The 277228-nt window shown below is 52.8% G+C and overlaps 13 protein-coding genes, 1 long non-coding RNA gene and 1 other non-coding gene across 37 annotated transcripts in view; 8 read left to right on the forward strand and 7 right to left on the reverse strand.

Moving 5' to 3' along the window:
- The window catches only part of LINGO3 (leucine rich repeat and Ig domain containing 3), a 13818-nt gene extending 8525 nt beyond the window's left edge, over nt 1–5293 (forward strand). The window contains exon 2 of the mRNA XM_061422782.1: nt 3469–5293. Coding sequence (XP_061278766.1) covers nt 3515–5293 — 1779 coding nt within the window. The 5' untranslated portion in view covers nt 3469–3514. The remainder of the gene's footprint in view (nt 1–3468) is intronic.
- Nucleotides 5294–11754: 6461 nt separating this feature from the next.
- Nucleotides 11755–20829, forward strand: PEAK3 (PEAK family member 3). 2 transcript variants are annotated; one of them, XM_061422785.1, is made up of 4 exons: nt 11755–12719; nt 13107–13189; nt 14067–14605; nt 17552–20829. In XM_061422785.1, exons 2-4 carry the CDS (start codon nt 13108–13110, stop codon nt 18329–18331), a joined length of 1401 nt encoding a protein of 466 aa, XP_061278769.1. In that variant the 5' UTR covers nt 11755–12719; nt 13107; the 3' UTR covers nt 18332–20829. The 2 variants fall into 2 exon arrangements, with proteins under 2 accessions (XP_061278769.1, XP_061278768.1); XM_061422784.1 differs by having other exon boundaries at nt 11756–12719; nt 13104–13189.
- Nucleotides 20619–24162, reverse strand: OAZ1 (ornithine decarboxylase antizyme 1). The gene is given in 6 exon segments (XM_061422786.1): nt 20619–21173; nt 21345–21430; nt 21837–22009; nt 22414–22500; nt 22502–22559; nt 23931–24162. Coding segments are annotated over 6 exon segments (684 nt in total). The 5' UTR covers nt 24077–24162; the 3' UTR covers nt 20619–21039.
- Nucleotides 22569–23924, reverse strand: LOC133250933 (uncharacterized). Its single transcript, XR_009737455.1, has 2 exons — nt 23711–23924; nt 22569–23053 (listed from the first exon to the last, which is right to left on the reverse strand). It is a non-coding gene; the product is annotated as an uncharacterized LOC133250933 (long non-coding RNA).
- Nucleotides 24163–37888: 13726 nt separating the features above from the next.
- On the reverse strand, nt 37889–37960 carry TRNAG-CCC (transfer RNA glycine (anticodon CCC)). The gene has a single exon. It is a non-coding gene; the product is annotated as a tRNA-Gly (tRNA).
- Nucleotides 37961–72155: 34195 nt separating this feature from the next.
- Nucleotides 72156–126612, forward strand: DOT1L (DOT1 like histone lysine methyltransferase). Of its 10 annotated transcripts, XM_061422793.1 has the most exons (29): nt 72157–72481; nt 82547–82590; nt 92539–92613; nt 94914–94977; nt 95520–95748; nt 96893–96987; nt 97435–97497; nt 103069–103124; nt 104816–104895; nt 108989–109057; nt 109490–109596; nt 109796–109837; nt 110592–110702; nt 110789–111023; nt 111471–111584; nt 112261–112352; nt 112752–112853; nt 113305–113442; nt 113990–114115; nt 114725–115191; nt 115364–115496; nt 115796–115942; nt 116998–117127; nt 117576–118153; nt 118242–118447; nt 120456–120520; nt 120889–121803; nt 121922–122052; nt 122457–122644. In XM_061422793.1, exons 1-29 carry the CDS (start codon nt 72401–72403, stop codon nt 122544–122546), a joined length of 4785 nt encoding a protein of 1594 aa, XP_061278777.1. In that variant the 5' UTR covers nt 72157–72400; the 3' UTR covers nt 122547–122644. The 10 variants fall into 10 exon arrangements, with proteins under 10 accessions (XP_061278774.1, XP_061278777.1, XP_061278771.1 ...); XM_061422787.1 differs by lacking the exon at nt 121922–122052 and having other exon boundaries at nt 122457–123072; XM_061422788.1 differs by lacking the exon at nt 121922–122052 and having other exon boundaries at nt 120892–121803; nt 122457–123072.
- Nucleotides 126613–127162: 550 nt separating this feature from the next.
- Nucleotides 127163–129809, reverse strand: PLEKHJ1 (pleckstrin homology domain containing J1). Its single transcript, XM_061422814.1, has 7 exons — nt 129705–129809; nt 129285–129607; nt 129121–129188; nt 128887–128953; nt 127963–128053; nt 127817–127880; nt 127163–127726 (listed from the first exon to the last, which is right to left on the reverse strand). Exons 2-7 carry the CDS (start codon nt 129376–129378, stop codon nt 127661–127663), a joined length of 450 nt encoding a protein of 149 aa, XP_061278798.1. The 5' UTR covers nt 129379–129607; nt 129705–129809; the 3' UTR covers nt 127163–127660.
- A 106-nt stretch (nt 129810–129915) lies between these two features.
- Nucleotides 129916–138595, forward strand: SF3A2 (splicing factor 3a subunit 2). Of its 2 annotated transcripts, none has more exons than XM_061422803.1 (9): nt 129916–130068; nt 134258–134422; nt 134821–134892; nt 135697–135743; nt 135894–136003; nt 136833–136882; nt 136963–137103; nt 137508–137576; nt 137664–138595. In XM_061422803.1, the coding sequence occupies exons 2-9, from the start codon at nt 134297–134299 to the stop codon at nt 138480–138482; spliced, it is 1434 nt and encodes a 477-aa protein (XP_061278787.1). In that variant the 5' UTR covers nt 129916–130068; nt 134258–134296; the 3' UTR covers nt 138483–138595. The 2 variants fall into 2 exon arrangements, with proteins under 2 accessions (XP_061278787.1, XP_061278785.1); XM_061422801.1 differs by having other exon boundaries at nt 129916–130052.
- A 95-nt stretch (nt 138596–138690) lies between these two features.
- On the forward strand, nt 138691–142152 carry AMH (anti-Mullerian hormone). Its single transcript, XM_061422800.1, has 5 exons — nt 138691–139746; nt 140387–140529; nt 140750–140858; nt 140966–141128; nt 141213–142152. The coding sequence occupies exons 1-5, from the start codon at nt 139293–139295 to the stop codon at nt 142069–142071; spliced, it is 1728 nt and encodes a 575-aa protein (XP_061278784.1). The 5' UTR covers nt 138691–139292; the 3' UTR covers nt 142072–142152.
- Nucleotides 142153–142335: 183 nt separating this feature from the next.
- JSRP1 (junctional sarcoplasmic reticulum protein 1) lies at nt 142336–146203 on the reverse strand. The gene is made up of 7 exons (XM_061422804.1): nt 146101–146203; nt 144966–145118; nt 144524–144561; nt 144233–144362; nt 143710–143877; nt 142984–143075; nt 142336–142888 (listed from the first exon to the last, which is right to left on the reverse strand). Exons 2-7 carry the CDS (start codon nt 145081–145083, stop codon nt 142421–142423), a joined length of 1014 nt encoding a protein of 337 aa, XP_061278788.1. The 5' UTR covers nt 145084–145118; nt 146101–146203; the 3' UTR covers nt 142336–142420.
- Nucleotides 146204–151670: 5467 nt separating this feature from the next.
- On the forward strand, nt 151671–185169 carry AP3D1 (adaptor related protein complex 3 subunit delta 1). 2 transcript variants are annotated; one of them, XM_061422799.1, is made up of 32 exons: nt 151671–151868; nt 163620–163715; nt 163854–163934; nt 164843–164923; nt 166101–166208; nt 167763–167892; nt 168324–168463; nt 168584–168657; nt 169670–169719; nt 170603–170652; nt 170743–170791; nt 171470–171615; nt 171689–171837; nt 171925–172155; nt 172296–172527; nt 173320–173465; nt 173843–173984; nt 174412–174483; nt 175017–175092; nt 175343–175542; nt 175787–175860; nt 176051–176225; nt 176570–176626; nt 177130–177237; nt 177407–177556; nt 177726–177773; nt 177923–178112; nt 178245–178333; nt 178442–178527; nt 179072–179193; nt 179296–179375; nt 184055–185169. In XM_061422799.1, the coding sequence occupies exons 1-32, from the start codon at nt 151773–151775 to the stop codon at nt 184148–184150; spliced, it is 3624 nt and encodes a 1207-aa protein (XP_061278783.1). In that variant the 5' UTR covers nt 151671–151772; the 3' UTR covers nt 184151–185169. The 2 variants fall into 2 exon arrangements, with proteins under 2 accessions (XP_061278783.1, XP_061278782.1); XM_061422798.1 differs by lacking the exon at nt 151671–151868 and adding an exon at nt 152071–152362.
- A 1476-nt stretch (nt 185170–186645) lies between these two features.
- IZUMO4 (IZUMO family member 4) lies at nt 186646–189758 on the reverse strand. Of its 8 annotated transcripts, none has more exons than XM_061422807.1 (9): nt 189501–189758; nt 189330–189410; nt 189129–189200; nt 188284–188310; nt 188111–188186; nt 187914–187961; nt 187815–187829; nt 187460–187477; nt 186813–186989 (listed from the first exon to the last, which is right to left on the reverse strand). In XM_061422807.1, the coding sequence occupies exons 1-9, from the start codon at nt 189712–189714 to the stop codon at nt 186899–186901; spliced, it is 642 nt and encodes a 213-aa protein (XP_061278791.1). In that variant the 5' UTR covers nt 189715–189758; the 3' UTR covers nt 186813–186898. The 8 variants fall into 8 exon arrangements, 7 of the variants coding, with proteins under 7 accessions (XP_061278789.1, XP_061278794.1, XP_061278790.1 ...); XR_009737456.1 differs by having other exon boundaries at nt 186944–186989; nt 187771–187829; XM_061422805.1 differs by lacking the exon at nt 187815–187829 and having other exon boundaries at nt 186646–186989; nt 188111–188205; nt 189501–189752.
- A 147-nt stretch (nt 189759–189905) lies between these two features.
- On the forward strand, nt 189906–208753 carry MOB3A (MOB kinase activator 3A). 2 transcript variants are annotated; one of them, XM_061422813.1, is made up of 5 exons: nt 189906–190294; nt 195520–195632; nt 200875–201398; nt 205328–205530; nt 207459–208753. In XM_061422813.1, exons 3-5 carry the CDS (start codon nt 200978–200980, stop codon nt 207486–207488), a joined length of 654 nt encoding a protein of 217 aa, XP_061278797.1. In that variant the 5' UTR covers nt 189906–190294; nt 195520–195632; nt 200875–200977; the 3' UTR covers nt 207489–208753. The 2 variants fall into 2 exon arrangements, with proteins under 2 accessions (XP_061278797.1, XP_061278796.1); XM_061422812.1 differs by lacking the exon at nt 195520–195632.
- An 18886-nt stretch (nt 208754–227639) lies between these two features.
- On the forward strand, nt 227640–239044 carry MKNK2 (MAPK interacting serine/threonine kinase 2). 3 transcript variants are annotated; one of them, XM_061422816.1, is made up of 13 exons: nt 227640–227723; nt 231065–231152; nt 231254–231355; nt 231438–231535; nt 233349–233428; nt 233759–233832; nt 234022–234126; nt 234250–234305; nt 234390–234485; nt 234891–235085; nt 235729–235893; nt 236521–236564; nt 236880–239044. In XM_061422816.1, exons 1-13 carry the CDS (start codon nt 227673–227675, stop codon nt 237118–237120), a joined length of 1395 nt encoding a protein of 464 aa, XP_061278800.1. In that variant the 5' UTR covers nt 227640–227672; the 3' UTR covers nt 237121–239044. The 3 variants fall into 3 exon arrangements, with proteins under 3 accessions (XP_061278800.1, XP_061278801.1, XP_061278802.1); XM_061422817.1 differs by lacking the exon at nt 236880–239044 and adding an exon at nt 236338–236412 and having other exon boundaries at nt 236521–236570; XM_061422818.1 differs by lacking the exons at nt 227640–227723; nt 231438–231535.
- A 32156-nt stretch (nt 239045–271200) lies between these two features.
- On the reverse strand, nt 271201–272533 carry LOC133250944 (ras-related protein Rap-1b-like). The gene has a single exon (XM_061422819.1). The coding sequence runs from the start codon at nt 272420–272422 to the stop codon at nt 271868–271870; it is 555 nt and encodes a 184-aa protein (XP_061278803.1). The 5' UTR covers nt 272423–272533; the 3' UTR covers nt 271201–271867.
- Between the last annotated feature and the right edge of the window lie 4695 nt (nt 272534–277228).

Consider the following 277228-nt stretch of genomic DNA (forward strand, 5'->3'; position numbering starts at 1 on the left):
CAGGATCTCACCAGGTGTGTTGGAGAAGCAGCGAGCAGGCCTGTGCATCTGGAGCAGAGTGAGGAGAGGGAGAGGAGGAGGGGAGGGGACAGGGGTGTGAGTTCTCTCCTGCAGAAAGAAAACAGCAGGCCGCTCTGCCCCCCACCCCCACGAGGAGTCTCTTTGGGGCACTGAATGACACCAGTCATTTCCTTCTGGGGTCAGAGCTGGCGGGGCCTGGCTGCTCCGAAGCAGACCACTGAGGAGTTGTCCCCTATCCCTGGGTGACAGACAGTAACCCTTTGACCATGGGGAGTGGCCCAACCTAGGAGTGACTGCAGAGCCAGTTTAAGGTAGAAAGAGATGGATGAATAGGGGACCATTGTTTCTGTCTTGTCCCCTCGTGGGACATGGCCCCTCTGCTTGCTGTCCAGGGTAACAACATGGAAGAGAATGACCTAGAAAGACAGCCTGGGAAGGCAGCTTGCCTCGGGGAAGGATTGTGTTCCCTGCAATTCGAGGGTTGGGATTAAGGACAGTTGCAGTGGGAAAGCGGAACCAGATGCTTCTCACTCCCTCTGTCCGCCTCCCCACTGGGTTCCCCAACCAGGGTTAGAGAGCTAAGACCCATGACCTCCTGGAGACCAGGGGTGCCTTGGTTTCCTCATGGTGTGACCATCCTCTCCATGACTGCAACTCCATCCCTGCCACTCACAGTGGTGTTCATACAGTGTGTGAATCCCCGGGCATTTCGGGAGCACCTGCACAAGTGTTTATGTGCCCACCCAAATCAAGAATTGAGTTTGGTGTTTGATTTTACTTCCTGATGAATAGGCTTGTGCTGTCTGTGATTGTTTGGCAACCTCGATTCCTCCAGCCTCTTTTGGAACTACAACTCAGCCATCTTTCCTTGTGGGTGCATTCAAATCTCCCAGCATTCCACAATAACCATGCTTTATGGCTTCTTTGATCCCCTATTGATGGGCGCCTAGGTTAGTTCCATTTTTCCTCCATATAAGTAAATCTCGGCTTTCTTTCTCTACTAAGTACACATGAATCTCCTTGATTCCACAGCAGGCACAGACCCTAGCTTATTTAACCAATGCCCTCTTGATGAACCGGCTTCCCAGGTGGTAGTAGTGGGAAAGAATCTGCCTACCAATACAGGAGGTGAGAGACGAGGATTCAATCCCTGGATCAGGAAGATCCCCTGGAGTACAAAATGGCAACCCACTCCAATATTCTTGCCTAAAAAATTCCATGGGCAGAGGAGCCTGGATGGCTATAGTCCATGGGGTCACAAAGAGCTGGATGTGACTGAGCACCCACTGATGGACACTGAGATTAGTTCTAGGAGTTTTATTCCCCCCGTATACATGCACCTCCACTGTCTTTCTTCATTGGTACATAAAAGTATCCCTGTGTTTCACAGCAGGCATGGACCACAATTTATTTCCTGAATCCCCTGTAGATGGATATCTAGGTTAGTTCCAGTTTTTTGGTTTTCCAAACGACGCTGCAGCAAACCTCCTTGTTGATGCCACTCTGCTCTCGTGTGGTTTTTTTTTATGGATATATGGCTACTTGTTAAGGTCTTGTATTAGTATCCAGTAGCTGCCATAATGAAAGACCACAAATAGGGTGGCTTAAACAACAGAAAGTTACTCTCTCTGTTCTAGAGGCCAGACATTCAAAGTCAAGGTGTCAGCAGGGCTGTGCAGACTCTAGGGGTGGATCCTCCCTTGTTTCTTGCAGCTTCTGGTGCTTTCTGGCAACCCTGGTGTCTCTTGGCTTATAAATGCATCACTCCAATCTCTGCCTCCGTCGTCACATGGCCATCATTCCTGCATGTCTGCATCCAAATTTCCCCCTTTCATAAGGACACCCGTGGTTGGATCAGGGCCCACCCTACTCTGGCATGACCTCATCTTAATTTGATGACACCTGCAAAATACAAACTCTCTTCCTGGTGACGTATGATTCGCCTCTAGCATTAAGCCAACAGTTACTCCGGGCTCTGTGTCTGTTTGTTTTCACCTAAAATTCTCCAAAGGGTCCAGGCAGGCAGGAGCTGACCTCACAGGTGAGGATCTAGAGCCCAGGTCCTTGCTGGGTCAGGCCTGTGGGAACAGTGAGGAAAGAGGCAGTAGGGATGTGCTGGTGGGGGGCAGTCAGGGGAAGCCCGGGGGCTTCAGCTGCTCAGATGCTGAAAATAGCTGCCCGGCCAACAGAGCAGCTCCCTCCAGCTGCCATCTGGCTGCTCCTTCCCCACCCCTACCCACCTTGGCCCTGGGATCTGGGCTACAGCCCAGCAGAGCATGGGGGAGATGGGGGATGGAGGGCCAGCTGGCTGCCTGGAGAGATGGAGCAACTCGGAAGGCACAGATGCAGAGGCCCAGGCAATTGGCATCTGTTCCTCTGGTCCTTCCCGGTCACATCATCGGCCTCTGTAGCCCCTCCAGTGCATCTCCTGGTTCCCCACCCCCCACTCACTCCACTTGCTCCTGCTGCCTCAGGGCCTTTGCACTGGCCATTCCTCCAGCCTGGAACCATCTTTCCCTAACACCCATGGCCCTTTCCTTGTCCTCCTATGGGTCTGCATGAGCTTCCTGTGGCCAAAACAAAGTACTACAGACTGAGTGACTTAAAACAACAGAAGTCTATGCGCTCCAGCTTCTGGAGGCCACGAGTCTGAAATTCAGGTGTTGTAGGGCCATCTCCCTCTAACGGCTCCAAGGGAGGGTCCTTCATGCCTCTCCCAGCTTCTGGGAACCCCAGCCATCCTCGACTTATATAGACACATCCCTCCAGCCTCTGCCTCTGTCTTCACACAGCCTTATTCCTTCTGTGTGCATCTCTGTGCACATCCAGACTGCCATTTTGTTACAAGGACATCAGTCATTTGATTCAGGGCCAACTGAATCCAATATAAATTCATCTCAATTCATCACATCTGCAAAGAACCTATTTTCAAAGGAGGCCCCTTACAATGAATCAGGGGACTTCTACATGTATTGTGTATGTGTGTGTCTGTGTGTGCTCAGTCATGACCAACTCTTTGCAACTTCATAGACTGTAGCCTGCCAGGCTCCTCTCTCCATGCGATTCTCCAGGCAGGAATACTGGAGTGGGTAGCCATTTCCTGCTCCAGGGGATCTTGACCCAGGGACTGAATCCACATCTCTTATGTCTCCTGCATTGGCAGGCAGACTGTCTACCACTAGTGCCATCTGGGAAGCCGTGGTTCTTTTAGGGAGAACACAGATGAACCCTGTACAGGGTCTCAGCACAAATGTCACCTGTCCTTATCTGAAGTTACCCCTCTGTCCACCCTGAGCATCCACCCAGGCTGATCCCCTCACAGCCCTTGGGTAGATGCCCAGCAGTGGGATTCCGGGTCCCACGGTGGACAATTGCTTCCTGAGCACACTGGTAGGATGGGATAGGACAAGCCTGGAGTACGAGTACTAATGCTGACCCCGCCCACAGGTGCCCACGAGGATGGTGGCGTGGCCCTAGGCCCAGGCTCCGCACCATGACCTGCTGGCTGTGGGTGCTAAGCCTGCAGTTCCTGCTCCTGCCCGCGGCCCTGCCCCCCGCAGGGGGCTGCCCGGCCCGCTGCGAGTGTACGGCGCAGACGCGCGCGGTAGCCTGTCCCCGGCGCCGGTTGACTGCGGTGCCCGACGGCATCCCAGCCGAGACGCGCTTGCTGGAGCTCAGCCGCAACCGCATCCGCTGCCTGAACCCAGGAGACCTGGCCGCCCTGCCGCTACTGGAGGAGCTGGACCTGAGCGAGAACGTGATCGCGCACGTGGAGCCGGGTGCCTTCGCCAACCTGCCGCGACTGCGCGTGCTGCGCCTCCGCGGTAACCTGCTCAAGCTCATCCCGCCCGGCGTCTTCACACGCCTGGACAACCTCACGCTGCTGGACCTGAGCGAGAACAAGCTGGTCATCCTCCTGGACTACACCTTCCAGGATCTGCGCAGCCTCCGCCGGCTGGAGGTCGGCGACAACGACCTGGTGTTCATCTCGCGCCGAGCCTTCGCCGGGCTGCTGGCGCTGGAGGAGCTCACCCTGGAGCGCTGCAACCTGACAGCACTGTCAGGCGAGTCGCTGGGCCACTTGCGGGGCCTGGGCGCCCTGCGGCTGCGCCACCTGGCCATCGCCGCCCTGGAGGACCAGAACTTCCAGCGGCTCCCCGGCCTGCTGCACTTGGAGATCGACAACTGGCCGCTGCTGGAGGAGGTGGCCGCCGGCAGCCTGAGGGGGCTCAACTTGACCTCGCTGTCCGTCACACACACCAACATCACCGCCGTGCCCTCCGCCGCCCTGCGCCACCAGGCTCACCTCACCTGCCTCAACCTGTCGCACAACCCCATCAGCACGGTGCCACGCGGGTCCTTCCGCGACCTGGTGCGCCTGCGTGAGCTGCACCTGGCTGGGGCCCTGTTGGCCGTGGTGGAGCCGCAGGCCTTCCTGGGGCTGCGGCAGATTCGCCTGCTCAACCTCTCCAACAACCTGCTGTCCACGCTAGAGGAGAGCACCTTCCACTCAGTCAACACGCTGGAGACGCTGCGCATGGACGGGAACCCGCTGGCCTGCGACTGCCGCCTGCTGTGGGTCGTGCAACGCCGCAAGACCCTCAACTTCGACGGCCGCCCGCCGGCCTGCGCCACCCCAGCCGAGGTCCGCGGCGACGCGCTGCGCAGCCTGCCAGACTCGGCGCTCTTCGAGTACTTCGTGTGCCGCAAGCCCAAGATCCGCGAGCGGCGGCTGCAGCGCATCACAGCGGCCGCGGGCGCCGACGTGCGCTTCCAGTGCCGCGCCGAGGGCGAGCCGGCGCCCACCGTAGCATGGGTGACCCCGCGCCACCGCACGGTAACCGCCGCCAGCGCCGGCCGGGCGCGCGTGCTGCCGGGCGGCACGCTGCACATCCGGGACGCACGGCCGGGGGACAGCGGCACCTACACGTGCGTGGCCAGCAACGCGGGCGGCAACGACACCTACTTCGCCACCCTGAGCGTGCAGCCCGAGCCGGCCGTCAACCGGACCCCGGGCGAGGGCCGCAACGACACGCAGGTGGCCGCGCGCTTCCCGCTCGACCTCACCACTATCCTGGTGTCCACCGCCATGGGCTGCATCACCTTCCTGGGTGTCGTCCTCTTCTGCTTCCTGCTGCTCTTTGTGTGGAGCCGCGGCCGCGGGCAGCACAAGAACAACTTCTCGGTGGAGTACTCTTTCCGCAAGGTGGACGGGCCCGCCGCCGCGGCGGGCCAGGGGGGCGCCCGCAAGTTCAACATGAAGATGATATGAGAGGCCTCAGGGCCCACCGCCCGCGGCCCCAGCCGCTGCGCCTGCGCCGGAAGCAGCGTCTCCGTCTCCGTCCGAGCCCTCACCGGATGGCGGCTGGCCCATCTGAAGACCACCTATGCATCTCCCATAGGGGGCGGCCGCGAGCCGACTCCTGGCAGAACTTCCCCGTTTTTTTGTAGGGACCCAACCACAGAACTGTTTTTTCATCAGGATGCGTCTTTTGCAGAGTTTCTCAAGCGTTTTTTTCTAAGGGTGTCACCCTGTCTTCCTGCCCCTGGTGTGGTTGCTCAGCTGGGAGAGGGTGGGATGGGAGCTCAGAGATCCAGGGTCCTCAACACAAAACAACTCACACCTGGTGGAGATGGTCTACACCTGGGATCCCAGGGAAGGCAGTCCCGCCTCCGGGTCAGAGCATGAGAGAGCCCACTCCGTTCACACCTGGATACCCGCCTCCAACTACACCAGAGCACATACTTACACCCAGGACATACAACCACGATGCACAGATCCAGAGGGGAACACACACACACCCCTCATACCCAGCTGACACTAAGCAGGTGCCCCGAGATCACCACGGGCGCTTTGGGCTCTTGGTAGAGACCAGTTCCCACCTCGGCCAGGCAGCTCACACCTGAGACCTGTTTCTGCTCACACCCAGACGTTCCCTGGCTCCCTCTCAGCTGGCCACTTGATGCAGACCTCAGGTGCTGAGCTAAGGTCTTGCTGGTCAGGCTCACCCTGAAGGGGTCCAGCACACAGGATGGCCCCTGACCTGCTGGCCCAAGTCCCTGTACCCAGACTCCCTCCCACCAGGACCTGCCAGCCCCGCAAGACGGGCTGCCAGCTAGGAGAAGCCATTCCTCCAGTTCCTCCCACCATCCCTCAGCTGCTGCTTGCTTCCTGTGCCCTCGCCACCCCGGAGGGACAGCTGTCCTGGCCCCTGGTCCAGGAGCATTGCTTCCAGGATGTCCCTTTCCAGCAGGCCAGATGGCGTGACCTTCAGTCCTGAGTCTGCACCACCCCTGCCCTGTTGACCACTGCTCACCTTGGGAAGGAGACAAGTGTCTGGATGGTTCTGAGGGTCCTTGTCATGTGCACTGTGGGGGCAGTGACAGCGAGCAAGGATGGAACAGAGGTTCAAGCCACAAGGAAGTCCAAACCTGGGACATTAGGAGATGACAGAGGCACCTTTGTCTCTGCAACACTGGGGCAGATCTAGGGCCAGTGAGTGGAGAGTCACAGGAAGACTGTCGCTCAGATGAAAGAAGGTCATTGCCCCAAGGTCATTGCCCTGTTGCTCTACAGGTAGTGAGTTCCCTGTCACTGGAGATGTGCAGTAGGAGCTGAGGTTTTGCATAAGCGTTCAGATGCCAAACAGGAGCCATACATGACCCTGCCTCCCCTAGCCTGGTCCTTGCCCCCACTCTTTCTACCTCGGCCAGACAAACAGTTGGGGGGAAGGGGCACAGGAAGTGTTGTGGGGCCAGACCTCAGCCAGAGAGGAGCTTGGCTACTGACCAGGTTAGACAGTATTCTCACGGACCTTGTAAGAAGGCTCTGTTTTCACCCAGCTGTGTAATCTTGCTTGGCAACTGAAGGCCATTGATGTCCACGTCTATAAAATCAGTCTGATGGCCAAACCTATTCCTCCATACATAGAGGCCAGGCCCATGGACAAGCTTGATGATTGACCTGTTTTCTGGATTCCTCAAGGTCTTTCTGAGACAAGCCAGAGGAAAAAAGTGTCTACCCTGGCAATTTTGAGCAAAGGATTCAGACAGAACTTGGGAATGGACACTGGCCACTCTTCCTGGGCTAGAAACATTAGGAGGCCCTGGTCCTGCCCCACATTGTGTTCGTGGGCCAACAGGACAGAGTGGCAGGCTATTGACCACAGCCAGTCCAGGTGGGGACCCCCACTCCAACCCCGTTCATGGCAGGATGTGGGGAGAGCCGAATGGGGTGTCCAGCAGCCCCATACAGAGTCGAACAGAATGGACTAGTTTTTTTTTTCCCTTAGCATCCACCTGACCTTGGTTGCCATGACAACCCTGAGGGTCCCTCAAAAAACGACATCCAAGTGCCTTTAGCATCATCATGACGAGAGGGAGTATGTTCTCGACAGTGTTAGGACAGTGTTAGGACTCATAGAACGTCAGTGTTATCGGGATCTCCCAGCCCCCCTCTGCCTGCCCCCACCCCAACATGAACCAACACGCCTTGTCCCCTCCCACCCTTACCCTGCTGTATTTGGTTGGAATCCAATAAAGATGAAACCAATTTAATAGCAAACTTCGGAGCTTTCTTTTTATGGGAAGAGCAGGGAAAGGAAGTAGGGGTTTCTGGGGTCCCTGGGGGAGCTGCCTAGCTTCAGCACCAAAGCTGACCCTGAGTAACAGGGCGTTTGTGGAGAATGAACCGTGTGATGAGGTTGGAGGTCACACTTCAGGAGTGTTCATGCAGTTTCCAGCGCTGCCTGTGTTCACTCCCCTCTGAGCTGGGTACTGCTCTGACCCCATTTTGGTGGTGGTGATTTAGTAGCTAAGTCGTGGCTGACTCTTGCAACCCCATGGACTCTAGCCTGCCAAGCTCCTCTGTCCATGGGATTCTCCAGGCAAGAATACTGGAGTGGGTTGCCATTTCCTTCTCCAGGGAATCTTCCCAACCCAAGAATCAAACCTGGGTCTCCTGCCTTGCAGGCAGATTCTTTACTGACTGAGTTATGAGGGAAGATTATAACCCCATTTTACAGATGGGCAAAGGGAGGGTCAAGCCTACCCAGAGTCTCCAGCCAGGGATAATAAGTAGGGTGCTGAGAGGGGCCAGTGAGACCAAGCTGTCCAAGGAAACTCCTGCCCTGAGCTGGATCCAGGGGAAGAGCCAAGCGGCTGGGAGGAAAGGAAGAAAGGAGGTGCAGACTTAGGCCCTCCCCATTGTGACTCTGGAGCTGGTGGCTTCCTGCCCTGGGGCTGAAGAGACCCTCCCCCCCCCCCCCCCCCCCCGCTCCTGATGGATGGGGACAGCAGAGAGCAGAGGCTGATGTCAGGGCTCAAACCCTGCTGGGCCCTGGAGGCCTCTGCCATTAATATTTCTGGACGGAGGTGGCCTGAGGGCACCCAGCAGAAACTATGGCCAAGGGCAGCCTCTCACACCCCAGGATCACTCTCTGGGCCTTGGTTTCTTTCTTTTTTAAAATATTTATTTATTGGGCTGCACCAGGTCTTGGTGGCAGCACGCGGAATCTTCCATCTTCATTGCAGCAAGCGAGACCTTTAGTTGCAGCAAATGGGATCTAGTTCCCTGACCAGGGATTGAACCTGGGTCCCCTGCATTGGAAGCGCAGAATCTTAGCCACTGGACCAACAGAACAGTCCCAGGACCTCAGGTGCTTCATTTGAACATGGGAAGAAACTGCCTTCCTACCCCGCAGGAGACAGAACCAGAAAAGGGAATGTGGGGGGCACTCTGGGGCAATCCCTCCAAGCCTGATTTCCAAGAAGTCAGGAAGGAGTGGGCAGGCTGGGCCGTAGGACCCTCCCTTGGGGCCTCATCTCCCCTATCGTGCTGCAGTAAAGGCAGGTGAAAGACTGCCTCCTCCTGTGCCTCGGTTTCCTCATCCACAGGGGCCACCTGAGTCCCTGGTTCAAACCAGGTACAAGATCCAGGGTTTCCTGAATCCTGTCTTATCTTTGGGATGCAGCTGAGGGGTACTCCTTCCTCAGGTGTCCAAGGACAACAGAAGGGGCCTCATCCAGTTGGTGGCCAGAAACCCAAGGCGGGGCCCCTCAGAGGGGTGTCTGCGGCCTGAGTGCTGTGTGCCCTGGGGGAAGTCACGCCCCCTCTCTGTGCAGTGTGCACATCCATAAACTGGAGGATTGTGGTCCTCTTTCATGCAGGGAACTGTATGAGCTTCCTACAGCCGCTGTGACAAAACTTAATGGCTTACAACAACCGAGATTCGTCATTCAACAGCTCTGGGGTTCAGAAGTCTAAAATGGATTGGAGTTGGTTCCTGCCAGAGGCTCCTGCCTTTTCCAGCTTCTAGAGGCACCGCATCCCTGGCTCACAGCCTTGTCTTCCATCCTCACAGCCAGCAACACAGCATCTCCCGTCTTCTCTGCCTCTGACCCTCCCCATCCCTCTTATAAGGACCCCCCAAGGAATCCAGGGTCACTCCCATCCTCATCTAATCTGCAACCTTCATTTCCCCCTGTCATGCCACATAACATGTTCACAGGTCCTGGAGATGGACGCCTTTGGGGACTGTAACCCTGCCTGCCACCAAAACTGAGGCATTTTTCTCAGAAATGCCAAGTCATGGAAAATTCGGGAGCATCTGGCATCCAGAACCCTGCTCTGGGCAATGCCAGGGATGCAGGGAATTTGGCCTCAGCTCCTGCAGTGCTCCAAAAATACTCTTCAAATAGAAGAACAGCTTTAGGATCTGCAGAGGGCCTGACCCCGAGCTGGGGTAGCCAGACAGGGCCACTTTGGGGGTCACACACACGGAGGTCACATTTGAGGGTGAGCTGAGGCAGGCATTCCCCATTTCTAGGCTGAAGGGGAGGACTGTCCATTGGGGCTCGACGGGGTGTTGGGCATGTTGGGGTGCTGAACAGATGTTAGCAGGCAACTGCTCTCCTTCACCACAAAGCCCCCCACCCACTCCAAGGGGGGGCCTTTTTGAGGGGGTCCCAGACACTAGTTCCCCCCAACCCTGCCTGTCCTGAGTGGAGAAGTCCCCGGGGGTGTCACTGTTTGTTCCACCCTGGCCCCTCTGCCAGCTTTCCCCTACCCCACCCCAGGGTGAGGTGAGTAACCCTGAGCATAAAATTTAAGGGGGTGCCCAGATCTCAGTCATCAAGATCAATAGTCTAGGGATCTCCCTGGTGGTTCAGTGGTTAAGAATCTACCTTGCAATGCAGGAGATGCACGTTCCATCCCTGGTCAGGGAACTAAGATCCCACATGCCACAGGGCAGCTAAGCCTGAACGCCGAAACTACTGAACACGAACATCACAACCAGAGAGTCCACGAGCCACAAGAAAAGACCCGACATTAAGCAATGAAGACCCGTGTGCTGCAACCAAGACCTGACGCAGCCAAGTAAAATTTCAAAATAAAAATAATTTTTTTTAAAGATCAATAATCAACAAATGGAATCAATTCATGCCCCAAGTCCACAACGGACAGAACACCATCCTTTTGAATAAAGATCCATTCTGCCTTGGCATGACCCTGCCTCACTCCTCACACCCTTGTGCTGGCCCTCATTCCAACAAAACTTTATTTACAAAAATAGCCACCAGCCCAAGGGCCACAGTCTGCAAATAAGTTTTTTTTTAATATTATATTACAATGTTATTTAAGACATCACTCTGCCAACAAAAGTGCCTATAGTCAAAGCTATGGTTTTTCCAGTAGTCATGTATGGATGTGAGAGTTGGACCATAAAGAAGGCTGAGCACCAAAGAACTGATGCCTTTGAATTGTGGTGCTGGAAAAGACTGTTGAGAGTCCCTTGGACAACAAAGAGATCAAACCAGATAATCCTAAAGGAAATCAACCCTGAATATTCATTGGAAGGACTGCTGCTGAAGCCGAAGCTTCAATACTTTGGCCACCTGATGGGAAGAGCAGACTCATTGGAAAAGATCCTGATCCTGGGAAAGATTGAAGGCAGGAGGAGAAGGGAGCGACAGGACGAGATGTTTAGATAGCATCACCAACTCAATGGACATGAATCTGAGCAACATCAGGGAGATAGTGAAGGACAGGGAAGCCTGGCGTGCTGCAGTCCATAGGGTTGCAAAGAGTCAGACCCGACTTAGTGACGAACAGCAACAACAAAAACGTTATTTATCTTGATTACTGGGCTGTTTTGTTTTTTTGGCATCACCTTAAATTCTGTGCCTAAAATGAGTGTCTTGCTTGCCTCACCCTAATTAATCCTGGATTGGAGCCAAGGCCTGGCTGGGTGACTACCCCTCCCGCTGCCCCAGGGTCTTATGAAGGGAAGAATAAGAACTGGTAATCAGCAGGGGTTTGGGCAGTGAGGAGGCCATTTCCTCAGTACCTTTGGTCCCTTCTGGTCCGCCTGAAACAGGCTGGGATTTGTGGAATCCTTGTCCGGCATAATTCACAGACCCTTCTGCAAGCTCACGGTCCTCCCACTGCATGATTCTGAAATCCACCCAAATCACAGGCTGCCCCATGGATTAAAGGTAGAGAACATCCATTCTGTGAATTACAGAAGCTGAGTGCCAGAAGTCACAGACCCTCACACTGGAAATGCTGAAGGTCAGCAGGTCAGTGTGGCCCCAAATGTGGGGGATTCCATGAGATGGATTTGTCTCCTTCCCCACACCCAGGGGGCACCCAGTAACGGCCTGTAGACCTCTCAGCCCATCCTGGACCTGCTGTGTGACCCTGCGTGGACTCTAGCCCTCTAAGGGAAATGAGATGGGGCAGGACAAACTCAGCATGGAAGATGCTCTGACTACAAAACAAAAATGTCTTTGCATCTTCTCAACCGCAGTGACTTCTTGGTTCTTCCTCTACAGAGGGGAAGAGGCTGGGTTTCAGAGAGATGCCACTCACGCCTCCGAGCAGGTAAGGTAAGCCTCAGGCCCCCAGACAGTTTAGACAGCATGTACTTAAGCTAGAATTTCACACTGTCTGGCTTTCCCTGGATTTTCACCATTTCTTGATTTTCCATGTATGGTAATTCTATTATCAAATGTCTTTTTCTAAATCAATGCATTAAGGTGTTGGGGGAAAGGGAAGTGACTTGACTAAATTTAAAAAACAAATCCAACTAGTGTGGCTGGAGACAGCAAACAGGAGCCATTTTTCTCTATTTGCTGGAACACAGGAGTGGTGACTGGCCCAAAGTCACAGAGCAAATTACAGAACTGGGGCTCAAATGGAGCAGTACGTGCCAAGGTCCTGGGATGGGTGGGGAGTGGGGGCATGCATTCTGGGGGCTTCTCAGATGATCCTGCAGAAGGGGAAGTGGCTTTGGAGGAAGTGAAAACCACAGAGGAAAAGTCATCTGGCTGAATTTCTCCTTGAACCTTCACTTCTGAGGTTCCCTGCCTCCCCAAAGGTGGGGGGTCTTAAAAGCCTTGATTCCCTTCAACCTCTCAGGGCTCGGTCCTCTCGGCCGCCCAACTCGTGTAACCTTTGGGATCTCGGCCCGTCTTCCCTTCTCCTCCCATCAGCTTTCAGTCCTGGAGCCCAGCAGCCTTCATGGGGAAGTACTGCAGAAAGGCCCCCTCCCGTCTGGGCCTGTGGTCTAACAGTTGCCCTGGCGTTTCCGGTTCACTGCAGGGACCGGTCAGACAGTCCGGGAGGCCAGGAGCTGCAGCTATTGGGAGTTGGTCCTCAAGGGCCCTCCTGCCCCGAGGTCAAGCCAGTCCTGAAGGTAGGGCGCTCCTGGAGGGGGGCTGAGGCGGGGGCTGGGTGGAAGCAGGTGCTTTTCAAGGCTGGGGTGACCTAGAATCTAGGTGGGGCAGGGCTAGGGGTCAGGCTGCTGTTGGCGACCACTTGAGGGGGCTGAGCTCTGCGGACAAGGCCTAAGTATGGGTCCCTGGGTATTGTCACCGTATCCCAGATGCTACCCCTGCCCCCTAGATGTCTTGCCCTCCCAGCTGGACATTTTGTCTCTATCATAAGAGTTCAAGGTCCTTTCTGCGGCCCTGAAAGGTTGATGGGCGACATTCACCCAGAGAGGTCAAGCAACCCTCCCAAGGGCCACACAGCAGGGGGGGCCCTCACACACATGCCATCCACTCTGACCTTCCCCCAGCAGCATGAGCAACCTGGAGCCACCCACCAAGATGCCTGGGGCCAACACCCCCACCTGTTCAGCACAGCACACCTACAGCAACCTTGGTGAGAGCCTGGGAGGGGCCTTGGGTGGGCGGTGGGACAGGTGGCCGGTAGGGCAGCCAGAACAGGAAGGTTGGGTCTTTCATTACCATCTAAGGAATCATTTAACTCAATTATAGCAGCTTTTAAAAAATATTTATTTATTTGGTTGTGCTGGGTTGTAGTTGCGACATGCGGGAGCTAGTTCTCTGGCTAGTTCTGGGCCCCCTGCATTGGGAGCACAGAGTCTTAGCCACTGGACCACCAGGGAAGTCCCCTATAGCAGCTTTTTAACTATTTTAATTAAACTCATTGTTTAAAAAAAAAAAAATGGATCGCCAGCTTCTAAAAATGAGGAAACTGGAGCTCAGAGAGGCTCAGTCACCTGCCCAGAACCACACAGGAAAGTGGGGGCCGGATGTTTCTCTGCCACTGACTGGTCACTCCTCTGAAGCTTTGTTTCCTTATTTGCAAATTGGAGATGGCATCCTTAACTCGTAGGGCATAAGGTAGTTGAACGTTGGTATTTTCTTTTTTTGGCGGTGCAGTGCGGTTTTGTGAGATCTCAGTTTCCTGACCAGGGATTGAACCCCGGCCCCAGCAGTGAGAGCGCTGAGTCCTAACCGCTGGACCACCTAGGAACCCCCTATTTTTTTCCAGTCAAAACAACATTTTTTTGGCTACCCCATCCCACTTCCGTTGCATGTGGGAATCTTATTTCCCGCTCAGGGATGGAACCAGCGCCCCCTGCAGGAGCAACACGGAGTTTTAACCACTGCACCACCAGAGAAGTCCCCATTTTTTCCATTTTAGAGATGAAGGAATTACGGCCTAGGGTAGAGTCCTGGGCACCCACTTCCCGTGTCCTCACGCCCTTCCCCCACTGCTTCCCCCCGTCCAGGTGAGGTCCGCACCCACCTGATGCCCTCCAAGGCCTGCCGCCCACGGACATCTGAGCCCCCCGCAACTGACCCGCAGCCCCTGCCCCCACCCCTGCCCAAGAAGACCCTCACCAGGACCCAATCGCTGCCCACCCACAAAGCCTCCAGCCCCAGCCTCACTCGAGCAGGGCCGCCTCGGAAGCCCCTTGTGGGGTCCCGCAGTGTGGATGAGAGCCAGGCAGGCGACGACAGGGCGAGGCCAGCCCAGCCGCCTGCAGAGCCATCCTTCAGTTCGCTGGACACCGAACTGGGCCTCTCCCTCCACGATCTGCACCACCCGGAGGCCGTGCACGCAGCTCTAGAGGCCCGGCAGCTGGAGGGTCTCCGCTCCGTGCACGCCCGGCTTCACACCCGGCTCCTGGGGGGCCGCCCAGGCCCCTGCCGGCCAGAGCACGGCTTTCGCCTCCTGGACAGCTCGCCCTGTGTGGAGAGCGGGGACGCCCTCTACTACCGCGTGGTGCGCGTGCATGAGGAGGCGTGGCACCTCCTGGCTGCCAAGGTGAGCCCCGCCCCCGCCCCGCCCCTCGGAGGTTTCCCCAATTTCCCCTCCAAGGCATAACCTAGGGCCCTTTTCTTCTCGGGCCTAATTGCTTATTTTGCAACTAACACCGTTAGTCCTAGGAATCACGTTTCTAAGGTGTGGGGCCACCTACATTCGAGTCACCCGGGAGTCTTGTTAAAATCTCCCCACGCCTCTCAGGGGCTCAGGAGTCTGCTTTCTTTTTTTTTTTTTCTCCTGCCACGGGACATGTGGGATATTAGTTCCCCAACCAGGGATTGAACCCGCACCGCCTGTAGTAGAAGCTAGGAGTCTTAAACACTGGAAGTCCCCAGGAGTCTGCCTTTGAACTCACTACCCAGTAAATTCTGACGCTAGAAACCCACTGCCAGCTGATAGATACCACTTTCCATCATCAACATCTTCAACAAAATGTACTGAGCACTGTTCCTTCATGTCCTGTGCTGTTCTAAGGAGATTTAAACACTTTCATTCAGCTAATCCTCATGCAAGCATTACCATATTTTATTATAAGGTGCTTCTGTTTTATGCACCACCAAGAAAAAAAAAGATTCCTGTCAAATAAATGTGACCACCAAGAGTCAGATATGTCACCATTTTGGAGGAACCTCACCTATTTGACAGATTGTGCTATTATGAACCCATTTTACAGATGGGAGTGTGGAGGGAGTAAGTTGTTGCTAGCTGTGAGTTCTTTCATTGACAGCTTGATCCTGGTTCCATCTTAGAGGCCCCTGGAGAGTTGTCGTGTTGGTTGTTTTGGGGGTTTTTTGGCCGTGCCACATGGCATGGGGGATCTTAGTTCCCCAACCAGGAATTGAACCCGAACCTCCTGCACTGGAAGCTTGGAGTCCTAACCACTGGACCACCAGAGAAGTCCCAAGGGACTTTATTTTTAAAATACACACTCCCAGTGCCCTACTTCAGCACCTGTGCTTTTTAACTCCTGCCCCAAAGTGATTCAAATGTAATCTCCGGAGTTGATGTTCTCCTACTTTCTAGAAGGAGCTTTGCTGACCAGTACTGCAGCTGCTGGCCATGGGTGACTTCTGAGCACTTGAAATGGGGTTGGTCCTGACTGAGATGTGCTCTGAGTGCCAAATATACACCAGGTCTCAAAGATTTAGTATCAATAACAATTGTGTAAAAACATCTCATTAATATCTTTTTCATTGATGACCTGTTGAATGATAATATTCTGGGAATGTTGGATTAAATAAAATAGATTATTAAAGTTATTTTCAAGCTCATACAACTCCATTAAAAAAAAAAAAAAGCTAATGAAAAATTAGGCAGAAGACCTGAAGAGACATTTTTCCAGAGAAGACATACAGACTGTCAACAAGCAAATGAAAAGATGCTCAACATCACTAAACAGAGAAATGTAAAGCAAAACCATAAGGAGGTATCACCTCACATTTGTCAGAATGGCCATCATCAAAAAGACCACAGATAACAAATGTTGGCAAGGATGTGGAGAAAAGAGAATCCTGTACACTGTTGCGGGGAATGTAAAATGATGTGGCCACTGTGGAAAACAGTTTAGAAGTTCCTCAGAAAACTAAAAATAGAACTGCATATAATCCACAACTCTAATCCTGAGTATATATCTAGAAAAAAACAAAAACACTCATTAGAAAATATATATGTGCCCCCAATGTTCACAGCAACATTATTTACAATAGCCAAGACATGGAAGCAACCTAAGTGTCCATCAACAGAAGATGTGGAATATATATACAATGGACTACTACTAATCTGCCATAAAAAAGAATGTAATTTTGCCATTTGCAACATAGATGAACCTGGAGGGTATTATCAGTTCAGTTCAGTCGCTCAGTTGTATCTGACTCTTTGTGACCCCATCCATGAACTGCATCATGCCAGACTTCCCTGTTCATCACCAACTCCTGGAGCTTGCTCACACTCATGTCCACCGAGTCAGTGATGCCATCCAACCGTCTCATCCTCTGTTGTCTCCTTCTCCTCCTGCCTTTAATCTTTCCTAGCATCAGGGTCTTTTTCATTAGTCAGTTCTTCGAATCAGGTGGCCAAGGTATTGGAGCTTCAGCATCAGCATCAGTCCTTTCAGTGAATAGTCAGGACTGATTTCCTTTAGGATTGACTGGTTTGATCTCCTTGCTGTCCAAGGGACTCTCAAGAGTCTTCTCCAACACCACAGGAGGGTATTATACTTAGTGAAATAAAAGACAAATCCTGTATGTTTTCAATTATATGTAGAATCTAAAAAATTAAACTAGTGAATATTAAAAAGAAGAGGAAGAAGAAAGAGTTACTTTCACCTGTTTCTTTTCACTTTTTAAAATGTGGCTCCTGGAAATTTTGAATTACACTGTGACCTGAGCTGTATTTCTACTGACAGCCCAGCTCCAGCTCCTTTGCTGTCATCTTCCTCCTTACCAAGTGGCAAGTACAAGTGATGGACACCCTTTGGCAGGCTGGAAACTTTAACCGTTAAACACCTCCTCCCTGGCGTACTGTTAGTGTTAGTCACTCAGTCGTGTCTGACTCTGAAAACCCATGGACTGTGGCCCACCAGGCTCCTCTGTCCATGGGATTCTCCAGACAAGAATACTGGAGTGGTAGCCATTCCATTCTGCAGGGAATCTTCCTCGACCCAGGTGTCAAACCTGGGTCTCCCACATTGCAGGCAGATTCTTTACCAACTGAGCTACCAGGGAAGACCCATAGCACCATCCTCCCAGGTGTAGTTTTCCTTAAATCATGTTGGCGAATAATATCTGAATTAACAAGAACCTTGCTTCTGGAGTGATCAGCCATAGTGGGGCAAGTTGCGGTGGGTGGGAAGGTTTCAGAACAGGTAGAGCCTCTGGGCAAGCTATGCTGGTTTTCAGGGTGGAGGGGCTCTGTGGTCAGGCTCTGAAGGCCCCCTCTGTCCCACAGGTGCCCAAGCCAGGAGCTGAGGAGACCCACACCTGGGGCCTGGAGCTACAGGTCTCTCTACGCCCACATTTCAACCTCCAGGGGCTGTGTGGCCTGTTGCCCGAGGGTTCACTGCCTGAGGCGCCCTGGAGCGGCTGCGTGGTGCTGGTGGCCGAGGTGCCAGAGCTCACTGTGGCCCAGTGGCTTGTGGAGGCAGGTGCTCGGCCACCGGAGGAGTTCACGAAAACTGTGGCCCTGCTGCTGCTGCAGCTGAGCGCTGCCCTAGAGCGCCTGGAGGCACGGGGCGTGGCCCTGGCCGAGCTGCGGCCTGAGAACATGCTGCTGGTGGCGCCTCGGGGCTGCATGGCCACCGGGCCCCCGCGCCTGCTGCTGGCAGACTTTGGACGCGTTCGCCCGCGGCCTCCCGGCACCCCCGGCATCCACGCGCGGCAGCTGAGCCGCCTGTTCCGAGAGCTGCTTGGCCCTGGAGCGCCCTTGGCCACACCCGTGGCCGCAGGCCTGGAGCGCCTGGCGGCCCAGCTGACCCGTGTGCGGCCCTCAGCGGCCCGGACACGCGGCGCGCTGCAGGCGCTGCTCTGGGGGCCCGGACCAGAGCTGCGCAGCCACGGAACCCCACTGGGGTCCTGGCTGCAGGTGCGCCGAACCATGCTGGTCCTGCACCTGGCTGAGCGGGCTGTGGGTGGGGAGGTGCCCGGTCTGGAGGACTGGCTCTGCTGTGAATATCTGATGGAGGCCACAGCGGCCTCAGTGGACCTCGCCCTCAGTCTGCTGTGGGACTGACCCTGCCCGTGAGTGATGCACCTGTTCCAGGACCCCTCCAAGTGGCAGGCCCCGCCCCCCCCTCAACCTCCCAGGGCTGGAACTGGTGGCTGGTGAATCCATCACAGGGTGGATGCCCCCTTTCAGAAGGGACCAACAGGCCAGCAGAGAATGCAGTTGGGAAATTAGGCCCAATCACTCTTACTACCCCCAAGTATGCAGTTGCCCCCCTTCCAGGGCTGGGACCTAATGACCAGTGCTCGTAGAGGCTTTCAGAGCAGCCCATCCTGGTGTGCGATCACTGCCAGTTCATGCCTCTCCCAGTGATTGGAATTCTTCCCACCACCTTCCAGTAGAAACCAGGTGCCCTTGTGGTACTACGGTCTGATGGTCACTGTGTCCGTGGCAATGTGGACACTCCTCCCAAAGGCCCTGGAGCCTGCCCTTGTGCTGAGGATGGTGGTGTGAACTGTCAACAGCTTGTCAAGAACTGCTGGGGGCTTCCGTGGGGAGAGAGGTCCCTGGAACCTGAGACAGCCAGCCCACCCCAGCAGGGCCTGAGCTCACCTGCCCATATGCTCCCCTGGTTCCCATGCCCACCCCCCTACTCCCTCCACCCACTATGGCCTCCTTGCTCCCCCTCTGTGACACTAAATTCTGTCCAGCCACCAAATCTTTGCACTGGCTGTTTCCTCTGCCGGACTTGCTGAATCTCACCTCTTTTAAGCAAATAAAGTTGACCCTCCTGGGCGCTCTCCAGCTCCTGGCCCTGCTTCCCACCAAAGCACTTGTAACCACCTGCATTTATTCATTCATCTCTTTGTCACCTGTTCATCTCACCCATCAGGTTGAGTTCTGAGGCCCTGCCCATACTTAACACACACTATGTGTTTAATAGCATAGAATGATAGAATAAACAAAGTTGTTTACAGCCTCATCAGGGACCTAAGGGAGAGAATGAGGAGGAAGTTTCAATTTGTACCTCTGAAAAGTAGATACAGGAGCTCTGAGGGGTCTCAATGCCCTTGTCCAGGATCTCGTCATACCCCTTTACCAGCCATGGCAATGCTGGGGGGAACTTTCTAACCCCAGGTATGACCTGGTTCCTCTCCTGCTCAGACCTCTCCCATGGCTCCCTAGTGCCTTCAAAACACAAGGGGTTCGTCTGAAGGCTCCGCATGCTGTCCGGCCCTCTCCTGCCACATCACCCCTCTATGTAGGTGCTTTCTGGCCTCCAGACCTTACCCATTGTTCCTTCTGCTGATGTATCTCCCCTCTATGCTCTGCTTCAGACTCCTGTACGTCCTCCAGCACCCCAACCCCAAAGCCCTTTCTCTGCCTGTGCCCTGCCCACAGACTGGAGTGTGTCCAGCCCTCTCTTCAGACCTTTGAAAGCCGACTCCATCATCAACCAGGTAACCGAATATCCCACCCAGCCCCCAGATATACTTGAATCCCTCTGAACTCTTCTAAGATACCTGCTTTGCAACCTATTTGTCAACCTGCAGGGCACAACCCCAGATTCAGCCAGCAGGTGGCGCTGCAGGGCTGCTGTCTTCAGCCTTCAGCCACCCACTTACCTCCACCCTTCCCTGGTGGCTCAAATGGTAAAGAATCTGCCCACGATGTGGGAGACCTTGGTTCAACCCCTAGGTAGGGAAGATCCCTTGAAGAAGGGCATGGCAACCCACTCCAGTATTCTTGCCTGGAGAATCCCTATGAACAGAGGAGTCTAGCAGAGGGTCTCCCATGGGGTCACACAGTTGTACCCCATGACAGCTGGGCAACTAAGCACAGCACCCACACCACTGCAGGGTCTTTGCCTTCTGACTTCCTCAGACCCCACCTCTGCTCTGGCCAGAAGGCCCACCAGCAGAGCTCCCTCCCCAGCAAGACACCATGAGGGCTGAGGATGCCCACAGCCAAACACCCACCCCTTCCTTCCCCTTCCCCCCTGGGAAAGCCCCACTTAGGCCCTGCCCTGGTCCACTTCTCAAGGCCCAGTAAACAGCTTCAGCCTGGAACCAGGCCACTCCAGCCTGCCTCAGTCACCCCAGGGAAGGGCTCTGGGGAAAGGGGAGTGGCAGGCAGGGTGGGGCGGGCTACCATCTGCCCAGGGGTGGCAGGAAGATGAGGTATGGAGGTACCCAGCTGGAGCTCTGGGTTGAGCTGGCTGTGGCCAGAGTGACACCAGGCCCTTACTTGGCTCAAGACTGTTGCTTGCGCACCTCCCTCAGCCCCTGGCAAGCCCAAGGCCCCTACTCCCTTGGCCCCAGAGCCCATCAACACCATCGAGCCAACACAGGTCTTAAGAGGGATAATCACTTTTATTTGGATTTCTGAGAGCAATAGAACGGTAGATTAATACCTATCTTTCCAAGTTAAGAGAACTAAGACTGTTCCAAAAAGACTTTCAAATAAGAAACTCCTCAAAGTACAAGGATAATCTGAATCATCTTAAACCAGCAATAAAAAAGTAAAATATAAACTTTTATTTAGAATTAAAGCAAATACTTCAGTATCACAAACACAATATTAAACTTCAAGAAATACACGGCTAATTTGGAGTGAGCGTTTATTTGCACAATTACAACATGCGGACAAACCAGCAGGTGAGCAGGCTGACGCAGGTCAGCGCAGTTGATCACACCACCCGCACCAGGCACGGCGCAAAGCACACACGCAAGGGACTGCAACTGAGGCCCCTGAGTGGCCCCAGGGTCGTCACACTACTCCTCCTCACCCGAGGACTCTCTCTCAAACGTGTAGGCCATGAAGCAAGCGTCGGGTCTCTTGGGGACAAGGGGATGCCCCGGTCTCACAATCTCAAAGCCCAAAAAGCTGAAGGTACGGAGCAAGGCGGCTGCAGAAGAGACACAGAAGAGATACAATTAAGTCAGAACTCCTGTCCACACTCAGGGCCCAGGGTCTGGAGACCAAGGCCTGAGTCCTGGACTCCATGGGCTCCACCTCCTTGCCTGGCCTCCCCGCTCCTCTCACCCCCTGGAGAATCTGAGGAAGGCAGTCAACCTACCTCGATCATCGCGGTTCTTGTGGAAGCAAATGAAGACGTGGTCAACATGGAGCTGCTCTTCAGCAAACTCAAGAAGAACTGCGAAGCTAAAGTTCCAGCATCAGGAGCTGCCCGCCCGCACCCCTACCGGGGCCCCAGCCTGATTCTTCCACTCCTGTCTGAACACCAATCTCTCCCAGGTCTAATCCAGGGTCACCTCCAGCACTGCTTACACTGGAGCCACATCACTCAAGGGGACATTCCTAGACACCATGGGGTGGCCCTGGCCCCATCTACCTGAGGCCAGCAGTAACACCCCCTCCCCTCACCCCTCGGGTGCTAACAGCTGGTCCACTGGTTCCCAGAACATGAACCTCGTGTGCAGGCTGAACATGAACCACCCGTCCGTCCCCTGGCTCAGGCCTCCCTCCTCCTCATGCAGGCTGAACATGAACCACCCACCTGTCCCCTGGCTCAGGCCTCCCTCTTCCTCGCACAGAGGCTGGCCCTCACCTGTCTTTGCTCCCCTCGGGCAGAGCGCCGCCCGGGATCTCGACGTAGAGGCAGCTGTTGCTCAGCACCGCTCTCCAGTTAATATGTTTGGCCTCTGTGAGCCTGGACTGGACATTAAAAATCCTCGTCTTGTTATTAGACGTTAGTTCCTCTGTTACATTCAGCCGATTATCCTGCAGGGGAAAAAAATCACATTCAACCATAAACACCAACCTTCACAGGTTGGGGATCTTTCCCTTGGCTACCCTGACAACCCAGAAAAGCACCGAAATGACCTTTCACACACCCCCACAACCCAGTGCTGATGTTGGCTACGGAGGCCTCTGAGCAGCAGCAGCTCTGCCCAAGACCACAGAGAGCTCCAGGCTAAGGTGCTATCAGGAGCTGCCTGGGCAGTGCCTCGCACCTTTGTTCCTTCTATCTTGAGCTCAGAGCACTGGGTAAAACCAGAAAGAGAGCTCCCAGCACATGACAAGTGCACAAATGATTGCCGTCTGCTCAGAGGCAGGCGCTCTGGGTCTGACCACATTCCCCCCAGCTCAGGTCCCCAGGAGTCCAGAGGAAGGAGCATACTTACAGAGTAAAATAAATTAGCTGAAAGATTGTGATCCCTCTGACTATTCCCTCGCCCACCTGGGATCTTCAGGGGTGGGTGAGGGACATCAGGAGCACCACCGAGGCCCTGGACCCAGGTTACTACAGCAGTTGATGGAGACCCTGGAACTGGAGGAGACAGCAGGTGAGCAGCACTGGAAGGAGACCCCGCGGGCTTTGCCAACAGGGCCTGGGGTCCCAATACGGCCAAACTGAAGGTCAAGGCCTTCCAGAGCCCAAGTCCACCAGGGACCTTGTCTCCCTTTTCCAAGGGCAATGTTCACACTGAGCGCAAAAATCAACATCCGGCGGCGGGGCAGCTAAAACAATCACAGAAACAAGTGGCCACTCAAACCAGACGCCTCAGGTGATACGCTGCTTAAAGACCCACCTGTTCCCGGGGTCGGGGGGCGCTTTTGCCCTTTAACCATCTCACGACTGGCACGAAGTGCCGCCCCACCCAATCCTGCGTCAAGTTCTACTTCCCATTTCTAAGCCCAGCGCTCCAGCTTCCCCTTTCCCACTGTGCAGTCTGTAGCCGACCTGAAGCTCCAGTAAGCTTTTCTTAGGGATCTGACCTGTCCGTCCGCAGAAGCTGTCCCTGAGGCGATCCCTTCACTTGCCTGGAGACGTGGAGCCCGATCAGTGCCCCCGCCGGTGCTGCGAGGCCCGGCCCGCGGAGACGCCCTCCCGCGCGCTCCCCGCGGCCTCCGGTTGCGTCATCTCGGCAAAGGGCCCTCGGCCCCGGGGGAGATTTTCACAATCGCGCAGCCGGCAATGCCAGCAGCCATTTGCTGAGCAGCGTAAACAAGCCCCAAAGTCGCCTCCATTTTCCTCGGTTCCCATCCGGGGTCCCCGTCATCAAAGAGCTCGCGCTCCGCGCCGAGCGCGGCCCCCCTGAACCCCCGTCCCTAGCCACAACCACTCCTGGCACAGCAGTCCTCCGGGGGAAGGGCGATCCGGCATTCACCCTGATAAGGGCCCCGGGCGCCGTCTACGTGGCGCTATCCGACTCCGCGCGTCCTCGGGGCTATAAAGAGATCGCCAGGGCGGCCGCCGTCCCGTGGGAAAGGCTACTCCGCTGGGCTTGTCCGCCCGCAAACTCCACATTCCCCGGATCCGTGGGCCTGACCTCGCCCCTCAAGTCTAGCCACCCCGCAAACCCGACCCTCGCGCCTCTAAAACGGGCCGTTAACTCTGGTGTCCCCCAAACCCAACCAGGGACCCTGGAAGCTTCCCCAATCCAAACGGAAACCGCCGTGTTTGCCCCCGCCCCACACCTCAATTCGACCAGGTACCCTGGAAGCCCCTCAATCCAATCAGAGGCCCCTCCGCCCGCTTCGGGCCCGCCCCGCCCCCACCCCGCCCCCAGTACGATTGTGGCCTCGACAAAGGGGCGGACCTCGCGCTCCCCGGACTTCCGCGGCGCCCCGAGGCCTGCCCCCTGCGGGCCTGCGCGGCGCCGCTTCTGGAAGCTTCGGGCGGGGGCGGGGCGCTTACCTCTCACTGCTGCGGCCTCCGCGGCTGTGCAGGCTAAGGAGCGGCATGGTGCGGGTGGCGTGGACGGTGGAGCTGGGTTTATCCCCTTCCTTCTCTCTGGCGAAGCAGTGGCTGTTGAGGATCCGCTGCAGGGAGGATTTCACCATCCGGCCGCTGGGGTCCGAAACCAGCAAAACCTCCGCTGCGCTTCTCCGCGCCGCCGCCGCTGCTCGCCGTTCGCAAAATGGCGCCGCCGTCGCCGCCCACCTTTATAGACAACGCACTCAGGCCACGCCCCCACGCCGCGAGAACGCGGCCGCACGAGGGTGCGGAGCCACCGGGAAACCCAGGTGTGCCCGCCCCTCTCGGCGTCTGATTGGCAAGCGGCGAGGTACACGAGTTGGGGCGGTGCCTTGGATTGGAAGAATGCTTCGGGTCCCGCCCCGTTCCGTTGCCAAGCTCTGCGGACGCGCGGAGGAGGCGGGGCCGCCGTGGCGTCTGGAACGCGCGGGGCGCGCACCTCGCCCCGCCCCCCCCCCCACAGCCGGGCCTAGAGACCACGGCCCACCTCTGCGCTGGCTTTTGGGGTGGAGGTGGAGGTGGAGGTGGGGGTGGGGTCGGAATCTTACGGGGGCCACGTCTCCACAGTGGTCCACGTCGCCCTAGTCAGGGTCCCTTCTCCTGGAGCCGGCTCTGGGCGACAAAGGCCACTTATATTTGGAGGAGACGTCCTAGCGCCCCGTCCCCTTATAGGAAAGAATAATTTTTAGTAACCTGATATTTATCGATCTTAATAATGATTTTCTGGATCCGATCTTTCACATGTTGAAACAATTTACAGTTAAAAAAGAACTTTAAATGGTAAAGATAATATTCAAATTTAGTAAAATATTTCATATACCATCTGGACTTCAGCAAAAATACTTTTCCTTGAGGATAAAATCACAGAGATATTTCACGTATGATTTAAATTTTGCCCCAAGCATAAATATTATTCTTTCAAGCCCCACTTTGTTTCATGTTTTTATGTTTTAGGCACAAATAAAGTCTCCAAAGAGTTACACGGAATGAAGTAGCTACTTGCTTCTTTGTCTTTACAATCCCTGCCTCTCAGTTTTATCTCATTTTTACTTCCAATCTACAGTACTGTGTCCACTGGGGTTAGAGACACAAACTTTCCACAAAGGGACCTTGAAATATTACAAAACTGATAGAAATTTACTCTCCAAAGCCTGTGGCTGAGTCCCTGTGTGTTTTCAAATTCCCTTTTCTGTTGAATGAAGAATTTATTATTTACTTATACAGCATCTGTAATACAAACATCTAATTTTCAGCATCCCTATGTACAATTATCAAGACTCAACAGAGGAGTTGCCCTGGCAGTTCAGTGCTTAAGGCTTCACGTTCCAATGCACAGGGTACAGGTTCCATTCCCTGGTCTTATAGCTAAGAGCCCACGTGCCTCAGAGCCAAAAAATCAACACAAAGAACAGAAGCAATGTTAAGATAAACTCAATAAAGACTTTAAAAAGTGGTCCACATCGAAAATTACTTAGGACTTCCCTGGTGGTCCAGTGGTTAAGAATTCACCTGCCAACGCAGAGGACATGGGTTTGACCCCTGGTCAGGAAAGATTCCACGTGCCACAGGGCAGCTAAGCCCATGTGTTACAACTACTGAGCCCACACTCCAAAACTACTGAAGCCTGTGCACCCTAGAGCCTGTGCTCGGAAACAAAAGAAGCCACCACAATGAGAAGTCTGTGCACCTCAACTAGAGAGTAGTCTCTGGCTTGCCGAATCTTTTAAAAGCCTGCTTGCAGCAATGAAGACCTAGTGCAGCCAAAAATAAATAAATAAATTCTTTTAAAATCTTTTTTTTTTTTTTAAAGAAAAACTCAACAAAGACTGTAATAATAACAAGTGTTAGGTCAACTGAAGAAATTTCTCAGGGGAAGAATATTTAATCGATGATACTGTTTAGAATTGTCACATGGTGAAGACAAAAAGCAGATGAATTTGTACTTAACTTTCTAATTGCTTTCAATGTTTCTTTTATTTCCAGGGTTTGCTCTCACCCATCTTAGTTCAGTTCAGTCACTCAGTCATGCCCTACTCTTTGCAACCCCACGGACTGCAGCACACCAGACTTCCCTGTCCATAACCAACTCCTGGAGCTTGCTCAACTCATGTCCATCGAGTCAGTGATCGAGTCATCGATGTAACTATCTCCTTGTCTGTTGTTGTCTTCTCCTTCTGCCTTCACTCTTTCCCAGCACCAGGGTTTTTTCCGGTGAGTCAGTTCTTAGTATCAGGTGGCCAAAGTATTGGAGCTTCAGCTTCAGCATCAGTCCTTCCAATGAATATTCAAGGTTGATTTCCTTTAGGATTGATTAGTTTGATCTCCGTGCAGTCCACTTCAGTTCAGTCGCTCAGCTGTGTCCAACTCTTTGCAACTCCATGAATTGCAGCAGGAGAAGGAAATGGCAACCCACTCCAGTGTTCTTGCCTGGAGAATCCCAGGGATGGCAGAGCCTGGTGGGCTGCCATCTATGGGGTCGCACAGAGTCAGACACGACTGAAGCGATTTAGCAGCAGCAGTAGCAGCAGCAGCAGGCCTCCCTGTCCATCACCAACTCCCGAAGTTCACTCAAACTCACGTCCATCGAGTTGGTGATGCCATCCAGCCATCTCATCCTCTGTCGTCCCCTTCTCCTCCTGCCCCCAATCCCTCCCAGCATCACAGTCTTTTCCAATGAGTCAACTCTTCGCTTGAGGTGGCCAAAGTACTGGAGTTTTAGCTTTAGCATCATTCCTTCCAAACAACACCCAGGACTGATCTCCTTCAGAATGGACTGGTTGGATCTCCTTGCAGTCCAAGGGACTCTCAAGAGTCTTCTCCAACACCACAGTTCAAAAGCATCAATTCTTCGGCACTCAGCCTTCTTCACAGTCCAACTCTCACATCCATCCATAACTACTAGAAAAGCCATAGCCTTGACTAGATGGACCTTTGTTAGCAATGTCTCTTCTTTTTAACACGCTATCTAGGTTGGTCATAGCTTTTCTTCCAAGGAGCGAGCATCTTTTGATCTCATGGCTACAGTCACCATCTGCAGTGATTTGGGAGCCCCCCCAAAAATAAAGTCTCTCACTTTTCCATTGTTTCCCCATCTATATGCCATAAAGTGATGGGACCGGATGTCATGATCTTTATTTCTTGAATGTTGAGTTTTAAGCCAACATGGAAAAAGCAAGAGAGTTCCAGAAAAACACTTAAGGGTCCTCACTATTTGTGGGGCCAGTATGTCATTATTTAAACTGTTTTCTTTTTTTAAAAAAATGTTATTTATTTATTTATGGCTGCACTGGGTCTTCGTTGCTACCAAGGGCTTTCTCTAGTTGCCATGCTCAGGCTTCTCATTTATGGTGGCTTCTCTTGTTGCCAAGACAAGCTCTAGGGTATGCAGGTTCAGTTGTTGCAGCTCATGGGCTTAGTTGCCCCACACCATGTGGGATCTTCCCAGACCAGGGATCGAACTGGTGTCCCCTGCATTGGCAGGCAGATTCTTAACCACTAGACCACCAGGGAAGCCCTAGGCTCTGATTTCTTGAGGCTAGAAGAGCCTCAGGGTTTCCAAATCTGGGTCTTTGCCACATGGCAACTCTCTCGTGTGTGACACAGACGAGCAATTCTGGGCTGAGAATGCCAGGATCCAGAACTGCCCATGGCCAGCTACTGGTCAGTGGGTTGAGCTGTGTTTACCCCCCATGACTGAGAGCAGACAGCGACCAGGCTCCGAGCTGAGCCCCCAGCATACAGAACCTGGTCAGGGAGGTGTCTCCAAGAAGTTCTCACCTGCCGGGCCAGGGTCTAGGGGGTGTCGTCCAGGTCTCTGCAGTCCACAAGGAGCCAGCAGGAGCCTCCGGACTCAAAAGTTGGGGCGGGAGGTTCCTTCCTCAGTGGCTGGCCCCAAGCCCTTGCAGGCCAAAGCACGCTTTAATTTGGAATCACCGTGGATGGAAAGGGGCAAAAATACAGCCTGTTTGGGTTTCCCAGGTGGTGCTAGTGGTAAAAGAATCCGCCTGCAATGCAGGAGATTCGAGACGAAGTTTCAATCCCTGGGTCAGGAAGATTCCCTGGAGGAGAAAATGGCAGCCCACTCTAGTACTCTGGCCTGGAGAATCCCATGGATAGAGGAACCTCATGAACTACAGTCCATGGAGTCACAGAGTCAGACATGACAGAGCAACTGAGCACACACTGGTAAAAAAAACAAGCGAAAAACTGTAGCAGCTTGGAGAAAAGCAGGGGTGGAGGAAAACATGGGTGCTTCTAGGGTTAGGGTGGGATGTGTCTGGGAAAGTGGCTGTGGGGGATGCGGCTGTCAGAGGGCTCCCAACTCTGGGCAGAGATGTGAGCAGTGTCCTGTCATCCTGCTGGGGAGAGCGCACCCCGGTTCTGGAGGCAGCTCCCTCAGCCTGCTGTGGGGGAGGTGGCAGTGATGTACAAGATGATACCTCTGTTCTATCACCGTGGGTGCCCGTCAGGGGCACCAAGGCGCCTGCCACTAAGACGGTAAACACGGAACAGGACCAAACTCTCCTCCAGAGTCTTCCAGCACCAGAACCTCTGCTTGCTGTCACATCTCCCTCGTGAAACTCAGTCAGGGTTTGGTTTTCTATGATTATTACCACTTTAGTTTCGTCTGAGCCGGGTCTTTCCTGCTGCGTGCAGGCTTTTCTCTAGTTGCAGTGAGCGGGGGCTACTCCCTAGTTGTGGTGCCCAGGCTTCTCACTGTGGTGAGTTCTCTTGTTGCAGAGCACGGGTCCTAGAGCGCAGGCTTTAGGAGTTGTGGCGCATGGCTTTAGTTGCTCCTCAGCATGTGGAACCTTCCTGGACCAGGGACCGAATCTGTGTCCCCTGCATCAGCAGGCGGATTCTTAGCCACTGCACCACCAAGGAAGTCCCAGGGTGGAGTTCTTGAGGGAGAAATGAATTCCCACTCTCCACTTTCCGGGCATCCTGGGGGCTGGGGGATGGAGCAGCCTCCCAGGCCCCACCCACTGGATGCCAGGAGTGACAGTCACCAGCATGACAATCACAGGAGTCCCCCGACTCATCCAGTCTTCCCCCACTGTCACTTTCTCCTTTCTTCATGTAATCTGGGGACACCCAGAAGGGGAAGGGAAGGAGTGACAAGGTAGGATTAGCAGACGCAAGCTACATATTAGCTTAATGTATTATTTATTTATTTATTTGGCTTTATCCAAACTTAGTTGTGGCATGCAGGATCTTTCTTCAAGGCTCACAGACTCTCTGCTTGTGGTGAGCAGGCTTAGTTGCCCCAAGGCATGTGGGATTTTAGTTCCCTGAGCAGCAATCAAACCCACATCTCCTACATTGCCCAGTGAATTCTTAACCACTGAACTACCAGGGAAGTCCCTATATATTATATATAGATTGGATATAAACAACAGGGTCCTACTATATAGCACAGGAAACTATATTCAATGTCCTATGATAAGCCATAATGGAAAAGAATATGAAAAAAGAGGGCTTCCCTGGTGGCTCAGTGGTAAAGAATCCGCCTTCCAATGCAGGGCACATGGGTTCAATCCCTGGTCCAGGAAGATCCCACATGTGGAGGAAAGCTAAGCCCGGGCCCCACGACTACTGAGTCTGTGCTCTAGAGCCCGTGCTCAGCCACAAGAGAAGCCACCACAATGAGAAGGTCACACACCGAGTAACTAGAGAGCAGCCTCCGCTCCCCACAACTAGAGAAAGGCCCTGCACAGCAACAAAGACCCAGCACAACCAAAAAGAAATACATATATACAGTGGGAAAAGAAGAATATGAAAAAGAATGTACATATAAGTATAACTGAGTCAATTTGCTGTAGAGAGGAAATTAACACAACATTGTAAACCAACTATGTGTGTGTGCCTGCTAAGTCGCTTCAGTCATGTCTGACTTTGTGATGCTATGGACTGTAGACCTCCAGGGTCCTCTAATTCAATACAATAAAATTAAAACAATTTTTAAAAAGGACAAAAAAAGAAAAAGCAAGAAATCAGAGGGGTGGTGCCTCACTGGGGGTAGGGAATGTGTGAGAGGTGAAGGCCTTGGACTGCAGGAGGGAAAAGAGGGGCATCAGGGAGGGCTTCCTGAAGGTGGTGAGAGCAGAGCTGCTAGGAACGGAAAGGAGAAGGCATGGATGACGGAGGGCCCATGCCCAGGCTCCCACTAGAATCAGTATGGTGAGTCCAGTGGTTAGGATTCCACACTCACTGGCACTGGTCAACCACCACTCGGGGAACTAAGATCCCAAAAGCTGCATGGTGTGGCCAAAAAATTTAAAAAGTAAGATGGGTAAGGGGCTTCCCTGGTGGCTCTATGGTAAAGAATCCGCCTGCAATGCAGGAGACCGGCATTGGATCCCTGGGTCAGGAAGATCGCCTCTCCCACACCCCCCTACCCCCACTCCAGAGAAGGAAAAGACAGCCCACTCTGGTATTCTTGTCTGGGAAATCCCATAGATAGAGGAACCTGGCAGGCCCCAGACTATACGATCGAAGAGAGTCAGACACAACCGAGCAACTAAACAAGAAGATGGGTAAGTGGACAAAGCAAACACGGCAAATACGACTTGCATAGATAGCCTCTGGACAGTGGCAGTAAGGGCCTTCCCTCTAAAGTTCCCTCCGTTTGAAAACTTTCTTCATCACATGCTGAAAAGTCAACAGAAAAGAAGCTAAACTCCTTTCTCCTCGTTCAGTGGCCTTTTCAAGCCCTGCCCTCTCTCCTGAGCTTACGCTCCACACAGAACCATTCAGAGTCCTCTGGACTCTTGAACAAACAGCCAAAAAAGGGAAGTAAACAAAAAACAACCACTTTTCCCTACACCTCGCACAGGCCTGGGCAAAAACCAGGCCTTGGCCTGAAGAGGCCGGATTTGGCCACAAATCCGCACGCACGCATGTCTGTCACTGGTGATAAAACACAACGCACCCTGATGTGCCCCTGGCATTATGCCAGCTCCATAAAAACACCCTCACCAGGGACTGGAGGGGGGATGGCAGAGATGAGCAGGCTTATCTCAGACTCTGGGCTACTTTTTATCTCATTTATATAATACAGTTACATATAGTTGAAGTATAGTTAATTTACCATGTTGTGTTAATTTCAAGTGTATAGCAAAGTGAATCAGTTTTACACACACACGCGCACATACTTATATATATTCTTTTTCAGATTCTTTTCCCATACAGGTTATTACAGGGTATTGAATATAGCTCCCTATGCTATACAGTGAAGGGTGAAGTGGAAGTCACTCAGTCATGACTGACTCTTTGTGACTCCATGCACTATAGCCCGCTAGGCTCCTCTGTCCATGGGATTCTCCAGGCAAGAATACTGAAGTGGGTAGCCATACCCTTCTCCAGGGGATCTTCCAGACCCAGGGATTGAACCTGGGTCTCCTGTATTGCAGGCAGATTCTTTACCATGTGAGCCATCAGAGAAGTCCTGTGCTATACAATAGTTCCTTGTTATTTATCTGTTTTGGAATTTCCAGTTAGTTATTTATTTACTTTTGGCTGCACTGAGTCTTCGTTGCTGTGCTGGGCCTCCTCTGGTTGTGGTGAGCGGGGGCTACAGTGCTCAGTCTTCTCATTTCAGCGCTTCTCATGCTGCAGAGCATGGGCTCTAGAGCACACGGGTTTCAGTAGTTGTGGCTCCCAGGCTCTGGAGGGCAGGCTCAGTGGTTGTGGCGCAGGGGCTTAGTTGCTCTAAGGCATATGGAATCATCCCAGACCAGGGATCGAACCCATGTCCCCTGCATTGTCAGGCAGATTCCTGTCCCCTGTCCCGCCAGGGAAGCTCAGAGTTTCCAGGTTTGTGGCGATTACACAAAGGATGCCTTGGTCCTCAGTGTACACGTATTTGTGGCATTCTAGATAATTTTCTTAGGATCATTTCCTAGAAGTGGCATTTCTTGGGCAACAAACAGCTCTTACCTAAGACCTTCTAGAAATGCTGTAAGAATTTATTCTCCCACTAACAGCAGAGGCCAAGGCCTGCTTTGCCACAGCCTCACTGATAGGAAGTATTATCATAAAAAAAGGTCTTGCAACATTTGTTGCCTTGATCTGCATGAGAATGCTGGCATGTGGGGTTGGAAAGTCTCCTCCTGGGGGAGATTTTCTTTCTGCTGTGTTTATGTTAGTCAGGAAGACTGGGGTCTGGTGCAGAAACAAAATGGCGTAAGGCAGGAGGGGCTCAGGACTTCCTGGTGGTCCAGCAGTTAAGACTGTTGGCTTCCACTGTAGGTGGCATGGGTTCCATCCCTAGCCCGGGGAGCTAAGATCCCTCATGCTGAGAGGTGCAGCCAAGAAAAACAAAAAAATTCAATATAAATAAGTAAATAATTTAAAAAAATTTTTTTCTTTAAAAAAGCAGGAAGGGCTCACCATAGCAAGACGCCACATCACACCCACTAAGCTGACTGTTATCAAAAAGATGGAAAATGGCAAGTGGCAGCGAGGATGCAGAGAAACTGGAACCTTGCGCATGGCTGCTGCGAAGGATGTAAAATGGTGTGGCTGCTGTGGGAAAGTCTGGATGGCTGAACACAGAATCACCATATGACCTGGGTGCATCTGGGAAAGAGCTGAGCACGGGGACTGGAAGAGATGTTTGCACCCCCGTGTTCACAGCAGCTTGATGCATGCCAACCAAAAGATGGAGACACCCCAAGTGTCCATGGATGGATGATGGATGAACACAATGAGGTCCATCCACTCAGTGGAATATTACTCAGCCTTGAAAAGGAAGGAGATTCTGACTACATGGATGAACTTTGAGGACATGATGCTCAGTATAGCTGTGAAAAGAAGAGAAGCAAAAAGCAAAGCAGAAAAGGAAAGATACAAGCATCTGAATGCAGAGTTCCAAAGAATAGCAAGAAGAGATAAGAAAGCCTTCCTCAGCGATCAATGCAAAGAAATAGAGGAAAACAACAGAATGGGAAAGACTAGAGATCTCTTCAAGAAAATTAGAGATACCAAGGGGACACATTTCATTCAAAGATCAGCTCAATAAAGGATAGAAATGGTATGGACCTAACAGAAGCAGAAGATATTAAGAAGAGGTGGCAAGAATACACAGAAGAACTGTACAAAAAGATCTTCACGACCCAGATAATCACGATGGTGTGATCACTGACCTAGAGCCAGACATCCTGGAATGTGAAGTCAAGTGGGCCTTAGAAAGCATCACTAGGAACAAAGCTAGTGGAGGTGATAGAATTCCAGTTGAGCTATTTCAACCCCTGAAAGATGATGCTGTGAAAGTGCTGCACTCAATATGCCAGCAAATTCAGAAAACTCAGCAATGGCCACAGGACTGGAAAAGGTCAGTTTTCATTTCAATCCCAAAGAAAGGCAATGCCAAAAAATGCTCAAACTACCGCACAGTTGCACTCATCTCACATGCTAGTAAAGTAATGCTCGAAATTCTCCAAGCCAGGCTTCAGCAATATGTGAACCGTGAACTTACTGATGTTCAAGCTGGTTTTAGAAAAGGCAGAGGAACCAGAGATGAAATTGCTAACATCCGCTGGATCATGGAAAAAGCAAGAGAGTTCCAGAAAAGCATCTATTTCTGCTTTATTGACTATGCCAAAGCCTTTGACTGTGTGGATCACAATAAACTGTGGAAAATTCTGAAAGAGATGGGAATACCAGACCACCTGACCTGCCTCTTGAGAAATCTGTATGCAGGTCAGGAAGCAACAGTTAGAACTGGACATGGAACAACAGACTGGTTCCAAATAGGAAAAGGAGTACGTCAAGGCTGTTTATTGTCACCCTGCTTATTTAACTTATATGCAGAGTACATCATGAGAAATGCTGGGCTGGAAGAAGCACAAGCTGGAATCAAGATTGCCGGGAGAAATATCAATAACCTCAGATATGCAGATGACACCACCCTTATGGCAGAAAGTGAAGAGGAACGAAAAAACCTCTTGATAAAAGTGAAAGTGGAGAGTGAAAAAGTTGTCTTAAAGCTCAACATTCAGAAAACGAAGATCATGGCATCCGGTCCCATTACTTCATGGGAAATAGATGGGGAAACAGTGGAAACAGTGTCAGACTTTATTTTTTGGGGCTCCAAAATCACTGCAGATGGTGACTGCAGCCATGAAATTAAAAGACGCTTACTCCTTGGAAGAAAAGTTATGACCAACCTAGATAGCATATTCAAAAGCAGAGACATTACTTTGCCAACAAAGGTCCGTCTAGTCAAGGCTATGGTTTTTCCAGTGGTCATGTATGGATGTGAGAGTTGGACTGTGAAGAAGGCTGAGTACTGAAGAATTGATGCTTTTGAACTGTGATGTTGGAGAAGACTCTTGAGAGTCCCTTGGACTGCAAGGAGATCCAACCAGTCCATTCTGAAGGAGATCAGCCTTGGGATTTCTTTGGAAGGAATGATGCTAAAGCTGAAACTCCAGTACTTTGGGCACCTCATGCGAAGAGTTGACTCATTGGAAAAGACTCTGATGCTGGAAGGGATTGGGGGCAGGAGGAGAAGGGGACGACAGAGGATGAGATGGCTGGGTGGCATCACTGACTCGATGGACGTGAGTCTGAGTGAACTCCAGGAGTTGGTGATGGACAGGGAGGCCTGGCGTGCTGCGATTCATGGGGTTGTGAAGAGTCGGACACGACTGAGCGACTGAACTGAACTGAAGAGAAGCCAGATACAGAAGAACACACACTGTCTGATCCCACTCACAAGAGGTCCTAGAGGAGTCAGATCCACAGAGACAGGAAGTATACGATGGGGCCAGGGGCTGGGGGGAGGAGATGGGGAAAGTAGTAGTAGTGAAAGTCTTAGTTGCTCAGTTGTGTCCGACTCTTTGCAACCCTATGGACTGTAGCCTGCCAGGTTCCTCTGTGCATGGGATTCTCCAGGCCAGGATACTAGGGTGGGTAGCCATTCCCTTCTCCAGGGGATCTTCTTGACCTAGGGATTGAACCCAGGTATCCTGCATTGAAGGTGGATTCTTTCCCTGTCTGAGCCATCAGAGAAGCCCCAGGGATGAGGAGTCAGAGTTTCATGGGGACAGAGTTTCAGTTTGGGATGGTGAGAAAGTTCTGGAGATGATGGTGGGGATGGTTGCAGGACAATGTGAATGTACTTAATGCCACTGAGCTGTGGACTTAGAAATGGTCAAGACAGCAGATTTATTGTATGTGTATTTTACAATAGAAATATTTAATGACATCCCACACCCACAATCCAGGTGTATTTCTTCCTCTGGCCTGATGGCCTTCTGGGGCCCACAGGGGGTGCTGCTCCCTGGAGTGATCCAAGCACCCCACCCTCTTGGATTTCACTGTGACCCTGGAAGAAATCAGGCAGCAGCTAACAGCCCCAGCCTGGACATGATCCCAGAATGGACAGGATGGTAAATTTCACAGGATATGTATTTTCCCACAATGAAAAGTTTCAAAGGAATATTTAGGAACTGGTGGTGAAAGGTGCACAGCCACTTTGGGGACTGTCTTTGCGTCCTTCTACAAGCCTAAAATTATTTCAAAGTAAGATGTTAAAAATGAACCCACTCTCTGTGTCTGTGGATCGGCCTGTTCTGCACATTTCCCATGGGTGGAATCACACCCTGTGTGTCCTTCTGTGTCTGCTTCTCTCACTGAGCATTGTGTTCTCAGGGTTGGTCCATGTGGTAGCGAGTGTCAGGGTTTCTCCCATTTTCGTGGCTGAGTGATGCTCCAGTGTGTGGAGGGACACCTGGGTCTATCTCCTCATTAATCTATCGAAGGATGCTTGTGTCATTTGTATCTTTTGGCTTTTGTGAGTCGAGCTGCTCTGGACGTACGTTTACAAATATCTATTCTAGTCCTTGCTTTCTATTCCTTCGGGTGTACACGTAGGAGTGGAATCACTGTCATATGGTCACGCTATGTTTAGCTTTTTGAGGAACTGCCAAGCCATAATATACTCTTAAAAAAAAAATGTAGGTTCCGAAATAAGATGTTCAGACCTTCACTAATGATGCCAGTCTTGTGAAAATAAATCTGTAAATAATATTGAAATGTGAGGTTGCAAAAACATCCGAGGAAAGAACCCTGGAATATTAAACAATGTCTGTTTTTGAATAAGAGCAGGTGGTGTTTTAAACATTGTGCTCTTTGAACTTGTCTATGTTTCTAAACATCCGGTTTCGCCTGCTTCGGCGAGGCATAGAAATAGGAGGTGCTTTTGAAGGAGGTGGGAGAGGCAGGAGGGTGCCAGCCTCCACCCTGAAGGTCTCCTAGTACCTCCTGGGGGTGGGAGGAGGGCTTACGTGTTCAGGACTTTCACTGGTGGTGATTCACTGACAAAATCCACTTCCCATTTCTTCTCAGGGATCCTGAAGTGGCTCACAATTTCCAGCTGCAAACAGCTGGCTGCAGGTTTTAGAATGTACCTTTGAAGGCTGAGCCCCCCTGCCCCCCCAGCACAGGGCAGCTGGTTTCTCTACATCATCAAATGGGGCGGGGGGGGTGTGGATATTCAGGAACTGAATTTTTCACAGCTGCTCCAACATATGTCTGCATACTGGTGGGCTTCAATCAGCAATAATTTGTTCTCTTTAAAAAAAAAAAAGTGCTCAGTCACTCAGTAGTGTTGTGTCCAACTTTTTGCAACCCCAGAGACTGTAGCCCACCAGTCTCCTCTGTTCATGGAATTCTCCAGGCAAGAATACTGGAGTCGGTTGCCATTCCCTTCAGACCATAAAGAAGGCTGAGTGCAGAAGGCTGGTGCTTTCAAACTGTGATGCCGGAGAAGACTCTTCAGAGTCCCTTGGACTGCAGGGAGATCAATCCAGTCAATCCTGAAGGAAATCAACCCTGAATATTCATCAAAAGAACTGATGTTGAAGCTGAAGTTTCAGTACTTTGCCCGCCTGATGTGAAGAGATGACTCCCTGGAAAAGACTCTGATACTGGGAAAGATTGAGAGGAGAAGGGGGCAACAGAGGATGAGATGGTTGGATGACATCACTGACTCAGTGGACATGAGTTTGACCAAACTCCAGGAGATGGTGCAGGAAAGGGAAGCCTGGCATGCTGCAGTCCATGGGGTCGCAAAGAGTCAGATGCAACTGAGCGACTGAACAACAGCTCCTGCACTGTAAGCGGCTTCTTTACTGCTGAGCCGCCAGGGAAGCCCCCATACTACAACTGGTCTTAGCCGTTTTTGTTTATTTATTTGATTGGTCTTAGTTGCGGCACTCTGGATCTTTAGTTGCAGCATGTGAACTCTTAGTTGTGGCATGTGGGATCTAGTTCCCCGACCAGGGATTGAACCCAGGTCCCCTGCATTGGGAACATGGAGTCTTAGCCACTGGGCCAGGGAAGTCCCAAGAGCTGTTTCCATGGGTAACTCCTATGATGGCCCATGTGTGCTAAAAGTACATTATATGGACAAACCAACAAGGCTGTTTATATTGTCTCATGCGTTTTGACAGTTTAAATTAAACAAGGTCTCTCCCCTAGCACTGCTGACATGGGGACTGAGTCATTCTCTATAGGGGTTCGTCCTGAGCACTGTGAGAGGCTCAGCAGCATTCCTGGCCCCATCCTGTCAATGCCAGGAGCCCCCACCCCAGTGGTGACACTCACAGTTGTGGCCTGGTGGCCCCTTGGGGCAGAATCCCCACCCACAGCTGAGAACCACAGACCTACCATTATAGACATCATGTCCTTTCACAAATTTCAAAATATGTAGCTCAGGGAGAGTATTCCAAGTTTCCTTAGTGCTTCTGCAATAAGCCTGTGACTTTTTTTTTTTTTTCACTATCTTAAAAATTCATTGATTTGGCTGCACCAGGTCTTAGTTGCAGCAGGCAGGATCTTTGATCATCGTTGTGACATATGAACTCTCGGTTGCGGCACACAGGATCTAGTTCCCTGACCAGGAATCGAACCTGGGCCCCTGCGTTGGGAGCACGGAGTCTTAGCCACTGGACCACCAGGGAAGTCCCCAAAATCCAGTTTCTTAAGTTGGTTTTCACCTTTTCAGCCCCAATGTCAAAAACACCAAGGTGGAAAAACTCTGCCATAGAAAATGCAGGCTGACCTGTAATAACAGAAGGTAGGTCAGGGGTTGTCTGGGGCCCAGAGGCAGGGAGAGAGGGAAGGAGAGGTCACAGAAGGGCTCGAGGGAACTTTTGAGAGTAATAGGAATAGTCACTGATTGTGCTTGTACTTTCACAGAGCATGTTTTTGTTGTTTAGATGCTAAATTACGTCTGACTGTCTGTGACTGCCCCCCGCATGGACTCTAGCTGGCCTGTCTCCTCTGTCCATGGAACTTCCCAGGCAAGAAAACTGGAGTGGGCTGCCATTTCCTTTTCCAGGGGATCTTCCCAACCCAGGGATTGAACCCACGTCTCCTGCATTGGCAGTTGGATTCTTTATTGCTGAGCCACCAAGGAAGCCCTTCACAGGGTATATTTACATCAAAACTTATCAGATTCTGGAATTTAAAGCTGTGCATTTCAATGTGTATATGTCAGTTATACCTCAATAAAGCTGTTGTTGTTGTTTTTTTAATGAAGTCCCCATGATATCTGCTCCTTTTCCTGCTGAATTTTTCTCCACAAAGTTTATCATCTTCTAACACTGAAGTTTTCTTACCTCATCACTGTGTTTATAATCAGTATCGACCATCTCTCCCATCCTGATCTCAAGTTCTATGATCTAGAGATCTTTGTCTTTTTGTTTGCTGTGTGAAGAGGTGCTTCATAAATGTTTGTTAAGATGGTAAAGATTAAAGAATAATTTTGACTACAGCCTATTTTTTATGCTCAAGCTGGATTTAGAAAAGGCAGAGGAACCAGAGATTACATTGCCAACATCCATTGAATCATAGAAAAAGCAAGAGAATTACAGAAAAACATCTACTTCTGCTTCATTGACTATGCTAAAGCCTTTGACTGTTGAATCACAACCAACTGGGGAAAATTCTTAAACACATGGGAATACCAGTCCACCTTACCTGCCTCCTGAGAAATCTGTATGCAGGTCAAGAAGCAATAGTAAGAACTGGACATGGAACAATGGACTGCTTCCAACTTGGGAAAGGAGTAGGTCAAGGCTGTATATTGTCACCCTGCTTATTTAACTTATATGCAGAGTACATTATGCAAAATTCTGAGCTGGATGAAGCACAAACTGAAATCAAGATTGCCGAAAGAGATATCAATAACCTCAGATATGCAGATGACACCACCCTTATGGTAGAAAGTGAAGAGGAACTAAAGAGCCTCTTGATGAAGGTGAAAGAGAGTGAAAAAGCTAGCTTAAAACTCAACATTAAAAAAATGAAGATCCTGGCATCCAGACCCATCACTTCATGGTAAAAGATGGGGAAACAATGGAAACAGTGACAGACTATTTTCTTGGGCTCCAAAATCACTTCAGGCGGTGACTGTAGCCATGAAATGAAAAGCCGATTGCTCCTTGAAAGAAAAGCTATGACAAACCTAGACAGTGTCATCACTTTGCCAACAAAGGTCCGTGTGGTCAAAGCTATGGTTTTTCCAGTAGTCGTGTACGGATGTGAGAGTTGGACCATAAAGAAGGCTGAGCATCAAAGAACTGATGCTTTTGAATTGTGGTGTTGGAGAAGACTCTTGAGAGTCCCTTGAATTGCAAGGAGATCAAACCAGTCAATCCTAAAGGAAATCAACCTTGAATATTCATTGGAAGGACTGATGCTGAAGCTGAAGCTCCAACACTTTGGCCACCTGATGTGAAGAACAGACTTGTTAGAAAAGACCCTGATGCTGGGAAAGATTGAGGGCAGGAAAAGAAGGGGATGACAGAGGACAAGATGGTTGGAGGTATTATCAACTCAATGGTGGTAAGTTTGAGCAAGCTTCGGGAGATGGTGATGGACCGGGAAGTCTGGCGTGCTGCAGCCCATGGGGACAGAGAGTCCTGACTTAGCCACTGAGCAACAACAAACAGCCTATGTTTTTACATTACAGGGAGGTGGCGGGTTGCTTGCAAACTCAAAGTCAGCCAGCAGAGGGCAGTGCTAGTCAGACTCAAAGATGAGATGGCTCTTCCCTGACATGATCTTGATCTGAAGCCCTGAGTATGGGGATCTGGCCAGAGATTTGGGTGTCTATGATGTCTCAGTTCCAGCACTGAATCAGTTCCCTTATCCACAAATGACCCATCCATTCATCCACCCATCCACCCATCCATCCATCCACCCCCATCCATCCATCAACCCACCCACCCACCCACCCATCCATCCATCTATTCATCCACCCCATCCATCCATCCATCTATCTGTCCATTCACCCATCTATCTCCTACCATCTGCTCATCCATTCATCATCCATACACCCACCCATCCATCCTCCCATCACCCACCCATTTATTCATGCATTCAATAATATTACTGAGCGCCTATTGTGGCAATGAGCAGAGGTGGAAAGCAAAGTCATAACCAAGAGAAGTTTGGGGAGGACTGGTCCAGGCAGAGGTCAGAACCAAACGAAGGGTTAGAATGAACTTACGATGTTTGTATCATGGAGGAACAGAGAAGAGGTGGGTGTGGTTGGAGCAAAGTGAACAAGGGAGGCACTGACGGAAGATGAGCTTGGCCAGGTCATCGGGGAACATATCAGGCGTCACCTTGTGGGAGAATTTATTGAGTGCCTATGGCTTATGTGTTCTTCTGTTTCCATCCTCTCGACAATGGGTGGGGTCATCTCCATTTGCTCTTGTCTAAATTTATTTTGTATTGAAGCATAGTTGATTTACAGTGTTGTGCCAATCTCTGCTACCTGGCAAAGTGACAGTTATATACATATATACATTCCTTTTAAAAATATTCTTTTCCATTATGGTTTATCTCAGGAGATTGGACATAGTTCCCTGTGGTATACAGATGGGCTTTGTTGTTTATCTGTTCTAAATGTAAGAGTTTGAATTTACTAACCCTGGACTTCCAGTCTATCCCTCTCCCTCCCTCCCCTTGGCAAGCACAAGTGTGTTCTCTGTCTGTGAGTCTGATTCTGTTTTGTAGACAAGTTCATTTCTGCTGTATTTTAGACTCCACATAAAAGTGGTATCATACGGTATTTGTCTTTCTCTTTCTGACTTACTTCACTTACTAGTATCGTTATCTGTAGTTGCATCCATGTTGCTGCAAATGGCATCATTTCATTCTTTTTTACGGCTGAGTGATATTCCATCATATGTACATACTAATATTCTTTATCCATTCATCTGTTGATGGACACTTAGGTGATTTCCATGTCTTGGCTGTTGTGAATAGTGCTGCTATGAACATCGTGGTGTGTTATGTCTTTCTGAATTAAAGTTTCTCTGAGTGTATGCTCAGGAGTGAGATTGCGGGATTCTCCGGTAGCTCTATTTTTAGTTTTCTGAGGAATCTATCTGCTGTTGATAGCCAGAGGCTCAGAGAATTGAGGTCAGCTAACCAAACCCTCCCAGGTATTAACTTGCCAGATTCTAACCCAGGTCTCATGTTTGCCCATGCTTCTAGCTACCTTTGGACCCAACCAATCCTTCAACAGCCTCTCTCATCTGCATGTGGCTTCACTGCTCCAACACTCTCTCCATCCAATATAGTGGATGCTCAGTGTATCTACAGTCAGCAAGTGTTCTGGTAACGTCATGTAACAAGCTACACCAAAGCTCAATGGCTTAGATCTTAACTGTCCATGGTCAGCTGGGCTTCAGTAGGTCTAACTTGGGTTCATCTCATCTTGATTTCAAAGTTTGAATTAGTACAACTATGTTCCATGCAAGGCATGCTGGCAAATGTTTAACCACTGGCTCCTGGGTGGGGGTGGGGTGGTGGCATCCATTTGTCTCCTTTGCCAATTTCTTTTTTATTTTTTTTAAGATTTTTTTGATATAGATTTTTCAGAGTCTTTATTGAATGTGTTACAATATTGTTCCTGCTTTATGCTTTCGTTTTTTTGGCTTCAAGGCATGTGGGATCTTAGCTCCCCCAACCAGGGATCAAAACTGCACCCCCTGCATTGCAGGTCTTAAGCACTTAACCACCAGGGAAATCCTCTCTTTTGGCGATTTCTGTGGTGTTAATACTCTCACTGATTTAAAGCTAACATCATGACATCACTGAGTGCAGAGTTCAGAAGAGATACAGAGGGGCAGGCCATTGTACACTCAGTGCATTCGAGCTGCTGTCACAGAATATCTCAGCAACATTTATTTCTCATAGTCCTGGAGGCCGGAAGTCCAAGATCAGGGTGTTGACAGATTCAGTGTCTGGTGAGGACCCGATTGGCTACCCTGGTGTCTCAATGGTAAAGAGTCCGCCTGCCAATGCAGGAGACACAGAAGAGGCAGGTTTGATCCCTGGATCAGGAAGATCCTCTGGAAAAGGAAATGGCAACCCACTCCAGTATTCTTGCCTGCGAAATCCCATGGACAGAGGAGCCTGGTCATCTATAGTCCATGGGGTCGCAAAGAGTTGGACACAACTGAAGTGACTTAGCATGCACCGAGATATGTTTAAGAAAAAGTCACTTCTCGTGCTGTTTCTCCTTTACTCTCACACTACTGACACCAGATGTGTGGGGTTTTTTCCCACAACAAGCAGTTCTCCATGAGAGATCAGCTCAGAGGTCTACCATTGCACTCAGTTCTGACACTCTCTATCTGGAGATGGCATCAAACCCCACAGGTTAAGGGCTCAGTCCCACAAAACAGTCCCTACCCCCATACCCACCAGGGTTCTTGGCCTCCTGAATCAATCAATGTGTTCAGTAGCTCAGTCATGTCTGACTCTTTGCGACGCCATAGACTGCAGCATGCCTGGCTTCCCTGTCCTTCACCATCTCCCGGAGCTTGCTCAAACTCATGTCCACTGAGTCAGTGATGCCATCCAACCATCTCTTCTCTATCATCCCATTCTCTTCCTGCCTTAAATCTTCCCCAGCATCAGAGTCTTTTCTAAAGAGTCGACTCTTGGCATCAGGTGGCCAAAGTATTGGAGCTTCAGCTTCAGCATCAGTCCTTTCAATAGAAATCAATAGAAATGGATAGAGGCCAGACAAGAAATTCAGGCAAGACTTTACTAGGGGACTTCTCTAGTGGTCCAGTGGTTAAGAATCTGCCTGCCATCGCAGAGGACATCAGTTTGATCCCTGGTCTGGAAAGATTCTGCATGCCGCAGAGCAACTAAGCCTGTGCACAACAACTGAAGCCCCCTAGCCCTAGAGTCTGTGCTCTGCAGCAAGAGAAATCACTGCAAGGAGAAGACCACAAACTGAAACTAGAGAGTAGCCCCTACTTCTTGCAACTGGAGAAAATGCCAAGAAGTAACAAAGACCCAGTGCAACCAAGAATAAATAGATAAATGAAAAAAATTTGAAAGGCTTTATTGGGGCAGTTCCCTTGCTGGCTGCAGGAATGAGTGAAAACAAGTAACAGGCTCCCCAGTGGAGGTGGCAAGCTTGTTCCTTACCCGGGGTGAGGTGTATGCAAGGGTCGGGCTGGAGGTGGGGCTTAGGTGGTTTGCCCACCCCTCTATGGTGTTGAGTGCAGTACCCTGCTTTTGCACCCAGCTCTTCAGAAACGGCAGTTGGGTTTTTTGTCTTTGTATCTTTGGGTCCAGAATTTGCCCCAACTGTGCCTTCACACAGTTATTTTTAGTCCCATATAGTTTCTTTGTATTTTGTAGCTGGAGGAGAGGTGGGTCCAGGTGCAAGCTTTGCAACAAAGGGTCCCAGGTCCCAGGCTTGTCTCCAACTCAGATGCCAGACAGGAGACCAGGTTGTCTCCTGCGCTTCCAACCAACTGGCTGGAGAAGGAGGTTGCCAGGACCCTCTCCTCAGGTGCGATTCATTTGTTAGAGCAGCTCACAGAACTCAGGGAGACAGCTTCCTTAAATGTTACTGATTTATTATAAAAAAGAGGTCCCTAACCTTTGGGTTCTAATACTTGATGATCTGAGGTGGAGCTGATGTAATAAGGATAAAGATAAAATGCACAATAAATGGCATGCATTTGAATCATCTTGGAACATCCCTTCTTCCTGGGGTCCATGGAAAAACTGTCTTCCAGGAAATTGGTCCTTTGAGCCAAAAAGGGTGGGGACTGCTTTTATCAAGGGATGTGATAAAGGATGCAGATGAACCTCCAGATGAAGAGATACCTAGGGCGAGGTATGTGGGAAGGGACACAGAACTCTCATGCTCTCTCTCCAAGCCCCTCCACGTGTTCACCAGCCAAGAATCTTCTGCACTTCCTTGGCGGTCCAGTGGTTAAGACTCTGCGCTTCCACTGCAGAGGGCACAGATTCAATACATGGTTGGGGAACTAAGATCCTCCGAAAACAAATTTAAAAAATTCTCCCTGAGCCCTGTAGTTTAGAGATTTTTATGGAGGCTTCATCATCACATAGGCACAATTCATTATTAATTCTATCTCCACCCTTCTCCCCTACCTGGAGGACGGTGGTGAAGCTGAAAGTTTCAAGTTTCTAATCATGATGTGGTTTTTCTGGTGACCACTTCTAGCCAGAAGCCCACCCAAAGTCATCTCACTAGAAAAAAAGACTCTCCAGCCAACCAGGAAATTAAAAGGGGCTTAGGAACTCTCACCAGAAACTGGGGGGCAAAGACTGTGTGTGTGTGTGTGTGTGTGTGTGTTCAGTCGTGTCCGACTCTTTGTGACCCCAGGGTCTGTAGCCCATCAAGCGTCTCTGTCCGTGGAATTTCCCAGGCCAGAATACTGGAATGGGTTGCCATTTCCTTCTCCAGGGAAACTTCACCACCCAGGGAGCAAACCCACGTCTCCTGAGGCTCCTGCATTGCAGGTGGATTCTTTACCACTGAGTCACTAATATGTATTTTTTCCTATTATTTCACAAATATCATTTATATACCATGAAACTTACCCTTTTAAATGTTTAACTTTGGACTTCCTTGGTGGTCTATTGGTTAAGACTCTCTGTTTCCCTTGCAGGGTACACAGGCTCAATCCCCGGTTGGGGAACTTAGGAACTGTGTGCCACCCAGAGCAGCCAAAAATAAATAACTCATTGAATTTTAGCACATTCACAAGTTATACAACTGTCACTCCATCCAATGGTAGAATAGTTTAATCACCAGAAAACAAAGCCTGTGACCTTTATAGTCACCCCCCACCTGCCCAGCCCCCGACAATCTGGACCCACCCTCTGTCTGTGGATCTGCCTGCTCTGGACGTTTTGCATCAGTGGGATCACTCCTTGTGTGTCCTCCTGTGTCTGCTTCTCTCACTGACTTTCTCTAGTCGGAGCGAGCGGGGGCTACTCTCTCGTTGTGGTGCTTGGGTTTCTCGTTGCAGTGGCTTCTCTTGTTGCCGAGCATGCGCTCTAGGGAGCACGGGCTTCAGTAGTTGCAGCTCCCAGGCTCTAGAGCACAGGCTCAGTAGTTGTGGCGCATGGGCTTAGTTGCTCCTGGGCATGTGGGATCTTCCCCGACCAGGAATCAAACCCGTGTCCCTTGCATTGGCAGGAGAATTCTTTACTACTGAGCCACCAGGGAAGCCCCTATTGAGTTTTTTTTTTCTTTTTAAAAGTTTGAATTGTAAGAGTTCTTTAGTCTTCTAGATAAAGCCCCTTTTCAGCTGTCTCCATGTAAACAGTTTCTCCTGCTTTGTGGGTTGTCTTTTCATGTTCTCAATGGCGTTCTTGGAAGCACCAAAGACTTTCATTCTGATGATGTGACATTTATCTAAATGATGTACATTCTTGGGAATTCCCTGGTGACCTAGTGGTTAGGACTCTGCGCTTTCACTGCCAAGGGCCAGGGTTCAATCTCTGGTTGGGAAACTGAGATCCCACAAACCACAAGGTGCAGCCAAAAAAAATTCTTGTGCCTGTGTTTTGAGGGACAAGTATTCTCATTTCTCTTGGCTATGCACGTGGGAACAGAATCAGTGGGTCACGGGATAAGTGATTGATAGATTTAGTCATTGATGCTAAACAATTTTCCAAAGCATTGTAAGGATTTACAATCACATGAGCGGTGGAAGAGAGCCCTGGTATTATCTATCCTTGCCAACACTTGGTTTTGTCAGCAATGTTTGTTCAGTTAATACACACACATAAGGCTATAGTCATGGTGTCTACGTGGCATGGAGGTGGTTTGCCCTGATCACTCAGAAGGTCAATGGCAGAGCACCAGCCATCTGGCTCACAGCCAGAAACACCTCTGCTTCTGCTGTTAATGTTCACACTGCTATATTTAAAATGCATAACCAGGACTTAGATGGTGGCTCAGGGGTAAAGAATCCACCTGCCAGTGTAGGAGGTGCAGCTTCGATTCTTGGTCTGGGAAGATCCCACGTGCCACAGAGCAGCTAAGCCCGTGCGCCATAACTATTGAGCCACCCAGCCATGAGCCCACATTCCACAATGAGAGAAGTCACCACAATGAGAAGCCCACATACTACAACAAAGAGTAGCTCTCATTCTCTGAAACTAGAGAAAATCCCACGCAGCAGTGAAGATCCAGCACAGCCAAAAATAAATAAAACAATTTTTTTAAATAAAAAAGTAAAATGGATAACCATCAAGGACCTAGTGTATACCACATGGAACTCTGCTCAATGCTATGTGGTAGCCTGGATGGGAGGGGAGTTTGGGGGAAAATGGATACATGTATATGTATGGCTCAGTCCCTTCTCTGTTCAGTTGAAACTATCATAACATTGTTAACCAGTGACACCCCAATACAAAATAAGTTTTATATATATATTTGGCTGCACCAAGTCTTAATTGCATCATGTGGAATCTAGTTCCCTGACTAGAGTTTGGGAGCATCTAGTTCCCTGCATTGGGAGCTTGAAGTCTAAGTCACTGGACCACCAGGAAAATCTCTGCTCCTGCCTTTGAAGGTTGGAGTCCCTAAGGTTGTGTCTGGTTCGTGTCTGGTGAGTGATTAGACACCTCCAAGCCCCAGAGACACCAGTTAGGCTGCCGGGAGCCCCTGGTGGCTGTGGAGGGGATCCCAGCAAAGAGCTCATCATCTTGCATCATCCATGGTACCCGTAACCATGGGCACCAGGCAGGTCTGCTGGGAGGACACGGACAGCGGGCAACTCCTGTCATGGCTGCGGTGTGAGTTGGGCTGCCAGGGAGGTGATTAAGGGGCCTCGAGGGGCCTGTGCACAGCCGAGGCTCCACCGGGAGCTCAGCGATGAGATCCTGAGCTTTGGTTTCACTAGTCCTAACCTGGAGTTGTTGTATTCCCTGTTGGCCTCATCTCACGGGGAGAAGAAAAGACAGCGTTGACAGAAAAAAAAAAAAAAAAAGGAAGGGCAAAGGTGTTAATTATATTGACTTTAATAATGACAATAGAACTTCCCTGGTGGAAACGTTGAGTCCACGCTTCCACTTCAGGGGGCCCAGGTTCGATCCCTGGTTGGGGAACTAAGATCCTACATGTTGAGCTGTCAAAAATAAAAACAAAGAGGTTAAGCTCAAGTTGGGATGAGGATACAAGGTCCTGTTTCCTTGTAAACTACCGAATGGAATGTTGTGTCTAGACATCTTTTACTTGAAGCTCTACATCTGGGCTGGAAATCCAGGCTGCTTCTCTGGTCAAAGTGACCTACAAGGGGTTCATACCCTCCAAGAAGGAGTAAGATGTTGCATTGTCACCAGTGGGACTCAAAATAGTGACAAGAGTCTATAATTTTAGAGAACAATGTGGTCCCGCCCTGTATTCTCATGTGATTTGTTGTTGTTCAGTGGCTAAGTCATGGCTGAGTCTTTGTGACCGCATGGACTGTAGGACATCAGGCTCTTCTGTCCATGCCATTCTCCAGGCAAGAATACTGGAGTGGGTTACCATTCCCTTCTCCAGGGAATCTCCCTGACCCAGGGACAGAACCAAGGTCTCCTGCATTGCAGGCGGATTCTCTACTGTCTGAGCCACCAGGGAAAACCAGGAAAAAGTGTGGGGAAGAGTAGATTTATGTTGGAGAAACCTGATAAACACACCTCAGCCAGGTGATCAACACCAGCATCCACTGTGACAAGTCGTAAAATGGCATGGATAACTGATACCATATGCTGAGAAGGGCCCTTTGTCTCTACGGTGTCCTCCTTCCTAAAAACTCATCACCCTGGTCTATTCATAAGAAAAACACCAGATAAGCCACCATTGAGGGATATTCCAGAAAATTTCCAACAAGCATTCTGTAAAACTGTCAGAGTCATCAAAAACAAGAATTTCTGAGAAACTGTGTTAGCCAAGAGGTTCTTAAGAGGATGAATGGGACAACTAACTGTCATGTGGTAACCTGGGTGGGAACCTGAGACAGAAAAAAGACACAGAATTGGAAAATCCACAGAGACAGAGAGTAAAACCTAGAATAATGTGTACCAGGGGCTGCGAGAGTGAATGGTTCATGAGGACAGAGTTGCAGTTTGGGAAATTGGGAAAGTTCTGGAAGGAGATGGTGAAGATGTTTTCACAACACTGTGAATGTATTGAGTACGACTGAATCACTTTAAATGGTTAAAATGATAAATTTTATATTATGTGTATTTTTTAAATTTTATTTAACTTTACAATATTGTATTGGTTTTGCCATATATCAAAATGAATCTGCCACAGGTATACATGTGTTCCCCATTCTGAACCCTCCTCCCTCCTCCCTCCCCATACCATCCCTCTGGGTCATCCCAGTGCACCAGCCCCAAGAATCCAGTATCGTGCATATTTTACCACATTTTTTAAAAAAGCACATCTAGAAATGCCAGGAGTCCTATATGGTTGACCAGATGGTTTCTGGAAGGTGCCATAAGGTCAAAATAGCAGAAGAGAATTTGCTTTTTTGTATTTTTCCCTTGTTTTTAATCGGCATGCTCAAACCAACTGGTATAATTTGAGGCCCAAATCTGGACACATTTTTTTAAAAATTATTTTTTGGCTGTACCATACAGCATGCAGGATCTTAGTTCCTCAACCATGGATTGAACCCATGCCCCCCACTGGGGAAGCACAGTCTTGACCACAAGGGAAGTCCCATACCTGGACACTTGAAAACTTTGTGTTAGTCTTTCAGTCATGTCCAACTCTTTGTGACCCCACAGACTGTAACCCACCAGGCTCCACTGTCCGTGGAATTCTCCAGGCAAGAATACTGGAGTAGGTAGCCATTCCTTTCTCCAGGGGATCTTACCCACCCAGGGATCAAACCCAGGTCTCCTGCATTGCAGGCAAAGTCTTTACCATCTGAGCCACTAGGGAAGATAATTCCTAAGAGATGTGTTAGTAAAAGGGAGTGTTTCCTTTAATCACAGACCTCCCCTATTGCACATCCGTCGGGAGTCTCTGGGTGTGAAAATATTGAGAAGTTCCAGGAACAACCTAAGCTCTTGGGCTGCCCTAGAACTCAAGGATGACCCCCAGCTTGAGACCAAGTAAGAAGTTGGAAATAGGGAGACCTGGGTATAGTTAGCAAGACATACTAGGAGCTAGAACCTCAGAAACCCAAACCCCTGGCCAAGAGAGATAAGCTGGGGGGGATACAGGAAACGGGGGTGTTTCAGTACCATGGAGAGCTCTGAGTTACCCAGAGGGAGCCTAGAATCCATATTCTGCTGAAATGGGGAGAACGTAGCAGTGTAGACCAGGGGGCAGAGGAGGTGCAATCTCAGACCCCAGGGACTTTGTGGTGGGTGTAGAGTGCCCTGAAAGGGCTGCACCTTTTACTTAGTGAGAGATGGGGTTTCTGCTTTTCTAAACTCTGCATTTAGCCCTCCATTGCCTTCCTCCTGCCCACAGGCACTTGGGACCCTGCTCATCACAGCCCTGGTGACTGGCATGGAGTTAGACAGACCAGGCCAACCACGGACCAGCTCCTTGTGACTCAAGCAAGTCAATGGATCTATTACATAAAGGGGAACCCCTTCCAGGGCCCGAGAGTGGGCTCTTGTCTAACACGTGGAAATGAATCATCCAAGGAGACAACACGTGCTGACAAACAAGAGATTTTATTGGGAAGTAGTGCCTGGGTGGAAAGCAGCAGGGTGAGGGAACCCAGGAGAATTGCTCTGCCATGTGGCTTGCAGTCTCGGGTTTTATGGTGATAGGATTGGTTTCTGGGTTGTCTTTGGCCAATCATTCTGACTCAGGGTCCTTCCAGGTGGCACATGCATTGCTCAGCCATGATGGATGCCAGCGAGAAGGATTCTGGGAGATGGTCAGACCTGTGGCATCTCCTTTTGACCTTTCCCAAACTCTTCTGGGTTTTGGTGGCTTATTAGTTCTGTATTCCTTACCAGGACCTCCTGTCATAAAATAACTCATGCAAATGTTTACTATGGTGCGTGGCCAGGGTGGGCACTTTCAGTCAGTGTGTTTCCCCTAACAGAACCATCAAGCTTCTGTTTTTGTTTTCTCATCTGCAAGATGAGATGTTTATAAAGTATGGTGGAGTAGGAAATGGCAACCCACTCCAGTATTCTTGCCTGGAAAATCCCATGGATAAAGGAGCCTGGCGGGCTATAGTCCATGGGGTCGCAAAGATTCGAACACGACTGAGCATGCACACATGCATAAAGTATGTGTGCAGGTTAAAGGTCCTCCTCCTCAAAGATGCCCTCATCTTAGTCCCCAGAACATGTGCATATGTTAGGATAAAAAGGAACCAAGTGAACAACAAGGTCCTACTGTATATCACAGGGAACCATATTCAATATCCTGTGATAAACCATAATGGAAAAGAACATGAAAAAGCATATATAGCATATATATATATATATATATATATATATATATGAGAAACAGACTCATGGACTTAGAGAATGAACTTATGATGAACTTACGGTAGCAGGGGGAAAAATGGGGGGAAGAAATAATTAGAGAGTTTGGGATAGACAGGTACACACTGCTATATTTAGAATGGATAACCAACAAGGTCCTACTGTACAGCACCAGGAACTCTGCTCAATGTTATGAGGCAGCCTTGATGGGAGAGGAGTTTGCAGGGAGAATGGAAACATGTATACACGTGGCTGAGTCCTTTTGCTGTTCACCCAAAACTACCACAACATTGTTAATTGGCTATACTCCAATATAAAATAAAAAGAATACATATATAACTGTGTCACTTTGCTGTACAGCAGAAATTAACACTTTGTAAATCAACTATACTTCAATAAAATTTTTTAAAAAAGAATTTATAAGTATTAAGACCTCCTATTTTAAGATAACTCATGCAAGTGGTTATTATGATGCCTGGCCAGGACAGGTGGTTTCCATCAAAGTCTCCCCTAACACACCCGGAGACTGTAAAGTAGGCCTTGAAGAGCTGGCAGTGCCGTCATTTCCCTTTGCGGGGAAATTTGGTGAATTCACTGAGATTTCCCAGAGCACCTGGTGACAAGAAGTCATCCTCAGTGTGCCAGTCTTTGCCAAGAAAAAAATATTGCATTTCTGGGTCTTGTCAGACCCCGATGGTAAAGACTGTCAGAGGAACTGTCTAGCTGAGTCCAGTCCAAATTGCTGGTTGACAGAAAAAGTAACGTATTAAGGGGTGGTTGTTCTAAGCCACCAAGTTTTTGCTTTTTAATATATTTATTTAGTTGGCTGCACTGAGTCTTAGTTGTGGCATTCAGGATCTAGTTCCCCGACCAGGGATCGAACCCCGGGCTCCCTGCGCTGGAATCACAGTCTCAGCCACTGGATCAACAGAGAAGTCCCTAAGCCACTAAGTTTTGAGGTGGTTTGTATGTAGCAATGGATAACTGGTGTGCATGGTCAAGACCAAGGTCAGTCAAGAAGGGGTGTATGTGTTGAGAACTCTAGTGGGAGACCCAGAAAACACTCATGGCACAGCATGAGGTATGCATGATCCTCTTGTTGGGATAGACTCAAATATTTGGGGACAGCAATCTGTTCTTACTTTCCAGGGACAGTGTGTGGTGTGCTTCCTGTAAGTCAGAAAGAGACCATTATACACAAGTACATTGTATGTACGTGTGTGTGTGTGTGTACAAATATGATCTTCTACATACTCCTCAGCATCTGGACTTTTTCTTCTACTCTGTTGTGTCCATTCATCTCCACGAGGACATCTGTCTAAAGTTACATCTGCTGGATGACCTTCGACTTGGCACACAGACTTGTCCTCATCCTCCCCTGCCGAGACAGATGTGTCCGTGCTCCCAGTCTTGCCAAGAATGAGTTCGCTGACTCCAGGACCAAGCAAGTGTCAGGAATGCAGCAAGAGCACGCTTGGAGGCTTCTATTAATAGATTGACTGCAAAGCTGGTATTATGATTGTGTTTGCTATTGCTGCTTTTCTTCTAATTGTGTTGAAATATACATAAATGTGGTGGTGGCTGGTGACTCAGTGGTAAAGAATCTGCCTGGCATGCAGGAGACAAGGGTTCAATCCTTGGGTTGGGAAGATCCCCTGGAGAAGGGAATGGCAAACCACTCCAGTATTCCTGCCTGGTAAATCCCCTGGACAGAGGAGCCTGGAGGGCTACAGTCCATGGGGTTACAAAAACACTGGACATGACTTAGTGACTAAAACAACAACAAATACACACAAAAAGGACACAGATTACCAAGTGACCAGTTTAATAAATTTATTTCTAAACAAACCAACCGAGGAACAGAATACCTGATCAGTCTTCCTTAAAGCTTTCAAGGTATCAAAATTCAGGAAAGTCTGAGAGACTGTCACATCCCAGAGGAGACTGGGAGAGGAAAAGGACTTACAGGGAAAACTAGGGAAATTCTAGCAAAGTCTGCTGCTGCTGCTGCTGCTAAGTCACTTTAGTTAATAAGAGACATTACTTTGCCAACAAAGGTCCGTCTAGTTAAGGCTATGGTTTTTCCAGTGGTCATGTACGGATGTGAGAGTTGGACTGTGAAGAAAGCTGAGCGCCGAAGAATTGATGCTTTTGAACCGTGGTGTTGGAGAAGACTCTTGAGAGTCCCTTGGACTGCAAGGAGATCCAACCAGTCCATTCTGAAGGAGATCAGCCCTGGGATTTCTTTGGAAGGAATGATGCTAAAGCTGAAAGTCAGTACTTTGGGCACCTCATGCGAAGAGTTGACTCATTGGAAAAGACTCTGATGGTGGGAGAGATTGGGGGCAGGAGGAGAAGGGGACGTCACAGGATGAGATGGCTGGATGGCATCACTGACTTGATGGACGTGAGTTTGAGTGAACTCCGGGAGTTGGTGATGGACAGGGAGGCCTGGCGTGCTGTGATTCATGGGGTTGTGAAGAGTCGGACACAACAGAGCGACTGAACTGAACTGAATTGAATGTATCTATCTTGATTCTTCAGTTGGGACAAGCATATCATACTAATGTAATGTGCTGGAAATAGGGGTCCAGGGCCACGCTGTACCTTCTGTACAGATCTTTTCAACACTTTTGTCAATCTAAGCTATTCTAAAATCAAGTGAGTACTAAACAGAGATAAGAATGTTACTTCCTCAATTTGAACATGCCTGAGTATATTTTCATGGTCACGTTTTTGCTTTCTGGGTGTGTCTTGCCATCAGTAGCTTATGAGAGCTGCCAGCCCTGGGAAGGTATGGGTGGTCTGCAGGTGGCTTGCCCTGGACCTGAAGACCATGGTTGTGGTGAGAAAGTCAGCAGCCTTGGGCAGCAGTGAGAACCATGGGGGAGGAAGGGCTCAGTCACTTAGGAACTGAATTTATCAATAAAGTGATCTTTTTCTTTTCCATCATGGTTTGTCACAGGATATTGAATATAGTTCCCTGTGCTATACAGTAAGACTCTGTTGTTTATCCACCTTATATATTCTAGGAAGATTCATCTGTGTGTGCTCAGTCATATCCGATTCTTTTGTAACCCCATGGCCTGTAGGGCCTCCCAGGTGGCGCTAGTGGTAAGAACCTGCCTGTCAATGCAGGAGACATAAGAGACATGGGTTTGATCACTGGATTGGGAAGATCCCCTGGTGAAGGGCATGGCAACCCACTCCAGTCAGTATTCTGATCCCAGGGACAGAGGAGCCTGGCTGTCTTTGTTTCATAGTGTCGCGAAGAGTTGGACACGATTAAAGTGACTTAGCACATACACACGTGGACTGTAGCCTGCTAGGCTCCTCTGCCCATGGAATTTTCCAGGCAAGAATATTAGAGTGGATTGCCATTTCCTTCTCCAGAGTATCTTCCTGACCCAGGGATCAAACCTATGTCTCCTGAGTTGGCAGGTGGATTCTTTACCACTAGCGCCAACACAATAGTTTGCATCTGCTAATCCCAAACTCCCAGCCCTTCCCTTCCCCAACCCTCTCCCCCTGGGCAACAAGTCCATTCCCTACATCTGTGAGTCTGGTTCTGTTTTGTAGGTAAGTTCATTTGCGTCATATTTTAGATTCCCTATGTAAGTGGTATCATATTGTATCTTTCTCTTTCTAACTTACTTTTAGTATGACCATATCTGGTTCCATCCATGTTGCAGCAAATGGCATTATTTCATTCTTTTTGATGGCTGAGTAATATTCCATTGTATAGCCATACCACATGTTCTTTATCCATACCTGTCAATGGACATTTAGGTTGCTTCCAAGTCTTGCCTATTGTGAATAGTGTTACTATGACTATTAGTATTCTTTTTGAATTAAAGTTTTGTCTTCGTATATGCCCAGGAATGGGGTTGCTGGATCATATGATAGCCCTCTCTGTTCTCTGTACCTCTTACATCAGCAAGCTTCACTCCAGTCCTTGCTCTCAATATCACTTCCGGGATATCCAACCTGCAAAAGAGACCTTGACAAGAGAGAGTGACTCAGGGAAAAGCTAACTGCACAAGGAAGTGACTGATGCCATCACCCCTGGGGTGTAGTGTGGGGAGTGGGCACACAGACTTGTGGTTTCATCCCCAGTGCTCATCTTGGATCTCCTGCCCACCCTAAGCGAGGTCACCTCAGTACACAGAGGTGACCTGGATAGAGTCCCTGTCTGAGCAGGAATCTGGGGGCATCAGCAGGTCAGAATAATATTAGTGCAGGGTCTCCCCCATGATACTTCAATATTCAGGGCAGATAATCCTCTGTGGGGGGAGCCCTGGGCACTGTGGGGGGTTGAACATCATCCCTGGCCCCCACCTATTTGATTCCAGGAGCCCCTACCCACTCTAGTTGTGACAACCACAGATTTTTCCCAGACATCATCAAAGAACTGGGTGGGGTGGGGACAAGATGGCCCTGGGTGAGAACATGTGTGTTGAAGCTGCCAGCCTGGCTGGGGCAAAGCCTGCCCCTGTCCCATCAGTGCCTGCATTTAGAACTGCCCTTTCTCTTCCCTTCCCACCTTCCCCTACCCTTCAGTGGTCTCTGAGACATTAGTCCCATATGAAAAACCACACCTTCAAAGCTGACTTTTGCTTCCCTCTCTACAACTAAAAGGAGATCCAACCAGTCCATCATAAAGGAGATCAGTCCTGGGTGTTCATTGGAAGGACTGATGTTGAAGCTGAAACTTCAGTACTTTGGCCACCTGATGCAAAGAGCTGACTCATTTGAAAAGACCCTGATGCTGGGTAAGATTGAGGGCAGGAGGAGAAGGGGACGACAGAGGATGAGATGGTTGGATGGCATCACCGACTCAATGGACGTGGGTTTGGATGGACTCCAGGAGTTGGTGATGGACAGGGAGGCCTGGCATGCTGCGGTTCGTGGGGTCGCAAAGAGTCAGACACGACTGAGCGACTGAACTGAGCTGAACTAGAACTGAAACTGTCTACCTGAGATTGGGACTTGAATCCATGTAACAGGATTTGAACCCATGTGCCAGGGCTTGAGCCCAGCCAAAGCCCAATATGGAGCTCAAACTCACCTGGCTGGGACTCAAACCCAGCCAAAACCCACAGTCTTCCAACCGAGATCACACACAAAGTTTGAGGACCTAATGAAGCTCAGGTTCTTTATGTCTCATCGCAGAAAGAATTCAGTGAGAGAAAAAGTGATAGGTAAGAAGTGGATTTATTCAGAGAGAAACACACTCCACAGAGTGTGGGCTGTTCCAGAGGGCAAGTGCGGCCTCGCAAGGCACTGTGGTTAGCTTTTATGGGATGGGTGCTTTCACAGATTAATGAGTGGAGGGTTATTTGAACAATTTGAGGGAAGAGGGGAAGATTTCTAGGAATTGGGCCACAGCCCACATTTTGGTCTTTGACGGTTGACCATCAAACTCATGGCACCTCTGGGAGTGTCATTTGGCTTGCTGAGGTGTTACAATGTGTAATGAAGATCAAGGTCTAATCCAAGTTGACTTATCTGCCATCTTGGACCCATTTGATTCTAATCAGTTTATATTGCGTCCTTGGGAAAGGTTGTGCCCTACCGCCCTCCCCTCATGTTTCAAAATGTGAATTTTTTTTTTGTAACTAATTAAAAATTTTTTTTCACTTATTTATTTATTGGCTACACTGGATCTGTGCTGCTGCACACAGGCAGTCTTAGGTTGTGGCGAGCTGGGGCTACTCTTCATTGTGGTGTGAGGGCTTCTCATTGCAGCGGCTTCTCTTGTTGCCAAGCACGGGCTCTGGGAAGTGCGGGCTTCAGTATTTGTGGCGTATGGGCTTAGTTTTTCCATGGTGTGTGGGATCTTCCTGTCCAAGGATTGAACCCACGTTACCTGCATTGGCGGGCAGATTCCTATCCACTGCGCCAGCAGAGAAGCCCCTAGAACGTGAGCTGTTTGAGAACGGGGGTCCTGTTACATTCCCAGCAACAGTCTGCTGTGTATTAGTGAGGTAGAAATTGCTAGGCAGTAAGTGTAGGACTCTGAGACCTAGGTCTTGTTTTCAGTAAACATCGCACTCCATTCAGTTCAGTTCAGTTCAGTCACTCAGTCTTGTCTGACTGTTTGTGACCCCATGAATTGCAGGACGCCAGGCATCCCTGTCCATCACAAAATCCTGGAGTTCACTCAAACTAATGTCCATTGAGTCGGTGATGCCATCCAGCCATCTCATCCTCTGTCGTCCCCTTCTCCTCCTGCCCCCAATCCCTCCCAGCATCAGAATCTTTTCCAATGAGTCAACTCTTCGCATGAGGTGGCCAAAGTACTGGAGTTTCAGCTTCAACATCAGTCCTTCCAAACAACACCCAGGACTTATCTCCTTTAGAATGGACTGGTTGGATTTCCTTGCAATCCAAGGGACTCTCTCAAGAGTCTTCTCCAATACCACAGTTCAAAAGCATCAATTCTTTGGTGCTCAGCTTTCTTCACAATCCAACTCTCACATCCATACATGACCACTGGGAAAACCATAGCCTTGACCAGATGGACCTTTGTTGGCAAAGTAATGTCTCTGCTTTTCAATATGTTATCTAGGTTGGTCATAACTTTCCTTCCAAGGAGTAGCATCTTTTAATTTCATGGCTGCGGTCACCATCTACAGTGACTTTGGAGCCCCCCAAAATAAAGTCTGACACTGTTTCCACTGTTTCCCCATCTATTTGCCATGAAGTGATGGGACCGGATGCCATGATCTTCGTTTTCTGAATGTTGAGCTTTAAGACAACTTTTTCACTCTCCTCTCACTTTCATCAAGAGGCTTTTTGGTTCCTCTTCACTTTCTGTCATAAGGGTGGTGTCATCTGCATATCTGAGGTTATTGATATTTCTCCCAGCAATCTTGATTCCAGCTTGTGCTTCTTCCAGCCCAGTGTTTCTCATGATATACTCTGCATATAATAAGCAGGGTGACAATATACAGCCTTGATGTACTCCTTTTCCTATTTGGAACCAGTCTGTTGTTCCATGTCCAGTTCTAACTGTTGCTTCCTGACCTGCATACAGATTTCTCAAGAGGCAGGTCAGGTGGTCTGGTATTCCCATCTCTTTCAGAATTTTCCACAGTTTATTGTGATCCACACAGTCAAAGGTTTTGGCATAGTCAATAAAGCAGAAATAGATGTTTTTCTGGAACTCTCTTGCTTTTTCCATGATCCAGCAGATGTTGGCAATTTGATCTCTGGTTCCTCTGCCTTTTCTAAAACCAGCTTGAACATCAGTAAGTTCACAGTTCACATATTGCTGAGGCATGGCTTGGAGAATTTTGAGCATTACTTTACTAGCGTGTGAGATGAGTGCAATTGTGTGGTAGTTTGAGCATTCTTTGGCATTGCCTTTCTTTGGGATTAGAATGAAAACTGACCTTTTCCAGTCCTGTGGCACTGCTGAGTTTTCCAAATTTGCTGGCATATTGAGTGCAGCACTTTCACAGCATCATCTTTCAGGATTTGAAATAGCTCAACTGGAATTCTATCACATCCACTAGCTTTGTTCCTAGTGATGCTTTCTAAGGCCCACTTGACTTCACATTCCAGGATGTCTGGCTCTAGGTCAGTGATCACACCATTGTGATTATCTGGGTCGTGAAGATCTTTTTTGTACAGTTCTTCTGTGTATTCTTGCCACCTCTTCTTAATATCGTCTGCTTCTGTTAGGTCCATACCATTTCTGTCCTTTATTGAGCCCATCTTTGCATGAAATGTTCCCTTGGTATCTCTAATTTTCTTGAAGAGATCTCTAGTCTTTCCCATTCTGTTGTTTTCCTCTATTTCTTTGCATTGATCGCTGAGGAAGGCTTTATTATCTCTCCTTGCTATTCTTTGGAAATCTGCATTCAGATGTTTATATCTTTCCTTTTCTCCTTTGCTTTTCACTTCTCTTCTTTTCACAGCTATTTGTAAGGCCTCCCCAGATAGCCATTTTGCTTTTTTGCATTTCTTTTCCATTGGGATGGTCTTGATCCCTGTCTCCTGTACAATGTCACAAACCTCCGTCCATAGTTCATCAGGCACTCTATCTATCAGATCTAGTCCCTTAAATCTATTTCTCACTTCCACTGTATAATCATAAAGGATTTGATTTAGGTCATACCTGAATGGTCTAGTGGTTTTCCCTACTTTCTTTAAGTCTGAATTTGGTAATAAGGAGTTCATGATCTGAGCCACAGTCAGCTCCCAGTCTTGTTTTTGCTGACTGTATAGAGCTTCTCCATCTTTGGCTGCAAAGAATATAATCAATCTGATTTCGGTGTTGACCATCTGGTGATGTCCATGTGTAGAGTCTTCTCTTGTGTTGTTGGAAGAGGGTGTTTGCTATGACCAGTGCATTCTCTTGGCAAAACTCTATTAGCCTTTGCCCTGCTTCATTCCGTATTCCAAGGCCAAATTTGCCTATTACTCCAGGTGTTTCTTGACTTCCTACTTTTGCATTCCAGTCCCCAAGAATGAAAAGGACATCTTTTTTGGGTGTTAGTTCTAAAAGGTCTTGTAGGTCTTCATAGAACCATTCAACTTCAGCTTCTTCAGCGTTACTGGTTGGGACATAGACTTGGATTACTGTGATATTGAATGGTTTGCCTTGAAAATGAACAGAGATCATTCTGTCGTTTTTTGAGATTGCATCCAAGTACTGCATTTCAGACTCTTGTTGACCATGATGGCTACTCCATTTCTTCTAAGGGATTCCTGCCCACAGAAGTAGATATAATGGTCATCTGAGTTAAATTCACCCATTCCAGTCCATTTTAGTTTGCTGATTCCTAGAATGTCGATGTTCACTCTTGCCATCTCCACTTCCAATTTGCCTTGATTAATGGTTCATGCATTGGAGAAGGAAATGGCAACCCACTCCACTATTCTTGCCTGGAGAATCCCAGGGATGGGGGAGCGTGGTGCGCTGCCGTCTATGGGGTTACACAGAGTCGGACACGACTGAAGCGACTTAGCAGCAGCAGCAGCAGCAGCAGCAGCATGGACCTAACATTCCAGGTTCCTATGCAATATTGCTCTTTACAGCATTGGACCTTGCTTCTATCACCAGTCACATCCACAACTGGGTATTGTTTTTGGTTTGGCTCCATCCCTTCATTCTTTGTGGAGTTACTTCTCCAGTGATCTCCAGTAGCATATTGGGCACCTACTGACCTGGGGAGTTCCTCTTTCAGTATCCTATCATTTTGCCTTTTCATACTGTTCATGGGGTTCTCAAGGCAAGAATACTGAAGTGGTTTGCCATTCCTTTCTCCAGTGGACCACATTCTGTTAGATCTCTCCACCATGACCCGCCCATCTTGGGTGGCCCCACACGGCATGGCTTAGTTTCATTGAGTTAGACAAGGCTGTGATCCATGTGATTAGATTGACTAGTTTTCTGTGAGTATGGTTTCAGTGTGTCTGCCCTCTGATGCCTCTCACAATACCTACCATCTTATTTGGGTTTCTCTTACCTTGGATGTGGGGTATCTCCTCACAGCTGCCCCTCCTGACCTTGAACGTGGAGTAGCTCCTCTTGGCGCTCCTGTGCCCGTGCAGCCACCGCTCCTTGGACGTGGGGTTGCTCCTCTAGCCCGCTGCCCCTGACCTCAGGCTTGGGGTAGCTCCTCCCAGCTGCTGGGAACTCCTCACTCCATTTGCCTAAAGCTATACCCTTTGTCCCAAATTCCTGAGATGTGTCCTTGGTCTGATAAACTATCATCACTCAGATCCAGAAAAGGGCAGTAATTAATGTCTGTCCCATGTGCCTGAGGGAAAAACAACTGGTGATCATTAATCTTAATCCCATACACTGGTCCATTGTAAAATGGCCAGGGGGCATGAAAAAGGGTGGTGACTTAATCCAAGGATCAAGAGGAACCATAAAGATGTTAAATTAAACAATGTGACCTTTCAACTGATTGGTTAGAAGTGATGTATTTTAAGGACAGGAGTCAATTAAAAATGTACAGATTAATACTGGTAAACATATAAAACTGCTATAATCTTCCTCTTCTGGGGGACTCTTTACCACCTCTCAGTGTTTATGCTGAGGTCTTTGAACTTTCTTTCTCTTTAATGAATCCTATATACAACTGAGCGACTGAACTGAACTGAACTGATTCACTTGCTACCTTGAGTGTTTCCATGTCTGTGAAACTCATTCTTCACCTCCATGAACAAGAACTTGGATTCCTGTTTCATTAGGTACTTGGTAAATAATTGCCAAATAAAGGAGTTGAAAACAAGGATGAATGGATGAATAAATGAAGATTACCATATAGGAAGAGGAGGGTTCCCTTTCTGGCTCTCGGGGGTTGGGGGATCAAGTAAGAGGTCTGTCCTCAATAGGCTGATTAGCCCCCTCCAGAGTCCCTGGGACTGAGGGTTTTCCCAGAATTCCAGCACTAAAACTTGGGTGGTCCGGGGCAAACTGCGGGTGGGGGATTGCCTACCCAGCCAAACCATGATAACAATTCCAGCTGCAATATTTGGAAGGACTGATGCTGAAGCTGAAGCTCTAATACTCTGGGCACCTGATGCAGAGCTGATTCTTTGGAAAAGTCCCTGATGCTGGGAAAAGTTTAGGGCAAGAGGAGAAGGGGATGACACAGCATGAGATTGTTAGGGGAAGCACACTGAAACCACCCACCCTGGCCAGGCACCATAGTAACCATTTGCATGAGTTGTTTTATGACAGGAGATCCCGATAAGCCACCACCAACCAAAGAGTCCGGGAAAGGTCAAAAAGAGACACCGCGTGTCCATCCACTTCCCAGAATCCCTCTCACTAGCATCCATCTTGGCTGAGCGATGCATGTGCCACCAGGAAAGACTCTGAATTAGAATGATTGGCCAAAGACCATCCGGAAACTAATCCCATCACCATAAAACATGACATTGGACATTGTGAGCCTGCAAAGCAGTTCTCCTGGGTTCCCTTACCCTACTGCTCTCCACCTGGGTGCCTTTTCCCAATAAAATCTCTTGCTTTGTCAGCATATGTGTCTCCTCAGACAATTCATTTCCAAGTGTTAGACAAGAGCCCAGTTTCGGGCCCTGGAAGGGGTCCCCCTTCCTCCAACAAATGGCGACTCTGGTGGGACTCTTCTTCACTGAGACTGACATCCTGACCACTTGGGGTACTCAGGGGCCAGCTTGCCTGGCAATGGACCAGACCCAGTGGCTGCAACTGGGACCCTTTTGTCCCTGGTCTCCTCCTGACGCGGACAACTGGCCAGAGTGCCCCAACTGGGTAAGGAACAAGAGACTTTATTGACCTCTCTCCCCTTCCCTCTCTCTTTCCACTTCTTAACCCTTCTTATCCTTCCCCATTTTTCTAGTCCCCGGTCCTGGATGCAGGAATCTGGTCGAAGGGCCCTCAGCCTGAGCTGAGGATTGGAGACTGATCACCTTCTCTTGGCAGAGAACTCGAATTCTGGTTCTGGTCTGGTCTGATTTCTGGTAGGGCCAAGTTCCAGTCCTCCCTTCTCTGGAGGCCCAGAGCAAAGTCCCATAATGCCTGGGTATCTGCAGGTGGCAGGAGACGTTTGTAAGGCCACTCCTTTGGCCCCCTTCTCCCGCCTCCTCCCCCTTCTTCTTTCAACCTGGCTTCCTTTCCTCCCTTTAAAACTTTGAAGCTGTTAGTACTTGGATCTGAAGTTCTGTGTCTCTAAAGGAGGTTTTCTGAGAGACTGTATTCTTGTATTTAAGGGAGTGTCTGATGAGGACTGCCAGGTTTATATGTGTGTTTTAACTGTGCTCTGTGTTGTGATTTTTGATGGCCATTTTGCTTTGTCTGGCCACCATGTGGTTTAGACCTGCCGCCATTTTGTTAGAACTTGATTTTCTTTCCCTGTGCCTTGAGACCAGGGCTCTCAGGAACACTTATCTAGACCATCTCTACCTCCTGAGACTGAGGGAAAAGGGGAAAAAGACTTTAAAATTTTATTTATTTCAACTGTTTTTTTATAAACTAGTAAATTTTATATTGTAATATCTAATTCATGACTAAACTTAGAAAATGAAGCTAGATCTCACACTGTGTCTGTCTAAATATTTCTTGGTATGTCTTTGTCTCTGGGTAACATTTTTGAGGTTAATTTGTAAATGAGCTCTATTTATTTGGCTTGAAAAAAGGTAAGCGCTTACAAATCAAATAATTTTAAATTAAACAATAATTTCCAGGTTCATGTGAACTGGGAAATATTCAGTATTAAATACCTGATATTAATGTTTGTTGACCTATCTAATATAGACATGTCTTAGAGTAATTAACATTAAGTAGAATATTTTCACTGTACCTAGTAAGCTAAATATTGTATCTGTTACAAGTTTGTCAATAGGGAAATTACCTCTAGTGAAGAAACTTCTAAAAAAAATGTAAATGAGATATGAGCTTTTGGATAAACTCTATTAGGAATAATTATTCTTTAGAAATATCTGTCTAAAATAGTCTCTCCAGATTCGCGTAACTTAAATTTCTAAGGTTGTGCTAAGTGTGCTAAGTGTTGGAAGTCTATTGAATAGTTAGGTCATTTCCAAATAAAATAAGATTTTGAAACATTTACTACTAAACACTAATTTCCTTTTACAGAGAAACTAAAGAGATTTGGGACTATAAATGAATAATGTTTGGTGCCATCCTAAAATGTTCTAAGAAAGCAAGAGTTTAAGAAATTATCACTGGTATTTATGCTCACCAATCTATAAAATGTTAATATAAAAGTTAGTTCTTGGTTGCGAAAGGAAAGTAAGAAGTGTGTTTTCAGTTAAAAAAAAAAAAACGGTATGAAAAATACTAAAAAGAATTATGCATGATCAGGATTTTCTAAAATTGGATTACGATTAGTTAGATAAATTGATTTTGTTAGGAATGACACAGCCATAAGAAAACTGGTTAGAGCCAATTAGGTCCAAGATGGCGGAGCTGACTTTCACTAGACCTTGAGCCTTGGTATTTACGCCCATTGTGACATATCAACAAGCTAAATGATACACCCATCAACATTGACTAAATCTGACCAAATGTTCTAAATGTTTTTAATTGATCTTTTTGATAAAACTTAATCAAATTCTTCCAAAGCTCCTTTGACCTCTAGCTAACTTTGGGGTGCTTCAGAGGGCCCCTGAAACATCCCAAAGAAAGATATTAAACTGTGTTTATTTGGTTGGTTAAATTACATGAAAAAGATTATCAAATGAGTAATAAGTCCACTCATGTTATAATGTATGGTAAAAGTACTAATACAGATATCCTAGAAATTATATGGAGTTCTTAACATTCTGATATGTCCTGGTATTCTAATTGAAAACCTGATGACTTCACAAAAGTTAACAGAAGGACTGAATGAACCAGCGAATATGCTTATAACTTTTATGGTTTGTATCTGAAAAATTATGGGTTTGAATCTTACGTTTTCTGGGAGTAGGGAAAATCTTCCTCTCAAACTAATTATGACAATACTTTGGTAAAATTAAACGTTATAAACAAAACAATTATATTTTCTCTCTATCTGACTCCTCCAAAAGTTGGAAATTCTTAGGTTTCCAGTAAGTTTATCAAATGAGTTAGGAAGGTTATCTCATGGGTTCAAAAATCTCAAGAAATTTTTGAGACCTTAAAAATGGAAGAATTCACCTAGATTTATTAGGCAAAATCTGTGATAAGCCTTTGGTGTGTTTCCCAGCCCTGTTTTTTTTTAAAAGTTCAGTCTGAGACTCTATAAATGTTTCAGCAAAATAAAAAGTCTATAATCAATCATGGTTATATAAATCATCAGACCAAAGTTAGTGAGAACAGACCTATTTTGCAAACAAACTAGCTTTAATTTGATTATATGATAAAAATGAGGGTAACTTCAGGGAGAAAAAGATATTTCAAAAAATGTTAAATCCCAGTTTGTTAATGGAGGTCTGCATCTAGTAAGACTCATCTCTTAGATAGGTCTTTGGCTGTTATGTGATATTAATGTAAAATTTAATTGAATTCTTAAAGAACACCCTAAGTTTGTTTCTGAAGCTCATCTCAGTAATCTATCTTTGAATGAAGATCAGATGCCTCATGACCTGCAACCAGGACTAGAAAAGGACATAATTTAAGGGACTGTCTCCAACCTGGATGGAAGGACTTTTTTATCAGGAGAAACTACACTACACCTGGATGAGAAGATGACGACATCAGAGGTAGACAGCTTCCCCAAGATGCTGGACCTGATTCATATGAACATTTATGTTTTCTTGACATCTTGACCTTTGCATATAAATCAAATGCTTTTCTATCATATGCCTGATTCTATGCTAGTTTTAGAAATCAATTCAATTGTTGGGTTTGTGGCCAACTACCTGTGTCTAGTTCTGGGTTACCTTGGTAAATTTCTCTACTACAAGACTCTAACTGGTTGGCCCTGAGAAAATTTACTTAAAAAAAAAATTATAGGCATATTCAGGTCACTGTGATGTTACTAGATGGGATCCCCTCACCGGGCCAATTAATAATGCCTGCTCTGACTCTGGCCATAAATTTGCACTTTTTTCTATTACTCAAGCTCAGTCAGAGCAACAAGAAAAGTTTCAGCAAAGGAGGAAAAATCCCAGAATTATGGGATGGATTTATATAGATAACACCAGGCTATGGTAATTTAGGTTTAACGTCTCCTCTGTGTTGGAAACAATTAAACCATACTAAGGATAATCAGTCTAGTAACACTAGAAAACTGGGCTATGTGCCTTATAGATGGTGGTGCCAATATATAATTTCCCTGGAAGATAAAGATTCTACAGAGCTGACTAAGTCAGATGACCTGAGATACATCTGAGATGACTGGGCTATATCTAATGGAAGCTCTTAACTTAAGTCTTACTTGTGACTTTACTAATACTGCTGGCTATGTTATTTGTATTTCACTGTTTTACAAAATTGCTGTTTCTTACACTGTCAAATGTGTGTCTGAGGCCTCTAATAGAATAATATATAGTCCTATATGAGATCAATGATGGTAACAATGTAACTCTAGATATGGGAAGAAGCAACAAGAGGGAATATTTTCCTGGACCAAGAGGCTAGTAAGACAGGTGGTCCAGAGAATTTTGGATACTGTTTTATGGCCTAGTCCAGTAACAGCACACTGAGTGGCTTGTCAACAAAATCTTTGCCAAACCTGAGAATGGACATTCTCAGCACCATGGGATAAAATGGTCATGAAATGCCCCCCTCAGAATTATGGTCAAGTTTATGAGCAAAAAGGGGCTCTGCCAACTGAAGACTGACACTTGCCATCTACATCTACAAAGATTAAATCATGGCTGCTGAACTGCTGACTTTCAACACCCCTGAAAGGAGTTCAGGGTGAAAGTCAGGAGTGAGGCACTCTGTGCTCTGGGAAAAACTGGCAGAACAGGCCTTCAGATAGATCTTTTCAGGAGAAGATTTTATGAGTCCCAATTCTTGCATCTTCTCATATCTAGAGAAACACTGATGTCATTAACGGTGAAATCTGCTTTGGCGAATAAGGAAAAGTTTACAATTAAAAGTCAAAATAGAGTAGCTATGGTTCAGATATCCTGGGAAATAACTAGGCGATGCTATGGGTGTACTTTCAGATTAGACCTTGTGTTGCTAAATACTTGAGTTTTCTGAGTCGTGTCAGGCTTGGCTGCCACCATTCTCAAAACAATGTCTGCTGGAAGCTAGTAACCTTACTTTTTATAAAACTAGGCAACTGGCTACCTGGCTACAAGTCTCCCTGAAGTGCCAGGTCCAGACTGGGTTTCAAGCCTATTCTTCTAAAAAGAAATGAGATTTATTTTGTCTACTAAATTCCAGTTATCACTCTTCCAACTACTTCTAATTGGGTCTGTTACACCAAAATGGCAGACCAAGGGATTGAGATTTTAATCATACAAGATTCAGACCTAGAACTTGGAACTCAGGAATACTTCCAACTCAGTGTCTCTTCTCCAAGCTGAGGCAGTCTATGCTCCATTTTGACAGGAAGTTATCACAGTCATAGTTGCTTAGTTCCCTAAATTAAAACTGAGTAGAACTCTGTGGGGCTCTGGAGTAGAGATCAGTTCTGCATTCTCCATTTCTTGCCTGTAGGATATAGGCTTCATTCAGCCTCCTTGACCTTCACTGAGTTCCAAAGGGTGGATTCAAACAATTGCTAAGCAGGGAAGGGAGGGGATACAGAAACAGGAGAAATAATCAAAGGTTGGTACAGCCTCCAGACGGAGTCCTGGTTCCTACTCAAAGAAATATGCATAACAATGTCTTTCAGCCCCCACCTACGTGGAGGATGGTATCTTCAGACAGAACTCAAGATTCCTGGAGCACAGCTCTGTTGCCCCACCACCAACAAATCAAAAAGGGTCACAAACCCTGCAACCCTCACCCCAAATGTTGCCTTCTGTTTCCAGAACCAGGGATGACCATCCTGTTAGGTCTCCTGTTTGGCCCTTGTCTATTTCATCTCTGAGAGGGGCCAACAGTTTCAAATAAATTGCTGTTCCTACAAGGGTAGAAGCTGGTTTCAGATGTGGAACACTCCAACTTAGATCAGGTAGAGAGAGACTTCTGCTCTGCTAGGCAGGCCTACGCCCATGCACAGCAGGAAGATTTTACAGAAGAAAGAGACCTCCGCCCCAATTCCCAAGAAGTATCTTGAGTATGAAATCTCTCAGTGGGGAGTTGTTAGGCGAAGCACACTGATTGAAACCGCCCACCCTGGCCAGGCACCATAGTACCCATTTGCATGAGTTGTTTTATGACAGGAGATCCTGATAAGGAATACAGAACTAATAAGCCACCACCAACCGGAAGAGTTCAGGAAAGTTCGAAAGGAGACACCGCATGTCCGTCCACTTCCCAGAATCCCTCTCGCTAGCATCCATCTTGGCTGAGCTATGCGTGCGCCACCAGGAAAGACTCTAAATTAGAATGATTGGCCAAAGATCACCCGGAAACTAATCCCATCACCATAAAACCCGAGACTGCGAGCAGTTCTCCTGGGTTCCCTTACCCTACTGCTCTCCACCCGGGTGCCCTTTCCCAATAAAATCTCTTGCTTTGTCAGCACATGTGTCTCCTCGGACAATTCATTTCTGAGTGTTAGACAAGAACCCAGTTTCAGGCCCTGGAAGGGGTCCCCCTTCCTGCAACAAGATGATTGGATGGCATCACTGACTCAATGGACATGAGTTTGAGCAAACTCAGGGAGATAGTGAAGGAAAGGGAAGCCTGGCAAGCTGCAGTCCATGGGGTCACAAAGAGTCAGATATGACTTAGAGACTGAACAGCAACAAAGGGTAGGTGAGGGTACACCCTGAGCCCAGCCTTGTGTAGGAGAGTCTGAGAAGGTTCTGGAGGAAGTGACAGTAACACAGGAGGGAGGGAGGAGTCTAAGGAAGAAAGTGGCATGCTGACAGCATGTGCCAATATCCCTGGGTCCAGAGTCATACCTGACTAGGGCTTGCTTTAACATCTGTCAGATGGTGGGGGTGGGCACAGGGAGGGGCTAGGGTTTTCAGCTGTCTGTGGGCTATCCTGTGGCTGATGCCTGTATCAGGGTCTCAGAGGATCCTAGGGGTCTCTGCAGAAATGTGGTTGGTGACAGCTAAGGGGGAAGGGGAAGAAGCTGAGAGGCAAGGGAGCGGGGAGACACAGATTTTCTGCAGACAGCAGCTTTCTCTAGCTATGTCCTGTGGGATGCAAGCTTAAAATAGCTCCTAGTGCAGGGAGCCTGGGAGCCACAGTGACTGGCTCTCCTCTGTGGTGTGGGTAAGGTGGTGGCTCTGGACATCTTGGGCTGGGAAGAGGGTGCCCAGAGCAGGGACCCTTCTCTCCAAGACCTTGCTGGCCATCCTTAGCTCAAGTTCTCCAGCCCTGTGAGTGGGGGGCTCATCTGTTTCTGAGTCCTCCTGCTGGGTCCCCTTACAACACAAAAACACAACTTTGGCGGGTGTGTTCCCAGCAACCAGGGCATCCATTTTTACAAGATTTTGGAGGATAGACATACAGACAAGGGCAGAATGGGTACTTTTTCAAATGAGTGACTCTGTGGAACCCCACCCACCCAGAGTCCTGACCAAGAACACCCTTGGGGATCCAGCTTCCATCTGGAGCTCCAGAGGGACCTTCCTTAGACCTTCCTGCAGATCCTGTCTCTCCCTCCACGTCTTTGTGAGCAGCACCCAGGGGTGCGGGACTGTGGGGCTCTACTGCTGTTAGGACAGTCAGAACTCCATGTGGGCTCCAGCCAGCCCCTCTGCCAGAACCCTGTGAACTTCTTTGACCCCAAGACACCTCACCTGGGACTTGTAACACTAAAGGCACACACTGAAAGCACAAGCATTCGGCTTCCTGGCTGGCACAGAGGAGGTGCTCAACTGTCATAAGGGTCTGTGTCAGTGAGGGTTCTCCAGACAAACAGAATCCATCGGGTGTGTATATACACGCACATAACATACGTATATTGTGTTAAGTCGCTCAGTTGTGTCCAGCTCTTTGTGACTCCATGGAGTGCAGCCTGCCAGGCTCCTCTGGCTATGGGATTCTCCGGGCAAGAATACTTGAATGGGTAGCCATTCCCTTCTCCAGAGGATCTTTCCAAGCCAGGGATTGAACTCAGGTCTCCTGCATTGGAGGCAGATTTTTTACCATCTGAGCTACCAGGGAAGCCCCCACATACATATATACATGCATACAAAGATATACAGGTGTGTACACATATGCAGTATGTATACACACTTATATATCTACAATATATACAATGTAATGCACATAAATACATACATATAAAATATAGTTTGTATATATGCAGTATATAAACACACATATATACATATAATATATACAATTTGTTGTTGTTCAGTCACTAAGTCATGTCTGACTCTTTGCAACTCTATGAACTGCAGCATGCCAGGATTCACTGTCCTTCACTATCTCCCTGAGTTTGCTCAAACTCATGTCCGTTGAGTCAGTGATGCCATCCAACATCTCATCTTCTGTCATCCCCTTCTCCTCTCCATGTGTACGCATCCACACATACAAAGATATATAGGTGCGTATATATGTACTATGGCACCCCACTCCAGTACTCTCGCCTGGAAAATCCCATGGATGGAGGAGCCTGGTAGCCTTCAGTCCATGGGCTTGCGAAGAGTCAGACACGACTGAGTGACTTCCCTTTCACCTTTCACTTTCATGCACTGGAGAAGGAAATGGCAACCCACTCCAGTGTTCTTGCCTGGAGAATCCCAGGGACGGGGAGCCTGGTAGGCTGCCATCTATGGGGTCGCACAGAGTCGGACACGACTGAAGTGACTTAGCAGCAGCATATATATACTACATATATATATATATATATATGTATATGCACGCATGTTGTTTAGTTGCTAAGTCATGTCCAACTCTTTTGCAACCCCAAGGACTGTAGCCTGCCAGGCTCTTCCATCCATGGGATTTCCCAGGAAAGAACTGAGAAATTTCTTTCTCTAGGGAATTTTTCCCACCCAGGGATTGAACCCTTGTCTCCTGATGGCAGGCAGATTTTTTTTTACTACCGAGCCACCAGTATGTATGCACGGTTGCTCAATCGTGCCTGACTCTGTGACCCAATGGACTACAGCCTGCCAGGTGGAAGCCATATACATAGTATACACACATATATACATACAATACCTATACAACATATACATATACAAGTATATAACATATATACACACCTGTACATATATACTGTATATATACAGTATGACAAGGCTGTATATTGTCACCTTGCTTATTTAACTTCTATGCAGTGTGCATACATGCAAAGTACCTTCAGCTGTGTTCAACTCTTTGTCGCCCCATGGACTATAGCCCACCAGGCTCCTCTGTCCATGGGGATTCTCCAGGCAAGAACACTGGAGTGGGTTGCCAGGCCCTCCTCTGGTCTATACAGGGTACATCATGTGAAATGCCGGGCTGGATGAATCACAAGATGGAATCAAGATTGCTGGGAGAAATATCAACAACCTCAGATATGCAGATGATACCACTCAAATGGCAGAAAATGAGGAACTAAAGAGCCTCTTAGTGAGGGTGAAAGAGGAGAATTAAAAAGTTGACTTGAAACTCAACATTCAGAAAACTAAGATGACAGTATCCAGCCCCATCACTTAATGGCAAATAAATGGGGAAAAAATGGAAGCAGTGACAAATTTCATTTTCTCGGGCTGCAAAATCACGGAAGGCTTCCCAGGTGGCTCAGTGGTAAGGAATCCACCTGCCAGGGCAGGAGACACAGGAGATGCTGTTTGATCACAGAACTGAGAAGATCCCCTGGAGGAGGAAATGAAACCCACTCCAGTATTCTTGCTGGGAAATCCCATGGACAGAGGAGTCTGGTGGGCTCTGTTCATGGAGTCGCAAAGAGTTGGACATGACTGAGCACACACACACACAAAATCACTGCGGATGGTGACTGCAGCCACGAAATTAAAAGATCCTTGCTCCTTGGAAGGAAACTATGACAAACCTAGACAGCATATTAAGAAACAAAGACATCACTTTGCCAACAAAGGTCCATATAGTCAAAGCTATGTTTTTTCCAGTAGTCATGTATGGATGTGAGATTTGGACCATAAAGAAGGCCAAGCACCAAAGAATTGATGCTTTTGAACTATGGTGCTGAAGACTCTTGAGAGTCCCTCCAGACTGCAAAGACATCAAACCAGTCAATCCTAAAGGAAATCAACCCTGAATATTCATTGGAAGGACTGATGCTGAAGGTGAAGCTCTAATACTTTGGCTACCTGACAGGAAAAGCACACTCACTGGAAAAGACCCTGACGCTGGGAAAGACTGCGGGCAAAAGGAGAAGGGGGTGGCAGAGGATGAGACAGTTAGATATCAGCACTGACTCAATTCACTGACATAAAGTTGAGCAAATTTGGGGGGATATTGGAGTATACAGGAACCTGGCATGCTGCAGTCCAGGGGGTCACAAAAATTGGATACAACTTATCGACTGAACAACAACAATAGGCTAAATATATGGCATTCTTGTGACCGAAGCCGGGAATCTACCGGTCACCTTTACTGAGAAATTATACTTTTATTATGGGGGAAGGGAGGGTGTTCCTGTCCGCCAAGAGCGGGTTTCGAACCCTCCATCCCAGGCCTTGCGGGGTCTCCCCGGGTTCCCGCTTGGGGCTGGTGGGGGCAGCCGAGGGCAGCCGAGGACGTGCGTGCGTGCGTGCGTGCGTGCGTGGGAGCGGGAGAGCCCACGGGGCGGGCCGGCGAGGGGGGGCGCGCGAGGCGCGGCGGGCGGGGCAGCGGCAGCGCACCGCCTCCTCGCGCCAGGCCCCCCCGCGCGCGAGCCGCGAGTGGTTCAGCCCGGCCCCCGGCTCATTGTGCTCGTCTCACGCCGGCCCAAGATGGCGGCGGCGCTGGAGGCCCCGGGCCTGTGACCACAAAGAGGGAGCCGGGGGCTGGACGGGAGCGCGGTGGCGGCGGCTGAGGCCCAGGCCAGGCCCCCTCCCCTCAGCCTCCCGCCCGCCCTCCTCCGGCCGTCCGCCCCGCCCCCGCCGGCGGGGCCCCGCCCCTCCCCCAACCGCCCGACTAGCATGGTGCGGCGGCCGCGCGCGCCGACATGGGGGAGAAGCTGGAGCTGAGGCTCAAGTCGCCCGTGGGGGCCGAGCCCGCCGTCTACCCGTGGCCGCTGCCGGTCTACGTGAGTGCCGCCCCGCTCTTCCCCCAACCCCCTCTCCCCAGACCCCCGCCCCCTACTCCCCGCTGCGTTTGGTGGGGGGCCCACCGAGAAACGGAGCGACTCGAGCCCCCAGCCTTCACTGGGACCCCCCATTCCCGCCCCGCCGGATTCCCGGCGGCCGTTTCCAAGCCCCGCGCGCAGGGTGGGCAGCGGGGAACCGGGGCCGGCTGAGGGCGCAGGCTGGGCCACGGAGACCCTACGCCTCCGAGGGGCGCCCGAGCCGGGCTGCCGTTGGTCCTGCGGGGCTGGGGACCCCCGTTCCCGGGGCCTGGACGGCCGGCGGGCTTGCCTTTCCGTACTTTATGATTTGACGTGTAGGGTTTGTCTTTGCTGGTAGTTTATTATTGGCGCTGTCATCGTGCTCAGCTTTTTTATTTTTGAGGACACTCTTTTCTCCTTCTTCTTTCCAGTTGTTAATTTTGTAAATTAGGCATTTGTCTAATTTTGAGTGGCAGGACTGGCTAGAGGTTTGGAAAGGAAGCGTCCTGTTCCCGGATCTTGAGTGGGTGGGCTGGCCGGACCCTTGGCAAGGACGCGTCATGTTCCCTAATTTGAGTGGGTGGGCTGGCCGGACCCTTGGTAAGGAGGTGTCCTGTTCCTAATTTGAGTGGGTGGGCTGGCCGGACCTTTGGTAAGGAGGCGTCCTGTTCCCTGATCTTGTGTGGCCTTTGGAAATGACAAGCTGAACAGAAATTTACACAGGCGTCCGGGTGATTCCAGATATGCAGGGCGCGGGGTGGGCGCCCCGGCTCCTGTCCCCGGTGGCGGCGTGGGTGCGCGTGTCCGTGTCCCAGCGACCGCGCTCGGGCTGGGCAGCGCGCCTTCGGGAGGGAAAGCACAGCGGGCGCGGTGGGCGGGCGCTTTTGGGGCGCCCTTTCGCGCGCTTGGCTTGCGGGGGGACCGGCCTCCACGGGACCCGGTGGGGAAGCCCGCGCGCCCCGCCCCTCGCGCGGGCTCAGTGTGTGTCAGTTTTTGGAAACTGTCGCGGCCAGGGGCGGGGTCGGGACGCTGGGACCGCCCGGGAGCCGACGTTGGCTCCTGGCTCTGGTGCTCCGCGGTTCTCCGAGGTCGGAGGCTTTCCAGCCCGCCGAGCGCACCGGCGCTTTCTATTTTTGCGCTTCCTGCGCCCGGAGGCGCGGCTGAGCCCGGGCTCTGGCTTTTCCGGTTGGGTAGCTCTGTGTCGCCCTGGCGTGCGGCCTTAGCAGTGGTCAGGGCGGGGAGACGACCCAGGGGACGGAAACTGAAAGTGGGGAGAACCTTCAAAACTCCAGTTGATCCACCTGCCTCCCTCTCTGCCCCGGTTACTGCACTCGTCTTGTACGAGTACGTTGGCCGGTACATTTTTCAAAATGTAATTTGTTTATCCTCAGTAGACATGAAGTGGTTCACTTGTAGCTCACAGTTGTAGAGTATTTGACAGATCATTGCAGTCAGGCAGCAGAACAATCCCATCAAACCATCTGCTGCCCTTTGGCATCAACTCGCCTCTCGCTTCCTGGCCACCAGTCTCATCTCAGTCCCTAAGGTTTTAGATTTTCTGGAAGTAAAGTAAATGGAGTCAACAATGTGTAGCTTTTTGATTTGGGTTACTTTGGCTCAGCAAAATGTGTGTGAGATTCATGCCCGTTTTTGAGAGTGTGAGAAGTCACTCCTTTTCCTTGCTATGCAGTGATCAGGAATAGAGCTGCTAAACAGCCCAGGGCAGGTGAACTTGGATTTTCACCTCACTTGGGAGAGCACTCTGGGAGTCAGACTGAGGTCTGTGCTGAATGTCTGTTTTAAGAGCATTCTTGCATCTTGGAAATTGGTATTTTTCCAAAATTAGTATTTTGAGTATCAGGAGAATCTAGAAATCCACTGTGACCCAGCACCGAAGCATCTGAAACTAAGATGAAGGTTCATCTGGAGATGGTCCCATTGTTGCCATCACCATCTTATTTTCAGAAGTCTGTTCAGTTCAGTTCAGTCTCTTAGTCATGTCTGACTCTTTGCGACCCAATGGAATGCAGCACGCCAGGCTTCCCTGTCCGTCACCAACTCCCGGAATTTACTCAAACTCATGTCCATTGAGTTGGTGATGCCATCCAACCATCTCATCCTCTGTCGTCCCCATTTCCTCCTGCCCTTAATCTTTCCCAGCATCAGGGTCATTTCAGATGAGTCAGCTCTTCGCATCAGGTGGCCAAAGTATTGGAGTTTCAGCTTCAACATCAGTCCTTCCAACAAATATTCAGGACTGATTTCCTTTAGGATGGACTGGTTGGATCTCCTTGTCATTCAAGGGACTCTCTAGAGTCTTTTCCAACACCACAATTCAAAAGCATCAATTTTTCAGCACTCAGCTCTCTTTATAATAAAGTTCAACTCTCACATCCATACATGACTACTGGAAAAACCATAGCCTTGACTAGATGGACTTTTGTTGGCAAAGTAATGTCTCTGCTTTTTAATATGCTGTCTAGGTTGGTCATAACTTTGCTTCCAAAGAGTAAGCATCTTTTAATTTCATGGCTGCGGTCACCATCTGCAGTGATTTTGGAGCCCCCAAAATAAAATCTGCCACTGTTTCTCCATCTACTTGCCATGAAGTGATGGGACCAGATGCCATGATCTTAGTTTTCTGAATGTTAAGCTTTAAGCCAACTTTTTCACTCTCCTCTTTTACTTTCATCAAGAGGCTCTTCACTTTCTTTCATCAAAGTCTTCTTCACTTTCTGCCATAAGAGTGGTGTCATCTGCATATCTGAGGTTATTGATATTTCTTCCAGCAATCTTGATTCCAGCTTGTGCTTCATCCAGCCCAGCGTTTCTCATGATGTACTCTGCATATAAGTTAAATAAGCAGGGTGACAATATACAGAGGTCTGTAACCTTTGTCAGTAAGACATCGTGTGTGTCCAGGTCTCAGTGAGAGCTGGCTTTCCTGTGGTGGACGGGTCTGAACTAGAGAGCGTCTTTCGCTTGCTGGCAGGACCTCACTTGGCAGGGTTCAGGGTGTGCTGCCTGCCTGGCTGGGCGCTCCATCTGAGGTCAGCAGCCATTCCTGGGGTGGCAGTCCCAAGACCAGGCAGTGGGGGGAGGGGGGTGTGCCATGGTCAGCAAGCTGCAACCTTCCTAAAGCAGTGCAGTGACGTCTGCTCCCCTCCCGTGTCCCCACTGGGAGATTTTGCTTTCTCACAGGAAGTGAGGGGGCAGAACTTTATTATAAGAGTACATATTTTGTGATGACTCGATGATGAGTACATTAAGAAAATGGGTCACTTCCAGGAGCATAGCCTTTCCAAAGGTCAGATTACTCATGTGACCACACATTCGAAATAACTGAGCTTGCTTGTTCATTGATTCATTCATTCATCCCAGCACCTTCTGGGTATCTCCAGTGTTCCAGGGGGAGTGGAGCACAGTACACAGTGTTCTTGCTTTCAGGAAACTTATGAACGAGGGTTGGTGGGCAGTCTATAAACACAGAGGTGCAATCGAGGTGTGCCCTGGGGATGAGGTCCTGGAGGGTGGGGCTGAGAGAGGAGGGTGAGTGGCTTCTCCGAAGAGGGGCACCCCCAGGAGGAAGTGCAAACAGCCACAATCTTCCACACGCGGAAATGTCCAGCCTCCGAAATGGGTTCTTGTGCAGTTGACAAATAAGAGGGCGTGGTGCAGGGCGAGTTTTGTTCCTTCTGTCACAGAGTTCCCAGATGTCCACTTGCAGCTTATGGCAGCGTTGCTAAAGCAGGATGGCCCTTCTCTTGGTAGAAAACTGGGTCTCAGCTCAGGAGGGAGCAGGTGCCTGGTGGCCGGGCCGGAGGTTGCGAGGGCGGGCAGTAGTCCTTCCCCTCGGTGACTCACAGAGGCCGTGGGTGTGGAGCAGCCTCGGTGTGACTGTCCCTGCCTGCCTCCTCCAGCACACGAGTCTCTGATGAATGCTGAGCCGTCATGCCCCAGACTCGGCTGTGAGTAGTAGCTGAGGTGGGTGGCTGGCTGAGCCATCCCTCCCTATGACTCAGAAAATATTTTCTGCTCTGACCTCTGTGTGCGTGAGTGAGTGCTGACTAATCCGAGCTCAGGTGGAAGTCAGGTTAACCCTCTGACGGCTCTCTGTGGGCGAGGTGACCACTTTAGAGAGGAGGGCATCATCGGAAAAGCCTGGTACCCCGCATGTGGCTCTCAGCTTCTGTACCCTGGTCCCTGACATCCAGGTGTCCTGGAGCAGGCAGGCTGAGTATTCTGTTCCTGGTGGAAGGAGCCAGTGGCGCTGGAACCTGGGGTGTTCACTAGGGAGGAGGTGGCGGAGCTGTGGGCCACCTGCCCCAGTCTTCCTCTGGGAGCCCTGTCCTTTTTTCTTAAACTTTTTGTTTTGAGATAATCATAGATTCTTGTACAGTTGTAAGAAACGAGACAGAGGCACCCCGTGTTCTCTCCTCTCAGTTTCTCCTGATGATGACATCTTTCGAAGCTGCACAACGATGTAATTGTTTCATTGGCCTTGGTTCATCAGGATGCAGTGTTCTGGGGTCCCTGCAGGGTGTGACCGGCCGTGTCTGTGGGTGCCTGGGTCCTGGGTTCCGTTCTCGTCTCCCGAGAGACCCCTCTTGGCCCTCTTTCTCTCTTCCTCGTCTCAGTCCTGGTGCTCTCCCCAGTTTGCACACCTGTCTCTTCACCGGGGGATAACAGTCTATCCCGTTCTCGTGCTCAGGGCTGTGCCTGGGAGCCTCTTTGGCTCCTTCTCTGTCTCTTCAAGCTGTCCTGCCCTTCCCACCGCCAGGTCTCCTGCTGAAAATGTTCAGAGAAGCCTAAGTCTGTCCGTGTCCTCTGCAGCCTCCCTCGCTGCCCACCTGCCTGACCTCCCCTCCCCACCAGCATTTCTCTTTTCTTCCCTGACTCTTTCTCCACCCATCGTCACTGTCTCAGTGCCTAGCCCAGGGGTGATTAGCCCAGGGGCGGTGTTCTTTGGCACCCCTGTGTTGGACAGGGCCCTCTTCCAGCCAAGGCATGGCCCTGTGAGCTGGGTGGGGAGGTCCGAGGCTCCAGCATCATCGTGTGTGACCTTGGATGGAAAAACCGTCTCTGATGGGCTTCAGTTTGAATCCCCTGAGTTAGTTGTTGGGTCCGTGGCTGAGGCATGGAAGGTGCATTAGTGTTATGCAGGGGGATGGGTGGCCCCTGGTAGAGGAATACTACCTTTGGAACTGCTGCTGCTTTGCTCCTCAGGGACAGCAAGGGTCGGGGGGCTTGGGATGGGACTCCTCAGAAGGATTTCCCCGTTGCATGGCGGTGCTGGACCTGTTCACAGTGGATTATGTTTTCCCTGGTCTGTGAGTGGCTCCCCGTGGTCTGCTCTGGGCTCGCCCTGGGACTGAGCCAGGCTCCCACCTGGCCGGGGCTGGGCCCACACCTGGTCTGGGTGCAGCCAGGTGAAGAGGCAGGACATGGGAGGAGGGGCCTTGCCGGGTCTTGTGGTTTTTGAGTTTTTTAATAACAACTTTGTCCTAAGCTCTATGCTTTTTGAAATTTTAAGGAGAGTGAGCCTATAATTTCAAGATACCTTCTTAAAGAGCAAAATTTGAAGTGCCCTTCTTAGTAAATTTATTTAGAATCAAGCTTAAAACTCACCACCAGCAAATGATTTTCATAGCTTATATGGCAACTGAACTTTTTATTTAATTTTTCAGCACTGCTTTATTATAAGACATAGGTTGCAAAAGATAATAAGCTATCTGTATTGTAAGCTGAACAGAATGAGAATCATAGAGTAGATTTGCAGCAGTTTCTTCTGAGGATGGCAAGAAAAATAGACATTTCAACTGCGCCTTTAGATTCACAGTCAGGTTGATGGAAACAAATAGCCCCAGGTCATTCACCTTAAAACCTAGATAAAGAAACAAACAATTGGCCAACCGGAGGTGTAGAACTGGTATAGAATTTGAAGGCTCAGGAGACAGTTACAGGTTAACCTGGGGTATCCTCTAATGCACATTAATGAAATCTCCTTTATGTATGGTTGGGAAGATCCCCTGGAGGAGGAAATGGTAACCCACTCCAGTATTTTTGCCTGGAGAATCCCATGGACAGAGGAGCCTGACGGGCTACAGTCCATGGGGTTGCAAAAGTCAGACACAACTGAGCAACTAATACTTTTTTACTTTTATTTTTATTTATACCCACCTCATCTCAGATGAGACCATGCTCCAGGTAACATTTGTACCACACGGCTCACCTACTGCAGGTGTACAATTTAACGGGTTTTACTGTATTGTGTTACTGTATTCACAGAGCTGTGCAACCATCATATCTAATTCCAGAACATTTCATCCCCTCAAAGGACCTGCATCCCCCCTCCCCAGCCCTGGACAACCAGGAACCCACTCTCTGTGTCTGCGGATCAGCCTGCTCTGCACATTTCCCATCAGTGGAGTCACACCCTGTGTGTCCTCCTGTGTCTGCCTCTCACTGAGCGTCGTGTTCTCAGGGTCCGTCCACGTGGTAGCGAGTGTCAGCGCTTTTCCCTTTTGCAGGGCCAAGTGATGCTCCTGTGTGTTGTGGGTCTTGAGGCCCCTGGAGAGGCACTCCTTTGGCCTTGGTCCTGGGGTGGCTGGCACCAGGTACCCTGGTGGGGCATTGACAGTGACCCCTGCTGGGGGTGGGACAGTGCTGGAGCACTCAGAGCTGCAGTGCTCAAGGTGAGGCTTGCCTGGACTTTCCAGACCTCAGGCTGGCAACCATGTAGCCACTGGTTGCTCAGGGATCCTGGGTGAGTCCTTCTGCTGACTGGGCCCCTGGAAGGGCCTCCTGTCCTTCCTGACCCTTGCCCTCCTTTCCCATCACAGCCTTGGCCTTGGCCTCAGGCGAGGAGAGTTCTGGTGCTGAGGTTTTGGTCATCTTCATCCCCCATCACCCCAGAGTCCCTCCCTGACAGCCCCTCCATGTGGACCCCCACTGGCGCTACTCTGATCTGAAGACCTGTGGAGCGTGAGAAGCGGCCAGAGCGGAGAGGTTGTGAGAGCTTCCGAGTCATTCAGGTGGTCAGGGCAGCTGCGGGAAGCTGGACAGGCCCTGCAGCGGCATCGCAAAGTCTGAGGAGGCATGTTGTCAACCATTCCCTCCTCTCTTTCTGGTGTTAGAGCTTGGGACAGCTTGAGTACACCTCATCTCAGATGAGACCATGCTCCAGGCCCCGTGTCTTCCCAGGGGCCCCTGCAGGCCCTGCAGGAGGAGGGGTCCTGGACTTGTCCTGGCTGCCTGGGGGCCCAGAGATGGAGCGTGGTCCACAGCTGGGCACAGTCCGGCCACATGGCGTGGGCTCTTGAACACGGGCATTCATGGGGCCTTTCACGGTACTCCTTGTTTTGTAGTCTCACGGTGATGACTGGAATCAAATGTTTCTGGTTACTACTGCATCTTCCTCTGGCTCTCAGACTTGTTCTTGCAGGCTGTGCTTCCTGCATATCAGCCTAAACTCAGGCCGTGTATCGGTTATCTGTGGTGTGTAACAAAACAGCCTGAAATTTAGCGACTTGAACAACATACACTGGTGACCGCTCATGGTGTCTGAGGGCAGGAACTGAGGGCTGGCAAGCCAGGGAATCTGATCAGGTGCCCCCAGGAGGCTGCTGTAGACGCTTCATCCAGATGCTGATGGGGCCAGAATTGTGGCTCCCCCGCATGCTGCCTGAGACTCCCCAGTCCACGGGGCGAGTTCCCCTCAGAGTAAGTGTCTCAGCATTGGTGCAGAGGCCCAGACCATCCCCTCCATTCCATGGCTGCCCCACGGCCCCGTGCACTGTCCGTATGAGCTTGTCTCTGAGTGGACCCTTCAGGACAGCGTGGCGGCGTCTCTGCCGTCTGTGCTATAGGGGCCCGGGGATGCGTGCCAGGGCTGTGGGGACTTGACTTCCTGGATGTTGTTGACCTGTGAGCATCCCAGAGACTCAAGATTTTCCTGCTGAGCTTGGGGGTGCTTTTAACAGTATATCACATCTACTCCCAGGCATTTTGTTGTTACTAGTTTGTTTTTGCCACCTCATGTGACTTGGGGGATCTTAGCTCCCCAATCAGGGATTGAACCCGGGCCCTCAGCAGTGAGAGTGTAGACACCGCCAAGGAATTCCCTGTTAATGGCATTATTGAGGTGTAGTTCCCGCACCATGCAACTCATCTGCCCTGAGCATGCTGTTCCCTGGTTTGTGCACTGGGTGCAGTCATCACTGCTACTAATTTTAGAACCTTCCATCACCCCAGGGAGAGTCCCCATCTCCATCAATATTCCCCCATCCTCCTGCCCCAGCCTCTGACAGCCAGGAACCCACTCCCTGTGTCTCTGGATTGGCCTGTTCTGCACGTTTCCCATCAGTGGAATCACACCCTGTGTGTCCCTCTGTGTCTGCTTCTCTCACTGAGCGTTGTGTTCTCAGGGTCCGTCCACGTGGCAGTGTGTCAGGGCTTCTTTTTGAGGCTGAGTGATGCTCCCGTGAATGGAGGGACACGTTTGTTTATTCATTCACCTGTTGGTGGTTGTGTGGGTGATTTCCAGTTTGGGGCTGTGGTTGTACGTGCTCACTTCTTTTGGGCAGACACCCAGAGAGGAATTGCTGTGTCAGGTGGGGCCTTTTTCACCTTTTGGGGAGCTACCAGCTGCCCCCACCGTTCTGACGTTTGCCATGAGGTGCTGGGGCCTGCCGCTCCCACCTGTGGTTCCTCCCCAAGGTGTTGGGTCAGCGGCGGTGATGCCGGGGCTCGGGCACCCCATGCCAGGAGCCGCTGGTCTGTGGGGCTGTCCAGTGTTGGAGTGCACACACTCCACTTCCCACCCGCCTTGTCTAAGTGAAGAGTTCAGTGAATGTTTACTGCTTCATTCTTGCTAAGTTGGAGGATATTCATGATAGAAGGTTTATTTTGTCCTTTGCCTTAAAAACTAAGACTTTGGACAAAAGGTCACATATTGCAATTAACTATTTACAAACGTCCAGAACAGGCAAGTGCATAGAGACACAGAGTGGATTAGTGTTTTCAGGGGCTAGGGGGAGGCCTGTCTGCTGATGGGGTGATGGAATGTTCTGGAACTAGACAGATGCTGGTTGCACAACCCTGAGTGTAGTGACTCCACCACATTGCACACTCGGAAGCGGGGTCTGTTCTGTGTGAGTTATATCTCAGTAGAGCTGCTGTTAAACACCGATGAGGCTAGGGCCGTGAAAGTGGCTCTAGAGCGTTGAGTTGGGTGGGGCCCTGCCCTGAGACCTGCCCTCGTGGCTTTGTCCATCATGAAGCCAGGAAACGGTGGTCTGGGCTGAGAAGGGCGGTTGCTGTCCCAGGCAGAGCTGGTGGCTCTGGGTCTCTTACCTCACTTCTGGTTTCAGCCTGTGCTCTTCGCGGCCCTCTTCACTGAGGTTGGAGTGAAAGTGTGGCCTCGAGTTACAGACGTCCATGCACACACCCTCACTTGTATTTTTTGGCCATACTGCACAGCATGTAGGATCTTGGTTCTCTGATCAGGGATTGAACCCACGCCCCTTGCATTGGAAGCATGGAGTCTTAACCACTGGAAGTCCTGCCTTGGTTTCTGTGAGGTCTCCAGTTCGCTGGTCGTCAAGACTGCAGGGAGAGGCCAGAGCGACCTGTGATGTGCCCGCTGGGAAGAGCAGCTGGGAGGGCACTGCTGTGACTGGGCAGGATGATAGCTGCTCACCCACTCCTGGTAGTGACAGGACCCTCGTTTCCCATTTTACAGACAGAAGCCGAGGCCTGCAGAGGGTCAGGGACTCAGAGCCAGGCCTGCGGCTGCCCGGCTACAAGAGTGCCCAGGAGAGCCTTGTGGAAGGCGGGTTGGAAGTCAGACTCCGGCCCAGCCCCTTCCCTTCTCTGCTGCCTGCTGGGTGCCCCCAAGGCCGGCGTACCCTTTGTGTCAGGGACCCCAGTGCCATGGGTGGGGAAACGAGGTGGGAAGGCCTGGGGGCTAGAGCGCCTGCCTCCTCTGGTTGCCACCGTCACCGAGGCTGGAGGGACGGCTCTAAACCCTATCCCATTGTCTTTCAGGACAAACACCACGATGCTGCTCATGAAATCATCGAGACCATCAGGTGAGTGTGGCACCTGCTGGGGTTGGGCCTGGGGGTGGGGCCTCAGGTGGGCCCCCAGCGCCTAGCCGTGCACTCTGACTCTTACTCCAGGCTCCTGGCCCTTGCTTTCAACCCCCACATGTCAGCCTCCCTGTTCCTCTATCCTGGTCCACCTCAGCGTCATTACCATGGAGAACCCGGGGAAACTGTGACTGGGGTCAGGGGTCAGTTGCCTGAGTGTGACCCAGCACAGGGGCTGGTGCTTTGTGAGCTTCCTGTGGGCAGGGGTGGAACCCCCAGTGGCAGTTCCTCACAGGCCCCCTCCCCTTCCCCTCATCACCTACTTTCCTCTCCTGTCATGGGGGGTTGGGTTCGGGCCACTCCTTTCCACGTGAGCCCACCCCTTGTGGAGGGCAGGTGCCTGGCAGGCTGGCCTGCGAGGCTCCAGGAGGAAGGCCCCTGCGGTATTTCTGGTGGGTGTCCTCCTCACACTGGACCTGAGGGTTTGCGATGGCCTCCGGAGTGACCAAGGCTCGGCGTTCCGAGACCACTCTCCTGGCTCTGGCACCTCCCTCGTGCCGTTATATCCTCTCAAATCTTCTGTGGCCAGGCTGGCAGTGCCCTGTGAAGGAGGCCTCATCCTGCCCCGGCAGCCGAGCGGCTCAGCCTCCTGAGCTCCTCTGCTTCATTCTCGGGGCCGAGCCGGGCCTCTGTGCCGGAGTGTCTGGGAGACTGAGTGAAGTCTCGTGTGCGTCTCACAGGGTGGGCCTGACTGGGGTGGTGCTGAGAATGTGGGATCTACTTTTTTAATGGTGTAATCCACAAACCAGTTGGTTGGTAGAGTAGTGCTACGATCGGCTTAGTTTAGTTTATTTTTAAAGAAGGCTGACAGTTAGGAGGGGCTTCCCAGGTGGCTCAATGTAAAAGAATTTACCTGCCAGTGCAGGAGACGAGGGAAACGTGGGTTCAATCCCTGGGTCAGGAAAATATCCTGGAGGAGGAAATGGCACCCCACTCCAGTTTCTTGCCTGAAAAAATATCCCATGGACAGAGGAGCCTGGTGGGCTATATAGTTCATGGGATCACAAGAGGGTCGGACATGACAGCGACTAAGCACCCACACGTGTCAGTCAGTTAGGAAGTGAGGCCATGTGGTTAGGCGAGGGGCTCCTAGTTGGCCAGCCTGGGTCCCCTCCCTGCTCCCTTGGGCCAAGTGAGTTCTGGGGGCGGGTTGGCCTGGTTGCCTGTGGTTCCTGCAGGGAGGGAGTGTCCCTGTGGTGCAGGGCGGTAGGACGAGGTGCAGCTGGCCAGCCGGAACAGGTTCTCTGGAGCCTCCCGGGCCCGGGTCCTCTCTGGGTCTGGCGGGGCCCGCTCCCCATCCTCAAGTCTACAGGCTACTTCAGTCCTTCCCTCTTGTCTCCACAGATGGCTTTTTCTCATTGGTAAAGATGGCAGTCACCTGTTTGTTTCTTTTCTTACCTTTTCATCCTGGAGGATTTCTGACATGCTCAGAGATGGACAGTGTGTATGACGAGCCCACGGGCCCGTCACCCAGCCTAGCGTTTGTTTCACCTGTACCAGTGCCATGGGTGGGGAAACAAGGTGGGAAGGCCATCCACTTTCCTCTTCTTCTGTGTGTTCACTGGGACAGTCAAGGTGTGACTGAAGTACAGGAGGGAGACCACCTGTTTGGAGCGAGCATGGTGGCCAGTGTGGATGTATGGGTGTCCCCTTGTACCTGTGTGAGGAGGAGTCACCCCTGTTTGCCTGGGCCCCCTGTCGGCCCCCTCCCTCCACTCCTGCCCCCGTGCAGCCCGGCCTGCTTTCTGTTGCTGTGGATTACTTTGCATTTTCTAGAATTTTACATTTTTTAAAAATGTGTCAAAGTTTTTCTTTCTTATTCCTGAGGAGTGCACCATTGGTGCATCCTTTCACCAGATGACAGATACGTTTGGGTGGTTTCTGATTTTTGGCAATTGTAAATAAAGCTGTTGTAAACACTCCACGGAGGTCTTTGTGTGGACGTGTCTTCCTTCATCCTGGGTAAATACTTGGGAATGAGGCTGCTGGACTGTGCTTGAAGGAAGGCCGACCCCTCCAAGCTGCAGGCAGCCACGCAGGACCGCCCTGTGGCTCCCACGTTGGCAGGGCATGTTAACAGGGTGTTTCTGCTGGTCCAGTTTGAGTCCTGTGGTGGTATCATTGTGGTTTTAATGAGAATTTTCTTAATAATTAATGATGTTCATCATTTTTTGCCTGCTTTTAAAAAAACTTTTTTAATTATTGAAATTTGAGCATTCTTTGTCATTCTGGCTTATCCTTTATTAGGTATGTGTTTTGTGAATATTTTCTTTCAGTCTGTGGCTTGTCTCTTCACATTCATAAGAGTGTCTTTTAAAGAGCAAATATCTTAAATTTTGATAGAAGTCTAATTTATCAACTTTTTTTTTTAATAGTTTGCCGTTTTTTGCATTCTGAGATATGTGTGCCTAACTTGAGGTCACAAAGATTTTCTGCTGTGGTTTCTGGAAGTTTTATGGTTTAAGTTTTACATTTACATCTTTTTATCCACTTGGAGTAAACTTTTACATGAAGTGCAGAGCATGGGTTGAGGCTTATTGCTTTGCATGTGGACCTCTCATAGTTCCAGCAGCGTTTGTTGATGAAACTGTCCTCTCTCTCTGGAATTTCCTTATCACCTTTGTGAAAGATCAGTTGACAGTGTATGAGGTGATTTGTTTCTAGAATCTCTTTCAGTGCCACTGACACATGGCTCTGTCCTTTAGGCAGTACCACAGCTTTATGGTGAGCTTTGGAATCACAGGAAGTCCTCCATTTTAATTCTTCTTTTTAAATGTTGCTTTGGTTATTCCACCGCCTTTGCATTTCCATGTAAATTTTCAAATCCTGTTGATCTTTGCACAATTTATTTAGGAATTGTATTGAATCTGTAGGGCATTTTGAGAGATTTGCCATCACACTTGAGTTTTCCAGTCCATGAACATGGTATGTGTCTCTACTTGCTCAGGCCTTTCAGCTCTTCTCTTGGCAGCGCTCTGGCATTGCAGCATGGAGGTCTTGGACAACCATTTGTTAGATTTGATTTATTCCTAGCTCATTCATGCTTTTGTCACTACTGTTAAGTGGGATTGTGTGTTAACTTTCATGTTCTTTTTGTCTGCTACTTGTGGGTAAAATACAATTGATTTTTGTACGTTAACCATGAATCTTGTGCTCAATTCATCAATTTTTTTTTTTTTTTACAGGATAAGGATTCTTTATTGAGGACTTGACATATAGATTAGTTCTTGTGCCATGAATAATGTTGTTCCTTTTAATGTTTGGAGGTTTTATCCTACTTTGTAAGTAGAAATCCCTTGCCCATGAAAAAATGTGGCCAAATATTTCTGACTCCTTGAATTATAGCTGCACTTCAAGATCTGGATACACAACAAGTGAAAGGTAGAAAATAATAATATGCAGTGCGTAACTTAGGCTAGATGACTACTAAGAACACTGGAAGTGAAGTCACTCAGTCGTGTCCGACTCTTTGCGACCCCATGGACAGTAGCCTACCAGGCTCCGCGATCCATGGGATTTTCCAGGCAAGAATACTGGAGTGGGCTGCCATTTCCTTCTCCAAATTCATCAATCTTAGTAGTAGTTTTGTAGATTTCCTGGGACTTGCTGTGGAAATAAAAATAATTGTATCACCTGTTATTTCTTTTTCTTGGCATTATTAAATTGGCTGGGACCTTTGAGGCTGTTTTGTGATAAAGTGGGGGGAGGTTGCATTCTTATCTTTTCCCTCATCTCTGGGGCAGGGATGTTAGATTTAGTCTTCCACTATGGAGGTGACGTTAGCTGTAGTTCCTCACAGATGCCCAGTACAAGTTTGAGAACATGCTGTCCTATTCCTGGTGGCGTTTTCCCTAGGTGGAGCAGTTGCATCAGTTAGATTAAAAAAAAAAGAAAAAGGCCATAACTTCTACAGTTTAATACTGAAATACTTATGGATGAAAATGTCATGTGTGGTCTGCTTCCAGATAGCATGGAATGGGTGCAGAAAAGAGTTCGTGGTAAGAGCTCTGAGCCCAGCAAGAGGCTTGCAGCGTCTGCATGCCTTGCCACGGTGAGGTGCTGTCTTCCAGGTTTCTTTCATGTAAAGTTACCGTTTTCCCCATTTTTTTGAAAGTTATTTGGTAATTTTGGGGTCTGCTGGGTCTTCATTGCTGTGAGGGCTTTTTTCCTCTAGTTGTGGAGAATAGGGGGCTCCTCTCCAGTTGCAGTGACAAGCTCCTCATTGCGGTGACTTCTCTTGTTGCGGCGCATGGGCTGTAGGACTCTTGGGCTTCAGTGGCTGCGGCTCCTAGTCTGTAGGCACAGGCTCAGTAGTTGTGACGGATGGGCTCAGTTGCTCAGTGACATGTGGGAGCTTTCTGGATCAGGGATCGAACCTGTGTCTCCTGCAGTGGCAGGTGAACTCTTTACCACCGAGCCACCAGGGATTCCCGTTTTTAATTAATAAAAATCGTGGGGGAAATTCTTGGAGACTGTGCAGAGATCCTGTTTCTTCTTGGACTTTTGCAACTGATAGGATCCAGAAGTAAATCTCACTGTGGAGAACTAGTTACCAGGGCATTTGAAGGGCTGTTCTGTTTTGCTTTCCTCCCCTACCCTGTTAGTCACTGGAGCTTTTCTGGGAGGAAGGGCTGTTCCCCTGTAGGCACTGCTTTCATCCTGTGCGTCCTAGCCCACTTCTGCTGCACCTGCTTTGCTCCTCAGTCGTTCCTGTGCTGGCCTGGGGGGCTCTCTGGATTTGTGCCCCAGCCCCTTGACTTGACCCTGCCTGCTCTCAGCACAGCCTCACTATCTGGAGCCCCAAGATGCTCCACAGCCATCTTGAGTTTGCTGTGTCCCAGCCCAAGTCAGCCGCTTTCCCAGAGAGCTCTGGTCTCCTCCCCTGGAGAGGAGTTTGTGCTGCTTTTTAGAGATAAAGTTGTTTGTCTTCTTACTGAGTTATAGGGATTCTTAGCATATTGCGTCTGCGAGTGTCCAGTGAGATAGGCATGCCTGACCGTGACTTTAATGGCATCTTGATGAAGTTTTTAACTTATCAACTCATTTCTTGATGGTTAGTTGTTTGGATCATAGCCAGGAATCTTTACCTGCAGAGTCAGGCAGTTAGTCTCCCATTTTTGGGGGGAAGGTCTGGGGTTTTAGGTTTTACATCCAGGTTTTAAGATCAGTTGTGAATTAGTCTTTGTGTCTAATGTGGGTTTGTGTTTATGGGGGTCAAGATTCTTTTTTCCCGATCAACATTCTATCCTTCCAGCCTTATTTATTGAAATATTCCTTGCCTTGGTGCTTTGGTCAAAAATCATTTGTTAAAATTTAGTTTATTTCTGGATTCCATGTCCTGTATGGTTGATCTGTCTGTTCACCTCTCTGCCAATACCATCCTCATTCTTTTTTGCTGTTGGCTGTGCATGGGCTCTGTTGTTGCAGCACGTGGACTTAGTTACCCTGCGACATGTGGGATCTTAGTTCCCTGATCAGGGATCGGACTCTTCGTCCCCTGCACTAGGTGAAGTCTTAACCACTGGACCACCAGGGAAATCCCACCGTCACACTCTTGGTTACTGTAGATTCACAGTACATCTCAAATCAAGGCGGTGTGAATTTTGCAACAGTGCTTTTCTAAAAAAAATATGTATTATTTATTTGGCTGTGCTGAGGCTTCAGTTCAGTTCAGTTCAGTCACTTAGTTGTGTCCGACTCTTCGCGACCCCATGAATCGCAGCACGCCAGGCCTCCCTGTCCATCACCAACTCCCGGAGTTCACTCAGACTCATGTCTGTCGAGTCAGTGACGCCATCCAGCCATCTCATCCTCTGTTGTCTCCTTTTCCTCCTGCCCCCAATCCCTCCCAGCATCAGAGTCTTTTCCAATGAGTCAACTCTTCGCATGAGGTGGCCAAAGTACTGGAGTTTCAGCTTTAGCATCATTCCTTCCAAAGAAATCCCAAGGCTGATCTCCTTCAGAATGGACTGGTTGGATCTCCTTGCAGTCCAAGGGACTCTCAAGAGTCTTCTCCAACATCACAGTTCAAAATCAATTTGAACTGTATCAATTCTTCAGCGCTCAGCTTTCTTCACAGTCCAACTGTCACATCATACATGACCACTGGAAAAACCATAGCCTTGACTAAACCGACCTTCATTGGCAAAGTAATGTCTCTGCTTTTGAATATGCTATCTAGGTTGGTCATAACTTTTCTTCCAAGGAGTAAGTGTCTTTTAATTTCATGGCTGCAGTCACCATCTGCAGTGATTTTGGAGCCCAAAAAAATAAAGTCTGCCACTGTTTCCTCTGTTTCCCCATCTATTTCCCATGAAGTGATGGGACCGGATGCCATGATCTTCGTTTTCTGAATGTTGAGTTTTAAGCCAACTTTTTCACTCTCCTCTTTCACCTTCATCAAGAGGCTTTTTAGTTCCTCTTTACTTTCTGCCATAAGGGTGGTGTCATCTGCATATCTGAGGTTATTGAGATTTCTCCCGGCAATCTTGATTCCAGCTTGTGCTTCTTCCAGCCAGCATTTCTCATGATGTACTCTGCATATAAGTTAAATAAGCAGGGTGACAATATACAGCCTTGATGTACTCCTTTTCCTATTTGGAACCAGTCTGTTGTTCCATGTCCAGTTCTAACTGTTGCTTCCTGACCTGCATACAGATTTCTCAAGAGGCAGGTCAGGTGGTCTGGTATTCCCATCTCTTTCAGAATTTTCCACAGTTTATTGTGATCCACACAGTCAAAGGCTTTGGCATAGTCAATAAAGCAGAAATAGATGTTTTTCTGAAACTCTCTTGCTTTTTCCATGATCCAGCGGATGTTGGCAATTTGGTGTCTGGTTCCTCTGTCTTTTCTAAAACCAGCTTGAACATCAGTAAGTTCACAGTTCACATATTGCTGAAGCCTGGCTTGGAGAATTTTGAGCATTACTTTACTAGTGTATGAGATGAGTGCAATTGTGCGGTAGTTTGAGCATGGGGTCGCAAAGAGTCGGACACGACTGAGCAACTGAACCGAACTGAACTGAACTTGAGCATTCTTTGGCATTGCCTTTCTTTGGGATTGGAATAAAAACTGACCTTTTCCAGTCCTGTGGCCACTGCTGAGTTTTCCAAATTTGCTGGCATATTGAGTGCAGCACTTTCACAGCATCATCTTTCAGGATTTGAAATAGCTCAACTGGAATTCCATCACCTCCACTAACTTTGTTCGTAGTGATGCTTTCTAAGGCCCACTTGACTTCACATTCCAGGATGTCTGGCTCTAGGTCAGTGATCACACCATCGTGATTATCTGGGTCGTGAAGATCTTTTTTGTACAGTTCTTCTGTGTATTCTTGCCACCTCTTCTTAATATCTTCTGCTTCTGTTAGGTTCATACCATTTCTGTCCTTTATCGAGCCAATCTTTGCATGAAATGGTCCCTTGGCATCTCTAATTTTCTTGAAGAGATCTCTAGTCTTTCCCACTCTGTTGTTTTCCTCTATTTCTTTGCATTGATCACTGAGGAGGGCTTTCTTATCTCTTCTTGCAACATAAGGGATCTTCGATCTTCATGGTGACGTGCAGGATCTTAAGTTTTGGTATGTGGGATCTAGTTCCCCAACCAGGGCCCGAACCCCGGCCTCCCCAGCATTGGGAGCACATTCTTAGCCACTGGACCACCAGGGAAGTCCCATTGCTGTTATTTTTAAAAACTATCTTGGCTCTTCTAGATTCTCTGCCCTTGTATGTCAGTTTGAAAATTGGTTTGTCCGTTTCTCCAAAAAAGCCTAACTGAACTTTTTTAGAAGAATCACTTTGCAGTTTAGTTTGAGGAGGAGGTTTAACAATATTTAGTCTTATATTTCACGAGCATTTTTTGTTTGTTTATTTATTTATGTTGCCTTTAATTTTGTCAGCAATGTTTTGTTGTTTTCGGTGTAGAAGTCAAGATCATTCCTAGGTATTTATGTTTGAATGTTATTTTAAGTAACATGTAAAACTTCTCTTGTTCTAAATTCTTTGTTGCTGGCATGTGTAAGTACAGTTGACCTGTATCCTGTGACCTTGCTGAACCCACACGAGTTCTGGTAGCTTCTCCATAAACTCTTCAGGTTGGCCCATGCACTGAATTGTGTGGCATCCCTCCATGAGGAGGATGGTTTTGCTTTTTCCTTCCTGGCCTTTGTGCTGTTGGTCGTTTTTTCCTGCCGTGTGAACGCTGTCCGGGCCCTGTGGTAGAAGGCTGGAGGCCCCAGTCCTTCCCTGCCGTTCGGGTGTGGATGCCCTCCCAAGAAAAGCAGATGTGCTGGAGAAGTGCTCGCCAGAGGTAGTGGTCTCTGCTCCGAAGGCCCGCGGAGAGAGACTGATGACATGGGGACAGTGACTTGGGTTCCCTTGGGTCTGAGGGAGCTGGCAGTGCCCAGCCAGCCTTGGGGACTGTGGGTGGGTCTCGCAAAGAGGGGAGCCAGACCCCTCACGTGGGAGCGCTGGCCGCCCAGTGGCTAGGGCCAGTGTGTGTGTCAGAGGGTCCCTGGGGCGGGTGGGCACGCACAGTGAGAGAACTGCCCCTCCCTGCTTTCCAACCCTTGGCCTCCTTGGGCCCCCCTGGCAGAGCCCACAGCAGCGAGGGGACAGCAGCTCCTCCAGCCCTCCCCGCCCCTCCATCAGGTGGAGGGTGGCTCTTTCCAGTCCTGTTTGATGAAAGTTTTTATTGTGAATGGAAACTGATTTCATCACGTGTGTCTTCTGCATGTGTTGAGACAATTGTATGATTTTTTTTTTCTCCTTTATTCTCTCAGTGATGTGAATTACAGTGACTAGTTATAGAGTGTTAAACAACCTTCCATTCCTGGGATAAACTCCATTAGAATAAGATGTGTTGCTGACTTCGGCTTATTAACATTTCTAGAGGAGTTTTGTGTTTGCGTTTTTGAGGGATGCCAGGTTAACAGCTGCATCTTTACAAGGCTTTGTCCTCTGGTTTTGGTTGTATGGCAGCGTTGGCCTCCCCAAGCTGGAGAGGGTCCGCATCATCACTCCGCAGTGGTTGGCAGAACTCGCCGGCGCAGCTCTGTGGCCTGGGAGTCTCTTTCTGGGAGAAAGTCACGTCGCTTTCTGTGCTAGGTGTCGCGCTCTTCAGGTGTTTGGCTTCTTGTGTCGGTTTTGGTAATTTGCATCTTTTAAGGAATTTGTTCACTTCTCCTAAATTGTTGAGTTTATTGGCGTGCCATTTTTCGCGGTATCCCTTATTTTCCTTTTATTCCCTGTAAGCTCTGTCATGATGACTCTTCTTTCACAATTTTTCTCCAGATTGTATCAGGATCCAGTCAGGGTTCCACCTTGGGATCAGCAGATTCCCCCTCCATCTCTTTTTCCCCCACTGCAATATTTTTTGTTTTCATTTTTTGTGGGGGTGATCTCAGTCCCTGTCCAGGCATTGGATCCTGGCCCTCAACAGTTAAGGCACCGAGTCCTAGCCGCTGGGCCACCAGAGAAGTCCGGCGGTTGAAGAAACCCTGTTATTTGTCTTGGGATTAGTTCATTCTTCAAATAATCGTTCCCTTTTATTTCTGGTGGATGCATTGCTTTTCAGACTCTCTGATTTAAGCTGATTGGTGTCCTAGACCCTGTAACACGTTAAATCCATTGAGCTCCCAATGGCCAGCGTTGTTTAAACGCGAAGCAACATGAAACTTGTGTAATTCGTAAGGACAGCATCCTCCTAAGACCATGTCTTTACATTGTCTTTACATTGTTTGTTTTGAAGTCACGCCCCCCCTTCAATCTTTCACATTTTGAGTTGAGTAGCCAGAATGTTTTGTTTTTGTATTTGCAGAGTCAACAGTGTTTAAGAACAGCATTGAGAGTACAAGATAGAGCACTAATACTAGTTTCCTTTGCGTTTCAGATGGGTCTGTGAAGAAATCCCGGATCTCAAGCTTGCTATGGAGAATTACGTTTTAATTGACTACGATACCAAAAGGTAAGCGGAGTTGTGCCAGGGCTGCGTCTCCACCGGGGACGGGCTCCATGTGTGTGGACACGGGCTAAATTTAGACCTTCCTCGACACTGCAGGCTGATGGGAAGTTTCCTTTTAGACTTGGCCATAGCCAGCACGGAGTTATTTTGGTAGGAAATGTTTATCAAATATTGGCAGAGGCTGTCGGAGTGAGGACATAATTGGAAAGTGGGATCGACGTGTGTAAAGCTGGAGTTGCTCTCTCCACAGCAGCGACTGCTGTCGCTGGCCTAGCTTCTCAAGCCTCGGCCCCCAGCTCCAGCCAGGTCTCATACGGTTTTGGCTGCTCCCTGCAGTTTCCTCAGGCACATCCTGGATCTCCTAGAAAAGTCCTGTGGGTGGGGAAGGGCGAGGCCGGGTCTGGAATGCCTGCCTGGAATTCCTTTTTGTTTTTCTTTGAGAGACTCTCCTGCCTCTTTCAGCTCTTGGCAGGCTCGCTTTGATCGCTCACAGACTGTGGGCCTAGGTGACTGCTCTTAACAGAGAAGGTGGCCCCAAGGCGCCTGCAGGCCCCCGCGCAGGCTGAGTGGTCTCACTCCTGTGTCTGGAGGACTTGCCGTACTCAGTCAGCCCTAGTCCCTTCCCCTCACTGCCCACCTCCTCCCGGTCCGATAATTGGCACAGGTGGCCGTTACGGGTTCAGGTGGCTGGGTGCATGCGTCGGCCCTGACTCCAGGGTGCAGGTGCCTGTGGACGCTAACCTTGAACATCGGTCTTGAGATCCACACGGTTCACATTTCCTGGTGGTCAAGGGCCGAGTGCCTGGCTCAAGCAGTGGAGTGTTGAGAGGTGCTTCTGCTCCAAGGTGCTTGCGCAGAGAGGGGGAGTATCGAACCTCCTAAGCAGACTGAAAGGATTCCGGGTTGGGAGAGGGCAGGCGCAGTCTGGTGGCGACTTGCCACCCCCCGCAACCCAAGTGACCTCAGAGTCCTGCCCAGAGCAGGGGTCTGTGAGGGCAAGGCTGGCACAGCGGGGCCCAGGTGCCAGGTTCCTCTGAGCCTCCATGTGTGTGCATTCTCCCAGGAGAAGGTATGCCAGGGTGTAGTCAGGGGCTCTGATGGGGACATGGAAACTGGAGCACAAGGAAGGAATCTGGGAACTAGTGCGTGTTTTCTCCCTGAGGACAGCCAGATCGGAGTGTTGGCACTTGCCCTGGCTGCCCACTACTGGCCTGTGTTCCCAGGGTCCCTTTTGGGCTGGCATTGGGCTGGACTCCTCCCTGAGCATACAGTTAGCTCCTCCAGAATGGGTTTCCCACCTCATCGTGTCAGCCTGCTCCCGGCATATTAGAGCTGTGTGTCCCCTCGCTGTCTGTGTGGGGTTTCACTGGCCTTGCCCACGTCTGCTGTTTCCCGTTATCGAGGTCTCTGGCTTTTCAGCTTCTGCTGCTATTCTCAGATTGACGTGCCATGTGGTTACAGGTCCGTTTAGATCCCTTTGCTTCTGTTAGAAAAGGAAGTGCACTTAAGCTCTTGGGGTCCATCCAGGGTCCAGGGTCGAGGGGTCTTGATGCAGGTTGAAAGAGGCTGTGGGTAGGTGCCCCCCCTCCATGTCTCTGCATACATCTCAGGGGTCCCTGGGCTCTTGGTGCTCACTGGGGAGCAGCTATCTTGCTGCCCAGCATGTGGGTGGCGTTAGGAGACACACCCCAAGTGACCGCCCCCTCCTCCGTGCAGCACAGATGCCGGGGTAGACCCCTCGTGTGGTGAGCATTGAGCCGCTCAGTGCGGGTACTGACAAACATGGATGCCCCAGATACCCTCTGGGAGAACCCGGGTTGGGGGTTTCCATTGAACACTACCCCCTGATGTGGGGAGAAGCCGAGTTGACGACTCCCTCACTGGATCTCTGACGCGAACGCTTGTATATGGGCGAGTGTCAGCAGTTCACACTGTTAGGTAAATGGAAGCCACACCAGCAGGAAGGCGGGTGTTGACCTCTGTCTGCAGGGTTGGGGTGTTGATTATCGTCCCCTCCCACCCAACTAGCAGAGCCGGGAGCCCTCCCTGCCTGCAGTGGCCCTTGGCACCCAGCTGTCCCCCAGCCCTGGGGCAGCGGGACTTCCTGCATCTACAGGTAGGGGTGAGGCCAGTCTTGGTCTGCCTGCCTTGTTCTGTGAACAGCTGTGATGCTCATTCCTCACCTGAGCCCTCAGGGCACAGTGAACTGAGGCTCCCGCCCCATGGCCTCTGCCCCCTCCCCTGAGGCCTGGTGGCTTGTTGTGAGCCCAGCGGTGACCAGTGCCTTCCCTTGCTTGTTTTAGCTTTGAGAGTATGCAGAGGCTCTGTGACAAGTACAACCGGGCCATCGACAGCATCCACCAGCTGGTAGGTGGCCTTCACCCTCACCTCGGACCTGTCTCATCATCTTGGCCCCCCGAGCTGTGGTTCAGGCCCCCTCCTTGCCCATCAAGTCATGGTGTGGGGTCTGCAGTGTCCCAGGGTGTGGACCCTATGGCCCGGGGCTGGAACTGTGTTGATGCAGATGGCTGGGGCTGAGCTGGCCACGTTGCCTGCCAGGCGATCCCAGCCCTTGTGGATGCCCTGGGAGCCGTGCTGAGCCAGCCAGCGACAGGGAACCTTCCTGGGGCTTCTCCTCCATGGGTGCTCTGGGTGCCAGGACAGACCAGCTTGTGGGGAGAGCAGTGCCAGGGAGCTTGCTCTGCCCAGGTCCCAGCTGCACGTGCATGCATGCACACCCCCACACATCTGTACATGCACACACTCCATCTACACACATGCACGTAGGTTCACACCACTGGCACACACACTCAGGCTCACACACGCTCCTGCGCACTCGTGTCCCCACTGGGGTGGGGCAGCGGGCTGGGTGGTGTGGCCCTGCAAACTGTGTGTGTGCCCTTTCGCAGTGGAAGGGCACCACACAGCCCATGAAGCTGAACACACGGCCATCCACGGGGCTCCTGCGGCACATCCTGCAGCAGGTCTACAACCACTCAGTGACCGACCCTGAGAAGCTCAACAACTACGAGCCCTTCTCCCCAGAGGTGTATGGGGAGACCTCCTTCGACCTGGTCGCCCAGATGATCGATGAGATCAAGATGACCGAAGATGACCTGTTCGTGGACCTGGGCAGTGGTAGGTGGGGGCTCTTCCCCCCTGCCCCTTTCCCTGCTCCTTGTGCTTGCAGGATGGCCTCCTCATGAGGAGAGGTTCCAGGGGCTGGGGCCTGGCGGGCGCCCGTGGGTGTGCCATGTTGCCTGAATGAAGAAGCCATGGGCCACATTGTCCTGGTGGGACTGTGCAGGTGACAGGCTGCCCAAGGGGCTCCCTGGCCTGTGGTTGGGCTGCTCTGTCAGGAACCCCAAGCACAGCACTCTGGGGTCGCCACTGCTCCCAGTAACCTACTCACAGACCCCAAGGTCCCGTCCCATATGGCGTGGCCTCCACACTTGAGAAGGGCCCTGCAGATGGACAAAGGTGGCTTCTCTGGTGGCATTGTCATTGGCTTAAACTCTGAAGTGTACAATTCATATTCTAATAAGCGTACACACGGTTGAAGGTTATTTCTAGAAAAGACCGTGTGTCAGAAGGCTTATGATTTCTGAAAACTGCCGGCCTCCTCAGACCCCAGGTCCCCTAGCTTCTCCTGTCCCCCGGGAGGGACCCCATGTTCTCTCCCTGTTTACCCTATGTTTCCAAATAGAGGCTTGTTTCCATCATTGGACTCTGTTCTGTTCAAAATGGGAAAACTTGGGGCTCCTGACACTTTATTTAAAGTGCATGTGGCCTGAGTTCAAGCAGGAACAGTTTCAGAAGCCTCCTTTGTCTGTGAGCTGAGTGTCCATAAATCCTGCCGTGTCCTGCAGGCGTGTGCCGTGTGGGGTCTCCCGCCACCACTCTGGGCCGCTCCTGACTCAGGTGGACGGTGGAACATGGTTCATTGGTTGGGGGGGGGCTTCCTCCCAGGGGTCACTGTGCCTCGAAAAGGCGTGTCCGCGTGTGCACAGTGAATGCCCCGTGGGGCCGTGGACCATGGCAGGTCCCAGTTGGGTGGCCATAGAGCATCTTCTTTGTGATGAAATGGAGCACGGCTGGGTTGGGGGTAGGGGCGGTCCTCAGCCCATGGCCTGGGGCATTTGAACACATTCTGTGACCCCAAAGGACACTCGGGGACTTTCGCCAAGAGGCCATGGCCTCTGCCTAATGATCTTGTTGTCATGGCCCCAGCGGCTGGGTGTGTCCTGCTGTGCGTCTGACCCCCCTGTCTCTCCCCCTGAAGGAGTGGGCCAGGTTGTGCTGCAGGTTGCCGCGGCCACCAACTGCAAACATCACTACGGTGTAGAGAAAGCTGACATCCCAGCCAAGTACGCGGAGGTGAGTGGCCCTGGGCCCTGGACGCAGCCACATCTGTGTCACTTTTGTTTCCAGCCTTGGTGTGCAGCAACCTGCAGGATAGGGGGCAGTCTGTGCTGGGGTTGAGGGAAGGTCGGGGAGGGGGTCCTTGCTTCATGTGTCCCTGAAAGACTTGCGGCCGTGTCCCCTGGTTCCCCTGGCGCTGGGGCTCAGCTGGCATCACCCTTGTGCCAGTATCTGCCGGGGGTTGGGGTAGGGGAGGCAGCAAGGTCTGAGGAGTGCGCGTCTCAGTGGTGGTGTCGCCATGGGAAACCGTTTAGAGTTTGTGGTTTGCACGCCTGCCCACTATGGTTCCCTGCGGTCAGGCTCCTTTGCCGAGAATCCTGGAGCGGGGCGGGCATGGGGAGGACAGGGGCGCCCTCCTGGCCACCGGGTCCCTGACGGGCTGTCTGGTTTGGCTCTTTGCAGACCATGGACCGAGAGTTCAGGAAGTGGATGAAATGGTATGGAAAAAAGCATGCAGAATACACAGTGAGTGCCATCGCTCCATGCCCCCTCCCCGGCTAAGGGTGCAGCCCCGCCCTCTGCGCCGCCTCCCCTGACCCGCCGCCCCTCCTTTCCCTGCCCGGAGCCCCCTCCCCACCACTTTCACTGCCTCCTGGCCACCTGCCGCCTCCTTTCTGTGGGCCTTGTAGGCAGTCGACTCCTCCGGCCCCGCACTCTGCCCCACTTCTCTTCCTCGGGCACCCAGCGGTGCCTCGGGAGCACTGGCTCTTTCAGGACCACGTGTGGGGGCGGTGGGGTGTGGGCTCGCCAAGGGCATCTTTCTCGTGCTTGCCCCCTGCCCACAGCAGTGAGGCCCCACCGACGAGCTGGCCTGGTGCCACTGCCCCTGTGCCCCTCTCCCTGCATCTGTCAGCTCGGCCTTCACTGCTGAGGTTCTCTGGGTCTCGCTCCTGGATCCTGATGTTCTGGCCTCTCTCTGCTCCTCTTGCCCGGGTGTCCAACTCCATGTTCTCAGCTCCAGCGCATCTCTGTGCCCAGGGCTTTGACAGCCACTGCAGGTTTCAGTGGCCTGTGGACATAGGGCTGCCATGCAGCCTCCATCTTCAGGACTGTGGCCGGGGCATTTCAGGGGGAAGGTCCCAAACCGGCTCTTCAGCACACACTTCACTTCTCGTCCCAGGTCCCCCAGGGCCCCAAGCTCCACCTGGCTGCGATGTGGTTTTCCTGGTCCCTCTGAAGGTTCCTGACATTGCTTGTGTCTTGCTCTTGGGGGTCCTGGGGGACAGGGGGCTATGGGGCCAGAGCTAGCGTTCCTTGTTGCCTCAGGGAATAGAATGGTGCGTGTGATTCCAGAGGTTGTCCTTGTTGCCTCGGGGAATAGAATGGTGCCTGTGATTCCAGGGGGTGGGGGGCCAGCAGGAGAGACAGGGTTTCGGCCCTGGAGCCACCTGACTGGTTCTCCTTTCAGGGATGGCACCCTCAGTATTGATGTGAAAGTCCAGTCTCAGCTCACCTGGATTTAAGATATCTCATAGGTGGTCCTTGATTGTGTGGTTCATCTCTAGGCCTGTGGTTTCTTTTGGGGTGATTCTCAAGGGGTGTGAGGTCTGGTCTAGATTCATCTCTCTCTGAGTGGACGTCCAGCGATCCCATGCCATCTGCTGCAGAGACTGCCCCTCTCTGCTGAGCCATCTCTGTTGTGTCATCAGCGGCCATACTCAGTGGGTGCTCTGCTCTCCTCCGTTCCACGCTGGCACCCCCCCCATCCCCACCCCCACCCCCGGTCTGCTCTCAGCAGCCCTGCCATGATAGCATCGTGGGAGTCAGCCCAGAGTCCAGTAGCTTCAGGCCTCCAGCCTCATTCTCCGGCCTAGGAGGTGAGCCGTTGACTTCGTACGCGGTCTGTTAACGGCTGATGAGGCCTGTATCTGCAGCCTTGCTGTAGTTGCTGGTATTACTTCTGGGTGACTGTTGTTGTGGTTGTTGATTGTTTTCGTTTTTTTCCATAGAATAGAAGATTTGAAGGTTGAGCTAGCCTTCCAGGCCTGAGGTCAACCCCATCTGGCCTTGGGAATGGCTCCTTTTTGTTGTGGGTATTTGCAGCCCAGGGGGATACTGGTTTCCTCCTCTCCTGAGTCTGACTTTGGCGTCCAGGTGATGCTGACCCCGTGTCGGGAGGTTAGCCATCACCCTCTGCTTCTCCCTGCTTTCCCTGGGCCAGAACTTGCCCATCTGCAGTGTGGGCCGAGCTCCCCTCCCCTTTCTCTTGGTGGGGTTTCTCACAGGTTTCTTCCCCTCGGTGAAAGGTGAGGGATGTCACCCCTGGCCCCCATGTCCTCCCACGCCTGCAGTCTTCTAGTGTTTGTTGCTCAGGCTGAGGGAAATTAGTCCAGTTCATTTCTGTTTCCGAGAAACTTCTGTCCTGTCCCCAGTCCCACTGGTATGCTGATAAGAGTTCCTGGATGGCTTGCCGTTTTCCTAAGGCCTCACAACCTCCTCAGAGAAGGCGATGGCACCCCACTCCAATACTCTTGCCTGGAAAATCCCATGGATGGAGGAGCCTGGAAGGCTGCAGTCCACGGGGTCGCTAAGGGTCGGACATGACTGAGCGACTTCACTTTCACTTTTCACTTTCATGCATTGGAGAAGGATATGGCAACCCACTCCAGCGTTCTTGCCTGGAGAATCCCAGGGACAGGGGAGCCTGGAGGGCTGCCGTCTATGGGGCCGCACAAAGTCGGACACGACTGAAGTGAGTTAGCAGCAGCAGCACAACCTCCTAAAACGCAGGTCTTTAAAATTATAAAGTGCTTCTTGCTTCTGATGAGAGGGCCAAATGGTTGAAACATGTGATGTAAAAGCCTGGTTGATTCAGTCCCCAGAATGCCCCGTGGACCCACAGCAGCCTGCGGTGCTTGATTCACAGTGTGGTTCTAGCTGCTGGCACAACACCCACGGCTGGAGGCCAAGGTGAGGGTGAAGCTGGTGGGCTGCCTGCCTGGTGGGTCGCTGCTCCCTGCCCCCTCTCTTGGCAATGTCGGGAGGCAGTGCAATGTGAGAGGAGGGTGATTGGGAGTTGGTGGCATGTCAGCTGGTGCACTGGCGGGGCCCCTGCGTGGAAACCTTGTTCTCTGCCTCCTGAAGGCCAGGCACTCATCAGGGCCCTGCTCTTAGGCCCCACGAGGTGGCTGCGAGCAGAACTTGGCTCTGAGGACTCTTAAGTCGTGGCTTTGGCTGCTGTGTCTGGAGCGGCAGCCGGCAGTGCCTCTGGTGTCCAGGCAGCCCTACTCCAGGAAGGCGTGGTGACAACTCCGGCCCAACGCCTGGACTTGGCGGGAGCTTTCGTGCTAGGTCTGGGGAGGCCCTCCTCGAGGTTCTGTGTGGCTTCAAGCAGGTGCCTGGTCGGCAGGCAGAGTCCTGCCTCCATCGCTTGATGATAGACGAGGGACAACAGACACCCTAGCCTGTGTGTTTACTTGCGGGCACCGGAGCCTCCTCCTGGGTCCCCCCTCCTGTTGAAGCCCTGGGCCCTCTCTGTGCCCGGCTTCTGCCTGTGTCCCCAGCACGTCAGGGTGCCCCTTTGCCTGGGGACGTCTGAGTGACCGCATGCCATTGGTGCCTGGTGGCAGGCCTGGCACAAGCAGGTAGTTCTAGGAAGTGCCGCTGAAGGATGTGCCCCCAGCCAGGTGGCAGCGTGGACCCCAGTGGGCAAGGCTGCCCTCGGGCTGGTGCAGTCAGGTTGGCAGGGATCTGGTGCTGCTGACAGGCCGCCCAGAGCACGAGCCCTGCCCTCCTCCAGTGGCTCTAGCACACAGCAGCTCCGAGGGACTGGCTGGCAGTCGGGCACTGCTTCTGAGCCTGTGGCTGTTCCAGGGCAGGTGGCAGGGTGACTGAGTCTGGGGCAACTGTCGCTGGCTCCCACCCTGTGGCTTTGGGTGGGGCCTCCCCGGGGCCCCCCGGGAGGGAGTGCTTTCTGCAGGGGGAGCATGTGCGCCGTGTGGTGTGGGTGGTGGCCATAGGCGGAGGCCTGTGGTGAGGGGGCCTGCACCCGCCCTGTCTGGTTCTCGACCTGGAGCAGGGACACACCAGGGGTCTCCCTGGTTGGGGAAGGGCGGTCACACAGGGCAGCCCTCATGCCGGTGTGGGGTGGGGCCATACGTGACCCACCTCCCCGCACGTTCCTCTGCAGCTGGAGGTCTGGGCCAGCTGGGCTGGTCACAGTCCTCAGTGGGGGCGACAGGAAGGCTGTGCTTATCTTCCTGTCACTGTTAACTTGGGCACGTGGGCCCCAGCGACACAGAGCTGGCCCGGTCAGTCCCTGTCTTCAACCAATTATGGCCTGCCTGTGCCAAGAGGTGGTAGGTAGCCAGGTGGCCAGGCGGGCGGGACAATGGCTGTTTTCTTGCCCTGATCGTGAGGCCACCGCGGAGCAGTGGTGCTGTGGCTTCAGTGGTTTTCCTTGGGTGGGTGAGCCCCACAGAGAGGAACTGCATTAGGCTGGGCTTGAGGGAGCCCGGGACACAGCAGTCGGCTGTCCTCACCTATTGGTGTGTTAGAGACAGGACAGAGCAAATAGAGGAAGGAGGCAGTGGATGAGTCCCAGGACCAGGCATGAGCTTTTAGTAGGGCTGAGCTCCCTCAGACAAGACGTGACAGCACCAGTGACGTGCAGTCCCTGGGGGGCTCATACAGACCCCGTGCCCAGATGAGACGTAAGGGCACCAGGGAGGTGTGGTCCCCCGGGGGCTCACACAGACCCCATTCCCAGAGTTCTTTCTGGGTGCCGGTCATGCCGGTGTTGCTACCTTCCATGGCCAAGACCCCAGACTCCAAGAGGATGTGAGGTGTTTGCACGGACTGTGTGGGAACGCTGAGCACCCTCCCCAGGACACAGCCCTAGGCCTGCAGCATGAGATTTCTCCTGCACAGCATCACAAGGATTTTGAACTTGAATCGGTGCCCAGCCCCACTGGGCTGTGTGCAGGGAGCATTGGCAAACTTGGGAGACCCAGAGATGGATGCCCTGGACATGGACAGCCCTCCGCCAGCTCCCGGACCCTTTAGGATGGCCGCTTCTCTTCTGCCCAGCAAGGCTCGGCCCCTCCCACGCTGGGTGGTTTCTGTGTGCAGGGAGGGTGCTGAACCCGAAGCTGCTCTGCCTGGGCGCTGCCCGTTGGAAGGACCTCTGCTGGGTGGTGCTACCCCATTGCTGCCTGGAGGGCCTCCCGGTCACCTGAGGGCACTGGTGGGAGTGCAGACGGGGGCCCGTCAGCAGTCACCCCCACCTGCTCCCCCGAGGTGCTCTGCCTCTGAACTTGCCTGTTCTGGACATTTCCCATCAGTGAAATCACATCCTGTGTGTCCTTCTGTGTTTGCCTCTCACTGAACATCATATTCTCAGGGTCCATCCACATGGTAGCGAGTGCCAGGGCTTCTGAGGAATGCTTCTGGGTGTGGGGGGATATGTGTGTATCTGCTTGTCCATCAAGCAACACGTGCACTGTCCACACCTGTGCTCCGTAGACAGAGGTGTGCGGATGTTCCTGTGGGTGGACACTGGGAGTCGGATGATAACATTTTTTGAAGAATCATAAAATCAGATTTCTTGGTTTCTGAAATGTTACAGTTCTGGACAATGAGGTTAACGAGACTTGTGTTGTCTCAGATGCACTTTGGCCTCGAGGCAAAATGAAATTAGTCCTCTGAGGGAGACAGTAGTGGGAGCAGTACTGGAAACGTCAGGATGCCCCCGGCACGGGGAGACCGCCCACAGCAGTGTGGGTGGGCGCTGGGCTGCACCCGGGCGCCCTGATGCTGTCACAGCCCTTGCAGTCCAGCTCTGTGGCACACGGTCGCCCTGAGGTGCCCCCTGCTGGCCATGCGTGGACATGGCGTTGGGACTTTCCAGCACCTTTTCCGGTGCTCTAGCAGCTGTGTCCGCGTGCATGGTCAGCCTGTGGCTGTGACCCTGGCCTTTTCCAAATCCTCCCAGTCAGGGCCTCTGATCATTCCATCTCTTTTTGGGGGGCAGACGGGGGTGGGACACAGAGGCAGCGAGACCCCAAGTGATGGGTTGTCCCTCTTATCTCCTTTCAGCTGGAGAGGGGGGACTTCCTCTCGGAGGAGTGGAGAGAACGGATTGCTAACACAAGGTACAGCCGGGGCCTGGGGGTGGGGCCGAGGGGCTGGGCTGGCAGGGGCGATGTGGCTTTCCCTCCCTGAGGGTCACACCAGCAGACAGGGCCCCGCCCCCCTGGCTCCCTGGGCTGGACAGCAGCAGCCACCGCCACCTGTCCTGAGCTTGCTGGGGGCCCCGCCTCTGTGTCCCTTGAGCTGGAGCCTGATCGGCACCCTCCTGGCACCGGCCATGGGGCCGTGTGCTCGCACACCTAGTGGCTCCCCGGGCCTCAGTGACCAAGGGGCGAGTGTGCCACACGCTCTTGGCTCTGACCAGGGGAAGGGGTCACACTCATTCTCTCTGACCTTGCGCACTCGCCTCCCCCTTTCTTCCACATGTGCTTGTTGCAGGGCGCCCTGAGCCCCGTCATTAACTTCTCGCTTACAGAGGTCTGACCCCATCTTTGATCTCAGTGAGGACGTCTTCCCTGAGGCGGGCACACTATCCCCCTTTTCTCGAGAAAACATGCGGGCTTGAGGTGTCCCCCTCAGTCTGAGTGTGGTGACTCCGTTGCAGCTGCTGTGGGGCCTTTCCTGTGGGGCCCTGCAGCTGTATCTGGGCTCCACAGTCATGGTCATGGCGAGGAAAAGCTGGCTGAGGGGCCTACTCCCCAGCCTTGGCTGCCTACTGTCCACCTGGCCTGGAGAACCTCAAGGCCCCGGGCTCTGCCAGCTCTCCAGACGGCGCCCTTGGCACTCTGCTTCCAGTCAGGGTGTCCCCCTACAACCTGCTCCTCTGTGCTGAGGGGCCTCATCCCCACTTCCACAGGCCTCAGAGCTGCCTTGTCTCCTTGCAGGTGACCCCAGTCAGAGCGGCCCAGGCTCTGTCCTGGTTCATGCCCTCTCCTGGCCAGTGCCCTTGAGACCCTGGCAGCCAGCCGGTCTTGTCAGGGCTCTGCCCGTCATAACCTCACCATCCCTGCGCTTTTTCCCAAGTAGGGGCTGGGAGAGCTTAGCCACCAGCTGAGGGCTCCCACTGCCACTCTCACAGCAGTCAGTGTGTCGTCGCCCTGGTCAGGCCCTGTGACTGTCCTTTTGCCGAGATTGAGGAGGAGCAGCTTGGGGCTGGCAGGCAGCTGGCTACTCTATCGCGTTCAAATGAGGAGGGAAACCCAGGTTGGGGGGGATCCCCCATGTGGACAGGAGCCGGGGGACAGAGGATGGCCAAGGGATGGGGGACCCTGGGTGGGGCAGGAGCCCCCGACTGCCTGGTGGTCATCTGCAGACAGAGCTTCTCAGGCTCTCAGACGCCAGAGAACATTGGAAAAACGGGAAGCCTGGGCCAGGCCCCGCCTCAGAAAAACTTTGTGCTGGGCCCTCAGGTGGTGGGCTCCCTTCCAAGTGTAGCTCAATGGGTCTGTGCTGCCTTCCTGCCCAGGCAGCCTCACCCCTGTGTGCTCATGTGGCCCAGCTTGTACTGCCCATGCACCAGCCTCAGGGATGCCCGTGTCGGTGCAGGCCTTCCCCAGGGAGCCAGCAGCCTGCTTGTCATGGGACCTGGCTGCAGGGTCTGTGTTGGCGGCACCCAGGGCAGCCGTCACACCCCGTGGGTCCTGAGCCCGTGCCCCCGCTGCGGAGGAGGTGCGGACAGCGCTGCGGTGGAGGCGCTGCAGCTCTGTGCGTGTGCACGCAGAACCCGGCACTCAACTGGAGCATTGTTTTGCAGTGTTGTATTTGTGAATAACTTTGCCTTTGGTCCTGAGGTGGATCACCAGCTGAAGGAGCGGTTTGCAAACATGAAGGAAGGTAATGTATCCCTCTCCTGCTCTGCGCGTCCGTTCTGCATCCATCCTACGTCCGTCCCACGTCTGTCCCGTGTCTGTCCTGCTTGGGCCATGTAGCAGCGGCCTTCATCACGTATGCTGGGGTCCTGACTAGCATCCTCTGATCCAGCCCCAGTGGGAAGGCCTCGGGGGCGGGAGGGAGGGGTTTGTCTGTCCTTCTTGATGTCACCTAGGTTGCTGGCAGGGTGCCTCCCAGCTCAGCATGTGCAGTGAACAGAGCAGACCCCACCACTGCTTAGGCCAGAGCTTGCAGCTGCCTGGGAAACGGGTGGGGACCTGGTTAGCAGGGGAGTTGCAGGCTGTCCACATCATCTGGGTTTCCCGTGGACAGTGCGTAACTTCTTAGTTCAAGGATGTCCTGGGCACTTAACTGTGTGTCTCATATTGGAACTTGACCAAGTGGAAGTTCAGCCTGGGGGTGCTGGGGCTGCCCAGACCAGCCCTTTGACTTGGCTCAGGCCTTTCTCGTGTCTGGACCCTTGAGGCCTGGCTGGAGCCCCCCGCCACTTCCCCCGTCTTTGTTACTCTCTGTCCCAAGGCCGGGTGAGACCAGATGCGCCCAGGAGGGGACCTCACCTCTCTAGTTCTGAGTCTCAGAATCGCTGTGGGGCTGCTGGGCACAGCTCTGGAGGGAGAGATCATGAGAGCTTGAAAGCTGAGCTTCCATTCTGATTCTGAGTCAGAGTTCATGTAGTCTTTAGGAAGGGTGTGTGCTCCCTGTGTGTGTGAAAGTGTGCAGACTTGGGGCAACATGGGTGGTTTTATGGAGGGAGTGTTGATGGTGTCTGGTTAGAAGCTCATGGGGGATCTTGACAGTCCACATGGAGGCCGAGAGGAAGGTGCTGAGGCCGAGTTCTTGCTTCTGACTCTGCTAACCTCACTGGACTCCCCTCCCTCCTCTCCCCAACCTCTTCCTCTCCCCTCGCCACCCTTCGGAAACGCCAGGTTGTTGGATCTTCTTGTGTCCCAAGCGCCTCCTCCAGTCTGTGGCAAACCTGAGCAGGGCTGTCCCCAAGTGGGGACTGAGAAGCCTCCAGACCACTGAAGGTACAGGGAGCAGGGATGCAGCATCATGGTCTTGCGATGCTCAGGTGCAGCAGTCCATGGGGCATCCCTTCACGGTGCCCAGGGCATCCTGGTGCCTGTGGAGCATCACACCCATGAGGACTGATGTTCATTTGTATTCTCATCACCACCGCTGGGTCCCTGGGGAGTTGAGCTCTGGCTCAGGGTAGGAGAGCAGGTCTGGCATGTTCAGGAAGTGGGGATGGAAGAGCTTTTCCAGTCGTGACCCAGGACAGCAGGAGTCCCCTGTCCTGGAGGGAGGCCTCGCCTCACACAGGCGGGCACCCTGCCCTGCCTCCCTCATCCCCCACGTCCCTGTCCCCAAGGCTCCAGGGAGACCCCCATGTCCTCCTGAGGTCCGTGGCTGGGAGAGAAGCAGGGTAGGTCCTCCATGTTTCATCATGAAACATGTCAAGCGGACAGAGAGTTGAAAAGATCACCCAGCATAGAAGCAGTTTCCAGCTGCCCTCAGCACTGCCAGCTGCATGTGTTTGCATGCATGTGCAGGTGAGGACAAGCCTGAGCGTGTGGCAGGGGTCGCTCCTGATGGTTTATGGGAGTGAGTGCCTTCCCCCAGCCCCAGGCTCCACCCAGAGAAGAGCTTGATTTGCCATCCTCCTAGCTGGCCCAGGCATCTATCTGGCTGTGGGGTCCCACTTTGTAGCCTTTGGGCTTCGGGGCACAGCCCCTCCATTTGGACACTGCCCACTGGGCATCCTGAATCGTTGTCTTATGGAATGTCACCTGGGGTGCACTGGTTCCTCATGGTCTGCTTAATCTTGCCCTCTGCACCCCATGTCCTGAGTTCTCGGGTGTCACACATGCTTGGCTCCTGGCCCCTGGTGGGAGTGGGACTGCCTACCAGGCCCTCCTGTCACCTGGAATCTGTGGCCCTCCAGTGACATGCCCACAAAAGTCCTCTCAGCATATCCTGTTGGCCCTGAAAACTTGCTTGGGCTTTCTAATTAAAGCATCCTGGAACGTGTGGGCTTTACTCCCTCCCACTCCCCGGCCCTGCTCTTCAGACGCCCCCACGATGCCTGGGGGAGCCCCCAGACTCTGGCCACAGTGGCTGCTTAAATGTGCACCCAGCTGGCCGGGGACCTGTCATCACCGCCTCCTCACGGGGTGCCAGAGGCCAGGCTGCTGCTGGGGTGCTCTTTGTGCCTGGACAGTCAGGAGCATGTGAGCATGTGCTGAGGGGCTCATCCTGACCACTCCACTTTCCTGGTAACATATTTCTTTCACTTCTTTTTGGTAAGTTTATGTATTTTGTCTGTGTTGAGTCTTTTCTGCTGCACAGACTTTTCTCTAATTGTGGCCAGCGGGGGCTAATTTCTAGTTGTGCTGTGCAGGCTTCTCAATGCTTTGGATTCTCTTGTTGCAGAGCACTGGCTCCAGAGCACATGCTCAGTAGTTGTGGTACATGGGCTTAGTTGCTCCGTGGCACTTGGGTTCCTCGTGGACCAGGGATTGAACTCATGTCGCCTGAGTTGACAGGCAGATTCTTAAAAACTGAGCCATCAGGGAAGCTCCTCTTTGACATTTATTCTTGGTTCTTTATTTCTTACACTGGACAGTTTCAGTCCTTCTTGCATTGATGCATTTAGAGACAGCGTTTCATACAGGGTAGGGGGAAGCTTTTGTACTCTGAAGGTAACATCACCAGTCACAGTGATCTCTCTGCATAGGCTTCGAGTCCTTGTGGTTTATTCTTTCCTCTGCAGTGATTTGCATGCATGCCAGGACTTCACTGGAAAAACTTTGCCGTGTAGCCATTTCTGACTTGAACCATTCCCATTATCGCTGTGTGGGGTCAACCCCTGATTCTCCTCGGGTTCTGTCTGTGTGGATCAGGGCCCGGTTCTCCTCGGGTTCTGTCTCTCTGGATCAGGGCCTTGTTCTCCTCAGATCCTGTCTGTGTGAATCAGCGTCTGGTTTTCCTCATGTTCTGTCTGTGTGGATCAGGACCCGGTTCTCCTCATGTTCTGTCTGTGTGGATCAGGGCCCGGTTCTCCTTGGGTTCTGTGTGGATCAGGGCCCAGTTCTCCTCGGGTTCTGTCTGTGTGGATCAGGACCCAGTTCTTCTCAGATCCTGTCTGTGTAGATCAGGATCCGGTTCTCCTTGGGTTCTGTCTATGTGGATCAGGACCCGGTTCTCCTTGGGTTCTGTCTGTGTGGATCAGAGCCCAGTTCTCCTTGGGTCCTGTCTGTGTGGATCAGGATCCGGTTCTCCTCGGGTCCTGTCTGTGTGGATCAGGACCTGGTTCTCCTCGGGTTCTGTCTGTGTGGATCAGGATCCGGTTCTCCTCGGGTTCTGTCTGTGTGGATCAGGACCCGGTTCTCCTCGGGTTCTGTCTGTGTGGATCAGGACCCGGTTCTCCTCATGTTCTGTCTGTGTGGATCAGGATCCGGTTCTCCTCAGATCCTGTCTGTGTGGATCAGGGCCCATTCTCCTCATGTTCTGTCTGTCTGGATCAGGATCTGGTTCTCCTCAGATCCTGTCTGTGTGGATCAGGACCCGGTTCTCCTCAGGTTCTGTCTGTATGGATCAGGACCCGGTTCTCCTCAGGTTCTGTTTGTGTGGATCAGGACCTGCTTCTCCTCAAGTTCTGTCTGTGTGGGTCAGGGCCCAGGTCTCCCTCAGGCTTTGTCTGTTAGTATGGTTCAGGGCTGGTTCTGGTCTGGCTCAACTGCATAGTGCAGACAGTGTGGAGGACCCCAGCTGGCCCACCCCGAGCCCCAGGGCTGTGGGGCTGTGAGCACCTTTGCAGGAAGGCAGTGAGTGCTCCAGGCCAGGGCACTCAGATGCCGCTTAGTTTGGCTCTCACTGGGAGCAGATGACTGACTCACAGTGTGTCCTTGCTTCTGGGTGCTGGGGGCTCTTTTTGTGGACGCTTTTGCACCCCTCTGCTCTGATGTCATCAGGCTCTTGTTTGCATCGCGTGCTGGTGTCCTCAGGGCGGCGCTGATCCCTCTCTGTTTTCCAGGTGGCAGAATCGTGTCCTCGAAGCCCTTTGCGCCTCTGAACTTCAGAATAAACAGTAGAAACTTGAGTGGTAAGAACGCTTGTGTTGCCAGATTCTTAACATGTCTGATTGTCAGCACCTGCAGCGACTTAAAGCAGGATCCCCGCCAGCAGAGGTGACCTGGGGGCATCCTGGGCCCAGCTCCACTCACTCCATGCAGGATCCCCCATGTGACAGCCCCTGATGTCCCCAGACATAGCCCTAGTCAGGGCTATAGGGGTGAGAGTCTCGGGTCCCATGGGAGAGTGACAGCGCCCCTTGGGGGCATGTACAGGGCCTGGGCATCCTTGCAGCCACCCTGGCTGTCTCATTGGACTCCGAGACTTTCAGAGCCCACGCTGCGGGCTTGTCCCCACCCTCATCCTCGGCTGAGGGCCTGGGGGAGGGAGGGCCATGGGCACCTCCCAGGCTGGTGGTTGGGACTCCCAGGCGTCCCCTGACCCATGGGCCCATTGTGCACAGACATCGGCACCATCATGCGCGTCGTGGAGCTGTCGCCGCTAAAAGGCTCGGTGTCATGGACGGGGAAGCCAGTCTCCTACTACCTGCACACCATCGACCGCACCATAGTGAGTGGTGCCCGAGCGCCCCTGCCCTGCCTCTCAGCTAACCTGGGGTGGGGGCAGAGGTTGTACTCCCACCCGGACCACCGGGGTCCGGCGCGTTTTCCCTGGGCACGTCACTGCCTGGGATTGGTGGGTCTGGAATATGGCTTTCATCTTGCAGGATTTTCCACCGCTAATGAAACTTTTTCTTTTCCATTTTTAGCTTGAAAACTATTTTTCTAGTCTAAAAAATCCAAAACTCAGGGTAAGTTTGTCTGTTTGCCCTTGACCTACAAGCCTGGTTGCTGCTGACCAGGGCCCAAGGGACCGGTCTGAGGGTCTGGATTCGGGCCTGGGCACCAGGGGCCCCTGGCTGTGACAGCTTTGACTTGAGCAGTTTCAACAATTTGGGGGAAAATAGGTTGATAATAGGTTGAAAATAGTTAACATTTTGAAACGTTTTGCTGCCCCTTGGTCTCTGTCAGTTTGTCCCTGAACCTTGTGGGATGTGTGTCCCAGTGTCCCAGCATCTTTCTCTTTGGAGGCTCAGACGAGCCTGTGAGCCTGGAGGAGCCCCCAACCCGGGCCCCTCCTACCATGATAGGACCTCAGGTCACAGTGTGGGGACTACCACCCCATCCAAGACAGAATGGCTTCATGGGCAGCACTATACTCCCTGCTGGTGACCCAGGGTGTCCCTCAGTCCTCTTCATGGACAGAGCACCCCCAAGTGGGGAAGCAGCTGTGGGGACCTCAGGGAGGCCAGGCCAGGCCGTCCAGCAGCTCCTCACTCTGCACCCAGGCTCTGCCTTCAATAACTTTTCCTTGTGATCTGAAGGCCGCTGGGGTCCTGGCAGAGACGGGGTGTGGGTGTTGTTTTTCCTTGCACCATCATCAAGGGTGCAGATGAGCAGAACCTGGCTGACCACCCCTGGGAGCCTGAGCTGTGGGGCCCCTGGAGGCAGGGGGGGTCCCCTCAGTGCCTGAACTTCAGGAGATGCCCCCTGCCTGCCCACCAGGAGGAACAAGAGGCAGCTCGGCGCCGGCAGCAGCGGGAGAACAAGAGCAACACAACCACGCCCACCAAGGTGCCCGAGAGCAAGGCAGCTGTGCCGGCGGACACCCCCGTGGTGAGCCCCCACTCTGGTCGGGGAGGGAGCCAGGCCGCTCTCAGAGCCCACACCTCTGGCCAGTCCTTCATGTGGGTTTCCACCAGGACTCTGGTGCTGAGGAGGAGAAAGCCGGGACGGCCACTGTCAAGAAGCCATCTCCCTCCAAGGCCCGGAAGAAGAAGCTGAACAAGAAGGGCCGGAAGATGGTGGGTCGGAAGCGTGGGCGCCCCAAGAAGATGAGTGCCACCAACCCCGAGCGCAAGCCCAAGAAGACCCAGAGCTCACTGGACCTGCTGCACGCCCAGACCGCGTCACGAGCGGCCTCCCCCTTGCCGCAGGGTGAGCCCCGCCCCCGTGCTGTGGGATCCCGGGAGTGAGTGCCATGGGGTCCTCGGGCAGAAGCTGCTGTGCCACTGTCGTGGGCGTGCTGCGTGGGTACGCCCAAGCTCAGCCTTCCTGAGGGAGGTTCCACCTGAGGGAGGTTCCACCTGAGGGAGGAACCACCTCAGGGGTCCGCTGGGCCATTAGTGTGGTCAGCTTGACCCAGCCATGAGGACCCAGCCATCTGCCTGGGAGCAGGTCCTAGGGCCTTGGCTTCCCACACTCCTGGTCCTGGCAGGAGGCTTGGCTCAGAGTGAGTGGCCAGGTCACGAGCATGTACAGCTCAGCATCTGATGGTTGGGACTGTGGGAATTGTGTTGAGTCCTGTTGTTGGGGCACTGGGGGCTCTGTAGTGGCCTTCCAGGCCCCATTTATGGAGTTGTGACCACTGCTGTGTCCCCGCAGACGCGCACAGGCCACCTCACAGCCCATTCTACCAGCTACCTCCCAGCGTGCAGCGGCCTACCCCCGAGCAGCTGCTGCTGGCACCCACCCCGCCCGCACTGCACAGGCTGCTAGGTGAGCACCAGCCGGGCCCATGGGTCAGGGAGGGTGAGCAGCAGCTGGTCTACATCCCAACAGGAACCCCATGCTGTGCAGCCGAGCACACCACCTCCAGGGCTCGGGCTCATCCTGCCAGGGGACTCCTGGGTTCTGGGATTACCAGGGCCCATGTGGTGGTCTGAGGCTAAGGTTCTGCCCCAGGGGACACTGGGCCACCCTGGGGGCTCCTGGCATTGAGTGAGTGGGCCAGGGAGGCAGCTCCACCCCTCTAGAGGATGGCCTCCATGTCCATGGTGCTGATATCCCGCGGGATCAGACCCCGTTCTGCCAACTTGAGCTCACACTCATGGGCAAGGGTGGGCTGCGTTGAGATCACTCAGCTCTAGAAGCTGGGTGAAGGAAACCCTTTACAACCTTGGGAGCTATTAGTTTTCTCAACAGCAGTAACATATGTTTACCAAGAAAACTGGCAGATTAGCCAACCAGAGCCACACGTGTGAGAGAAAGGAAACACGGGCTGGTGATGGCAGGAGCTTCGAGGGGCCCCAGGAGGGGGCGACCCCAGGTGGGGGCAGAGCTCCGGCCCCACCAAAACCCTGTGGGGCCTGCATGTGTTCATGAACCCGACCCCTGCCTTGAGCCTCGGCGGGAAGCTTCCTGTGTTGACATCCAGTCTGTTCTCTCCTTGCAGAGTCCTTCAGGATTCAGTACCTACAGTTCCTGGCATACACGAAGACCCCTCAGTACAAGGCCAGCCTGCAGCAGCTCCTGGACCAGGAGAAGGTGCGGCCCCCATGCTGCCAGCCAAGTTCCCGGGAGGGTGGGGGCCACTCATCCCCCACCTCAGGGCCCGATGGCCCCATGGTTGCAGCTGGCCCGGGCCCTGCTGCGATGGCTGAGGCGTCCTCATCTGGGGACAGTGTCCCCCATGCTGAGAGGCATCTAGGGGGCCCTCAGCCTGGACGTGTTCCCCCGCAGCCTCAGTCAGGCCCAGCGTGGGCATGGCTTTCTGGAGGGTGGGCAGCATAAGGTCCCGTGATCCTCATAAACAGGACCTCAAGCCATCGCTATATGGCACCACGTTCTGGGGTGAAGCCCTTATGGGGGTCTGGCCAGTCTGCTTGCGTTTTCCCCCACCTCGCCCCTGCCATGGTCCTTGCGCTCATCGGCCTTGCCCTGCAGGAGAAGAATGCCCGGTTGCTAGGCGCAGCGCAGCAGCTATTTGGCCACTGCCAAGCTCAGAAGGAGGAGATCAAGAGGCTCTTCCAGCAGAAACTGGACGAGGTAGACTGGTCCCTGCCTGGCTACCGGGGGGCCTTGCACATGACCCCCAGTGCTGAGCTATGGGCAGGCGGGTGGGCAGGCAGGTGAGGGGGGTGGGACCCCAGCCCAGACAGCTGATATCCAGGTGAACTGTTGCCCTTCCAGTGCTTCTGACTCTGAAAGTCTCCCTCACAGGAGGCCTGGAGCCTGGGGCGGTCAGAGGGCAGCTCCCGGGACTGCCTAGGGTTCAGTGGTTGAGACTTTGCCCTCCAGTGCAGGGGCCACGGTTTTGATCCCTGAGCAGGGAACTAAGATCTCGAATGCCTTGCGGCCAAAAAACCAAAAGCATAAAACAGAAGGAATATTGTAACAAGTTCAGTAAAATCTTTAAAAGTGGTCCGCATCAAAGAAAACGAGGGAAGGTCTGCACATGGCCCCGTGAGTGCCCACCTGGGCCGTGGTGTGTCCTCAGCTGGGAGTGAAGGCGCTGACCTACAACGACCTGATCCAAGCGCAGAAGGAGATCTCGGCTCACAACCAGCAGTTGAGGGAGCAGACGGAGCAGCTGGAGAAGGGCAACTGGGAGCTGAGGAGCCAGAGCCTGAGGCTGGTGAGCAGCCCGGTCTGGGCAGGACCCCTCCTTGTCCCTGTCCACCGTCAGGATGCTCTAAGGGCTGGGCGGGACCCCTCCTTGTCCCTGTCCCCCTTCAGGATGCTCTTAGGGCACCTGGCACATCTCAGACTCGGGCTCTGATCTTCACTGCCAGGGCACCCTCAGCCCTTCTCCCACCTACAGCCCAGGGACCCTGAGCCCACATCCCCCCGTGTACTGGGCCTCACCTGCTGGGAGCGCCCTGTCTCCTCTCCCGGATGTCCCTCACTTGCTCCTGCAGGGTGTCCTTCTTGGGGACACATCTTCTCAGCCCCACCTCCAGAAGCAGCTCTGCTCTGTGCTTCGAGGGTGCGGGCTTGGGGTTGGGCAGCAGACTCCTGCTCCTCCGTGCCCCAGCTGTGCACCCAGGGGCTCCTCCCCATCTCCCACTGCAGGCACCCCTGGGTAGGAGCCGTCCACCGGAGCCCCTCCCAACCTCCCCCAGCTATGCATACCTGGGTGGGGGCTGCCCGCCAGGACTCACAGCCCAACACCCTCCCCACAGCTCAAGGCACGATGCGAGGAGCTGAAGCTGGACTGGTCCACGCTGTCGCTGGAGAATCTGCTGAAGGAGAAGCAGGCCCTGAAGAGCCAGATCTCAGAGAAGCAGAGGCACTGCCTGGAGCTGCAGGTGAGGCTGGGCTGGGGATTGGAGCCTCCCCCATTGCTGCCTTCCCCACTCCCTGGCCCACCTGCAGAGATGTCTTCCCCTCGACTGCAGCTCCCAGCACCAGACCCTGGGACTCTTTTGAGGGATCTCTGACCACAGAGCACTCACGATGAACTGGTGTCCACTGAGATCCTTTTGAGGATGTGTCCTGAGCACACATCTCCCCAGAGCAGCTTTCTGCAAGGTCACAGCCCGTGTGTCACAGAAATGATGTTTATTGCCCAAGCCTGTGTGTGGTGGGGCCTGTGGGAGGATGCTCTGGGTTCTGACCCTCCTCCGTAATTGAGAATCAAGAAGCGGCCTGTTTATTGTGGGGAAAAGCCAAGCATGAGATTCCTCAAGCCCCAGCCCGCCCAGGACAGCTTCTGTCCTGATGTCTTACCCTGGCAGTCGCCATGGTAGCCACGGAGCCTGGGCCTCTTACCACCTCTGTGCACCTGCACCCCACTTGACGCTTATTCACCTGTCAGCTTACCAGCCACATCCTCCTCTCTCTCCTGGACGGTCCTGGCTGGCGGGGTGTTGGGCTTGGGGCTGGGCGGGCCTGACACCCCCCCGGTCATCCCACAGATCAGCATCGTGGAGCTGGAGAAGAGCCAGCGGCAGCAGGAGTTGCTGCAGCTCAAGTCCTGCGTGCCGCCTGATGAGGCACTGGCTCTGCAGCTTCGTGGGAAGCCAGAGGCTGAGCCTAGCCGGCTGCACTTGGAGCTGGACTGCGCCCGCTTCTCCCTGCCGCCCTTCAGCAGCTTGAGCCCCGAGCTCTCTATGAATGGCCACGCAGCCGGCTATGAGCTCTGCAGCGCACTGGGTCGGCCCTCGCCCAAGCAGAACACCCCCCAGTACCTGGCCTCCCCGCTAGACCAGGAGGTCGTGCCCTGCACCCCTAGCCACAGCGGCCGGCCACGGCTAGAGAAGCTGTCCAGCCTGGCCCTGCCTGACTACACCAGGCTATCCCCTGCCAAGCTGGTGCTGCGGCGCCACCTGAGCCAGGACCACGCGGCCAGTGGCAAGGCAGCTGCCAGTGAGCTGCACCCACGGTGAGTACAGGCCAGCGTCACTGCTGTACAGGCCCCGCGGGTCTTCTGAGCTGGGGATCGTCAGTTTGGAAGAGAATCGGGGGTTTGCTAGGCCAGGGCTGTTAGCTCTGAACACAAAGCTGCAGCCGTGGCGGGATTCCCCAGAGTGACCGAGGACACGCCTTGTTTCTAGAGCCGAGCATGCCAAGGAGAATGGGCTCCCTTACCAGAGCCCTGGCATCACTAATGGCATCAAGCTGAGCCCACAAGACCCCCGACCTTCATCTCCCACGGCTTTACAGATGGGAGAGAAGGGCCCCGAGAAGGTGAGGCTGCTCTCTGAGAGCATCTGTGGCACTGGGTGGGGAGGGGTGTCTCAAAGGAGGTCCTGCAGGAGGGGGCAGCATGGCCACTCAACTGCACCCTTGCCTTCAGGTGAGGCTGGGAGAGAGCTCAGTCCCTGGGGATGGGAGGAGAGGGTGGTTGAGCAGCAGGGTGGGCCAGTCGTGGGTGGAGGCTGCTGACCGGCGTGTCTGGCCAGTTGGGAGAACGGGTTGGGGTGGGGGCTGGTTGGAATCCCCAGTGTCCCCGGGGCAGTGCCCGAGGCCACTGTCCTGGTCGGCAGGGTGTGAAGGAGCGTGCCTACGCCAGCAGTGGGGAGGCCATCACCAGCCTGCCCGTCAGCATCCCGCTGAGCACCGTGCAGCCCAGCAAGCTGCCCGTCAGCATCCCCCTGGCCAGCGTGGTGCTGCCCAGCCGCGCCGAGAAGGCGGTGAGTGCGGCCCTTGGCCCCAGCCTGCTGCCCCAGGCCTTGTGTGCACGCACAGGCAGAGCCGCGGGCCTGTCCTTTCTCCTTGAGGGCCAGTCACTTTCTGTTCAGTTGCTCCCAGTTATATCTCCAGCGTGCTGCAATACCTGAGAGAAAGAGAGCACCGATTCCCAGTAAGGTTTTCAACTTTAATCTTAGATCTGAGTGTGCGTGGTGACTGTGAGTGGAGAGAGAGTAGATTTCCAGTTCTGTAGAAGCTGCCCTTGTCCTTCTAGTCCACGCTTGGGTTCTCCCTCATACACATGCCCTTGGGAATGACACTTTGTGTAGAGCAGGCAGGGCTTTGTGTTTATGGAGGTGTCATTCACACAGAACTCATCCATCTAAGGTGTTCAATGCAGGCATCTTTGGTGTGTTCACCAGTCTTGCAGCCAGCTCTACTTCTAGAACATTCTGTGCCCCAAGAGGAGGCCCAACCCCATCGGCATCACCCCTGTACGCCCTCCCCAGCCCCTGACAATCAGTACCCTACTCTCTGTCTGTGGTTCAGCCTGTTCTGGATGTCTCCTATCAGTGGAATCACACCCTGTGTGTCCTGTGTCTGCCTCTCTCACTGAGCTTCGTGTCCTGAGGGTCCATCCACATGGTAGCGAGTGTCCGGGCTTCTCTCCTCTTTGTGGCTGAGCGGTGGTCCAGTGTGTGGAGGGACATGTGTGTATCCTCTGTGGATGGTCGTTTGGGTTGTATGCACTGTGGGGCTGTTTTAAAGCACACTACTATGGACATGTGTGGACAGCTGTTTCTATCTGGCTTCACCTAGGAGTGGGGTTGCCAGATCAGGTCATGATACTGCCCCCCTGCTGTCCCAGGCATTTAGACCTGAGCTCAGACATCTGCACCTCGCCTTATGAGAGCCTTCTGGTGGCTGACTGCCAGGCTCACCTGCGTGGCCGTTGCCCTTCTGGGCTCGCTGCCTCGGGCCCTGGGGACGTCCTGTGGTGTGTCCCCAGCTGGATGTGTGCCTGGCTTGGCTGACAGTGTGCGCCTTCTTTCTGCAGAGAAGCACACCCAGCCCTGGGCCACCGGCCCGAGAGTCCTCATCCACGCTGGAGAAGCAGGTGGCTGCTAACACCCATGGTGCCGGGGGCAACGCTGCTGGGAGCAAGAGCCTCGCCCTGGCTCCCACAGGTGAGGGTTCCCAGAGACCAGGCCCGGCCCCTCCAGCCGGGGTGTGAGCTGCATCAGGGCCGCCCTCAGCTGCATGCAGCCTGGGGTCCCGCCCAGCTCGTGTCAGGCAGCCATGCTGGGCCCGGGACCGTGCTGGCTCTGTTGGCGGGGTCTCGTCCTCTGGGAGATCCAATGCGGCTTCTGTGTGGGGCCAACTGTGCACCTGGGGGCCTGCCGCCTAGTTGGGCCCTGTCGCTGCTGTGAAGCAGGCAGCTCCAGCACTCTTCTCAATGCCACTGCTCTCGTGTGGGTAGGGCATCTCTGCTGGCGGTGCCCAGGGTCCACTCAGCATGTTCATGAGCTCCAGGCCCCTGATGTCGCAGGCCCAGAAGTGGGGAGGAGGGCACAGTGAAGGCCCAGGGGTGCCAAGCATGCAGAGAGCCGAGCCGCCACCTCGTGTCCTCCACAGGTTTTGCATACGCCGGCTCGGTGGCCATCAGTGGGGCCCTGGCCGGCAGCCCGGCACCCCTCGCCCCTGGAGCCGAGCCCCCAGCCCTGGACGAGTCCTCCAGCTCTGGAAGCCTCTTTGCCACCGTGGGGTCCCGCAGCTCCACCCCGCAGCACCCACCCCTGCTGACGCAGCCACGCACCTGTGGCTCGGCCTCGCCAGCCCCCCAGCTCTGCTCCAGCCCCCGGCTTGGTGCTCTGGGCCCACTCCCCGACTCTGGCAAAGGGGACCTGCCCTGCGAGGCCAGCTTCTCAGACCCTGAGAGCGAAGCCAAAAGGAGAATCGTCTTCACCATCTCGGCGGGCGCCAGCAGCGCCAAGCAGTCACCTTCCAGCAAACACAGCCCTCTGCCGTCGGGTGCCCGCGGGGACGGTGGCCAGGGCCATGGGCCAGACGGCCGCAAGCGGGGCCGGAGGAAGCGGGCATCGGCGGGGACCCCCAGCCTGAGCTCGAGTGTGTCCCCCAAGCGCCGGGCCTTGCCATCTGTCGCTGGGCTTTTCACGCAGTCTTCAGGGTCCCCCCTGAACCTCAACTCCATGGTGAGGCGGGAGCAGCGTGCTGGGGCTGGGTGGCTGATGAGGGCGCATGCCAGGCCTGCTGGCACTCATGCGTGTGCCCGGCCCTCAGGTCAGCAACATCAACCAGCCCCTGGAGATCACAGCAATCTCGTCCCCTGAGAGCTCCCTAAAGAGCTCACCCGTCCCCTACCAGGACAACGACCAACCACCCGTGCTCAAGAAGGAGAAGCCCCTGAGCCAGACCAATGGTGCCCACTACTCCCCACTGACTTCGGACGAGGAGCCAGGCTCTGAGGATGAGCCCGGCAGTGCCAGGCGAGTGGGCTGCGGTCGGGGGGTTGGGGGCAGTCCTGACTGCAGGTCTTCACGCTGACCTGCAGCCGTGTCCTCAGGGCGCATCTGGGATTGTTAAACTGTGTGAGAAACAGCCCACGAGGGCCCAAAGCTTCTGAGAGCACCTCGCTGCCTATGTGCAGGGTGAAGCCGAGCCCGAGCCTGCAGCCCACGTGTAGGTGTCACATGTCAGCGGAGAGGAGGGAGGGCAGCAGGCGGGAGGGCCGGAAGCGGGTGCACAGGCTCCGGTCCACTCACCTGATGGGGAACAGGGCTTTCTTTCCCTTCTTTTTTCTTTGACAGCAGCTGTGTTAGGTATAATTCACATAATATACCATCTCCTTAAAATGTGTGATCCAGGGGTTTCTGATGTATTTATGGGGTTGTGCAGACATCACCACTCTCAATTTTAGGGCAATTTCATCACCTCAGAAAGACTCCCCATCCCCTCCCCCAGTCCCTAGCCCCACCATCTACTTCCTGTCTCTGTGGATCTGACTCTTCTAGGACCTCCTGTGAGTGGAATCAGAGTGTGTCTTTCTGTGTCTGGCTTCTCTTACTGAGCATCATGTCCTCAAGGCTCATCCAGGCTGTAGCAGGTGTCAGAACCTCCTTTTTAAAAGCTGCATTATATTCCACTGTGTGGATGGACCACGTTGTATTTACCCGTCGTGGGTGCTTGGGTTGCTTTGTTTTTAGCTACTGTGAATCATGCTGGTCTGGATGTTCGTATGTGTGTTTTTATTTGAAAGCATGTTTATGGTTAGTGGCGCTAGTGGTAAAGAACGTCCCAGTGCAGGAGACATAAGAGATGTGGGTTCAGTCCCTGGACTGGGAAGCTCCCCTGGGGGAGGGCATAGCAACCACCCCAGTATTCTTGCCTGGAGAATCCCATGGACAGAGGAGCTTGGTGGGCTAGTCCATGGGGTCACAAAGAGTTGGACACAACAGTGATTAGCACACACAGGCCCTAGGTGTGGAATTTGCTGGATCACGTGGTGAGTCTGTGCTTAACTTTTGAGGATCCTTCCGATTTCCCACAGCGGCTGCCCCATCTCACTCCTGCCAGCCATGCACGGGGCGCCAGTTTCTCCACGTCCTCGCCCTTGTGTGTTATCTTCTGGGTCTGTGTTCCACGCAGCAGAGCTCTGTCTATGGGTGTGTGGTGGTGTCCTCCTGGTTCCGACCTCTTCTCCCCAGGGGCCAGCGGCACTCCACATTGTCTCTTCCTTGGAGAAGTGTCTGTTCACATCCCGGCCTGTGTGTGATTCGGGTTGTGCTGCTAAGTCATGAGAGCTCTTTCTTTGTTCTCTTGTGTGACTCCTCGCCAGGTAGGGGCCTGCGATGTGTCCTCCGGTCCTCGGTGTGTGGTCTCTGTGCTGCTGGTGCCCATTGGGGCACAGGAGTGCTGTGTTCTGAACAGGCCCCTGGTGCCCATTGGGGCACAGGAGTGCTGTGTTCTGAACAGGCCCCGTGTGCCATGTGTTTGTGGTATTTCTTTAGTTGGCTGTTTCCAGTGTTGTCTGAGTTCATTCTTCCACATACAAACATTATGTTGTGAAAATTCTGGATTATTTCGGGAGCTGTGTCTCTGGAGGTCATGGTCCTTTGGGACGGCCCCTGAGAATCCTGACATGTGAAGCCGCACCGCTGTGTCACTGGGTGCAGCTTGCTGGGGGCCATGACGTGCTCAGCACCATGTCATCCCCCTCCGTGGACGACACAGTCTGTGGCTCAAGAGCCCATTCCACTTGGGGCCAGTCCTGCCTGGGGCTCCGGCATGTGTCTGTGTGTTGGGAAGCGGCATTCCTCCTCCGCTGCCGGGGCCCACCCTCATCCGTGTCCCCCTGCCACAGCCACTATCGGGGGCCCTGACGGCAGGTCAGACATCCCTGGCTCACGGCTCGCCTGGGCAATCCAGTGTACACACACAGCGCTCTGGTGTGCACGTGGATGGCAAACACTCATCCTCTTTTTCTTTTTCTGATAGAATTGAGAGAAAAATTGCAACGATCTCCTTAGAAAGCAAGTCTCCGCCAAAAACCTTGGAAAATGGTGAGTTCAGCCTGCACAACGTTTGAGTCCTTGGCACCCACGCTAGGCTTGCTGCCTGGCCCCTGAGGACCCCATGGGGCTTCCAGAATTGTCCTGGGCTGTGCTGAGTACACACCTCCCCCGCTCCTTTCCCTGCAATGCGCTGGACGCCCTTGGTGCTACCTGGTTCACTCGGGTGTGTGTAGTCCTCCCTGTCAACACAGCTTTCCTCCCGCTGAGTAGCCCGCCGCCCTCAGCTTCTCTGGCAGCCCCACCCTTGCCAGGCCACTCTTCCTCTCCAGAGGGCCTTCTGTGTGGAGGCACTCTGAGTAGGCGGTGGTCTGGGATCCGCGGCGTCTTCCCCAGGCCTCAGCCACTGCCTCTCCCAGCAGGTGGCAGCCTAGCAGGAAGAAAGGCGCCGCTGGCCAGCGAGCCGGTCAACAGCAGCAAGTGGAAGTCCACCTTCTCACCCATCTCCGACCTGGGCCTGGCCAAGGCGGCCGACAGCCCGCTGCAGGCTGCCTCTGCTCTGAGCCACAACTCTCTGTTCGCTTTCCGGCCTGGCCTGGAGGAGCCCAGTGCGGCCGATGCCAAGCTGGCCACCCACTCCAGGAAGAGCTTCCCGGGCACCCTGCCAGGGGCAGGCGGGCTGAGCCCCAGTAGCCTTCCTGCCAGCGGCTTCGCCCTGGGCGGGGGCCTAGCAGCTGACCTCAGTTTACACAGCTTCAGTGATGGTGCTTCTCTCTCCCACAAGGCCCCCGAGGCAGCTGGCCTGGGTGCCCCCCTGAGCTTCCCCGGCCCACGGGGCAAAGAGGGTGGCGCTGCAGAGTCTGGCCCCTTCGTGAACAAGCGGCAGCTGGACGGACTGGGCCCAAAAGGCGAGGGGGGCCTTCCCACATGCGGACCCCCGGACAAGGCCTCCACAGCGCATAGCAAGGCAGGCAAGGGCCGCGAGCGCGAGCCTGACGTCAAGAACGGCCACAACCTGTTCATGGCCGCTGCCACTGCGCCCCCTGCAGGCCTCCTCAGCGGCCCAGGTCTTGCCCCAGCGGCATCCTCGGCAGGTGGCGCAGCCCCGTCCGTGCAGACCCACCGCCCCTTCCTGGGCGCCTTCGCCCCCGGGCCACAGTTCGCACTGGGCCCCATGTCGCTACAGGCCAACCTGGGCCCATCTGTGCTGCAGTCCCTGTTCAGTTCCGTGCCCGCCGCCGGCCTGGTTCACGTCTCGACCGCCGCCACCAGATTGACCAACTCGCACGCCATGGGCAGCTTCTCCTCTGGGGTGGCCGGCGGCGCAGTTGGAGGTAGGCAGTGCCCTCCTGGCCACTTGGTCCCACAGGACCCGCTGAGGGACGAGCTGGGGGCCGCACGTTGTCTCCGCCGCCCACCCAGACTGTTGGGTTTAACCACCGCTGTTTGCAGGTTCCCTTCCAGGGCCCCCTGAGGGGGGAGAGGCTGTGCCCGCGTGTCCCTTTGGGTCCACTTTGCGCCCGCCACCTCGTTCCTTTTCACGAAACGCAGCCGTGACGGTCGTGTGGGCAGAGCACTCGGGCGTGAGTCGGCTGTGCCGGGCTCTCTGGTCTGACTGCGCCCTCTGATTCTTAGAGGGACTGGTGCCATGACCGGGCTCTCCTTCCTCCCGCGAGCTCACCCGGAAGGTCCGATGCGGCCGGCGCTGGGACAGAGCGAGGGGCTGTGGTGCCCGCGGCCCGCGTGCATGCAGGGTGGAGCAGAGCACGGGGAGCCACAGGCTCCCGGCTCGCGTGGCACTGAGGTGGGGTGGGGTAGGGTGGGAGTCCAGGGCCAGCGGTGGGCCCGCCCGCGCTCCTGCTGCCTGCGCTTCGCTGCACTTGTGCCTGCACGCGGAGCTGCAGCTGCCATCGCTTCCTTTTCCGCGTGCTGCTCTTGGCTGGAGGTGCCCGCCTGTTGAAGCTGAGTTTTTCTCTCCTGTTTGCAGGTGTCTTTAACCACGCGGTGCCTCCCGCCTCCGCCCATCCGTTTGGAGCCAGTTTCGGCAGTGGGGCTGCATGTCGCAGTGCCACGCTGAGCTTAACCCCGCTGCAGGCGGTGGCCAGCACCCCGGCCTCTTCCTTTCAGGCCCCGTCCTCTGCGGAGCCGAGGCCACCCCCACCCCCTCCGCACCTGGGCCGGCCCCCTCCGGGGCAGCCCGCCCTCCACGCACCCCCCCATCCTAACGCCACCTTGCCTCCTCCCCCTGCGCTGCTCCCAGCTAACTCTGAGCCCGTGCTTCTGCAGAACCTCGCATCCCTCCCTGCTAACCAAGCTTTCTTACCCGCCTCCTCTGCCGCCTCTCTGCCGCCTGCTAACGCCTCTCTGTCCATCAAGCTCGCCTCCCTCCCGCACAAGGTGTCCCGGCCCTCCTTGACGGTGCACCACCAGCCCCTGCCTGGGCTTGCCCTGGCCCAGGCCGCGCCCGTGAACCCACAGGCCAGCTCCACGGGGCCGCCCGCCGTGTGGGTTTCCCTTGGCATGCCGCCTCCGTATGCCGCGCGCCTTGCGGGGGTTAAGCCGCGATAAAGACCTTGCTTAGCTAGCAGTTCGTATTCTGTAAGGTAAGGCTAGAGCCCGACTAGGTGGCCGTGCTTCCCTTTGCAGAGAACAGGTGGGCCAGCGGGGCTCCTGGAAGGTCATGGGGCTAAGGCAGTGCTCCCATGACCAGGAGGCGTGAAGGCAGAGATCCAGGGCGGCAAGGGAACCAGGGTGTGGCTGGTCCCACTGCCTGTGGACCTGCACCCTAGGTCTCCCAGGGAGGGCGCCAGGAGGAGCAGGACTGAGCTGGTGTCCTCCCTGTTGAGCCCAGCTTGAGCTTGCTGCCACCCTGGGCTTGGGTGTGCGGCCGCTGGGGACCCGGGCAGCTCCCATGTGGGTTCGTGGGAGCCATGGAGAAGCCCAGCAGTGCCTTTTGTGCGCTCTTGGGCCTGTTGCCTGGTGCTTGGACGCGCCTCATAGGGTTTTAGGAAAACTCAATGCATTTAAGGCCCCTAGTGCACTACAGGCCTTCGGACCATGGTCATCTGGTGGGCTCCTTAGCTAAAGGGCCTGCCGCGGGGGCCTAGGGGCGGCAGGGTGAATGTGGCAGCAGCCACAGGAAGGAAGGCCTGGTGGGTGGGCAGTGTTCTGTCGTATGACTGAGGCCCGGCCACTCCCAGTGCCGCACCCACATCCCTGGGGTGAGGTCTGGAGCAGAAAAGGGGCATCAGGGCTGGGCTCAGGATCTGCCTGTGTCTTCAGCTGCGTGTCGTGTGTTTAAGTGGAAACGAATGGTCAGCCGCGGGAGTCCGACGGCCTCCTGGTCAGGGTCTGCAGACAGCCTTACTTAGGCCTGGGGCCGGGGCTGTGCCTTGGTGGTTGGAAAAACCCAGGTGGGGCTGCTCAGCGTGCAGCGGCCACTGGCCATCAGGAGCTAGAGAGGGCAGATGAGCACATGGAGGCCAGGTCAGGCCCACGGTGGCCACTGCCTCCCCTGCTGCCTGGGCCAGTCTCTCCCAGGGGCGCGTAGGCTTATCGCCAGGCTGCTCACAGGCCTCTGGGAGCGCTGCCCGACAGGGGACCTGGGGACGGGCCTAGGGTGTGGCTCGGGGTCCTACGGCCACCATGTGCGTCGTCTGTCGGTCCGTCTGTCCGTCGGTGGCTCTGGCTCCCGACCTGGGGCAGCGCCGGGCCGTGTGGGCAAGGGGCTAACGCTGTGCTGCCTTTTTTCCCACGCGTGTCCGCAGGTAACTAGGATTTCTACCTCAACCGCGAGACTATGCAAGGGTGGGCTGGGCCGGCGGCGCGGGGCCCCCCATGGGACGGCGAGGACGGACGAGGCCGGAGAACAGGCTCTACTGTGAATCAGCGCCGCGCAGACCTGCGGAGACGGCTCGCTGGGGCCCAGCTCCAGCCTGTACTGTCCATAGTTTTAGATAAAGTATTTATCATTTTTTAAAAAGTATAAACAACTTTGACTTATTTTATTCCACCGAAGCCGTAAAGGCAACCTATTGAGAGATGTAGATACTATATGTGAAAGGATCTATGTAAAAGACGTCCATCCGCCCGAGGACTGGCCACCGCAGGGACCGCCAGCCGCCCGGTGCTATCTCGTCGCAGGCCGGCCTCCATGCTCTTGGTGCTGACTCTCGGGGTTGACCAACGCCGACGCCAGGCCCGGTGCCTGCCCTGTTTATCTAACGCTCTTCCTATACCAAAGGCCCCAGCTCCGAGTGGAGGCCCGCCCGCCTCGCACTGTGAACGGCCTCGCTCGGCCCCTGGGTCCGCATCACGCCTTTGGCATAGGAATGGTGGCAGCGTGGCCAGGCTGCAGCAGGGTGCCTCGAGGAGGAGGGGACCTGTTTGAGTGGTGCTCGCGAGGAGGGTCTGGAACCCGCCGTGTGACAAGTGCATTTATACTTTCGTACGTCTCTGCTCGTCCGGGCCCGCACCACGGCTGCCCAGGGAGGGTCAGCGCCAGTGGTGGCTGGGGACGCGGGTGGTTAGTCATGGGTGCCTGGTGTGTCTACAGGGGAGTCACGCTGACGGGTGACAGTATTTTATAGAGATGTGATGAAAATTTATAAATTTCATAGACTTGACTTCATTTATTTTTAGACTGTATGATGAATACACAGTAAACTAAAGAGAAAAAGGAAGAAAGAAAAGTGAGGGGAAACCTTGCTGTTTATTCAAGTGCACAGAGGTGCTGGCCCAGGGCCCACCCACCCACCACCCACCACCCACCACCCACCACCCCACAGCTGGAGTGACACTCTCCCCCCGCCCCCTGCAGCCACATCCCTCCACGCGGGAGGGATGTGGTGGGGTGGCAGGGCAGGAGGGCTGGTCCCTGAGGCTCCGAGGTGGTGGGTGGGGCTCTCCGTCGGCCGCACAGCATCTGTGACTATGCTAGGTCCTTGGTGCAGCGGTGTTGTCTGTGTGCCTCCCTGGAAGGGCCAACGTTGGCCAAAGGTGCTGGCAGGGGGCCCAGACCCCAAGGTGGGCACCCAGCCAAAGGCTAGGTGTGGGCAGTCAGAGCCCTGTCCTCAGGTGCTCACCACCCCCCACCAAGTGGCACCCACCAAGGAGTGCAGGAGGTGGGCCTCCATGTAGGGATCTAACCTGAGCCTTCCCCAGCCTGGCCAACACCACCCACCCCTGCAGAGTGGGGCCCTCTGCTGCCCCGAGGATCAGTATGGTAGCCGAGCCCCAGCCCGCCGCCTCATTCCTGGGGTGGGCCTGGAGCCAGCCTTTCTGGCAGGTGGAGGCCACAGTGTCAGAGCAGGACAGTGTCCCACCTCTGGCCACCTCTACACTGCTCAGAGCAGCAGTTGAAGCTGGAGATGGAGCCCTTCTCCTGTGACCACCAGCCCTACCCCGTCCCCTCCACCCCAGGTCGGTGCTCCTGGTGGGTGTGTGATGGTGCTGTCCTACCCCCTGCCCCCACCCCTCTTCAAGAGGCTCCCCACCCCCAACAGAAAGCTGCAGGGCTGCCTGAGGAGCCCCATCTGAACAAATGACACTGTACACAAACACTGCATGGCTTGTGGCCCACTGTGCCTTGTCTGCCCTCCAAGCTACAGGGACAGACACACGTGCACAGGGCCTGCCCCACAGTGGGGCCAGTTTGGCCTCTCCACACCCACCATCCGGCCCCAGCCCCTCGCCTTGGCCTGGGTGCCGCTGCCACAGGAAGGAGGGGGCACCAGGGTATTGGGCGTGGGGAGGAGCCCCGCTGCTGCTGTTGACCCGGGTGCTCCACTCCACTCCAGAAGTCCGATGGCTACGGTCGCTTTGCTCAGGAAACCCTAACAATGAAGACACCCTCTGGTCAGGGGACACAGCCCTCCATTTAGCTACAAGTCAAATGGTGACCTATTTAAGATTCCCCCATTATTTATCCCGCCCGTCCACTGTAGGACTGTTTGTTCTCACTCACACATCCATCCACGCTCGCTCTGTCGCACCTTGGTTTGTAATGCAGACGGGCTTTGCTTTGTCGTTTCGGTAGCCTGTGTTTCAGTTGGGGTGCTAACTCCCTTCGCTTCCCAAGGGGACCCCACTGCACTGCATATCCATCTCTAGACGCTGTAATAAAATACCTGTTTTCACTTGAACCTAGTCTGGCAGCAGTGTTTCTTCCTGATGATGACACGGCAAGGTCCTGGAGTGCACAGGGCCCAGGGCAGTGCTCACCGTCCCCAAGCAGAGAGGACGGTCGCTTCCAGTAGAGGCTCCACCTGCTCCTCAAGACAGGCACTGTGGCCACGACAGACAAGTTACGATGACTTCCCCCACCCCGGTCTCAGAGGCCCAGCCCCTGCTCAAGGGCTGACAACTATGACCAGGTCAGGACCACCCAGGGCAGCTTCCTTTTAGCCTTCCTAAACCGACTACTTAGTGATCTTAAGGCCACCAACAAACCCTGAGGTCCTGTTGGCACTCAGACGGGGGCCTGTGAGCGCCAGAAGCCCTGTAGGCTGGGTCCCAGCCCCCCTTGCCCTTCCTGGCTCTGGGTTCCAGGCCTCCCCACTCTGTTGCTCCCAGGCACGTCAACCTTGAACCTGGGGAGGGCCTCGCTTCCCTCAGGAACGGCTGTGTAGATGCAGGACAGGCGCACGGCAGAGGACAAATTTCCCTCTCTGCAGTCACAGCACCACTGGCCCGTATGGAAAAGAGGTACCTTTATTTGAACAGAATATACTGGCCACCCCAAAGGCAAGCCTTCCAGCTCTGCCCCAGAGGCGTCCGGCCAGGGCCTGCCCCTTCAGCAGGAGAATTCACAGCGGCCCCAGCACAGCCCCACACCCTTCACAGCTTCACCTAACTTTATACATTCAGCCTGCCCAGCGCAGGAGAATTGTGCCTGCCAGGCCCTGGGTCAACACACCCAAGGGCAGGGCACAGCTCCTGGGAGGGGGCACTGGTCCCCTGGCAGCAGCAGGTGGCACTGACGTACCAAACCAGTCCAGTGGTTCCCAGTGTTTAGAGGACACTTGCTGGGTGGTTTCTCGCAACAAGGCAGCCCCTGCCCACCCTGGGGCGTTTTAAGTCTTTAAACCAAGACACTTCCCACAGCAAATCCAGGGTTGGTCAAGAAACCTGGGGCCAGAGGGCAGGGAGGCCTTGTCCAGCAACAGGACAGCTGGGGAGCCCCACCAGGCCTCATGCCTTCAGGCCGCTCAGCTGGAACCTGGCCTCCTCTGATATGCCATACTGTTCCAGGGGGTCCTGTGTGGGTGGACAACAAGGGTGGGGGGGCGTAAGCCTGAGCCCAGGAGGCCCCCATCCCCCGCCCCCTGCCCCCACCCCCATGCACACCTTGCCAGTCATCTTCTGGATCTCATTCCTGTAGAAAATGAGGCTCCTCCGCATGAACTCATAACTGGAGAGAAAAGCTGAGTGAGCCCCCAGGGCCCCGCACTGCCCTAGGCTCCGCCTGGCCCTAGGTTCTGTTGGCACCCCACCTGGCTCTACGCAGAGCAGCCATCCACTCCTGACACTGCTCCTCACTGCAGCACTCGAAGTGGTACTTCCTCTCTGGGTCCTCCAGGAAGCCTGGGAAGGGAGCAGCCCTCATGTGTCCCTGCTCCCTCCCACCTCCCGCCCCCCAACCCCACAGCCTGGGCCTGGGCCCATTGCTTACTAACAGCTGGCTGTGGGTTGAATCGTGTACCCCCAAAAAACATATGTTCACGTCTTAAAACATATTTCCCAGGACAGGGACTCTACCTGGACATAAGAGTCACTACAGGCCTAGGTAGTTAAGTGGTTAAGCTCAGCTCACACCGCAGGAGGGTGAACCTCTAATCCAATAGAACTGCTGTTAAGAAAAGCCGAACCTAGACCCAACCACACAAGAGAGAAGATCCCAGAAAATGAAGGCAAAGATGGGGAGATGTTTCTACAAGACAAGCTCTGCCAACGACCCCTCCAGAAGCTGGGCAGATTCTCCTTCAGAAGGAAGGAGCCGCGCTGACACTCTGATGTCAGACTTCTCGCCCCCCAGAACTGGGAGGAATACATTTTTTCCTATTTAAGCCTCCCAGTCTGTGGCATTTTCTTGCGGCCTCCCGCGGAAACTAGTAGAAGCTCTATCTTTCCCTCTGCAGACCCCACCCTCTCAAAAGCACCGAGGAGAAAACCCTCCCGGTTCCCCAGCACAAGCCCTGCTCACAGGAGAAATGGAACAGTTGCAGCGAGGCACGCCGGGAGAGAAATGCTCCCCAACAAGACAACGGCGGCCGTTCGAATCACTTCCGTCTCGGTTACTGGGCCCCAAGGGAAAAACCAGCGCCTGAGGCTGCTCGGACACTGCACTCAGTCTCTAGGAACTTAGGTGGGGCCGCGCCGGGGCGGGGACAAGCAGTCTCGTCCCAGGCCGCACTCACTGATGGAAAAGCTGTTGGGCTCTTCGTGGATGACTCTGCAGTGCTCCAGCAGCAGGGCTCCAATGGGCTGCGGGCAAATAGGCGCATGGGGGAGGACCCCGGGAACCCGCCCGCCCTTTGCCCCGCCCCCGAGTCCCGAGTCCGCCCCGCTCCGAAACCGGACCTCGACCCCGCCCCGTCCCCGACTCCGAACTCCGAACCTAACCCCTACTTCGGTCCTCCCCACCACCCTACCTCCGCCTCGTCCGTCCGGAAGTAGAAAAGGAAGTTGACCACCAGCTTCACCAGCCGCCGCTTCACCACTGCGAGCACAAGGCGGGATCGCGCGGGTTCAGCACCTGCCCATTCCCGCCCCCTCAGCCGCCCGCCCGCCCGCTCCGGCGTTCCGGACCGCTCACCGCTGCCTTTCTTGGGTCCCCGCATGCCCAACTCGGCTGCCATCTCGGCCGGCTGCCGGGACAGCGCCTGCAGCTCCTTGTCGTTATAGCGCATGGCGCCGCCGGTACCCAGAACGCGGAACGCCGGCCGCGCCTTCCCGGCCGCCGTCCCAGCGCTCGTCGATGCCGGCGCCAAAAGAGTCCCACGGCGCCGTCCCGGAAGCGCAGCCGGAGCTACTACGCCTGCGCGCTCCCGGGCCGCTCAGTCTGTCAATCACCGGCGTGTGGCGGAAGCGTCTCGGAGGTCGTCAAGACGGAGCGGAAACTTCCTGGGGCGAACGGGACTATAGGCAAAATGGGTGGTGTTATATATGACCATGTAATAACGTGAATCCGGGATGGGAACAATAAAGCATCCCCACGACAGGTGGTGCCCCTTACTCAAGCGAACAGGCGCCAGGGGTGGGAGGCGAGTCGCAACTACCCTCCCCGCGAAAACTGGCCCTGCGCGAGCCGTGCAAACCGAAAGAACGAAATAATCCGGCGCGCATGCGCACTTCGACTTCCGGTTTGGACTCCTCTACCCTCTTTCCTTCAGCCTATAAACGTCTCGCCCGCGCCATTGGGCGGGCCGGGCATGCGCACGCAGGAGGCCCCGCCCATCCTGTTCCCGGAAGTGCTTTTTCAGCTCTCGGCGCGCGTGCGCAGGACGAGGTCGTCGCGGTGGCTGCGGCGCCTGAATAGACCAAGGCGGTGTGTGAGGAGCCCGTGGATTTGACGAAATCGTGGGTGAGGATTAGGAATGGTGCGAGACTAGGGCGGCGGCCCCAGAGGACTCCTTGGAGGGGAGCCGGGCGCTGGGCCGGCCCAGCACCCCCGCCCTCCCGCAGGGAGCTCCGGCTGCAAAGGCCCGTTGGGTCGAGTGGGGTCGGGTGGCAACGGACCCGGGGCGCATTCCCTGAGTCCGTTAGTTTGCTGCCTTTGTGGTCCGGGGCTTACCTGGTTCCTGTAATAGGTGGAGGTGACGGCGCTCCTGGTTCCAGGCCCGCCGAGGAGTGAGGAAGGTCCAGAGGCGGAGCTCTTGGTGCGAGGCCCAAGAACCCGTTAGCTAGGCTCGTTTAGCGAGCGAAGCCCAGAGTTTAAATGACTTCTCCCCTTGTCACTCTGGGAGCCCGGCCCCTTCTCCCTTCTGCCCTTTGGCAGCTGAGTACGACCGACCCGAGCTTGTAAATAGCCTGAGTCAGGTGAAGAAGTGGTCTCTCAGCTTCCTACCGTGACTGCTGAGGTCTCATTTCTGCCTCCCCCTCACCCGCTGCAGCCTCATCCTTCATACCATGGATGTGGTTATCCTGAGCTTTAGATCGTCAATCTTATTTTCTAGGGCTGAAAATAGCGTTCGCTGCTCAGGCAGGTACTGTGTTGAGCCGTGCTACTTTTTGGGGGTACTATTCTTCTCTTAACCCTCCCCCCAGAGCTCTTTCATTTCTTCATTTTTCCTATTCGTCTCATTTTCTTTTCTGGCTATTAATTTTTCTTTCGAAGCATCGTCATTTCACACGCCTTGTTTTTCAGTCGCGTCTGACTGACCCCATGGGCTGCAGCACGTCAGACTTCGCTGTCCTTCACCATCTCCCAGAGTTTGCTCAAGCTTATGTCCATTGGGGCTTCCCTGGTGGCTCAGAGGGTAAAGCATTTGCCTGTGATGCGGAAGACCCAGGTTCGATCCCTGGGTCGGGAAGATCCCCTGGAGAAGGAAATGGCAACCCACTCCAGTATTCTTGCCTGGACAGAGGAGCCTGGTGGGCTACAGTCCATGGGGTCGCAAATAGTCGAACACGACTGAGCGACTACACTTAAATTATGTCCATTGAGTCAGTGATGCCCTCCAACCATCCCATCCTCTGCCGCCCCCTTCTTTCACCGTCAGTCTTTCCAAGCATACAAGTCTTTCCAAGTTGTAGTTTCCTGCGGGTTGAAACAATGGACGTCTTTTTTTCCTTTCCTGCCTGCAAACTTCCCTTTCAGCGCTGGCATCCTCCTGTTCCACTCAGGACTGGAGCTCCACCCGGCAGCTGAGTAGCTGTCCTAGAACCTTCTGTCCAGGCTCCCATGGGCTGGTTTCTGTTTTCAGTCTCACTGTCTTCCTCTTTTTTTCCATCAGAGCTCTTCAGGTAGGTTTTGAAGAAGTCGACTCATTTGTTCAGTTTGAGCCCTCGGTTTGCTGAAAGTGGCTTTATCCATCCTCAGACAGTCAGAAGTGTGGGTGTAAAGTTCTAGATTGAAAGCCCCTGAAGGGAACTGGGAAAAGCCTTGCCCTGCCTTACGTGTTCCTGCTGTTCTGAAGGCTCTCATCTCATCCTGGTTTCTGACCTCTTGTTGCTGACTTTTCCATCTACTAAAAACTTTTTTTAAGTTTTAGTGCCATAAAACTTCATGGTCTATTTATTGGAGAGTTTTTTATTTTGGGGGGTTGTTTCTTTGATAATACTCTCCATGTTTTTTGTTTTTCTTTTCTAGTTTTTGTTTTGTATTTGGACTGTAGTTGACTAACAGTGTTGTGCTTCAGGTGTACAGCGAAGTGAATCAGTTATATGTATATACAGACCCATTGTTTTTCACTTTGTTTCCCTGTACAGGTCATTATAGAGCACTGAGCAGAGTTTTCTGTGTTCTGTATACAGTAAGTTCCTATAGGTTATATCTGTATTGAATATAGTGGTGTGGCCATGTTTTGTTCTCAGTCCAAAATTTCTAGGTTCTTGCTTTGCCTCCTGTTATCTTGTTATTTTGCTATTGTTTATTTTTCTGTTCTTCTTTATGATAGCTTTGACTCTTATCTTCAGGCGCTCACATTCAGTGTGTTGTTAGGCTCATCGCTTCTTTGTTTAAAGGGTTTGTCTGGTGTTTAACTGGCCATGCTAACCTGTGGCATCCTGTTCTAGTTTCAAGCTGTGGGAACATCGCCCATCGTCCAAGAGGATGTTATCATCTTCTGTTGAGCTTTTCACTGAGTTTCCTTTTTCCCCAATACATACATTTCTTCATGTCTGTTTAGACATCAGTTCTGCGTGGAGCTTCCCTGGTGGCTCAGATGGTAAAGCATCTGCCTGCAATGCAGGAGACCTAGGTTCGATTCCTGGGTCGGGAAGATCCCCTGGAGAAGGAGATGGCAATCCACTCCAGCACTCTTGCCTGGAAAATCCCATGGACAGAGGAGCCTGATAGGCTACAGTCCAAGGGGTCACAAAGAGTCGGACATGACTGAGCAACTTCACTTTTCTGCGTGGAGAGCAGTGCTTCTGTAGTGAGCTCAGGGGGCCTGGAAAAGTGCTGGGGTTTGGGGGATGCAGAGCCCCTAACTTTTTGTGTCTGAGAATACTGTCTCTGGTGCTCTCTCCCCAGAAAAAACTCCTGACCTCCCCTGTCCTCTGGGCTGGGGACTCTAGCTGGGTCTCCTGCCTGCTGGACACAGGCCAGGTTGTGGGGGGGGTGGTGCGGCGTGGAGTCTGCTGCTCAACGGGCAGGCACCGATAGACCTGGCCTTAGCCCAGCCTCTCTGAGACTCTGACAGGTAGGCTGGTGAGTGATTAAGTATCTGTCTGCGTTTGGGTTTCCTTAGTTGGTCAGATTCTCCTTGCAGGCTTTCACGACACCATGGCATGTTCTTCTGGCTGCTTACGAAGGAACTGGCTGTCCCCAAACTGACTGGAACTCTTGGCTCTGTTAGTATTTTGCCATTACAGTTGACGGCTCTGGGTGGCCTTGTGGTGATTCTGCAGCCAGCTAGGTCAACCCTGCTGGTCATCCGACGTGAGGTTTTCATAAACTCATCAAGTAGTAGGGCAAGTCAGTGGCACAGCTGGCTGGTGCAGGAAACCACCAGTGGCTTACATGACATGAGTTTGCGCTGCATCTATGTGGTCAGAAACTCAGCACTAGTCTCACTGGGTTTTATTCCCTCTGGAGGCTTCAGGGGAGCACCAGCTCCTGCTGAAAGACATGTGCTTTCCAGCTTCTAGAGGCACCGCATCCCTGGCTCACAGCCAGCAGAGCAGCGTCTCCTGTGTCTGCCTCTGACCCTCCCCCTTCCTCTTATAAGGACCCTATGATGACACTGGGCCCCCCTGGGGAATCCAGGGTCGTATCCATCTCAGGGACCTAACTTAATCCCACCTGCAGAGTCCCCTCTGCTGTATGAGATGACGTGTCCAGCACCCCAGGGAGCTGGACAGGTGCATCCTTGGGGGTTCACACTCCTGGGCCCCAGCCCTGTGAGCTTACCCTAACAGAGTCAAGATACTGTGGGTTTAAACCAGGGGCCTGGGGCCAGCATTGACAGTGAAGAGAATGTAGGATGAGAGGAAGGTACCTGAGGTTGAATCTGAACTGAACCTGGAGGAGTATGGGAGACAATAGGAAATGGCAGTTGGACAGCTTGATGGGTATGGAGGAGAATCAAGGGCCTGGAAGAGTTGCTTCCGCTGCAAACGAGCTGTGACTGTCTCGTGTGTTAGGCAGTAGGGGTTGGGGGCGGGCAGGTAGATGGATGTGTTCTTTGTTCCAGCAAACGTACTGCTGAATCAGAGCAGTAGAGTTTAGGTTGCGGGAAGGAAGTGTAGACGAGCAGAAAAGGGATTTAGAGGAGGGACTGAGCAATGTGGGCCTGGGCAGTTTGGGAAGGCTGCTTAGAGGAGATGGGACTAATTAGTGAGAACTCAGCCTCCTCTTCTCTGTTGCTGTTTCGGGTCCCTGGGCCTTTGCACTCCTCAAAGAGACCTTCCTGTCCGGTCCACCCCCACTGTCACCTGGAGATGCCTCATTTCTCCTGTTTCTCCTTCCTCATCCCCATGTGCCTGGCCCAGCATGGGCCCTCAGCCATTGGAAGACAGGTGGTGAAGCCAGGGCTAGGGCGGTGAGAGTGGGGAGAGGTGAGGCCAGGCCAGGAGGGTGAGATCTTACACATAGTCTCACCAGCTGCCCCTTGGCTTCCGCAGGTTTCTCCCCTGGTCTGACAGAGTGCCCAGGGTCTCACCATGGACTTCCAGCATCGCCCCGGGGGCAAGACCGGGAGCGGGGGTGTGGCCTCCTCTTCCGAGAGCAACCGGGACCGCCGGGAACGTCTGCGACAGCTGGCTCTAGAAACCATTGACATCAATAAGGTGTGCACCCACCTGCCCACCCTGAAGCAGCAGCTCAGCGCCCTCCAGACCGCGGTCTCCCTAGGCCTGGGGTTGGCCCGCCTGCTTCTCTCCTCTGCCCGCGTCCAGCTTGTGCTGCAGCACAAGGAGCTGTGTCCCGGCTGGGGAGATGGAGGATCAGCAGTGCACCTTCAGTTCTGCCTCTTCCTAGACCCCAGGCCACCGCCAATGTGGGGCTGGGGGCTTCCAGGGGACCCCTCTCTGGGGCTTGCTGCAGAGGCGGGCAGTCAGCCCCAGCCCCAGCCCTGTGCAGTGGACCCTGTGGGATCCCCGGGGTGGTGGTGCTGGCTTGGGGCTCCAGCTTGTCCTCCATCCCTGAGCATCTCCCCCACTGCCTGATGGATGTGTTTCTTCTGCAGGACCCCTACTTCATGAAGAACCACCTGGGCTCCTATGAGTGCAAGCTGTGCCTGACGCTGCACAACAATGAGGTGCGTCTTCCTCAGGGAGGCACTGGCTTTAGAGCCCTGCTATGCCCAGTCTCCGCCCTGCACAGCACTGGGACAGCCACCATGGGGTCCCTGCCTCCATCTCCGTTTCCTGTAACATCAGTGGCTCTGATATAACAGACATGCATCTGCAAATGTGGGGATGTCCAGGATGTCCACATAGGGCGGGAGGTCTGGAAGGCGTGGCTTCTAGTTTGAGACTTTAAGCAAGTGTCAGTCTAATGCTTGCTTGCATTGGGCTCCTGCCCTTTGCCATAAGCAGGTCCTCCCTGTCCTTTTCTGTGTGTGGAGGACGCACTTTCTGTCTGGTTGGTTCGCAGCTCCAGACGGCTGCACCGAGCTGAATAGTCTCATACGGGAGCATCTCCCTGTGGTTTTGGGGCTCCCCTTTCTCTGTGGGGGAGTATCCTGAACACAGGGTCCCTGGGGGTCATAAAAGCCTCCAGTTGGAAACTGCTGATACACGTGTCTTCTTCTTGGGACATCATTGAGGTGGAATCAAAGGGCATGTTTATTCCATGTGTCCCCACCACTCCGCAGCAGTATCCACTGGCCCTACCCACATCCTGGCAGCCACAAGACTGCTGTGTCCCCCCGCCCGAGACTCTCATCATCTCTGGCTTTTGAGCGTCTCGTCCCCCTGTGTGCAGACCCACGAGAGCTCGTGTGTTCAGTAGCCATCAGGCCCCTGTCAGCGCTGAGCCCTGTGGGTGGAGGCGGGCCCAGGTGGGGACACGAGCCCCACCCACTCACCATGTCCTCATGCATGTTCCTCTCGTGTTCCAGGGGAGTTACCTCGCGCACACCCAGGGGAAGAAACATCAGACCAACTTGTAAGTACCTGGCACCCCTTCCCATGCCTGCTGTCCCCCTCACCTCACATCTCCAAGGTCGGCTGGGGATGGGGCGCTCCTGGCGTCTGGGGCTGTGGCCTTGATGGCCTGTGAGGAGGGGCCTCAACACTGTGTCCGTCCCGCCTGCAGAGCCCGGCGAGCGGCCAAGGAGGCCAAGGAGGCCCCCGCCCAGCCAGCACCGGAGAAGGTCAAGGTAGAAGTGAAGAAGTTTGTGAAGATTGGCCGCCCGGGCTACAAAGGTAACTGTCGATGGCCTTGGCGGGCAGTCCCTCACCCACCCCCAGCTTCACCAGTGGCCTCAGCTTCCGTTAGAGGCTTCCTGCCCTGAGGGCGGGGGCCATAGTATCTTCTCTGCTCTTTACACTCCTAGCAGAGGTGGGTGCGTGGGTGGGAGGGGTCTGCAGGCCCTAGTGTAGTCCTCTCCTCTGATCTTAGAACTGAGTGCTGGCGCCTTTTCACCTGGAGAGAGAGTAAGGGAAAGGGCCAGCAGCTGCAGAGGATCAGGTTGCTAAGGAGGAGGGGAAGGCAGGCCTCCTTGCAGGTGTTCTTGCTGAAGTGGGCATACCCTGTGTATGGCTGGCGTTTCAGACAAGATATGGCTCGGGAACGCCCTGGAGTGGAGGGCCTTCAAGTGGTAGGGCTTGGTGAGCCAGGGCGAGGATGGCACTACCCCCAGAGAGGCCACCACAGGCCTTTTGGTCAGTCTGGGTCATCTGGCCTCTTCCTGAGTGTGGCAGGGAGACACTAAGTGCCTGAGGGGCATATGAAGGGCCCCAGAGCTGTGTGGAGAGCAGCCCAAAGCCACAGAGCTAGAAAGTGATGGGCACCTGCTCCCAGAAGGTCTGGTGAAGGGGGATGGGCAGTGGGGAGCCCAGCCTCTGCCCTCACCCAAGTGATATCAGGCAGGTGGCACCTGGGGCACAGCCCTCCCACCCTTGGGCCGATAACTGCTAGTTGCCCAGCAGGGTGACTTCCCCCCCACCTGCCAAGCCAGCTCTCCCATTCATGGGTGACATTAGGCCAGTTCTAGGACCCCATTACTGGACCTGACATCTTCCTGTATTGCAGTAACCAAGCAGAGGGATACAGAGATGGGCCAGCAGAGCCTCCTTTTCCAGGTGAGCATAGGCCGGGAACCCTTTGTCCTGAGGGGAGGGGCCCCTGAGAGGCAGTGCTGTCACTGGCCATGTCCCTGCAGATCGACTACCCCGAGATTGCCGAGGGCATCATGCCCCGACACCGCTTCATGTCTGCCTACGAGCAGAGGATCGAGCCCCCAGACCGGCGCTGGCAGTACCTACTCATGGCTGCTGAGCCCTATGAGACCATCGCCTTCAAGGTAGTTCGCTGGGACCCCGGAGGGTCCTGCAGGGTCTGCTCCATCCAAGCAGCTGGCCCCGGCCCACACCAGGTGCCCCCTCTGTGCCCTTGCCTCCTGAGGGTTGTCAGAAGATGATGCAGAGCGAGGGCAGGGGTTGGGTGTCCACCGTGAATCAGAGACCCAGCAGTGAGGTGGCCCTGTTACCAGACTGTACTGGGACTCGGTGACCTCGTCCTATCATCAGATAATGTTGACGAGACAGGGTAGATTGCAGCTTCCCTGGGTGGCAGGGCTGCTAAGCAGTGGAGCAAAAATGTCAGCTGTCACCCCCACATCAGACCCTGTTCCCTCACAGAAGGGCCTCCTGGGCCAGGCCATCTCATGGTCCTGAGGGCCTGTCTCTGCCCCTCTACCCCACACAGGTGCCAAGCAGGGAAATAGACAAGGCTGAAGGCAAGTTCTGGACTCACTGGAACCGGGAAACCAAGCAAGTGAGTCACTCCATGTCCACGCAGTTCCCCATCCTTCTCCCAACCCAAGGCCTCTAGGACCCTGCTTAGTTCTTCCTGTCTGTCCAGTTTTTCCTCCAGTTTCACTTCAAGATGGAGAAGCCGCCAGCCCCACCAAGCCTTCCCGCTGGGCCTCCTGGGGTGAAACGGCCCCCACCCCCACTGATGAATGGCCTGCCCCCTCGCCCGCCACTACCAGAGTCGCTGCCCCCGCCCCCACCAGGAGGCCTGCCCCTGCCACCGATGCCGCCCAGTGGGCCTGCACCCTCAGGACCCCCAGGCCCTCCTCAGCTGCCCCCACCAGCTCCTGGGGTCCACCCACCAGCACCAGTGGTCCACCCACCAGCCTCTGGGGTGCATCCCCCTGCTCCTGGGGTCCATCCCCCAGCTCCTGGGGTCCACCCCCCAGCACCAGTGGTTCACCCACCAGCATCTGGGGTCCACCCCCCAGCTCCAGGGGTCCACCCTCCAGCCCCAGGAGTCCACCCTCCTGCTCCGGGAGTCCACCCTCCAGCCCCAGGAGTCCATCCTCCCCCATCTGCTGGCGTTCACCCCCAGGCACCAGTGGTGCACCCACCAGCTCCTGCAGTTCACCCCCAGGCTCCGGGGGTGCACCCAACTCCTGCAGTTCACCCCCAGGCTCCAGGGGTCCACCCACCAGCTCCCGGGGTCCACCCACCAGCCCCTGGGATCCACCCCCAGCCTCCTGGGGTCCACCCCCCTCCTCCTGGGGTCCATCCTCCGGCTCCTGGGGTCCATCCCCAGCCGCCTGGGGTGCACCCCTCAAATCCTGGGGTGCATCCCCCAACACCCATGCCCCCGATGCTGAGGCCCCCACTACCCTCCGAAGGCCCTGGGAACATTCCTCCCCCTCCCCCCACCAACTGAAAAGCCACCCTTATCCTAGCAAGTCTGGTTTGGTTTTCCTGGGTTTTGCCCTCAGAGTAGAGTTTTTTTGTACTGGGCTAGGTGTCCCCATTAAAGAGTCTGCTGACCCTGAACTGGACTGCTGTGTCAACCTGTGGGCGGTCAGCACCTGCTTGCTGTGGGTGAACACACGCGGCTGCTTTCCACTACCATAAGGGGGTGTCAGGGTCCCACCTGCACCACAGTGGGTAGCCCCTGGTGTCTCTGTGCCCTGGAGACCCTTGGGCAAGGACAGACCCTGTGGGCCAGCAGAGTGTGGGATGGTTCTCTGGGAAAACAGCAGAGTGAAGAAGGCTGTTCACTCTCCTTGGGGGTCTCTGTGGGCCTCAGAGGTAGGGTGAGCAAGCACGTGGGGTCACTGGGGGCCAGACCCACCTACCCGGTGTGAAGTGTCATCCCCCTTGGGGCTGGCACCCGAATCCTCCTGGGGCAGGGGCTCCACACCTCGCCCTCCCACACCCCCAGGCTGTTGATCGCCTGGCTGTCTGGGCCATGCACTCCTGCTCACATTCCTGCTCTGGGGAGGGGGAGGATTTGTCAAGGACAGTCTGACAAATGGGTCACAGGCCACACACACTGTATCGCTGCTCAGGAGATAGGCAGGCACGTTGGAACAGAAGGGGCTTTGAGAAGGCCATAGGCCTCCCAGGCTCACAGCAGGCACCAGCCTTCAAGGTCATGTCCCAGGAGGAGATAGGGACCGCCCTGCACCACAAACAGCTCTGCTCCCTCTTATAAAGTAGGGCAGCCCAGCCCCTGGAAGCTCCCAGGATGCCCGGTCCATCTCTCTCTCTGGCCCTGGTGCTGTCGGCCATGGGGGCTCTGCTGAGGCCAGGGACCCCCAGGGAAGAGGTCTTCAGCACCTCAGCCTTGCCCAGGGAGCAGGCCACAGGCAGCGGGGCACTCATCTTTCAGCAAGCCTGGGACTGGCCACTCTCCAGTCTCTGGCTGCCAGGCAGCCCTCTGGACCCCCTGTGCCTGGTGACCCTGCATGGGAGTGGCAACGGGAGCAGGGCCCCCCTGCGGGTGGTGGGGGTCCTGAGCAGCTACGAGCAGGCCTTCCTGGAGGCTGTGCGGCGCACCCACTGGGGCCTGAGTGACTTGACCACCTTCGCAGTGTGCCCCGCTGGCAACGGGCAGCCTGTGCTGCCCCACCTGCAGCGGCTGCAGGCGTGGCTGGGGGAGCCCGGGGGGCGGTGGCTGGTGGTCCTGCACCTGGAGGAAGGTATGTGTTGGGGCTGGGGTGGGAGGCCAGGCTCTAGTGCCCTCCTCCCAAGACCAGGGGACTGCAGAGCCCCCAGCCCAGACCCCTCCCCAGTCTCAGGAAGTGGAAGCTAATGGCCAGAGGTGGGTCACTGTATCTTTGCTTGTTCGGGGCCAGAAGTTCTCCAGCTCCCAGCCACCCCTCTCCCCATGCAGTGCCTGGGGGAGGCGGGTGTGGGGGCTAACACCTTGTTCACCTACCTGGGAGCTACACGGTGGGGGGTGGAGGAGGGAGGCAGATCAGTGCAGCCTGATGGTCCAGCAGAGGAGTGCCTCTCCTTCCATATTGGGTAGCAAGAGGTTCCTGTTCCAAGGGGCCACTGTCCTCAGACCCACTACCAGAAATCCCCCAGGAGCTCTCCAGCCTAGAACCCCCAAGGGCTCAGGAAACACAGGTGGCAGCCCCACCGCCCACCCCATCCATCACTTGTAGGCCACTCCTGCCCCAGGGAAGCCAGGAACCAGCGTCAAACCTCTCTCACCAGGTTCCCCCAGGCTTCAGTTGGGGTGGGGTCTCCCTCCTATGGAGGGGACAGGCTTGGGGGAGGGGCTCGGGCTTCCGTGGCTCAGGTGTCTCCCTTCTTCCCTTGTCCCGGCCGCAGTGACGTGGGAGCCAACACCCTTGCTGAGGTTCCAGGAGCCTCCGCCTGGAGGAGCCAGCCCCCCAGAGCTGGCGCTGCTGGTGGTGTACCCAGGGCCTGGCCTGGAGGTCACTGTCACCGGGGCTGGGCTACCTGGCACCCAGGTACCAGGGAGTGGAATGTGGCTCTCTCAGGCCCCCCAGGACCCCCCACAGAGCAAGGGGGGGATTATGGGTTTGGGTTTGTATTGTTTTTAACTTGGTCTCACGAAAGGCCACAAGTGCCCAGGCTGGACCTTGAAGGGATGTTAAGGGCAGCAGGCAGAGCAGGGTTGGCATCCATGCCCGCCCCCCAACCTGGCTGAACTCCTGTGTCCGCCCGCAGAGCCTCTGCCTGACCGCGGACTCGGACTTCCTGGCCTTGGTCGTGGACCACCCGGAGGGGGCCTGGCGCCGGCCTGGGTTAGCCCTTACCCTGCGGCGCCGTGGAAATGGTAGGCTTTGCCTGGACAGGGACCCGACTGGGTGGCTGCCCTCGACCCACAGACCCCACCCCACCTCCGGCCCACTGAACCCACGGCGCACGCGCCTCCTCTCTCAGGTGCGCTCCTGAGCACTGCCCAGCTGCAGGCGCTGCTGTTCGGTGCGGACTCCCGCTGCTTCACACGAAAGACCCCAGCCCTGTTACTCTTGCTGCCGGCCCGGTCTTCGGCACCGATGCCCGCGCACGGTCGGCTGGACTTGGTGCCCTTCCCGCAGCCCAGGTGCGCGTAGGCTCAGACCTGGGGATGCGGGGAGTGTGGGCACCGCAGCCTTGCGCCCTCACGACCTCCGACTCTGCTGTCCAGGGCTTCCCCGGAGCCAGAGGAGGCACCGCCCAGCGCTGATCCCTTCCTGGAGACTCTCACGCGCCTGGTGCGCGCGCTGCGGGGACCCCCGGCCCGAGCCTCGCCACCGCGGCTGGCCTTGGACCCGGGCGCACTGGCTGGTTTCCCGCAGGGCCAGGTCAACCTGTCGGACCCCGCGGCCCTGGAGCGCCTGCTGGACGGCGAGGAGCCGCTGCTGCTGCTGCTGCCGCCGACGGCAGCCACCACCGGGGTCCCCGCAACGCCGCAAGGTCCCAAGTCCCCTCTGTGGGCCGCGGGACTAGCGCGCCGGGTGGCTGCCGAGCTTCAGGCGGTGGCCGCCGAGCTGCGTGCCCTCCCGGGGCTGCCTCCCGCCGCCCCACCGCTGCTGGCGCGCCTGCTGGCACTGTGCCCGGGAAACCCAGACGGCCCCGGCGGCCCGCTGCGCGCGCTGCTGCTGCTCAAAGCGCTGCAGGGCCTGCGCGCTGAGTGGCGCGGGCGGGAGCGGAGCGGCTCTGCACGGGCGCAGCGCAGCGCCGGGGCCGCGGCTGCAGACGGGCCGTGCGCTCTGCGTGAGCTGAGCGTAGACCTGCGGGCCGAGCGCTCGGTGCTCATCCCCGAGACATACCAGGCCAACAACTGCCAGGGGGCCTGCGGCTGGCCTCAGTCGGACCGCAACCCGCGCTACGGCAACCACGTGGTGCTGCTGCTAAAGATGCAGGCCCGCGGCGCCACCCTGGCGCGCCCGCCCTGCTGTGTGCCCACAGCCTACACCGGCAAGCTCCTCATCAGCCTGTCCGAGGAGCGCATCAGTGCGCACCACGTCCCAAACATGGTGGCCACCGAATGCGGCTGCCGGTGACCTCGCGCCGTGCTCCTCGTGCTGCCCCGGCCCGTATTTATTCGGACCCCGTCATTGCCCCATTAAACACGGGAAGGCACACGGTTGGGGTTTCTGTGCATGTTTGGGGACAGGCGGGGGCCTCCTTCCCGCAGTCCTCGCCGTCTTCACCTGTTGCCTTGCGCCTCCGTCCTCCCTCCACCCCCCACCCAAAGCTCCTTATCCGCGTCACGCAGGCCCCGGGCAGGTTCTGGGGTCCTGGTGAGAAGGAACAGACGATGAGGGGGCCGCAGCACTTGGTTTATTTAGCTGGAACCGCAGGGACCTAGAGCAGATATTCAGAAACTCACGCGCACGACCCCGGTCTCACTCAGTCCCGGCCTTTGCCGGCACGGCGCTTCTGGCGGCCCAGAGGCCGGTCCTCCTCATCGGGGCGCCGCAGGGAGACCCAGGCCTGCCTCTTCCTATCCTCTGGGGCTCCGGAGTCTCGCCCCCAAGGTCGATGGCCCCCTTCGCGGGCCTCCCAGCGTCGCGGTAGGGCCCCCTGGGGCTCCCTGGCAGCACGTGGCTTCTCCTCTTTCCGTGGCTTCTCCTTTCTCGGCCTCTCCTCCTTCTGTGGCTTCTCCTTCCCGGGCCTCTCCTTCCGAGGCTTCTCCTTCTTCAGCTTCTCCTTGGGCCCTCGGCCGGCGAGGGGCACATGCTCCCCATCAGCAGCTTCTTCAGATTCCCATTCGTCCTTCTCTGCAGCCTCTTCACTCCTAGGAATCTGGACCCTTTCCTCTAACTTCGAGGGGGGCTCGGGCTGCCTCACTGAGGGGGCCCAGGCCTCAGGCTTTGGCTGTTATGCAGACAAGTGCAGGGTGGTGGGATCAGCCACAATTCCATGGCTTAAGCCCGTTCCCCCAGTGAGGAGCCCACTGAGGAAGAGCTTACCAGGGTTGACGCTGGCCCCTTGGGTGACGAGCTTGACGAGGCCCACGACTCAGGGACAGGCGCGGGGGCTTCTACATCCCTAGCCACAGCCTCTGGGAGGGGACAGGAGGGGATGCGAGTCAGCCTGGGGCAGGAGTCGGGAGTGAGAACCACAGCACACCATCCATCCCCTAGAGCCCCCCTCCTGGGGACAGGCAAGGGGACCCAGCCCTTTCCACCCGGGTACACTGAGGCTAGGCTGGGTCCCTTCCAGCCCTGGGAAGGGGTTCCGGGTCTCCACTGCTGCTTCTCTTCAAACCTCCCTCATTCAGGGTGTGCCAGAATGCTCCAGTTTCTCTGAGGGCCATGGGAGCACTGAAGCACACAGGAAAAGCCACACACTGTGAAATGGGGGTGTACACGGCACTTCCTGGGCATGCAAGGCCCAGGGTATGGGGTGGTGAGGCAGGTTCATCAAGGTCCCTACTAGGGTGGGGGAGAAGGCAGTTCCCTGTAAGGTCTGTTGGAGAAGGGGATGGAGGGATCTCAGAACCGGTACCGGATAGAGGGACTCCTACGGGACCATGGGGGTGCACAAGGTCCGCTGCCCAGCAAGAAGTGCAGGGGGCCGCCAGGAACCCCTTACAAGATCCAGGCGGCCTGCGCACCGCCTAGGGTCGGGGCGCACAGACCCGCCCTGTCGGGTGTCCGTGCTTCCGGGAAGGAGTAGCCAAGTGTGAGGCTCACCGCGGCACAGCTGGAAGGCGGAGCCCAGCAGCGCCACGAGCGAGGCGAGCACCAGGCACTTGTTGAGCGTCAAGTCTCCCCAGGGCAGCTCGTCGCTCAGGGCCGGCGGCGGCGGCGGCTGCGGGGGCGATGCGGTCTGTGCCTTCTTCCGTGCGGGGCTCCGGGGGGCTGCAGGAGCAAATGCTGTCTGGGTTCTGGGGCAGCAAGGGGCAGACCTGCGGCTAAAGTCAGCTCTGCTCTGCCCGGCTGTGCGGCCCTGGGCTGAGAAACTAAGCCCTGCCGGCTTGGCAGCTTCACTGGGATGCAGAGAATTTTCCAGAAGATAATTAGCTGAAGCTTAGTGGCAACTAAGCTGGTGTTATCATGAATTAGCGGAGACTCACAGCCCTTTCAGTTTCAGCCGGGAAACCGCTCAGCCGGGAGCCCCATGCTGGCTATCCTCCCAGATCCAAAGACCCACCCTCCCCTCCCATGCTGGTCCATACCCATCCCCCCACCTCACCCCTGCCTCCTGCAAACCCACTTGCTCCTGCTTTCAGCTTCTCCTTCCCTGCTCCTGAGGTCACTTTGGACACAGGCTCCTTTTCCATCTTCTTGGGCTTGGTGTCCACACTGCCTGTGGGGCTGCCCTCAGTCACCCGCTCCTGAGAATCCTGTGGGGACACGTGTCATCCTGGATGTTCCTTCTAAGGGAGACTGAACCTTCCCAGGGGCTGCAGAAACCCACCCTTTTAAGCCAGCACCTCCCTACTCCAGGAGCACCTTGGGCTGAAACCCAGAGGGAGGACCCCCACCCCCACCCCCGCTAACTCACATGGGACCGGCTGCTGGAGTCAGCCAACCTGGATGTTGCTGTTGGTGGAAAAAGAGGGGAGAGTCAAAGTCGTGGGGACCCCCAGATCCCACTTTCTGTTGGGTTCTGCTGGGTGAGGGGCTGGGGACAGGAGATCCCCCAGTTTACAGGTTAGAAAGTAGACAGACCCAGAGACAGCCTTGCACAAAAGCACACAGCAGGTCACCGGCAAGCCAGGATCCAAACCCTGACCTGTGTGGCCCAGCATCTGTGTTTTCTGGGATCTTTACAACCCCCCCCCCCCCATCCCCCAGGACACTAATGGGCACAGAGGTTGGAAACAAGGAGCATGGTTTAAGCCAGTCCAGTGTGGAAGTCCAAGTCCTGGTTTCTGAAGGTGGGCCACCTGACTCAGAAGGAGGATGGGGGTGTGGGCTTCCTCCCCCGGCACCTTCTCCGGTACCTCGCACACTGTCCTCCTGAGGCCGGCTGGGACAAGGGTCAGCCAGTGCAGAGAGGTCCTCATCCACTTGACAGCTGCCCAGGCCTCCATCCAGCTCCTCCATGGCCCTGGTTGCCATGGAGATGGCTGAGCAGCAGCAGGCCCAGAGTCAGGCTAAGGGGAGGGGGGAAGAGGCAGCCTGAGCCCCTGCTATGGGCCTGGGCTTGCCTCTTGAAGGGAGCTCCTTGCCTCCGCACACCACCACCCTGGCTTGTCCCTTTGCCTGGAGCCACCTTCCCTGGTAACTTCACACTTGCACAGGACATGGCCCGACAGCCCTCCAGCAGGCACTCTCCTTGACATCCCCCCAGGTCTGTCTTGGGACCCCTCTGGATAGGCCAACCTCTACGGGCTCCAGTATTCCTGTGCACACAGCAGAGACCGCTGGGGCCCAGAGCAGGCTGGGTCCTGCCCATGGTCACACAGAAGCGAGCACAGAGCCTAAACCGGAACCCTTGGCCCCAGGGTCAGCTCATGTTCTCTGAGACCAGGGACTATTTTTATCCGGTGCCCAAGGCCAGCAGGGCAGGCCGGCTAGGGGCCCAGCCCCTCCTAGGCCCTTGTTCCCCTGGGGTCTCCCTCTGGGTCATCCTTACCCCTCATTCCTGGCACCTAGCCTCCTTCCAGACCCCGTGGGTGTTGGAGCTCAAGTCCCAGCAGCCAGGACCAGCCTGACTCTGGCCATGACAGGCAGGGGGAGGGGGTTCCGGGCCTCCCACCCCCAACCCTGGGGTCCCTGCCTCCTCTATGCCATCCCCATAGGGCAGATGAAGAAACAGGCTGAAGGTGGAGCTGTGGACCAGAGGTTGTGCAGAACTGGAGCCAAACCCCATCCGTTGGCTCCCACAGCCCTGTTTTTTGGAATCCCCAGTGTCCCTGGCACCAGTGTTAGGGTGACCCATCCCTGGGCAGAAAGGGGACCCTTCCCTGGGGCCAGAGCAGTCGGTGGGGGAGACCTATGGGTGGGGAGTGCCCCTAGGGGTGTGTGGGGGCAGCCGCTGGAGTCGAGGACACCCCCGTGGATCTCAGGGGTGCCCTCCCAGATCCTGGGGAACCCCCCCCCATATCTTCCCAGGCCTCCTTGTGCCCCTCTTACCCACAGTCGCCACGCTGGGCCTGGTGGACAGCATGGAGCGCGGGTAGGGTGGCCCCAGACAGACAGCAGCAGGTGGCTGGAGGCTGTGTTGTGGGCCAATCAGCTCCTCGGCCTGCTGTGGGAGGGGGAGGAGGGCTGGCCTGAGGTCCCTGGGGGGAGCACACCCCTACCTCAGAGCAGGGCCAGGCATTGGTGGAGGGGTGGCCCCACCCCCACCAACATAGAATCATTGCCAGGCCTGCCACAGTGACCCTGGGAACGTTGCTTTCTGTCTCTCAGCCTTGGAAAAGAGGGTTGCGGGGGGTGAGAGCACCCACAAAGCATGGTTACCTCGCCTTTATAAGCAACTCTTGTGTCCCGGGCTCTGCAGCAGCTAAAGGATCGCAGCCCTGTGGAGTCAGGGCCCATCAGGGAGGGCTTCCTGGAGGAGGATGGCACCATCAAAGGGAATCCAGGCTCTACCCACTGGCTCGGGCCAGGCTCAGCTCAGAGGACTCGGTTTCCTCATCTGGAAAGTGGGGTCATTTCCTCCTGGCGGGCAGTGAGGTGAGAATGAGTTTATCTGGGTTAAACAACCACTCAAATGTGAGCTGCTTTTTTTTTTTCCCTTAATTGAAGTATAGTTGGTTTACTATTATATTAATAGTATTAATTACTATTGTATTAATTTTTGCTGCACAGCTGTACAGCAAATTAACTCAGTTATACATAAACTCTTTTTCACATTATTTTTCATTATGGTTTATCACAGGATATTAAATATAGTTCCCTGCACTGTACATTGGAACCTTGATGTTTATCCTATATATAATATTTGCATCTGCTTATCCCAAACTCTCAATCCTTCCCTCCCCCGCTCCTCCTCCCCCTTGGCAACCACAAGTCTCTTCTCTATGTCTGTGAGTCTGTTTCATAGGTATGTTCATTTGTGTCATGTTTTAGATTCCACATATAAGTAATATCATATGGTATCTGTTTTTCTCTTTCTTAATTTGAGTGAGTGATAGTTGCTCAGTCAGGCCTGACTCTTTGCAACCCCATGGAGACTTACTTTGCTTAATGTGATAATCTCTAGGTCCATCCATGTTGCTGCAAATGACAGTATTTCATTCTTTATTTTAACTAATATTCCATTGTATATATACCATATTGTATATGAATATACAATATGTATATGTCTATATTGAATGTTGTATATACCATATTTTTATCCATTCCTCTGTTAATGAACACTTAGATTGTTTCCATGTCTTGGTTATTGTGAACAGTGCTGCTATGAACACTGGGGTGCATGCATCTTTTTGATTTAGAATTTTGTCTGGATATATGCCCAGAAGTGGGATTGCTGGATCCTATGGACTTCCTAGGCATTGGTGATGGACAGGGAAGCCTGGCTTGCTGTAGTCCATGGAGTCACAAAGAGTCAGACACGACTGAGCAACTGAACTGAACTGAACTGAACTGATGGGCTTCCTAAGGAAATCGCCTGCAATGCAGGAAGACCTGGGTTCCATCCCTGGACGGGAAGATCTCCTGGAGAAGAAAATGGCAACCCACTTCAGTATTCTTGCCTGGAGAATTCTATGGATAGAGGGCCCTGGCAGGCTACAGTCCATGGGGATGCAAAGAGTCGGATATGACTGAGTGAGTGACACACAAACGGCAGCTCTACATCCCACCTGGTCACATATCCACGTTTGTTTAGTCAATCATCGAACACATACCACTCAGTCCAGCCAATCAGTAAAGGAAACCAACTTTGTCATTAAAAAAGTGTATTTGTTGATTTATTTTGGTTCGACTGTGTCTTCGTTCCTGTGTTACTGTGTGGGCTTTCCTGTAGCAGAGGTGAGCAGGGGCTACTGTCTTGCAGAGCATGAGCTCTAGGGCACACTGAACTCAGGAGTTGTGGCACGTGGGCTCAGTGGTTGAAGCTCCCAGGCTCTAGAGAACAGGCTCAATAATTGTGGTGCACGGACTTAGTTGCTCTGCAGCATGTGGAATCTTCCCGGACCAGGGATCGAACCTATGTCCCCTGCATTGGCAGGCAGATTCCCATCCACTCTACCACCAGGGAAGCCCCCATCTTAACCATTTTTAAGTGACAGTTGTACATTCACAATCTTGGGCAACCACCCCCACCATCCATCTCCAGAACTTTCTCATCTTCCCAAACTGAAATTCTGCCCTATTTAAGACTCTCTAGCCCCTGGCCCCCACCAACTACTTCCTATTTCTATGGATCTGACTGCGGTTAAAACATACTACTTCGCACATTTTATAAGACCCTTACAAGGTTACATTTCTATTTGTACCTCCCATTCTCCATATACTATTGTTTTACTTCAAATATGATGTAAAATCAATCTCAGGATTTTCCCAGTGGTCCAGTATTTAGATTCCACGCTTCCACCGCAGGGGAGATGAGTTTGATCCCTGGTCAGGGAACTAAGATCCCACATGCTATGTGGCCAAAAAAAAAAAGACCAAAACAGTTAGAATAGACTTCATTCTACAATGAAGCACAAAATTTCTGAGGTCCCTACTGGATGACTCACAGACTCAATGAACTAACTGCACCTTTAAAAAAATAATAATTATTTTTATTTGACTGCTCTGGGTCTTAGTTGCAGTATGTGGGATCTAGTTCCCTGGCCAGGGATCAAACCTGGGCCCCCTGCATTGGGAACACGGAGACTTAGCCACCAGACCACCAGAGAAGTCCCTCTCCACCTTTGCTGGCAGGTTCTCCAAGCAGTCCCACTATAGATGAGCTCTCAGGGATTGTCCTTTTCCCAGCCTTATTCTTTGCCTGGCCTCCTGAAGTTTCACCACATGCACTTATAGCTGGATATTCAAACAAAGACCTGAGGGCACCCCTGTGAAAATTTAAGAGCAGTTTCTTAAAATAGTTCCCTGTTCTCCAGCATACCACCCTCCAGCCACCTTGACCTCTGTCACCTCCCATCTCTGTTTCCTCAGACTATGAAAACTCTGTGTTCTGTTTGGGTTTCCCCTCCCTGACCTACAGTCTGGAAATCACTTACAGACAGAATTCTGGGGCAGCTCTGGGGCTCATCCTGTTTGTTTCCTCCCTCTCTCCACTGCCTATTGTATGCTGTCTGAAAACCAGTGTTTTATATATTTTGTCCAGTTCCCTAGTTGTTTAGGGTGGAAGGGCAATTCCCATAGCAATGATTTACCAACTACGGTTCTTTTTAAATAGCTGGTCAGGAATCCATTGTGTGGTTATGCCAGAACCTATTTTATCCAGTTTTCAGTTCTCCCTTGTATACTTGTTTAACCTATGATGTTACTTAAGCTGGGGCTTCCCAGGTGGTGTAGTGGTAAAAGAATCTGCCTGCCAAGGCAGGAGACATGGGTTCAATCCCTGGGTTGGGAAGGTCCCCCGGAGTAGGAAATGGCAATCCACTCCAGTATTCCTGTTTGGAGAATTCCATGAACAGAGGAGCTTGGTGGACTGCAGTCCATGGGGTCGCAAAGGGTTGGACATGACTGAGCAACTGTGCATGCACGTTAATCTTTCATCATAGATCAATTTTGGCACCTCGTAGCATGCAGGATCCTTGTTCTTCGAGCAGGGATCAAACATGGAGCCCCAACCATTGGACTGCCAGGGAAGACCCTGCCATAGATTAATTCTGCATGAAACTGGGCATCATATCAGTAGAAGCATGCTGTGTACACTCTTTTATGTTCGGCTTATTACGTTCAACATTGTGTCTGTGTACTTCACCTATTTTGTTCTCTGTTAGTACTTTGTTCTTTTCCTTGCTGCAAAGTTATACCAGAGAGTTATGTATCCATTTTCTGTTGATAGATATTTGGATCCTTTTGACTGAGTTTTTGACTGACATACAGTTACTGTGAACATTCTTGTTCCAGTCTTTGGTGGATGTATTCATGCTTTCCTGTTGGGAACAGTGGTAGACTTGTTGGGTCAAAGGGCATACATATATTAGCTTTAAAAGATACGGCCAAAATTAAGTTTAGGCCACACCCTGCGAGGTGTGGGACCTTAGTTCTCAGACCAGGGATGGAACACGTGTCCCCTGCAGTGGAAGCATGGAGTCCTAACCACTGGACTGCCAGGGAAGCCCCCCTCAGTGTGATTTAACTTTACTTTTCCTTTATGACTGAGATAGGGCATCCTATTGGCCATGTGCATATCTTCTTTTGTGAAGTGTGTATTCACAACTTGTGCCATGTTTTAACTGGGTTGTCTTTTTCTTCACAATTTGTAGGAATTTTTGTTTGGTTCTGCTTTGTTTTCTGTTTAACTATATTGTGGATATAAATCTTTTCCAATATATGTATTAAATATCTTACCCCAGTTTGTGGCTTGCTTTTTTTACTTTTTTCATGGTGGATTCTGGTGGGCAGGAACCAAGTGTATCTCATTCACTTGCCAGGCCTAGGACACAGTAGGCACTCAATAAATGTTAGTTGAAGGAGTGAATTGGGCTTCCTTGGTGGTTCAGACGGTAAAGAATCTGCCTACAATAAGGGAAACCGACAATCGATCTTTGGGTTGGGAAGATCTCCTAGAGAAGGGCATGGCAACACACTCCAGTATTCTTGCCTGGGAAATCTCATGGACAGATGAGCCTGGCGGGGCTACAGCCCATCGGGTCGCAAAGAGTTGTACACGACTGAGCAACTAAGCACAGCACAGAACGAGTGAATGGGTTGAAGTCCTATCTCTGGATTTCAATTTCTCCACATGGGCACGTTAATTCCTGTTGTTCACTCGCTCCATCTTGTCCAACCCTTTGTGTCCCTACGGACAGCAGTATGCCAGGCTTCCCTGTCCTGCATTATCTCCCAGAGTTTGCTCAGTCATGTCCATTGAGTTGATGATGCCATCCAACCGTTTCATACTTCATTGCCCTTCTCCTCCTGCCATCAATCTTTCTGCCCATATAATATACTCCCCATATCACAGAATTTTGTGACACGTGCAGGATGTACGAGACCGGTCCGCCGCGGAGCGGGATTTGGAGGTTCTCTGACAACGTCAGCTTTTACAATCAGAAAGGGCGGAGCTACGTTCTTCTCAGGGAACCTCTTCGAGAAGCTCCACGTGGGCGCCCCGCCCACAGCAGGCCCCGCCCACGTCTGTCACAGAGTTGAGAGGTGGGGCAAGAAGGCGCGCACAGAGGGCGTGGTAACATTCCGGAACGGGGAAGTAGGTGGAGTTCCGGAGGTCACTGACCTATGAGGGGGAAGAGCGCTGACACGCAGGGGGCGTGGCTGAGCCGCCGGGAGGCCGTTGTCTGCTTTTCCATTGGACGGCCTGGCGTCGTCAGGGAAACGCGGCGTCTAGGCGTGAAGAGGCAGGGCCTATAGGGAGGTGGGGCTTCCGGGGGCGGACCGCCGGTCCTGGGCTCCCGCCGTCAGCTGACCGGCCGCCATCTTGTCCGCCATTTGCAAGCGGCGCGGCGCGGAGCCGGAGTGGTGGGGAGCGCGGCCTGCCGAGCGGGTCGCTGCCGCCGCCGCCCCGCCAGCCGCCGCCGACCTGGCCTGGGAGTCCGCCCCGCCGCGGCGGCCGGCAGCACAGCGCTCCGCGGGCGGCAAGCGCGGCCCCTGGGCTCCCTCAGGGCGGTCGGCCGTGGGCCTCCCGGGGCTCGAGCCCGGCGGCGGCCGCCGCGATGGCCCTCAAGATGGTCAAGGGCAGCATCGACCGCATGTTCGACAAGAATCTGCAGGATCTGGTGCGCGGCATCCGCAACCACAAGGAGGACGAGGTGATCCCAGCGCGCCGACCCTGGCCCGGACTCTCGCCCTGACTCTGACCCAGTCCGACCCGACCCGGTTCCCGGCTCTGCCCCTGACTCCGGCCCCCCGCCCGCCCCCGCGGCCCCGCTCCCGGCTGGAGCCCCGTCTGCCTGCGGCCTCGACCTCCGCACCTCTGCCCGTTCCTTCTCCGAGCCTCAGTTTATCCTCTTGGAGTTGGGGGCCCGTCTCCCGCTCCCCGAGGGTGGCCCGGAAGAGACTTCGCAGGTCCTCACCCTCGCTAGCGGCGGATCTCCAATCTTGAATGTGTTTGTGGTATCTCTTGCTCAAAAGAGATGCAGAGCCCCCTGCCCCGCCCCAGGCCTTGGACTCCTTGTTGGGGGACCCTCCTCTTCTGCGGGCTGCCCCCGGAGGAAACCCCTTCTGGGATAAACGCACGTCCAGGTTGCTCCCCGATGTCTGGTCCGGAATTGGCCTTGCCTCCTGGGCTCGAGTCCCCCAGAAGGTGGGGCCGCCCCTCCTAGCGGGTAAGGGGTGGGGCAGCCGACGTTCTAGGCCAAAATAAGGAAACAGCTCAGGAGTCCTGGAATAGGGAAGCGGACTTCAACTAGACACCCGAAAGCCAGAGGGGAAAAGGTTTTCCAGAAGTAATGTTGTAACAGTGGTCACCATTTTCTTCCCTCCCGCCACCCTGTGACCTAGATTTAGGAGGAATGGGGACAGTTAGTGACCACCAGACCTCTGGCTTCCGGGGAGGGAGACCCAAACCTGCACTTAACAATGGCAGGCTGGAGCAAGTCCCCTTTTCCTTGCCTGAGAGTGAGACTCCCCGATGGAGAGCAGCTGTCGGACAGGTCCCACGACCAGGTGCCACCTGCCCGGCCCTCACAATGGCGCCGGGGAAGCCAGCAGGGCCGAGAGAAAGGTGCGGGGACATTAAGGAATTCGCTGGCAGGCACCAAGAGCCCCGGGCGCTGTCCTGTGGAGAGCCTGAGTTCCTGCCTCTGTTGCACTTATTCAGAACGGGTGTGACCTCGCTGAAATGTAATTAGGTTATTTTGGTTCATTTCTGTAACTCTCCCACCTTCCCTTCTTTGGCTACATCTAGGTTTTGCATCGTGTTAGACACTCTGGCCAGTTCCGCTGGTCACAACAGTAGTGAACTCTTGGTCTGATCTTTAGTTTCTCTTTGAAAGAATAGCTGGTCGGCCTGCATTTCGGACCCCAGGGCATGGCAAAGCAAATATGTGAAAGGAGTTTGTGCCCTCAGATTTCTTTTTCTGTGCTGGTTGACCTCCTGATCCGCCTCCGGTAGTGGGTGTTATTGAGCAGCGTGTTCCGAGATTCTGAGGAGGGGCCGAGGGTCTTTGCCCTGGAGAAATGCGAGTTCCACTTATGGCGTCTGCTTTTTAGGGTGCAAGCCTGTCATCAGGGGCAGTGCCCTGAATCGTGCTCTATTCACTCGGAATTGGTAGGAACTGATGGCTCAGTCCTCAGGCTTGGAGCCCATTATTTGGCGTTTTGATGGTGGTGGTGGCTGGGTTCCATGCAGATGCTGTCCAGGCCTGTGGGCAGTTCCCACGGGATGTGGCTCAGGATTCAAGGGTCCCTCATCAGAAGAGCCGTGGTCTGGTCGGTCATGACTGGCTCCAGATGTTGGGGAGCACAGCAGGCAGCTATGGGGTTACTCTTAGCTCCCAAACCACCCCCCTATTCCTAGGAAGACTGGCAGCAGTGTGGTTTTCCCTCAGAGTTTACTGTTTATAATAGATTGTAGCTTAAAACTCCTGTTGTGGCACCATGGAAGTGAGGCTTGGCAGTGACTTTAAAAAAAGCCAGATGGAGTGGCATCATGATTTAGCATGTGACCTTTGTGAGACCCAAATCCAGGTTCTTGGTCGTATTTGAGTGACCTGGGGAGAGTTCCCTAGTGTAAAGTGGGAGGGACGGCTACCTCCGCATCTTGTTGAGTGCCTATAACGCAGGCTTCTGTGAGCTCCCCAAAGAGGAATCCAGGAAGTCCGGACCCCTGGCAGAGTAACTGTGAAACTTTTGCTTCTGCTTGTGGTACTAAGCGTGTGCATGCCTGTGAGTGGGGTTACCATGGAAAACGTGCTTTTTACAGTGAGTCAAAGAAGTTTGAAAAATAATGGGATGATTCCCATCTTTCTGGGGTGCTTGAGTTACAATCCTTGATATACAGCACCAGGTCATGTGGGCAGGTGAGGAGAGTCACTTGGGAGTGTCCTTGCTTCTGAAACTTGTGTATAACTAGGAAAAAACAAATGATTTTCAACATTGAATTCTTATGAGTACTTTTCATATTTGGGGGAAAACCTTTCTTTCAGTCTTTTTAAATTATATGCATAACTTTTTGTAATAAGCTCAGTGTTTATGAAAGTGAGAAGGTAAAATACTTCTTCCCAGAAATCAGTTTGAGAGTTTTTTTCTGTGAATAGAACTTGAGGGAGATTCTGTCTGTTAAGGTTTTGTGCTGGTCTTCCCTGTTATGGTGGCAGCCGTTCCTGAGTGTTGTCCATGCCCCTGAGGACCGACCCTCTGAGTGTGGGTGCACGCCTCCCCCGCCCCCAGCAATCTAGTGGGTTCCACTTTGTCTGTGTCCCAGCTCACTCCATCAGGTGGCACCTTGCAGTTGTCAGTGTCAGTTTTTGTGTGGGGTCTGAGCTTGCGTCTAACCCACTCAACTGAAGTTTCTGAACTTGAAAAATTCAGTCCTAGTTGTGTATAGTTGGCTGTGTGTATCCATAGGTTCTGCATTCACCAACTGAATTGAAAGTATATTTTTAAAAATTCCAAAAAGTTCCAAGAAGCAAGACTTGAATTTGCTGCACACAGGCAACTATTTGAATACACAGCACTTGCATTGGGTCATGTGTTGTAAGTCATCTCGCAATGAGTTACAGTGAACGGGAGGATGTGTGTACATCATGTAGAAGTTCATTGTATACGAGGGACTGGAGTGTCTGAGGATTCTGGTCTTTGGGGGTCTGGAACCAGTCCCCTGCAACACCAAGGGTTAACTGTGGAGTGGTATTTTGAAATTGGGCATAATCTGGGATTAAGATTGAACTGTACGAAGTGCTGTTATTCTAGAGTCTCTGACCTCAGAAATGCAGTTTCCTGGGGTTCAGTCCTTGCCAGGGTGTGTGGGGCTCCTCGGGCCGTGAGGTGCGTGCAGGGTTGCCGCTCCTTGCCCTAGGGACAGTTACTGAAGCCTGTGTTGTGTCTGGTGCCATGCTTTTGGTTATTCTGTAAGACTTTCTATTTTAAAAACTTCCGAGGAGACTAAAGATAGGAAGTTTAGTAAACAAGTTGTTACCTGAGTCAGGGTGTCTCCCCCTTGGCACTGCTGACGTCATTCTGGGTCATCCTTTGAGGGGGGCTGTCCTGGGCACTGTGGGGTGTTGAGCAGCGTCTCTGGCCCCACCTGTGTGATGCCAGGCCTCCCCCAGTCTTGATAATCACAGTGTTGCCAGATACGCCCCAGTGTCCCCTAGGCGCGGGATCCCCTGACCATAATTGGTAAGGAAAATTCCTCTGGATTCCATAATGCTGCCCCTTCTTCTAGGTGTCCCTTGTTCCCTGTGCTGTCACTGTGTTGTTGGACCCTGTGCTGTTGTGAGATAAGGAGGCCTGTCCCTGCTCCTGTGGCAGAGCTCCGGGAGCCTTTGTAGCTTCCTAGGCAACAGAAGTAACTGGGAGCATCCTGGTTGGGGTGTTCAGTCTCTGCCCCTGGTTCCTGGCCCCAAGCTGCTGAGTCTCTTGGGGTTTCCTGGGAGATGGGGTGTCTTTTGTTCTGATGAGGTGACTCTGGGACTGGGGCACCAGAAAGGCCAGGCCATGGTTTGAAGCTTGGAACTTTCAGACACTCCCCTCCAGTCCTCTAGAGAAGGAGGAGGGGTTGCAGGTGGAGTTAACGATGGATCATGTATTTGTGATGAAGCCTCCATGAGAGTCTCTGAAGTGTGGGGTTCAGGGAGATTCTTGTTGGTGAAAGCACCTGTGTGCGGGGTGGCACACTGCCTGCTGTGAGGGCGGAAGTCCTGCCTCTGGGCCCCTGCGCCCTGCCCCGCTTGCCTCTTTGGCCAGCTGTCCATCTGTTTGCTTTGTTGTGCCCTTACTATGTAATAAGCTGGAAAACATAAGTAAGTGCTTCCCTGAGGCAAGGGGGGTTCTGGGAACCCTGATTTACAGCTGGCTGGTGTGTGCGGTGGGGGCAGACCTGTGGGGTCTGTGCTGACTCCTGGCAGAGTGTGTCAGAACCCAACTGAGTTGTGGGACCCCACTAGGGTCACAGGGTTGGTTGGGGGCGGGGCGGGAAATGGTCAGTGTTTCCTAGGCAGCCCACAGGGTGTGTCTTCCAGATTTGTGCTATTTTTCTCTAATTCTTATTGTGCAGAATGTGATGCACCTGTCCTGAATTAAATGTTGTACAGTGTAAGTATTGTGATAGTAATCGTGCTAAGTTCTCTGCATGTCATTTCCTTGCTTTGCTCAGAGCTTTCTCCCTAATATGTGTGTCCCTGGACAGTCTTGCTTGCTTCTGGTCATCTGCAGCGGCCGCTGTCACTCTCTGCCATGGGAAAGGGCCATCATGACTTGTTCATTTCCGTCACCGACAGGGGTGTGTTGCCTGTCTACACCAGGGTTCCTTTATCCATTGGACTGTTGCTGGACATCGGGCTTGTTTCCCACCTGGGGCATTTATGTGCCACCGTGTACAGGAGGGCGGGCCACGGTGGTGGGAGTGGGAGCAGCCTCAGCCTCCCCCTGGCTGTGTCCTCTTGGGCCGTGGCCACCACAAGGGCTGCTGTGGCTTCTCCTTGGAGCAGCAGCTCCGGGGCCTCCCTGCCTTCCCTCTCCTTGGCGTGGCGCCCTTTGCTGACTCCGTGAAGCTGTCTCTTCAGGATTTGGGCCTCTTTCTGTGCATTTGTCCCCTCACTTGGGGGAGTTTTCAAGGGTACATTCTAGGCCTAGATGCCATGGGTGGCGGCAGCTGTGAGGACCGAGTCTTGGGGGGGGCGGGGTCTGTGTGGCCCCTGAGGATACCCAGCTGCTTGAGGGCTCCAGGAGGTTGAAAGGCTGCAGGTGGCTAAGGCAGGCTCAAGGCCGGTTCCCCCTTCGGCACTGTGGACACAGGGACTTAGTCATCCTCGGGGTAGAGGGCCATCCTGGGCACTGGGGTGTGGAGCAGCCTCCCTGGCTCCTTCACGTGCCAGGACCCCCCAGTCCTGATGAACACAGATGTCCCAGGTGGGGCCTGGCATCCCCCGGGGGCGCAGTCGCCTCTCTGGGAACCTTGCTGTGGGACCTTGCTGAGAGATGGAATGGGAGGTTGGAAAGTCTGAGACTTGACTGTGGCCCCTGCAGCTGATCCACGCTGAGTCCTGGGCCTGCAATGGGCACAGGCAAGACGGGTTCACCCGCTCTTGCTGTCTCCCTAGGTATGGCCTCCCTGGGGGAGTGTCCTCATTGTGGTCCAGCTTGTACATTGTCAGAATTCTCTTGTTCTGATACTGACTTGCCTTGCCTACATTTTGGGGTTAAAGTGTATTTTCTTACTGAAGTGATGATCGTAGTAGATGGCAGCTGGTTGTTGCTGGCAATGTAGATGGAGTGACAGAGACAGCCTTCTTTGGTCCCTTGTCGTAATAGATGTCCATCTCTGGTGATGACCTCAACCATGTCCAGTAACTCCCCTCCCCCAGGAGTCTGAGGACTGCTGCTTACAGGAGCAGGGTCGAGGGGTTCTGGGCCCAGAGCTGGGGACCCTGCAGGCAGCCGAGGGTGATGGCAAGACCCACATATTTATGACAATTCGGAGAGAACCTCTTGGAAATGTCAGTGGACCAGGCAAGTGAGATGATGTCCTCCAGGAGGTGGACAGATCATCCTGACGATGCTGCTTACTTGGGTTAGAAGTCATCAAGCCCCAGAAAGATAGATAGGAACCTTAAACGCACATGACTAAGTGGAAGAAACTGTCTGAAAAGTCTCCACACTGTGATTCCAGCTTTGGGGTGTTCTGGAAAAGGCGGAGCTCTGTAGAAGGATTAGTGGTTATGGAGAAGGGGGGATGGGTGGGCAGGGCCAGCGGGTTTTAGGACAGTGACTCTGTTCAGTAATACAGTGACCCTGGGTGCCTATCAGTGCACATACATCTGTCAAGACCCACAGAGTGAACCCTTACACCAGCTATGGATCCTGGGCCATGACGTGTCTGTGTGCGTTCATCGATTGTACAGATGTGCACTGCTGGGGAGGCTGTGCATACGTAGGGGCGGGCGAGCCGGGAATCTCTACCTGCCACTCAGTTCTGCTGTGAACCTAAAACTGCTCTTTAAAAAAAGAAGTCTTTTTAAAAGATTCCCTGGTCCAGGTGTGTGGTTTTTGATGCTGCCAACCCATCAGGGTCAGGGGCAGCTTTTGTGTCGACCCCTCGAGGTCTGACCCCACTCCTCTGGGGATCTTGGGGTGTCTTAAGTGACCCAGGGGGCTCTTCTGAGCAGACAGGGTTGGATGGCTATAGCTGCCGGGTTCATACCAGGCGTGTGTCCTTTGCTCTGGATAAATTTGTGGTTGCACATCCATCTCAGCATTGTGTGCTCCGTGGTGAAGTGTGGCTGCTCAGAACAGGCCGAGGGGTGAGAATTGCATCATGTTCGCATCACCAACTTCTGTTTTTGAAACAAGTGTTAAGGACACATAGCCATGTATCTTAAAATGCCATTTTGATCTTAAAATGGCTTCTAATTTTTGTTTTAATACAGATAGACCTTGTTTTACTGCTTTCCCCTTGATCATGCTTTCCATGTATTGCGTGTTTCACAAATGGAAGGTCTCTGGTGACCCCACAGTGAGCAAGCATGTTGCCACATTTTCCAACAGCATTCCTTCACTTTGTGTCTTTGAGTCACATTTTGGTAATTCTCACGAATTTTCACAGTTATTATGTGATGGTGATCTGCGGTCAGCAAATCTGGTGTTACTCTCAAAATTGTCTTGGGGCTCCACAAACCTCACCCACATAAGACGTGGCACGATCACTTGTGGAAGTGATAACAAAGCAGGTGGAATATTATGTGCCTTAGTTGATAAGGGTTTGGGAAAATCAACTCCAGCTGTGAAGGAAGTTCTCCTGTGGGTAAAATGCCATCAGATAGCATTGAACGTGATGGAGAAGCCATCTGTGAAAGGAAGAGGCCATTGACTCTGCAGACTTCACTGTTGACTGGTTTTAAGACTCTGCCACAACCACGCAGTCCACAATGGAGGCAGGACCCTCACCAGCAAAAATATGGCTTGCTGGGAATTCCCTGATGGTCCAGTGGTTAGGACTCTGTGCTTTCACTGTTGAGGGCCCAGATTTGATCTCTGGTTAGGGAACTAAGATCCTGCCCTGTCCCCCAAAAAAAGATGGCTTGCTGAAGCCTCAGATGATGGTTAGCGGGTTTTTTTGCATTGAAATTTTATTTGGCTGCACCAGGTCTTATTTGTGGCACACGAGATCTAGTTCCCTGACCAGGGATCAAACCCTGACCCTCTGCATTGGGAGCTCAGAATCTTAGCCACTGGACCACCAGGGAAGTCCCACGATAAAGTATTTTTAATTAAGGTGTGTGCTTGTTGTTTTTTTTAGACACAGTGATGTGGTGCGTTCAGCAGACTACAGCATAGCGTGAACGTAGCTTTTATGTGCGCCAGGAGACCACCTAGTTTGTGTGACTCACTTTATTGCGATATTCGTTGTATTGCGGTGGTCTGGGACCCTCCCTGCAATATCTCCTACGTCTGCCTGTGTAATTTACCGGATCTAGATCCTTTGTACACCCTGGCCTTTTTTTTTTTTTCTTTGTAAAAAGAAGAAAAAATACCTCATCTTTAACAATGCTGCATGTAAATAAGATTACAAAGACTAACATACTGTTTTCTCCCATGTTCCTTACTTTAACTTTGTATGTGTAACTCTGTTTTAGATAAATATTTAAACACTCCTGAGTGAAGCAGATCCTTTTAATATTTTACAGTCCTTCCCTCCCTGTCCTGCCTATAGGAACCCCAAGCCTGTGCGCTGTGCACTTGTGTTGTGGCTAAAAATTAGTGTTGAGGAAGGGTCTTCCTTCCTTGGGTCAGTCACTTCTGTGGGCTCAGCTGTTGCCCCAGGGGTGCTCTGAGGTGCAGGGTCGCTATGGGGGAGGTGGTTACTCTTCCTCCGTCTCTGAGGGGCAGTCTTGGGTGGGGAGCCCTGAGCCCCCGCCTGCCCCAGCTCAGGGCTTCCTCCTGGCTGCTACTCTGGCTGCTCTGAAGACTGTCTCCTTAGTCTCAGTTTTCAGCAGTTTGCTGTGATGTGTCTGGGTGTGATTTTCCTTTGTGTTTCATATTGCGGAGAACCGGCGTTAGGTTTATGGAAGTTGTTAGTTCGTGTCTTTCACCAAATTTGGGTAGACTTGAGCTGTTTTCCGGCTGTTTTCTCTGTCCTTGCTTCCCTGGGTCTCAGGTGCACGCTTGCTGCACCTTTATTGCACTCTTTTCTGACTCTGCTGTGTTCAAGGCGTCCCTCTTGTCCCACTGTCGTGCTGCCACCGCTCTCCTCAGCTTCAGCTCCCTCCTCAGTCCCTGCTGTTTCCCTTCCCAGGATTCCACCTGGTTCTGTGTAGCTTTGCTTTCTCTGTGAGATGTCCTCTTTTTATTCATTACGAGTATGTTTTCTTTTTGGCCCTGAGAACATGGTTACAGTTGCTGAGTTGAAATCTCTGTATGTTCATTCCATCCCCAGAGACATCTCAGGGTTGGTCTTTGCTGGCCATCTTTTGTTTTTCTTCTTGGATATAGGTTATATTTTTCGTTTCTAGTTTTTTTTAAAGTTAAGCATGTGTTTTTTTTGTTTTTTTTTTTTTAGTCTTTGTTGCCGCGCGGCTTCTCTCTGGTTGTGGGGAGTGGGTGTTGCTCTCTAGTTGTGGCGCTTGGGCTCCTCATTGCAGCGGCTTCCCTTGTGGAGCATGGGCTCTAAGGCACATGGACTTCGGTAGTTGCGGCACACAGACTTAGATGACTTGTGGCGTGTGGGATCTTCCCGGACCAGGGATCGAACCTGTCTCCTGCATTGGCAGGCGGGTTCTTTACCACTAAGTCACTAGGGAAGCCCTCCTGTTTCAGATTTGAATAATTATGGACTGTGACCCAGACATTGTGGATGGTGTGTTGCAGACACTCTGGATTCTGTTGTTTTCTCTGCAGAGTGCTGGTTTTACAGGGAGGGGTGTGTTTTAGGGCGGTGACCTTGTCTGGGCTGGAGCTCTGGCTCCGTGTGCCCTGCAGTGGGCTGCAGTGCAGGCTGTGTGTGGTATTCTGGTGGGGACGGGGTCCTGGGGTCCATGGGGCAGGGCTCATGTGAGGCTCTCCTCCCGCTTCCTGTCTCCCCTCATTTCCCAGTGGCTGTGTTCTGCCAGGATCAAAGCTGGGGCAGGACCCAGTGGTCTCTCCTGCCCTGCGCTTTGGGAGAGTCACCTGCAGACAGGGCTGTGGGAGGCTTGGTCTGAGGATGGCTGCACAGATGTTAGCAGGAGTGAACTCTGCCTGGCCTCCCTAAGCCGAGGGGTCCCTGGGCCGCCTGGAAATCATATGCAGAGAGCATGGTGTGCTGGCCTTTCACCAGCTGACCAGCATCTGTGTTGAGGTGCCAGTATGTGAGGATATGTGTGTGAGCACCTTTTTGCCCCTGGGCACTGCAGACGGTAAAGTGTCTGCCCCTGGTAGCTCAGACGGTAAAGCGTCTGCCTACAGTGTGGGAGGCCCGTCAATCCCTGGGTCTGGAAGATCCTCTGGAGAAGGAAATGGCAACCCACTCCAGTACTCTTGCCTGGAAAATCCCACGGACGGAGGAGCGTGGTAGGCTGCGGTCCATGGGGTCGCAAAGAGTCGGACACGACTGAGCGACGTCACTTTTACTGCAGAAGCAGGTCTGCATTGCTGTGTGCTTGGCCGGGTTCTCCACACTTGGGATGGTCTCTCTGCTCTTTCCCTTTTAAATCATTAACTGCTGGTCCAGGGTGCAGAAAGGGGTCATCCCTGCACAGGGATGGGACTGAGGCTCCAGGGGATTAGTAATTGGAAGCCTGTTGGAAGGATCTGGTGACTTGTGTTCCATTGTCCGACTCTGTCATGGAATATATATCAAACTCTGGCTGGGGGCTCCTTCCCCAGGAGCCTGTGCTGGAGCCCCCAGAGGTCTGGGGTGACACTGAATGCAGGGTGTAGCCACTGGGAGCAGGGCTCCTGTGCTGGCCACTCTGCTATTGGTCAGATCACAGGCTCCTCCCACTCTTGGGAAGGTGGGGCGGGCACCAGACTCCCCCACAGCCTGGTGACAACTGGACTCCCATGTTGGCAGGTTTGGGTTTTCTTGCTACTGCCACTGTAACATCTGTGCGTGTCTCTGGATGGGAGCCTTGTGTCCCATGGGGCACATTCCTTGCTCTGGGCCTCGTGTGTCAATCCAGGCTTTTGATTGGCGTTCTAGTGTGAGTGCTGGATTAGTGAGGAAACCCAGGGAAATTGAAAACATGTGTCCACGTAGAGCCCTGCCCCATGGCAGAGTGTGTCGGAAAAGTGGGGAGGTGGGAGGACTCCGAGCCATGCCCTGCTGGGAGAGTGGACACGTGGTGGTCATGGAGCCGAGCGCAGATACACTGCAGTGCCACTGAGAGGAGGGTGGGGCCACACACAGACCCGTGATGCATGCAGGAGAGGCTGCTGGTGGTGCAGACTCAGGAATGGGGAGCCCTAGGGGAATTTGCAGTGCCACCTGCCCAGTGTGGCTGGTCCTGGAGGACCTGGGGGGCCACAAGGGCTGGAGGCGGACAGCCCCCACCCCGCAGTGGCCCTCATGTGCCTACACTGTCTGGACAGTCTGGCCCCAGAGTGAGCAGGGGCATGGGCCCTCTCACCCACATGAGTCACTAACACAAGTCCTTCAGGGGCTAGAACATGCTGGTGAGCTCATCTGGGGACTGCTCCTGTTCTCCCCCAACCCCTCTGCCTGCCCCTCGGGAGGAGGGCCCGTGGGGGATCCCAGGCAGTTCATCACACTGACAGGATTTCTCAGGGTAGCAGCCATGTTGTCGTACCCATACAGTGTGACTCCTTGCTCTCATGTGTATGATGCAGTGGTTTTTAGTGGATTCAGAGAGTTCTGTTTAATTCCAGAACGTCCATCAGTCCATCATCATTAGCAGACACCTCCCCCCTCCCTGGCCCTGGCAACCAGGAGCTCATTCTTTGTCTCTGGATTTGCCTCTTCTGGACATTTCCCATCGATGGAAGTGCACACTGTGTGTTCTGTGTCTGTCTTAGGTTTCAGCCAGACACTTGAAAGTGAGAGTTGCTCAGTTGTGTCTGACTCTTTGTGACCCCATGGACTACACACAGTCCATGGAATTTTCCAGGCCAGAATACTAGAGTGGGTAGCCTTTCTCTTCTCCAGGGAAAAGGGATCCAGGGGAAAGGATTCCCAACTCAGGGATCGAACCCAGGTCTCCTGCATTGCAGCTGGATTCTTTACCAACTGAGCCACAAGAGAAACCCAAGAATACTGGAGTGGGTAGGCTGTCCCTTCTCCAGAGGATCTTCTGGACCCAGGAATCAAATCAGGGTCTCTTGCATTGCAGGTGGATTCTTTACCAACTGAGCTGTAAGGGAAACCAGACACTTGCAGCTCCTCAATTTTTCTTTTTTCATTTTAGGCAAAATATATCTCTCAGTGCATCGATGAAATCAAGCAGGAGCTGAAGCAGGACAATATCGCAGTGAAAGCCAATGCGGTCTGCAAGCTGACCTATGTGAGTGCTGGCCACTCGCTCTGTCAGGCGGGGGGCTGAGACCCCGTCTCTCCTCATCTGTCTCCTCATCCTCTGGGCCCAGGGAATTGGGGGAGGGGGGCTGGGCAGGAGCCTAAGACCCTGGCTCTATTGCCACAGCTGCAGATGCTGGGCTACGATATCAGCTGGGCTGCCTTCAACATCATCGAAGTGATGAGCGCCTCCAAGTTCACATTCAAGGTGAGGGGACAGCCTGCTGTGGGTCCTGAACCCTGTGGGTGGGGTCCTGGGGGAGGAAGACGTGTGTCCTGTGATGAGGCTGGGCTGGAAGGGGACACAGTGGCAACCGCTGGAGACCCATTCCCATCATACATCTGCCCAGCAAGGTCTTAGCACCATTTACACCATGTTTTCTTTTCCGTTTTAAGTAGTGTCAGTGAAATTAAGGTTTGTAGGGGTGGTTATATATTTTGTGATACAAGTTAAATTTGTAACCTTTCAAAAAAAAAAAAAAACACAGGCAGGCACTGATCATCCCCCAGAGGCTGCCACTGGTCAGTTGTCCTGGTGCTTCTCAGCACCCTCTGCCTTCATCTCACGGAGCCTACTCGCGCCACCTTGAGACATTGCTTTCCTATTACTTGATATTATAGCAACTGAACACGTCGTCTCCCGCTTTAGTAAACGTCCTGGAAAGCAGTCTTCACCACCCGCAGCCTGTTTAGGGGCGTCCCGTGGTTCTCCTTGGGAACACGCCCTGCAGGCAGCTGAGGCTGTGTCCTCCTGAGGGACCTGGTCATTCATGCTGCCTGCCGGTTTCTCCTGGTGAGGAAATGAGATGCTGGGTTTGCCAAGGTTGCGCTGGTGCCCTGCCCGTGTGTTGGAGTGTCACACGTTTGTGTGTGGGTGTGTCTCCAGGCCACCCCAGCCACAGAGATGGGAGCCCGTGGTTATCCTGTGTTTGTGAGATTGATTCCATCAGCTGCTGAGCAGGCGGTGAGGATGTGCAGGGCAGTGACAGGCCATGCTGGCTGACTTGACAGCCACTGTGTTCCAGAGACCACGCACTCGGGGCGGGGTGTCTTCCCCACCAGGGCTGTGTGGCCCGCTCTCCTTGTGCCCAACACCTCTGTTTGTTGCACTAACAGCGAATTGGCTACCTCGCGGCTTCCCAGTGCTTTCACGAAGGGACCGACGTCATCATGCTGACCACCAACCAGATCCGCAAGGTAGGGACCTCTCACCCCCGCCACGGGAGCACATGGAGAGTGGGGGTTAGTGAGCAGTGGATGGCCTCTGCCCTCCTCTGAAACAACAGTGGTGGGCAGCATGTGTGGCCCTTCTCTTAAGTTCTCTTAGTGTTGGGGAACTTCCCCCGGTCACTGTTTGCGACTCCTGCCCCCTCTCGTGGGGGCATCTGCTGGGAGGGGTGGCACTTTCTGACCTCTGGGTGCTGGACATCGGCTGGTGTGTCTCTCCGGCCCTGAGTGGTTTTCAGCTCTGTGGTGAGAGCAGTGAGTGCTCCGCTCTGCCCTGGCCCGGGGACTTGATCAGCTCTTGCTGAGAGTGGTCAGGGGGCCATCAGAGGCACCCTTCCTGGACAGAACTGCCATGAGCCTGTGGCTCTGGGTCCTCAGATGGCTGGGGGAGGCCTGCTCCCCAGGAGCTGGTGTGGTCACCCTGCAGGGGACAGGTGACTGGGCTCCCTGGCAGGCGCTGTGGGGCAGGCAGGCTGCAGGAGTTGCCTGGAGGCCTCCACACAACATAAGGTGGCTGCTGCCTGTGTCAGGCTCTGCAAGTCACTCTGAGTGGAGGGATGTGCTGTGAGGCCCAGTCTCCGCATCCAGGGTTGCAGTGAACTTTAAGAGCCTATGTTTTTGTACCATCACCACAGTCTAGGAGGTTAACTCTTCAGACACTTCTAGGTGCACGTTTTACCACATGTGAAGTGTGGGGAGGGTCCCCTCTCTGTGCCAAGACGGGGCTTCCACGCAGGTTGGCGGGAGCTCAGACTGGGGCGTCAGGCAGGGCAGTTGCACTTCTTCTGCTGGTTCTCCTGCTCCCTGAGACGTGGGGCTCCAGTGGAGGCTTCTCAACACTTGCAGAGGAGCCTAGAGGAGTCATCTGTGGGTGTCTCCCTGTGGGGGGCCCCTGCTGCGTGCCTCTGGGCAGTCAGGGCCCTGGGTTCTGCAGCTTTGCCATGTTACACACCTGGAGCGAGGGGCAGCCCTCGCCTCCGTCCCCCCAGAGCCATCCCAGCTCTTCTTGGTGACAGAACGGAACTGGCTGCTCCTCATGAATCCTTGTCCCACACGTCTCCAGACCCAGGGCAGGGCTGGCAGACACAGCTGGGGCCCAGCAAGGTGTGGTTGGCGCCCACCTCTGACCCTTACATTCCCTTTCCAGGACCTGAGCAGCCCCAGCCAGTATGACACTGGCGTTGCGCTGACTGGCCTATCCTGTTTTGTTACCCCAGATCTTGCCAGAGACCTGGCCAACGACATCATGACACTGGTGAGTCTGGGAGTGGGCCTCCCCTTGCCTTTGCTGCCTCGTGTGCTGGGATAACCTGGTTGTAAAGTCATGCTGAGGGCACTCGGGCGGGTGGAAACGGCCTGGGTTCCTGGGGTGAGCTGGGACACCTAGTCACATCTCTCCCTCCATCACCTGATGGGCCCAACTTTGACCTCACCTCCCCTGGAATGGTCCTGTCAGGAAGGGCGAGGTCTGGCTGGGGGTGATGGTGGGTGCTTGACCCATCAGCTGTGTTCTTACTGAGGCATGAGTGGCAGTGGTAGTGGTCTCAGCGGGCAGCACGGTCAGGTGGTCTCTGTCCAGGACACCTTTTATCTTCATTTGGGTGCAGTCTGATGTCTAGCGGCTCTGTTCATTTGAAAAGCAGAATTCCCAGCCAGCTTTGATCTCTAGGGTGGGCAGGAACCTTATTGTGAAATGTGGATGTGTTCTTAGAAATCACAGCCTTTGACTCTAGTAAAAATTAATTTAAGAAAGAAAGAAAAATGAAACTGGAATTGACTCTAAAAAAAAACACAAAGAACAAAGACCTCATGGCCCTGAGAGGGTCGCCAACGCCTCATTCTCTATGATTGGGAGGCTCCCCATCTGACCATGTCACAGCATGTGCGAGGGCTGTGCGTCCCTCCCATGAGGGTTCTGTGCAGACGTAGTCTGTTTGCTGTGTGGGTGCTCCAGTCTTGGTTTGCAGTCTTGAAGGTTGTTCTAGGTCCGGGGCCTCTTGTAAATGATGTGACCACGCACGCTCCCGCCCCTTTGTCCACACCGTGTCCCTGGGCTTCCCAGCGGCCAGGGCAGACTCTGTACAGAGACCCTGGCTGACAAAGCCAACAGTACTGAGCCTCTGGCCCTCTTCAGGAGGTGTGAGGACCCATTCAGGTGAAGGTGGTCACGCCCACGGGAGGGCGATAGGGATTTGTCTTGGTGCTGGGTCTGGAGGTCAGGGCAGCTTTCTCAGGCCAGGTTCCCAGGGCCCCAACAGATGAGGAGTGTGCCCACCTACAGACAAGAGGCCCTCGTGGCCAGAGCACAGTCCTGAAAGCAGGGCAGGAGCTCTGGGGTCCCATGTTGGGGTGCAGAGCAGCATCCTGCCCTGGGGACAGGCCTCGGCAACCAGAGGAGCTCATGGCCAGGGCTGACAGTGGAAGCGGACCTTGGCCTCCTGAGGGCAGGCTGGGGTCGTGGACTCAGGCAGGTTTTGATTCTAAGACCCTGTTGTGTGGTCCTGGGCTTGGTGGGGAGGGGGGCAGTGGAGTATATGTGCAGACAGGGCTCAGAGACCAGGAGCCAGTTAAGTTGGAGAGAGGGTTTTCCTTCAGGTGATAGAGATGAGATGCGGGCAGGTGTGGGAGATGAACACAGGAAGGAGTGGAGGTGAGGGGGTGGGGGAGGAGCAGGGAGTGGGGGCTGGGAGTGAGACAAGGTAGTGGGAGGTGAGCAGGAGGTGAGCCAGCAGTAGAAGGTGAGATAAGGAGGTGAGTGGTGTGGGGCACAGGGGTGTCAGCAGGGAGACCTATGCCGTCTGCCCCACAGATGTCACACACCAAGCCGTATATCCGGAAGAAGGCGGTGCTGATCATGTACAAGGTGTTCCTGAAGTACCCTGAATCCCTGCGCCCCGCCTTCCCCCGCCTGAAGGAGAAGCTGGAGGATCCCGACCCTGGTATGTTGATTTGAGTTAGAAAGGGCCCTGTGGGGCTCGTGTATCTGAGGGCCTGTGGAGGGGTGCTAAGTCTTGGGACCCTGTCCTCGACCCTCCTCCCAGGGCACCTCCTCTACTTTCCCACCAACCTGGAGTCTGCCCTTCTCCAGACCACCCTGTTTCTGTGTTTTTGGTGTGGGATTTAGAAACCAAGCCCTGGGTGCTGTTGGTGTTCATTCCTCCTGGGGTGGCGTTGCTTCTGGGCTGGAAGACCCTGCATTTGCTCCTTGGGGATGTTGTTTTGTGGGATGGGTGTCCTGAACCTTGAGTGACTGACCCTCTGGGGACACCCCTCGAGGTACAGGTTGGGGGGAGCCGTGCCTATAGGCCACAGTGCGTGGCTGCCTGCCTCAGAGGACACCGTGTTACTGATGGGGGCCCTCCCTTCTCAGGAGTCCAGTCGGCAGCAGTCAACGTCATCTGCGAGCTGGCCAGACGCAACCCCAAGAACTACCTTTCCCTTGCCCCGCTCTTTTTCAAGCTCATGACCTCTTCCACCAACAACTGGGTCCTCATTAAGATTATTAAACTGGTAGGTGTTCTCCTGGCCTGCCCCACCCACTGCCAGAGGGCCTCTGGGTGTCCTTGGTGAGGGCCCCAGGCCACTGTCCCATCCCTGCTATGGGTGACCACCAGCCTCTTCATCCCCTAGTTTGGTGCTCTGACCCCCTTGGAGCCAAGGTTGGGCAAGAAGCTGATTGAGCCTCTCACCAACCTGATCCACAGGTAGGCCTGGGGCCGGTGTGGGAGGGCGCCCCCAGGAGGGATGGGGGAGTGTGGCGAGCAGGCCTGCCATAGCCTGGAGCCATGTCCTTCAGTGCTCCCTTCCCCAGTCTGCAAACAGCCACAATTAGGTCATTGGGGAGAGCTGTCCTGCTCAGCTCTGGTGCACAGGGGTGCTCACTGGTCGAGTTGAATAGCCTGAGGTGATTGTGTCCCCACCCAGTTGTAGAACGTTGTAGGAAACGGGGTACCTGTGGTTGAATCGTGGGGATGGAGCTTCCGAGTGCCAGGAGATCGTGCTCCTGGGATCCCCTGGGAGGTGGCCAATGGCTCAGGACACTGTTGGCTTTGCTTTTATTTGTATGTTTATTTGACTGTGACGGGTGTTAGTTGTGGCACTCAGAGTCTTTAGTTGCAGAATGTGAACTCTTGTTCACATGGAACTGTTCCAGCATACAGGATCTCGTTCCCCTACCAGGGATCGAACCTGGGCCCCCTGTAATGGGAGCGTGAAGTCTCAACCACTGGACCACCAGGGAACCCCCCGTTGTTGTTTGAAACAAATCAGCAGTCATTATGAAGTAGCCATGGTTTTCAAAGCATTCATGTGAGGCCTTCGGTCTCAAGACCTATTTCGTGGCCCGACTCTGGTGGCCCGTTCTCTTGACCTTTGTGGGTTTGAACTAAAGCATCACTGGGAGAATATCAGCGTGGAATGGACACGCCTGGTGCCTGAGTGACCCTTGGATACCCTAGGGGGTAGGGTGGGTTGCGATTCTGTGTTCCTCCTGCCAGGTCAGGCCACCTCCCTGTCACAGTGAAACCAGCTGGTGGGGTCTGAGCTGCTAGAGAGGGGCCTTTGGGGAACTTGGCTTCTTTTCATGGGGTTCACAGAATCAGAAGATGAGTCCTTGGGCTCGGTGTTTTCCCTGAGGCAGTTCCCTGGGGATCTTGTTGGGGTGAACAGGAGGCAGGAAGCCTCCGTCTTCCCGGTTCCTCTTGTTTCCGTCTCCAGCACGTCTGCCATGTCCCTTCTTTACGAGTGTGTCAACACCGTCATCGCAGGTGAGTGCTGGGGTGACCCGCTCTGGATCAGGGTGCTGTCGCCGGCTAGGGGGCTGGTCCCAGGACCTCACCAGCAGATGCAGACACCCCTGGAGTTGAGGTTCCCACCTGGGAAGCTGCCTGGCCTGGCCCTGTGGACCTGTCAGCAACTGGACACTGCTGTGGCCAGAACCTCTGCCGCCTGAGGCTCCAGTGATAAACGCTGCACCCCCACCAGCGAGACTCTCTTCCTGAGCATTCTGGAGCAGGCCTCAGGCTGCTTCCCATGTGGTGTCCTGTATAGGAGCTGCAGCCAGGAGGGTCCTTGGAGGGCACCTGCATGCCCTTCCCACACAACTCTGCTAGAGCCCGTTAGCTGTGGGTCACTTGTCCCTGCAGCCCTGTTTCCTATAGGCGGGCAGAGGGAGGTGGTGGCTGGAGGATTCAGTGTCTCATTGGCTATCCCTGCCCAGAGCTTGGACTGCTCCTCAGAGACCCACGGGCAGCTATAAGTTCAGTGAGGCTCAGGAACCTGGCCCTGGGCCTACGCTCATGACCACTGCATGGGCCATGAGTATCACCAAGGATCAGCGACGGTCACGGAGAGGGAGGGCGAGCATGGGACTTGGGAGCAGGGGAAGCTGGCTGGAGAGTGGCCCCTTTGTGTGGGAAGGTCCACAGGGAGGACTGAGGTGGGGCGGGATCGCAGATGGCCCTGGGCCTGGCCATGGGCAGAGGGAGTGAGGATGCAGATAGAAGATAGCCTGCTCCATCGCACATCGCAGTCAGCAGGTCTCAGGCAGGGTGGCCCATGGACCTGCCCCCACCGGGCCTCGGGTCCCCGGGCGCTGTGGTCTGCTCCCCGGGCCAATCACGTGGGCCCTTACCCAGTGGTCTGTTTCAGTGCTCATCTCCCTGTCATCCGGCATGCCCAACCACAGCGCCAGCATCCAGGTATGTCCCAGGACCCGGGCTCTCCTCCTGGCTCCAAGTCACAACTCCATGTGGGCATAGACGTGACCAGTATTATTCTCCTCTTTGCAGCTCTGCGTTCAGAAATTGAGGATATTGATAGAAGATTCCGATCAGAACTGTGAGTTGCTCATCCCTCCAGGCTCTGCAGGGCCTGGGGGTGCCACTACACACGTACACAGTGGGCTGGCGTCTCGGTGTGTGGCTCAGCCCTTTGCCCATTGAAAGTGTCTTTGAACTCAGCCCTGTGCCTGCATCCATGGGGAGGCAGGACCTGACTGCAGGGAGGGGTGGGGAGGCTATGGCAGCACAGGGGAGAGGCCAAGGGCGCGCCAAGGCTCGGGAGGAGCAGGCCGGGCTTTGAGGGACCTCCCCATGGGCCTGCAGTCTCCTTGGAGGTTAACCAGACAGGCATTCCTGGTGGCGCTCCAGATCTGTTGGTTTTGAGCAGAGGTCACTGAATTCTTCCTGGGAAGGGCCAGGGAGTAACTCAGGTCAACTCTGCAGGTCGTGTGGTCTCTACCGGGGTAGCATAGAAGCTGCCTGGCGGGTGTTGGCAGGCATGTCACATGCCAGTGATGCTGCTGTGGATACGGGCCGTGGCTGGACCTGACCTGTGGCCCAGTTGGCTGCCCCTGGCATAGACAGTTGTGTGTTTGGGGTGCTAGAGGTTGGCAGTGAGGGGAGCCTGGTGCCTGGGAGACGTGGCCGACAGTGCCCAGGTGGTTGGGGTGTCGCTGCAGCCTGGCCTCGCCCCCGAACCTCGTGCAAGTGTGACGGCTACCCACTGTCTCCACAGTGAAGTACCTGGGGCTCCTGGCCATGTCCAAGATCCTGAGGACGCACCCCAAGTCTGTGCAGGCACACAAGGACCTCGTGCTGCAGTGCCTGGACGACAAGGATGAGTCCATCCGCCTTCGGGCCCTCGACCTCCTGTACGGAATGGTGCGTGCCTGCCCTGCCGCCCACATTGCCCCCCTGCTGGCCTGGCCCCTCCCTCACTGTCGCCGTCCCCCAGGTGTCCAAGAAAAACCTGATGGAGATCGTCAAGAAGCTGATGACCCACGTGGACAAGGCCGAGGGCACGACCTACCGTGACGAGCTGCTCACCAAGATCATCGACATTTGCAGCCAGTCCAACTATCAGCACATCACCAACTTTGAGTGGTGCGGCCTGTGGGCCCGTGGGGCCGGGGGCAGGGCAGCAGTGTGGTGCTAAGGCTGGCGGGGCCCTTCACAGACCCTGTCCCGCAGGTACATCAGCATCCTCGTGGAGCTGACGCGGCTGGAGGGCACCCGCCACGGCCACCTTATTGCCGCACAGATGCTGGACGTGGCCATCCGCGTGAAGGCCATCCGCAGGTTCGCCGTGGCACAGATGTCCGCGCTGCTTGACAGTGCCCACCTGGTGGCCAGCAGCCCTCAGCGCAGCGGCATCTGCGAGGTGCTCTACGCGGCTGCCTGGATTTGCGGGGAATTCTCCGAGTGAGTGGAGGATGGCCGTGGTCTCTTCCTCCAGGTCCCCTCCCTGAGCCTCAGTGCCAGGTGGGGGATCACAGGGGGTGGCAGGAGCCTGGGACACGGAGCTGTTGGGGTGGCCACTCACCAACCCTCCCATCCCCCAGACACCTGCAGGAGCCCCAGCAGACACTGGAGGCCATGCTGCGGCCCAAGGTTACCACACTGCCGGGACACATCCAGGCGGTGTACGTGCAGAACGTGGTCAAGCTGTATGCGGCCATCTTGCAGCAAAAGGAGCAGGCGGCAGATACGTCCGCAGCCCAGGAGGTCACCCAGCTCCTGGTGGAGCGGCTGCCACAGTTCGTGCAGAGTGCGGACCTGGAGGTCCAGGAGCGGGTGAGCGCAGTGGCTCGTCCACCTGAGGGCAGTTCAGGGGTGGGCCTTTTTGTGGTTCCCCACTCTTGGCCAGGGGCAGGACTGGCCAGTTTGGAGCCCCTGTGCTGGGGAGGCCCCAGGTGGTCCCATAGGAGGAGCCTGGCGAGGAGCAGTGGGGATGGGAGGTGGTGAGGGGGTGGGAGACCGTGGAAGGTAAGTGGTCAGCCCGAGGGAGGTGCAGCAAAGGTACCCGCAGATCCTGGTGGGTGCCGACAGGGAGGGTGGAGGAGAGCTGATGCACGAGAACTTGGGGTGGCAGCTGGGCACTGGTGGCCCGGCAGCCTCTTTCATGAACCCTGTGGTGATGCAAGCCCCAGTGGTCTCTGCAGTCGTGGTCAAGTGTTGGACATGAGCTTGTCTGTTTGTTGGCTAAGGGCCGCGAGCCTGGGTTGGCTGTGGTCCCATCCCTGGTGCTGAGAGAAGGCACCCTGGTGCCTCCCAGAGGTCAGGGGCTATGTTCTTGGAGCGATTGCCCAATAGGGTGGCATTCTTTCAGCCCCATAACCCTTCATCTTGCTCAGAACCCAGTTTCTGTCACTGACTTTTTCTGAAGGAGATGGCAACTGGTCTATGTTTTTCTGGCTAGGCCCCATGGCCAAGTGGCTCCTCATAGAGCCTTCCAGACATTCTCAGCCAGGCTCTAGTCAGGAGCAGCTAGGTGTCTGTTTGTGTGTGCTTTGCCCTATAAGGGCTGAGTAGCCTTCAGGGCTGGTCCTTCGGGGCCCCCTTCTGACTCCTCTGGGGCCCCCGCAGGCATCCTGCATCTTGCAGCTGGTCAAGCATGTACAGAAGCTTCAGGCCAAGGACGTGCCAGTGGCAGAGGAAGTGAGCGCCCTCTTTGCTGGGGAGCTGAACCCGGTGGCTCCCAAGGCACAGAAAAAGGTTCCAGTCCCCGAAGGGTAAGTGTGCGGCCATCAGAGGACCTGGAGCCAGGTGGCATGAGGGCCCCCCCAGGCTTCTGTCCAGCCAGGAGTGGTGGAGGGAACGGAAGGACGTTCTCTGAGGTCAGGAGACCAACTCCTCCTCACACAGACTGTGCAGGGCACTTGGCTGGTTCTCTGGGTCCCTGCTGTCCCCACCCTGGCGCCGTCCCTGAGAAGGTAAGTGGGCAGTCCTTGCCTGTCAACCTTGGGGGCAGCCAAGCTCCGCCGTCCTTGGTCTGTCCTCTGTGCCCACGGCCGCTGCCTGGCCTTCATGTCCTGGTCTCCAAGGGGACAGCAGTGTCCAGGGCCGGGCCTGCAAGCCAGAGCCGCCATGTGACCCCTGTGTCCCACAGCCTGGACCTGGATGCCTGGATTAACGAGCCACTCTCGGACAGCGAGTCTGAGGATGAGAAGCCCAAGGCCATGTTCCAGGACGAGGAGCAGCGACACACCAAGCCACGGGCGCCTGAGGCAGACGAGCAGGAGCTGGCCCGGGTGAGGCAGGGCGGTCGCTCTGGCCTGTGGCCCATGCCCCTCCAGGCGGACCTTGGGACCTTGGGTGGACTTGTTCTCTTGGGCCAGAGCTCCCCAGGGAGAAACGTGGGTCCTGCCATTGCCCTTTTGGGTGTGGGGCCTGGGGATGACATGCGGACTTGGGTATGAGATGTGCCTCGTTCCCTGCTCTGCTCGTCCCCTGCAGGGGCCATCCCCCTGCCCCAGCCATGGAGCTCCTGGGTGGTCCCACTGGCCACCCCTCTCCACCCCTCCCCACGCTGGCTTCCCTCTCTGTTGGCCTAAGGCCAACGGTGAAAAGTGGTGAGGGGTCCAGCCTCCTAGGCCTGGCTTGTGCAGGTGGTCTGGGAGGGTGCAGGGTGAGTACTCTGCACACCCACTGATGTGCTCACTGAATCCTGTCCCGCAGCGCCGAGAGGCCCGCAGGCAAGAGCAGGCCAACAACCCGTTCTACATCAAGAGTTCCCCATCCCCCCAGAAGGTGAGGCTGGACTCCTTGTCCTGGAGGAATGGGCCAGGGCCCCATCTGCTCTCTATCCCTGGGCCGTGTGAGGCTGTCAGCAGGTCCAGGGGCAGGACCACAAGAGGCCCCCAGTAGCAACAGGCGGGGAGCAAGTTCTGCATGGTTGAGGTCAGGCTCCTCTGCCTTAGCGGGAAGCGAGTGAGCACGAGGGACATGGGGTTTTTGCAGGCGCCACTGCCACCATCTGTCTTCCTCCAGCCAGCAGACGCGTCGGCCGCCTTGGGCTCCCCCAGGGAAACATGGCTCCACGTGTGTCAGGCTTGCTGATGCCCGCTTTCCAGAAGCAGGAAGCCCTGTGTTTCTGTGTTTCCAAATAAGTGTGACTTTCAACTTGAAAAAAGATACAAATGCAAAAACGGACAAGTCTTGTACCCGTCCTGTACTCCCCACACTGTCAGCCCCGCCCCTCTCCATGAGTCCTGCTCTGCAGCTTCAGCGTCATGCTGGGCCCTCTGCCCTGCGTGGTGACCAGCCTTGCTGTCTCCCCACAGAGGTATCAGGATGCGCCAGGCGTGGAGCACATCCCCGTGGTGCAGATCGACCTCTCGGTGCCCTTGAAGGTGCCAGGCAAGTGTCTTCGTGGGGTGAGGGTGTTGCAGACCAGCTTCAGACCTGCCCCAGCTCTGGTTCTGTCCAACCAGCATCCTCCCCCCCATCCCTCTGCCAGCAGGGGGCGTGTACACAGGTCCCTAGGTCCATCCCCACACAGCCCTGGGCCCCCTGTCTGCGTCCCAGTGGTCAGGGCAGTGCCCCCCCGGGTGGGGGCAGGGCATGGCTCTGCTCTCAGGCTGTGGGCTAAGCACCCACGTCCCAACAGGGATGCCCCTATCGGACCAGTATGTGAAGCTGGAGGAGGAGAGGCGGCACCGGCAGCGGCTGGAGAAGGATAAGCGGAAGAAGAAGAAGCGCGAGCGCGAGCGCCGGGGCACGCGGCGTCACAGCTCGCTGCACACGGAGAGCGACGAGGACATCGCACCTGCCCAGCGCGTGGACATCGTCACCGAGGAGATGCCTGAGGTCAGCTGCTCACCCTGCCCCGCCCCCGGGCCCTGGTCAGCTCTGCCCTGTGAGCTGTGAGCACCTCCTGCACTTCTGTTCCATTAACTGTCCTGATCCCCCGCCCATGCTGAGCACCAGGCCCCAGATCGGATGCTCTCATGGGTGTGGACCTGCTGATTTGTTTCTGAGAAGGGAGGTGGGGCCCGGTGGGGTTGTGGGGAGGGTGGGTTGATCCAGACACAGCATTTCTGTTGTCCCTCAGAACGCCCTGCCCAGTGACGAGGACGACAAAGATCCCAATGACCCTTACAGGGCCCTGGACATCGACCTGGATAAGTAAGTGCTGGGAGTGAGGCCAGGGCAGCTGCCCATAGGGCTGGACGTGGCCTGGGTTCCCCACGTCCTGGTCCCTCCCTCTGTCCTCTCTTGACTGCTCAGCATGGCCTGGGGTAAGGGTCCCGGCAGCAGAGTGGACTACTTGCCTCCAGGCCTCATCCTAGGCCACTCATCCTGTGACCACCCCCAGGCCCCTAGCTGATAGTGAGAAGCTGCCTGTCCAGAAACACAGAAACGCTGAGACCTCCAAGTCCCCTGAGAAAGAGGATGTCCCCCTTGTGGAGAAGAAGAGCAAGAAACCCAAGAAGAAGGAGAAGAAGCACAAGGAGAAGGAGCGGGAGAAGAAGAAGAAGGAGGTGGAGAAGGTGAGAGGCCAGGCTTACTTGTCTTATCAGACGGGGTGGGGCAGGGATGTTCTGGGCTGTCAGCCTCCCCTCTCCCATGGTGTGCGTGTCCTGCACGTGGAGGGACGGTTCGGCAGAGCTACCACACACACGGTGTGTTACTTCACTCCAGAGCAACACGGCTTTGCCTGGATGTGTGGTCCCGGTAGGTGCCTGGACCCATGGCAAGAGAGCCGGACGCACCACTGGCTCCCAGCACACTCAGGTCCTATGGGGCATAGTGTCCTGTGCTTGTCAGGGCAGCCATGCCTTCTCAGGGCCCGTCCAGCTGCTCCAGCTCAAGGTCTGTGTTCCTGTGGTTTCAGGGTGAGGACTTGGACTTCTGGTTGTCTACTACGCCGCCTGCTGCCACACCAGCCCTGGTAAGAGCCTGGTTGTGACTTGTGCTGACCGCGAGTGCTCCTCAGCTGGACACCCGTGCTTTTCAGCTTTGGAGAGCTACGTCTTAGAGGCATTAGGGGGCCCCCCTCACTGGGGGCAGAAGGATGTGGGGTGATCCTCAGGCAGACCAGCCAGGTCTGGGCTGGGTCAGTCCCATGCTCAGGGTCTTGTGCAGGCAATGGTTTCGGGGCGGGCCCTTGTCTCAGAGCCAGGCAGCAGCCTTGGGCAGCAGTTTCGTGTCTGTATCTGGGGCCTGGTGGCTCTGGGGTCTTCTGGATCAGTGCTAGCCGACCCTCATGCCAGGCCTCCTCTCCTGTCTGCTGGCCACCAGCACTTTGGGGGGAAGCCACACATCGTCAGGAGGGAGGCTCATCAGTGCAGGGTGTTCCAGGGCAAGGCAGGTCAGGGGGCGCAGGACTCCCCATCCTGGGCCCCGGCTGCCTTTGAAACCCCCTGTCACCAACCCCGGCCTGGCCCCCCATAGGAAGAGCTGGAGGTGAACACCACAGTCACTGTCCTGAAGGAGGGGCAGGAGGAGCCCCGGGGAGAGGAACAGGATGCCGAAGAGGACAGGGAGCAGGACCTGGAGAAGGTGGGGACGCGTGTGCGGGGGTTGGGCTGGGGGCGGCGCTCCCGCACTTGCTAGGGCTCCTAACAGCAGTCTCCTGTTGCCAAGCTCCCTGGGTCCTAATCATGCAGCGCTGTTGGGCTGTGGCTCGTCAGAGGAGTGCAGGGCTGACTCAAGCCTGTTCCCGCTCCAGAAACCCTCCAAGCACAAGAAGAAGAAACACAAGAAAGACAAGGAGGAGCGGCCCAAGGACAAGAGGAAGTCCAAGAAGAAGGTGCCACCAGCGGATGAGGAGGCTGCTGAGCCCGTGGAGAACGGCACACTCGAAGAGGAGCCCCTGCCGGTGAGGGTCCTCCCAACCTAGCCGGTGCTGGGAGCCTCTGGGACGTGGGGTCTCCCTGTCCCCCGTTCTCACGCTCCTGATGTTTCCTGAGGGGGTGCCCCCAGCAGCCCTCACCGTCACTCCCAGGTCCTCACTGCCCGGAGCTGACATGTTTCTCTTTTGTCCACAGCCCATGTCCAGCTACATTCTTCTGGCTGAAAATTCTTATATCAAGATGGTATGCGAAACTTGGCTTTCAGGAGGTGGGGCCAAGAGTGCTTGAGGCTCAGGGCTCCTTTCTCTGGACATGAGGGGGTGCCCACACTCTCTAGGCATGGGGTCCCAAGTGGCTCCCCTGCACCACTGACCCTGGGTTCTGCTCTACAGACGTACGATGTACAGGGCAGCCTACAGAAGGACAGCCAGGTCACAGTCTCTGTGGTCCTGGAGAACCAGAGCGACAGCTTTCTCAAGAGCATGGAGCTCAATGTGCTGGACTCGCTCAATGCCCGGCTGGCCCGGCCCGAGGGCTCCTCGGTCCACGACGGTGTCCCCGTGCCTTTCCAGCTGCCCCCTGGTGAGTGAGCCTGGCTCAGCGGCCCAGGACAGCAGTGCTGGGAACAGACCCTGGGCAGCCTTAACTCCCTGCCGCCTGCCCAGGTGACGCCATCCTGCACCACTCCTCAGGCCCATGTCTTGCCCGCACCAGGTATTTCCAACGAGGCCCAGTTTGTGTTCACCATTCAGAGCATCGTCATGGCCCAGAAGCTCAAGGGGACACTGTCTTTCATCGCCAAGGTACGGGGGTGGGTGCCCCGAGGGTCAGTTATGCACCCGAGCTCAAAGGCTCTGCCCTGCGCCCCCTCGCCCTGCGCCCCCTCACCCTGCACCCACTCTGCCCCACAGAACGACGAAGGCTCCACCCACGAGAAGCTTGACTTCAAACTGCACTTCACCTGCACCTCGTACCTGGTCACCACACCGTGCTACAGGTGCGCTGCCTTCCCTCCTGCCCCCAGCTCCCCGCTTTCCTGCCATGGGGGCTCCAGACAGTCATCTCTACAACGCTCTCTGACCTGAGGAGAGGATGTGGGCGGAGTGTCAGGTGACCGGCTCAGGCACCTCAGGCTCAGCACATCCCCAGCAGCCTGAACAACAGGCCTGGCATCCCTCCCTGGACCAGACACTGGACTCCAGACTCAGAATATGGGCAGGGCTGGGTCCTCCTGAGGCCTTGTGCAGTGGCATGCAGATGGCTGCCCTCCCCGTGGACACACACGCTCCTCCTTCTCGCACGTCTGCGTCCTGATCTCCTGTTCACACCAGGACCCCTATTACATGGCATTGGGGTCCTGTCACCAAACCCAGTCACATTCCCACAGCCTGGGTGTCAGGGCTGAAACTTACGGGCTTTGGGGACACTGTTGAGGTGTTGACTTCTTACAGGACCAGTGGAGACCCTGAGCCACAGGCCCTCAGAGGAGGCCATCCCCGGGCAAGGCCCCTGTTGCCACCTTCTCTCTGTCCTTCCCACAGCGATGCCTTTGCCAAGTTGCTGGAGTCTGGGGACCTGAGCATGAGCTCGATCAAGGTGGATGGCATTAGTATGTCCTTCCATAACCTCCTGGCAAAGATCTGTTTTCATCACCGTTTTTCTGGTAAGACTGGACATAGCTAATAGATTGCTTGGCCTTCTTCCCGCACATGGGGCTCCCCCACTGCCTGGGGCTGGCCCGGCCTCACACCGCCCTCTATTGCAGTTGTGGAGCGAGTGGACTCCTGTGCCTCCATGTACAGCCGCTCCATCCAGGGCCACCACGTCTGCCTCCTGGTGAAGAAGGTGAGCCCTCAGGGTCTGGCGGGCCTGCCCAGCCTCAACACTGTCCTCCAGTGCAACTGCTCTGCTCTGAGCTCAGTCTGAGATGATTTTGCTGAAAGCTCTGACCCTGTGCTCCTGAGCAGTGTCGGCCTTTCCTCCGCCTGGCCCACTCCCTCCTCTCGTATCTCCTGGAAGAGGTCATGTTTAAGTCATTGTGTTTCTTCTGGCATATTATTGTAGAATTCAAGGAAAGCATCTGGGTGTGGAGAGTTCTTTTCTGAAAAGTTTTTATCTACAAGTTCAGTTTCTTTTTTTTTCATAACTGCTTTATTCTTTTTTAAAAATTTGTTTTTGGTCGCTCCAGGTCTTTGTTGCTGCAGGCTTTCTCTAGTTGCAGTGAGCAGGGGCTGCTCTCTAGGGCTTCTCATTGCACGGCTTCTCTTGTTGAGGAGCACGGACTCTAGGCACAGGGGCTTAGTTGCCCCTCAGCATGTGGGATCTTCCCAGACCAGGGATGGAATCTGTGTTCTCTGTATTGGCAGGTGGATCCTTATCCACTGGACCACCAGGGAAATCCTCAGTTTCTTTCTTTGGTGCTTTTAGGGTTCCTTGCTTTGTCTGTTTCTTACTGTGTGAGTTTCAGTAGTTTGTAGTCTTCAAAGAAGTGGTTGGTTTCATCTGGATTATGGAGGTGATAGTGGATCAAGTCATCTGGTTCTTTTCTTTTCCTTTTAGTATCTGAGGGATCAGTGGTGATAAGCTTTCATTCCTGATATTGGTAATTGTCTCCTCTCCTTTTTCTTGGTTATCTTGGCCAGAAGGCTTATTTATCCATTTTGAAAGATCAATTTAGTAACCAATTTTTTTGAAGGGTTGGGGAATTCCTTGGAGGTCCAATGGTTAGAACTCTGCACTTCCACTGCCAGGGACTTGGGTTTGATTCCTGGTTGGGAAACAGATCCCACAAGCAATGGCAATTCAATGCATATGTGATCAGTTGTGTTCTGCTCTTTGCAACCCCCTGGGCTGCAGCCCATGAGGCTCCTCTGTCCCTGGGATTCTCCAGGCAAGAATGCTGGAGTGAGTTGCCATTTCCTTCTCCAGGGGATCTTCCTGATCCAGGGATTGAACTCAGGTCTCCTGTGTCTCCTGCTTTGGCAGGTGGGTTCTTGACCACTGAGCCACTTGGGAAGTCCCCACAAGCAATGAGGTGTAGCCAAAAAAAATAATTAATTTTACTGAATATTGCTGCATATCTCCTTATTTCTGCTTGCTTTGGGTTTATTTTGCTCTTTTACAAATATATAAGGTGAAAACTTAGACCTTTCCAACAGGCCTGTCTCTTCTAATAAAGTCTTTAATTAAGTTAGGAACTTTTCTCTACATACTTCTTTAGCTGAACCCCACAGGTTTTTGTGATTCATTTTCATGTGTATACAGTTCCAAATATTTCCTAATTTCTATCACTACCTCCTCACTGACCTGTGGACTTATTTCTAAGCATTGGGAGAGTTCCCTGTTGCTTCCTGGCCTTGGTTTCTGGTGTGACCTCTCAGGCCTCCGAAAGGTGCTGAGACTGGAGCTCTGTCCTGGGTATGGTCCGCGTGGACAGCTGTTCTGTAAGTGTTCCTGCGATACGTATGTCACCCAGATCCTGCTGGTTGACTGTGTTTTTGATTCTTCTGGATCCTTGCATATTTTCTCTATGCCAGTCCTCCATGAGTGAGCAAGGAACATGAAGCCAGTGGTGGTCAGCTGTGGACCATTAGAATGGTCCATTAATGGTCTATTAATGGTCCGTTACGACTGTGGACCATTAGAATCATGAGTCTGGGCGAGTGGATCCCCTCACTAGTTGGTGTGTTCGTCTCTGTCCTGTGCTGGCTGTGTCTTTGCTCTGAAGTCCACTTTGTTCGGTGTCAGTACAGCCATTCTATGCGTGTGTGTGTGTGTGTGTGTGTGTTTTAATAACATTTATTTATTTACTTGGGCTTCCCTGATAGGTCAATTGGAAAGAATCTGCCTGCAATGTATAGGAGATCCCGGTTGGATTCCTGGGTTGGGAAGATCTCCTGGAAAAAGGGATAGGCTTACCTACATTCCAGTATTCTTGGGCTTCCCTTGCAGCTGAGCTGGTAAAGAATCCTCCTGCAATGTGGGAGACCTAGGTTTGATCCCTCTCTTGGGAAGATCCCCTGGAAAAGGGAAAGTCTACCCACTCGAATATTCCGGCTTGGAGAATTCCATGGACTGTACAGTCCATGGGGTCACAGAATCAGACACGACTGAGGGACTTTCACTTCACATTTATTTACTTACTTATAGCACTGCTGGGTCTTTGTTGCTGCATGGGCCATTCTCTAGTTGTGGCACATGGGCTTGATTGCCCCACAGCATGTGGGATCTTTCCAGACCAGGGATGGAACCCATGTCCCCTGTATTGGCAGGCAGATTCTTTACCACTGAGCTACCAGGGAAGCCCTCTTTCTGTCATTTGGTCTGTGCTTATGTGGCAAATCCTTTGTGGTAAACCTGCCTTTATCCTTGTATTGAAAAGGATTTCTCATGGATACCGTGTCCTTATTCATTCTGTCAGTCTCTTTCAGTTGTATTGTTCAGAGCATTGTGCTTAAAGTATTACTGGTATTTTGGGGTTTGTCTTGCAGTTAGTTTGTTCCCTGTGTTTTTTCTTTCATCCTTCTGCTTTCGCCTTCTGTGGCGTATGTGAGCGTTACCAGTGTCCATGTTTATATGTTAACAGAGTCTCTGTGTGTCTGGAGCTCTGGGGACTACATCCCCACCCTTGGTGTTCACAGTCTACTTGGAGCTCAGGTGGAACCTGACACTTGCTTAGCCCTTGACCCTCCCCCCATACAGGAGGTGGTCTCAGGTTTTGCTTCTGCAGACACTGAAGGCACCTTTTCTTCAGTGTGTTACAGCTTTACAGATTCCAGAGACCTCAGGAGACAAGACGGCCTCGTCTGCTCACCCGCGTGCCTGCCGTTTCTGTCGCTTTCACTGCTCACATTACACTCTGTCTTCTGCCTCATTTTCTCCATCTAAAGAACTTTAGATCAGGTCTTTTGGCTGTATGAGTTCTCTCAGTTTCCTTCATCCGATCATTCTTTGTTTTACTGTTTGTCAAGACTGTTTTTGCTGGGTATAGAATTTTTGCTTTGCTTTTTTTTTCTCACACAGTACTTCAAAACTAGGCCATTTCCTTTTGGTGTCTCAGTTTCCAACAAGGAATGTTTTCCCTTAACTAAAAAATGCACTGTTTCCCCCTGGCTGTTTCAGGTTTTCCTTTGTTCTTGGTTTTAGCAGTTTGTGACATGTCTTGGTATTGACTTCCTTGATCTGGGCTGTCTGCTGACACAACCCTCAATCCACGTGGCGTCAGTAAAGCTGTCGGGAACGTAGGGAACTGAAACAGCAGCAGGGCCTCCCTTCCAGCATCTGCTCCTGCCAATCCCTGGGGCTCTGGGCCCTGCACACTGTGTCTGGACCCCTGACCCTGCCCTTTTCTCATCGTGTGCTGCCGAGATTAGAAATGAGGGATTCATGAATATTCAGAATAACAAACTGATTCTGTGGTCACAATGGTTCATCTCTGTCTCTTTTTGTACATCAGAAAATTCAAAAGGGATTTTTATTTTATAACTTAAAAACCTTACCATTAAATTCTTTAAATATTTAAGGGAAATGGCTTTAAGAAGTTCTAATGGAAAAAAAAAAAATGAGGGGTCCAGGTGTGCTTTCACTGGACTTAAACTTTCTAGTGTTATTTCCACTCATCCTGCACAGCCTTTACCAGAGGGGTTCCCTGGAAAGGGACCTAGCTTCTGTTAATGGTGTGGAGTCTGTTGAATGTGCTGATCTGTGCATTTCTGTCTTTTGCACAACTCAGTTCTCAGCTATGATTTTAAGTACCTTTTCAGCACTGCTTTCTCTGTCTTCTCTGTCTCGGGTCCCAGTGATGTGAATCTTTGCTACTTCACCCATCTCCACCTCCTTTCCACTGTCTGTTCAGATTGGATCATTTCCATTAATCTCTTGTCAGGGTCATAGAGTTTTCTGTCATGTAAGTTCTGTTGTGTGCAGCTGGTATATTCCAGTCTAGAAGTTCCCTGGGTTGATCTTTATTTCTTCCTTTTCTTTGCTGAGATGTTGTGTTCTGCTTGCTTCAGGAATGTATGTGATTGCTGATGGGAGGTTCTTGGAGTCACTAAAGCCTTTCAAGGTGATTCTGACATCCATCTCTTCTCCGTGGGTATTTGTGGGTTGTCTTTTCCACGTGAGCTAAGATTTCCGTGGTCTTGGAGTGCCGATTTTGGAAGTTTTGAGTTGGAGACTGTGGGCCTTCTTCACACCTGTGGAGAAGGTTGGCACTCAGATTCCATCTGCAGGACATCTGGTGCTGCACTCAGCTGTTCCCTGTGCCCCTGAGGGGCTGGGATCCCTGCCTTTGCCAGAGCATCAGTCCTGAACCCCTGCGGTTCTGGCCTCTCCAGGTCCTGCAGCTCCTCCCATGGGGTGTGGGAGATATGGGGTGTGGTGTGCCTGCTCCGTCCTACCTGGAGCCCCTCTTCTTGGTTATAAAAGCACCCCAGAATAGGAGAGGGTTATCAGAGCACCCCGAAGTAGGAGAGGATGTCCAGAGGGTGGCATCTGTTGAGTGCCGGCTGTTGTTTCCCTCACAGGGCGAAAAGTCAGTGTCGGTGGATGGGAAGTGCAGCGACCCCACGCTGCTGAGCAACCTGCTGGAGGAAATGAAGGAGACGCTGGCCACGTGCTGAGTGCCGCCTCCCACAAGAGGGCGGCCATGTGCTGCACACACTGGGTCCAGCCAGGCGTTGACCAAGTCCACCATCGTCCACTGTGTAGACCTCGCAGTTCATGTTGCGTTGATTTACCTTGTCATCTTTTTTACTTTGCTTCTCTCTACTCTCTAGCGAGCAGCCCTTGCCAGTCCCCAAGCCAGCCAGGGCTCTTCTGGCTGGAGCGGACTGTGCCTTTGGCCATGGGGGCTGCCTGAGGGTGAGCGTGACCGCTATCGAGGCCAGGACCTGGCGGGGGCTGGATGGGGACCGGACGGAGCGGCGCGTCCCGCTTCTGTCAAGTCGTCCGAGTCCCATGCGTTCCCAGATTGCTGCCCGCAGGCCCTAGGGGTGGAGGCCAGGCCAGCTGCTTGGGGGAGACATTCCTCTTCACCCCACGCCTAGGGGCACTTCCTCCCCAGGACACACTATGGGGCAGAGTCTTGCAGGCTGCCGTCCATCACATCCTGTTTGTTCTACCACCGTGTCCTGTGTGTTTGCTGAGGGGAGTGCCCAGCAGGGCTCCAGGGCCTTGGCCTCCGTGCCCAGCTGCGTGTTGCGGTGAGTGGTGGAGAGCTACAGCTCTGGCTCTCCTGTCATCACTGGATGCTCTGCAGGTCTGTGTCTGCACCTGTGGAAGGGCCTGGGCCTGGCCCTGTTTCCTTGCTGGGAAGCACGTGGGTCCGGGGGTGGCTGGGCCCCTGAGATGCACCTCAGGGGCAGGGGGGGACCCCAGCCCACCCCCGTGAGACTGAACTTTCCTCAAAGATGATGGTCCTCAATGACATTTTAACTTCTTTTGATGAAAACTGTCACTTTAGCATGTAGAGTAACCTATTACAGAATCCTGTGCAGTGATTCTAGAATCTCTAAATTGTATGATGTGTTATATAAGAATTTATTTGCTATTGACATTCCCGTGTAAAGGAGAGACATATCATGCTGCTGTAATGATTTTGTGTCAAGATGATCCAATAAACTTGCGAAACAGGCATTTATCCATTGGGTCTCTTGCCTTTGGCAACGTATGCCCTGAGTAGGGGATTCTTCCCCAGTGTTGGGGGGGGTCAGCATACAGCCAGACCTCTCGACAGTCTTGCAGCACCTAGGGGTCAGAGGGGGCCACAGGGCACCCTTGTGCAGGTTGCATTGTAAAGCTAGGGCGCCCCTGCCCTTCTGCCTGTACCTCTTGTCCCCTCCGGAGGGGTGTGGTCCTCTGGGCTCCTGGGCCCCAGCGGTAACAGCAAGGAGACACCTGATACCCATCCCCTCACAGGACTCCATGGGGCCTAGCAACTGCTGTCCCTTTCCAGGGAACCCCTCTGGTAAAAGTTGTGCAGGATGAGTGGAAATATCACTAAAGTTTAAGTCCAATGAAAGTTGTGTTAAAGTTGAACCCCTCATTTCTAATCTTGGCAGCACACAATGAGAAGAGGGCAGGGTCAGGGGTCCGGACACAGTGTGTGGGGCCCAGAGCCCCAGGGATTGGCAGGAGCAGATGCTGAAAGGGAGGCCCTGCCACTGTTTCAATTCCCTATGTTCCTGACAGCTTTACTGATGCCACGTGGATGGAGGTTTGTGTCAGCAGACAGCCCAGATCACCTGTAACCTGAAACCCAAAACCGGGGCAGTTGCAGAGCCCTGCACAAAGGCCCCTCGGGTGGCCCCCGGGTCATTGGCCCATCCTGCTACAGTGTGTGGGCCCAGCTCAGGTCCTGGGCGTCTGAGAGTTCCCCAGTCTTCCACTCACCAGCCCCCTGACCTCAGTGCTCCTGGGCAAGTGGAGGCCAGCAGTCCATCAGTGAAACCTTGGCTGGAAGGCACCTCCTCCCCAAGCGGAGGCCCCTTACCTGAGTAGGGAGGTTGGCAGCCACCCAGGCCAGGAAGGGCCCAGCCCAGGACTCCAAGAACTGCCAGACTTGCCATGGTGTGCTTCCATCCCCTCCCATCTGCTGGACCAAAGCTGAGCCCTGGATTGAGCCAGTTTGGGCCTGTCCTTTCACAGCCCACGTGGGGCATCTGAGAAAGAAGCCAGGCCATGGTGGTGACAGCAGATGCCACGGTGCAGCTGATGTGACAGGAGCCCCAGGACGCACCAAGGCTGGCCCTGGTTTTTACCAAACAGCCTCCCTTTGAGTCATCCAAAGAGCCAATCGCCCTGAAGGCTGGTTGTGTGCGGCCCACCAGGTACTTTTTTCTTTTCCTGTGCTGGTTCTTTGTTGCTGTGCACAGGCTACTCTAGTTGCGGTGCATGCACCCTAGGGCCTGCAGGCTTCAGTAGTTGCAGCACGTGGGCTTAGTTGCCGTGCGGCCTGTGGGCTCTAGTTCCCTGATCAGGGATATAATGGTTATCCCCTCAATTGGCAGGCGGATTCTTAACCACTGGACATTCCAGGTCCCTGGGAAGCACCCCCTGCACCCGGCACACACCTCGCTTGGGTCCCAGCCCACCGCCCCGACAAGGACAGCTCTGGGAGGAGAAACATCAGGGATATTTAATCATTCCATCACATGGCTGCAATCCTGCCCGCATCTACGCTGTGCTATATACAAAGTCATCTATCTCCCATCCCCTCCTCCCGGCCCCGGCCTGGCCTGGCCCAGGGCTCCAAGGCAGGTGGGGCCCCCAGGCAGCAGTAGGCCTGTTCCACAGGGTCTGGCCAAGCCGGTCCAGTGGAGTTCTGGCCCCGCACCGTGGCGGGACGGGTCTGGCCGGCCGGGCCGCCCTCAGTGCTGCGTCAGGCACTCGGAGGCGTTTTCCAGAGTCAGGTTGGCCAGGTGTGGGGGCTCCAGACATGTGAAGCTTGGTGATATCAAGCTGCAAGGAGATGGGGCACCCCAGTGCTTCTCCTGCCCTGCCTCGTCTTCCCCGGCGGGCCTCTGCTGGGGCCCAGGCCCCTCGTCCCAAAGGGGGCAGGTAGCAGGGCCCCAGACAGACCCTCGAGCTGGGCTTGGACACCAGTGGGGTCACACACCCAAGACTCATGATGGGGTCTGTGAAGGGAGCAGGGCAGGGCCGGGGGTGCTGGGGTTTTGACCTCTGGTTTAGGCAGAGCCCGCCCGGGTCCCTGCAGCTTCCCCCAACTGGGTCACTCACAAGTCTGGAGTGGTTCTGTACCTCCAGGCGAGGAGGAGGGGAGCTCATGTTTATTCATGGCGTGATAGCATGGATGTGATTGCCTAGGTGACATCCTGCCTGGCTGCACCCATCCCATACGACGCCCTGTCTGCCCCCACTGACCTGGAAAAGTCCACGCTCCCAGGAGGATGGGCCTGGGGGGACCTTACCTTGTATTGGTGTCCATTCTGAAACACATGACAGGGCCCTGGTTAGTTCCAAGCTTTGGGGGTAAGGCTGTGCCTGTGGTCCTCAGGCCCTTCCATGGGGGCACATATTCACCAGGGGTGCCCTCACCAGCTCTTAACCACAGCCCTGCCACCCATCTGGGGCAGGGGTAGGACCTGGGTCTGTGGGGACCCGCAAACCAGGATGTGCACCCTTGTGCCAGCTGAGCTCAGAGACCCTGGGAGGTAGAGGCTCGGTCCCCAACACCAGGGCCAGGTGCTTGTCTCCTGTGGCTGCCTGGACACATACTTACCGGTGAGGGCACATGCACATTGCCCTTGGGTAGAGGGGACTTACTTGTGCCACTTATTTCTACAATGACAACAATTTTGGAGTCAGGGGCCAAGTGGCCTCAATCAGGATCCCCTCACCCTGTGCCCAGCTGCCCCCACTCACATGTACTGGAGGAGGCCCTGCACTGCTTTCTCCCACTGCGCTGACGACCTGTGGGAACATGGGCGTGGACACTCCGGGGCCAGCTGCAGGGCTCCCCTCCCCCTTATCCGGGTGATGAGGGGCCCCTTCAGGGAGACCCTGGGACCCTGTGGGCAGGGGCCCCTCAGCACAGGCAACTGCCCGCGCCTTAGCCCTACTCGCAGTTGTAGCCAAAGCAGACGACGTGCGAATCCGTGCAGTTGGTGCAGGAGATAGTCTCGTACTGGAAGATGCCTGCAACACACCAGAGGTGCTGCGGGCTCCCCTCACCCTCAGCCTTGGAGGCCCCAGCTGCTGTGGCACCCCACAGCCAGGACCAAGGCTCACTCACCACAGTGACGCTGACAGTCGATGCGGCCTGTGGTAGGGCAAGAGCACAGATGGTGCCTTATTAGGCTTGGCCTGTTCCCCTGTTCCTCCCCAGCCCCCGCCTCCCAGGTTGCCCAAGGTTTAGCCCCTGTCCATTGGCCACTTAGGTGGGCCGCAGACTTGTTGTCTGCGCTGCAGCATATGGGATACAGTTCGTGACCAGGAATCTAATCTGGGCCCCCTGCATTAGAAGCACGAAGTCTTAGTCACTGGACCACCAGGGAATTCCCATTGTTTGTTGTCGTTCAGTCACGAAGTCATGTCCGACTCTTTGTGACCCCATGGACTGTAGCATGCTAGGCTCCAGGGTTTCTCCAAGCAAGAATACTGGAGTGGGTTGACATTTCCTTCTCCAGGGGGTTCTTCCCAACCCAGGGATCAAACCAGTGTCCCCTGCATTGGCAGGTGGGTTTTTTACCACTGAGCCACCAGGGAGTCCCTGGCCCCAGCCTGGGATGGAGCAAACCAGATGGGAGGGTGGCAGCAAAGCTCTGAGGCCTCCAGGGACCCACAGGGGATGTGGCAGGGATAGGTGGGATTTATCCATCAAGGTGTCCTGTTGGTGCCCACTGGATGAAACTGTTACTCCTGCAGAGAGCGGCCCTTCTCCCCCCCACCCCCATGGCCTTTCTGAGTCCTGACACCTGGCTGCACCATGCCAGGCTCCCTGTTCACATTACTGCAGTCTGAGCCACACCCTGACCAGACTCTGGCCTGTAAGGAGACTGAAATACTCCCATGGCCCTGGGTCCTCAGGCCTTGGGCAGCATCTTCCCCGCTGTCCCGCCAGCCCTCTCCTTTGCTCACTTTCGATGATGGCATTCTGGATGAGGTGCACCTGCTCCCGGAAGATAGCTCGCAGCTCGTTGGGGAAATACCCTGATAAGAGGAGGAGGAGAGGGGGCTGTCAGCCTTCGGCGGTCAGACTCAGGCGGTGGGTGGACTTTAAATGTCTGGGGGCGGTTGGGCTCTGCCTCATTTTCCAGCCCGCGGCGGTGGGCCCCTCACCCGGGAAGTACATCTTTCCCTGGTACAGTTGATCCATCCTCTGGTACACGGCGTTCGCCACTTGGTTCAGCTTCTCCCGGGCTGGGGGCGGGAGAAGGAGGTGTGTGAGCTGCCTGGGTCCGGGGTCTGGCCGGGCCGGGGGCTCCGCCCGTGCGGGACCCCCGCACTCACTGATCTCCGCAGGGATGGCCAGGTGCAGCTCCTTCATTGTGTCCTGGCTCCAGTCGCTCAGCAGAGAGCCCGACACGGGGATGTCGCCCACCCACCAGGACTTGAGGTTCACGTGATGGCGGTAGAAGGAAAACTTATCCGAGAAGTTACCATGGCAGTGCAAGCAGCCGCGGGCCAGCGCTGCTGTCAGGCCCAGGCACAGCAGCAGGGCCATGGCCCGCCCCCGCCCGCCCCCCCCGGCCGCCGACCAACCGACGGCGCCTCCCGCGCCACTCCCTCGTCCGCCGCGCACCAACCAACGGCGCCCCCGTGCCACGCCCCTCCGCCGCGCACCAACCAACGGCGCCCTCTCAGGAGGGCCACGACCCTGCCCCGCCCGCGGCGTAGGCCTCGCCCCTGTAACGGGCAACAGAGGGCGCAGGTTCCTCTTTCAGGCCCCGCCCAGGAGCGGCCACTCCAAAAGGAAGCTCCACCCCTTTGTTGGTCCCACCCCCCGACCGCGCCTCACGCATGCGCCCACAGCCATTGCAAAGCTCCTCCTTCCAGGCGGGCTTCCCGGTTCGAGGCCGCGTCTCTTGCTCCCGGCACACAGCAAGTTCCGCCCGCAGGCCTCCCCGGCTCTTGTTTCCGGGGAGGCCTTGCCGTGGAGCGGAAGTATATCCGGTGAGGGGCGGGGCGGTCGTGTGCGAAATTACTCCGGGCCTGACAACGAGGCCGGACTGGCCAGCGGCCCGGGAACTGGGTCCAACGGCGAACTTGACCCAACTCTTCCGGCAGCAGGAGGCAAGTGGCAGGTGAGTCCTCAGAGTGGCCAGCGCGCCCGGCAGGGAGGTCGGGCCCCTCAGAGGGGCGACCGCGAGTAGCAAGGAGGCCGGTCCCTCAAGGAGTCGAAGGCGGGGAGGCCGGGTTCCTCAGAGGGGAGACGGCGGGGAGGCCGGATCCCTCAGGGGAACGACAGCGGGAAGGCCGGTTCCATCAGGAGGGCAACCGCGGGCGGCTGGGAGGCCGGGTCCCTCAGAGGGATGGACGGTGGTGGAGGGGCGGGAGCCGGTGGCGGGCCCTTGGTGGAATTAGTGGTTACCAGTGGCAATGGCACCCCACTCCAGTACTCTTGCCTGGAAAATCCCATGGACGGAGGAGCCTGGTAGGCTGCAGTCCATGGGGTCGCTAAGAGTCGGACACGACTGAGCGACTTCACTTTGACTTTTCACTTTCATGCATTGGAGGAAGAAATGGCAACCCACTCCAGTGTTCTTGCCTGGAGAATCCCATGGACAGAGGAGCCTGGTGGGCTGCCGTCTATGGGGTCGCACAGAGTCGGACACGACTGAAGCGACTTAGCAGCAGCAGCAGCAGTGGTTACCAGGGCCACCCCCTTCTGGTATCAATAACCAGGACCTCACCTCCTGGTTTGGATGGAAAGTCCAAAGACTTTAGGGCCCCCAGCGCACTGTGACCCCCGCCCTCTGAAAGCAGTCTTCCTGGTCCCCAGAGCCCCTGAGCAGTGGGCACGGGCTGGGCGGGAGGTGTTTGAATGTTGGCACTGCCCACCGGCTAACCCCCCTGCTTCATCTCTTCACTGACTGTAGGGCTTGCATTTGCTTTAAATGACTATGTACTTTACTAAATGTCACCAAAAAGGGAAGCCTGAGGGTGACTGGAAAATACAGAGAGTCACATAGTAGCAAATAAATAGCCAATGATGCTCCCACCCAGAGAGCCACTGCTCATTTTGGAGTAAAAGTCTTCCATTCTTTATCTGCAGGTGCTTTTTACCCCTTGTATCTTTTTTTTTAAACCTTTTTATACAGTCTTGGTTGACGCCCAATCAACTGCATTCATTCAGAGATACACTTGGATAAATTTTGGCATGTGATACACAAGCATTTTGCATATTTCACCCCACTGCCTGTCTGCACTTTGTGATCTTGGACTTGCTTCTGTTACACTTGGTCTTTGCTAGCTGCTTCTTCATTCCTCCCTCCACCCAACATAAAGTTCAGGGACTCTTATGAGCCCATTTTACAGACTCAGCCAAGCATGATGAGTGATGCCAAGAATCCTGGCCCTGGCCCATGTCAGGATAGGGCGCTGCAGCCTCCCAAAGCCCTGAGTGCCCATCCACCTCCCACCCCGGCCCAAGTTCATGGTAGCCTGTCACTGTCTGTTGTACTGATTATGGAGTGAAGCAAGTGGAAGTCTTGGCTGCCCCACCCCTGCCTGCCCACACCATGAGGCACTCTGTTTCTCCCCTCCCTTCCGAAGGTGCCCTTTGTTTGTTTACAGGGAACCTCAGCCTGCTCCAATCCAGAGCTTCTCCCCTCCCAAGAGTCCCACCTCAAATAGCAACTGTCCCATTGCTTCTGTCCTGATGGCGACAGGGGTGGTTCCCCCTTTTAAAACCCTCCAGAGCTGAGCTGTCCGGTACAGTAGCCACTGGCTGTTCATGGCTAGTGATCACATGAACATGGCTATTTCAAAATGGGATGTGCCCTTCGTGTAAAATACACAGCAGTCTCTGGAAACTTGGAGTGTTAAGGCGGGGGTGGGGTAGAAGGTGTGCAAAATAGTTCCTTAGTATTTTCTTTCCTGGTTAGATGTTAAAGTGATATTTTAGTGCTCTTAGGCTCAGTAGTATATATATATAAAATCAATGTTTAAGTCACTTGTTTCTTTTCTTTTTGTTACTTTTTAATGTGGCTGCCAAAAAGTTAAAAATTACACATGCAACATGTATTTCAGTGTCTTCCAAGCCATTTTTTAAAAAATATTTATTTGACTGTATCAGGTCTTAGTTGCAGCAAGCAGGATCTTTTTTATTTGTAGCATATGAACTCTTAGTTTCTGCCTTTAGGATCTAGTTCCCTGACCAGGTTCCCTTGCATTGACAGCACAGAGTCTTAGCCATTGGACCACCAAGGAAGTCCCATGGCATTTGTTCTTTATGCCAAGATGTGTAAATGTGTTCTTTCTTTATGCCTTCTTTCTTAGGATTCATCATTTTCTGCTTCCTATCTGTGGCTTTAGTTATTTCTTAAGTGGGGTGAGCAATTCACAGGATTTAGCCAAATGCTTGGTGTGTTGTAATTGATAAATTTGTGTTAGCTGTAAGTTTTTAGATTGTTTTTACTTTACTTTATTTATTCTTTGGTTGTTCTGGGTCTTTGCTGTTGCTTGGGCTTTCCTCTGGCTGCAGTGAGTGGGGGCTGCTCTTCACTGTGGTGCATGAGCCTCTCTTTGCCATGGCTTCTCTTGTGGAGCACAGGCTCTAGGTGCATTGGCTTCAGTAGTTAGAGCACATGGTCTGCTATTGTCACTCCTGGGCTCAGTTGCTCCTTCATTGGCAGGCAGATTCTTTACCACTGAGCCACCAGGAAAGCCCAAGCCACCAGGGAAGCCCCAGTAATTTTTTTTTAATAGACTTAATTTTTCGAGAGCAGTTTTAAGCTTACTGCATAATTGAACGGAAGGTACAGGGAATTCCTGTATGCTCCCTGCCCCCATGTGGGCATTGCCTCCCTGGTTATCAGCATGGCCCACCAGAGCGGGGTATTTGTCACCAGGATGAACCTCCACTGACACATCCCGGTCAGCCAGCATCCAGAGTGCATTTGGTGGGTTCACGCTCAGTGGTGCATGCTCTCTGGGTTTGGACAGATGTGCACTGACACATACCCATCATTTTTTCACACAGTAGTTTCACATCCCTAAAAATCCCCTGTGCTCCACCTATTAATCTCTCCTGTAAACTCCCCACCCCCACAAGGGCCCCCCGCAACCACTGATCCTTCTTCTGTCCCCAGAGCTCAGCTCTGCCTTCTCCAGAACATCATAGAGTGTGAATCACCGTGTCACCGTCTCACGTGGGCTTCTTTCACTTAAGGATGCACATTTACAGTTCCTCCTATCTTTTCGAGGCTTGATAGTACACTTTTGTTTTGAACCATCTAAAGGAGAGAGTATGTCTATCATCTCTCAAATCTGGACCATGGTGTTCGCCCACCAGGTGCCCCACATAGCTGTGACAAGCTGTGTTCTAGGTGTGCCTCTCTCCCAACAAAAGTAGAGGTGGCTGTTTCAGTCCTGAAGAGGGTTCTTGGAAGTACTATTTCAGTTCTGGGCTCCAGATGATTCGTATTCCTAACGAGGTTAAGGCAGTCTGCTTCATAGGTGATGATGCGCCTGAGCCAGCCAAGTTCATGGAAGAATCAGCCATTAACCATCATTCCGGGAGCTGCACTCCATCTCCAGGGGTTCTTGAAATGGAAGTTGAACAAAAATTCCCCAGGCAGCTGGCTTGGAGCTTGGGTTTTTACTCTGGGAACTTCTGGACATGCCCCAGCTGGTGAGCTCCTGACTTCCTGGAATGGGTTCAGGCTGCTTAAGCAAAAAAGGGGAATCTGACTTCAGAAACCAGGTTCTGGGAAGGAGACAGTCATTCCTGTGGCTGCTGAGTCCTAAATAAGACATCCAGGGCTGGGCTGCTTTCAATGAGGGCCCACCCTGGGCACCCTCTTTGGGGTGTGGAGCAACATCCCTGGCCCCATCCATTCAGTGCCAGGAGTGCCCCATTCCCCTGTGGCCCCTGGGGGGCAGGGTCACCGCATTTGAGACCCATGGCTGTAGCTGAGCATGGAGGGAGCTCTCCTAATGCCTGGAGAGAGTGTGGTGCCTGGTGGATACCCTCCCCACCCTGATGTTGAGAGGAAGTTTGGGCAGCCAGAAAAGGTGGGGCTTGTGGTGGATGGAAGTTCGGAGGCATGGTTTCTGACACTCAGTTCTCCAGTCAGTCAACCACTCAGTGAAGGCTCCTGCAGCTTTGGAACAAGTCCTCAGAAGGAAGAGGTGTGACTCCTTCATGGACACACCACCTACGACCTCTCCTGCATTTCTTTCCTTTCTGTCCCCCGACCCCCAACACCATTTTGTTGAACAGAAAATCTGTTTGCCCCCGCGGGGAACTGAGACAGAGGGAGGAGCTTCAGAGGAGAATCATGGCACTGGCCGTGGACACCTGGCAGCCCTTCTTTGTCTCGGTAGAGCAGAGGACAGTAGAGGTGGGGACAGCTGGGCTTAGATCCCAGGCCATCTCTTATCTGCTGTGGGCTCAGGGCTCTCAGAGGCACCAGGAAGGGTCCTTGCTGCCTCACCCCCAGCTTCCTGTGAGGCCAATGATCCTGGTCATCCCTTGGCTTGGAGGGCTTGTGGACACATCACCTGATCTCTGCCTCCATCACATGGCTGTCTGTGTCTGTGTCCAGATCCCCGTCTTCTTGTAGGACAGGGTGACCTCAACTTAAGTACATCTGCAGTGGTCCTGCTTCCACATGGGATCACCTCACCTGTTAAGACTTCAGCACATCTTTTGAGGGGGGATGTGATTCTGCTTATAAAAGGGCTATAGGAGATAACTGCTGATGGGCATGGGGTTTCTTTGTGGGGTGATGAGAATGTTCTGGAATTAGATAGTGGTGATGGTTGCATACTTCATGATTTTACTAAAATCCATTGAATTGTGTAGGTTTATCGTCGTGTGAATTATATATCAGTTGGCTTTTGTGGGGGAAAAAAGGATTACTAGGAAGGCTGGACTATAGCGAGCCCATCTAAAGCACCTGGCCTTTGTTGTGTCCTTCAGGACGCGGGCAGCCTCCCCACCCAGGGAGCAGTCTCAGTATTTAAACACAAACATTTAGATGATGGGAGTCAGCCCTGAGGCACAACCATCTTTAGCAGGACAGATCCTGGGCCGTGAGCATCTTCTAGCCAGCCACAAAGGCTGCTGGGCTGGGGCAGGGTTTACACACAACGGTGGCAAATGTCATCAGCCAGGCAGGATGTGGAGGCGCCGGAAGGAAGTGGCGAAGGGGCTGAGGTGTGGCGGTTGCCAACAGGAACTGTGTTTTGTTTTTAGAAAAAGAACAGGGGTGGGTGGGTGTGTGCTGGGGCAGGGGAATTTTGTCGTTTTAACCTTTGTCACTCTTGGAGTTTGTAAGTACCACATTCATCTCGTGTGCAGGAAGACCCAGGGGAGCCCCTCGTGCTGGATTCCGAGAAGCCTCTCCTGGTTTTCCCTTTGCTGCCCTTGGAGGTCTTCTAAGAGGGGGCAGAAACTCAGGATCCCCAGAAACGGTACCTGGGATTTTGGTGGCGGGGGGTTGCTGCAGTGACTCCTGGGTGCTTCTCAAGGAAAAGGCACTTGCCAGTGGTTGCCCACTCCTTGGCCACAGGAGCCCAAGGGAGTGTGTTTTTAATAGAAAGTGCTGTTTGCTTTTGATGGGAACTGTCCATCCAGAAAGTTTTTCAAAAATCATTGCTTCCACTTTAAAAAAACAAAAACCCTCCCACTTTCTCAGGAGACAGAAAAGTAGGCAGGAACCTTATAAGCCTGCTTCATCACTCTGCCCCATCTTCTAGAACCATCCTGGCGCTTGTCTGGTCCGTGGCTTGACGGGCTGTAGATAGAGCTGTGGGGTCACCCGGGTCAGTGGGGTCCCTGTCCGCTTCTCACCACCCCACAGCCTGTGCCTGTCTGACAGGTCACGTGGCCCCAGAGACCCCAAAGTCAATAGAAGGCAGCAGCGGGGTGCGGGGAGGTTGCATTTTTCTTGGTGGTGTGGTCTCTTTGAGGGTGAGAAGGCCAGCTATAGGGCAGATAAGGAGCCTGGACACCTGGGTGCACAGAGGCCGCTGTGGGGGCTCAGGGACCATCCCAGGCCAACCCCACTCTGGCTGGATGAGGGATAGCACCCTGCTTTGTCTTCTCATGGCCAAAGTGAGGCTGCATTCAGCCTGGGCAGAAGAGTGTTTGGAGGCTAAAGTGAGTCGTGGGTGAGAAATTGCTGGCAGGCGGTAGGTGCGGGGGAGGCCAACTTGGGTTGCTGGTCAATCCACACAGGGTGACTGTCCCTTGACCTGCACTTGGAGTGGCCCTGAGAGCTGCTTGGTTTACAGATGAACCACCTGGGCAGGTTCACGGCCCCTCGGCAGTTAGCGGTCGTGGTGGGGGCAGAGGCAGGTGGAAGCGCAGGGTCCCCACCCACCACATCCAGCACAAGTGCCCTCATACAGAGGCGTCCCCACTACCTAGCACAGGTGATAGACTAGTCTGCAACAGAGGGTCAGGGCAGGTGGCCTCTTAACCGGGGCCTCCTGGGGGTCTCAGATCGTCCACATTGGGAGAAAAACGGCAGATGGGCTATTTGTGGCTGTCCTTCCTTTTCGGAGGCACCTCTTCCTGCCCTTCAGGCCCTAGGCACAGGTCTCTACCACACCTCCAGAACCAGGGAGGGTCAGAACCAGAGGCACCTGCACCAGACTGCAGGTGCGGCAGAGGTGCCTGGTGTGGGAGCAGCCCCAGCCAGGAGGGACTTGGCCCTGGATTTGGGATGAAGAGTGGGGGTGGGGCAGTGGAGGTGGGTGGCCAGGCAGAAGGGACCACGGTTTCATCCCCACGGTCCACGGTGCAAACACTGACTCCTTCTGCTACCAACTGTCAGCCTAACAGTGATTTACTCATTAACTGGGTACTAGTTAACGGTGACCACTAGTAGTTAATGCTTAGTGCTGTCACCATCTTCTAGCCCAGTGTTTCTCACCTGGGGTGCTCTTGCCCCCAGGGGATACTGGATCACATCTGGGGACATCTGTGGTCGTCACGACTGGGGATGCTCCTCACGTGAGGGGGTAGGGGTGGCCCCGATGTCAGCAGTGGCAAGTCCGGGCCTCAGTCTTCCCAGCTTTAAAGTAGCGTTCTGCTTTGCTCCATGGGTTACCGTGACTGCCTCACTGGGCGTTAACCAAGGTGGCAGGAAGTGATGCTTGTGGCTGGGGCCTCAGGGCAGCTTTGGGGAAGGAAGTGAAGGCTCTTCTGGTCTCTGGATGGGCCTCCTCGCTCCAGAGCACAGGTGGCTTCCTGCCCCATTGCCAGGCGGCCTGTCCGCGTGAGCGTTCCCTCTGTCACACATCAGTGCCTGCATTTTTCAGCCCCTGTGGTCTTCTGTGTCTGCGCTGTCACCTCACACAGCAAACAAATTTGACAGGCAGTGCTGGCCTCAGCTTGAACCCAGAGGGAAATGGCCTGTTCTTTGTGGTTCCCAGAGCAGCACTTCGGCCCACACTTGCTCTGTCTCTTCACCCTACTTTAAAAATAAGAGCTTTCCTGGCTCTCATTGATGTACCAGACTCTCCACCTTTCACGTGTGCATTCCACTGTTTTTCAGTCCATTCACATTGTTTGTAACACCACCTCTCTCCAGTTCCAGAACATTCTGTCACCTCAGAAGAAACCCTGTTCCCGTCAGCAGTCACCCCATCCCTTGCCCCAGCCCCTGACCACCAGGAACCCACTCTCTGTGTCTGTGGATCTGCCTGCTCTGCACGTTTCCTGTCAGTGGAGGCACACCCCGTGTGTCCTTCCGTTTCTGCGTCTCTCATTGAGCATCGTGTCCTCAGGGTCCGTCCACGTGGTAGCGAGTGTCAGGGCTTCTCTCCTTTTCATGGCTGAGGGATGCTCCCAATGGAGACATTTGGGTGTCTCCACCTTTTGGCTGTTAGGACTCATGCTGCTGGACACACTTATGTACAAGTATTTGTGTGGACATGTGTCGTCCACATGTGTCATCACTTAGATGGACACTTAGGAGAGAGCTGTGGTGAGATGGTAGCTGCATTTTTTAAACTGCTGGGCTGTTTTCCTCAGCAGCCACCCCATTTTACATTACCCCAGCAGCACAGGAGGGTTCCTGTTGATTGTCCTTTTCGATTACGCCGTCCTCCTTGGGAGCAGCAGGTCCCTCCCCTCCTCACTGTGCTCCCTACATCTGGCTCCATCCCTGGATGCTCAGCCTCTGTGTTTTGCATAGTTCATGCTGCCTTGAATCAACCTTCCAGTACCCACAGGGTCAAGTGGGGCCCAGAAGAATGAGCAGGCTTCACCTACCAGTGGGGAGGACAGATGGTCCCCAGCCTGCATGTAACCAGGGCCTGAGTGGCCCAGTTGTGTCAGCTGTGAGTTACCTTCCCTGGCGTTCCTTCAGATGTTCTGTGTAGCCTCTGTCTGAGTTTCCAATGGCTGCTGTAACAAATCACCACAGACTTTGTAGCCCAAACCACACAGATTATCCTCTTACAGTTCGAGAGGTCGAGTCCAGCTTAGGCCTCTCAGGGCTAAAATCCAGGTGTGGGCAGGGCCGGTCCCTCCGAAGGCTCCGCGGGAGCATCGGCTCCTGCCTTTTCCAGCTTCTAGAGGCGCCCCATCCCTGGCTCTCAGCCCCTCCCTCCATCCTCCCAGTCAGCAGAGCAGCATCTCCCGTCTCTCTGCCTCTGACTCTGTTAGCAGGCCCTGTGGACACGTGGAGGACACAGAAGGGGGAAGGAGGTAGGGTCAGGGTTGCGCCTGCCCCGAGGGGAGAGGTGCTGGACCCCTCCTTTGAACCCCGCCCTCCACACTCCATGCTCCAGAAGAAGTACTCTGAAGGCTCAGCTTACTGCCATCCCTCTCACTTGAGATCAGAGCAACCTCTTTCTTTTTAGTTTCTCATAACTCAAGAGTCAGAATCATTCCTGGCTTTCAGGCAGGACACCCTGGCTAGAACGCTGGTGTGTGCCCTTCACATTATCCATCCACCTCTGGAATTAACCCAGAGGTTCAAGGGGCCACTGAAGGCTGGGCCAGGAGGCCCAGGCCAATGGGGATCAGTCTGATTTCTGACCTGCCGACGTGTAGAAGAGCCGAGCCTGCAGGAGATGCTGGCTCCAGGATGTGGTGGGTCGTGACTCAGTGCTTACTAACCGCCTGCTGAGGTCCTTCCCCTCCTGGTCGCCCCATCTGGACCATGGACATGGGTGCAGACACGGGTGAACTGGGCTGAGGTGACCAGACCTGCCTGCCTCGTGCCCATCCCCCATCACAGCTTCTCCATCGCTGAGGTCAGCCTGGTGGCACAACGTTGTCCCTTGGGGGTGACAGGATCCCTGTGCAAGGACACACTAGGTCTTCTCAGACATGGAATGTCCAGAAGTTTCTGACTGTGAATGTAGGCTGTTCGAAGCCTCTCGGTTTGTGGCAGTTTGCTGCACAGTGTGCTTGGTCTGGAGGGTCAAGGTCCCAGGGCCAAGGAACTGACTCCAGAGGGGTTTATTACATTACGTGTATATTACAACATTACGTATAAGTGGTTTTTCATCTCACCAGGAGTGCAGGGCTGTGTGTGCTGGAGCCCAGCCTGGGCAGTGCTTCCGCTTCTCCCAACCCGGGCCCACTTCCCCCTCTGCTGCTGCTCCTGGGTGAGCTCCCAGGATACCTCCACCCCACCCAGTCCTGGCCAGGTCCACGCCCAGGAAAGCATATCTACTTCAACCGGAGATGGAGACAAGGGGCGGTGGGCTAGCGTGGCCATCGGAGTGGTGATGGTGAAGGAGCAGTGCGTGACTGGTCCCAAATGTGAGCCCGACCCAGGCTCCTTGTGCTTGATTTCACCCTTTCATGCCCCCTGAGGTGGGGTCTATTACTCCAATGTGACAGGGAAGACAGTACAGAACAGAGGCTTGGGAGGGGCCTGTTCATGAGAGCAGGGCCATGGCAGTGCAGCCCCTACACTGGGGCCTCGTCCCCAAAATGAGTGGCATCTGTCACAAGACCAGAGAACTCGTGGAGGCATCTTCACTTAGGTGGTACATTGGGGTGGGTAGTGTCCCCCAGATTCATATCTGCCCCTTGGACGTGGAGCTGTGCAGATGTTAGGCTAGAGAGCTGAGAGCACATGGGGTTATGGAGGTCCCTGGTCCAGAGACGAGACTGTGACACGACACCCAGAGAGGAGCAGAGGCAGCAGGAATCCACGCCCTTCCATCCCTGGAGCCCAGAAGCCCCACGATTGGAGTGTGGGCAGAGCTAGTTCCTCCTGGGGCTCCCTCCCAGCTCCACCAGTGCTCCTGGTCCTTGGCGTGTCCTGGTTTGTAGACCCATCACTCCATCTCTGTGTCCATCATCACACGGCCTCTTACAGGGACATTCATCACTGGATTTGGGGTGCCCGGATAGTCCAGGAATAGGGCAACCCAAGATCCTTAATCAATCTGCAAAGACTCTCTTTCCAGATAAGATTCATTTGCAGATACCTGGCTATGGACATCTCTTCACAGAGGCTGCCACCTAGCCTGAGGGGGCCCGCCCTCAGGTGGCATGTGGGGCCAGTAACTTTCTCTTTACCAAAAGCCTCTGGGCACAGAGGGGATGTGTCGGGGAAGTTCTGTGTGCCCTTTTGTTGAAACTCAAAACCACAAGTCCCAGGAATGTCCCCAGTTCACCCACTGGTGCTTCTAGAACAGGGTTCCAAGAAGGTTCACAATGTTTCCTTTTTGTGTGTTCCAGGTCTGAGGGAGCCTTGGGGGCCCTGTGACCTTCCTGTCGTGAGCGTCCTGCCCGGCCCTCCCCTCAGAAACCTCGTGGGGGGCGTCCTGAGTGCACGGCCAAGATGTCCAACCCCTTCCTAAAGCAGGTCTTCAACAAGGACAAGACCTTCCGGCCCAAGCGCAAGTTCGAGCCGGGCACCCAGCGCTTCGAGCTGCACAAGAAGGCGCAGGCCTCGCTGAACGCAGGGTTGGACCTGAAGCTGGCGGTGCAGCTGCCCGCTGGTGAGGAGCTCAACGACTGGGTGGCCGTGCACGTGGTGGACTTCTTCAACCGCGTCAACCTCATCTACGGCACCATCAGTGACGGCTGCACCGAGCGCTCCTGCCCCATCATGTCGGGCGGCCCCAAGTACGAGTACCGTTGGCAGGACGAGAACAAGTTCCGGCGGCCCACGGCACTGTCAGCCCCCCGCTACATGGACCTGCTCATGGACTGGATTGAGGTGCAGATCAACAATGAGGACGTCTTCCCCACCAACGTCGGTGAGTCTCTGCGCTTTCGTGTTCTTTTAGGGTCAACTTTATCGGGATGGAGTCCACACACCACTACATCCACCCATTTAAAGTGCATGGTTCAGGGGCTTCCCTGGTGGTCCAGTGGTGGGGACTCCACGCTTCTGCTTCATGGGGCATGGCTGGGGAACTAAGACCTCACATGCTACATGGTAAGGCAAATTAAAAAAATGCAGTTCAGTGGTGGTATAGTACATTCACAGTGTCGTGCAGCTATCAGCTGTATCTAAATCCATCACCCTGGAGGCTTCCCTGGTCCAGTGGTTAAGAATCCGCCTGCCAATGCAGGGGACACGGGTTCCATCCCTGGTCTGGGAAGATCCCACCTGCTGAGGGGCAGCTAAGCCTGTGCCCCACAACTACTGAGTCTGTACTCTAGAGCGCATACTCTGCGACAAGAGAAGCCTGCGCACTGCAACTGGAGAAAGCCCACGTGCAACAGTGAAGACCCTGCGCAGCCAAGGAAAAAATCCATCACCCTGAAAGAAGCCCCATCCCCTTCAGCAGTCACCCGCACAGCCTCCCCAGCCCCTGATGACCAGGAACCCACTGTCTGTGTCTGTGGCTTTGCCTGTTCTGAACGTTTCCCATTGGTGGAATCATACCCTGTGTGTCCTGTGTCCTGTGTCTGCTTCTCACACTGAGTGTCGTGTTCTCAGGGTCCATCCACATGGTAGCGAGTGTCATGGCTTCTCTCCTTTTCATGACTGAGTGATGCTCCTGTGTGTGAAGGGACACATTTTGCTTCAAGCAAAGGCTTCCCTGGTGGCTCAGATTTTAAAGAATCTGCATGCAGTGCAGGAGACCCAGGTACAATCCCTGGGAGAAGGGAATGGCTACCTCCTCTAGTATCCTTGCCTGGAGAATTCCATGGACAGAGGAACCTGGCAGGCTACACTCCATGGGATAGCAAAGAGTCAGACCCAACTGAGCGACTAACACATATAGTTAAAGGATCTTGAGATAGACAATTCTGGATTATCTGAGTGAACCCTAAATGTCATCACAAGGTCCTAATGAGGGGGCAGAGGGAGACTCGTTACCTAGTGGGGCAGAAGGTGGTGAGGTGATGGGAGGAAGAAGGGACCATAAGCCCAGAAAACATGGGACTGGGTTTTCCCTGGAGCCTGTGGAGGACTCAGCTCTGCCCACAGCTGGACTCTAGCTCAGGGCACCATGTGGACTCTGGCCTCAGGAACTGGGAGAGAATTGTCCTGAGCCGCTGAATGGTCCCAGGAGACAGTAGATGTTATTCTCATGTTCACCTGGGTTACTTGGAGTCCTGGTAGGCCGACTGGTGAGCAGACCTCGGGCCGGGCTTTGGGCTGCTGCCATGCTCTGTGCTTCATTGAGTTTCTCACCCCCAGGCCTCACTCACCGTCCGTACAGTGAACCACGTTGACTCTGGCAAGGGGCTTCCAGGGACCCACCTGGGAGAAGGCCATCCCATAGTCATCACTTTCCCAAAACAGATTCCTGGGTGGTCTCCTGTCAGGTTGCCGGGTCCAGGTCTGCACCTTCTCCCTGTCATCCTGAGTCACTGCTTTGCTGGGACCAACTGAGGCCCTGAGGGGTCCACCTCCTAGAACTCAGACCTGCCTCGAGTCAGTGCTCACCCACCAGAAAGGAGAGCATAAGAAGAGTGAGAGAAATGAACTTGGCAGATGTCACCCAGCTACCCAGCAGAGGTTAGGGGCTGCCTGGCCTAGGCCGTATCTTCCAGCCCTGTCCACAGACCCCAGGGCCAGCCCCACCCCTCGGCCTGGTTCCACCCGCACCCCCACCCCCAGTGGACTGAAGTGCTTCTCTTTGCTTGTTTGCAGTGCTGCTCAGAACAGGAGCCTCCCGTGCTCTTCAGGGCTAGATCTGTGGCCGAACAGAGAAAGCACAGGTCTAAAAGTTCATCCTGCCCCCCACGCTGGTGCTTCCATGCCTGAGCATCCACTTAGCCCCAAAGCCACCTGACTACTCTTGAGTTTAGACCCGAGATCCGTCCGCACGCTTTTCCCATCAAGGACCAGACGGGCTGCCTCGGCTACTCAGATCTGCCATGCACCCGAAAGCCATCATGGATGACACTTAAAAAAGTGTGCACGAGGAGTAGGCCTGCGTTCCAGTAAAACTTACCTACAGAAGTGGGTGGTGGACCAGGTTCGTGACTCCGTGTGAGGGCATCTTGCAGGCGTGGGCAGTGCCATCCCAGAAGATCCTGTGTCCAGGCCCTTCTCCTATGGGGCTGTCGCTCCCTCTCTACCTGGGATGGCCCAGGAGGACCTTAGTGACTCCCATCCCCCCAGGAAAGGGGGCAGGGTGGGGCCCTAGCCTAGTGGGGCCCAGGATCCTGTGTGGCAGATGCTGGCTATGTGCTGTGCTACCTTCCTCTGCCTGCCATAGGCTCTGGTTCCCTCTGACCTCCCAACGCTGAGGAGACCTTCCCTTGTCGGGGGTCCCCATGCCCTCAAGGCCGCTGTCCCACCACTCAAGTGTCATGGGTCTTCATGGATGGCAGATGAGCCTCAGATGCCCTGTGAACATGGTTTTTCCCAAGAGTCAAGTATTCTTGCTTCCCTGATGGTTAAGTATCCACCTGCCAATGTAGGAAACACGAGTTCAATCCTTGGTCTGGGAACATCCCACATGCAGCAGAGCAACTAAGCCTGTGTGCTTCAACTACTGAGCTCATGCGCTTAGAGCCTGTGCTCTGCAACAAGAGAAGCCACTGCAATGAGAAGCCTGCACACACAAGAGAACCTGCGCTCAGCAACGAAACCCTAGCACAGTCAAAAAAATTTTAAATTAGTTTAAAAAAGAGTTGAGCATTCCTTCTGTTTAGCTCTTTTCTCCTGTTGGATGGAAGCAGGAAACCCAGAGTCCTCACTGGTGCTGAACGAGCCTTCTGCAAAGGCACATCCCCAGACACCCGGCCTGGAACACCAGTGCCATCAGCAGTATGGGACACACGTACACACAGGAGGGAGCTGGCCAGGGGCATGACGGTTGGTCTTGGGGAAGGTCTTTCCCATTTGCCTCATCCCTCCACACCCTGGGACCTGCCTCTGGTGTGAGAAACCCTCACTCAGGCTAGTTGTCCCTGACTGGCCGCTGACACTGCCCCTCGAGCTGCTGAGCACACAGATCCTGAGCACCTATTTGTATGTCTTTGGGGATTTGCTCGACAACCAGCAGCTGCCATTCCATTTTCTGTGAGTGCGTCCCAGAGCGTTGTGGCTGTCCACAGGCTGGGTGGTCGCCAGCCCTGGAGCCCCTCTCATGAAGGACACAGGACCTGTCCCTCCTGGTCCCAGGCAGCCCCTGGCAGCGCTGCTCACATGGTGTGAGTGCATGGCATCTGTCCCCTGGGCCGAGGAGGACACGCGAGGTGGGGACGGGCATGTGGGCACAGCCCATGAATATGCCTGATGCCAGAAGGTCACCCCCAGCTGGGTCAACAGGTCTTACCACAATTTTAAAAAATTAAAAAAAAAATTGAAAAATAGAAATAAAATATTTCAGTAATAGAAAAACACGGTGCATGTATGTATGTATGCAATTAAGTTAGGATGTGTGTGTTCAAATGTGAGCAGTACCATGAAGCATAGTTAGATGGGACGATATAAATATATTAAGGGAAAAGCATCAAAGTCCAGAACATAGGTTTTTATGCATCGCCCAGTTCCTATCCGAAAAATAAAGGTAACCAGAAATAGACGCAGAAGCCTGTGAGCGGCCCGGAAGCGGGATGTCAGGTCCACTGCCGGCCAGACGCGGAGAGCGAGAAGGGCAGGACGTCTGGGCCTGCAGGACTGCCCCTCCCCGCCCCCGGGCGCTGTTTGGGGCAGAGAGGTGCAGGTCCCGGAGGGAAGGGGAAGGGAAGCTGAGCCATGCCCTTCGCCCCGCAGGCACGCCGTTTCCTAAGAACTTCCTGCAGGTGGTGAAGAAGATCCTGTCGCGGCTCTTCCGCGTGTTCGTGCATGTGTACATCCACCACTTCGACCGCATCGCGCAGCTGGGCTCCGAGGCTCACGTCAACACCTGCTACAAGCACTTCTACTACTTTGTCACTGAGTTCGGCCTTATCGACACCAAGGAGCTGGAGCCACTGGTGAGCATGGAGCGTCGTGGGGTAGGCAGCGGGTGCGCGGGGTCCCCCCATTACAGTGGCCCAGAGGGGCTCCTGCCTGCAGTTGGGGTGCCCATCCCTCCTGCTAGCGGCAGGAGAGCAAGGAGCTACTTCTTTTTCTGGTTTTAATTGAGGTAAACTTTACATGTGGTAAAACCACTGATGTAAAAATGAACAATTCAGTGGTGTTCAGTACATTCACAGGGTTCTGCAACCCTCACTTCAGTCCAGTTCCAGAACCTTTCATAACCCCCAAAGCAGTCTTCTCCACATCAGCAGTCACCCCCTCCTCAGCCCCTGCAACCACTCTCCTCAGCCCCTGCAACCACTCACCCACTTTCTGTCTGGGGGGATTTGCCGAATTGGTCAGTATTGACTCCCCGCCCCCACCCCAGAAATGGGAGATTTCAGGTGCCTGACTCAGGTCCCGTGGGCTGTGACGTGGAGCCTGTATGCCATACTGTGTTACCCAAATGGCTCTGAGCAGGACCTGCAAGGTCAGAGGGCACAGGTGGTTGCTCTCCCAGTGCCCACCAGCTGCTGCCACTGTTTACGGGGATCATTATAAGAAGTGGGAACATCTCCCCAAGCTCAGAAATGCCGGAACCTTCCAGGGACCGGGTGGTGCCTGGGTGTGCAGGTCTGCTCCTGGGAGACAAGATCATCACTCTGGATACCCCGCCCCAGTTGTACCTTTCCTGGCAGGACCCTGGGCTCCCTGTGGGCCTGTTCGGGAGGCCTTTTATTTGAGTACACTTGATTACAGTCTTGTGTTGGTTTCAGGTGTACAACACAGTGACTCAGTTATTCATGTATTCTTTTTCATAATCTTTTCCATTATGGTTTATCACAGGACACCGAATATAGTTCCCTGTGCTATATAGCAGGACTTAACTGTTTATCAATTTTATATACAGTAGTGTGTATCTGTTAATCCCAAACTCCTAGTTTATCCCCATTTCTTTCCCCCCTGATGTCTGTGAGTCTGTTTCTGTTTCATACATAAGTTCATCTGTGCCATATTTTAAATCCCACACAGAAGTGATGTCGTATGGTGTTTGTCTTTCTCTGATTTACATTGCTAAGCATAATGCCCTCCAAGTCCATCACATCCATGGTGTTGCAAATGGCATCGGTTCATTCTTTTTCATGGCTGAGTAATAGTCTGCTGTGGAGATGCGCCACATCTCCTTTATCCACTCCTGTCAGTGGGCATTTAGCTTGTTTCCATGTCTTGGTTATTGTAAATAGTGCTGCTCTGAGAATTGGGGTACATTTATCTTTTCAAATTATAGTTTTCTCTGGATACATGCCCAGAAGTAGGATTGCTGGATCGATCTATGGGACCTCCGTATTCTCCATAGTGGCAGCACCAAATTGCTTTACATGTGACCTTTTTTCCTGATTCCTTTCATTGCTTTGGGTCTTTGCGAAAGGCTTATCTTTGACAACTTTTAAAAACCTCTAAAAACATCTCAACATAGCTTTTTCGTGTTTGTATATTCCCTTGTAGGCTCTGGCTAGTAGGGAAGGGGTTTCCCTCTGGGGTAGTGGAATGTTCTGGACCCAGGTAGAGGTGGGGGTTGTCCACCGTTGAGGAGGACAGTTCATTTTATGTGAATCTCACCAAATACGGAAAATAGTCGTGGGCAGTTTTATGATACACTCATGTTTTTTCACTTAGTGTCCTGATCCCGTGGTCCTTTCTCCTGCATTGACACTTAGAGTTCTTTCTGGAGGCAGAAACTGTGACCCTTCTCATAAAGAGCGTGCCGCCTGGCCTGAGGCACACGCTGTCTATGCCCGGTTTAGTAAAGTTTGTGTTGAATGAGGCCTGTGGGCCCCTTGAGACCATGCACTCTGACTTCCCTTTTGTGTGTGACTCCTGATGTCCTGCTTGTTGTTAACAGAAAGAAATGACCGCACGGATGTGCCACTGAGAGCCCTCGGCCCTGTCATCTCTGCGGCCACGCCCTGGGGACCCGCTGCGGCTACACGCCACATCTCCAGCACAGGGACCAGTGTTTTCTAGCCCAGCAGATTCTGGGCTATCAGGGTTGCATCCTCTCTCCAGTTCCAAGGTGGCAGCAACCATTAGTCCGGTCCTCTGGGCCCCAGTCTCCTCAGCCGTCACATCACGAGGGAGATGGGAATTTGAACTCTGTGATTCTCTGTGTTGTGAGCAACCAGGAAAACCCACTTTGTTTGGAAACCACTTGCATTTGCCAGGAGGCTGGCCCACCTTGGGTCCGTCTCCTGACTAGCCAGCATGCTCGGCCACGGGCTCTGGGGCCCAGTCAGCGAGGCCATGGCCATGCAGCACTTCCCACCATGGCCCAGGTCTGGTTTCAAGCGGTACGAGCACCTGGCTTCTGTCCTCCCTGCGTCCTCCCCTAGCCACTTCTGTCCGCCATTCCTCCAGGACCCTGGGTTCATCCATCAGTTTCCCAAGCCTGCGCCTGCATCCCACATTTCTTGGGGCCCCTTCATGTCACATAAAAGAGTGGATTATTATAGTTTCATTTACAACTGCTATGAGAGGTTACTAGGAGAAAAAAAAAAACTTTTTACCTACAGGTAGTCTTCCCCTTGCCCTCTAGAAAAATGTCCCCTTTTTGCCATGAATAACAGGGTGACTCTCCCAGGGAGCACCTCTCCCTGGGTGTACAACCTTTGAATTTCACCTAATGCCTGCCAACATCATATGGAAACCCTTTGTATGCCACCCTGCCCCCCCCCCCCGACCCCAAGACTCTGGGACCAAACCCAGCACCTTCTCCCTGCAGAAGCTGGAGCAGGGGCACTCTACCAGCCACCTCCCTGCCCACAAGCAGCATCCTTGGTGGCCTTTGGCCATGGCAACCCTACCTGCCCAGGCCATGCTGGTTCCAAGTTACCTCTAGGTGTCAGGGAGAGGGCCCGCCACCGACACTGAACAAGTGCAATTAACAAACGAAACCTGGGCCTCAGTCCTTCAGAAGCCGCCGGCTCTGCTCCTGGAGCCTGGAAGGACTTTATGAAACTGGCCAATCGAATGTAGCTCCTTTTAGATGCAGAACCACAACCGAACGCCGTAACCACTGTGCCTCTTCAGGTCACCAGCCAGGTCAAGGAAGGCAGTGGGACTGGGGGAGAGAGTCCCCTGCCCACCCTCCTGCTCCTGTGGGTATTCCCACAGGAACATCAGAATAAACCAGTCTCCTTATCTGCGGCTGATGACTGTCATTTTTGTCTTCCTAGAGTTGGGACACATCACCACTATTGTCACCAGGGTGCCCTTGTCCAAGGGGCAAAGAAATCTTCGCAGTCACCATGGTTTGTGGCCCCCAGAGTGCCCGAGTAGATGATCAGACGCACAGCACATTGGTGGGACTAGAATTTCACAGGGTGCCCGGCATCTGGAAAACAGACTGAAAAGGCACCCACCTCTCTCCTGCTTCTGCCTTCTCTCACATTGCTCTAGACACTTAGCAAACGTGATTTTAACTGTTGCCACTTCTCAGCCTTTTGGCTGAGATCAAGTGATTTTAACTGTTGCCTCTTTGCAACATAAATGTTCCAGAAAACTTTGAACTGGGTGCAGAAGAGTAGATGGAGTGAGAGGGAACAGAGGGGTGTTTTCTGTCTCTGTCCCATCCTAGGTATCCTGTGACCTTAACACATGAGTTTACCCCAGACATCTCTTATATGCAAAATATGGGATTGTGTTACTCTCAGGGGTCCTGGGGCCAACAGAGCGGTCTTATGAGAAGCTCTGGATCCAGTGGATTCCAGCCTGGTGTGTGGCTTCCTTCCCCTAGAGGGCGCGCCGTCTCCATCGCAGGGAGAGAGTGTCTTCAGGGGACTCCTGGTTACTTGGAAATAAATACTTTCTAATGAAGCCTGTGTTTCCTTACCCCTGGATTTTGCAAATACACCACAGAGATTTCCAGGACCAGTTTAAAGTCTGGGGAGCTATTGCCGTTATTTGGAACAACAGCCCCAAAAGTTGTCCTTGTCCTGGTCCTGGTACCTTTGAACATGTCACTTCAGTGGGCAGAGGAGACTTTGCATGAGGGGTTAAGAGTAGGCCCCTGAGATGCTGGATTCCTGGGGTCCCAGTGTCATCACAGGGTCCTTATAAGAGGTGGGGGGAGGGTCAGAGGGAGATGCTGTGCTTCTGGCTGTGAAGATTGAGGGAGAGGCCGCGAGCCAGGGATAAGGCACCTCTAGAACCTGGGAAAGGCAGCAACCAATGCTCCCTGGAGCCTCCAGAGGGACCAGCCCTGCCTATGCCTGGATTTAGCCCCTTGAGGCCCGAGTTGGACTTCGGACCTCCAGGACTTTAAGGAAATAAGTTAGTGTTATTTAAGCCAATGAGTCTGCTGACTATGTTAGGGCTGCCACGGGGAACTCATGCACCCTTTGGAAGGAAGTGTTTCATACACCGAACTCCTGGGACCTACTGACTTGGGCTGCCTGGAATGCGAAGATTAGCCAGGCTAGCTTCTGGGCAACCCTTCCCTTCACAGGCCTGGTAATCACTCATCCTAACAGGACAGTTCACCCCAAAACTTGTTCAACCAGGAGAGGTTGTGGGAGGTAGGAAGCGGTGTCTGGAAGTCTGACCAGACGAAGCAGTGGCAAAAGGAACCAGCTGTGTTTCTTGGACAAAACCAGCTGGCCCTGTTCCTTCCTGGCCACCATTGAGGCATGGCTGTGGATCTGAGTCATCACAATGGACGTGACAAAGAAGGCAGAATAACCCAGAAGGGGTGTTCTTCCAGAAAGTGGAGAAGAAAGTCGGGTCACAGTAGGGCCATCTCAGAAGATCAGGAGCCCCATTGCTACTGGAAACTTCCAAACTGGGGCAGGCATTGTCCTAGACTGGTACTATTCAATATGGCAGCCACTAGCCACAGGGGCTATTGAAATTCTAATTCAAGATCAGCTAAACAGAAAAATCCTCAGCTCCTTCACACTAGCCCTTGTCGGTGGTCTCCACGGCTGCCATTTTCTACTACATTGGTTGGCGCTGCTTCTACAAGTTGTTCCTGAGTCAGAACAAAGGTCAAGGTAGAGACAATTTTTTTTTTTTTTAAGGTAGAGACAATTTGAATCCTTTTCCAGTTCATAAAGATTGACTGAGGTCTGGAATTTAATAAGTGGTTTGCATCTTGACCACCAAAAGGAGGGACCGTGTGGGACTGAAGAGAGGAAGGCGGCTCTGGGGACAGATGGAGGACTTGGAAAAGCCCAGACAGGGATTTCCCTGGAAGTCCACTGGTTAAGACATTGTCTTCCAATGCAGAGAGTACAGGTTCCATGCCTGGTTGGGGAGCTAAGATCCCACATACCTCTCGGCCAAAAAAAACAAAACATAGAACAGAAGAGGTAACAAATTCAATAAAGACTTTAAGAATGGTACACATCAAAAAGAAAAAATAAAAAGCCCAAATAGATTCAATCCTCTGTTGAGCATGCATTTTATAGGTGCCTCCAAGTTAACAAAGCCCCTCTGGGTTGTTGCCACTATTTAGGCTACAATAATATTCCTCTAGTTGAATCTTTATAAACAGAGTCAGTTTTTTTTTTTCAATTTTATTTATTATTATTTTTTATTTTTTGGCTATACTATGCAGTAGTGGGATCTTGGTTTCCTGGCCAGGGATGGAACTGGTGCCCCCTGCAATGGAAGCATGGAGCCCTAACCATTGGACCATCTTGGAAATCCCTAGATGCTGTTTCATAGATGATGGTAATTGGCAAAATTATATATTAATATAATAATCTGTGATAATATATTAACAGTGAACTTAATTTCACCAATTATCACTACACACACACACACATACACATATACATATATATATGTAAAATGTAAAATAATATGCATCCTTTGAAATTAACTGGAGGGACAAAGACAGGAACAACAGCAGCTACAAAAGATAGAAAATACAGTAAACAGCAAAGATGAGTATTTTAAAGCATCATATGGGATTAGTTCATGGAAAACTAAGGCAGCAGTCATAGACCAGGCTTGGCTATATGGAGTCCCCACCTGGTTTTATAAATAAGGTATTATTGGTACCTGACCCTGCACATTCACCTGTATATCACCTATATAACACAAGGGGTAGTTGTCACACAGAAGCTGAAAACAGCCACTCTCGGGCCTTCATGGAAAAAGTTGGCTAACCCCTGAAATTGAGGTTGATTCTCCTAGTAAAATATGAGAGTGTCACAGAAGTAAAACCGCGACCTTAGCACTTTCTTCTTTTCACACAGACCTAGACAGTTCTGTGTATGCTAGCCCCTGGGCTGTATGCTTTCCTTGGGAGAATCTCGTGCCTTCTATCCCAATAAAGTTCTTAAATAAATGGCATGGCACAGTTCAGAGTAGGTAAGCCCAAGTTATATCTAAGCAAAGCCAACCACGAAAAACCAGTGATTGCAATATTAATGCATACAAGAAACAGTATACTTATTTTGACCAAGTTTCCTGATTAATATTGCTATAGGGAAAATATATTAGAAAACTTTATGTATTGAAATACGTTGAATGAAATAGAAATTCAAGGAAGACTTAGAAAATGATACAAGTGAACTTATTTACAAAACAACAATAGACCCACAAACATAGAAAACGAAGTTATGGTTGCCAAAGGGGAAGTGGGAAGAGGGATAAATTAGGAGTATGGGGTTAACAGATACACACTACTATATATAAAATAGATAATCAGGGACTTCCCTGGTGGTCCACTGGCTAAGACTCAGTAATCTTAATGCAGGGGCCTGGGTTTCATCCCTGGTCAGGGAACGAGATCCCACATGCCGAAATTAAGAGTCCACAACTAAAGATCCTCAGTGCCATAACTAAAGATCCGTATGCTGCAACTAAGACTCGGTGCAGCCAAATAAGTAAAAAAAATTTTTTTTAATTAATGACAAGAACTTACTGTATAGCAAAGGGAACTATACTTGGGAGTTCCCTGGTGGCCCAGTGGTTAGGGCTGTGCATTTTCACTGCCAAGGGCTCAGGTTCAATCCTTGGTCAGAGAATTAAGATCCTGCAAGACACACAGCATGGCCAGGAAAGGAAAAAAAAGGAAACTATACTCTACATTTTGTCATAAGCTTTAAGGAAAAAGAATCAGAAAACACATACACACACACATAACTGAATCAATTTGCTGTACACCTGAAATGAACGCAACTTTGTAAGTCAACTATAGTTCAATAAAAAAAAAGAAATTCAAGGAAAACATGGCAGAATGACTTATTAAACATTTACAGTCACTTCTCCTGCCAGCTAAGAAAATGTATTAATTTAGTGATATGTCAATATATCACTCCCGTATTCTTGACTGGGAAATCCAATGGACAGAGGAGCCTGGCAGGCTGCAGTCCAGGGGGTCGAAAAAGAGCCAGACACAGTTTAGCAACTAAACAACAACATATCAATATATAAATTTATGGATAGATTAATTATAAAATGATATATTTATTTCTTAACATATTACTTTGTGTCCTATAATTCATTTACAAATTAATATATTAAATATTATTAAATAAAAGATGTTTTATACATAGGTCATTTATTAAAGTTTATTTGCTATCAGTGTTTTAAATTTAAACTGGAGAGCCTCTCTTTTTGCCAGACTATCGTCAAAGCATTTGTAAAAACTGATTTTCTTTTTTAATTGATGATCTCTTCGACAATAGGAAAAATGTCAAATTCCAAAAATACATGAGACAATACCCCAAACTGTACAGGCTGTCACCTCTAATCAGAAGGTGATGGTTGTGTGTGGGTTTCAGCTTCTTGATAACCAGTGTTGTGGCTGGACCAGCCCCTGTGGGTCTTACTACAATTGCAGGACAACCTGCAATAACTATCAGGAAACTTTTAGGAAAAAAAAAAAAAAGTTTATTACTTACAGGACCTGGGCCCACACAGCGAGGTCTCAGGTAGAGAGAGCTGTCTGGTTCTGGTTTTATTGGGGTTGAAGGTGGGGGCCTAGGTTCCAAGGGCTCACTCTTTATTGGTGAATTCAAAACATACGAGCAGGAGTTTAAAGTGTGAGAAGAGGAAAAGCAAGCAGTCCAAATGGTCAGTTATGCAAACCAACCGAGGTTTAACTTCTAACTCAGTGGGGGAGGTCACCCGGTTTTTAACAAGACACCTTGTTGGCTGCAGGGTATTCATTCCAGATGCCATCTTTGAAGTGGGTACCTTGGCAATCAAAGCGTGTAAGTCAGGCACTTGTGTCACGAGAAAAAGAAAACAAAAAATGAACTGTCAGGGCTTACAGGACAGCAGTGAAACTAGAAATTAATAGCCCAAGGTTAAGTAACTCTCAGCCAATAGAAATATACTAAACTTTATCCAGAATGGATACCTCTGCATGAGGGGGAAGGGCCCAGATATTTTTTTATTAAAAAAAATTTTGGCCATATTGTGCAGGATGCAGAATCTTACTTCCCCAATCAGGAATCAAATCCACCCCTCTGCAGTAGAAGCTCGGAGTCTTAACCACTGGACCACTGGAAAAGCCCAAGAGCCCAGATTTTTTTTTAATTAATTTATTTTTTATTGAAGGTTAATTGCTTTACAGAATTTTATGTTTTCTATCAAACCTCAACATGAAACAGCCATAGGTATACATATATCCCCTCCTTTTTGAAACTCCCTCCCATCTCCCTCCCCATCCCACCCCTCTAGGTTGATACAGAACCCCTATTTGAGTTTCTTGAGACAGAAAATTCTCATTGGCTATCTATTTTACATATGGTAATGTAAGTTTCCATGTTACTCTTTCATACATCTCACCCTCTCCTCCCTTCTCCCCATATCCTTAAGTCTATTCTCTATGTCTATTTCTCCATTGTTGACCTATAAATAAATCCTTTGGTACTGTTTTTCTAGATTCTGTATATATGTGTTAGAATACAGTATTTATCTTTCTCTGTCTGATTCATTTCACTCTGTATAATAGGTTCTAGGTTCATCCACCTCATTAGAACTGACTCAAAGGCATTCCTTTTTATGGCTGAGTAATATTCCATTGTGGATAGGTACCACAACTTCTTTATCCATTCATCTGTTGATGGACATCTAGGTTGCTTCCATATTCTAGCTATTGTAAATAATGCTGCAGTGAACATTGGGATACATGTGTCTCTTTCAATTTTGGTTTCCTCAGGGTATATGCCTAGGAGTGGGATTTCTGGGTCATATGATGGTTTTATTCCTAGTTTTTTAAGGACTCTCCATACCATCTTCCATAGTGGCTGTATCAATTTACATTCCCACCAATAGTGTAGAGTGTCCCCTTTTCTCCACACCGTCTCCAGCATTGATATTTTGTAGACTTTTTAATGATGGCCATTTTGACTGGTGTGAGGTGATATCTCTTTGTAGTTTTGATTTGCATTTCTCTAATAATGAGCTATGTTGAGCATCTTTTCATATGTTTGTTAGCCATCTGTATGTCTCCTTTGGAGAAATGTCTGTTTAGGTCGTTTTCCCACTTTTTGATTGGGCTGTTTGTTTTTCTGGTACTGAGTTTTTTGAGCTGCTTGTATATTTTGGAAATTAATCCTTTGTCAGTTGTTTCATTTGCTATTATTTTCTCTTATTCTGAAGGTTGTCTTTTCACCTTACTTATAGTTTCCTTTGCTGTACAAAAGCTTTTAAGTTCAATCAGGTCCCACTTGTTACTTTTGTTTTTATTTCCATTACTCTAGGAGGTGGGTCACAGAGGATCTTGCTTTGATTTATGTCATCGAGTGTTCTGCCTATGTTTTCCTCTAAGAGTTTTATAGTTTCTGGTCTTACATTTAGATCTTTAATCCATTTTGAGTTTATCTTTGTGTATGGTGTTAGGAAATGTTCTAACATCATTCTTTAACATGTAGCTGTCCAGTTTTCCCAGAACCATTTATTGAAGAGGCTGTCTTTGCCCCATTGTATATTCTTACCTCCTGTGTCAAAAATAAGGTACCCATAGTTGCATGGGTTTATTTAAGAGCCCAGATTTTAAGGGAAGTGTCCTGACTGTTGCTGCTGCTGCTAAGTCACTTTAGTCGTGTCCGACTCTGTGCAAACCCATAGACGGCAGCACACCAGGCTCCCCCATCCCTGGGACTCTCCAGGCAAGAACACTGGAGTGGGTTGCCATTTCCTTCTCCAATGCATGAAAGTGAAAAGTGAAAATGAAGTCGCTCAGTCGTGTCTGACTCTTAGTGACCCCATGGACTGCAGCCTACCAGGCTCCTCCATCCATGGGATTTTCCAGGCAAGAGTACTGGAATGGGGTGCCATTGCCTTCTCCAAAGATAAGCCGTTGAAGAAGTGGTCTCTCAGTTGTGTCTCTTGCAACTCTTTTCGACCCCATGGACTGTAGCCTACCAGGCTCCTCCGTCCCTGGGATTCTCCAGGCAGGAATACTGGAGTGGGTTGCCATTTCCTTCTCCAGGAGATCTTCCCAACCCAGGGATTGAACCTGGGTCTCCCGTATTGCAGGCAGACGCTTTACCATCTGAGCCACCAGGGAAGTCAAGTTATTAATAATGGAATCACTGTATTAGTCAGCTAGTGCTATATAACAAAACACCACACACAGAACAACTTGAGACAGTGCACATTTGCAATCTCACGGTTCCCGTGGGGCAGGAGTCCAGGCCCTGGCCAGCTGCATTCCCCTGCCTGGGCTGCAGTTAAAGTGGCAGTGAGACTGGGTTTGGAGGGGGCAGGTCTCACCTGGAAGCCCAGCTACGGAGGGATCCTACTCTATTTGAAGCTCTCGTGGTTGTTGGCAGAGTTTAGCTCCCTACAGTTGCAATACTGAGGGCCTCAGTTTCTCACTGGCCGTCAACCAGAGGCCACCCTCAGGCCCCTGCCACACGGGCCACCCCAGCATGGCCACGTGCTTCATCAGAGCCAACAAGAGAGACAGTGAGCCAGCTGGGCATTACAACCCAACATAACTATTGTCCCACTCATTGGTGTGGCTCACACTTGGGAGGGAATGGCACCAGGGCATGACCACCGGGAAGTGGGAACGCAGTGGCCACCTGAGAGCCGTCCAGCTTTTTTGCATTAAGTGGACATGAATCCCACCATTGAAATACTGGGTCACTCCATCACATGACAGGAACACAGATGGTGGCTATCTGAGGACATGAAAGCAATCAGTTATTAATCTCTAGAGAGGTCTTTCCAGATGGATCTTTCTGGGTGGCCCAGATGGTAAAGAATTCACCTGCAGTGCAGGAGACCTGGGTTCAATCCCTGGGTTGGGAAGATCCTCTGGAGAGGGGAACGGACACCCAAATGGTATTCTTGCCTGGAGAATTCCATGGACAGAGGAACATGATGGGCTATAGTCCACAGGGTTGAAAAGAGTCAGACACAGCTGAACAATTAACACTTTCCCTACAGAGACATTGCTGATGCTTGCTCCTGCTCCCTCCTGAGAAGGCTTTCTGGACCAGGTTGTCCCCCTTAGTGCTGCTGGCACTGGGGCTGATCATCCTCTGTGGGGGGCATCCTGGGTGCTGTGGGGTGTGGAGCTGCCTCCCTGGTGTCACCCCCTCGATGCCAGAAGCCCCCCACCATCATCCCAGTGTCTCCTGGGGGCAGGACCCTCACGTGTGTGAAGGCTCCAGGGTACGCTCCTGGCACAGGAAGTTGACCTGGTCGTAGCATCCGGGGGTGCTGCCAACCTCACGACCCCACCAGCACCACCTCTGAGCCATGTCCTCTCTCACGTACGCTGAACTTTCTTGCGAGAGAGAGCAGGTGTTGTCTCAGTGGCTGTTCTCCACCATGCATGTTTTTGGAAAGCGCAGTCTTCAGCACACAGCTCCTGATCTGCAGCGGATGCTCACTGGTTTCCTCCTCTTTGTCCACCCAGACCCTTTCCTTCCACACCCCGTCAGAGCCAGGAAACATGAACTGTGTGGATGTTTACTTCACGTCCAGCCTCAGTTAAGAGGACAGCAGAGCTCTCTCCATGCGCACCTGGCACTGTCACCACACAGTCGCCAGCCGCCACTGGGCCATGCAACGTCTCTTGTTGACAAGCATCTCGGTGAACCATCGCCAACACACTCTGCAGTCCATCCGTTTACAGTGGACAGTTCTGGGCTTTCAGTCCACTCACAGGTCATCCAGCTGTCACCTTTTTCCAGTGCCAAAACATTCTCACCCCTGTAAAAGAAGTCCCATGTCCACTAGCAATCACCGCCCCTCTCCATTCCCCATTTTCTCTGTGGATTTGCTTGTTCTGGACGTTTCAAATACCAGTGACTCTGCTCCAGGCTCCCCTGCCACTGAGGGCCTTGAATCCCCCCTGCTCCAGGAAGGCCACCTGGGAAACAGATGAGTGGGGGAGGCCACTCCCTACACCTGCCAGGCTTTCAGGGTCCCCCCACTGCCCACCTCCCAGGGGTCTGTCTGAGCACCTAGCCCATGATGGCCCAGGGGGACACTTGACACTTTCAGCATTTTGCTGGAAAGTAGAGCTGGAGTCAGGTGGTCCCCGCCAAGCCTCCCAGCCCAGGCCCCCCAGCCCAAGTGACTGGAAACTTCTCCCTCTGGCCAAGTACTGGGCCCTAGTCCTGACCTCAGTGAGCAAGGCACCTGGTTGGCCATGAGTCAGGGAGGCGGCCTCAAGACGCCTGGCATGTGCTGGCCCCACCACCCTTCCACCACCATCTGGCCTGTTTCCTCACTTTGTGGGAGCCTGTCTCCCTGCTTGTTCCTCTGACTCCGCTCCGGGGCCCCCGCAAGTTCTTGCAGGGACTCTGTCAAGTGAATGTGCTCTTCCTTCAGTCCAGGCCCCCAACACCAGTACAGGAGCGGCTTCAGTTTGTTACAGCAGCAACAGCCAGTCAGCCCTGCATACTCAACCCTTAGGCCGAGGTTGTTGGTTTCTCGTGACTGCTGTGATGAATCACCAAAACTTGGAGGTTTAAAACCACACGTTTGGGACTTCCCCGGTGGTCCAGTGATTAGGAATCAGTGCTTCCACTGCAGGGGGCATGGGTTTGATTCCTGGTCAAGGAACTAAGATCTTCCGAAAGATGCAAGATACAGCCAAAAAAACCCACACACATTTGTCATCTCACAGTTCTGGAGGTCAGGAGTCCCACATGGGTTACACTGGGCTAAAATACAGGAATGGGTAGGGCTAGTCTCTCTGGAGGCTCTGGGGACCACTGGGTCCTGCCTTTTCCAGCTTCTAGAGGTACCACTTCCCTGGCTTATGGCCCCTCCCTCCATCCTCACAGCCAGCAGCACAGCATGCTGGCCCCCTGGAAACAGACAGCCCACCCCAGTGGTACCTTCGTAAACCTCAAAGAATCCTGAACACGTGATGGGCTTCCTGCTGGCTGGGGCATCCCTGGAGAGTATGGACATTGTAGACAGCCCACCAGAAGGGTCTCAGGGGGCTAGGTGCCAATGGCCCTCCCAGCTCCACAGACCAAAGCCATCCCTCCAAGACAGGGCCTGCTTGGAAGCAGCAAAGGTCCTTCCAGAACAGCTGGAGGCCGTGGCTCTTCTGGAACATGTCCGGCCGCACGTCTTGGAGGGCAGTGCTGCACCTGCAGGTCATCTGTTATGGGTTAGTGGCGGGGGGCAGGCAGCAACAAAGTGTTTAGAGATTACTTAACACTAGTGGTGTGCTTTATCATTTTTGCTTCATGTTGAACTAGTTTCAGATTCACAGAAAAGTTGCCGAAATGGTACCACGAGATCCCAGATGCCCTCCACCCAGTTCCCACTAAAACTAACATCTCACAAGGCCAGAGGACAAAGACCAAAGCAGGACACCTCAGGTTAGTGGTTTTCCAGGTGCTGGGGTGAGGGGTGATTGAGGGACAGGAAAGAGGACCACCAGGGGTAAGCTGGGTCCACATCTCCAAGTCTGACATGGACCAGGGACCCTAACCAGCTCTTTGTCAATCTCCTCCCCAGATCTCTGGGCGCAGCCACCCCTCTCTATTCTTTGGGACCGGTCATGGCAGAGGCCCGGGCCTTGGGCATCTCTAGGCCCCACAGGCCACCCCTGAGGGCGCTCCAGGTGTGGGACACAGAGGGTGCAAGTGAATGTTTTTGTTTTTGTTTTGGGGGGGGGGTCATTTCTGGCTGCTCTCTGCACCCAGGATCTGCCAATGTCACTTCTTACTCCTGATTTATCCTTCATTGACACGGACCACCAGACAGCAGACAGGAGGGCCTGTCCAGAGTGAGGGGACATTGCCCCCAGAGTCCACAGGAAACAGACCCACACCACCGACCCCTTTTGCTTTCCTCTGCAAGAACTGAGAAGGGGGTTGGGGGGGGATAGTGCGGGGGCATGAGACCTGGGCACAAGGGGGCCAACCTCCCGGACCTACAGGTGGAGACGGGGTCCTTGTGAGCGATGTTTCCTGGCCCTCGAGGAATAGGGATGGGTGCAGGGACCCAGGGCTGGGGACAAATCTGGTTCCCCAGCTGCAGCAGCGTCTTGGCGAGGGCAGGGGTGCGAGGGATTCGCCCTAAACCCCTGGGGCGTAACTGACCCTCCGGGTGGGGTTGGAGGAGGAGCGCAGCATGCTGAGCAGGGGGCGCCTTCTGGGGAGCTGCGGGCTCCGGATGCACTGCCCCCCGCGCTCTTGCTATGCTCACCTGGGGAGCAGACCCCTAACCCCAAACCATGTCGTTCTCCCTGAACTCCGAGGCAAACCCGACGCAGTGAGGTTCACGCGTTCTCTTTAAAGGGGCGTGGCCCTCCTAGCACAACCTAGACAACAGCAATCCCATTGGCCCGAGAGCAGGCCACGGCCACGCCCCTTGAGTGCAACCTCTGGAATTCTATTGGCCTAACGCCAGGGCCCCGCCTCCCACCCGGAGGGAGCTCCAGCTCTGAGCCAGGTTCGATGACGCAAACGCGTTGCCCCGGCAACCGGTCCCGCTGCGGGGCCTAGGGACCCGCGCCAGAGCCAACGCGCAGGCGCGGCCTTCCAGGCCCCCGGGGCACCTAGTCCTACAGTTCACGGCGCCCCCTCTCCCGCCATCGCCCCAGGCCGACCGCCACTTCGGGGCAGCTAGCGAAGGGCGCCCCGGGAGGCCCCGCTACGAGAATGAGGAGGCGTCCGGGAAGGGCACGCCTGGCGGTGGTCACGGCGTGGGAACCGGCTGGGCGGTGCTGGCGTCCTGCTGCAGATTGAGGGGAGGGTTCAAAGGGGCCGGGTCACACGCCAGGCAGCAGATCGGCCCGAGCATTTAGCAGTACAAGCAAATCCAACACCGGGGGAGGACATTCCTGGAACCTGGTCCCTGCGCCAGCCCCAGGGTCATGCAGAACCCCCGCCTCCGGCCATAGAGGCTTCTGGGGCCCTTGGCAGGTCAGCAGACACTGGGCCCAGGTGTCCAGGTTACAAGGGCCACTGAAGACATTTCCCCTGTCCCCAGTCCCTGTTCCTGGCCAGGAAGCCAGATCGGTTGGCCTTCTCCAGGCCTGGCTGGACTTGCCTCATTTTGCTCATCTGCTAAATGGGGACTCTGGGATGCTGCCGGGGTTAGTGCCTGTATGAGTCTCCGAGGGCCGCTGTAATAAAATACCACAGATTTAGGGGCTCAAAACTGACAAATTTATTTTCTGACAGTTCTGAAGGTCAGGGGTCTTCTGGTCTCATGGGGCTAACCAGGCATGGGCAGGGCCGGTCCCTCCAGAGACTCCACGGGAGCACCAGCTCCTGCCTTTCCCATGTTCTGGAGGTGCCGCCTCCCTGGATCGCGGCCCCTCCCTCCATCCTCACAGCCAGCAGCACAACATCTTCGTCTCTCTCTGCCTCTGACCCTCTCCCTCTTTCTTATAAGGACCCTGTGATGACACTGCCTGACCCCCTAATCCAGGATCATTCCCATCTTTTGGCCCTTGATCTCATTTGTAAAGTCCCTTCTGCCTCATAAGGTTTCATATCCACAGGTTCCTGGGAAAGCCCCTCACCCTCCTTAAAACCAAGGGCTCCTGTAGGTGATGCCCAGATCACTACTGGGGGGCAGGGGAGCCAGGAGTGGGAGACCTGACTTCCCTGAGAGCCACCAGGGTGACCACTGCCTGAGACCCAGAGAGAAAGCGGGATGACAAGCCAAACGACCCATATCAGTGGAAAGTATAGCCTTTGGCCATCTGTTAGGGCAGCACTGCTCAGCCCCCAACCCCACCCCCGCACCCCCTTGGGAACTTTCAGTGCCTGACCCCTGAGAGGCCACACAACTGCCACAGCAGAGCAGGCTCCACAGCTGCAGAGACACCCACAGCCAGGCTGGCAAGCCAGCTTGTGACTCCTGGCCACACCCGCCCCTGCTTTCCCTTTTCCCTGCCCTCTCCCCACCCCCACTGAGGACAGAGGGCCTGGCTCCCTCCCCAGGACTGCTGAGCCACTGGAATGGAGTGGGCTGTGAGTCAGCCAGAAGGAAGGGACACTTACAGCCACTTGCATCAGATGTTCCTGCCACCGAGCCTCATGTCCAGAGGCCCCAGCCCAGTGAAGGCCCAGTGATGACCCTAACCATGACCCTCACTTACCTGGGGATCTGATAAGACCGGGGACTGGTGGTTCCTGTCCCTGGAGGTCCAGACAGGTGAGAACATGCAGAGAAGGTACAGGCCAGACTGAGTGCCAGCCCGTGATGCCAACTCTACCTGCTCCTTAGAACCACAGCCACCCCAGCCCCGAGTACTGATCCAACTGATTCCGACACCCTGATTCTGGCTTGGAAGCTATGTCTGGAGCAGGTTTCTCCTGCCAGCCCTGTGCCCCCTCCAAGCCTCAAGCGCCTGAGCTGAGGAGGGAGGGACCCAGCGCTCCACACAAAGGCAGGGGCTTATGAGGGTACTGCAGTGGTCCCAGTACCCCCGTCCCCCACCAAGCACCGACACCTACTGCTCTCTTGTGTGTATGCACCCTCTCCATCCACTTCCACCTGCGCATAGTCTGCCTCACACGGACGCAGGCTTAGTGCCTCTCTAAACGTGTACACACATGCACACACTAGTCTGGTCACACTCGCACACACTCACACCCAACAAGTTCTGCTTTTATTTTTTGGCCTCACTACGAGTGGCATGTGGGATCTTAGTTTCCTGACCAGGGATCAAACCGGTGCCCCACACAGTGAGGCACTGGAAGCTCAGAGTCCTAACCACTGGACCACCAGGGAAGTCCGGGTACTTCTTTTTAGCACTGGAAGACAAAAGTCTTTACTATTACCCCTTGGTAGGATTGCCAGATAAAATAGAGAATACACATTTAAATTTGAATTTCAGACAAACAACGAATAATTATTTTGGATATACTAATGCATGGGATATACATGAGAATGATACTGAAAGGTTATTCGTTATATGAAATTCAACTTTAAAGTGGCATCCTGTATTTTTATTTGCTAAATCTGGGGGCTCTCCCTGCTGGGTCTGGAGGTCCTGAGCTGTCCTTGGGTCCCCTGGCTGCTGCTCTGGGAGGTGATCTCTGCACGACTGAGGCCCCAGGATCCCAGGGCTCAGCTACCCTGCCAGGCCTGGGAGGAGGTGGTCAGAGTGAATCCCACCAGCCAACCAGCATGCCTCCTCAGGCTCACAGAGGGCAGGGGGAGCAGAGGCCCGGGGGTTCAGGACCTGCCTGTTGTCTCCTCTAGGCTTTGGGGGAGATGCCCAATACAACAGGGGCAGAGTCACCTTGTAGAATCTGCTTCTCAGAGAGCTGGTTCCCTGCACCTTTGGCTCTGAGTCCTGCCAAGCCTCATACATGACTGAGGTGGAAGATGGAGGCCAGACCCCTCTCCTCTTGGCCACCTAGGATGCCACAAAGGAAGCTGGAATGGATCTGCAGTTGGGGAGGGGAGGGAAAAGCTGTGTAGCCCCGGAATTGCTTCAACTGATGCAGGAAACTTGTTCTCCTTGATCAGGCCAGTGCCTCCCAACTCCTGCTCCTTGAGGGCAATCCTGAGACCCCTTCCCCAGCTGTCTGCCTCCCTGCCATCCTTTGGGTGGGGGAGTATCCTTGTTCCAGAGTCTGCCCGTCCTGCCCACAGCTCTGTGTCATCCTTCCCCCTGCTGGACCGGCCCCTGACTAAGCCTCACTGCCCCAACTCCGACAGTGCCCCAAAGCGGGGAGGGGGCCAGGGCCCAGGCTTTCTGCCTCACCTCCTTGGCAGGTGGGGTCTCCTAGAGGCAGGCAAGACTCCTTGGGTTCCAGGGTGAGGCGGCCAGGGTGGCCAGCTCCCCAGGTACCTCCCAGCCCCTGGGCACCCAGCACCTCTGGGAGCTTGGCCTGTAAACAAGGGCTGTCCTCAAGGAAGATGGCAGCAATAGGTTGTCTGTAGCTGGCCGTGAGTCTGTGACAGGACAGGACTGAGGCCTCTGTGCCAGGAGCTCAGGCTCAAAGGTCCCTCCCCCTCCCCATTCCCATTGCCAGCACCTGCCCCCCAGTGCAGACTGAGCTGGGGCTGGCTGTCTCGCCCTGGCCAGCACAACCCAGGCCCCCACAACGGCCAGCACCCAGTCCAATTCTGCTCAGTCCTGGGGACTCAAGTGTCCCATTCCAGGGGACCTGCAGTGGTTGTTTGCATGTACCTGTATTTACCCATGGACACACACACACATGCAAGAACTCATGTTTCCAGCACACACATGCATGGCTCCTACCCTTGTTGAAGAGCCCATGTGTGCACCAGGACCCCTCCCAGCACCCAACGAAGTGCTCCCTCCTCAAGCACAGGATGGGGTCTGCAGGATTCAGGGCACCCAGAGGGCATAAGCAGTGTGTGTGTGTGTGTGTGGGGGTGATCCTGCTCTCCAGGAGATGCTGGGAGGTGTCTGGTTGTCACGACTGGTAGGGGCTGAGGCTCCTGGCATAGAATGGGTAGGAGCCAGGGAGGCTGTTCAGCTGGGTTGAGGAGAGGAGATCTGGGTGGAAGGACCTTAAAGGTGGGGGCTATCTTCCCATCTCTGTTTCCTATTTCCCCACCTGCAGTACTGGGCTCACCAAGGGACCACCTGTCCAGACTGTGAGAGTATGAGAGCTCCTCTGAGCAGTGCCCAGTGCTGGACCTGGCTTCCAGTTTAGGGAAAAAATTATGCCCCCACCAGCCAGACTCCCAAATCAAGCTGCACAGGACTGGAGCTCCACTGGACCTAGGAAGATAGCCCTGAGGCAAGGCCTCAGTTCATTTCTATTCCCTGAGGTCAGAGGCATGCATGTTCTTTGTTGCATCACGTGGAATCTTGTTCCCTGACAGGGATCAAACCCAGGTCCCCTGCATTGGGAGCACAGTCTTAGCTACCAGACCTGCAGGGAAGTCTCCAGGTGTGATCAAATGAAAATGAGGTTGTACTAGATTCAGTTCAGTTCAGTTCAGTTGCTCAGTCGTGTCCGACTCTTTGTGACCCCATGAATCGCAGCACGCCAGGCCTCCCTGTCCATCACCAACTCCCGGAGTTCATTCAGACTCACGTCCATCAAGTCAGTGATGCCATCCAGCCATCTCATCCTCTGTTGTCCCCTTCTTCTCCTGTCCCCTATCCCTCCCAGCATCAGAGTCTTTTCCAATGAGTCAACTCTTCTCATGAGGTAGCCAAAGTACTGGAGTTTCAGCTTTAGCATCATTCCCTCCAAAGAAATCTCAGGGCTGATCTCCTTCAGAATGGACTGGTTGGATCTCCTTGCAGTCCAAGGGACTCTCAAGAGTCTTCTCCAACACCACAGTTCAAAAGCATCAATTCTTCGGCGCTCAGCCTTCTTCACAGTCCAGATCTCACATCCATACATGACCACAGGAAAAACCATAGCCTTGACTAGACGAACCTTTGTTGGCAAAGTAATGTCTCTGCTTTTGAATATGCTATCTAGGTTGGTCATAACTTTCCTTCCAAGGAGGAAGCATCTTTTAATTTCATGGCTGCAGTCACCATCTGCAGTGATTTTGGAGCCCAAAAAATAAAGTCTGACAGTTTCCACTGTTTCCCCATCTATTTCCCATGATGTGATGGGACCAGATGCCATGATGTTTGTTTTCTGAATGTTGAGCTTTAAGCCAACTTTTTCACTCTCCACTTTCACTTTCATCAAGAGGCTTTTCAGTTTCTGCCATAAGGGTGGTGTCATCTGCATATCTGAGGTTGTTGATATTTCTCCCAGCAATCTTGACTCCAGCTTGTGTTTCTTCCAGTCCAGCGTTTCTCATGATGTACTCTGCATATAAGTTAAATAAGCAGGGTGACAATATACAGCCTTGACGTACTCCTTTTCCTATTTGGAACCAGTCTGTTGTTCCATGTCCTGTTCTAACTGTTGCTTCCTGACCTGCATAGAGGTTTCTCAAGAGGCAGGTCAGGTGGTCTGGTATTCCCATCTCTTGCAGAATTTTCCACAGTTTATTGTGATCCACACAGTCAAAGGCTTTGGCATAGTCAATAAAACAGAAATAGATGTTTTTCTGGAACTCTCTTGCTTTTTCCATTATCCAGCGGATGTTGGCAATTTGATCTCTGGTTCCTCTGCCTTTTCTAAAACCAGCTTGAACATCAGGAAGTTCACAGTTCACGTATCGCTGAAGCCTGGCTTGGAGAATTAGGGTACTAGATTAGGGTGGCCTTAATGCAATGACTGGTGTCCTTAGCAGAGAGAGGAAACACAGGGAGACAGAAAAGATGGTCACATGAAGACAGGCGGAGATTGGGTGATGTGGCTACCAGCCAAGGAGTACTGGGGATTGCCAACAACTACCAGAAGGTGGAAGAAGTAGGAGAGGGTATGACCTTGATGATCACACCTGGATTTCAGACTTCTGGGCTCCAGAAGCAGCCTCTGGAAGCTCGCATCTTACCCAGCCCCTCTATGTGTGCACATAGACATGCACGTATGCTTCAGTGGACAGGCTGAGGCCTGGAGGAGAGGGAGGACAGTCTACTCTGCAGACGTGAGACACTAAGTGTCCAGATACGGGCTCTGAGGATCATCCGCGGCAGGTCTGCGGGGATGGAGAGCTGGCTCATTCTCTCAGAGCCTGGGTCAAGGGCTCCAGCCAAAATGGGGCTGTGTTTTGCCTCCTGTCCTGGTCACCGCTACCCCTTGGGCTCTTTCTCCATCAGTCAAGGGAAACGTTCCTTTCTGCAGGACTGAGGGACGGTTCTTCACAGATCTGTCGCCAACCGCTACTGCGTCCCCTTTCCCAGTCAACAATTGGATGAACTCTTGGGGAGCACCCTGGGGAAGCAGCTGGGCCTATGAGCCTATTGCGGTGCACCTGCACGACAGCTGGTGCGCTTGCACGACAGCTGGGGCCAGGATCCGGGAGCTGAAAAAGAGAGCCACGGCAGATCCTAGAGCCGAGATATCCAAGTGGGAGCTATAGCAGGTTCTAGAGCAGGCGTGTTGCCCATAGAAGTCAGTGCATCCTAGGCCCTGACCGGTAGACTAGGGCTGTTGCCAGAGGGCAGGGCTGGGCTCCAGCTCAGAATCAGGGTCCCCCGGGTCTCCCCGAGCCTCCAGCAGACCTGTCCAAGCAAGCCAAGATCCTTCCCGGGTCCCGCGCCCGGAGCCCCGCGCCACGCACGGCGCAGGCGCGCCGACACTCCCCGTGGCCCGAGGGGCCTTCCAGCCCCGCCCCTGCCGTGTGCGCATGGGCGGAGCCCAGAGGGGTGGGGTCTGCGTCGGGGCGGGGCCGAGCCTGGCCTATAAAGGCGGAGGCGACGCGACGCGCCCGGCTCCTCTCGGCGGTGGCGGCCCAGGCCGAGGAGTCCGCGGTGGTGGCAGCGGCGGTGGCGGCGCTGTTCCCCGCGCGGTCCGCGCAGCGGGGTCCGGGCTGCGCGTCTCGGGCGGCGGCACTGCGGCCCCGGCCCGCGCCCGACCCCGGTGAGTGTGGCCCTGCGACTCCGGCCCGGCCCGGCTTCGGCCCGGGCGCGGGGATCGGGCCCCACGGAGTCTCGCCGCCCTGGCCCGGGCTCCCGGCGCAGCCGGCCGCGGCCACTCAACGCCCTCCTTTGTCTGCTCCCGCCTTCAGGGTCCCCTCCCCTGCCGCCCCTCTCCCACGGGCCGCCCCCCCGGGCCCCGCGTCCCCTCCCCCGCTGGCGGGGCCCGGACAGAAGATGGTGCAGAAGAAAACAGCCGAACTTCAGGGCTTCCACCGTTCCTTCAAGGTGAGGGTCAGGTCGGTTTGGGGGCGCCCAGGGCTGGACCACTGGAAAGGCCGGTGGTGGGACTTGGAGCCCGCCCCCTGGTCCCACGGCTCATGCCAACCTCACCCTTTGCCTGGGACTGCCCCAAGCCTGGTATGCATTGTGGGGGAGGTGATCTTGGGCCACAGTCCTGTCTCAAGCACCCTGGGACCTGTGGGGTCTTTATTCCAGGAGCTCCCCAGTCTGTGGGGCCCCTACCCATGTGTACCCCTGAAGACCCCAGCCAGGCATGTGCTTGTATGGGGAGGGATTCAGTATGCCACAGTCAGTTTCTAGTGCCCTGGGGCTTCTGGAGTCTTTACTCCAAGAACCCCAGGCAGAACTGGGGGCCCCTGCCCATGAGGGCCCCTGGCTGTGTGTCCCCTGCAGACCCCAACTGAGTGTGCACTGCTGGGGCAGTCAGCAGCCACAGTCCTGTCCCCAGCATCATGGGAGGGCTTGGGAGGGTCTGTTGGGTTCTTCCTCCAGGAGCCCCAGACTGGGCTGCAGTCCCTGGGACACCCTTCTGGGTGGTCTACAGAATGGGGCAGTGGATTGAATACCTTCCCAGCTCTGCATCTCCCAGACACCCCAGGCCCAAGTGCTATTTCCTGTCAGAGCAGGAAGTTTCTGTGGCGGCCCCATGGCCGTGGCAGCCGAGTTCTGGTCTCAGATGAGCGAGTCTGGGGGGGGCGGGCAGGTGTTAGGCAGGGTCCCCACAGAGCCTGGCCCTGGGGAGGCAGTGATGTCAATGGCCACCCCACCCCGCTGGCCGGGTTATGTAATGGCTTCCCTGGGCCTTCTTGGGCAAGGACCTGTTGCCCTGTAGAGAAGGCAGGACCTGGGTGTGTGTGTGTGTCTGTGTGTGTGTCTGTGTATGTGCATGCTTGAGCTCCAGTGCCTACAGGTGAACTGCAACCAGGGTAGGAGGAGCAAGCTGAGACTAGGTTAAAATTCCCAGCCCATCCAGGCAGCGTCCCAGGCCAGCGCCCCACCCCTGCCCACATGCCTGTCATCCTGGCTTCCCCCTGCCTCCCAGGGCAGCTCCAGCCTTGGCATGTCCAAGTGTTTGGGGCTGGGCGGGAGCAGGGTGGATGAGAGATGTCCCTGGTAGTGGTCTGTCCCCTCTGGGGGCTGGGCGGGAGCCAAGATGGGGTCAGCGTGTGGGGCCAGCATGGTGGCCAAAACACACTTGAACTTTCTGGATGGTTCCACCCACCTCCTGCCAAGGCCTGCTGACTGGAGGCCTGCAGCCAGCCCTGGGCCTGGTCTGGCTACACTGCCTGGTAGCACGGACTGGCCTCTGGAGGCCACAAGACAGCCCTACACCGAGGTGGGACTGTGGGAGCCCTGAAGGAGTTGGAGGGACCCTGGGCAGGGAGTCCTGGCTCTGAGGTGGCCCTCTTAGTGGCCAGGGCTGGCCACTCTCAGCGTCTCCTCCAGCTGCACCCAGCTGCTCCCCTGGTCTGCCAGATGTCTTTGATGTGTTTTCCCCCTTTTAAGATGGGAAAGTAGAGGCTTGGAAGGTGTGGGCCTTCCCCCCACCCCACCCCGCAGGCCCTCTGCACATGGTGACAAGGACACAGGAGCAGACCTGCTGTCCCTTAATCTTGGTGGCTTGGCCATCTCTTCTCTCCAGGGTCCAGCTCTTTGCACTGGAGGCTAGGATGGGGCAGGGGGTTGGTCAGAACCCAGAGGCTCTCTCAGGTCCTTGCACCCTTCTGTAGTCCTACGATTCCCCTCAGGTGCTCAGATCAGTAGTCTGGGGTCAGTAGCTGGTGAGGAGCCACTGGCCGCGAGCCTCACGTCCACTCCTGATCACCCCCACGGTGCCACCCCTCCTCTCCTCCCCGGTGGAGGTGGTCACCCAGTGCCAACTTATCGGAACACTGATTGCCAGCGCTGGCGCAGCTGTGTCCCTGACCCCATGGGTGCCAGAGCCCTGGGCGGGCAGGGCAGGGGCTGGTGGCTGAGCCCGCGCACACTGGCTGCTGTGCTGCCTCCCTCCCTCGCCCCCGCCCGCTGGGCCTCCTAGCAACTATCTGCAGGCGGGTGGGGAGTCCAGGCGGGCCCACGCCTGTTTTTCAGCCGCTCCCTCTGACCTCTGCCTGCCCCTCTGCTGCCGGACTGGCTTCCGGGCCTCCTGTCTGAAGGAATCTGGCCTGGCCTCTTCTGCCGGTGGACCCCTGGGTGTTCCTGGAGGGTCTCCTGGCATTTCTTCTCTGTCAGATGGCCCTCCTGCCAAAGCCCTGGGTCCAGTTGTTCCAAGGCCCAGAGAGGAGCAGCAACTTGACCCAAGTCATCCAGCGTCAGGGCTGGCACCTTGGCTGTGTGTGCAGGCCCCCCATACCCACCTGAAGCCCTGGCCACCTGGTGCTCCCTGAATTGTGGAGCTCAGGAGAACAAGCTCCTAGAGGACCTGGTGGGCCTCAGCATCCCAACCCTCATGCCTTGCCATGGCTGCCAGTCGTCATGCTCAACCTGCTCTACAGGAACATATCTATCCCAGTTGTCTTTTGTTGGGAGGAACCCCAGCCGCCTTTGTTACTGGGTTAGGGTCCCTTGCAGAGGACCTGGAGGCCGTCGGGGGTGACCTTGAGCTGGCCCCTGCTTGCTACACGTGTTGTTTCCTTAGCTGGACACCAGGGCCTGTGAGGGGTTCCCTCCTGTGGGCTGTGGCCAGGGCAGGGCTGGGCAGGGAGCAGCCAGTGCTCATGTGGGAGACCATAGGCACCTCTCCCTTGTGCCCCTGCATGGGTCATGGTGGTGAGGATCTGAAAGCAGACGAGGAGTGGGGTCAGAGCAGGAGAGGAGGCTCAGAGCTGGGGGATGGGGGTACATCACAGGCAGTGTGGTGGCAAGAAGGTGCAGTGGGGACGAGAGGACAGGTGAGGCAAAGGGGACCTTGCTGCCCCATTTCACAGAGGGGAAAACTGAGGCCAGGAGGCCATGGGAAAGCAGGCAAGGCCACCTGGCTGGGAGCCCCACCCAGGGAAGCCAGTGATGCAGTCCCTCCCAGTGGCTGCCCCACGCCTTTGATCCCTGTGCCAGGTAATGGTGCTGGCCCCATCCTGCAGGTGAACAGACCAAGGCTCATGACACAGCCTGCGCCCCACGGTAATTCAGGCCTGGCCTGGGAAGCGACACTCCCTCCCTACCTGCAACTGGCCTCTTCCTGTACCACATCCCCTCAGCATAGGCCCTGACGGCTGCAGGTGGGGGGTGAAGGCTCAATTTTCTGGTGGCCCGGCAAAGCCAGGCTTTGTGCCCTTCAGTGTGTGGACAGGGAGAAGGCCTGAGCTCTGTCCTTTCCTCTCCTGCAGGGGCAGAATCCTTTCGAGCTGGCCTTCACCCTAGACCAGGCCCGCCACGGGGAACCTGACTTCAGCCCAGAGTGCCCAACCCGCCCTGGTGAGGGGCTGAGGGGAGGGCACGTCTCTGGTGGTGGAGCGGGGGAGGGCTGGGCCGCCTCCTGAGCTGGGTGGGCCTCACCTCTGGCCCTCCTGGCACAGATATGCCCACAAGCCAGCCCATCGACATCCCTGATGCCAAGAAGAGAGGCAAAAAGAAGAAGAGATGCCGGGCCACCGACAGCTTTTCGGGCAAGTTTGAAGGTGAGTGGAGCAGGCTGGGGTGGGGGCTTTGGGAAGATGGGCTGGCCCAGGGAGGCTCTCACCCCCACCGCTGGGTTCACAGATGTCTACCAGCTGCAGGAGGACGTGCTTGGGGAGGGTGCCCATGCCCGTGTGCAGACCTGCATCAACCTCATCACCAACCAGGAGTATGCTGTCAAGGTGAGCCAGCCCACAGCACTGGAGCGCGCCCCTTGCCTCTCCCCAGCAGCGCCGGGGTCTGGCACCACCAGAGGTGGCAGAAGGAAGGGAGCTGGCATCTGAGCTGCCGGACTGACAGCCGGGGAAAACCAGTGTCTAAAAATGGCCCCAAGGCTGGTGACTCAGGCCACCCCTGGGAATCTAGGTCAGTCCAGGCTGAGCCCCCAAGTCCAGGTGAGAAGTGACCAGGGGTGGCATGCCGGCACAGGTGGCCAAGGATCTGCTGCCAGAGGGGTCGCCGAGAGCTGGGGGTTCAGTCAGAGCCAGTGCTCACCTGCTGGGTCATTCAGGCTAGGTTCCTGTTCCAGGGCTAAGGAATGCTTCTGGGCATTGATAGAGATCAAAACCCTATAGTCTGAGTCTGGGGAGCTGGGCACCTGGGAAGACCAGGGCAGGCCTGTGAGAGCCTCCTGCCTGCCCTGTGCTGCCCTGACCCAGGGTGTGGCCACGAAGCCTGTGTGCCTGGCCAGGCATCAGACCCACCTTCTGAGAAGCCTTCCAGGCTTCCCTCGTGACCTCTGCATCTGGGCTGGGTGAGGTCATGGGAGGCTGGTTGCCCAGGAAGGAGGGCCAGGTACTCCAAGGCAAGTGGAACTGGCTAGAAACCTCAGGCCTTGGTGGAAGCCTGGTGACCTGGGTAGCTGTGGTCCCCGCCCCTTGGGAGTGCCTGGGTCGGGTGGATGATGGTGCCACAGGACTGGACACCTAGCATCAAGCACTCTCTGCATAGTTGGAGGGCTCCTGAACCCTCCTTTCTATGGGCCTTGCTGGGCAGGCTGGCTCCTGTCACTCTGACGGACAGGGAGACCAAGGCGAGGAGTGGTTAGACTAGATGTCTGGGTGGGAACCCCAGAAGGCCACATCCCTCCTGAGAGGGACTGCTGTCTCCTTCATGGAGTGGGGGCCCTAGCCACGTTCACAGGAGATGGGATGAGGTTCAGTTAACTCTAGAAGGGCACGACTGGTGGCACTGTGTCAAGGGAGCCCCTGGAATCTGTGGGGCAGGTGTATCTGTCACTCGACAGGTGGGATAGCACTTCGGGTGGTGGCCCAGGCCCAGTGGCCAGTGGACATGGTGCCAGCTTATTGCTGGAGCCTGGCCAGCAGAACATACCATAGGCATTCCCCTAGGCTGCTGGTGGGACGGAGCCCCGAACATGCTGGTGACCAAGTCTGCCCACACACCCAGTGAGAGGGAGCCCAAGGTCCAGCCTAGGAAGAGGGTCCCAGCAGGTGCTGGGGGTGTCCCCCCAGATTAGCGTAGGACTGGGAGACAAGATGTGGTGATATGGTGCCTGGGCAAGGAGGAGAGCTTGGTGGGAGCTCGGTGCCCCAGGTACCTCTACTCCCCTGGGTTGGGTATGAGTCACCACAGTGGCCCCCAGTGCTCCGGGCAGTGGGTGGGGGGCACCTCGTCTAAAGAACCTGCTGCCCTGAAGGGGTAAGTTGCAGGGGCCCCAGGTCCAAATCGGCCTGCTCCAGTAGGAGAGCTCCAGCTCCTCTCTGCCTCTTCTGCCATGTTACCCCTCCTGGGAGGCCTCTGGGGACACGCTACCCCATTTGTGCTGACACCACAGTTTGACTTCCGGTAAATTCTGGGCCCCCATAGGAGAGCTCTGCTTTCCAGAGCTTAAAAGTCCAAGCTCTGATGAGTTTCAGGCGTGACCCAGGGGAAGTTTCTGGTGGGCTGTGGAGGACCTGGCTGGCCCAGTTGTGTTTCTGTATGTGTGTTTGTCCTCACCACCCCTATACCCCCCACCCCCGGCCCTTTCAGATCATTGAGAAGCAGCCGGGCCACATTCGGAGCAGGGTTTTCAGGGAAGTGGAGATGCTGTATCAGTGCCAGGGACACAGGTAACATGACCTAGCCTTGTCACAGCACGGGGCCCCTAGGCACCTTTCAGTGGATGAATGGGCCCGAGAGCCTCCTCATCACCCACAGTGGCCACTTAGTGAGCACCCACTGTGTGCCAGGCCCTGTGTCGTGGGTGGGCCCAGTGGTGGGCAAGCCAGACAGTCTGAGGTGGGCAAGGTGGAAGCAGGCCTGTGGCCCTAGGCCCATGCCTCCTGCTGGCAGGTGGAGGTGGAGGAGGCACACCCCTCCTGGGCAGGGCTGTGGCTGCGGCTGCATGTGGGCCTGAGGAAGCCTCAATCCTTCCCCTGCTCCTCTGCCCTGCACCCCAGGAACGTCCTCGAGCTGATTGAGTTCTTCGAGGAGGAGGATCGTTTCTACCTGGTGTTTGAGAAGATGCGGGGTGGTACGTGCGGCCTGGCGCAATTTCTGTCTGGATCCCGATGGGCCTGGGGGCTCAGGGCCACCAGGGAGAAACTTCCAGGGGGCCTGCCCATCAGAGGGACCTTAGGGGTCCAGGGTGGTGGCCCCTGCCAGGGTGGGGTGGGTGCTGGGCGTTGGGCAGTGGAGGTGACACCTGTGTATTCTGGCCCAGGCTCCATTCTCAGCCACATACACAAGCGGCGGCACTTTAATGAGCTGGAGGCCAGCGTGGTGGTGCAGGACGTAGCCAGTGCCCTGGACTTCCTGCACAACAAAGGTGGGTGGCCGGGCCGCCTGCCCCAGGGGTCCACCCATGCACCCAGTCCACCTGCCCAGGACTCCTGAAAAACGTGCCCACCCTCCCTTGACCAGCGCTGGCGGTTCTTGGTTCTCTCGGCAGGCATCGCCCACAGGGACCTAAAGCCGGAAAACATCCTCTGTGAGCACCCCAACCAGGTGAGGGGCACAGAAGGGGGCGGCCTTCCTTTCGGACCAGGCCCCCAGGACCCAGCCCTCACAGCCCGTTCCAACCCCGCCCAGGTGTCCCCCGTGAAGATCTGCGACTTTGACCTGGGCAGTGGCATCAAACTCAACGGGGACTGTTCCCCCATCTCCACCCCAGAGCTGCTCACCCCGGTGAGGGCCTGCGAGGAGGGGCAGTGCTGGCAGGGCCGGAGGGGGCGGGAATGGTCCCGAATCCGGTCCCAGACCGCAGTTGCATAACCTCAAGGTGCGGATCCTGCTTGACTGCTGCGGCCTCAAAGTTTGAGCTTCCGCTTAGCAACAGCCGCTGATTGGCTGGGCAGGGCCGCAGCCGCGGGCTCCATGGGCCTGGGCGTGCTCCAGGCACCTGTTGATTGGGTGGGGGCGAGGGTTAGGGGTGGGGCCGGCTCCCTCGGTGGCTTCTGATTGGTCGGCAGGGCGAAGGCGGGGCTGTTTTCTTTAGTAGCCTCTGATTGGTCGGGCACGGGCTTCAGGAAGTCCAGGTCGGTGAGCCCCCTCCCGCCTCCGCGGGCCATAACGCCCTGCCCCCACCTGCAGTGTGGCTCCGCAGAGTACATGGCCCCGGAGGTAGTGGAGGCCTTCAGCGAGGAGGCCAGTATCTACGACAAGCGCTGCGACCTCTGGAGCCTGGGCGTCATCCTCTACATCCTACTCAGCGGCTATCCGCCCTTTGTGGGCCACTGCGGCAGCGACTGCGGCTGGGACCGCGGGGAGGCCTGCCCCGCCTGCCAGGTGCGAGTGGCGGCCTGCTGTGCACCCCTCCCCCAGCACTCCGCCAGGCCTGCCTCGGCCTGCGCGCACACACTCACACACAGGCTGCCACACACAGGCTGCGCACCTTCACCGCGGCCTGCCTGGTGCACCCCAAGGCCTGGTCTATGTACACACTTAACCCCCACCCTAGGGACCGGCTCGTGCTGCCCTGTGTGTACACAAACCCACATCCAACCGCAGGTCCTGTCTCGTGTAGCTGGCCACATTAGCAGGCCACTGCCTCTGCATTTCCAGAGGCTCTTTGGGAGCCTGAGGGTAGGAAGCTGAGGTAAAGCAAGGCCTATGATTTGGGGTGGTCAGGTTCTGGCCTTCTACAGACCACCTGAGGCTCAGGCGTCATGGCCTGATTTCCCCTTGATTCACCTCACTCCAGCAGAGCCCAAGTGCCTCCTGGAAGCCACTCTCTGGCCCAGCCTCCCAGTACCCCAGCTTTGCTAGCTGAGCTCAGAACACTTTCCCTAACCCTAAGCCCAGGCCCAGGTCACACGGATGTGGTGGAGGAGGGTGCTCCTCCAGGTCCCGGCTTGCCCATCCAGGCGTTGGGGACATGGCCTCAGCCCTTGCTAGCTGCAGCTGACCCCTCTCCCTGTGTCCTCTCCAGAACATGCTGTTTGAGAGCATCCAGGAGGGCAAGTATGAGTTTCCAGAGAAGGACTGGGCCCACATCTCCTTTGCTGCCAAAGACCTCATCTCCAAGCTCCTCGTCCGCGATGCCAAGCAGAGGCTGAGCGCTGCCCAAGTCCTGCAGCACCCTTGGGTGCAGGGGGTGAGTGGGAGCCCCAGGAAGCGTGGGAGTCCTCAGACCTCCATCAAGCCTTTGCCGATGGGCCTGGGTTATTCAGAGCAAGGGTCGAAGAGCCCCAGAGTGAGCTAGGGCGCAGTAGGGAAACCCCCACTGCCTGCTGGCCAAGTTCAATCTGCACTGCAGGCACTCCTCGTTGCCAAGCTCTGTGTCCAGGAGGTGCTGGGGCCTCCTCTTTTCTCGAACAGCGTCAAGCTGAGGTCAGCCAGGTGGCACTCGGGCAGCAAGCCAAGGTAGACTCATGGCCTGCCAACGGCAGTTCCAGGCTCTCTACCCACCAGTCTGGGAAAAGCACGATGTGTCTATCTTCTGCCCAGTGGTCGTCCCAGGGGGTAGGTGCTTAGGCCAAAGGTCGGCACCGTGGGGAGCAAAGACTCAAGGTGGAGGGGGCTTTCCACCCTCTTCCAGGAGCTGGGAACCACCTGGAAGGGGCAGCTGTGCTGAGAGGCAGGCCCCGCCCCCAACTTGGCGGGTCACCTGCAGGTGCGCTACGTTCACCACCCCTGTGCTCTGGTGTTCTCGGAGTCAGCCGGGCGGCACGCGGGCGGGCGGGCTCTCCTCTCCAACCTCGCCTCTCCTGTCTCCTTGCAGTGCGCCCCGGAGAACACCCTGCCCACGCCCATGGTCCTGCAGAGGTGAGGCCCCAAGTGGGGAGCCCTAAGTCCAGGAGGGGCGCTAAATGTTAAGATGAAAAAAACCCTTTCAGTCCTGGAGCAGGGAAGCTGTCCAAGCGCTTGGGTGTCCTTATATCAGGTGCAGAGTTTGTGACTCCAGGGGGGCTCCAACCTACTGCCGCCCCAGCCCCACACCCACCCATCCGAGACTGGGACCTCTTAGGGCCTGCGGCCCCTCCTCTGGAGTACTGCACTGGCCCCGGGCGGGGCGGGGAGGGCGGGGAGGCGAGGCTACTTCTCCCTCCTTGGTGACCCCCAACCCCGCCCGGTCCCCAGGAACAGCTGTGCCAAAGACCTCACTTCGTTCGCGGCCGAGGCCATTGCCATGAACCGGCAGCTGGCTCAGCGCGAGGAAGACGCCGCGGAGGAGGAGGCGGAGCAGGGCCAGCCCGTGGTCATCCGAGCTACCTCACGCTGCTTGCAGCTGTCCCCGCCCTCCCAGTCCAAGCTGGCCCAGCGGCGGCAGCGTGCCAGCCTGTCTGCGGCCCCCGTGGTCCTGGTGGGAGACCACGCGTGACGCCTTCCTTCCCTCTGTACATAGGCCTTCCCCACCCGTCAGATCTAAAAAGATTTTTTAAGCTATTGCCCGCCCGCCGTGACCAGCGGGCTCCCCTCCCCCCCTCCCCTCTTTCCCCCTCCCGGCTGGATTCCGAGGCGCTCTGCTCAGCTCGGGGGTCTTTTTATATAAGGTTTTTGCTGGGTTTTTTTTTTTCTTTTTCTCTCCCCCCAACCCCACCTTCCAATAGTGTTAAAAGCAAAGCAGGCTCCGGGGGGAGGAGAGCGGAGGGCGCGCGGCCGGGTGGGCCCTCATGCCGCCCCGCCCGGAACGCCTCGGCCACTGTGAAGGCCCCTCTCTCCGCCCGCGGGACTCAGGAGAGGAGGGCGTGGCGTCTCCTGGGCCGGGCGGGGCCCCGCCGCCCTCTCTGGCCCTCGCGGTGTTTTCAGGGACCGGTCCACCCCCACCTCCCCTGGATGAGACGGTAGCTCCTTCCCTCCCCATAGACACCCTGGTGGGCGGCGGGGCCGGGGGTTTCTCAGGTCTCCGCGGTCGCGGGAGCGGAGACTGGGGCGGGGAGGGCGGAGTGACGCCCACTGGACACCCCACCCCCTCCCGCCGACTGACAATCGGGGCTCCCTCGAACCTTGACCTTAAGCTGCAGCTGATGGGCCCTCCTCTGGCCCCTCCACTGGGGACTGCCCACCCGGGAGGAGGGCGCCAGGGCGAGCGGGAGGGGCTGGACAGGCGCCCGTCAGCCGACGTGGGGGTCCCGCGGACCCCAGACCCGGGCACCCGAGTGCCCCTTCTCAGGGCTCAGTCTGACCACGGCCACGTCCTGCCCGGCCGCCCCTCGGGTCCGGCGTGGATGCCCCGTCAGCCCCCCTCCCCCGCCCCGGGCGGCGTCTCTGCCCCGCCCACCTTCAGGAAAAGGCCGCAGCTGCTGCCCCGTCCGCCCGCGCCCGAGTCAGACGTTGTCGCGTGACCCGCTGGTCTGGGGAGTCTGGGCCCTCCCCGATCTGACGCCTGGGCCCTCGGGTGGGAGACACTATGCAATACACAGGCTTCCTTTTCTACGTGCACACGGGCTTCTGCCGGGGCGGGGCGGGGGGGGTGGGCGGTGTGTGTGGTGGAGGGCGCGGGCAGGGAGTCCCCAGGGTCCCGGCCGGCTTCTGCGGGTACCCCGATCCGGCTTCTAGTCGTTCGTTCTGTTTCGTTAGTTTTCTAAAACAAAAGTTGACTTCCCTTCCCTGTTGAAGAATACTTGAATGTGGGGGGAGGGGTTCGAGGCGTGGGGAGCTCGGGCGCCGTCTCTGCGGTCCCCCCACGTCTGGATGTTGTCACAGTCCTAGGTGGCTGGTGGGGGCCGCCGCCCCTCCCCGCCCGCCGGATCTGTGGACTGGCCTTTCCAAAGACTCCGGGGGTGGGGAGGCCACCCCCCCACCATCATTTCTCTCCCATTTGTGATTCCACGTTTTGCAGCCGAGAATTCTGCCTTTTTGTAAAAAAAAAAACAAAAAAACAAACGGACTCTCGCCCGCTGCGAGGCGCCATGGCCATTTTACTCGGGAAAGCTGAGCTGTGAACCGCTTTTTTTTTTTTTTTAAATCCAAAGGTGGGACATCCACTTCCTCCCCGCTGTCTCGAACAGTGCGGCCCGGAGGACTGGTCAGAACCGTTACTGTGAATGAGCCTGGCTCTCAGGCTGCTCCGGCGCTAGGGGAAGGGGGCACAGCAGTGTTTCAATGTTAAGATGGGTAAAAAAAAAAAAAAAAAAAGATTTTTTTTAAAGTGGGGGAAAAACATCCAAGCACTTTAACTCCACTCTACCAGGTGAGCTGATACAGCTCAGAAGTTTTCCTTTACACCAACTGTCAATGCCGGAATTTTGTATTCTGTTTTGTAAGGATTTAATAAAAGTTATAAAAACCCGTTTGGGTGCTCACATCGTGGCTTTCCGTTGTCCTGAAACAAACTGCCCCAAACCTAGTGTCCCAAAGCCGTATTGTTATTCCTGACGGTGCTATGAGTCAGGGATGCAGACGGGGCTTGAAAGGCTCTGTTAGTCCTTGCGCCAGGACACCTGGGTCCTCCACTGGGAAGGTTCATCACCCACAGGTGTGGGCTGGGCTCATGCTGAGGCTGGAACCTGGGCCAGGTACCCACAGGGGGTCTCCTGTGCGACTTGGGCTTCCTCATGTGGCTGGAGGATCTGAGCAGCCTGGCTTCAGAAGGCATGTTGCATGGCCTCCCCAAGTCCAAGGTCAGGTGGAGTTCAGCAAGCAGCTGTCCCAGGTCCAAAGGGAGGGAGGAAAACAGCTTTGAGTCGGGGCGGGGCACCTCTGGACAATGCAACCTAATTCAGCAAAACCCAGTAATTCAGACCTCCCCCTCATGGCTGGCCCTCCTCCCTCTCTAGACTCCTCTCAACCCTGATTATATTCTTGCCATCTGCAGGTATTTGCTGGACAGCCCAGGGCTGACTTCAGATCCTTCATGGGGGAAGCAGTGTGTCAGGGAGGGCTTCCTGGAGGCAGAAGCCAAAGGGTAGGGGGCTGTGAAGTCCAGTGGTTAAGGACAGCAGACAGGCTGGAACCCCAGGCCCTTTCAGACTGCTGTGCTTATCAGTTCCCTCATCTGACAGCAGGGGTCCTGAGAAAAAGCCAGGTGAAGCCAGCAGGTAGCACAGCAAGAAGGCAAGAAGAAAGCAGATGAGGGACTTCCCAGAGGTCCAGCGGTTACAACAACGTGCTGCCAGTGCAGGGGACATGGGTTTCATCCCTGGTTGGGGAACTAACATCATACCATGTGGTGCCACCAAAGGGGTGGAGCGGGGAAATCCTCTGCAGGGCCTGGAATGGGCCAGTCTAGGATCAGCCCCTGGAGCCTTCTGTGTCTGGCTTCTGTCTCCAAACATCACGTCCTCAAGATTCACATGTGTTGCAGCGTGTGTTGGTGCCTCACTCCTCTTCACACCTGAATCATAGCCCCATTGTCTGGACCACACTGTGTTTATCTGCTGCCCACCGATGGACATTGAGGTGTCCTGCTTTCTGGAGTAGCGAGTTGTGCTGCTGTGAACACAGCATACGTTTGTCTGGATGTTGTTTCATTGCCCCTGGGTGGACACCCATAGAAGGAATGCGAGCAGGGCACATCCAATGGATGTCATTTCAGAAGGACTGATGTTGTCGCCATGTGGAGTGTGGGCTAGGGGCCAAAGGACCCCGTGGGGCACCACTGTCTCCCTTGCAGCCAGCCCAGTGAGGGCTGATAGGCCTACAAGGGTGGAGCCCAGAGAGCAGATGGATGCTTTGCAGGGAGTGGTATCTAGCAGTTCCTAGGGACAGCCTGGATGTTGTGAAGTGGGGCTCAAAGGGGGCTCTCCCTCCCCTGCCTAGGACCCCAGGCTTGGCAAGTGGCACCTCCTCCCTGACTTGGCCCTACCTGAGGAATCTTCAGGGATACCTTGGAGCCTGGCCCCGCTCCTGCATTTGCTCAGCCGCCCTGTGGAACCCTCTTCTCAAGCCCCACAGCTACCCTGCCCCAGCCAGGACCACGGCCCCCTGCCTAGTTCCCCCAAAGCCCGAACTCAATGCTGTCCCTTGCCTGGCCTGGCATATGTGGGGGAAATGGGGTGGGTGCCACATGCTAAACCACCACCCTCCCAGGTGGCATGGGGCCCTGTCCAGCCCTGCCAGGCCGCGCCACTGACCTCTGCCTGCCCCCTGCCGCCTGCCAAGACCTGGCCACCAGGCACAGCTTGTTCCCTGAGCTTCAGCCCTAAGTTTGATGTTTGTGGTTTCCTCTCGGCCGGCCCCACCCCTCCCAGCCCGACCCCGCCCCTTTCACGGCGGGCCCGGCCCTTCCACGTCTCCTGTAGGAGTGGCAGGAAAATCCTGGAGACAGAGGAGCTGAAGGCTTTTCCGGGCTGGCCTTGGGGCCTCCTGTCTGCGCCGCCGGGAAACGGGGCACAGGGCAGGCAGCTGGTCCAGGGCGTCTGCAAACTGATCTGTCACCCCGAGATTACGAGGAATCATGGGTGATTCTGGAGCTTCCCTCCCCCAGCCTCCAGACAGCCACACACACTGATGTACAGTGCTTAGGATAGGGGAAATAGGACGAGTATACGTCCGGACACTTTGTATTATCGTCCCAGCCTGTAAAGTACACACGCCTGCCTGCATTGGAAGCCTGGAGTCTTAGCTGCTAGACTGCCAGGGAAGTCCCTTAAAACTTTTAAAAATATATTTATTTATTTATTTATTTGAAAAGACCCTGATGTTGGGAAAGATTGAAGGCAGGAGGAGAAGGGGACGACAAAGGATGAGATGGTTAGATGGCATCACGACTCAATGGACATGAGTTTGGGTAAACTCTGGGAGTTGGTGATGGACAGGGCGGCCTGGCGAGCTGCGGTTCATGGGGTTGCAAAGAGTTGGACTCGACTGAACAACTGAACTGAACTGAACTGATTTATTTTTTAGGCTGCACTAGGTCCTGTAACGGAGAAGGCAATGGCAACCCACTCCAGTACTCTTGCCTGGAAAATCCCATGGACGGAGGGCCTGGTGGGCTGCAGTCCATGGGATCACGAAGAGTCGGACACGACTGAGCAACTTCATTTTCACTTTTCACTTTCATGCACTGGAGAAGGAAATGGCAACCCACTCCAGTGTTCTTGCCTGGAGAATCCCAGGGACGGGGGAGCCTCGTGGGCTGCCTTCTGTGGGGTCGCACAGAGTCAGACACGACTGAAGCAACTTAGCAGCAGCAGCAGGTCCTGTATAGTTCTGTGTATTCTTGCCACTTCTTCTTAATCTCTTCTGCTTGTGTTAGGTCCTTACCATTTCTGTCCATTATCATGCCCACCCTTGTATGAAATGCTCCCTTGGTATCTCTTAGATAGATTTTCTTGGACAGATTTCTAGTCTTTCCTCTTCTATTGTTTTTTTCTATTTCTTTGCACTATTCATTTAAGAAGACCTTCTTATCTCTCCTTGCTGTTCTCTGGAACTGTGCATTCAGTTGGGTATGTCTTTCCCTTTCTCCCTTGCCCTTCACTTTTATTCTTTCCTCCATTATTTGTAAAGGCTCCTCAGACAACCACTTAGCCTTCTTGAATTTCTTTCTCTCTGGGATAGGTTTGGTCACTGCCTCCTGTACAGTGTTACAAACCTCCACCCATAGTGCTTTAGGCACTGTCTACCAGATCTAATCCCTTGAATCTATTTGTCACCTCCACTGTATATTCGTAAGGAATTTGATTTAGGTCATACCTGAATGGTCTAGTGGTTTCCCCTACTTTCTTCAACTTAAGCCTGAATTTTGCAATAAGGAGTTCATGATCTGAGCCACCGTCAGCTCCCGCTCTTGTTCTTGCTGACTTAGTTGTAGCAGGATCTTTAGTTGCAGTTTGCAGGATCTAATTCCCTGACCAGGGATTGAACCCAGGCCTCCTGCAAGGGGAGCATGGAGTCTTAGCCACTGGGTCACCAGGGAAGTCCCTCAAAACTGTTTTTTAAAAAAGAAATTTTATTTAAAAAAAAATAACATGAAATAAGCCAGATACAAAAGGTCACATAATGTGTGATCCCACTTCTGTGAAACGTCCACAAAAAGCAAATCCATGAAGACAGAGAGTGAGTTCCTGGTTGTCAGGGGCTGAGGATGACGGCCGGTGGCACTGGGTTTCTTTTGGGGTGATGGAATGTTCTGGAACTACAAGTGATGGTTACACAGCCCTGTGAATATGCTAAATGCCACTAAAGTCTTCATTTTATTTTATTTGGTTGTACCATGGAGTAGGTGGGATCTTGGCTTCCCCACCAGGGTTTGAACCTGTGCCCCTTGCAATGGAAGCTTGGAGTCTTAACCACTGGACCATCAGGGAATTCCCTGAAGTGTTCATTTTAAATGGGTGATTTCATATTCTGTGAATTTCCCTGCAATAAGAATGAAAAAGATGACGGGACCAAGTCTGTACTGAGTCTGGGACACAGTAAGTGCTCACTCAGTGTATGGAAAAGTGATTTATCACCAGCACAGGCGTCTCCACCCTAGAGTTTAGGGATTTGTTGCAGGGTTTGTTCCCAATGCTGTCACTAGTCCGCACACCAGGCCCTCCTGGTGGTTCATCCTCACAGCTTCTTTCATCATCCCGTCCCAGGAAACTGCAGCCTGTCCTGGTCTTTGACTCACCCAGAAAGAAGACAAACTGGTTTAAAGTGAAGCGTGATGAAATTCAGTCGGAGGAAGGACTTACCTCGTTGGTCGAAGCCTGGATGGAGTGAGCTGGCAAAGGAAGGAGGAAAGGAGGGCTGGGTTCTTGGGGCAGGGCCCATGAATGAGCCGGGCACTCCCAGCCCGACTCACTCGCCTCTGGATTTGGACAAGTGTCTGGAGCCCAGTGGCTCTGGGTTCATCATGTGCCGTGAACCCTCTCTGGTCCTAACACTGGGCTATGTTCGTCTCTTCTATCTGCTGGGATTTGTGCTCCCCTTCACACAGGGTTTGGGGTTTGTGGGCGACTTCGGGAAGATGCTGTGGGGTTTCCATGACATCTACCAGTTCCATCTCTCCCCTGCCTTGGTTTCCCTCTGATGACCTCTTGAGAGGATGCCAACCAGAGGGGGTCTGCCCAGTGCTGCATCCGTGGCACCAAGGGGGCCTCCAGGATCTGGGCCCTGGGATGGTGATGTGGAAGGCCCTTGGGGACAGCATCTGGCGGCACGTCCCCAGCACAGACTGGGGGACAAACAGGGACGTGATCCTGTTGCCAGCATTTTTGTTTTGTTTTGGCTACACCACATAGCATGTGGGACTTTAATTCCCCAATCAGGAATCAAACCTGTGCTCTCACAGTGGGAGCACAGAGCCTTAACCACTGGGCCACAAGGGAAGCCCTGTGTCCAAAGGGGCATCCATTCCACAGGTATAAGAACCACATGAAGGTTGTGGGTTGGAGCCCTGGTGCCTCCCTAGCAGAGGTTATCAGCCCAGTGGGTCACCCTTGTCCAGTCTCTGGTCCCTTCATGGTCCTTACTTCCTGGACCGCTTCTCGCTTCACTAGGGAACTGATGCCAAGCGCACCATGGTGAGAAAGCTGCTCATCACCTCTCCAAACCTGGTCCAGGTGCCTCACCTGGGCCTAAAATTTAAGGGGGCATCAACTGCCTGCAATGCAGGAAACTTGGGTTTGACCCTTGGGTCAGAAAGATCCCCTGGGGTGGGAAATGGCTACCCAAACCAGTATTCTTGCCTGGGAAATCCCGTGGACAGAGGAGCCTGGCAGGCTACAGTCCATGGGGTTCCAAAAAAAGTTGGACACAATTGAGCAACTGAGCAGGCACACACACAAATTTGGTCCTGGGGGTAATGTTTGTGCTGAGAATGTTTGCTGGAACACCAGTGAATTACCAGCAGTTGTAAGAACTAACATTTCCCCTAGTGGTAACATTTTGCAAAAGTCTATTACAATGTCACAAGCAGGATCCTGACATGCTACAATCTAACTAGCAAGTAATCACTTTCTCTCTTATTCACTTGCGTGTTTGCAGTTCCTCCTCCCTTTGGTCTCAAAACAAAACTCCACTTATTTCCTGTGCTCACTTGAAAATATTGGGTTGCCCAAAAAGTTTGTTTGGGTTGTTCTCTAAGATGTCCTGGAAAAACCTGAACAGACTTTTGGGCCAACCCAGGAGAAGGTATCAGGTGGGACCGTGGAAGCAGGTGCCTTCCGGTAGGACCTCCTGGAGCAATGAGCCTGTTCTCCGTCTTTGCATCTACCAGCCACACGTGGCTACTGAGCGGGTGCAACGTGACCAGTGCAGGTGAGTTCCCTTTCATTTGTTTATTAATACATTTCTTTGGTCTAGGGGGGCTGCTGTCCTCCCTACCCCTTTGGAGAATGCAGGTCACAAGGCCCGATATCTGTGTTTCACCCCCAATCCTTGGTTGATCCTCAGCCTGTTTGTCCTGAGCCCCGGCCATATAGTTGGTGCTCAATAAATGTGGTGGGACAGGCTGAGTGAGTGAGGGCTCTGGATGGGTGGTCTCTCCTGGCCTTCTAATCATCTCCATATGGTTCTGGCCCCAGCATGTGAGACTGAGTTTGTGCTCAATATGCCCATCTGGAAAATGGGTCAGGGCACTGGAGTACCAGGAGAGTGGGGTCCCCCATCCTTCACACCTTTACCCCTTGCTGGTGCAGATCCTTGGGCCTCATGCCCCCTGATGGCCACATAAGGGAATACACCCCATCTGCAGAGGCGTGCCACTGGTGGCTCAGATGGTAAAGAATCTGCCTGCAATGCAGAGAACCCAGGTTCGACCCTTGGGTCAGGAAGATCCTCCGGACAAGGGAGTGCAACCCACTCCAGTATCCTTGCCTGGAGAATCCCATGGGCAGAGGAGCCTGGTGGGCTACAGTTCATGGGTTGCAAACAGTCGGACACAACCAAGTGACTAACACACACACACACACACACACCCCCGGGATGCACACCACAGAGCAAGAGATGGAAGCAGGGCACAGGGACCCAGTGGGAGTGGGAGCACCCTATGCCCTGCATTTGAGGCTGGGGGCGCTCTGGGTATCCCAGCAGGGAGGAGGTGTCTCAGGTGGGGACATGGAGGAGGTGCAGCCATGGGAGTCACCCACCCGCAGACATGGAGCTGATGTGTCCTTAGTTGGAGCGCGGCCTCCCTCGCACTCTCCTCTCTGCCTGTCTTCCTGTCATAAAGGAAGTTACGTATTTGTCGGCTCCACATCAGAACCACTTTACATCCCAGAATAAACATTTATAAAATATATTTGCACTGTGGGCTAAAAAGAAATCCCAAGGGAATAAGTGTTTTAATTTGTAATGTCCATGGTTTTCCTGATAGCCAGGGGTGGGGGGTGGGTCCTGCCCACAGAGTAACCGTCCTCCCACTGCCATGGGACCTGGGGGATCCCACGCCCGGCGTGTCAGGTCACGTCACCTGCAGACCTACCCCTTTGGAGTGCTTGTCTGGTCTTGTTTGTTTTGCCTCCTTGGCTGGGCATGTTTAGTATCAGGGGCCTCCCCTGGCTTGGGGAGGAGCCAGGGAGGGGGAGCTTCACCTTGTGAAGAATTTAGGTGCCCAGAACCTTCCAGGAGATGAGGACTTGGAGGCAAGGAAGCAGCAGAGGTTGAGGGAGCTCAGGTGACTGAGCCCCAGACCTCCTACCGCTCCAGAGGTGTGAGAGCTCTCTCAGTCGCTCATTTGCTCCCTTGCCCATTCTTCTTTCTTTTATTTTTGGTTGCACCTTGAGGCACGTGGGATCTTAATTTCCTGACCAGAGATCAAACCTGGGCCCCCTGCACTGGAAGCATGGAGTCCTAACCACTGGACCACTAGGGAAGCCCCAGGAGGTAGAAGATTTATCTTAAAACCCTGCACTGAGGGCCATTCGGGTGGAACTGCCAGTCTTGGTTGCTTGTCATGTTCATTCCCTTCCATTTATTTATTTATTGAATTAAAAAATGTTTGTTATTGAATTATAAGTTGATTTACAATATGGTGTTAATTTCTGCTGTCCAGCAAAGTAATTCAGTTATACACATATATGCAGTTTTTTTTTTTTTTTTTTTTAAGTCACCACTTTTAATTAATTAATTTGGCTGCCTTGGGTCTTCAGTTTCGACATGTAGGGCTAGTTGCTCTTAGTCATGTGGGATCTTAGTTCCCTGACCAGGGATGGAACCTGCGTCCCCTGAATTGGAAGGTGGATTCTTAACCATTGGATCACCAGGAAAATGCCCACATTCTTTTATTTTTTGGTATTCTTTTCCATTGTGGTTTATCACAGGATATTAAATAGAGGTTCCTGTGCTATGCAGCAGGACCTTGTTTATCCATCCTATTGTAATAGTTTGCATCTGCTGACCTCAGACTCCCAATCCTTCCCCCTCCTACCCTCTTCCCCCTTGGCAACCATCAGTCTGTTCTCTATGTCTGGGAGTCTGCTTCTGTTTCACAGATAGCTTCATTGTGCTGTATTTATTTTTTAGTTTTGGTTGTGCCGTGTCTTCCTTGCGGCATGGGCTTTTCTCTGGCTGTGGCAAGGGGGAGCTGTTCTTCATTGCAGTATGCAGGCTGCTCATCGTGGTGGCCTCTCTTGTTGCAGAGCACCGGCTCTAGGGTATGAGGGCTTCAGTAGTTGCGGCACATGAGCTCAGTAGTCATGGTCCCCAGGCTCCAGAGCTCAGGCTTAGTACTTATGGCACACGGCTCAGTTGCTCTGTGGCACATGGGATCCTCCTAGACCAGGGAGTGAACCCATGTCTCCTGCATTGACAGGTGGATTCTTTACCACTGAGCCTCTAGGGAAGCCCTGTGCCATATTTTAGATTCCGCATGTAAGTGATATCATAGGGTATTTGTCTTTTTCTGATGACCGCTTAGTATGGTCATTTATAGTTGCATCCATGTTGCTGCAAATGGCATTTCTTCATTTTTTTTTAATGACTGAGTATGTCTGTGTATACATATACACTGTGTATATGTACCACTGCTTATTTATCCATTCATCTCTCAGTGGAATTTAGGTTGCTTCCAGGTCTTGGTTATTGTCGATGGTGCTGCCATGAACATAGGGGTGCGTGTATGTTTTCAAATTATAGTTTTACCTGGGTATATGCCAAGAAGTGGGATTGCTGGATCATATGGTAACTCTAGCTTTAGTTTTCCATTCCCCAAACTCCTGAGATGAGCTTCCAGCATATAGAGTAGCTTGATTTTTCGCTTTCATGACTCACCTGGTTATCTCAACACCACCGATCATCACTGCTGTGACCAAGAATTTCATGAAGAGCTTCAAACAACTGGCTGGACTCAGTTGAAGCTGTCTTCTTCTTCCTTTCCCCAAATCCAGTCACATCCTCAGTTTATGACCTAATGAGGGTTGTGCTGTCTCTTGGGTGAATCTTCTACTCTGTGGTCTAGCAAACTATAGTCTGATAGAGTGTGAGAACTTAAATGGCCCCCAAAACTAAATCCAGACAGAGCAACTGGCCTGGGCTGGGTCCCACCTGTTTGGGGTCACTGTCCTCCTTCATAAGTGGTCCCCTTAGGATTTCAAGGAGAGGCTGAGAGCTAGCTTCTCAGAAGTGTTTCCACCTTGGACGCTGGCTGATTTAGGCCAAGGAGAAGCAAGAAGCATCAGCTAACAGCTGACCTCGTGGTATGGGCAAGGAAAATGTTTTCCTCTACCTTTTTTTTTTAAATAAAGACTTTTAAAAGAATTATTTCTTTATTTGCCTGGCCACGTCTTAGTTGTGGCATGTGGGATCTAGTTCCCTGACCAGGGATTGGACCTGGCCCTTTGCACTGGGAGTGTGGAGTCTTAGCCACTGGACCACCGGGGAAGTCCCTCCTCTACACTCTTATATTTATTAGGGGCAGCCTGAGAATTAAACTGACAAAAGATATTTTAACAGGAGACAAAATGTACCGATGTATTCATTTTTATTTTTCCTTTGTGATGTTTAAAAACGTTTTATTAATTTTAGGCTGTGCTGGGTCTTTGTTGCTGCACGTGGGCTTTCCTCTAGTTGAGGTGAGCGGGGCTACTCTTTGTTGTGGTGTGTGGGCCTCTCTTGCGGAACATGGGCTCTAGGGTGTGCGGGCTTCGGGAGCTGCGGTTCCCGGGCTTTAGAGCACAGGGTTGGTAGCTGTGGCATGTGGGCTTAGTTGCTCCTTGGCATGTGGGATCCTCCCAGACCAGGGAGTGAAGCAGGGGAGTCCCGCCCCAAGGCCACAGGTGCAAGGCTTGCACCAAGGCTACAGAAGTGGGGCCCAGAGCCAAGGTCACCTCCAAAGCTGACTGAGTCCCTTTTATATCCATTGCCCAAAGCCCCCCCACCCCCTCACCCCAATTTGATTGTTGCCCAGGGATCAAATTGCCAATATCCGTTGGTCATTGAAAAAGCAAGAGAGTTACAGAAAAACATCTACTTCTGCTTTATTGACTACACCAAAGCCTTTGACTGTGTGAATCACAACAAACTGTGGAAAATTCTTCGAGATGGGAATACCAGACCACCTGACATGCCTCCTGAGAAATCTCTATGCAGGTCAAGAAGCAACAGTTAGAACCAGACACAGAACAACAGACTGGTTCCAAATTGGGGAAGGAGTACTTCAAGGCTGTATATTGTCCCCCTGCTTATTTAACTTCTATGCAGAGTACATCATGCAAAATGCTGTGCTGGATGAAGCACAAGCTGAAATCAAGATTGCCTGGAGAGAAATCAACCCAAGTTATGCAGATGACACAACCTTTATGGCAGAAAGCAAAGAAGAACTGAAGAGCCTCTTGATGAAAGTGAAAGAGGAGAGTGAAAAAATTGGCTTAAAACTCAACATTCAGAAAACTAAGATCATGACATCCAGTCCCATCACTTCATGGCAAATAGATGGGGAAACAATGGAAACAGTTCAGTTCAGTTCAGTCGCTCAGTCGTGTCTGATGCTTTGTGACCCCAAGGACTGCAGCATGCCAGGCTTTCCTGTCCATCACCAACTCCTGGAGTTTACTCAAGCTCATGTCCATTGAGTCAGTGATGCCATCCAACCATCTCATCTTCTGTCATCCCCTGGAAACAGTGAGTGACTTCATTTTGGGGGGCTCCAAAATCACAGCAGATGGTGACTGCAGCCTTGAAATTAGACACTTGCTCCTTGGAAGAAAAGCTATGACTAACCTAGATAGCATATTAAAAAGCAGAGATATTACTTGGTTGACAAAGGTCCATCTAGTCAAAGCAATGGTTTTTCCAGTAGTCATGTATGGATGTGAGAGTTGGACTATAAAGAAAGCTGAGCACCAAAGACTTGATGCTTTTGAACTGTGGTGTTGGTGAAGACTCTTGAGAGTTCCTTGGACTGCTAGGAGATCCAACCAGTCCATCCTAAAGGAAATCAGTCCTGAATATTCACTGGAAGGACTGATGCTGAAGTTGAAGCTCCAATACTTTGGCCACCTAATGCAAAGAACCGACTCATTAAAAAAGACCCTGATGCTGAGAAAGATTGAAAGCAGGAGGAGAAGTAGACAACAGAGGATGAGATAGTTGGATGGCATCACCGACTCGATGGACATGAGTTTGAGCAGGCTCCGGCAGTTGGTGATGGACAGGGAAGTCTGGCGTGCTGCAGTCCATGGAGTCGCAAAGAATCGGACATGACTGAGCAACTGAACTGAAAGCCCCCCCACCCCGACCCCGATCATTGCCAGCAGACTTCCTGACCACAGATGAGGCAAAGATGCCCACTCCAGTGCTCATTCTGTAGCACCCTAACCAATCACCTAACGGCAATCTTCCAGCAGGAATTTTCTTTGTCTTAAGGCTATAAACATTGGCTACTAACCCATGAAAAGCATTGACTCTCCCTGATCTGTCATGAAGTTTACCCACTGCTCTTATAGAGCCCTCATCATCTCTGCTGTTTGTTCTTAATAAACTCACTTCTTTCTGAAATGCCTTGTGTCTGGAAATATTTTTCCAACCCATGTTTGAACTGCCACCACAGAACCCAAGTCCCCTCCATTGGCAGGCACATTCTTATCCAGCCCACCAGAGAAGTCCCTCCTCCACCCTCTTACATGTATAAGTGGGGACCTGCAGATTAACCTGACAAAGAATATTTTTTAACAGTAGACAGAGTGTATAACTGTATTGATTTTTAATTTTACATGCTTGGGGCATCAAAGAGGTGAATCCCCAAAGGAACAGTGAGATTTGAGAGCTCATAGACTGTTGTATGTGCTTCCCTGATGGCTCAGATGGTAAAGAATCTGCCTGCAATGCAAGAGACCTGGGTTTGATTCCGAGATTGGGAAGATGCCCTGCAGAAGGGAATGGCAACCAACTCCTGGTATTCTTGCCTGGAGAAGTCCATGGACAGAGGAGCTTGGCAGACTACAGTCCATGGGGTCACAAAGAGTTAGACACAACTGAGCGACTAACAGTTTGGACACAACTGAATGACTAACACTTTCACTTTCAGACCATCATATTAGAGGAGAGGTGGGGGAGAGAGGCCACTGATGGGAGAGCAGACGAACTTTAGGGAAGATAAATGGGCCTTTGGAGAATAGTTGAGAGACATGACACTTTATGACACTCTGTCTGGGAGCCCACTTGTCTCCTCCCAGAAGAGAAAATTAGAGTTGACTCTAGGCAAAGATATATAACAATGCAAAGCTCTGTGTTTAGGCAGAGAAGAAATTTCAGAAACTCAGAGGTTTTCAGCTCAGAGTCATTCTTATGCCAGAGTGGCATATTTTTGGATGGCAAAGCCTGATCTCCAGTTGTTGTTGTTCAGACACTAAGTTGTGTCTGACTTTTTGCCACCCCGTGGATTGCAGCACACCAGGCTCCTCTGTCCTTCACTATCTCTCGGAGTTTGCTCAAACTCACGTCCATTGAGTCAGTGATGCTATCCAAACATCTCATCCTCTGCTACCCTCTTCTTTTGTTTTCAATTTTTGCCAGCATCAGGGTCTTTTTCAATGCATTGGCTCTTCACATCAGGTGACCGAAGTATTGGAGCTTCAGCATCAGTCCTTCCAATGAGTATTCAGGGTTGATTCCCTTTAGGGTTGACTGGTTTGATCTCCTTGCTGTCCAAGGGACTCTCAAGAGTCTACTCAAGCACCACAGTTTGAAAGCACCAGTTCTTCTGTGCTTAGCCTTCTTTATGGTCCAACTCTCACATCTCTACATGACTACTGGAAAAACCACAGCTTTGACTATGTGGACCTTTGTCGGCAAAGGGATGTCTGCTTTTTAATACTCTGTCTAGGTTTGTCATGGCTCCAGTTGTCTCCTTCCAAGTTTTTTTCACTGCCTCTCCAAATTTTTCTTCAATATCAGGCATTTTTGGTGTGAGTGATATCCCGGTGGACAGCCCCAGTGTCCTAGAGTTGGCCAGGCGGGATAGGAAATGACCTCTCACCTTTCTTGCCTATGATGGTTTCCTAAAAATTTCTGAACCCCCAGAATGAATGAAAACTCCTGGGATTGGCTATGTAAACAGCGCCCTCTAAAGGCCACCACCAGCTTAGACAGGGCTGGGGGTGGTTCAGTGACCCTAAGTGTATAACTCAAACACCCTCCAGGAATGACTGAGGGTCCCTGGATGAACAAAAAGGAAACATGTCAAGGAGGTGAGGCAAAAAGGTTGTTGACCTTCCCTTGTCACTCCCGCGTCCCAGTGGGCTGAACTTTCTGCCTTCACAGCTAATCTCTCTGCCTTTGAAAAGACTCTAGACATGAAGGTATGTTGATGGTTCAGTCGTGTCCAACTCTGTGCGACCCAGTAACTGTAGCCTACCAGGCTCCTCTGTCCATGGGATTTTCCAGGAGAGAACCCTGGAGTGGGTTGCTATTCCCTTGTGCAGGGGATCTTCCCGATCCAGGGATCTAACCTAGGTCTCCTGCATTGCAAGCAGATTCTTTACCACCTGAGCCACCAGGGAACTTCTGTTCAGTCACTCAGTCCTGTCTGAATCTTTGAGACACCATGGACTACAGCACGCCAGACTTCCCTGTCCATCACCAACTGCTGGAGCCTGCTCAGACTCATATCCATCGAGTTGGTGATGCCATCCAGCCATCTCATCCTCTGTTGTTCCCTTCTCTTCCTGCCTTCAATCTTGCCTAGCATCAGGGTCTTTTCCAGTGAGTCAGTGGATCAGGTGGCCAAAGTATTGGAGCTTCAACTTCAGCATCAGTCCTTCCAATGAATATTCAGGACTGATTTCCTTTAGGATGGACTGGTTTGATCTCCTTGCAGTCCAAGGAACTCTCAAGAGTGTTCTCCAACACCACAGTTCAAAAGCATCGGTTCTTCAGTGCTCAACTTTCTTTATGGTCCAACTCTTACATCCATACATACTAGAAAAACCATAGCTTTGACTAGATGGACCTTTGCTGGCAAAGTAATGTCTCTGCTTTTTAATATGCTGTCTAGGTTGGTCATAACTTTTCTTCCAAGGAGCAAACGTCTTTTAATTTCAAGGCTGCAGTCACCATCTGCAGTGATTTTTGAGCCCAAGAAAATAAAGTCTGTCACTGTTTCCATTGTTGCCCCATCTATTTGACATATAGTGACGGGACTGGATGTCATGATCTTAGTTTTTTAAATGTTGAGTTTTAAGCCAGCTTTTTCACTCTCCTCTTTCACTTTTATCAAGAGGCTCTTCAGTTCTTCTTCATTTTCTGCCATAAGGGTGGTGTCATCTGCATATCTGAGGTTATTGATACTTTTCCCAGCAATCTTGGTTCCCGCTTGTGCTTCTTCCAGCCCAGCGTTTCTCATGATGTACTCTGCATATAAGTTAAATAAGCAGGGGGACAATATACAGACTTGACATAATCCTTTCCCAATTTGGAACCAGTCTGTTGTTCCGTGTCCAGTTCTAACTGTTGCTTCTTGACCTGCATAGAGATTTCTCAGGAGGCAGTGGTCTGGTATTCCCATCTCTTGAAGAATTTTCCACAGTTTGTTGTGATCCACACAATCAAAGGCTTTGGTGTAGTCAATAAAGCAGAAGTAGATGTTTTTCTGGAACTCTCTAGCTTTTTCTATGATCCAGCAGATGTTGGCAATTTGATCTCTGGTTCCTCTACCTTTTCTAAATCCAGCTTGAACATCTGGAAGTTCTTAGTTCATGTACTGTTGAAGCCTCGCTTGGAGTATTTTGAGCACTACTTTGCTAGTGTGTGAGATGAGTATAATTGTGTGGTAGTTTGAACATTCTTTGGCATTGCCTTTCTTTGGGATTGGAATAAAAACTGACCTTTTCGAGTCCTGTGGCCACTGCTGAGTTTTCCAAATTTGCTGGCATGTTGAGTGCAGCACTTTCACAGCATCATCGTTTAGGTAATGCCAAAGGATGTCGTCAGTTCAGTTCAGTTCAGTCGCTCATTCGTGTCCAACTCTTTGTGACCCCATGAATCGCAGCACGCCAGGCCTCCCTGTCCGTCACCAACTCCTGGAGTTCATGCAAACTCACGTCCATCGAGTCAGTGATGCCATCCAGCCATCTCATCCTCTGTCATCCCCTTCTTCTCCTGCCCCCAATCCCTCCCAGCATCAGAGTCTTTTCCAATGAGTCAACTCTTCGCATGAGGTGGCCAAAGTACTGGAGTTTCAGCTTTAGCATCATTCCTTCCAAAGAAATCCCAGGGCTGATCTCCTTTAGGATGGACTGGTTGGATCTCCTTGCAGTCCAAGGGACTCTCAAGAGTCTTCTCCAACACCACAGTTCAAAAGCATCAGTTCTTCGGTGCTCAGCTTTCTTCACAGTCCAACTCTCACATCCATACATGACCACTGGAAAAACCATAGCCTTAACTAGATGGACCTTTGTTAGCAAAGTAATGTCTCTGCTTTTGAATATGCCATCTAGGTTGGTCATAACTTTCCTTCCAAGGAGTAAGCATCTTTTAATTTCATGGCTGCAGTCACCATCTGCAGTGATTTTGGAGCCCAAAAAATAAAGTCTGACACTGTTGTCATAGTCTTCAGCAATTGCAGCCCTCCAGTGTGAGCCAGTGAGCCCTCAGGGAACTCAGAAAGGAGAAGAATATCTGCTCTCTAGCAGCCATAAGGCTGCAGCCACTCCCTAAGGTGAGCCCTGAGGAAAGGAAGCTCAGGATGCTGGCCCCAGATAGGTGAGGTGCATATGAAAGGAATGATTTCAGTGAGTCCGACTCTTGCATCTTCCCATATATAGAAAAGTGCTAAATTCCTTGACTTAGGATATCTGGTTTTTTTTAACAATAATCTTTTGACATTTGGACTACCTGCCCTTTGTTACAAAGTTCTGTATAACCTGGCTCTTCCCCTCACCTCCTTGGAGCAGTGCTCTCAGGGTTACTTGAGATGGTGTCTCCTGGGCTTGAAGTCCTAAAAATTCCCACCAAATACAACATAATTATCAACTTTTAGGTTGTGAATATTTTTTAAGCCCACAGGAATATTGCAGCTTTTTCCCAATTTTCATTGTTTAAAGGACCTCCACACTGTCTCAGGGGGCTTCCCAGGGGGTGCTAGTGGTAAAGAACCTGCCTTCCAAGGCAGGAAACGTAAGAAATGCGGGTTCGATCCCCGAGTGGGGAAGCTCCCCTGGAGGAGGGCATGGGAATTCACTCCAGTATTCCTGACTGGAGAATCCCATGGATAGAGGAGTCTGGCAGGTTACAGTCCATGGGGTCATAAAGAGTCAGACACGACTGAAGCGACTTAGCATACATACACACTGTCTCCATAGTGGCTGTTCCCAACTGACATTCCAGCATCGATGAAGGACGCTTCTCATTTCTCCATACCCTCTCCAGTTTTGGTTCTTTGTAGAGTATTTGACAATGGCTATTCTGACTGGTGTGAGGTGATACCTCATTGTAGTTTTGATTTGGATTTCTCTAATAGTTAGCAATGTTGACATCATTTCCTGTAATTTTTTTAAAGGGTATGAATGAAACATCTTGCAATTGACTCTTGAACGTTTGCCCTGTGCTTTAATGAACACTCCTAGAACATTCCTTGAAGGCAGGTGTTGTTTACTTGCAACCTCAGGAGTCTTAGAATGTTATGTGCCCATCAGCGCAGCTTTTGATCTTGTTGTTAACGATAAATGGCCACAAGGCGGCAGCATTTTTTCATGCCACCTTTTTGTTTTTCTTTCTGTGCAATTTCATTTTGATCTTATATTGGAATAGAGTTGATTTCCAATGTTGTGTTTGTATAAGGCATACAGGGACTTAATTCAGTCATGCCTAAATGCACATCTATTCTTTTTCAAGTTCTTCCTATATACAGAAGATCCTAAAAAGTACTGAGAAGCAAGAATCAGAGAAGAGAATAAAAATGCAGCAAGAGGTGGTGGAGGTGTTGGAAACAAATGCAAAATCCAGGAAATGTAATCTTGTAGAAGCAGGGCTCTACAAATTTAAATCAGGGAAACTGGATTCCGTGTCTGGCTAATGTCACTGAGCATAATGCCCTCAGGCTTCATCCACCTGTAGCCTGTGTCAGAACTGCCCTCCTTTCAGACTGGACAACATTCATAGTGTGGATGGACCACGGTCTTCTTGTCCTTTCTTCTGTTGAGGGACATATGAAATATCTACATTCATCTCTCGTCTTATAATATTTGTGGAATAACTTCAGAAAGTCCCATGATCCAAACGTCATTCACCATTAACTACTTTATAAATGTTTATGTTTTGAAATCCATCAAAGCTCAGAATAAGGGAAGAACGGTATGTGAGTGCTGGGGTCCAGCCCTGGCTGGGTCCAGGGATTCCCTAGGGAGGATGGCGTTGGCGATTAAAAGGATAGCACAGCAGAGATCAGAGGCTCAATATAACTGGTTTACGCGGAAAGCCAATAAAACCTGTGACACCAGGTTTGCACTGACCACAGAGGCTGCAGGTGCCCTCTCGAATAGCGGAAGGTGCCCCACCTTAGGCACCTTCTCGAGTGGGTCTTAGAAGCCCAGGCAAATAAGTGGTCTCAGAGAGCCCCTGCGCTCCAATTATTTGTCCTGAAGGAAGAACAGAGAAGAAAAGGAGAGAAAAGGAAGCAAGAAAGAACGACACGGGAAGACCAAGCTTTGGGCAAGGATAGCTTTATTTTCAAAGGGAGCTTATATACCTTAAGTTGTGCATAGAGGATAATAGGGGGTGTAAAATCATGCAAAGTCAGCAGTCTTTGATCCCTATCGAGACCAGGCTTTCTTTTCTGCAAACTTATCGTATACAAATGCTTTAGGTGATTTACATCATCTTCTGGCCAGAAGGTCTGTTAACATTTTATGACTCTGGTAAAGGTTTGTCAACCATAAGACGACTTATTTTCTCTAAGAGTAATTATTTTAAAGTTTGGCGCCATCCTCCGAAGGTGTTAGATAAAGTTGCATTCCTATAGGGCAGAGGTGCAGTAGGTTTACAACAAGGAAATAATTTATTACCTTAAGGGTCTAAAATTGTTAGCACCAAGGCCACTACTTATTTTTTTCTATGTACCAACTATATTAATTAATATACTTCCAAGGATACAATACAGGGGATGTGGAAACTTGGCAGCAAGCATTGGCTCAACAATGAAATCTACTAGTTCTACTCTAACAATTTCTAACTCCCCAAGAGGCTCTATACTATTTGAATATCTTAAGCTTCCCGTGCCTCTCGTGGTTGGGAGGCTGTAAACAATCGTATGTGTAGCTGTAGGAGTCCGGATAAACCTTTCAGGCAAGTTAGAGAGCCATCTGAGGGGTTTGGATTGAAATACTCCTATTATGCCCAGGAGGCTAATTAACTAGAGCTCTAAGTTGATTTCCTTCAAAGAAAAGGTAGTCGGGGATAGCCCCCCTTAATGTCAGAGGAGTTGGTAAAAGTCATAAAATAGTAAAACAGGCAGATTCTGGTTTTGGGGTAGACGCTCAGGCAGATCCAGGGGGGTCCTTGAGCCCTGACTCGCCTTGCCCATCAGGGCTCTCCCGCATGACCTTGTCATGGGTGGGAACTCCCATGCTGGCTCCCGGCGTGTGAGCTTCACCTGTGTTTAGGAACGAACACTTTAGAGTATTCATTTTATTCCATGTGTGTGCAATGTGTGTGCGTGCACCTGTTTGCGGACATGTGCTATTCGTATGCACAGTGTGTGTAGGTGTGCAGTGCATATGTGTACGGGGAGTGGGGGGGAGGGCTGGTAGTGGGTCATGGGCTGGGGGCTTGGGGCCGGAGGTGGGCAGGCAGGCGCAGGTGGGAGCTCCCCGTGGGTCCTCTGCTCTGATGGCATCTATGCCCCACCTCTGCCCACATTTCTGCTTGGATGCAGCATGGTGCCCAGACTGGGAGCCTAGGTGCCAGCCCACCCTTCCCTCTACCCTGCGAGGAAGCAGGACCTGAGCACGCTCCACCCATAACTAACCATCAGGATGGACGGACCCGCTCTCCCCGCCTGACCCTAAAGGACTGTTCTTCCTGGTGATAGAGTCAGTTCCTAGACAGGTTGATAGGGAGTCTAGGGGTCCCCAAGGAGAGAGGGGTCTGAAATTCTCAAGGAGGAAGAAAGGACAAACTTTTTTCTTTCTCCACATTCCTTAGGATTATATACCAATAATGTATCCTGCCTAAGGACAGTCTTTGGATTCAACCTTCTGTTATTTTAAAATGTTAATTATGGGAGTATACCTGGTCTTTACAAGGATGTATCTTGCCTGAGGACAGTGTTATCTTAAAATGTAAATTATGGGAGTAGGTCGCAGGAGGTCTTTACAACCCCCAGACATTCTTTGGATTATATAACCTCATTATTAACACTAGCAAGCGGGTACTCTTTCTACCCCCTTCTGATGCCTATGTCAGAAGCTTTCTCTATCTCCTTTATACTTTAATAAAACTTTATTACACAAAAGCTCCGAGCGATCAAGCCTTGTCTCTGGCCCCGGATTGAATTCTTCTCCTCCGGGGGCCAAGAATCCCGGTGTATTCGTGTGATTCAACAACAACCTTTCACTGGGCGTCTGGGGCAGCACCTCCTGCTGGAAGCCTGGGACACTGCAGCCGGGCCACTTCCGGTCTGTCCTTGAACACTGCGCTGCGCTCCAAGAGGTTCCTGGCTCTCCCCTGGGCCCTGACCACCATATGGCCGTAGAACCTGGTCACGGTTTTGTTTTACCCATTGAAATGTTTAGCTTTTATTCCGTTTGCTGATGTGGGTGAAGTGTGGAGCCCAGTGATGATTTCTTCTTCAAGAAAGGTACACGTGGATGAGCCCCCTGTCCAAAGATGAGACACCCCAGGTGTGTGACCTGTGCCTCCTGGAGCGCAGCCCTAAGCTACTTTGAATCTACATGGTAGATTCAGACCTCTCTAAGTCCTGTCTACACTGATTAAGTTTAGATGAGACTGTGTGCTTCTACAATGAGAACATTTACACCTGACCAGGTTTTCTGTGCAGTAGGACATGGAGACGTGGGTAGAGACCCAGCCTGGCCTCTGTCCTGGAAAACTCCATGCCTGTGTCTGAATGTCAGTGCTCAGATGTCTGGGGTCTGGAGTTGAGGTGGATTTCTCTGGGTAATTGTGCTGTTCTCTGAGTGGGGTTCCATGGCCCTCCCAGGGGTCAGTGTGGAGGTAGGGCTCTTAGTCTTTCCCTCTGACAAGTTCACCTTCCCTGGGGCTCATCGAGACACCTCAGGCAGGCTACCTGGTTGTTGTTCAGTCTCTGAGTCATGTCTGACTCTTTGTGATTCCATGGACTGCAGCACACCAGGCTTCCCTGGTCTCCACTATCTCCTGGTGTTTGCTCAAACTCATGGCTGTTGCTTTGGTGATGCCATCCAGCCATCTCATTCTCTGTCATCCCCTTCTCCTCCTGCCTTCAATGTTTCCCAGCATCAGGGTCTTTTCTAATGAGTCAGCTTTTCCCATCAGGTGGCCAAAGTATTGGAGCTTCAGCTTCAGGATCAGTCCTTCCAATGAATATTCACAGTTGATTTCCTTTAGGATTTACTTGTTTGATCTCCTTGCTGTCCAAAGTCTCTCAAAAGTCTTCTCCAGCACCACTGGAAAGCATCAGTTCTTTGGTGCTTAGCCTTCTTTATGGTCCAACTCTCACATCCATACAGGACTATTGGAAAAACCATAGCTTACAATATGGACCTGGCTTGCTTACATATTGGGGGCCTGCCGCCGACCATAGCCATGGTGTCCTGACCAAGGGAACATGTGACCCCAGGTTAGGAGGGCTATCTGGGGACTGTGTCTCACCCCATCTGCGTGGGTCAAAATCATGTGCAGAGGGAGACCATATACACAAAACTAAGAAAAAGGGAAGGATACGTGTGAGCTTCACTTGCATTTAGGAATTAATGCTTTTCAGTATCATTTTATACAGGCCTGTACCCAGTCCCTCTGTACTCCCGTGAGGTTCCCCATCCCTGGGGCTCCTGGAGACTCCTCAGGTGAGCTACCTGGTAATTATTCCAATTCACCAGCACGAGCATGACAACAAGAGAGCAGGTTTACCTGGGCAATTGATTGCAGGGCACATGGATCAGGCAAAAAACTAATGGGCAGCAGGTGAGGTTGCTGCTGTGCTCTCCTTGCAGTAGACTGTCCATACTCAGCAGAGACCAGACCTGCCCCTCGCCTTCCAGCGCAGCGTCTGTGGTGTTTTCGCAGCACCTCAGTGGGACAACAAAAGACCAAGACTGCCAGCACCAAGGTAGTGTGTTCAACATTATCACGACAGCTGTAAAAACAATTACTGTTACATAGAACTGAAGGGAAAAGAGGAGGACTTCTTTGGGACAAGTGTCGGGGGAGGAGACTGACCAAGTCTTCTATCTACCAAACCAGGAGGTTACAGGAACTCACTCGTTTCTGCCATAGGGGCCCAACCAGCAGACACCTGGTGTCCTAACCAAGGGTCTTGCCACCCCAGATGCAGGGTCTGGGAGGGGGCGTCACCCTAGAGACTGTGGATGTGTGACCCTAGGTGCAGGGTCTGGGGAGGTGGGGTCACCCTGGAGACTGTGGGCTTGTGACCCCAGGTACAAGTCTGGGAGATGGGATCACCCCAGAGACTGTGGACATATGACCTCAGGTGTGGGGTCTGGGGGGGTCACCCTAGAGACTGTGGACCCGTGACCCCAGGTGCAGGGCTGGGGGGTCACCCTGGAGACTGTGGACATATGACCTCAGGTGCAGGGTCTGGCGGGGTCACCCTGGAGACTGTGGACATGTGACCTCAGGTGTGGGGTCTGGGGGGGTCACCCTGGAGACTGTGGACACGTGACCTCAGGTGTGGGGTCTGGGGGGGCCACCCTGGAGACTGTGGACACGTGACCTCAGGTGTGGGGTCTGGGGGGATCACCCTGGAGACTGGACATATGACCTCAGGTGCAGGGTTCAGGGTCTGAGGTATCACCCTGGAGACTGTGGATGTGTGAGCCCAGGAGCAGGGTCTGGCGGGGTCACCCTGGAGACTGGATGTGTGACCGAGGTGCAGGGTCTGGGGACTGTGTGGGTCTCATCCCATCCACACGGGTCTGGATCCTGTACCCGGAGGCCTCATATGTGCTCTACCTCAGTGTGTCTTGTCCGCTCTGAGGTTTCCAACATCTGAATTGAGGGTGTTGCCCTGATTAGCCTGTGGTCCTTTTTCCTCTCTTCATACAGCTGCATTCACATGAGGTCAGGCACCTTTGAGTGAGTTGCTGCTCTGTGTTCTGCTGAGTGAAAGAGAACCTTCAGTGGCGTCATATTGATATCGTAGCATGTCACGTATCTAACTCATAGGGCCACCACTGTCTGGCCTCCTCTAGACTGAGCTCGTGGCATTTAATTTGTAAGTTATTGTTATTTTATATTGGGGTAGAGTTGACTTCCAATGTTTTGTTCGCTTTAGGTGCACATGAACTTGATTCAATTATACACAGATATATATTTATTCTTTGTTCAGTAGAGTCTCCAGTTCTATTCAGTAAGTCCTTTTTCATTATCAACTTGATATATATTAGTGTATATATTTTCATCCCAAGCTTTTAATTTATCTGTCCCTTCTAATCTTCTTTTGATAATCATAATTTGATTTTCTCAGTCTGTGCGTCTTTTTCTATTTTGTAAATTAGTTCATTGGTGTGAACTTATAGATTCCACCTGAACATGAAATCTTAGGATATTTGTCCTTTTCTCTCTGAAAAGTATTTGTCAAATGATAATTTCTTGATATATCAAAGCTGCTGCCAGTATTGTTATTTTGTTCTGTGTTAGGGCTGAGCAGCATCCCAGTGTGTAGCTGTACCGCAGAGTCTTCATTTCTCTGTCAGTGGACATTTTGGTGGATTCTGTGTCTTGGCTATTGTAATAGTGCTGCCCTGAAAATCCAGGTGTGTGTGTCATTTTGAAAGTGATTTTCTCTGGACCTAAGCCAAGGAATGGGATTGCAGGATCGTACGATACCTCTGTGTTTAGTGTTTCAAGGAACCTCTGTGCTGTTTCCCATCGTGGCTTCACCATTTACATTCCCACCAAGACTGTGGGAGAATTTTATTCTCTGTACATTCTCAGCAGTAATTATTCTTTGTAGATCTTTTCGATGATGACCGCTGGAGCCAGTGAGGTGGTACCTCATAGTTTTGTTTGGTATTGACTTAATAATTACTGATGCGGACTATCTTTCCATGTGCTTTTATTATGATTTTTACATCTTGTGAGAACAGTTTACCTCTTCAGTCTGGCTTCTTGAAAGTTGACCCTGTTTGGAATTTTTTCCCAGGACATTTCTTGAGGGCAGGTGTCATTTACAGCCCTCTTGGACTTGTGACTATTATGAGCCCTTTAGCATCTGTTTTAAGGTTATCTGAACCAGCTAATTACTCCCTGTCCCTCCGCCTTTCTTTTTTTGGTAACCGTGAGTTTCTATTCTAAGTCTATGAGACTGTTTCATTTTTGTAAAGGAGTTTATTTGTTTAGATTCCACAGGAAGTAATATCTTATACTTGTCTTTCTCTATCTCATGCACTACACTTAGCATGATTATCTCTAGTTTCTTCCTGGTAACTGGAAATGGGATTATTTCATGCTTCTTTATGTCTGAATAATATTGCATTGTGTACATGTACCCCATTTTCTGTCTTCATTCATCTGTCCTTGTACATTTAAGTTGCTACCGTGTCTTGGTTATTGTACCTAGCGCTGCCATGATTGTTGGGTACAGGTGTCTTTTTAAATTTTGACTTCCTCTGGATCTGTGCCTAGGTATGGGGTGCTGGGTCATTGGGTACATCTATGTTTAGTTTTTTAAGAACCTCCATAATGTTGTCCCTAGTCGGTGTACTGACTTACATTCCCCCCAACAGTGCAGGAGGGTTCCCTTTTCCCCACACCCTCTGCAGACTTTATTGTTGTAGGGTTTTCGATGTGGCCATTCAGATCAATGTGAGGTGGTACCCCATTGTACATTTGATTTGCCTTTCTCTAAGAACTAGTAATGCTGAGCCTCGTTTCATATGCCTTATGGCCATCTTGATGACTTCTTTGGAGAAATATGCATTTATTCTTTGGCCAATTTTTTATTGGGTTGTTTGCTTTTTTTTTTTTTTGATATTGAGCTGTACTAGTGGTTTGTATGGAGAGGGCAATGCCACCCCACTCCATTACTCTTACCTGGAAAATCCCATGGATGGAGGAGCCTGGTAGGCTGCAGTCCATGGGGTCGCTAAGAGTCAGACATGACTGAGCGACCTCCCTTTCACTTTTCACTTTCATGCACTGGAGAAGGAAATGGCAACCCACTCCAGTGTTCATGCCTGGAGAATCCCAGGGACGGGGGAGCCTGGTGGGCTGCTGTCCATGGAGTCGCACAGAGTTGGACACGACTGAAGTGACTTAGCAGGCGGCAGTGGTTTGTGTGTGTTGAAGAGAAATTCCCTATAGGTATCTTTGCAAGAATTTTTTTTCCGTCCCGAGGGTTGTCTTTTTCTTTCATTGATGGTTACCTTTGCTGTGTAGATGCTTTTAATGTTTATTATGTCCCATTTGTTTATTTTTGTTTTATTTTCATGATTCTGTGAGGTGGATCAAAAAAGAACTTGCATTTTATGCCAAGGCGTGTGCTCTTTTCCTTAAGAGTTTCATAGTATCTGTCCTTTTATTTAGATCTTTAATCTATTTGGAATTTATTTTTGTGTATGGTGTTAGGGAGCATTCTGATTTCATTCTCATTTTCCTGAGAGGCTAAGGAACCTGCCCGGTGCCCTCCAGTGGCTGCTCCCAATTTCCATTCCCAGCATCTGTATAGGAGGGTTCCCTTTGCTGTACACCCTCTCCAGCAATTATTGTTTGTAGAATTTCCATCTATGGCCATTCTGACTGGTGTGAGGTGATATCTCCTTGAAGTTTTGATTTGCATTTCTCTCATATTTAGAGATGTTGACATCATTACATGTGATTTTTTAAAACAGTGTGAGTTAAACTTACTTATTAAAATCAGCTTCTTGAACGCCTGCTCTGTTTTTAATATTTTTCTGTTGTCCGCCCCTAGGACATTTCTTGAAGGCAGGTGTTTTTCACTTACAGCCCCTCAAGTCTAGTGAATATTAAGTACCTGTGAGCAAAGGTGTCAAAGTTGTTGTTGTGGGAAGTGGCCACAAGGCGGCGACATGTCTTTATGCCCCTCCCTGGTTACTGGGGGAACCAGAGCCTTAGGGAAAGTCCTGTTCCTGGATTGTCAATTAGAGTGGAATGTGCTAGAAGAAACACCCCAGGCTTGCGTCCCACTCCTTCTTCCTTCCTTCCCCCTCTGCCCTGGACACATCCCAGCTCCTGCAGCACCACTCTGTGGAGGGGGCTTTCACCATAGGTGGGGTGACCCTAAGGAAGGAAGCTGAAGGTGGGAACCCCATCACCTGGAGACACGCAGCCCAGGGGGCTTTTCACAGCTCTTCCAGCCCAGAAGCTCCACATCCTTTGGGTGCAGTAGGTATAGTTTCACTGCGCCTACTGCAGTGAAACTGCCAGGATCTGGAGGCTGTGGGCCGGTGCGGAGGGGAAGACACACCAGTCCATGGGACAGGGCTCATTGACTGGCACATCCTCTCAGCCTCCCTCAGCCCCAAGACCGTTCACCCAAGACACTCAGCCTGCCTAAGCTTCAGGGATGTGGCAGCAGCCCAGGTCACTAAGCCTGAAGGGAATAGCGTCAGCATTCTCTCTTTGTAATTTGTATTTTGTACTGGTGTAGATGTGACTTACAATGTTGTAGAGAGTGTTTGCTTTTTGTTTCAGGTGTACAGCAACATGATCCACTCACGCATAGCCATGTACATGTTCTTTTATTTTTTATTTCTTTATTTTAATTGGAGGCTAATTACTTTATAATATTGTAGTGGTTTTTGCCATACATTGACATGAATCAGCCATGGGTGTACACATGTCCCGCATCCTGAACGCCCCTCCCTCCCCATCCCATCCCTCAGGGTCATCCCAGTGCACTGGCTTTGAGCGCCCTGTTTCATGCATTGAACTTGGACTGGTGATCTATTTCACATATGGTAATATACATGTTTCAAATCATCCCACCCTTGCCTTCTCCCACAGAGTCCAAAAGTCTGTTCTTTACCTCTGTGTCTCTTTTGCTGTCTTCATTTAGGGTCATCATTACCATCTTTCTAAATTCCATATATATGCATTAACATACTGTATTTGTGTTTTTCTTTCTGACTTGCTTCACTCTGTATAATAGGCTCATTAGAACGGATTCAAATACGTTTTTTTTTAAAAATAACTGAGTAATATTCCATTGTGTATACGTGTACATGTTCTTTTTTGGGTTCTCTTCCCATATAGTTTATTATGCAGTGTTGAGTAGGGGTCCTTGTCCTACTGTGGGTTCTTGTTGATTATTTTACAAAGAATCATGTGTATATGTTCATCTCCAACTTCTCGTTTCCTTTGCCCACCGCCTTTCCCTTTTGGTAACCATAAGGCAGTTTGCTATGTCCTGAGGCTGTTTCTGTTTGGTAGAAAAGTTAATTTGTATCCATTTTTAGAATCCACCTTCAAGAGGTATCATATGATACTTGTCTTCCTTTGTCTTCCTTACATCACTTAGTATGATCATCTCTACTTCCTTCCTTGTTGCTGGGCATGGCGTGATGTCACCCTCCTTACGGCTGAGTGACATTGCTCTGTGTGTGTGTACCCCACCTCGCTTACCCATTCATCTGTCCTTACTCACTTAGGCTTCATCTGTGTCTTGCCTCTTGTGCATAGTGCTGCCATGAGCATTGCGGTGTACCTGTCTTTTAAAATTTTGGTTTTCTGTGGATCTGTACCCAGGAATGGGACTGCTGGGTCCTATGGTACTTCTCAATCTGATTTCAGTGTTGACCATCTGGTGATGTCCATGTGTAGAGTCTTCTCTTGTGTTGTTGGAAGAGGGTGTTTGCTATGACCAGTGCATTTTCTTGGCAAAACTCTATTAGTCTTTGCCCTGCTTCATTCTGTATTCCAAGGTCAAATTTGCCTGTTACTCCAGGTGTTTCTTGACTTCCTACTTTTGCCTTCCAGAGCCCTATAATGAAAAGGGCATCTTTTTTGGGTGTTAGTTCTAAAAGGTCTTGTAGGTCTTCATAAAACTGTTCAACTTCAGCTTCTTCAGTGTTACTGGTTGGGGCATAGACTTAGATTACTGTGATATTGAATTTCTTTGGAGGGAATGATGCTGAAGCTGAAACTCCAATACTTTGGCCACCTCATGCGAAGAGTTGACTCATTGGAAAAGACTCTGATGCCGGGAGGGATTGGGGGCAGGAGGAGGAGGGGATGACAGAGGATGAGATGGCTGGATGGCATCACTGACTCAATGGACGTGAGTCTGAGTGAACTCCGGGAGTTGGTGATGGACAGGGAGGCCTGGTGTGCTGCGATTCATGGGGTCACAGAGAGTCGGACACGACTGAGTGACTGAACTGAACTGATGGTAGTTCTCTGTTTAGGTTTTCATGACCCTTTGTCCTGTTCTCCTTTGTGGATTTACTGACTTTCATTCCCACCAACAGGGAGGAGGGTTCTTCTCCTCTATTACCTCTCCAGCATTTATTGTAGATTTTCTATGCTGACCATTCTGACGTGTGTGAGGTGATGCCACTTCTGATTCACAGTTCTCTAATATTTACAGATGCTGAGTATCTTTTCATGTGCTTCTTGGTTATCTCTATGTCTTCTTTGGAGAAAGGTCCATTTAAATCTTGTGCCCCTGGTTGGCTGGGTTGTTTCTTTGATACTGAGGTGAATAAGCTGTTTGTATGTTTTGGAGAGAAGTTCCTCGTGTGTGTCTTTGTTTGCACATATTAGTTCCATTGTGAGGTTTGTCTTTTCGTTGTGTTTATGGTTTCCTCTGATGTGCCAGCGCTTTTAAGGGGAGTTAGGTCTGATTTATTTATTTTTGTTTTATTTTTCATGATTCTAAGAGATGGGTCAAAGAAAAACTTGCTGCATTTTATGTCAAAGTGTGTTCTGCTTTTTCCCTTAAGAGTTTCCCATTATCTGTGCTTTTATTTAGATCTTGAATCTGTTTGGAGTTTACTTTTGTGCATGCTGTTAGGCACTATTCTAATTTCATTCTCATGATCATTTCTTAAAAACCCTGCACACTGTTCTTCACAGTTCAGTTCAGTCGCTCAGTCGTGTCCGACACTTTGCAACCCCATGGACTGCAGCACGCCAGGCCTCCCTGTCCATCACCAACTCCTGAAGTTTACCCAAACTCATGTCCATTGAGTCAGTGATGCCATCCAACCATCTCATCCTCTGTCATCCCCTTTTTCTCCTGTCTTTAATCTTTCCCAGCTTCAGGGTCCTTAGTGGCCAAAGTACTGGAGTTTCAGCTTCAATATCAGTCCTTCCAATGAACACTCATGACTGATCTCCTTTAGAATGGACTGGCTGGATCTCCTTGCAGTCCAAGGGACTAAGAGTCTTCTCCAACACCACAGTTCAAAAGCATCAGTTCTTCGGCGCTCAGCTTTCTTCACAGCCAAATCTCACATCCATACATGACCACTGGAAAAACCATAGCCTTGACTAGATGGACCTTTGTTGGCAAAGTAATGTCTCTGCTTTTCAATATGCTGTCTAGGTTGGTCATAGCTTTCCTTCCAAGGAGTAAGCGTCTTTTAATTTCATGGCTGCAGTCATGATTTTCACCTTTTCACTAACAGTGTGGGAGGGTTCCCTTTTCTTCACACTTTCTCCAGCATGTATTGTTTGTCAACTTTTGGACAAGAGTCACTGTGAACCATGTGAGGAAATACCTCATTGTAGTTTTAATTTGCATGTCTAATATTTAGTGATGTTGACATCTTTTCATGTGGTTCTTTTAAAGGGTGTGAGTTAAACTTACCTCTTGAAATTGGCCACTTGAACATCTGCCCTGTTTTGAATTTTTTTTCAGTGACACCTAGGCTATTCTTGAAGGCAGGTATTTTTTACTTAGAGCCCCCTGATGTTTGTGCATATTAAATGCCCAGCAGCTCTGCTTTTCATGGTGTTGTTAAATTAAAAGGCCACAAGGGAGCAGCACTTCTTCATGTCCCACTCTTCTTTTTTTCCCCAGTAATTTCCTTGTTATTTTATGTTGGAATATTGTTGATTTCTGGTGTGTTTGTTTCAGTTGTACAGATACACGATTCAGTTATGGGTAGGCATTCATTTATTTTCTTTGTGTTTACTTTCCCGTATGGGTGATTACGATGTGTTCATCAACTGTCTTATGCTATTCACTAGTTACTTTTTAATCATGTATTTGATGTATATTACTGACTATATTAACTCCAAACTCTTAATTTCTCCCACTTGTTTCTGAAGCTTGGGGTCTCTGCAGAGGGCAAGAGACACTCCAGGTCCATTGTGGAGAAACACTCCCTGCACATGCTCCCAATTTCCTCAGCCCCAGGACACTCCGGCCTTGGTACCCAAGCCAATCAGGCTCCAGGGATGTGACACCAGCCCAGGTCACTTATGGCCTCAGGGGAATAGAATCAGCATTTCTCTTCCATATTTTTCTGTTTTTACCCTATGATTTGAACTGGAGTATATAGGTGAATTACAATCTTGTGGGTTTTTTTTTCCTTTTCAATCTAATGCAGCTTGATTTTCTTGGTGACCAGAAGTTTCTTTTCTAAATCCATTAGGCTGTATTTCTTTGGGAAAGAACTTAATTTGTATCCACTTTTAGATTATACCTAGAGGTGATATCATATGATACTTGTCTCTCCCTGTCTCCCTTACTTCACTTGGAATGATCACCGCTACTTTATTTCCTGTGGCCGGACTTAGCAATATTTCCTACTTTCTTATTGTTGAGAAATATTACATTGTGTACATATGCCCCATCTCCTGTTTCCATTCATATATGATTTCTACATTTAGCTTGCTTCACGGATTTGACTATTGTACCTTGTTGGGCTGAGATTGCAGGGGTTCCCATGTCTTTTAAATTTTTTATTTTCTCTGGGTTTATGCCCATGTGTGGGACTGCTGGGTCCTAAGGTACTTGTGTTGCAGTGAAAAGGGAGAAAAGAGGAATTTGTTGCAGTAAAAAAAAAAAAAAAAAGAAATGAATTTTTCTCTTTCTGCTTCCTGAGAGCAAAGAAGATAAAGGGAACAGTGAGCAGCCCTGAACATTCCTACTTGGCTTTTTTTTTTTTTTACTTTAGCCACTCCTAATTCTGCATATCTATAATTAAGTTTGCTTTCCTGCCCCCTAACTCTGCAGGAGCTAAACTTTGCACCTATTTAAAGTCTCCTCCATACTGGGAGCAATTAAATCATACAAAGGATAATCAGTCTAATAACACTAGAAAGCTAGGCTGGGTGCCTTATGGACAACGCCAGTATATAGTTTCCCTAAAAAATAAGGTTTGGTGTGGAACAAGCTAAGGCAGATGACTTAGGTATATACTGGGCTACACATAAGGGAAGTTCTTGACTTAAGCTCTTACTGATGACCTTATTGCTACCTATATTGCCTGTTTCAAAAGTGTTGTCCCGAGCCTATTATACAGAGTGAAGTAAGTCAGAAAGAGAAACACCAATACAGTATATTAATGCATATATATGGAATTTAGAAAGATGGTAACGATGACCCTATATGCAAGCAGCAGAAGAGACACAGATGTAAAAAGACTTTTGGACGCCATGGGAGAAGGCGACGGTGGGATGATTTGAGAAAATAGCATTAAAACATGTATATTACCATAGGTAAAACAGATGACCAGTGCAAGTTCAATGCATGAAGCAGGGCACTCAAAGCCGGTGCTCTGGGACAACCCAGAGGAATGGGGGAAGGGGAGGTGGGGGGGCGTTCAGGATGGGGGAACACATGTACACCCATGGCTGATTCATGTTGATGTATGGTAAAAACCACCACAATATTGTAAAGTAATTATACTCCAATTAAAATAAATTTTTAAAAATTAAAAAAAAAAAGTTTTGTCCCTTACATCACCAAGTATGTGACAAAACGGTTATGTAATGCCCCCATCTGTAGTCAGATTTATGACCTGAAGGGGCTCTGCCATCTACCTGTACAAAGATTAAATCATGGTGACTGAAGCTGCTGGCCTTCAACACCCCGGAAAGGAGTTCAGGGCGGAAATTAGGAATGAGGTACTCTGTGCTTCGTCCAGTCTGGCATTTCGTGTGATATACTCTGCATAGAAGTTAAATAAGCAGGGTGATATTATACAGCCTTGACATACTCCTTTCCCAATGTTGCTTCCTAACCTGCATAGAGATTTCTCAGGAGGCAGGTCAGGTGGTCTGGTATTCACATCTCTCTCTTTTTTTTTTTTTTCACATTTAAAAAGAAGTTAAACCCATATTTATTTAACTAGCACGGTTAAACATTACACAAAACACATTCAAGTGGCAAGTAATTATAACGCAAGCCCTTGCATGGCAATCCAAATTTATTGAACTACTGATGCTAAGTTATACAAAATTGCACCACTTTAATTAAGGCTTTTAGTTTACATTTGGCCACCTCAGAAGTAGTTGTAACATTAGGTTGGTCAATTTAAATACTGTGGCTCCCTGTTGGATAGACACACAATCTTTACACCCAAAAGTTAATGCATACAAAGCAACAAGGCATTGTTAAATAAAACAGCAATAGTTACCTCAACTTAGGCCTTGTGACCAATTACACATGATTAAAATTACTCCCCACATTCACATCCACAGTACTCTTCCACCATTTAACATCTCAACCAAAACGTTACACATGGGAAACAATCACTAACAGGCAAAAAGACTAAACCTGTGTATTTGGTATTGCAAATACACTTATGCATGAGCAAGCAGGGGATTCACAGTGAGAATCTACAGCTGCAGAAGCCTGAAAATGATTTACAAAAATTGTTAAATCATTAAAAAAGTGTTTGAAAATATACACTTCTTGTTGTAGACCCCCACTGTACACACAACTATAAACATTGTTCCCTATGTAAACAAAAAAGGAAGCATATAATAAAAGATTTGAAAAGTCTGGACATTTCCTTCCCAACAGATATTAAAGGCAACATCTTTAATCTAAGACATTATACTGAAAGGACTATCATATTTTAAAGACAAGATCACTGTCTCCACAGGTTTTTTAAAAATTAAAAAAACTATATAGCTGTGTTAATCAAAGCGCTTATTTGTACAAGACAATGATAATGACCTTGAATTTCTTAAAAAAAATTACAATAAGCTACAAGTATCAAAGAAGCAAAGTTATCTGGAGTAGTCTATATAGGAGCTCTTTGGGCTTTCTTTTATTATGCTAAAATAGTGGTGCTTTTAGGATTTACATTATTGTACTCTCCAATACAAAGTATGGGGTGTGTTAAAGTATACAGTACACCATTTTCATACATGTACAACATTGGTGGATGAAAAATGTCTCTTAGCAGTAATATTGGATTGTAGCCTCTGGTTTTACCAGCTGCATACTCTAGGACTATTATATAAGTAAAAATCTCTCTGTGATACTGGAAAGTGATTAGAATGTGCAAACTGATGTAGTAGTTTTCATCTGCCTCTTAAAGGGTACCACCACAGAAAGTCCATTTAAGATGTTGGTAGGTTTAACAAAGTTGGAATGCTGGCACTGTTGAATTGGGCAACAGTTCTTCAGACCTGGCTCAGAGCTACAATGCATTAATATATTAAAGCAGCTGACATGATGACTTTTTGCGGGCCTTCCCAGGCACTGGAGTTTTTCTGTTAATTTGTCGCGCTAGGTCATAAAAGATCTCATTAACATTTATTTTTGATTTTGCAGAGGATTCTAAGAATGCACAGTTGTTCCTCTGTCTTGCTAGATTTTGACCTTGTTCCTTTCCTACAACTCTTTCATCTTCCAAGTCACACTTACTACCAACCAGAATCATTGGAACATCATCTGTGTTTTTAACTCGAAGAATCTGTTCTCTCAGATCTTGTAAATCATTAAATGTGGACTGTGCTGTGATGGAATAAACTAACGCAAAGCCTTGTCCATTTTTCATGTACAAATCCCTCATTGCTGTGAATTGTTCCGTTCCTGCAGTATCCAAGATTTCAAGCATACACTGCTGTGCATCTACTTCAACTTGCTTTCTATAAGAATCTTCTATCGTAGGATCATATTTTTCAACAAAAATTCCTTGAACAAACTGTACAGTCAGAGCAGATTTTCCAACGCCTCCCGAGTGAAGAACGACTAGCTTATACTCACGCATGGTGCAAACTTGTAAAAGCTAGTACCTCTCGCGCTGTCACCGGGTGCCTGCAGCCAGCGTCGCCTCACGCTCCCTCCGAGTCGCTGCTCCTGGCGCCACGGCGGTCCTGCCGCTACCGCTGCTGCTGCCCTGGTATTCACATCTCTTGAAGAATTTTCCAGTTTGTTGTGATCCACACAGTCAAAGCCTTTTGTGTAGTTGATAAAGCAGAAGAAGATGTTTTTCTGGAACTCTCTCTTGTTTTTTTGATGATTCAGCGGATGTTGGCCATTTGATCTCTGGTTCCTCTGCCTTTTCTAAATCCAGCTTGAACATCTGGAAGTTCACAGTTCATATACTATTGAAGCCTGGCTCAGAGAATTTTGAGCATTACTTTGCTAGCGTGTGAGATAAGTACAATTGTGCGTTAGTTGAACATTCTTTGGCATTGCCTTTCTTTGGGTTTGGAATGAAAACTGACCTTTTCCAGTCCTGTAGCCATTGCTGAGTTTTTCAAATTTGCTGGCATATTGAATGCAGCACTTCACAGCATCATCTTTTAGGATCTGAAATAACTCAACTGGAATTCCATCACCTCCACTAGCTTTGTTGGTAATGATGTTTCCTAAGGCCCACTTGATTTCTCATTCCAGGATGTCTGGCTGTAGATAGGTGATCACACCATTGTGGTTATCTGGGTCATGAAGATCTTTTTTGTATACTTCTTCTGTGTATTCTTGCCACCTCTTTTAATATCGTCTGCTTCTGTTAGGCCCATACCATTTCTGTCCTTTATTGTGCCCATCTATGCATGAAATGTTCCCTTCCTATCTCTAATTTTCTTGAAGAGATTCCTAGTCTTTCCCATTCTATTGTTTTCCTCTATTTCTTTGCATTGATCACTGAGGAAGGCTTTCTTATCTTGCTGTGCTATTTGGAACTCTGCATTTAAATGGGATGCATTTGAATCTTTCCTTTTCTCCTTTGCCTTTAGCTTCTCTTCTTTTCTCAGCTATTTGTAAGGCCTCCTCAGACAACCATTTTGCCTTTTTGCATTTCTTTTTCTTGGGGATGATCTTGATCACTGCTTCCTGTACAGTGTCACGAACCTCCATCTATAGTTACAGGGACTCTGTCTTATTCAATCTAATTCCTTTAATCTATTTTTCACATCCACTGTATAATCATAAGGGATTTGATTTAGGTCATATCTGAATGGTCTAGTGGTTTTCCCTACTTTCTTCAATTTAAGTCTGAATTTTGCAATAAGAAGTTCATGATCTGAGCCACAGTCAACTCCCCATCTTGTTTTTGCTGACTTTATAGAGCTTCTCCATCTTTGGCTGCAAAGAATATAATGAGTCTGATTTCAGTGTTGACCATCTGGTGATGTATGGTGACCATCTGTGTCACCGTACTTGGTGATGGTTTCAGTCTAATGCCTTTGCAAAATGTTTCCTCTTCAAGATTTATGAAAAGGACTTAAAGTTTCTAACTTTCAGAACATAATACTGAGCTGAGTAAAAAAAGAATTGAAGCATTATATTGAGAAACCTGAGGACTTCATGAAGCTGTTTAACAGAAAGGATTAGTTACATAGAACTGAGTAAACTGGTAAGCATGATTGTAATATTATGGTTTCTATCTGAAAGAATTATTGGTTTAAATCTGTGTTTCCCAGATGTAAGAAAAACTTCTTCAATTCATTATGACTTGCAATAAATAGTTTGGTAGATTATGTCTTTTGGAACACTTATCTTTTTCTCTCTACTTGGTTGATTCTGCCAGTAACATATGCTTGTTTCAAAGATTAAGCTGTGAGTTAAGAGTGTGTGGCAATTTCAGTACAATGAAATTGCAGATACCTCATTAAGTCAATTATAGCTCCTTTGCCACTCTATTATTATAAATGGATTATAGCTAGTTATACTAATCATTAGTTAAATTTGCTCTTTGTTTTCAAATCATGCTTCGTGTCTATGCTGCTCTATGTCCTTGTCTGCATTACTTACATCCTCTCTAATTTGTAAGATTGTTGTCTCTTACAGTAACCAGTGTGTAAATCAGGCCTCCAACAAAACTTCTATGACTAAACATTTTAGAAGAAATAATTGTAATAGTGTGGTTCTTGGTATGGGAAGAAGCAATGAGGGAAAATGTCTCCTGGATTATAATTAGACAGAATACAGAGAATTTTAATTATTGGTGGAAGCTGGTCCAAAACTTAACACCTGGAGTGAAAAAATCAAGAACTTTTTGACTGAACTGGAATGAAGCTCCCAGTGCCTTGGGACAAACTTTGATCATGAAATGTTTCCCAGTAATGGTCATTCATGAGCTAGAGGGGAAGGCCTGAGAAACGGAATCAGCAATTGCAGCCCTTCAGTGGAGCCATTGTGCCCTGAGAAAGGGGAATGCCATCCCCCTGGCAGTCCTTAGACTGCAGCCACTCCACCCACTGTGGAGTGGAGGAACCTTGAGGAGACTCTGAAAGCAGGATGACAGGCCCCAGTTAGCTAAGATATATTAAATAGATTTAATCAGCCCTGACTCTTGCGTCTTCCCATGCATAGAAAAGTGATAAATTTCTTAACTTGAGATGCTGCCTCTTATGTTTAAAGTTAAATATTTCTAAGTCTACAGATGTAAAGTAGGCACTTTTCCAAGAGGAACAAAGGAAGACAAGTCTTAACATTTAAAAACACTGGCACCAACGGCAGGCACTGCAGGAAGACCCATCTGACAAGCAAAACGGCCCCCCTTCTCCCACAAAATGGTGGGATGGACACTGAGACGGGGGACTTGTTACCAGGAAGGGTTAATTTTAAATTTACACTGGATCTGCTTCTGTGACGTTAATCCTTTTTTGTTATTATAAATATACATAAAGGCTTTCTTCAGGGAAATAACCCAAGCTGCCCACCTGTGAAAGACTCTAAGGAAGTGAAACTAACACGTTCCCCTGCCTGAGGCTCGCCATTCTAGGCGATATTTGCAAGGATTGAATAGTCTTTTTTTTTTCCCTCACCTTCCCCCTCATCTCTGATCCATAAAAGAACCTGGCAACCAAGCCCTGACAAGATGGTTATCAAGGTGCTAGCCTGCCATCTTCTTGCTCAGCTGGCTCCGCTATTGAAGTCTCTTCCTTGCCACAACCCCATCGGCCTGTCTTGCTGTGAGCGGAGCGAGCCAGGACTCCGAAACAGAAGCAGTGCTGCGGCATTCGTCGGGTGCGTGCGCCTTTTGATCGACGGTTTTCTCGGGATATAGGCCATGGTGTGAGGCCGTCAGATCTAGTTTTGATCCCTCTGAGAGGTTTTTTCCAGGTCTTCAGAGACTGTCCATTATGCTGACTATTGCCAGTGTATATTCCCAGAGACAGTTTAGGGGCATTCTTTTTCCTCCAGGCTCCCGCCTGCCTTTATTGTCTGTAGATTTGTGGTGATGGTGGTTGTGACTGGTGGGATTTATTTCCTGTTGTCATTTTGATTGGGGTTCTGGCAGGAATTCCGGATCCTTAGCATCTTGTCCTGTTGTGGAGGTTTATTTTGTCCTTTTTTTTTTTCCCTAAGGGTGTCAGGACACTTTAACTTTGACAGTTGGGTTCCTGAAAGTCAGGTGTGTTTGGAATTTATTTCTCCAGTACACACCCCAGGACTTTTCCTGAGGGCATCTGTCATTAACAGAATCCCAGCCCTTGTGAATTGAGGTGCCCGTGAACACCAAAGATAAAGTTTTAGTTACAGAAAATGTCCACAAGGTGGCAGCAGTGTTAAGTCCTACCTTTAGTTCCTGGGATAAGCAGAGCCTTCAACATATGCCCAACTGACGGAGGATACATCTGGGAAGATCTTGCTTTATACACTGTGAATGTATATATATTTATACCATTCACATCACATTTTTAATGCAGAAAAAAGAGAACTGCAATTCTGGGTTAGGACACCTCAGTCATAAGTAAGGTTGGGTACCTTCTCATCCCACTTACTTCCTAGGGCTGGGAGTGCCCCATTTCGGTTATGGTTGGGGCCATGAGAGCCTCCCTTGTGGCTCAGCTGATAAAGAATCTGCTAGCAATGTGGGAGACCTGGGTTCCATCCCTGGGTTGGGAAGATCCCCTGGAGAAGGGAAAGGCTACCCACTCCAGTATTCTGGCCTAGGGAATTCCATGAACTGTATAGTCCATGGGGTTGCAAAGAGTTGGACACGACTGAGTGACTTTAGGGAAAGCTGTGGCAGAAATTGAAGAGGGACTAAAGAGCCTCTTAATGAAAGTGAAAGAGAGTGAAAAAGCTGACTTACAACTTATCATTCAAAAAACTAAGATCATAGCATCTGGTCCCATCACTTCATGGCAAATAGATGGGAAAACAGTGGAAACTCTGTCAGCCTTTATTTTCTTGGTCGTCTCCTTCACCTCCTGCCTTCAGTCTTTCCCAGCATCAGGGTCTTTTCCAAAGAGTCAGTTCTTCACATCAGGTGGCCCAAGTATTGGAGCTTCAGCTTCAGCATCAGTCCTTCCAATGAATAGTCAGGGCTGATTTCCTTTAGGATTGACAGGTTTGATCTTGCGGTCCAAGAGACCCTCAAGAGTCTTTTCCAACACCACAGTTTGAAAGCATCAGTTCTTTGGCGCTCAGCCTTCTTTATGGTCCAACTCTCACATCCATACGTGACTACTGGAAAATCATTCTTTAATTATTAAATTTTTGGCTGTGCTGGGTCTTTGTTGCTGTGAAGGCTTTCTCTAGTTGTGATGCGAGGGCTTCTCATTGCAGTATCTTCTCTTGTTGCAGAGCAAAGGCTCTAGAGCAAGCCCACTCAGTA

The sequence above is a fragment of the Bos javanicus genome, chromosome 7 (genome assembly GCF_032452875.1).
Source record: "Bos javanicus breed banteng chromosome 7, ARS-OSU_banteng_1.0, whole genome shotgun sequence".
NCBI classification, from domain to species: Eukaryota; Metazoa; Chordata; class Mammalia; order Artiodactyla; family Bovidae; genus Bos; species Bos javanicus.

Excerpts from the sequence above, each read along its gene's own strand:
- AP3D1 (XM_061422798.1), top strand. The coding sequence starts at position 152,162 with ATGTGTTTGTGGTATCTCTTGCTCAAAAGAGATGCAGAGCCCCCTGCC. Across the intron at positions 164,924-166,100 it reads CCACCAACCAGATCCGCAAG|GACCTGAGCAGCCCCAGCCA; the intron begins GTAGGGACCTCT and ends TTCCCTTTCCAG. Across the intron at positions 177,557-177,725 it reads TCGAAGAGGAGCCCCTGCCG|CCCATGTCCAGCTACATTCT; the intron begins GTGAGGGTCCTC and ends TTTTGTCCACAG.
- LOC133250944 (XM_061422819.1), bottom strand. The coding sequence starts at position 272,422 with ATGCGTGAGTATAAGCTAGTCGTTCTTCACTCGGGAGGCGTTGGAAAA.
- MKNK2 (XM_061422816.1), top strand. The coding sequence starts at position 227,673 with ATGGTGCAGAAGAAAACAGCCGAACTTCAGGGCTTCCACCGTTCCTTC. Across the intron at positions 234,486-234,890 it reads CCCCAGAGCTGCTCACCCCG|TGTGGCTCCGCAGAGTACAT; the intron begins GTGAGGGCCTGC and ends CCCCACCTGCAG. Across the intron at positions 236,565-236,879 it reads ACGCCCATGGTCCTGCAGAG|GAACAGCTGTGCCAAAGACC; the intron begins GTGAGGCCCCAA and ends CCCGGTCCCCAG.
- DOT1L (XM_061422787.1), top strand. The coding sequence starts at position 72,401 with ATGGGGGAGAAGCTGGAGCTGAGGCTCAAGTCGCCCGTGGGGGCCGAG. Across the intron at positions 109,597-109,795 it reads ACACCATCGACCGCACCATA|CTTGAAAACTATTTTTCTAG; the intron begins GTGAGTGGTGCC and ends TTCCATTTTTAG. Across the intron at positions 112,353-112,751 it reads AGCTCCTGGACCAGGAGAAG|GAGAAGAATGCCCGGTTGCT; the intron begins GTGCGGCCCCCA and ends CTTGCCCTGCAG.
- SF3A2 (XM_061422803.1), top strand. The coding sequence starts at position 134,297 with ATGGACTTCCAGCATCGCCCCGGGGGCAAGACCGGGAGCGGGGGTGTG. Across the intron at positions 134,893-135,696 it reads TGACGCTGCACAACAATGAG|GGGAGTTACCTCGCGCACAC; the intron begins GTGCGTCTTCCT and ends CTCGTGTTCCAG. Across the intron at positions 137,104-137,507 it reads ATGAGACCATCGCCTTCAAG|GTGCCAAGCAGGGAAATAGA; the intron begins GTAGTTCGCTGG and ends TACCCCACACAG.
- JSRP1 (XM_061422804.1), bottom strand. The coding sequence starts at position 145,083 with ATGGCAACCAGGGCCATGGAGGAGCTGGATGGAGGCCTGGGCAGCTGT. Across the intron at positions 143,878-144,232 it reads GAAGCTGAAAGCAGGAGCAA|CCCCCCGGAGCCCCGCACGG; the intron begins GTGGGTTTGCAG and ends TTGCTCCTGCAG. Across the intron at positions 143,076-143,709 it reads CGCCTTCCAGCTGTGCCGCG|AGGCTGTGGCTAGGGATGTA; the intron begins GTGAGCCTCACA and ends GTCCCCTCCCAG.
- IZUMO4 (XM_061422805.1), bottom strand. The coding sequence starts at position 189,714 with ATGGCCCTGCTGCTGTGCCTGGGCCTGACAGCAGCGCTGGCCCGCGGC. Across the intron at positions 189,411-189,500 it reads GGCCATCCCTGCGGAGATCA|CCCGGGAGAAGCTGAACCAA; the intron begins GTGAGTGCGGGG and ends TCCCGCCCCCAG. Across the intron at positions 187,962-188,110 it reads TGCTTTGGCTACAACTGCGA|GTCGTCAGCGCAGTGGGAGA; the intron begins GTAGGGCTAAGG and ends ATGTTCCCACAG.
- PLEKHJ1 (XM_061422814.1), bottom strand. The coding sequence starts at position 129,378 with ATGCGCTATAACGACAAGGAGCTGCAGGCGCTGTCCCGGCAGCCGGCC. Across the intron at positions 129,189-129,284 it reads GGGACCCAAGAAAGGCAGCG|TGGTGAAGCGGCGGCTGGTG; the intron begins GTGAGCGGTCCG and ends TTGTGCTCGCAG. Across the intron at positions 128,054-128,886 it reads GCCCAACAGCTTTTCCATCA|GCTTCCTGGAGGACCCAGAG; the intron begins GTGAGTGCGGCC and ends CTCCCTTCCCAG.
- MOB3A (XM_061422813.1), top strand. The coding sequence starts at position 200,978 with ATGTCCAACCCCTTCCTAAAGCAGGTCTTCAACAAGGACAAGACCTTC. Across the intron at positions 201,399-205,327 it reads CGTCTTCCCCACCAACGTCG|GCACGCCGTTTCCTAAGAAC; the intron begins GTGAGTCTCTGC and ends TTCGCCCCGCAG. Across the intron at positions 205,531-207,458 it reads CCAAGGAGCTGGAGCCACTG|AAAGAAATGACCGCACGGAT; the intron begins GTGAGCATGGAG and ends TGTTGTTAACAG.
- AMH (XM_061422800.1), top strand. The coding sequence starts at position 139,293 with ATGCCCGGTCCATCTCTCTCTCTGGCCCTGGTGCTGTCGGCCATGGGG. Across the intron at positions 139,747-140,386 it reads GGTCCTGCACCTGGAGGAAG|TGACGTGGGAGCCAACACCC; the intron begins GTATGTGTTGGG and ends TCCCGGCCGCAG. Across the intron at positions 140,530-140,749 it reads CTGGGCTACCTGGCACCCAG|AGCCTCTGCCTGACCGCGGA; the intron begins GTACCAGGGAGT and ends GTCCGCCCGCAG.
- PEAK3 (XM_061422785.1), top strand. The coding sequence starts at position 13,108 with ATGAGCAACCTGGAGCCACCCACCAAGATGCCTGGGGCCAACACCCCC. Across the intron at positions 13,190-14,066 it reads GCACACCTACAGCAACCTTG|GTGAGGTCCGCACCCACCTG; the intron begins GTGAGAGCCTGG and ends CCCCCCGTCCAG. Across the intron at positions 14,606-17,551 it reads GGCACCTCCTGGCTGCCAAG|GTGCCCAAGCCAGGAGCTGA; the intron begins GTGAGCCCCGCC and ends TCTGTCCCACAG.